This window comes from Sorex araneus, chromosome 4, assembly GCF_027595985.1.
Source record: "Sorex araneus isolate mSorAra2 chromosome 4, mSorAra2.pri, whole genome shotgun sequence".
Classification (NCBI taxonomy): domain Eukaryota; kingdom Metazoa; phylum Chordata; class Mammalia; order Eulipotyphla; family Soricidae; genus Sorex; species Sorex araneus.
The window spans coordinates 6,738,510-7,011,617 of record NC_073305.1 but is presented as its reverse complement, the minus strand read 5'-3'; the positions used below and the strand labels follow the sequence as shown (position 1 = coordinate 7,011,617).

General features: G+C 59.3%; 16 protein-coding genes across 33 annotated transcripts in view; 6 read left to right on the top strand and 10 right to left on the bottom strand.

Annotated features, from left to right (window-relative positions):
- The window catches only part of IRAK2 (interleukin 1 receptor associated kinase 2), a 37,021-nt gene extending 46 nt beyond the window's left edge, over positions 1-36,975 (bottom strand). The window contains exons 1-13 of one of the 2 annotated variants that reach the window (XM_055135748.1): positions 36,813-36,975; positions 29,157-29,339; positions 11,624-11,770; positions 9,676-9,755; positions 8,797-9,000; positions 8,656-8,720; positions 6,854-6,965; positions 5,676-5,785; positions 3,959-4,154; positions 3,819-3,881; positions 2,531-2,740; positions 1,181-1,478; positions 1-766 (exon numbers count right to left, since the gene is read on the bottom strand). The exon at positions 1-766 is cut by the window's left edge and continues 46 nt beyond it. In XM_055135748.1, coding sequence (XP_054991723.1) covers positions 660-766; positions 1,181-1,478; positions 2,531-2,740; positions 3,819-3,881; positions 3,959-4,154; positions 5,676-5,785; positions 6,854-6,965; positions 8,656-8,720; positions 8,797-9,000; positions 9,676-9,755; positions 11,624-11,770; positions 29,157-29,339; positions 36,813-36,906 — 1,869 coding nt within the window. In that variant the 5' untranslated portion in view covers positions 36,907-36,975 and the 3' untranslated portion in view covers positions 1-659. The remainder of the gene's footprint in view (positions 767-1,180; positions 1,479-2,530; positions 2,741-3,818; positions 3,882-3,958; positions 4,155-5,675; positions 5,786-6,853; positions 6,966-8,655; positions 8,721-8,796; positions 9,001-9,675; positions 9,756-11,623; positions 11,771-29,156; positions 29,340-36,812) is intronic. The other variant, XM_055135749.1, reaches the window with a different exon arrangement.
- Positions 36,976-44,385: 7,410 nt separating this feature from the next.
- VHL (von Hippel-Lindau tumor suppressor) lies at positions 44,386-49,668 on the bottom strand. Its single transcript, XM_055134984.1, has 4 exons — positions 49,656-49,668; positions 48,892-49,194; positions 47,445-47,567; positions 44,386-46,473 (listed from the first exon to the last, which is right to left on the bottom strand). Exons 1-4 carry the CDS (start codon positions 49,666-49,668, stop codon positions 46,277-46,279), a joined length of 636 nt encoding a protein of 211 aa, XP_054990959.1. The 3' UTR covers positions 44,386-46,276.
- A 9,074-nt stretch (positions 49,669-58,742) lies between these two features.
- On the bottom strand, positions 58,743-61,933 carry BRK1 (BRICK1 subunit of SCAR/WAVE actin nucleating complex). The gene is made up of 3 exons (XM_055135937.1): positions 61,771-61,933; positions 59,474-59,556; positions 58,743-59,339 (listed from the first exon to the last, which is right to left on the bottom strand). Exons 1-3 carry the CDS (start codon positions 61,886-61,888, stop codon positions 59,313-59,315), a joined length of 228 nt encoding a protein of 75 aa, XP_054991912.1. The 5' UTR covers positions 61,889-61,933; the 3' UTR covers positions 58,743-59,312.
- Positions 61,934-67,900: 5,967 nt separating this feature from the next.
- Positions 67,901-72,116, top strand: FANCD2OS (FANCD2 opposite strand). The gene is made up of 2 exons (XM_004615983.2): positions 67,901-67,959; positions 71,572-72,116. The coding sequence occupies exon 2, from the start codon at positions 71,580-71,582 to the stop codon at positions 72,114-72,116; it is 537 nt and encodes a 178-aa protein (XP_004616040.1). The 5' UTR covers positions 67,901-67,959; positions 71,572-71,579.
- Positions 72,117-73,215: 1,099 nt separating this feature from the next.
- On the bottom strand, positions 73,216-138,759 carry FANCD2 (FA complementation group D2). 4 transcript variants are annotated; one of them, XM_055134799.1, is made up of 44 exons: positions 138,609-138,758; positions 135,850-135,947; positions 133,864-133,998; positions 132,058-132,125; positions 131,358-131,461; positions 130,733-130,793; positions 128,794-128,846; positions 126,879-126,957; positions 124,145-124,269; positions 123,397-123,484; positions 122,271-122,375; positions 119,067-119,167; positions 118,475-118,583; positions 118,320-118,355; positions 114,875-115,018; positions 112,558-112,692; positions 108,099-108,230; positions 107,533-107,643; positions 104,679-104,788; positions 102,012-102,072; positions 100,998-101,117; positions 100,556-100,626; positions 100,163-100,306; positions 99,119-99,219; positions 98,661-98,776; positions 97,771-97,879; positions 96,160-96,267; positions 95,506-95,612; positions 92,082-92,225; positions 88,946-89,062; positions 87,792-87,920; positions 87,173-87,291; positions 85,502-85,612; positions 83,873-84,003; positions 82,918-83,011; positions 82,380-82,502; positions 81,878-81,971; positions 81,333-81,404; positions 80,653-80,691; positions 79,822-79,896; positions 79,174-79,248; positions 77,862-78,008; positions 76,830-76,922; positions 73,216-74,235 (listed from the first exon to the last, which is right to left on the bottom strand). In XM_055134799.1, exons 2-44 carry the CDS (start codon positions 135,914-135,916, stop codon positions 74,161-74,163), a joined length of 4,338 nt encoding a protein of 1,445 aa, XP_054990774.1. In that variant the 5' UTR covers positions 135,917-135,947; positions 138,609-138,758; the 3' UTR covers positions 73,216-74,160. The 4 variants fall into 4 exon arrangements, with proteins under 4 accessions (XP_054990774.1, XP_054990776.1, XP_054990775.1 ...); XM_055134801.1 differs by having other exon boundaries at positions 102,012-102,069; XM_055134800.1 differs by having other exon boundaries at positions 126,879-126,954.
- Positions 138,760-138,774: 15 nt separating this feature from the next.
- EMC3 (ER membrane protein complex subunit 3) lies at positions 138,775-149,835 on the top strand. Its single transcript, XM_004615984.2, has 8 exons — positions 138,775-139,096; positions 141,815-141,872; positions 142,160-142,253; positions 144,837-144,941; positions 145,441-145,522; positions 147,087-147,166; positions 147,904-147,986; positions 148,918-149,835. Exons 1-8 carry the CDS (start codon positions 138,942-138,944, stop codon positions 149,044-149,046), a joined length of 786 nt encoding a protein of 261 aa, XP_004616041.1. The 5' UTR covers positions 138,775-138,941; the 3' UTR covers positions 149,047-149,835.
- A 1,993-nt stretch (positions 149,836-151,828) lies between these two features.
- Positions 151,829-156,949, top strand: PRRT3 (proline rich transmembrane protein 3). 4 transcript variants are annotated; one of them, XM_055134808.1, is made up of 5 exons: positions 152,011-152,330; positions 152,691-152,821; positions 153,432-154,349; positions 154,461-154,616; positions 155,085-156,949. In XM_055134808.1, the coding sequence occupies exons 3-5, from the start codon at positions 153,458-153,460 to the stop codon at positions 156,758-156,760; spliced, it is 2,724 nt and encodes a 907-aa protein (XP_054990783.1). In that variant the 5' UTR covers positions 152,011-152,330; positions 152,691-152,821; positions 153,432-153,457; the 3' UTR covers positions 156,761-156,949. The 4 variants fall into 4 exon arrangements, with proteins under 4 accessions (XP_054990781.1, XP_054990783.1, XP_054990784.1 ...); XM_055134806.1 differs by lacking the exons at positions 152,011-152,330; positions 152,691-152,821 and adding an exon at positions 151,829-151,941; XM_055134809.1 differs by lacking the exon at positions 152,691-152,821 and having other exon boundaries at positions 152,011-152,301.
- A 588-nt stretch (positions 156,950-157,537) lies between these two features.
- On the bottom strand, positions 157,538-164,006 carry CRELD1 (cysteine rich with EGF like domains 1). Its single transcript, XM_055134823.1, has 10 exons — positions 163,505-164,006; positions 163,292-163,374; positions 160,711-160,821; positions 160,387-160,478; positions 160,120-160,296; positions 159,952-160,047; positions 158,818-158,901; positions 158,634-158,729; positions 158,346-158,480; positions 157,538-158,043 (listed from the first exon to the last, which is right to left on the bottom strand). Exons 1-10 carry the CDS (start codon positions 163,676-163,678, stop codon positions 157,829-157,831), a joined length of 1,263 nt encoding a protein of 420 aa, XP_054990798.1. The 5' UTR covers positions 163,679-164,006; the 3' UTR covers positions 157,538-157,828.
- An 89-nt stretch (positions 164,007-164,095) lies between these two features.
- Positions 164,096-175,483, bottom strand: IL17RC (interleukin 17 receptor C). 4 transcript variants are annotated; one of them, XM_004616020.2, is made up of 19 exons: positions 175,201-175,483; positions 174,941-174,962; positions 174,613-174,765; positions 174,082-174,153; positions 173,879-173,988; positions 173,111-173,222; positions 172,853-172,897; positions 171,177-171,316; positions 171,020-171,079; positions 168,885-168,939; positions 168,630-168,811; positions 168,505-168,555; positions 167,419-167,464; positions 167,207-167,328; positions 167,024-167,083; positions 166,196-166,244; positions 165,022-165,117; positions 164,900-164,938; positions 164,098-164,804 (listed from the first exon to the last, which is right to left on the bottom strand). In XM_004616020.2, exons 1-19 carry the CDS (start codon positions 175,303-175,305, stop codon positions 164,215-164,217), a joined length of 2,109 nt encoding a protein of 702 aa, XP_004616077.2. In that variant the 5' UTR covers positions 175,306-175,483; the 3' UTR covers positions 164,098-164,214. The 4 variants fall into 4 exon arrangements, with proteins under 4 accessions (XP_054990789.1, XP_004616077.2, XP_054990791.1 ...); XM_055134814.1 differs by lacking the exon at positions 164,900-164,938 and having other exon boundaries at positions 164,096-164,804; XM_055134815.1 differs by lacking the exon at positions 172,853-172,897 and having other exon boundaries at positions 164,099-164,804.
- On the top strand, positions 165,336-210,021 carry CIDEC (cell death inducing DFFA like effector c). Of its 5 annotated transcripts, none has more exons than XM_055134836.1 (6): positions 165,336-165,358; positions 201,086-201,163; positions 201,944-202,091; positions 205,988-206,146; positions 206,224-206,411; positions 209,600-210,021. In XM_055134836.1, the coding sequence occupies exons 2-6, from the start codon at positions 201,111-201,113 to the stop codon at positions 209,760-209,762; spliced, it is 711 nt and encodes a 236-aa protein (XP_054990811.1). In that variant the 5' UTR covers positions 165,336-165,358; positions 201,086-201,110; the 3' UTR covers positions 209,763-210,021. The 5 variants fall into 5 exon arrangements, with proteins under 5 accessions (XP_054990811.1, XP_054990810.1, XP_054990808.1 ...); XM_055134835.1 differs by lacking the exon at positions 165,336-165,358 and adding an exon at positions 192,685-192,849; XM_055134833.1 differs by lacking the exon at positions 165,336-165,358 and adding an exon at positions 193,255-193,588.
- IL17RE (interleukin 17 receptor E) lies at positions 176,623-187,659 on the bottom strand. The gene is made up of 15 exons (XM_055134983.1): positions 187,637-187,659; positions 187,530-187,556; positions 186,149-186,389; positions 185,844-185,859; positions 184,064-184,203; positions 183,110-183,178; positions 182,544-182,610; positions 182,178-182,353; positions 182,052-182,099; positions 181,377-181,431; positions 181,130-181,263; positions 179,867-179,932; positions 179,289-179,340; positions 179,115-179,213; positions 176,623-177,107 (listed from the first exon to the last, which is right to left on the bottom strand). The coding sequence occupies exons 1-15, from the start codon at positions 187,657-187,659 to the stop codon at positions 176,623-176,625; spliced, it is 1,698 nt and encodes a 565-aa protein (XP_054990958.1).
- Positions 191,101-193,267, bottom strand: JAGN1 (jagunal homolog 1). Its single transcript, XM_004615985.2, has 2 exons — positions 193,251-193,267; positions 191,101-191,563 (listed from the first exon to the last, which is right to left on the bottom strand). Exons 1-2 carry the CDS (start codon positions 193,265-193,267, stop codon positions 191,101-191,103), a joined length of 480 nt encoding a protein of 159 aa, XP_004616042.2.
- Positions 210,022-215,764: 5,743 nt separating the features above from the next.
- RPUSD3 (RNA pseudouridine synthase D3) lies at positions 215,765-220,980 on the top strand. The gene is made up of 9 exons (XM_055134837.1): positions 215,765-215,870; positions 216,026-216,120; positions 217,121-217,165; positions 217,249-217,348; positions 218,175-218,282; positions 218,371-218,455; positions 218,715-218,838; positions 219,642-219,781; positions 220,582-220,980. Exons 1-9 carry the CDS (start codon positions 215,791-215,793, stop codon positions 220,771-220,773), a joined length of 969 nt encoding a protein of 322 aa, XP_054990812.1. The 5' UTR covers positions 215,765-215,790; the 3' UTR covers positions 220,774-220,980.
- Positions 220,981-222,139: 1,159 nt separating this feature from the next.
- On the bottom strand, positions 222,140-242,232 carry TTLL3 (tubulin tyrosine ligase like 3). 4 transcript variants are annotated; one of them, XM_055134810.1, is made up of 13 exons: positions 242,032-242,232; positions 240,623-240,785; positions 240,438-240,532; positions 236,742-236,870; positions 235,806-235,920; positions 235,220-235,315; positions 234,441-234,636; positions 231,999-232,147; positions 227,546-227,789; positions 226,769-227,204; positions 223,334-223,655; positions 222,558-222,784; positions 222,140-222,352 (listed from the first exon to the last, which is right to left on the bottom strand). In XM_055134810.1, the coding sequence occupies exons 1-13, from the start codon at positions 242,077-242,079 to the stop codon at positions 222,155-222,157; spliced, it is 2,418 nt and encodes an 805-aa protein (XP_054990785.1). In that variant the 5' UTR covers positions 242,080-242,232; the 3' UTR covers positions 222,140-222,154. The 4 variants fall into 4 exon arrangements, with proteins under 4 accessions (XP_054990785.1, XP_054990786.1, XP_054990787.1 ...); XM_055134811.1 differs by having other exon boundaries at positions 222,140-222,349; XM_055134812.1 differs by having other exon boundaries at positions 240,623-240,782.
- Positions 242,233-244,854: 2,622 nt separating this feature from the next.
- Positions 244,855-254,463, bottom strand: ARPC4 (actin related protein 2/3 complex subunit 4). The gene is made up of 6 exons (XM_055134840.1): positions 254,338-254,463; positions 251,862-251,980; positions 249,331-249,442; positions 248,351-248,446; positions 247,272-247,442; positions 244,855-245,529 (listed from the first exon to the last, which is right to left on the bottom strand). The coding sequence occupies exons 1-6, from the start codon at positions 254,338-254,340 to the stop codon at positions 245,524-245,526; spliced, it is 507 nt and encodes a 168-aa protein (XP_054990815.1). The 5' UTR covers positions 254,341-254,463; the 3' UTR covers positions 244,855-245,523.
- A 144-nt stretch (positions 254,464-254,607) lies between these two features.
- Positions 254,608-262,115, top strand: TADA3 (transcriptional adaptor 3). Its single transcript, XM_055134822.1, has 9 exons — positions 254,608-254,741; positions 255,310-255,528; positions 256,150-256,400; positions 256,474-256,579; positions 257,442-257,583; positions 257,666-257,769; positions 259,020-259,129; positions 259,963-260,148; positions 261,706-262,115. Exons 2-9 carry the CDS (start codon positions 255,322-255,324, stop codon positions 261,896-261,898), a joined length of 1,299 nt encoding a protein of 432 aa, XP_054990797.1. The 5' UTR covers positions 254,608-254,741; positions 255,310-255,321; the 3' UTR covers positions 261,899-262,115.
- The last annotated feature ends 10,993 nt before the right edge of the window (positions 262,116-273,108 follow it).

Here is a 273,108-nt window from a genome sequence, read left to right as displayed (position 1 = left end):
AGACGAGACGCATCTACACAGAAGGTCACCCGACGGAGGGAGTGTGACCCCGTGGGTCAGCCCACTGGTCTTCCAGAAACTCAGCCGGTGCGTGAGCCCAAGACTGCAGCGGTCCCTTTACTGGGGAGGGCTTTTCCAGAGCGTGAGGGGGCGGGCAGTTGCAGAAACACAGCGGTTCACAGCAGTGGCACCGGGCGTGAGGGTCTCGGGCCCCGGCTCCCTCCCCCAGGCAGGAATGACCCACATTTGTCAGACTGCGAGCCCCAGCGCAGTGTCACTGGAGGGGTGACCGGGTAGGGGCGCCTGCGGTTCAGGGCCTCCCCTCGATAAGGTGTGGGGTCCCGCAGCTGGCATACAAGAGTCAGGAGCTGCACCGAGACCCCCGGAAGCCTCCAGGTCATGTCACCTGCTGGAACTGGTCCCAGAGGTCTGGGGGAGGCCCCGCCGTGTGGGACTCCGAGCACTGAGCCTAGAAGGGGGGCGAGTGCCGGGGGTCCCTAATCCTCGGCGAGCTCACGAGGGGAACCGAGGTTTCTCACCGCCCCCCCCCCCCCGGGAAGGTGGCGCGGGACAGGGCTGCGTGCGTGTTCCCGGGGGGGGGGGGGGGACAGCGTGGCTCCAGCGGCAGGGGCCGGGGTGTCCGGGGCCGGGACCCGCACTCAGAACCCAAAGAGCTCGCTGCTGTCCAGCTTGTCCTCCTTGTACAGCACAATGTCCTCCATCAGCTTCCTTTTGGCCTCATTGATCTCAATTTTCCATGAAGTCGCTGTCAAGGCAAAGTGCGGAGAAAGGGGACGTTTGAATACAGAAGCCCCCCGGACATGGTTCCCGTTAGCCCAAGCCTGGGACAGGCGGGCTGGCTGCGAGCTGCTCCCCGCATCGGGGTCCAGAGTCAGACTGTGTGGAAGGGGCCCCCACCCTGCCCATGGGCTGCCCAGCCCCCACCACGGGAGGGGAGGGACGAGGGTGTGCCTCGGGAGGAAGCCTGGTGACAGGCCTGCCGGCGGAGCACTGTACGGCGGAGCACTACAGGTCCTCAGGCCCTGGCGGGTCCCGAAGGGTGACAGAAACCTGAGGGGCTGGGGGGGGGTCTGTCCTCTGTAGTCAGTGGCCGAGTCAGCAAAGCCGGGAGCAGGGGGTGAGGGCCAAGGCAGGCTGGGTGTGTGACCCCCACACTCACCCTCCTGGGCGCAGCCGGGGCCGGCCAGGGCCTCTGAGGAGGAGGAGGAGGAGGAGGAGGAGGAGGAGGAGGTGGCCTCAGCCGGGCTGCACATCTGCATCCTTCCTTCCGTGGGGGGCGCCCCCGCCGAGGGGCCCGGCCAGGCGCAGGCAGCATCCAGGGGCGACACTTCCACGTCGTCCGTTTCCTCGGGGGTGTTGGGGGCGGAACTGGTGTCCTGGGAGAGCCCGCCCCACGACGACGTGGACACCTCCTGCCCCTGGAGTCGCTCCTCCACTGTGTCCACGAGGCCACGCGCCTGGGGAAAGGCCAGGGACGCCTTCACTGCGGGCGCCGGCCGGCACAGGGCCGCACGGGCCCAGCACAGGCAGGCGGGGAAAAGAACAAGCGTCTGCCGGGCAGCCCGGTCTCCGGAGGCCCCTCACCCAGGGACACACGGCGCCAGAGCGCAGGCGTGGCCGGAGCACGGGGAAGGAGCCTGGCTTGCATGCAGCCCACCCGGGTTCAATCCCCGGCACCTCACACGGTCCCCCAGGAGTGATCCTGAGCACAGAGGCAGGAGTAAGCCCTGAGCACAACTGGGTGTGGCCCAAAACAAACCCCCTCCCAAAAAAAAATTACTGGGGCTGGAGCGATGGTATAGTGGGGAGGACGTTTGCCTTGTACACAGCCGACCCGGGTTCAATTCCCAGCATCCCCTGTGGTCCCCCAGCACCACCAGTAGTTTCTGAGTGCAGAGCCAGGAGTAACCCCTGTGCATTGTCGGGTGTGACCCAAAAAGCAAAAAAAAAAAAAAGAAATTCCAGTGGGTGTCAGCTGGAGTTTGAGGGGAGGGCACAGTGCCACCCCAACTCCAGCCACCGCAGGAACCCCGAGACGAGCCCAGGAACCCTTTGTGCAGGCCAGCCAAAAGTCACTCCAGCCAACAACCTGAGCAACGGCAGTGACAGGAGGACAGGACAGGGACGGCCACACAGACCTCTGGCTCCAGGAGGCGGCCTCAGCCCCAGGGGTGAGCCTGGCCCTCAGCCCGGCCCCGCCCGCCACGGCTGCTCTCTGGACCCCACACCCTCACCTCCCCAGCTCGGCAGGTGGACCCCCAGCCTACAGGGCGGGACTGGCACCTGCTGGGCAAGGGGGTGGGGACCAGACGTGGGGCACACCCATCAGCTCCCCCAGAGCAGGGCAGGAAAGAGCCGGGGCACGGTGGGGGCCAGGGGGACGGACAGAGCAGACGCGCCCATCAACACGCCAGGCGGCCCCCAGGGTCCCAGACCCCTGCCCTGTCCTGCTGTCGTGCCCCGTGCAGGGCGAGCGGTCCCCGATCCCTTCCGGCCGGCCCAGGCGCACCTCCTCCAGACTGGGGGTCCTCCTGAGCAGGCAGAGGCAGGCGGCCAGGGCCAGGGCCAGCGCACAGTCCTCAGGCAGCCGCCCGGCCCTGTGGTCCAGGTGCCGCAGACACAGCTCCTGGGCCAGCGCCTTCTCCGCGTCCGACTTCCTCCGGGAGCTCCGAGAGGCGCTGCTGCTGCTGCCGGGGGTCTCACGAAGCAGCAGATCCTTCTGCGGGAGACGGTGAGTGAGCTGCCGGGATGGGGACCCTGCCCGACTGCAGCAAGGCGGGGCAGGGACACCAACCAGGAACCCCGAGACAGCCCACCTTCCTGCACCCCGCAGGCCCCCCTGCACCTCACTGCTCCGGCCAGAACATGGGCATGAAGGACCGAGCCGAGCACTGGCCCGCATGGCTGTGGGGGCGGGAGCAAGCCCTCGGCCCGGGAAGCAGCGTCCACGCGTGAGCCAGAAACGCAGCATTTTATGGTGAAAGGTTCTTGTTTGGGCCACAGCTGGCAGCGCCCAGTGGCTTGGGAGACCGGAAGGGGTACTGGGGACTGAACTGGGGTTGGCCACATGCCAAGCAAGTGCCCACCCCACTGCACGCAAGAGGGGCGCTGCCTTACCAATGATACTGCACCCCGGGTACGTTCCCTGAGTGCCGCCAAGACGAATCCCTGAGCACTGAGCTAGAAGTAAGGGGTCGAGCAATAGTGCAGCGGGGAGGGTGTTTGCCTTGCACACAGCCAACCTGGGTTTGATCCCCGCATCCCACCTGGTCCCCCAAACAATGCCAGGGTAATTCCTGAGTGCAGAGCTAGGGGTAACCCCTAGCATTGTCAGGGTGGCCTGAAACAAAATGAAAAGGAGGCAGGCTGCAGGAAGATGGACGCTCCTGAGAATCAGCCGCAGAAAGGCCACGGAGAGGCCGCGCTGTCTCCGGGGACGCTCCTGTTTCTTCCTTGTTTTTGTTTTTTGTGCCATACCTAGCAGTGCTCAGGACTTAGTCCTGGCTCTGAGCTCTGGGGTCACTCCTGGATGTGGTGCTCGGGGACCACATGAGGTGCGGGGGATCGGACCCGAGTCGGACCCTGAGCAAAGGCCAACGCCCTCCAGCCCATATTTTCCTTTCTGCACTTTCCTATGTTGCTCCAATGTCCGCAAAGCTGCTCAGCCATTTATGCATCAAACAAAAGCCCAGAGGCGGCTGGGGCCTGTGACAGGGGTCCTCGGCCGTGCCCTGCAGGGCCCCCCCGTGCAGCTACTGGCCCCGCGCAGAGTCCCCCGCCGCGTGTGAGCTGCTCACCAGATACACGGGGTCCCGGGCCTCGTCCATCGCGGGCATGCCGGTGAGGGCCTCGGCCAGCACCTGGGGGGACAGCAGGGCCCCATCAGCACAGCCCCGTGCTCAGGCCCCCGCCCCCTACTTCATGACACGCCGCTTACGATGCCACAGCTGAAGCCGTCGGCGCGCTCGGAGGGCCGGCCCAGGCGGAGGGCGCTCTCGGGCAGGTAGGCAGCCGCGGCCTGGAAGAGGCCCGTCTTCATCAGCGTGTAGCCAGATCTCTCGTGGACGAGGCTCAGCTGCGTGGCGGGGTGGGCCAGCCGGGGCGTGAGGGCCCCGTCCAGCAGGACATTGGAGCTGTGGGGAGCAGAGCGGGTGAGCTTCCCCGGAGGCGCCGCCATCCTCACCTCACCCCCACCCAGGCTGCCCCGCTCGGCAGGAACTGGCCACGAGCAGTGCTGAGGCCGGTGGCCTGGCCACGCTGTGCCCACCGCAGCCTGCTGGGCTGACTCACGTCCAGACCCCAGGACTCACGGAGCACCAAGAAGGGCTCAGTGCTCTGCCCGTAAGGGAAGTTCTCGGTACTCAACTCAGTACTCAAGATGTTGGCGGGCCGAGGTTCTGGGATGCTGGGGACACACTCAGAGCCGGGGAGGGGGGAAGGACGGGGGTGGGAGGGTGAGCTAAGGAGACAAGTGCTTAATGCAGAACCAGCCCAGAGCAGAGCAGGGGGGCGGGGGTGGGGGACTGTACAGGGCCAAGGTGCTTCCCGGCACCCCCAGGAGTGACCGAGAACATAGCCAGGAAACAGCCCCTGAGAACTCCGGGGTGTGGCCCCCAAACAAAAAACAGAGGAACAGGGGCTGGAGCAATAGCACAGCGGGGAGGGCGTTTGCCTTGCACGCGGCCGACCGAGGTTTGATTCCCAGCATCCCATAGGGTCCCCTGAGCATCGCCAGGAGTAATTCCTGAGTGCAGAGCCAAGAGTGTGACCCACTCTTGCATCACCAGGTGTGACCCAAAAAGAAAAAAAAAAAAAGAAAACAGAGGAACAGACAGCAGGAGCCGAGAGAAAGCTCAAGGAGAAGATGTGCATGGCCCTGGGGTTGGTTCCTGGAGCTGTGCCCACAGTGGGACCCGCTGGCAGGGGCAGACAGACAGGGGCAGCCCCGGAGGGCAGAGCTGAGACGTCACAGAAACTCTGACAAGCAACGCGCCAGGAAGACAGTTGCCCGGAACCAGGTCACCAGGTCAGGCTCCGCGTGGGCAAGGCTAGAGACAGAAGCTAGCGGCCAAGGGCTCCCCAGTCACTTCCCCACTTCCAGGCAGTGACACAGGTGCCAGGTTGGGGGAGGGGACCGCTACCTGCCGGGGACCCTCCCTCCGCGGGTGGGTTCTGAGGCCCGCAGGCCAGTCTGGGCAGATCTTCTGCTCCCAGCTTGCTGGTCCCCGGACAGGGATCACTTGCTCTGGGGGGAGGGGTGCCGAGACACTGGGACCGAGGTCCTGGGGGGCTGGTGACTGAGATGCTGCGGTTTTGGGGTGCTAAGATGCTGGGGGCTGAGACGCCGGGGGCTGGGGGACACACGGTGCTCACAGGGATTCTCCCTACCCTGAGCTGCCCCCGAGCAGCAGTGGGTGCTGACAGGGCTCACAGTCCTGGTGGTCTGGGGGGGGCCAGAACACAGGCCTCACGGAAACACACAAGGGTGTGGGCGACAGAAGCCCCAGAAGACGAACGTGGAGATGCCGCCCAGGCCAACGGCAGAGTTGGACGCCTCGTCACTGAGTTTTGGGGTCCCAGCTCGGCAGGGATGGGGAGACCGAGGCAAGCAGAGGGGTTGGCAGGAGGAGGTGGGGGTGCAGCGCCTCACTCACCTCCTGATGTTGCCGTGCACGACACCCAGGCTGTGAAGATGCGCCACGGCCCGGAGCAGGCCCGAGCAGATGCCGACGCGCGTGGGCCAGGGCAGGGGGCGTGAGCCGGCCTAAGAGGGGGACAGGCCTGGCTTCAGGAGTCTGGGCTCCGTACCCCCCCACATGCTCACACGTGCTCACATGCATACACACAAACACGTGCATGGGTACACGTACACATGTATGCACAATACACATGTGGGCACACGCACAAACGTGCATATACACATGTACATATATACCTGTGGGTACACACACATGCTCGTGCACTCACAAGCGCACACACACATGCACACACATATACATGCTTACATGCTCACACACATGTTCATACACGCTCACACATGCTCTCATACACACATGTTCACATACATGCTCACACACATGTTCATACATATAAACACACTCACAGATGCTGCTCATACACACACGCTCACACATACATGCACACACAGATACTCATACACACACGCTCACACATACACACATGCTCACACACAGATACACACATGCTCACACACATGCATGCATACATGTTCACACATACACACACACGCTCACACACACTCATACACTCACGCTCACACACACTCACACACATGTGCACACGGTCCCTGCGTCAGGGCTGGAGGGGACCTGAGCATCTACATGCCCCCCAGCAGCCTTGTGCTGGGCTCTCGGGGGGCTGCTCTGAGGCTCCTGGGGGCCGGGGGTGGTCCAGAGCCCCCCCACCTCCTGGCCCAGGAACTGCCTCCTCCAGGCTGACTCACTCACCACATATTTCTGAGTTTGCCACGGTCCCGTGGCCTGGAGCCCCGAGAGCCCGGTTTGTTTGTTTTAAAAAATTAAACATTCCAAGTTTCAGTTTAGCCTTTGAGTTTGGGGGCCACAACCTCTGCTGCTCAGGGAGCCGCCAGAGACCACGCCCGCCACCAGCCAGTGCCCCACCCGCTGCACTACGGCCCCGGGCCATCTGCGGGGTTTGCTCAGAGACGTGACCCGGGATGTGTCCACCCAGGACGTGTCCACCCCGGGCAGCCTTGTCCGCGAAGGGCCTCCCAGGCTGGGCCCTGCCCTCGGGGCTCCGGTGCGTGCCGCCCCTGGGTTCCCGGGTGGGAACTGCGGGAAACGGGCCTCACCTCGCACTGCAGCCGGTCGTGCAGAGAGCCGTTCGCCATCCAGGGGTAGACGAGGCTGAAGGGCTTCCCGGGGCAGAAGCCGAGCAGCGGGAGGACGTTGGGGTGGCAGCACCTGCCGGGGAAAGCCGCGAGGAGTCGGGCGGAGCCTCGGCCCCAGGCCCAGCCCTGACAGCGCAGGGGCCTTCCCTGCCCACCTCACAGGCGCAGAGGCAGGCGGCAGGTCTGTTTGCCCCCAGGACCCGGGGGCTCCGTCTCCTGCTGGCTTCTGAGTCCCCAACCTGGCTAGCCCCGTCCCCTCCCGACTCCCCTCTACTCCCCTCCCCCCCCCCCGCCCTGCTCAGCGCTCCTTTGCCTTCTTCTGAACCCTGAATCTCCCCAGATACTGAGCGTCTCGGCTTTTTTGCTGTTTTCTCTTGTTTTGGACCACACAGGGGACCCTATGGGATGCCAGGGATTGGACCTGGGCTGGCTACGTGCAAGGCAAGTGCCCTCCCTGCCATATCGCTCCAGCCCAACATCTCATTTTGCTGCACAAACTACTCTGCTGGCCCGTCTCAGGTCTGCGTGACGCTGGCACCGCTCACCCCAAGTGCCAGCCTGCGTTCCAGGCTGACCGTCTGCCTGCACGGGACACAGCGGGGACACAGCAGGGACCAGCCAAGGGACAGAGCCTGCTCCCCACCACCCAGACTCACACGGGCAGCCCCGCCAGCCACTTGCCCAGAACTGTAGCCCCGACCCAGTCACTTAACTCCTGGTCACAAATCACTCCCCCGGGACTGGAGCGACAGCACAGCGGGGAGGGCACTTGCCTTGCACACGGCCGACCGGAGTTTGATCCCCGGCACCCCACAGCCCCCCCACCCTGAGCACTGCCAGGAGTGATTCCTGAGTGCAGAGCCAGGAGTAACCCCTGAGCATCGCCAGTGTGGCCCCACAGAGAAACAAACCAAATCATTCTCAGAACATCCCCTGACTCCTGGCCGAGGACCAGCCTGGGGAAATCTCCCAGAATGGACCTAAGCACACCCGCCTCGTCCCTCGGACCCACAGTCCGGGACATCCATGCCACGTTTTCATTCGCCCTTGGCTGTGACCCCGGGTCTGTGCACGCACTGCGCCCTGAGCCCCAGGCAGGGCTGTGTGGGTCTCCTGCATGCGCCCACCCCAGGGGGCCCCGCCAGGAGGCTTTCCTGAAGCGTGTGTATGTGTGTGCATGCATGTGCGTGTGTGTGCATATGTGCACGTGTGCGCGTGTGTGTGTGTGTGTGTGTGTGTGTACCACCATCATCGCAAAGCCACGAAGAAGGAAGAGGGAGGAGGGTAACAAAAATAGAGACTGAAAAAAAAAAGCAAATTTAACAAAAGGGAAGCGGGCGCGGGTCAGCCCTCCCTGTCCCGTGCCAAGCGCTGCTCGGGGCGAGGGCTGTGTCTTCTCTTACTTTGGGTGGGGGACTGGGGGACCCCTGTGGAGCCGGGGCTCTACCCCAGCTGAACCGTGCGTGAGGCCAGCACCCTGCCCGCTCTGGTCTGAGGGCACCGTCTCCCTCCAGACAATCTTCTGTCCCCAGAAAGGGTGGGAACAGGCCTTCTTGCTGGGACAGGCCAACGCTGGGCCCTCAGTCCCCTCCTCCGGGCACCTCCACCGCTTGCCAGCAGGTGGTGCAAAATGAGGCATACAGCCTCTGTGCATGGAGGCATAGCAGTCCCTACGAATTGAGTGATCCCTGAGCACTGAGTCGGGAGTAACCCTGAGCACTGAGCAGGGAGTGATCTCTGAGGGTTCTCCAGGGGATGCTTACCTGCGGCACACCTGCACCTCCGCCTCCAAGAGCCTAGTGACCGCGCTGGAGCCTGCGCCGGGCACCTGGCGACAGGGACAGTGAGATGGGGGCCCGCCACGGCCCCGCCTGCCTCCCTCCCTGGGACCAGGAGGCGCTCACCTCCCGCAGCCTCTTGAAGACCAGCGCTGTGCCGTGCCTCTGGCCCCTGTAGATGTCCGCGAAGGTGCCCCGGCGCAGCAGGTGGGAGGGGCTGAAGTTGTCCGTGGCCTGGAGCACGTCCACCTCTTCCCAGAAGAGGCCGTCTGCAGACTGGCCCCTGAGCACCTCCTGCTGGGGAGTGGAGGTGCTGCAAGGCTGGGAGTCCTGAGAAGGGGAGGACAGGAGTGTAGGCCCTGCGTCTCACTGTCCTCGTCCCCAGATGGTCCCCTGAGCCTGCTACGAGTGATCCCGAGGCATGGGGCCAGGAGTGATCCCTGAGCACTGGCACAAGAGTCACCCCCGAGCACTGGGTCAGGAGTAATCCTTGCGCACAACTAGGTGTGGCCCCAAAACCAAACTATTAAATTTAAATTAAATATGGGGCTGGGGTGATAGGACAGTGAGGAGGGCATTTGACTTGCATGCGGTCGACCCGGGTTCGATTCCCAGCATCCCATAGGGTCCCCCGAGCACCGCCAGGAGTAATTCCTGAGTGCAGAGCCAGGCATAACCCCTGAGCATCGCCGGGTGTGACCCAAAAAGCAGTAAATAAATAAATAAATAAATAAATAAAAAGGTAAATATTAGGGTCTGGGCCCAGGGCCAGAGAGACAGCCAAGGGCAGGGTGTTGCCTTGGATATGGGTTTGATCCCTGATACCCCAAAGGGCCCCGAGGCGTGATCCCTGAGCACAGAGCCAGGAGCAAGCCCTGAGCACCACAGGGTGTGGCGCCAAAACAAACCGAAGGCCCCTCCCCAACACTTCCCATAGGCCCTGCCCCCCCCCGCCTCAGGGGGTCTCCCCTCCCCGCCCCATGGAACCGGCACGTGGGGGGTTACCTTCGAATCCAAGCTGGGGGGCTTCAGACTCAGGGGACACTCTGCGGCAGCGGGCGGGCTGGCTCCGGGGGGCACCGGCCCTGGAAAGAAGGACGGACCCGGGTCAGGCCAGGCTGCGCCCACCCCCAAGCACCCCACAACTGCCCCAAACGACCACAGGCGCCTGGCTGACCCCCAGCATCCCCACTGCCCTTGGTCTCCCCGAAGCCCACCTAGGCCAGGGGCGGCCCCCCTCGAACCCCGCGTAGGTGCAGAGCAAAGGGACCTCGCAGCTGTCCTATGGCTCCAGCCCTTGTTTCTGATTTATTTGTTTTTGGCTTTTGGTTAATTACTTTTCTTTGGTGGGGGGGTTGGTTCTCCACTCCTGGCTCTGCACTCAGGAATCACTCCTGGCGGGCTTGGGGGACCAGCAGTGATGCCAGGGATCAAACCCAGGTCACCCTGTGCGAGGTGGGTCACCCGCTATCTCGCCGGCCCCTTTTTCTTGAAGTTCTTAGCTACAAGAAATAAACTTGGGGCTGGAGTGACAGTACAGCATGGAGGGCATTTGCCTTGCACGCGGCCGACCCGGGTTCGATTCCCAGCATCCCATAGGGGCCCCTGAGCACCGCCAGGAGTGATTCCTGAGTGCAGAGCCAGGAGTGACCCCTGTGCATCGCCAGGTGTGACCCAAAAAGCAAAAAAAAAAAAAGAAAGAAAGAAAGAAAGAAAGAAAGAAAGAAAGAGAAAGAAAGAAAGAAAGAAAGAAAGAAAGAAAGAAAGAAAGAAAGAAAGAAAGAAAGAAAGAAAGAAAGAAAGAAAGAAAGAAAGAAAGAAAGAAAGAAAGAAAAGAAAAGAAAGAACTGGTATTCTAAACTGCTGGCCGGCTGAGTTTCCGAGATCACCTCGTGGGCGTCCGGAACGCCATCAGCTGACATGAGTGACGCTGACTCAGCGTTCCGTCCATGCCACACAGGGAGGACACAGGTTCTGTTCCGATGCCCACACTTTAGACGCAGCAGCAGCTCAGAGGGGCCTTCCCCGCCACGAAGGGAAGCACAGGGCTCAAACGCCGTCTCTCCGCCACGCCCCCCCCCCAGCACGCCGACCCAGCCTCAGAGCTGCGGGTGTCCGAAGGCGCAGTGGACACTGGGGTCCTCAACCCCCCAGAGGCAGCAGTGAGGCTGGAGGCGTGGGGGCGGCAGGGCTGCCCTTAGTGTCACAAGAGTCTCCCCCACCCATGGTGTGGCTAACAGTCCTGGTCCCTGGCTGGACAAGAGAGGGTGGACCTGGATCTGAGGGGGTCTGAGGGGCCTCAGGAGGCCACGGGGTGCCAGGATCAGGCACGTGACCTTCCGCTCACACAGCTCAGAGGCTCCATCCGACCTTGCCCTCCTGACCTCAAATCTGGAACAGGGGCTTCTGACCCCTACCAGGAGTGACCCCCGAGCACTGAGCTGGGAGTAGCCCCCAAGCACCACCGGCTGTGGTCCAAAATAAAATAAAAAAGTCAAGGGGCTGGAGAGATAGCACAGCAGGTAGGGCGTTTGCCTTGCACGCGGCTGACCCGGGTTCAAATTCCAGCATCCCATATGGTCCCCTGAGCACGGCCAGGGATGATTCCTGAGTGCACAGCCAGGAGTAACCCCTGTGCATTACCAGGTGTGACCCAAAAAGCAAAAAATAAATTAATTAATTAATTAAATTAAATTAAAAAGTCAAAACATAGAATACTGAGAGGCCACCGCAATTGGACAGCGGGGATGGCATTTGCCTTGCACACGGCCAACCCGGTTGGATCCCCGGCATCCCACAGGGTCCCCCGAGCACCGCCAGGAGGGATTCCTGAGTGCAGAGCCAGGGGTTACTCCTGAGCACTGCTGGTGTGGTTCCCCACCAAAGAGAGAGAGCGAGAGAGAGAAGCAAAATAAAACACACAGAAAGGAAACACCTGCTCCGACCGCCGCACCTGGGTCCTGGCTGGCCGCCAGACTCGGGGGCTGTCCCTGTCGCTGTCCATCCTCGGGGGCCTGCACAGAAGCGGCCGGAGGCCTGCCTGGAGGCGCGGAGTCCGGGGGGTCGGGCAGGGAAGGCGGGGTTTCAGGACCGGGGTTCCCTGGGCGGAGAGAAAAGAGTCAGCGTCACTGCCTGAGGGAGGAGCCACGAAAGGGGGCCAGCGGCCAGCGCCTGGGCACAGGCTCGGCTCCGGGTCTGTCCAGCCCGTGAGCCCCGACCTTAGAGCAACAGGGGGGTGAGCCCAGCTGCGCCCTGGCCAAGTCCAGCTCGGGTCTCTGGAGTCAGGCACAAGCTGTGTGACCTCAGACAAGTCGCTCTCCCTCTCTGAGCTGCGAGAGGCTGACCAGGAGGCCAGCTGGCAGGGGGGCCCTCCCCCCCAGCTGTGGGAGGGGAGAACTATATCCTCTCCCGCCCCCACCAACCCCACTTGTACCCAAAATAGAATCATGCTGGTCCCCGGGGCTCCCCCTTCCAGCAGGTGGGCGGGGACGTCGGCGCAGCTGGCCACACGGCCTCCCACAGCTCCTGGGGGCAGAGTTGGGGTCACTCCGGCATCCGCGTGGGAGACCCCAAGTCTGAAACAGGCCCCTTGGCTGCTTCGAGCCCGTGACCGGTCAATGTCCACTAAACTGCCCATCCCCCGCTGGGAACCCTCGCAGTGCCCAAGCCTGCCCCCCACTGCTCCAGCCGGGCCCCAACCCTAGCGGTCTGGGGCCCACGCAGGGGGACCATGACCAGGGACACCGGGGCTGGGGGCAGGCGATGGCGCTGAGCCAAGCCCAGGACTGTCCCGGAACGCGTCCTTCTCGGGCGGGGGCTGGGCCACACGGGGTGCTGCTCAAGGCTCTGCACCCAGGAACCGAGCCCGGGTCAGCTGCACGGCAGCCAACGCCTGAGTGCGGTGCCAGGCTCCTTCCTGAGGCCTCGGCGCAAGCGGGCGCGGCTGGCACTGCCCTGGCTGGCTTCCGGCATATCAGCGGGGCCATCTCTGAGCAGAATTGGCTGCGGGTTTTTTCAAGTACGGGGAACTCTGAAAGGAGCTTTGCCCCCGACAGCTGGAGGGTTCTTTTTTTTTTTTTTTTTTTTTTTTTGCTTTTTGGGTCACACCCAGCGATGCTCAGGGGTTCCTCCTGGCTTTGCACTCAGGAATCACTCCTGGCGGTGCTTGGGGGACCATATGGGATGCTGGGGATCGAACCCGGGTCGGCCGCGTGCAAGGCGAACGCCCTCCCCGCTGTGCTATCGCTCCGGCCCCTGGAGGGTTCTTGACCCTGGGCAGATCTCCTGTCCCTGCCTGTGGGGGAGGCCAGGCCCCAGCAGCCACCCCCGCCCCACAGACCCTGGGGACAAGGTGGGGGGCACCCACAGGGAGAACCGGGGTGACAGGATGGGGACAGAGACTTCCTCCCTGGCAACTCCCCTGTAGGAGGGCGCGGAGGGGCGGGGCTCGACACCACACGACCTGCTCTCCGGGACAGCGCCAGCAGAGACCCCCCAGGAACCCCAGGAGCGGCTCTTGAGCACGGCCGGAAGTGGCCTAAAAACAAAAAAATTGGGGCTGGAGCGACAGCACAGCGGGGAGGGTGTTTGCCTTGCACGCGGCCGACCTGGGTTCGATTCCCAGCATCCCATAGGGTCCCCTGAGCATCGCCAGGAGTAATTCATGAGTGCAGAGCCAGGAGTAACCCCTGAGCATCGCCGGGTGTGACCCAAAAAGCAAAAAAAAAAAAAAAAAGGCCTGAGAGACAGGACGGCGGGGACGGTGCTAGACTTGCACACAGCAGACCCGGGTTCGATCCCCAGCACCCCACATGGTCCCCCCCGGGCACACCAGGAGTGACCCCTGAGCACAGAGCCAGGGGGAAGCCCTGGGCAGAGCCTGGTGTGTCCCCAAACCACCCCCCCTCAGAGATAAAAGCTCACGTCCCACCGCTATCGCGTGTAAGCTCGTCTGCTGGCCTTGCTCCAGGCACTCAGGAAGAAATAAATCTCGGAAGAGCTTAACTAGCCACAGACTTTTCTCCCACACCCTCCCTGGCTGAGGTGTCTGGGGAGATCTCAAAGCCCCGGCAGCCGCTCCCGCACCCAGGGCCCCCGCCCTGCCTCCGGCTCCTCTGCCCAGCTAAATATTCTGGATTTTCTGGGGCGACGTCTCCAGATCCCAGTGGGAACACCCCACACTGCAGGGCATGGAACGTTAGAGCCAACCACTCTCGACGCACAAAGTCAGGGACACAGACGGTGTCACTGGCCACAGCCGCTTAGTAGGACAAGGACCTCACACCCCCACAGGGAGATACAACAATTTTCACAATTTTTCATCTCTTTTTTTTTTTTAACTTTTTTTTTCTTTTCAGGTTACACCCAGCGATGCACAGGGGTTCCTCCTGGCTCTGCACTCAGGAATTACCCCTGGCGGTGCTGGGGAACCATATGGGATGCTGGGAATCGAACCCGGGTCGGCCACATGCAAGGCAAACACCCTACCCGCTGTGCTATCACTCCAGCCCCACAATTTTTCATCTCTTGATCATTCCATTAGCCATTTAGCAGTAACAAGCAGTGGACAATAAGTTAATGTCGGCCTGCAACGGGCCGGGCTTGGGGCTGGCTGGGAACACGGGGGCGTGGTGGAGGGAAGGGGCCACGCTGGGGGCTGGGCTGGAATACTGACTCTCGAACAAATCACCATGAACAACCTTGTACACCGCGGGGTTCAAGGGAAGTGGGGGCTGGAGGGAGGATGAATACGATCAGGGCCAGCCGAGCTCGCCACCCTGATTCTCAACAGCAGCTCGGCCCAGGCTGCCCAGGCGTGGACCCGCGGTGGGCCTGGGCACCGGCTCGGAGTTTTGACTTAACACAACTCTGAGGGGTTTCTCTCTGTCTCTGTCTCTGTCTCTGTCTCTGTCTCTGTCTCTGTCTCTGTCTCTGTCTCTCTCCCTCTCCCTCTCCCTCTCTCTTCCTCCGCCCCCTCTGCTTTTTGGGTCACACCCAGCGATGCACAGGGGTTACTCCTGGCTCTGCACTCAGGAATCACACCTGGCGGTGCTCAGGGGACCATATGGGATGCTGGGAATCGAACCCAGGTCGGCCGCGTGCAAGGCAAATGCCCTCCCCGCTGTGCTATCACTCCAGCCCCTCTCTTTCTCTCTCTCTCTCTCTCTCTCTCTGGCTTTTTGGGTCACACTTAGAGATGCTCAGGGGTGACTCCTAGCTCTGCACTCAGTAATTCCTCCTGATGGTACTCAGAGGACCATATGGGATGCTGGGAATTGAACCCGGGTCAGCCACGTGCAAGCAAGGCACTCCTGGCCTATTGCCCTGGCTCCATCCATCACTTAACACAACTCGGAAACGCTTCTCCTGTGTTTCGTTGTGTCCCTTATGACGTTGGGGTATGTTTGGGGGGAGAGGCCCATCCAGGGACGCTCAGGGATCACTCCCTGTGGGGCTCAGGGGGCCCTGGGGGGCAAGGCAAGTGCCCGCCCCCTGCACTCTCGCTTGGGCCCTGCCCGTTACTCTGACTAGAGTGAGCCCAGACAAGCCCGGGGAAGGCCAGGCCACGCACTTGCCTGACCTCTGCGCCCACCACGGAAAGTGGCCCAGCTGGGCCGCCACGGTGCGACGGTCCTAGACACAGAACAGAGAAGCGCTGGGCCCCAGGGCGGGAACCCCGAAGTAGCGGGGGTGGGGGGGCTGCTCTGTCCCACGCCCCAGACGGGGCCACAGCCGTACACAGGCCACGCCGAGCCGGCCACTTCAATGCTGACACTCTTCTAGCGGCACGTGGCCCCGGGGCCGCAGAGGTGACAGGCACAGCGGCCAGAGCCCCTGGGGGGACCCAGGCTGATGGAGGCACCTGCCCCGCGCCCTGGGGGTGGCCTTGCGGGGACTCCCAGGGACAAAGCAGCAGCAGACCTGCAGGGCCAGAGCCCGCGGGCACGGAGGGTGGACAGGTCAGCGGGGGGCACTGAGGGCCATGCCCTCACCCCCTCTTCCCTCTGCTCCCCGTTCTCCGAATATCCCCGTTCGGGAGCGGGGACACCAAGTCCTAGTGAGCCCAGCACCCCGGGGGTTCTGATGCCCTCCGTCTTTGAGCAGAGACAGGCCAGTGTCCCCAGCTGACATCAGATCTCAGGGTCGCCCTCATCTCCTGGGACTTCCCGTGTCCGGGGCGGGGCCGGGCGCGCTGGAGCACAGTGACAGTACCCGGCCGGCTGGCTCCTCCCGCACGGACACCGGGGCCCCGCAGAGCACCAGCCTGCTGACCAGCCTTTCCGGGTAAGCAAGGCTGGAAATCCCCGCCCTGCGCACGCCACAGGCAGTGTTTGTTTTTCTTCTTCAGTAAAATCCTGCGGTTCCGACGGCCCCTTCTGAATCAAGAGCAGGTGATTCAGCAGTAAATGGCCGGGCGTCGTGGGGCAGCTCCGAGACGAGCAGGGGGAGCCACCCTCCTACCACCCAGTATCTGCCTGGATGCACATTCACACACGTGTGCAAGCTCACATGTGTGTGCACACACACATGCAAGCTCATACATGTGCAGACAAACACACATGTGCGCTTATATGTGCACATGTGCATGCTCACATACACATGCCCACTCACATATACGTGCAAACTCACATACATGTGCCTGCACACACACCTCCCAGCTCAAGTGAGAGTCAACATCAGGCAGTTTGAGCGCACGAGCCTCGATGCTCATCACCGAGTCCCCTGCAGGGACCAGGTCCCCCACAGCAGCTGACATGCCTCATTCTGACTCACCCTTCATTCACTTGGCCGTTCACAAATTCACTCACTCATTCACTCACTCCTTCATTCACTTGTTCACCTACTCGCCCATTCACTCACTGATGCACTCACTCATTTCATTCACTTATTCACTCCCTCAAGAATTCACTCACTCATTCTTTCACTCATTTCCTTTGCCAATGCCTTCATCGACTCACTAATGCACCCACTCACCCACTCTCTCCTCAGTAACTCACCCACTCTCTCCTCAGTAACTCACCCACTCTCTCCTCAGTAGCTCACCCACTCTCTCCTCAGTAACTCACCCGCTCTCTCCTCAGTAACTCACCCGCTCTCTCCTCAGTAACTCAACCACTGTCTCCTCAGTAACTCACCCACTCTCTCCTCACTAGCTCACCCACTCTCTCCTCAGTAACTCACCCACTCTCTCCTCAGTAACTCACCCACTCTCTCCTCAGTAACTCACCCACTGTCTCCTCAGTAACTCAACCACTCTCTCCTCAGTCGCTCACCCACTCTCTCCTCACTAACTCACCCACTGTCTCCTCAGTAGCTCACCCACTCTCCCCTCAGTAACTCACCCACTCTCCTCAGTAACTCACCCACTCTCCTCACTAGCTCACCCACTCTCCTCAGTAACTCACCCACTCTCCTCACTAACTCACCCACTCTCTCCTCAGTAACTCACCCACTCTCTCCTCACTAACTCACCCACTGTCTCCTCAGTAACTCACCCGCTCTCTCCTCAGTAGCTCACCTGCTCTCTCCTCAGTAACTCAACCACTGTCTCCTCAGTAACTCAACCACTGTCTCCTCAGTAACTCACCCACTCTCTCCTCACTAGCTCACCCACTCTCTCCTCAGTAACTCACCCACTCTCTCCTCAGTAACTCACCCACTATCTCCTCAGTAACTCACCCACTCTCTCCTCAGTAACTCACCCACTGTCTCCTCAGTAACTCAACCACTCTCTCCTCAGTCGCTCACCCACTCTCTCCTCAGTCACTCACCCACTCTCTCCTCAGTAGCTCAACCACTCTCTCCTCAGTAACTCACCCACTCTCCTCAGTAACTCACCCACTCTCCTCACTAGCTCACCCACTCTCCTCAGTAACTCACCCACTCTCCTCAGTAACTCACCCACTCTCTCCTCAGTAACTCACCCACTCTCTCCTCACTAACTCACCCACTGTCTCCTCAGTAACTCACCCACTCTCTCCTCAGTAGCTCACCCACTCTCTCCTCACTAGCTCACCCACTCTCTCCTCAGTAACTCACCCACTCTCTCCTCAGTAGCTCACCCACTCTCTCCTCACTAGCTCACCCACTCTCTCCTCACTAACTCACCCACTGTCTCCTCACTAACTCACCCACTCTCTCCTCAGTAACTCACCCGCTCTCTCCTCACTAACTCACCCACTCTCCTCAGTAACTCACCCACTCTCCTCACTAGCTCACCCACTCTCCTCAGTAACTCACCCACTCTCCTCACTAACTCACCCACTGTCTCCTCACTAACTCACCCACTGTCTCCTCAGTAACTCACCCACTCTCTCCTCACTAGCTCACCCACTCTCTCCTCACTAACTCACCCACTCTCTCCTCACTAGCTCACCCACTCTCTCCTCACTAGCTCACCCACTCTCTCCTCACTAACTCACCCACTCTCTCCTCACTAACTCACCCACTCTCTCCTCACTAACTCACCCACTCTCTCCTCACTAACTCACCCACTCTCTCCTCACTAACTCACCCACTGTCTCCTCAGTAGCTCACCCACTCTCTCCTCAGTAGCTCACCCACTCTCTCCTCAGTAACTCACCTGCTCTCTCCTCAGTAACTCACCCACTCTCCTCAGTAACTCACCCACTCTCCTCACTAGCTCACCCACTCTCCTCAGTAACTCACCCACTGTCTCCTCACTAACTCACCCACTGTCTCCTCAGTAACTCACCCACTCTCTCCTCAGTAGCTCACCGGTGACACTCTCTCCTCACTAACTCACCCACTCTCTCCTCACTAACTCACCCACTCTCTCTTCAGTAACTCACCCACTCTCTCCTCACTAGCTCACCCACTGTCTCCTCAGTAACTCACCCACTCTCTCCTCAGTAACTCACCCACTCTCCTCACTAGTTCACCCGCTCTCTCCTCACTAACTCACCCACTCTCTCCTCACTAACTCACCCACTCTCTCCTCAGTAACTCACCCACTCTCTTCTCACTAGCTCACCCACTCTCTCCTCACTAACTCACCCACTCTCTCCTCACTAGCTCACCCACTCTCTCCTCACTAGCTCACCCACTCTCTCCTCAGTAACTCACCCGCTCTCTCCTCAGTAACTCACCCGCTCTCTCCTCAGTAGCTCACCCGCTCTCTCCTCAGTAGCTCACCCGCTCTCTCCTCAGTAGCTCACCCGCTCTCTCCTCACTAACTCACCCGCTCTCTCCTCAGTAACTCACCCGCTCTCTCCTCACTAGCTCACCCGCTCTCTCCTCACTAACTCACCCGCACTCTCCTCACTAACTCACCCACTCTCTCTTCAGTAACTCACCCACTCTCTCCTCACTAGCTCACCCACTCTCTCCTCACTAACTCACCCACTCTCTCCTCACTAGCTCACCCACTCTCTCCTCACTAGCTCACCCACTCTCTCCTCACTAGCTCACCCACTCTCTCCTCACTAGCTCACCCACTCTCTCCTCAGTAACTCACCCACTCTCTCCTCACTAGCTCACCCACTCTCTCTTCAGTAACTCACCCACTCTCTCCTCACTAGCTCACCCACTCTCTCCTCACTAACTCACCCACTCTCTCCTCACTAGCTCACCCACTCTCTCCTCACTAGCTCACCCACTCTCTCCTCACTAGCTCACCCGCTCTCTCCTCAGTAGCTCACCCACTCTCTCCTCAGTAACTCACCCACTCTCTCCTCAGTAACTCACCCGCTCTCTCCTCAGTAACTCACCCGCTCTCTCCTCAGTAGCTCACCCGCTCTCTCCTCAGTAGCTCACCCGCTCTCTCCTCAGTAGCTCACCCGCTCTCTCCTCAGTAGCTCACCCGCTCTCTCCTCAGTAGCTCACCCGCTCTCTCCTCAGTAGCTCACCCGCTCTCTCCTCAGTAACTCACCCGCTCTCTCCTCACTAGCTCACCCGCTCTCTCCTCAGTAACTCACCCGCTCTCTCCTCAGTAACTCACCCGCTCTCTCCTCACTAGCTCACCCGCTCTCTCCTCAGTAGCTCACCCGCTCTCTCCTCAGTAGCTCACCCGCTCTCTCCTCAGTAGCTCACCCGCTCTCTCCTCACTAGCTCACCCGCTCTCTCCTCACTAACTCACCCGCTCTCTCCTCACTAGCTCACCCACTCTCTCCTCACTAGCTCACCCACTCTCTCCTCAGTAACTCACCCGCTCTCTCCTCAGTAACTCACCCGCTCTCTCCTCACTAGCTCACCCGCTCTCTCCTCAGTAGCTCACCCGCTCTCTCCTCAGTAGCTCACCCGCTCTCTCCTCACTAGCTCACCCGCTCTCTCCTCACTAGCTCACCCGCTCTCTCCTCACTAACTCACCCGCTCTCTCCTCACTAACTCACCCGCTCTCTCCTCAGTAACTCACCCGCTCTCTCCTCAGTAACTCACCCACTCTCTCCTCAGTAACTCACCCACTCTCTCCTCACTAGCTCACCCACTCTCTCCTCAGTAACTCACTCACTCTCTCCTCACTAGCTCACCCACTCTCTCCTCAGTAACTCACCCACTCTCTCCTCAGTAACTCACCCACTCACTGTGTCAGGGACCAAAGTTTCTACCAATGCTGACAGGACTCTTGGTAATGCACCAGCCTTGCATGTGTGAGTTCCCGGGTTTGACTCCCAGCACCAGACACACAGACAAACCTGACAAGACCCCAACCTTAAATGAGTTCAATTAGTGATGACTGATGGCCCCTGGGAGGAGTTCTAAGCTGAGAGCACATGTGGGGGCTGCCAGACAGTCTTACCAACATGGGTGCCACAGAAAGCGTCCCAGGCAAGTACTCTCGAAACAGAGACGCAAAGAAGGCAAGGACGGGCCATGGAGAGCAGGCAGGTGGCTGAGAGGGACAGGCATGTGCAAAGGGTCTGAGGCAGATACAAGTCAGGGTGTGCCGCGCCTGCAGCCATTCCTGGGAACTGAGCGAGGGAGGAGGGGAAAGTGGCAGCTCAGAGGTGAGCAGCTGGCAAGGGTTAGACCACATGGGAGTCACGGTTAGGGGAAGTCCCCTGGCACCCCCAGGGACCACAGGCGCCCGCAGCTGAGACAGCGGTCCCTCTCCGACCCCAAGCTGCCCTGCCACACGGCCACATGATGGAGCTCTGGCCAATGAACGTTACTGCCGGGGCCACACCCTGGCTTGGCTCTGCATGTCAATGCCATCAGCGCTTCCTGGACAGAGCGATCAGGAGATCTCCTGGCAGCGACCGTGTCACCAGTGACTTCACCAACCAACTACAAGAGCACGGCAGGCCACGGCCAGGCCTGGGCGTGGGGAAGTAAATCTCTGTCACGAGAACACGTCCGTTTGCAGAGCTCACCTGTGAACGCAAAGGAATCGAGGTCCTCCCCACCCACGGATGATCTCAGTGACGGCCGAGAACAAACACGGGACAGTTCCTCCCCGCCCCCTGAGAAACGGGGACGGCGCAGGCACCCCGCACGCACTGTCCAGCCGCACTGACCAGGCCTCACCTTTCCCAGGGGAAGGGAAGGTGACCTCCAGCCTAGCCGTCTCCCGAGGTCACAGAAATGCCCCCTCCCGGGGCTGAGCCCAGCTCCCACCCGGAGCACCGCCAGGGATGATTCCCAGCGCAGAGCCAGGAGGAAGCCCTGAGCCTCGCCGGGTGTGGCCCAAGAGAGACTAAAAGCATAAGCAGAAAAAAACTAAAAAGCAAAACTGAGTCCTGCCTCCACACAGCTCGGAGGGACACAGCTGCTGCCACAGGGCAGTCGCCCCGCAGGGCTCTGCGCCAGCCCAGGGCGCCAGGGTCGGCTGCGGGCGCTCTGCTCTGCGCCTCACTTTCCTCGTCTAGGCAATGGCAATTTCTCCCCGGACCCAGACACACGCCTCTGGCCCAGAGCCCTGGCTGCTTCCTGCAGGCGGAAGGGCAGAGGTCGAGGAAACTTCCAGAAGAGCCACCACAAAGCCGGGACAGCTCTGCTGCCTCCGGGGAAAGATTTGCTTTGTGTCCCCTGCGCTTCCGGCAGTGGCCGGAAATTCCCCTTCGAGCCCCACTCCAGAGAGGAAGTGAGTGTCTGAGTTGCCAAAATAGCCGAGACCGTCAAGATTGCACAACCAGGGGCCCGAGCCACAGGGCGGCTGGGCGGGTGCTTGCCTTACCCGCAGCCGACCCAGGTTCGATCCCCAGCACCCCGTGGAGTCCCCTGAGCACCACCGGCAGTGACCCCTGAGTGCAGAGCAGGAGTCAGCCCTGAGCATCACTGGGTGTGGCCCAAAGATCACGCTGTGGAAGAAGATTGTGCAACCAGGACGAGAGTGGGACGAGGGCTGGAGCAGGAGCACAGCGGGGAGGGCGTTTGCCTTGCACGCGGCCGACCCGGGTTCGATTCCCAGCATCCCTTAAGGTCCCCTGAGCACCGCCAGGAGTCATTCCAGAGTGCATGAGCCAGGAGTAACCCCTGTGCATTGCCGGGTGTGACCCAAAAAGCAAAAAGAAAAATAACAGTGGGATGAGGGGGAAACCAAAGAGAAATTCCCGGGTGCCGCCACGCCAGCCAGATGGTGGGGTACACCTCAGCAGCACCCCACGAACTCCCTGTCACCAGGGAAAAGTGGCCTTCGGGTTGGGGCCTGCCCTTAGTGGCCTCACCACCCCCCCGGCCGCCCGCTGGGCTGTGCTGAGGCCGGGGGGTCTGCTAGGGCCCAGCTCCGGCCCCTGTTCCTCGGGGTGAGGCTAGTCTGGCCTCTGAGGCGCTCTGCCAAGTCCAGCTCTGTACACGCGTGTGCGCGCCCTGCTGGTCACCTCTGCAGCCTCGCCCGTCTCCTGCATGTCCCCTGCACCCTCCACAGACAGGACCTGGTTTTTCTGGTTTGTTTGGGTGTGGGGGACACGCCCAAGAGTGCTGGGCCCTGCAGTGCACAAAACCTGCACTACCCACTGGGCTTTCTCCGCGGCCCCCCGGGAGACATCTCTTTCTTTCTTGGGGTGGGAGGCGCACACCCAGCAGTGCCCTGGGTCACTCCTGGCTCTGTGCTCAGGGGACCACGTGGGCTACATGGGACGGAGCCCAGTGGCCGCGTGCAAGGCAGACATCCTACTGCAGTCTCAGCCTCCCGGACACCATGTCCTTCACTCATTTTTTTTTTCGGGTCACACCCGGTGATGCACAGGGGTTACCCCTGGCTCTGCAGTCAGGAATCACTCCTGGAAGTGCTCAGGGGACCATATGGGATGCTGGGAATCAAACCCAGGTCGGCCGCATGCGAGGCAAACGCCCTACCCGCTGTGCTATCACTCCAGCCCTGATGTCCTTCACTCTTTACTGTCGTGTCCAGCTGCCCCCAGCTCAGGGACACGGGTCTCGGTCTCCAGCCTCACAGTTCCTGTCACCCACCCCAGGCCCCAGGCTTCGGCCCCCGGCTCCAGAGTTCAGCGGTGAGCATGACCCGGCCCTTCCTCGGAACACAGACGGTCACAAACATTTGTCCCGTTCTGGTCTCTGCCCCTGGGGATCACAGTCCCCTCCTTCAGGGGGTGACCGTGGCCCCTGACCCTGAGTCAGCCCGGCTTCGAATGACATTTCCCTCCCCCAAAAACCACGTCTCCCAGACTCCTCTGCAAGCAGCAGTTCCGCGGGTTCCGAGACTGGGTTCGAGTGGTGACGAAAAGGGAAGAGGAAGGGCCCAGGCGGGCGAGGGGCCTCCCAGGGCTGAAGCCACGGGCCCTGCGCCAACCCGCAGACCTGGCTTCAGCCTGGCACCCAGCGGGCCTGCGTGTGCCCAGGAACCCCCCCCCCACACACACACACGCTTCTCAGTGCCCAGCCTACTGAGCCGCCGGAAGTGGCCCCCAGGCCCCCCCCGCCCACTGCCCACAACACTGCTTGGGGGGGCCCCAAAACTAAACTAAGCCCAAAAAAAGGAAGAAAAAGAAAAGTGCTCAGCTGTGCGGGAACAAGCCCACAGCACGCAGGGACCGGCCTTGCCCACAGACGACTTGGCCCCGTCCCCGGCACAGGACCCTGTGCCCGCCAGGAGGGGCCCCTGGGGACAGAGCCGGGAGCACGCCCTAGCGTGGCCCGTGTGACCCAAAAACCAAAAGGGGGAAGAAAACGACGGGGCCTGACCTCGGCCTGTCTGACCCCGGTCGCCCCTGAACCTCAGAAAGGTCTTGCCCGACGCGCAGAACAGAGGCTGGAGAGATGCTCCCTGGGCCGGCCACAGCACAGGGGCCACTGGCCTTGCACGCAGCTGCCTGGCTCGAACCCGAGCACCCTGTATGGTCGCCCCAGCCCCCCAGGAGTGACCCCTGAGTGCAGAGCTGGTGTGGGTCCTCCACAAAAAAAAAAAAAAATTGGGGGCCGGAGCGATATCATAGCAGGTAGGGCGTTTAGCCTTGCATGCGGTCGACCCAGGTTCAATCCCAGCATCCCATATGGTCCCCCAAGCACTGCCAGGGGTAATTCCTGAGTGCAAAGCCAGGAATAACCCCTGAGCATCTCTGGGTGTGACCCAAAAAGCAAAAAAAAAAAATTTCCCTTACTACCACGACGGCTGACAGGGGAGCCAGTGCTGGGCCCAGCCCCGCCCAACAGCCACAGGAGGGCCACACGGCTTGGGAGCCGAGCAGTGGCCACAGGTTGAACTTTGCAGAACTGAGACCTGGACCCAGGAGGTTCAGGGGATCAGGCCCTCGGGACAGGGAGGGAGGGACAGGGCCCAGGGCATTAGGTCTTGCCCGTGGCTGACCCAGGTTCAATTCCCGACAGCACCAGGAGTGACCCCTGAGCACCGAGAGGGGAGTAAGCCCAGAGCATCGCTGCGTGTGTCCCCAAAACAAAAATAAAAACAAAAATAAAAACAAACTACGATCCAGGCCCCCACGGGCTGGAACTCTGGTTTCGCGCCCAGTCAGAGATAGCACTGGCTGTGGTCCCCAAACAAAACCACAACCAACAAAACAAACGGAACAGAACCGGAGGCGGGGGGAGGCCGGGACACGCAGAGCACTCCCCCGTGCAGGGGAAGCCCGCCCGGCAGGAGAGAAGCAAGAAGGCCTGGGCGGGCCCCCGGGCCCCGGCAGCATCTGCAGACCGGGGAGAAACCAGGAGACCGGGGGCTTCGTGCTTCTGCTGAGAGTCACAGCCGAGGCCACTGGTGCCTGTCACAAAGGCCCACGGCCCCCCGGAGGCCCCCGAGCCGGGCAGGAAGTGGGCCGGGCTCCCCAGTTCCCAGAGGAGAAGGCACCAGGGCACCCCCACCCCCGGCCCCCAGGGCCCCTGCCAGAGGCTGCCGGCTCGGGGTTCAGGGGCCGCAGCCTCCCGTACCGCAAGGCGAGTGAGTCTCCACACGCTCACAGCGCGGCCTCGGGGCGCAGCCGGGGTGCCCCGTGAACGCTGTTTGGGGGCCATGCCCGGCGGTGCTCAGGGTTCCTCCTGGCTCTGCACTCAGGGATCACTCCTGGCGGTGCTCAGGGAGCCTAGGGGGATGCCGGGGATCAAAGCAGGTGGGCTACATGCACGGCAGGTGCCCTCCCCGCTGGGCGGCGACGCAGGCCCCAGCGAATGTGCTCCCTCCGAGGGGCCGGAGCGATAGCACAGCCGGGAGGGCACTTGCCTTGCACGTGGCCGACCCGGGTTCGATTCTCAGCATCCCATATGGTCCCCTGAGCACCACCAGGAGTAATTCATGAGTGCAGAGCCAGGAGTGACCCCTGTGCATCGCCGGGTGTGACCCAAAAAGAAAAAAGCTCCCGGGGCTGGAGCGACAGCACAGCGGGGAGGGCGTTTGCCTTGCACACGGCCGACCTGGGTTCGATTCCCAGCATCCCATAGGGTCCCCTGAGCACTGCCAGGGGTGATTCCTGAGTTCAGAGCCAGGAGCAACCCCTGTGCATCGCCAGGTGTGACCCAAAAAGAAAAAAAAAAAAAAAAAAAAAGCTCCCTCGGAGGGGACCCTCCGCACACGGTGCCTGACCCCTGCATGTCTGAAGAAGTGGCCACAGAGCTGGGCCCCGCCGGGGTGGTCTGTGGGTGGACGGCGCCGTGCCCTCCTGTTCGGAATGCCCTTCAGGCCGGCGGGCGGACACCCGGCCCAACTTCCGGAGGCGACCTTTCTGTTCTGGTAGGATGACTCTATTTTCCGTGTATTTCCCCCCGTGGAAGTTACCCACCCGTGGATGTGGCTGCCTCCGGGATCTGGACTCTGAACTCCTGAGGTTGCTTTAAGCTCCCATCCTTTATCTCTCTTCTTGGTTGCTTTATTTTTTTTTGCGGAGGGGGGGGGATACTGCCCTGTGGCAGACGGGGTGCTCAGGGGCCACTCCTGGCGGGGCGTGGGGCGTGAAGAGCTGGGGACTGAATCCAGGACAGGCGCGTGCCAGGCACACGGTCTCTCTGTGGCAAAGACACGCCTGGCCACGCGGAAGCAGGTTCTAAGGCCCTGGGCCTTCTGCTGCTGATTCCGCTGAGGAAAATCCCAGCCAGGGAGGGGAAGGGCCGTGCTGAGCCCTCGGAGGAGGGCGAGGGGTCCGAGCCGCTCCCCTGTCTCAGGCGGGGCCGGAGGGCGCTCAGGGGCGGGAGGTTCGAGTCTCACAGCTCCGGGCTCAAACTCTGGAAGAGGGAAGTGGTGAGATTCAGGCTCTGCACGCGAGTCGGACCCGGTGGAAACCAGCCCGGGCTGGAGGGAAGCGCAGCGGGCAGGGTCAGAGGCTCCTAAACCACAGCCTGATCCCTGAGCACTGAGCCAGGAGGCAGCCCTGAGCACTGCCGGCTATGGCTCCTCCAAAAATAAAAACGGCCCAGACGCCTTTACACCCCGCCTCCAGCGCAGCAGAGGGGAGGCGAGGCGAGGCGAGGCGAGCACCGAGCGGGCGAGTCGCTCGTCCTTCTGCCTGTTTTCAGTTTGGTCCTGGGGCAAGCTGCTCCCCATCCTTTCTGCTTCCTCTGGCGCAGGCTTGGGGCTCAGTCAGCAGTGCTCAGGGCTCTCCAGGGCTGGGGGGCTGGGGTCCCGGCCGGCCTCCACCAGCACAGGACACACGCCCAGGCCTTGGAGGGGACAGTGGGCAGTGGGCAGGACACCGCCCGGGACTTCCGGCGCACACGGTCTGTCCCCAGAGCTCAGTCCCCACTGCCCCGGGCCCCAAACAAAGGAAACCCACCTGCCCCCCCCACCGCCGTAGCCCCTCAGGACACTGGAGTCCCCCCCCCCAGCCCCAGGAGGCCACCTGTCCTTGCCACAGCGCTGACAGCTACCCGCGGGGCTGCGCTGAGGCGGGCACGGGCGTGTCGGGCCTGCAGCCAGCGGGGAGGCGCCCGGTTAGTCAGTGTGACTGACCCCAGACAGCTCATCACAGTGGCCCCTGCGGGGACCCAGCCCAGATCCCTGCTGGCCCCACCCGGCCCGCCCCAGCGGCCTTTCCTGGGCAGCCGAGACAGCCGGGCACCGCTGCCCCTGCTCCCCGCTGACCTCAGGGAATGCCGCCCCTGCACCCTGCCTGGCCCCGCCCCCAGCCCGTGAGACACCCAAGGCCCCACCGCAACCCCGGGGCCGGGCTGGGGTCCGAAGGCTCGCCCTGCGGTCTCCTCCTCACGGGCATCTAGGCGTTTCGGAACCCGGCAGTTTCCTTCCCTCCAGCCCCCTGACTGGACTGCATGGGGGGCACTGCCCAGCTGGGACTGCCCAGGGAGCCCCACAGCAGGGGTGAGGGGCCAGGGGCCACAAACAAACAGACAAACAAGAAGGGCTGCAGAGGCAGGTGGGAAGCACAGCACCTGGTGTGCCCGCCCGGGAACTGGGCGTCGGGGGGCTCACACCTGCCCCCTGCAGTGGGGCCGGACATCGGGGGGGCTCACACCTGCTCCCTGCAGTGGGGCCGGGCGCCGGGGGGCTCACACCTGCCCCCTGTAGTGGGGCTGGGCGTCGGGGGGCTCACACCTGCCCCCTGCAGTGGGGCTGGACATCTGGGGGCTCACACCTGCTCCCTGCAGTGGGGCCGGGCGCCGGAGGGCCTCACACCTGCCCCCTGCAGTGGGGCTGGGCGTCGGGGGGCTCACACCTGCCCCCTGCAGTGGGGCCGGGTGTCGGGGGGCTCACACCTGCCCCCTGCAGTGGGGCTGGGCGTCTGGGGTTCACACCTGCCCCCTGCAGTGGGGCCGGGCGTCTGGGGTTCACACCTGCCCCCTGCAGTGGGGCCGGGTGTCGGGGGGCTCACACCTGCCCCCTGCAGTGGGGCTGGACATCGGGGGGCTCACACCTGCCCCCTGCAGTTGGGCTGGGCGTCGGGGGTTCACACCTGCCCGCTGCAGTGGGTGGGAAGCGTTCGGGGATGAGTTACTCCAGTAACAAGAAGTGGGTAATTCTCAGGCTTCAGAATTGGGAAATGAAATAAGGGTTTGCGTCATTTCTACTGTGCACTTTTCCTTTTTCGAGTCCTGGCAACGTCGCCGCCCCCCCAACCCCCCGGCACCTCCCCCGACGGTCCACACTGGGTGGGACCAGAGCACGCACTCGTGAGGCCGGAGCTTCCCGGCCTTCTGGCGGTCACGTGCAATGTCTGACCTCAGGGAGCGGAGGGGGCTGGACCCGCTGCTGAGCATGTGGGGCCCCTGGGCACTTCAGGTGGCCCCTGAGGAGGGAGTGATGTGGCTCTCAAACAAAAATGCTTTATTATTATTATTTTCTTTTTGCTTTTGGGGTCACACCCAGCGATGCTCGGGGTTACTCCTGGCTCTGCTCTCAGGAATCGCTCCTGGCGGTGCTCAGGGGACCCTATGGGATGCTGGGAATCGAACCCGCGTCGCCTGCATGCAAAGCAAACACCCTACCCGCTGTGCTATTGCTCCAGCCCTCCCCCCCCTTTTTTTTTTGCTTTATCTTAAGGGCACAGTCCTGCTGCTGAGGTTACACAGGACACGGTCCAGTGTTCCAGCCTCTGGGCTTCTTGGGGACCGGGGGCTGGTTACAGGCCCCTGGTGCTTCTCAGGCTGAGGACAGACCGGGGTTGGCCGCTCGCGCTCCAGCCCCGTCTCTCCAGGCCCTGGCTTTCTTTGTTGGAATCAAGAATCAAAAAAATACATATATTGGGGGGCTGGAGCGATAGCACAGCGGGGAGGGCATTTGCCTTGCACGCAGCCGACCCAGGTTCGATTCCCAGCATCCCCTAGGGTCCCCTGAGCACCGCCAGGAGTAACTCCTGAGTGCAGAGCCAGGAGGTAACCCCTGTGCATTGCCGGGTGTGACCCAAAAAGGATAAAAAAAAAAAAAAACACATATATTGGGCCGGGGCGGCGGTGGCTGGGGCCACACCCAGCCCTGCTCAGGGCTGACTCCTGGCGGGGTCCCGGGGTCCGCAGACGGTGCTGGGGACGGATCTGGGGTCGGCCACGTGCAGGGCCCGACGAGCAGCAAAATTCCCCTTTTTCCTTTTGGTTTTCGGGTCCCGGGCGGGCGACGACGCTCGCTCAGGGGTCCCTGCGGGCGGGGCTGCCCCCCCCCGGGGGCTGGCACTCACAGTCGCTGACGATCTGGGCGGCGCGGTAGAGCTCGAGGCGCTGCAGCAGGTCCAGCAGGTCCCGCACGGTGGCCTGGCGCGCGCCCCACCACCACAGCAGCTCGCGCGTGATGCTCACGCCCTGCACGCGCTCCAGGGACTTGATCCTGCGCAGCTGCGTCAGGTCCGTGATGACGTAGGAGGCTGCGGAGACAGGGGCGCCCAGGAGTCGGACAGGCCCCGCCCCTCCCGCGCCCCCGGCCCCTCCCCGCGCCCTCCGGGACCCCGCGAGCCTCAGTTTCCCCAGCCGCAGCGGGGCGCCCCTTACATTGAGTCTCCCGGCCCAGGCTGCACAGGCGCCCCCCCCCCCCCCCCCCCGGCCTCCAGAGACGCACCTGAAACCAGCTGAAACCAGTCCCCAGAAGCATCTCCGGGATGGGACCCAGCCCCCCCCACCCCCAGGAGAGGCCCCACCCAGCTCTGTCCCCTCCGGAGGGGGGAGGGGTGCTGCGCGCTCCCCCCCCTCCCCATCCTGGGGGCTTGGCTCGGGGCCACAGCCAGTGGTGCTCAGAGCTACTCCCGGCTCTATCCTTGGGGGTCCCTCCCGGAGATGCCTGAGGGACCATGTGGTACCAGGGACTGAGCCCAGAGCCGGGGTGGGGCTCTCTGAGCAGAGCTGACGCCGAGAGGGGCTCCAAAGGGGGCCTCAGGGGCGAGGAGGCCCGAGCAATCTCTCCCTCTCCCTCAGGCAGAAGCCAACCGGATCTTACTCCAGATCTTCTCCTCGGACCCAGGCGGGGAGAGGCGCCTTCCTGGAGTATCTGAGTCGAAAGCCTTCCCCCAGCTCTAAAGAAGTGAACCCGGGGGGCTGGAGCGATAGCACAGTGGGGAGGGCGTTTGCCTTGCACGTGGCCGACCCAGGTTCGAATCCCAGCATCCCATATGGTCCCCTGAGCACCGCCAGGAGTAATTCCTGAGTGCAGAGCCAGGAGTAACCCCTGTGCATCACCGGGTGTGACCCCAAAAAAAGCAAAAAAAAAAAAGAGGTGAACCCGGGGCCGGACACGCCACACGGGATTAGGGCACTCGCGTGCACGCAGCTGACCCCGGTTCCAGCCACACATGTCCCCGAACCACGGCCAGGGGTGGTCCCTGAGCTCAGAGCCGGGAAGCGGGAAGCCCTCAGCAGGGCTGGGTGTGACCCGCCTTCCTTCCCCGCTCACCGATGCCCAAAACAGAAGGACGGAGTGATAGGACAGCAGGGAGGGCACTGGCCTTCCCCGGGCCGACCCGGGTTCAACCCCCAGCGCCCCCTACGGTCCCCTGAGCACCGCCAGGAGTGAGCCCTGAGCACTGCCGGGTGTGTGCCGGCCCATCCCCCCAGACACACACACACACACACACACACACACACACACACACACACACACACTCACATAGGGAAACTGGGAGTACTGAACAGCTAATGTCATCCTTGGCTATCCCAGTTCCTTGCGGAAGTAAAGACGATCGTCGACAGAAACCACATCGAAACTGCGGTTCTGTGAGCAGCTGGAAGCGCGCTCGAGCGGCCCCCCCACCCCCGAGCACCCCCGTTCACGTCCAGCTCCGCAGGCCCGGGCTTAGGAAGGAACAGTTCTTCCGTGGCCAGGCGGGGTTCCTTCCCTCCAGCCGGCCAGCAAGGCAGAGGACGGGGAAAGGCAGGAGTGAGAACGGAGCCTTGGGGACGACCTTCCTGATGGCTGCAAGGCCACCGCCGCCCGAGCACGCACAAGCAGCCCACGGGAGAAGGGCCAGGCCGGGCCTGCGGGCATCACTGCTGAGCTGGGCGCCACCCGGCACCTCAGCAGAGGGAGGGCCGGGAGCAAGCCCCAGGCACTGAGCCAGGACCGCCCCCTCAAAAAACAAACGCCCCCAGGGGCTGGAGCGATGATAGCATAACGGGTAGGGCGTTTGCCTTGCACACGGCCGACCCGGGTTCAAATCCCAGCATCCCATATGGTCCCCTGAGCACCGCCAGGAGTAATTCCTGAGTGCAAAGCCAGGAGTAACCCCTGTGCATTGCCAGGCTTGACCCAAAAAGCAAAAAAAAAAAAAACACCCCCAGAGCCCAGCGGCAGCAGAGGGGAGGGCACTGGCCCTGCAGGTGGCTGACCCAGGCCCGACCCCCGGCATCCCATATGGTCCCTCTGCCCACCAGGAGCGATCCCCGAGCACAGAGTAGGAGTCAGCCCTGCGCACTGCTGGGTGTGGCCCAATGTTCTTCACATTCCTGGGACCTGGGATAATCGTGTGTGCCTGTGCATGTGTCTTTGTCTGTGTGCCTATGAGTTTGTGTTTGTGTGTGCTGGCCCGTGTCTGTGTCTGTACTGGCGTGTGTATGTCTGTGTGCGTATCTGTGTGTGCTTTTGTCTGTGTGTGAGTTTGTCTGTGTCTGTATTGGCGTGCCTGTGTCTATGTGTGTGTTTCAGTGTGTCTGTGTGCCTCTGTGTGTGTGTGTGTGTATTGGCATGTGTGTGTCTGTTTGTGTCTGTGTCAAGGGGCACAGTGGCAAGAACAGACCAGGAGGAAAAACCCAGGTACACGGGAACCCGTGACTGAGATCTCCAAGCCCATTTGGAGCGGGAGCTCCTCCCCCCAGGTCCCCAGCTTTCCAGTAGCTTGGCGGTCACACCCACAAACTGCCCCGGGTGCCATGTAATCTCATCAACAGGCAACACCCAGAGACTCTGAAATAAAGCCCCCGGAAGAGAATGACACAGAATTTCCTGGATATTATATAATACAAAACAAATCGTCTAGCATTGCCTTTTCGGCAGGTTTGAGTGAGACTGGTGTCAAAATATGGAATGTAACCAAAGTAGAGAGAGAGTAGGGGGGAAACTGTCCAAGCAGGGGAAGGGCTAGAAGGGGGGAATACTGGGGATTTGGGTGGCGGAGAATGAGCATTGGTGAAGGGATGGGTGTTAGATCATTGTATGACCGAAGCTCAAACAGTTATAAAGCTCAAAGCTTTGTATCCGTATCTCACGTTGAATCAATAAAAAGGAAAAAAAAGGGGGGGTGCCCCCCCCCCGCTAGTATTGCATAATCCCCGCCCCCGGAATGGAATGGAAAGTTCTGGGTTGTAACTTTAGTCACTGGAAACCCCAGGCCAGATTCCTGGTCAGTGGGAAGTGATGTCAGGGCCAGCCAGGAGCCCGCAGAGGGAGAGGGTGGGCGCCCCTCCCCCGCCCCTTCCTGCGCCCCGCGGAGCAGCCGGGGGCGGGGACAGACGGGACAGGGATGTCACAGGCCAGGCCGGCCCATGTCCAGCGCCCGGCGGTGCCGGGATCCGGGGCGCACACAGGAGTCCGGGCGCCTGGCTCCCACCCTCCGGGCACTTCTCTCACTGCGTTTTGGTTCTTATTTCTTGGGGGATTTTTTGGGGGGTCCCCCCGGCGATGCTCAGGGCTCACTCCTGACCCTGTGCCCAGAGGTCACTCCTGGTGGGCTCAGGGGACGGTAGGCGGTGCCTGGGAAGGACCCGGGCTGACCCGCTATGCTGTGGCTCCAGTTCCGGTTTCTATTGGCCCCTCAGAGCAGGGGCAGGGGGTGTCAGGACCCCGGGGTTCCCGCCTGCCCAGCTCCATCCCTGCCACTCCCACTAGGGGCAGCCGCCATGCCCTGTGCCTCAGTTTCCTCATCGCGTCCCGGGCTTAGCAGAGCCCATGTGACAGGGAATCTGCCGTACCCCATCCTCTCCCAGGTGACCGTCTCCCGCCCAAGGGCTGCCCGCGCCAGCTGCGGTAAGGGCCCCTCCCGGCCCTCCTGTGGGGCGCAGGGGACCCCCCCTCCAGGCCAGGAAGATCCTGGCAGGCTGTGCCCACTTCACGGGGCAAGGAGGGGCTGTGCACGCAGCGGGGAGGGCTTGGCCCCAGGAATCCTGTCAGGGGCCATGGACACCCCCCTCCCTCCGGCGAGAGAGGAGGGTCACCTTCTCCGGGAGGAACAAACACCAGCATGTTTCACAGCTTCACCTTTTGGGGTCTCCCTAAGGAGCACCCCTACATAAGACCCACGCGGCCCTAAGGGGCATCTTTCTGGAAGGATCTCTCTGCAGGGCTGGGGGAGGCCAGCACGCTGGGCCCCGCGTGGGGCAAGAGGACAAACAATCGGGAGGGGACCTCAGAGCACTGAGGGACAGCAGGATGAAGCAGGGTCACGGGCCAGAGCAGGGGGGCAGCTCTGGGCCTGTGGGCACCCCGCCAGCCCACGGGAACCGGCGGTAGGGACCACCCGAGAGATCTCCTGGGACAGAGGGCCATCGGGGTCCTTTTGGGCGCAGCCAGGGGCCTTATGACAGGATGCAAGGCAGCGGGGGGCAGGCAGGGTGAGGGGTGCGTCTGGGGGTGCTGCGCCCGGGCTGAGAAGGCGGGAGGTGGTGGGGGGGACGCAGGGCAGTGGGCAGACACTTGCCTTGCGCGCACCTGACCAGGTTCAGTTCCTGGCAGACCCGACCAGGCGTCAGCCCTGAGCAGGGCTGGGTGTAGCCTCCAAAACCAAACACACAAAAACTTGTACTCAGTACCCAGAAAGGGGGAGGGGGCCTGGTCTGCGAGCGCAGGGGCCTCCCTGGAAGGACAAGAAGCCCTGGGTCTGCAGGGCATCGCCTGACACCCCTGGATTCAGGGCCTCCAACCGCTAGAGTCGTGAGAGGGTCAGTGTGTGGTGTGCTGGCCACTACACCTGGTCACTTTGTACAGACTAGGCAATGAGCACGCTCAGGGCTGATGTTATGGACTGACCATGGCCAGTGCAAAGGCCCTGGGGCAGGACCAGGAGCCCAGGGAGGTTGGAGCAGGGACAGAGGAGGAGCAGGAGGCAAGGGCAGGAGGCAGAACGCCTGACCCACCAAGGGGCCCTCTGGGAGCTCGGAGCCATCCTGGGGTCGTTCCTGGCAGAGGACGGAGCAGGTGGCCAACAGGCACAGACTTGAGCTCGGGCGTGGGCAAGATTCCACTCTGGCCCTGCAGGGATGGGCCGGTGCGGCTCCGTGTGGGAGAGCAGCGCCGGGACTCGATTCCAGCACCACAGACACCAGCAGGCCCCTCCCCAGGGCTGCGGGGATACAGGGCCTGGCGCTGCTTTCAGGCACCCCAGCAGCCAGGGCTCCGAGTAGGGGGCCAGCAGCAGCCCCGAGGCCCAGGGACTGTGCCGGCTCCAAAAACACCTAGAACCCGAGTCAGAACCAGTCAGGAGTGCTGAGACGAGGCGGGCGCGAAGGGGCCGCGGGCAAGAGGCGCGGGGCCTGGAGCAGGGGCAGCTCCGAGCCTGCAGGTGACACACAGCACTGCCTGGGAGGGACGAAAACCGTCTCCCGGGCCTTGGACACAAACCCACAGTCTGGGGCTGTCACAGGGAAAGAACCTACTCGCCCACCCACGCACACTCGACCCTCAAGGGCCGTGTGGTCCCACCCACGGACACGCAACCGTCAAGGGCCGTGTGGTCCCACCCACAGACATGCAACCCTCAAGGGCCATGTAGTCCCACCCACGCACACTTGACCCTCAAGGGCCGTGTGGTCCCACCCACGGACACGCAACCCTCAAGGGCCGTGTGGTCCCACCCACGCACACTTGACCCTCAAGGGCCGTGTGGTCCCACCCACGGACACAGCCATACGCAGCGGCATGTGATTCCGCTGACATGTACACGGGTATGCATCGCAGGATGCAATTCCACTGACATGTAGACAGATACACACCACGGGATCTGAGTCCACTGACACACATACGGATCTGCACCTCTGACACGTACACAAATACGTACCGCGGGATGAGATTCTAACATGTACACAGACACACACTGTGGCATGTGATCCCACTAACATCTAACATATGCATAGTGGCATGTGATTCCGTGGACAGACACGTGCATCGTGTGCACAATGGGGTGTGACTGAAAAGCTGCAGGGTGATACCCAGGAGAGCACAGAGCAGGGACTCTCTGACCCGAGAGTTCCCAAACCAGGACCACCTCACGCCAGAGCGGGGGGGCTGTGCAGTGGGTGACAGCGAAGGGGTCAGGCTTCTTCGGGGTCAACATTCCAGCACTGACAGTGGGGAAGAACGGCCATCTCTGGAAGCCACTGAATTGCACACTTTGCTTTTCAGGGTCGGGGGTCAGACCCAGGGGCCCCACACATGCAGAACAGTGCTCGGCTGCAGAGGTACAGCCCCTGGCCCCAGACTGTACTCTCTATTTTGTTTTCTGGCTTTTGGGGTCATACCCGGCGATGCTCAGGAGTTACTGCACAAAAAGACACGATGCTCGGAAAAGAAATCACACACCATTTCCCCACTGTTGGGGGGGGGGCCCTAGCAAGCACCCGCGGGCACCAGCAGGAGGGCCGGCTCACAGCTCAGGTCCGACTGGCTCATCCTGTCTCCCGCCACACCCCACGATGCGCATTCCCGGGAATGCTTCAGCCTAGACCCAGGCTTGGGCGATGCTGAGGGGAGCGGCACCCCGTGTGCGGGGAGTGGGGGTCTGTTCCTGGACATTCCCGGCCTCTCCCCAGAGCAGCCCCCCACTGTGACAGCCAAAACTCTCCAGACATTGGAGAATGTTCCCAGGGGCCAAAAATCACCCCTGGGGGTGAACCTCGAGGTTCGAATACCTGTTACTCCATCAAACTGGACAGCTCTCACACACACACACACACACACACACACACACACACTCTACAACTATGCACGTGTACTATATACTCCTGTATAAATGGCAAATTTAGAATCTAACATTTTGTAGGGGGTGGGCCACACCCGGGATGCTCAGGGGCTACTCCTGGCAACTCAGAGTCACCCCTGGCGGTGCTTGGGGCACCACATGGGATGCCGGGGATCGCGCCCCAGCCAGCCCAGTGCAAGGCAAATGCTCTCCCGGTGGCTGGCTTGCTCCAGCCCCTATAATCTCAATTATTTTATTTATTTATTTTTTTGCTTTTTGGGTCACACCCAGCGATGCACAGGGGTTACTCCTGGCTCTGCACTCAGGAATTACTCCTGGCGGTGCTTGGGGGACCATATGGGATGCCGGGGATCGAACCCAGGTGGGCCGCGTGCAAGGCAAACGCCCTACCCGCTGTGCTATCGCTCCGGCCCCCCAATCTCAATTCTTAACGCGGACCACACAGAGCTGAGCCATGAAATCACCCGCACCCACTGCTGGCGCCCCCAAATGGGGTCCAGACTCTGGCCCCAGGCCCCGGTGTCCCCACACTGGAGCTGTGGATGGAGTCCCGGAGACCCAGCAACCCGCCCAGCATCAGGGCAGGGCGCTGGACCTAGCCTGGGGTCTCCGAGCCCCACCCGGGAATCCCGGCGGACGCGAGGGCGGAGCGGGGCTCATCCCCACCGCAGCAAGGCCGCGCCCCAGGGACGGTCACTGCGGGCAGGGGTCCAGCGGGTCATCCGCGTCAGGGTCTTCCCCGGGCGGGGAGCACAGCCAGCACCCGGGACTTGCTGACCATCAGTACTGTTTCTCCTTAAAGTCGGCCAGGTCAGTGGCCGCAGAGGGCCCCGAGGCGGACACCTGGCCGCGGGGACACGGGGGAAGGGGGTGTGACCCAGGGGACAGGGGCGCCCGGGTCGCGACCCGCGCCGCGGACGCCGGGTTCCCACGGCCACTCACCGAACTGCATCCAGTCCCACTCGCTGAGCGTGTCCATGTTGCGACATAGATCGTCCAGGACCCACGCGGGCAGCTGGTAGATGTAGCAGGACATGGCGAGAGCCGCCGCCGACTGAGCCCGGGGCCACCGGCGCCGCGGCTCCACCCGCAGCCCGGGAGTGGGCGTGGCCAGCGCCCGGGCCGTCACTCGGCCGGGAGTGGGCGTGGCCATATACAGGACCGCCCTATCGGCCTGGAGTGGGCGTGGCCACACGGCCGACCCGACAGAGAGCGGGTGGGGCCATACTGTCGGTCCGCCCAGGGAATGGGCGGGGTCATCTCCCGGGCCGTCTCTCAGCCGGGCGTGGCCAGATCCAGGACCGTCCTATTGGCCGGGGAGTGGGCGGGGTCCCGTGCCGGTTCGCGGAAGTGGGCGGGACCAGGAGCGCGGTGCGCGGCTGCCCCCTAGCGGTCGCGGGGCTGCCAGGGGAAACTGAGGCCTCATGTGCAGTAGATCGGGTCCGGGGCCACCAAGACTCCCGAAGCCCATGCGTTCACGGGACGTTCTCGCTGAGGGCGGTGTAGCAATAAATGATAAACATACTGAATTTTTTTTATCAATTGCATAGTCAATTGCATAGCGAGTGCTGCTGCTGACAGAGGCAGAAAGGCCCGGAAGCAGGGTAGTCAGTCGGGAGAGGCTTTTCCTCTTCGGGGCCTCCCAGCAGTACTCAGGAACTGCTCCTGGCTCTGTGCCCGGGGCTCACTCCTCCCCGGGCCCTAGAGACTTGGTCATCACAGCGGCCGGCACTGACCCCAGGCGGGTCTGGCCTGACCGCAGAGGGCGGTGCCGGGGAAGGAGACAGAGGGTGTGGGGCCCCAGCAGTCTGGGCAGGAGAGGACGTTGGCGAACAGTGACGGGCATTTACTGAGTGGGCCTGCTTCGCTTATTCCCCTCACCGAGCCCAGGTGGTGGTGCGGTTATCACTCCCAGTCCACAGATGAGAACACTGAGGCGGGCCGGAGTGACAGACAACAGGAATGGCACCTGCCTTGCATGCAGCCCACTTGGGTTAGGTCCCAGCACCCTGTATGCTCCCCCAGGCACTGCCAGGAGTAATTCCTGAGTGCAGAGTCGGGAGTAAGCCCTCAGCATTGCAGAATGTAACACAAAAAAGAAAGAAAGAAAGAAAGAAAGAAAGAAAGAAAGAAAGAAAGAAAGAAAGAAAGAAAGAAAGAAAGAAAGAAAGAAAGAAAGAAAGAAAGAAAGAAAGAAAGAAAGAAAGAAAGAAAGAAAGAAAGAAAGAGAGAAAGAGAGAAAGAGAGAAAGAGAGAAAGAAAGAAAGAAAGAAAGAAAGAAAGAAAGAAAGAAAGAAAGAAAGAAAGAAAGAAAGAAAGAAAGAAAGAAAGAAAGAAAGAAAGAAAGAAAGAAAGAAAGAAAGAAAAGCAAGCTGAGGCATGGCCTGAGGCATGGCCCGGTGGTCTAACTTGCCCACCATAGCAGTAACGAGCACTGGGCTGGGGTTTGAACCCACTGACCCCCAGCTCCTGAAGGCCGGAGCGTCCTAGGGAACCCTCACAGCCTCACCGCTCTGTGTCACTATCCCCTTCCTGCGGGTGGGTGGAGCTGCATGAGGCTGGCGGTGTCAAGGTGAGCAGACGAGCAACCAGGGGGCCGTGGAGACCAGCGCCAGGAGGGGAGGGCGGCTCCTGCGGAGGGGCTGAGCCTGCACAGCGCGTCGCTTCCTGGCCTTGATTCCCCTGCGTGTAACGGGACCGACCCTTCCTCATGCCTAGCCCGGGAGTGAGGGAGTGGATTGACCCACACCATCTGTACCAGTGTGTGAGCACCTTGGCCAAGAGGGGGCCCCTAGCCATGGGGACCCCCAGGACAACAATGCAAGGAGAGGGCAGGGGGTTGAAAGACTAGATCCACGGGACAGCGGACAGGTAGTACTATCTTGCCCTGCACACAGCCGCCCGGATTTGCTCCCTGGCATCCCACAGGGTCTCCCAAGCCCCGCCAGGATGATTCCTGAGCACAGAGGAAGGAGTAAGCTCTGAGGTCGCCGGGCATGCGTCCTGTGGGAGCCTTCCCAGACCGCGCCCGGTGCCAGTGTGGGAACAGGAATGCCACTGAGGGTTGGAGCCTGGAAGTGTGTGGTCCCAGGTGCAAGCCACGGTGCCTCCTCCTTCCCTCCTGAGCCTCTTTCCCGCCCTCCCTCCTCTTTGTTTTGATTTTTGTTTATCGGGCTATACCCGGCTGTGTTCAGGGGTTCCTCCTGGCTCTGCACTCAGGAATCCTCCCGGCAGGGCCTGGGGGACCCTACGGGATGCTGGAAACCAAGCTCGGGTCAGCCACACGAAGGCAAACGCTCTCCCCACTGTGCTGTTGCTCCACCCCAGCCTCTCCCTCTTTTGCAGCCCCGGGCAAGGGTCCCTGTAGCGCTCGGGTCCCTGACATGGGACCCGAGTTTGCATTCGAGCTTTTCCTCGCTGCCTGAGCAAGATCCCTCATCCCGGCCCCAGAGAGAAGTGGTCCTGGGCCTGGACTGGGCATCACAGGGTCACGTTTTGAGCCCTCTTCTTTCCCAGGTGGTGAAGGCATTCAAACCGGGGTCGGCATGTGAGAGACAGTCCTCAAAACCTCTGCACTATCTCCGCCATTTGGTCCCCTTTTTTTTTTTTTTGCTTTTGGGTCACATGGGCAATACTCAGGGGTTACTCCTGGCTCTGCACTCAGGAATCACTCCTGGCAGTGCTCTGGGCACCCTAAGGGAATGATGGGGACTGAACCCGGGTCGGCCGTGTGCAAGGCAAACGAACACCCTCCCTGCTGTGCCACCGCTCGGGCCCAAGGTCTCTATCCTTTAGAATACATTCTTCAATGTAGTCTTTGCTATATTTTGTGTGCGTGTGCGTGTCTTGGGTTTTTGAGGGGTTACTCCTGACTCAAGGACTGGAGTGATAGCACAGCAGGAAGGGCGTTTGTCTTGCACTCAGCTGACCCAGGTTCGATTCCTCCGTCCCTGTTGGAGAGCCCAGCAAACTACTGGGAGTATCCCGCCCACATGGCAGAGCCTGGCAAGCTCCCCGTGGCGTATTCGATATGCCAAAAACAGTAACAAGTCTCACAATGGAGATGTGATTGGTGCCCTCTAGAGCAAATCGATGAACAACAAGACAACGAGACAACAGTGCGACAGTGCTACTCCTGACTTAATGCCCGGGGCCCCTCCCAGCAGTGCTCGGAGGCCCACGCAGGGCAGGGAATGGAACCTGTGGTCCCCACCTGCAAAACACATCCCCCTACCCACTTTGTTAGGGTTAGCAACAGGACCGCCACGGCCCCCCAGTACTGAGCGCTCAGCGGACATGGCCAGGCCCTTGCCGGCATCCTGTTCACAGACGGAGAAACCGGAGGCCTCACTCAGCTGTGACTCGGCCAAGCCAACGCAGCCACGCACAGGAGTAAAGGAACCTGCACCTGCTGCACCCCCAGGCTCGGGGGAGCTCCGGCCTGCCCCAAGCTCAACTCTCACCCGTGACCGTCAGCTTCACCTTCAGGCAGAACTGGAAGCCAACATAACTCGTGTGGCTAAGTGACTAAGCCATCGTGACTATGATTGGTGTAGAGTGATGCCTTTTTTTTTTTTTTTGGCTTTTTGGGCCACACTCGGCAATGCTCAGGAGTTACTCCTGGCTCTGAACCCAGGAATTACTCCTAGCAGTGCTCAGGAGACCATGTGGGATGCTGGGGATCGAACCCAGGTCGGCCACGTGCAGGGCAAACGCCCTACCTGCTGCACTAAGACTCCAGCCCGAAGTAATGCCATCTTGACTAAATATAATTGGCATAGTTATGCCATTTTCATGGAATATAATTGGTGCAGAGTTTTGCTATCTTCAGTGAACGTAATTGGCATAGAGTTATGCCATCTTGTCTGAATATAATTGGTGTAGAGTTATGCCATCTTGACTGATTCCTATTTAATGGGTTCGCAATCCCCGCCTGTGACACATCAGAATTATTCAAGGCGCTTTTAACAACCTGATGAGCCTGGCCCTGCCTCCGGGAAACAGACTCAATTGCTCTGACAAGAGCCAGAGAGAGGCGATGCAAAGGCACGGGGGTAGTTCCAGCACGCAGGCCGGCGTGGCGTCAGGAAGCTGCGGCACCAGGAGAGAATGGGGAAAGGGAATCCGGGGGAACCGCTCTAGAGCCCGAGACAGGACAGCGGCAGGCGGCTCGCCTTGCATGCAACTGACCTGCCCCACAGGGTGTCCTGAGCACTGGCAGGAGCAGCTCCTGAGTGACCCCTGAGCATCGCTGGTGTAGCCCAATCCCCCCAGCCCCCAAAAAGAAAGAAAAGAAAACCTGCTGTGATCTGATTTTTTTTTTTTTGGTAGCATGATGGACCGGGTGGGTGTGGAAAAGTCCGAAGGTCCTATGTATGGTCTGCAAAGGGTCATTTCACATATACACACACTCACACATACACACTCACATGCGGTCATACACACACACACACACAGACACACTCACAGTCATACACGTAGACACATATACATTCAGTCACACACACTCACACACTCACATACACACTCCCCACACACACACACTCACAAAGTTCCACAGCAACAGTGCAGGGTGCCCGGGGAGCGGGTTGGGGGCTGTGTGAGTCACGACTAACACCTCGAAACGCACAGGGCACAGAGGGGCGCGGGCCGGCCAGGGAACTGGGTGGGCCTCGCAGTACCTAGGAGATTGGGTTTTGTTGTTTCCTTACTGGGGGCTACACCAGATGGTGCTCGGAGCTTATTGTCACAGGCTTGGGGGCCTTTATGGGGTGCCAGGGATGGAAACTGAGTCAGCCATGTGCTCGGCAGGGGCCTTACCCACTGTGCCATCTTCCACCTGCTTTTTGGCTCACACCCAGCGATGCTCAGGGGTTCCTCCTGGCTCTGCACTCAGGAATTACTCCTGGTGGTGCTGGGGGTACCAGATGGGATGCCGGATATCGAACCTGGGTCCAAACGCCCTCCCTGCTGGACTATTGCTCCGGCCCCTGCCCTGTTTTTCATTTATTTTGCTTTTTGGGCCACACCAAGTGATGCTCAGGGGTTACTCCTGGCTCTGCGCTCAGGAATTACTCCTGGTGGGACTCAGGGGACCCTATGGGATGCTGGGAATCGAACCCGGGTCGGCCGCATGCAAGGCAAACGCCCTACCCGCTGTGCTATCGCTCTAGCACCATGCCCTGTTTTTTTGTTTGTTTGTTCTGGTTTTTGGGTCACACCTGGCAATGCACAGGGGTTACTCCTGGCTCTGCACTCAGGAATTACTCCTGACGGTGCTCAGGGGACCATATAGGATGCTGGGATTTAAACCCGGGTCAGCCGCGTGCAAGGCAAATGCCCTCCCCGCTGTGCTATCGCTCCAGCCCCATGCCCTGTTTTTTAAACAAATCTATTTCAACGTTTCACACTCTCTGTCCCAGTTAACAGGAAACCACCTGTGATGGTTCATCAAGTACTGACCTTTTCTTCTTAGCCTTCCAGGGTCCGGATGGGCCAGCCTGTCCATTCTCCTACTAAAGGACGGGGCGGTCACTCCCAAGCTCTGGCAGTTCTGAGCAAAGGACCTAGAAAGGCATCTGCGCAGCTTCCGTGGGGACCGGGAGTGGGGTGGGGATCCCCTTCCTTTGAGGAATCCGTGGGCATTGAGACTGCCGGTGGGATGTAAGAGAATGTCCCGTTCTGTCGGAAACACCCCAACTGCCTCTCCACGGGTCTGTGCCATCTCGCATTCCCCCGCCCCGAGCCCCTCCCCCCCGCCTCCCACCCCTGGCTCCTGCAGGGGGCTGGCCAGGCTGCAGGGGGAGAGCTCATGGCTCTGCACCTGCCTCTCCCTGCTGTAAGGGCAGGAAGGGCGTGTCCTGGAGTTTCCCACAGTGTCTTCCTGTCTTCTGAGGGAAGTGCGCTGCGGCTGTTTCCTTTTTGGTCTTGGTTTTGGGTCACACCTGGCAGTCCTCAGGGATACTCCTGGCTCTGCACTTAGGAATTACTCCTGTCGGGGCTTGGGGGGCCCTAGGGGATGCCGGGGATCGAGCCTGTGTGCAAGGCAAGCGTCCTTCCCAGTGTAGTTTCTCTCTGGCCCGAGGGTGCTTGCAGGGAGGGAAAAACCAGAGGGCCCAGGCAGCGGGGTAGCTCAAAGAGCTGGGGTGCGTGTCCCGTAGGTGGGGCCGGGGTGGGCCCCCCAAGCACCAAGCAGGACGCAACTGCTGGGCACCACTGGCCGGGCCCAAACCAAAACACGACAAAGACAATAAAGCCGAACTTTTGTTTCCCGTACAACTAACTTCTCTTAGTTGAATTTTCTGCAGTGCTGAAATTTTTTGGTTTGGTTTTGGGGGTGACACCCGGTGGTGCTCAGGGGCCACTCCTAAGGGGGCTCAGGGGACCATATGTGGTGCTGGGGCTCGAACCCAGGCTGGCTGCATCCAACACAAGAGCCTTATTCCTGTAACTATCTCTGCAGTGCTAAACTTCTGTAAAGAGTGATATTCTGTTCTTACAGGAGAAAAATATAAAAGGTAAAAGAAACATTATTTTGGGGCCACACCAGGCAATGCTCTGGGGTTACTCCTGGCTCTGTGCTCAGGAGTCACTCCTGATGGGGTCTGGGGGACCATCTGGGGTGCCAGGAATGAACACGGGTCAGCCGCATGCAAGGCAAGTGTCCTTCCCTCTCTCCTACCTCTCCTGCCCAGACAGTGTTTCTAAGTTCTCTGCTGGAAAGAGAAGGGGCCACCGAGGAAGCTCAGTGCACGCCTCAAGCCGCCCCAGAGCGTGACCATGGCTCCCCCAAGGCCACCGGCGGAGATCAGAAAGACCCCGACAGAGCCGCCTGGCTCCTTGACTTCCACTTAATGTACTGTATTTTATTTTTTCCTCTTAAATTCAAAATAGGAAACATCCTAGTCTTTTGGGAAGGTGCATTTAATACATTCATCGGATTCCCAGTAAAGAAAAGTTCTCGGGGGCGGAGCGATAGCAGAGGGTAGGGCGGTTGCCTTGCACGGGGCCGCGGCATCCCTATGGTCCCCCAAGCACTGCCAGGAGCAATTCCTGAGTGCAAAGCCAGGAGTAACCCCTGAGCATCGCTGGGTGTGACCCAAAAAGCAAAAAAAAAAAAAAGTTCTCATGCTATGGGCTTCTGTTCCGCAGACGCATTGCCACAGGGTTCCAGAAACTGTAAGTTTGAGTGAGAGAACTTCACTTTGTCACAGGCTGGGTAAAACCGCCCGGGCCCGGCCCACACTGCCTCCCCCGCCCTCCCCCTCAGATTCCGCATTTCAGGGAATCAAACAAGCTTCAAAAGTGAACAGAGGACCACGCTTCTGTTGACCATTCAGAGAAACCAGATCAGGGGCCATTTAGAGGGGAGGGGGGGGACTGTTCCCCTCTTTTGGCTCCGACTCAGCACAGGGATTCTGGCGAACAGGGACAAGAAAAGGGCAAGTGGGAGAAGCCAAGGAACAGCCCCGGGACCTGGGTAGGGGGGGAACTAAGCTCTACAGAAAGCTGGTAACACCGTGGAAAAATATTTATTATAAACTTTAATGAGAAAGTAGAATACAAAACTGTATATACAGTATGATCGCCACTGAAAAAACTGACCAAGAAACGGCCGAAGGGAGGTGGGGAGTTCCAGGGCTCGGTTGGCGCTCGCACCCACGCAGCGGATCCAAGGGGATCTTTCCCTTCCCTTCACTGTTCGGTCTTTTTCCAACATTTTCTCCACCGGGGAAATTTTTTGTTTTTGGGTCACATTCGGCTGAGCTCAGGGGCCATAATGGGTGACGGGGCTCAAACCTGGGTGGGATACAAGGCCAACATCCTACCCACTCTGCCACCTCTCTGGCCCCTCTCCTGGGGAAGTTTTCTTTAAACTGTTAGTTATCACAAAGGGGGATTTTTTTTTTTTTTTGCTTTTTGGGTCATACCCAGCAACACACAGGGGTTATTCCTGGCTCTGCACTCAGGAATTACCCCTGGCGGTGCTCAGGAGACCATATGGGATGCTGGGAATTGAACCCTGGCAAGGCAAACGCCCTACCCGATGTGCTATTGCTCCAGCCTCAGGGGGAAATTTTTTTTAAACTCCTAAAAACAAAACAAGGGAGCTGGAGCGATAGCACAGCGGGGAGGGCGTTTGCCTTGCATGAGGCTGACCCAGGTTCGATTCCCAGCATCCCATAGGGTACCCCGAGCACCGCCAGAAGTAATTCCTGAGTGCAGAGCCAGGAGTAAGCCCTGAGCATCGCCGGGTGTGACGCAAAAAGAAAAAAAAAAGGAAGCCTGGGGGCTGGAGCAATAGCACAGCAGGGAACCCCTGTGCATCGCTGGGTGTGACCTATAAAAACAAAAATAAAATAAAATAAAATAAAATAAAAGGAAGCCTGGTAGCAGAATCGGGAGATGGTGGACTCAAACTTCTCAATTTGAGAAGGTGGCCCTTGAGGCTGACTCCCAGCTGTGCTCAGGGGTCACTCCTGGCAGTGTTTGGGGATCCTGTAGCAATGCTGGGGAGCAAACCAGAGCGTGCAAGACAAGTACCCTACCCACTGCACTCTCTTTCTGGCCCCTAGAGCTTATGGGTTTGGATCCAAGAGTCACGGAGGAGAAATGCCCTAGATTTACAAAAAGAAATGGAAGTATTTGCACCTGGCAATGACCTCCTGGCCCAGGTGCTCTTTGGAGCGAGATGCAAACCCCAGCAAGCCACCTGAGGTCCAGGAAGCCCCGTCCCCACCTGCAGGCAAATAAAACACAGCCACAACAAAGGTGTGGGATTGGGGGCTGAAGGATAGCACAGCGGGGAGGGCGTTTGCCTTGCACGCGGTCCACCCGGGTTTGATTCCCAGCATCCCATAGGGTCCCCTGAGCACCACCAGGAGTGATTCCTGAGTGCAGAGCCAGGAATAACCGAATGTGATCCAAAAAGCAAAAAAAAAAAAAAAAAAAGTGTGGGATGCAGAAAATGACCGAAAGTGCTCCCTATGAAAACGGTTCCCTTTCACACGCCGGCTTTCTACACACAGTAAGGCCCCCCTCTCCCCACAAAAAGGGCAAAATCTCCAAAATTCCACCCAAGTCTCAGCCGTCTTGAGGAGGCCCGAGGGGGCTCGGAGGGGCGGCATGTGGGTCCGCCTCTGCCTCCCAGGGGACGCGCAGCCCCTCAGCCGGCCCCACGCGGCCATCACCAGCCGCGGCCCCTGGCCGGACACGGAGCCCAGAACCGCCTGGCCAGAGTCCTCGAGCAGAGCTGCTGCTCCAGGGAGCGACACTGTAACTGTGTCCCGTGATAAACGCCCACGGGGACAGGCCTCAAAGGCCACTCTGTTCACTCCACCCCAGCCTCTCGGCATGACCTTGGGAGCGAGCGGAGGGGGGTCTCCCTCCGAGCACGGGGGGCCGGCTCAGGGCCCGGCCTGCGGCTCGTCCTCCCGCTGCTGGCTCTCCAGGTGCTCCTGCGTCAGCCGCTCCAGGTCCCGCCGCACGTTCGGGTGGTCCTCCAGGTCCTCGTAGAGGGACCGCACGATGTCCAGGCTCCGGTAATGCTCGGGCTTGACCAGGCTGCGGACCACCTGGAGGCAGCGCTCCTTGAGGGTGTACACTGCGGCAGAGCAAAGGGCCTGAGCCGCGTGCCCCCGCCAGGGGCTCCCACGCTGCCCCCACCAACCGAGACCCCCAGAGCCACCCGAGTCTTTTTTTTTTTTGAGGGGGGTCACACCCAGCGATGCTCAGGGGTTACTCCTGGCTTTGCACTCAGGAATTACTCCTGGCGGTGCTTGGGGGACCATATGGTATGCCGGAGAATGAACCCGGGTTGGCCACGTGCAAAGCAAACGCCCTACCTGCTGTGCTATCGCTCCGACCCCAGCCACCCGAGTCTTACACCCATCGTCAAACCAGGACCCTAACATCAATTCAGAGATTCTCTTTAAGCTGCCTACTGGCACCATAAGCTTATTTATTTATTTATTTATTTTGCTTTTTGGGTCACACCCGGCGATGCACAGGGGTTACCCCTGGCTCTGCACTCAGGAATCACCCCTGGCGGTGCTCAGGGGACCCTATGGGATGCTGGGAATTGAACCCGGGTTGGCCGCGTGCAAGGCAAACGCCCTCCCCGCTGTGCTATCACTCCAGCCCCCTGGCACCATAAGCTTAACTGGACTAAGTAAAAGACACCGGGCTGGGGCGATGGTGCAGTGGGGAGGGGTCTGTCTTGCATGTGCCCGACCCGGGTTTGACGTCCAGCACTCCATATGATCCCCCAGGCGTTGGCAAGAGTAATTCTTGAGTGCTGAACCAGGAGTAGCCCTGAGCATCGCCAGGTGTGGCCCCAAAGCAAACAAACAGAAAAAGTACCACCTAGGGCAGGGGCGTGGCTGGGAGGGAGGCGCCCTCAGACCCGTAACCCCAAGCTGATGCCAAGGCTGGCGGCCCCAGACAGGCAGGAAGCCGGCTGCCTGTCACCCTAGAGGCATCAGTGTGGGACAAACGTGATCGCTGGGGTTTCCTTCTGGCGGGCGTGGGAGGCCGGGGCGGGCAGGGCCGTGAGGTCAGACAGGGCACGGGTACCTGGCAGCGTGATGTTGGCGAAGATCGGCTGCCCGTCCGCGTTGAGAGACGGCATGAACAGCTCCGTCTGGTTCACCAGCAGCCCGTCGTAGGTGCCCGCGTCCCTGAAGAGCCACAGGTGACCTGCGGGCAAGCACAGCCGTTAGGAGCCTGCAAACCTCCGTTTCTCCCTCAGAGACGCCGCCCGCAGCCCGGGACGCCCATCTGCCAGTCAATCCCTCAGTCCTCGCCCAGGGGTGCTGAGAGGCTCAGTCCTCACCCCTGGGGTACTGACTCAGTCCTCACCCCTGAGGTGCTGAGAGGCTGCTTGGCCCAGGCCAAAGTGCAAAGGGCAGGTTCTCATGCCTCAGCCGCCCGATCGGCAGCCACACAAACACCAGCCTCTCTAGCACAGGAAAACCCGACCTCGGAGTGACCACTGCCCTGGGTGCAGATGGACAGACTGACTGTCCCCGAGGCCTCTGCCCCCACAGTGACCAGTCCCAGTGGCTCCCAACAGGTCCCTCCCGGGCCCTCTGCGCCCCCAAACCCCTTCACAACCAGGCTGCTTTGAAGTCAAGCCACCAGGTCGGAAAGGAAAAGCTGGTAATGAACCCATTTCTCCACCCCCAAGCCCGACAGGGGTCCAGGTGGGAAGGCGCACACGGCTGAGCCAGTTCCAGCCCCAGCACCTGCGTGTGGACCCCACGGAGGCGGGGAGGGGGGTGATCCGAGCCAAGCAAGGTGTAGCCCCCGGCCCCAGGGCCCAAACACCCCGCAGGGCAGAGAGAGGGCGCAGGAACTGACACTCCCCCCTCCCAGGTCCTGCGGTGCCGGCACCTCTGCTTCAGGCCCGGCACCTCTGCTTCAGGCCCGGGCCCTCCTGCCCCTCTCGGGGCTGGCCTGGAAAGCGCGACCCCTGCGGCCGAGAGGTCAGCTTGGGCGCTGGCCCTGCACGTGGCGGCGGACCCGGGTACCGCGGGCAGGGGGGCTGCACAGCAGCTCCGGGCAGGGGTACCCGAAAGCCCCTCCAGGCGCGGACTCGGCGCGCACGACCCCGTCCAGGGGGCAGAAAAGCCCCTCCAGGCGCGATCCCCGTTCAGGGCACAGGAGCCCGTCCAGCCGCGACCCCCCGGAGCCCAGTCCGGTCCCGTCTGGCGGCGCCACTGGCCCGGTCCAGCCCGGTCTAGCCCCGTCCAGTCCCATCCGGCCGCCCCTCCCCCGCCCCGCCCGGCCCCTTTTCCGCGCCCTGCATCTCCCTTCCCCGCGCGGCCCCCTTCCACTTCCCCTTGACCCCTCCCTGCCCCGCGCCCCCCTGCCCCTGCCCCGCGCCCCCCTTCCCCTGCCCCGCGCTCCCTGCCCCGCCCCGCGCCCCCCTTCCCCTGTCCCGCGCTCCCTGCTCCGCGCCCCCTGCCCGCGCCCCCCGCCCCTCCCCTCCCCTCCCCCCTGCCTCGCGTCCCCGCCGCACCGCGGAAGCTGTGGATGCGGCGGCCCGTGCCGGGCGGCAGCGTGGGGTAGGGCAGCGGCTCGCCGTCGAAGTTGAGCCAGAGCGGCCGCACGACGCGCGGGCTGCGGTTGCAGAAGATGACCTGGGCCGGCTCGCGCGAGTTGAGCGAGCGCAGCACCCGGCGCGGCCGCGGCCCGGCCTCCATGTCCGCGCGCCGCCCGCCCGCCAGCCGGGACCGGGACCCGCCGGACTCGGGCCTCGGGCTCGGCGCGCCGTGGGGGCGGGGCTCGGCGGCGTGCGCGCTCCCGGGCGGCGGCGTGCGCGCTCCCGGGCGCGGGGGGGGTGGGAATCGCGCGTCCGCCGCGGCAGGAGGCTTCGCGCCTGCGCGCTGGCAGCCGCTCGACGGGGCGGTGTTCCTGGGGACAGTGCTGCTGAAGTTGTGCTCCTGGGTTCAGTGCTCCTGCGGGCCAGTGCTCCTGGGGACCACTGCTCCCGGGGGTCGGTGCTCCTGGGGTCCAGTGCTTCCGGGGGGGTTAGATTCAGTCCTCCTAGGGACCCCACTGCTCCCGGGGGTCAGTGCTACAGCGGGCCAGTGCTCCTGGGGGTGTCAGTGTTCCTGGAGACCAGTGCTGCTGGGAAGTCAGTGCTCCCATGGGGGGGTCAGTGCTCCTGGGGAGCCAGTGCTCCTGGGTGTTCAGTACTTCTGGGGGGCCAGTGCTCCTGGGGACCAGTACTCCCCGGGGGGTCAGTGCTCCCCGGGGGTCAGTGCTCCTGGGGACCAGTACTACGGGGGGTCATTGCTCCCAGGGGGGTCAGTGCTGGGGGGGTCAGTGCTCCTGGGGACCAGTACTCCCGGGGGGTGTCAATGCTCCTGGGGGGGTCAGTACCCCCGGGAGGTCAGTACTCGCAGCGGGGCCAGTGCTCCTGGGGGTTCAGTGCTCCTGGGGGGGTCAGTGCCCCTGGGGGCCAGTACTCCCGGGGGGTCAGTGCTCCTGGGGGGTCAGTGCTCCTGGGGTGGTCAGTACTTCTGGGGGATCAGTGCTCTTGGTGGGGGTCAGTGCCCCTGGGGGGGGTCAGTGCCACGTGGGGGATCAGTACTCCCGGGGGAGTTGGTATTGGGGGGGTCAGTGCTCCTGGGGGGGTCAGTGCTCCTGGGGGGGGTCAGTGCCCTAGGACTGGGCCTTCTCCCCCCAGATCCCCAGTTTCCCAGAAGCTTGGCAGTCACACCCACAGACTCCCCCGGGGCCACGTAATCTCATCAAGGGCAAGATCCAGAGAGTCTGAAACAAAGCTCCCAGAAGAGAGCAATTTTTCCTGGAGCACGGTGTGGCTGCATTTGCGACCACATGACCTCTTTATTTTTATTATTTTTTATTTATTTATTTCTCCCACATGGCAAACTACTCATGATGTATTTGATATGCCAAAAACAGTAACAACAACGTGGTCTTTGTGTTCCTACAGCGAGCAGACACCACTGGGCTACACTAGCACACAACAGGAATGAATGAAGATGTTACTGGTGCCCACTGGAGCAAATCGATGAACAACGGGATGACAGTGATACAGTGATGCAGTGATATTTTTTAAATAGTAAAGGGGACGGGAGCTACAGTGGGTCAGATGCTTGCCTTGCATGCGGCCAACCCAGGTTCAATTCCTGGCATCCCATATGGTCCCCAAGAACTGCCAGGATTAATTCCTGAGGGCAGAGCCGGGAGTAACTCATGAGCATCACCAAGTGTGACTCCCAAAAGGCAAAAAAAATAGTAAAGAGTCTAAACTTATTTTTATTTATTTATTTATTTTTATAAAGTTGTTCATGATTTATTACATTCAATATTCAAACACCAATCCCACCACCCACCATTGCACTGTCTTACCACCATTATTTCCAATTTTCCCAACCACCCCCAAGGCTGTCCCTACAACAGGCCCTGAGTAACGTATTTTATATTGTTTGTTATAATTTGCTAAAAATGATCTAAAAGTATTTCCTTAGAACAAAGTCTGTGAATATTGCTGTATCTCACCAAGGAGCCATTAATCTCTTGTAGAAGAAATTACTAACATGTCGTTAAGTCTTGTATGTTTGTATCTTGTTGATTGAGATTGGTTGCCTTCTACTTTACTTCCCGTCTAATGTGGTGTGTTGTGCTACTTGTGGTTTATCAGTGGTGTAGAGTTTGAGATGTTGCTCCAGGAATTCAAAAATTTTATATGGGATGCTGGGAATCGAACCCAGGTCGGCCACATGCAAGGCAAATGTGTTACCTGCTGTGCTGTCACTCCAGCCCAAATTCAAAACATTTATTTATTTGTTTGTTTGTTTATTTATTTAATTTGCTTTTTGGGTCACACCTGGCGATGCACAGGGGTTACTCCTGGCTCTGCACTCAGGAATTACTCCTGGCGGTACTCAGGGGACCATATGGGATGCTGGGAATCGAACCCGGGTCGGCCACGTGCAAGGCAAATGCCCTACCCGCTGTGCTATTGCTCCAGCCCAAATTCAAAAAATTTAGACGGAGTGATAGATCTGGAATTTAATTTTTTTTTTTTTTTTTGCTTTTTGGGTCACAACCTGGCAATGCACAGGGGCCACTCCTGGCTCTGCACTCAGGAATTACTCCTGGTGGTGCTCAGGGGACCATATGAGATGCTAGGAATCGAACCCGGGTCGGCCACGTGCAAGGCAAACGCCCTACCCACTGTGCTATCACTCCAGCCCCTAAACCAGCTAATTTCTAAATGCAGAAGTAGATTAGATTGGTAGCTTAGACAGTAGGAACATAAAGTGGACTTAAAGCTTTTAAGTAGTCTGTTTTTTTGTTATTATTTATTTTCTTTTTTGGGTCACACTCTTCAGCGATGCTCAGGGGTTACTCCTCGCGCCATGCTGAGGAATTATTCCTGGCTGAGCTCGAGGGACCCTGTGGGATGCCAGGGAGTGAACTCAGGTCAACCACATGCAAGACAAGCGCCCTCCCGACTGTATATCTCTCCAGCACCCTATTTCAGTTTTATTTTAAACCCAAAAGGACCACAGCGACTCCATTTTGGAAAGCCAGACTCCACCGTGTGCCCCAGGGTGATGAGTCTACAGCCTTGTAAGAAAAACATGCCAGACCCCAAGGGCATGGACTTAAATGCCCAGACATCTGACCACCGATAACTAGGTTGATTCAGGTCAATGTAGCACTGTCGACCCATTGTTCATCGATTTGCTCGAGCGGGCACCAGTAACGTCTCCAGGTGAGACTTGTTGTTACTGTTTTTGGCATATCGAATACACCACGGGTAGCTTGCCAGGCTCTGCCGTGTGGGCGGGATACTCTCGGTAGCTTGCCGGGCTCTCCGAGAGGGATGGAGGAATTGAACCCAGGTCGGCTGCATGCAAGGCAAACGCCCTCCCCACTGTGCTGTCGCTCCAGTCAAAGTAAGATGTGTTAACTGCGGTTTGCTTCCGCACCTGCTTGCTCAAGGCTTTGAGATGCACCGGGCAGGAGGGCACAGGGTTCCAGCCTCTCCCAGGGGTCCAGCCGAGTTCCAAGTCTCAGGCTTGCGAGCCCTCGGCGCTGAGTCTCTTGTCTGAGTGCCCTCGGCGCTGAGTCCCTTTTATGAGTGTGTCTCACTCAGCGTGTGAATCAAGCCTTGAAAACTGTCCTGTCTCTGTCTCAGCAGGTGGCCGGGCTCAGGCGTGTGACCACGTAACAAACTGACTGCGTCACCATTCATCTCCTCCTGGAATTCTTTCCCGGGCCACGGATCTAGCAAGGCTGGGTAAGATTTTGGACACAATTTCCTTTTCCTCCGAAGAATAATTCCTCACTGCAGCCCCCCGTGGCTGCCGTGGCAGGGACCGTTCCCCACTGGGCACAGGTGGAGCCAGGTGTGACCTGATGATGGTCTCCTGGGGCCACTGAGATGTGAGCACTGTCCTGCACTGTCTGGGCACTTCCTGGGTGACTGCTGGGTGCAGGGAAGCGCAGACGCCCTTCTCCAAGCTGCCTCCCTCTCTTCTCCCAGGAGGCGCCTATCCACTCCAGGGCGACGAGGTCCATGGAAGCCTGCACTCCAGCCCATGGAACGGTCTCCTTGACCCTAGAAAAGGTTTTTTGTTTTTTTACTTTTAGGGTCACACCTGGTGGTGCTCAGTGGTTATTCCTGGCACCGCACTAAGGAATTACTTCTTTTTTTTTTTTTCTTTTGGGTCACACCTGGCGATGCACAGGGTTTACTCCTGGCTCTGCACTCAGGAATCACTCCTGGCGGTGCTCGGGGGACCATATGGGATGCTGGGAATCAAACCCGGGTCGGCCACGTGCAAGGCAAACGCCCTACCCGCTGTGCTATTGCTCCAGCCCCCAAGAAAAAGAAAATTTTTAAAAAGAAAAAACCCAAAATTTAAAAGACAGAAAAAAAGGTGATCACAGAACAGCTCAAACTGCAGAGAAAATGTAGGATGACAAACATCTCACAGACCAATAGATTGCTCTGCTTTTTTTTCTCTCATAAAAATTGAAGGTAAAACTTCATCGTCAGAAAGATCACTCTGGGCAGGTACCCTACGGCACAGCAGGTTTGCCTTGCACTTCACCGACCCAGGTTAGATCGGCAACATCCCACATGACCCCCGGAGTGCAGACCCAGGAGTAAACCCTGAGTATGGCCAGGTGTGACTCAAAAAAGAAAAAAAATAAAATAAAAAAGAACAATTGTAAGTCCAGTGGACAGCAAACAACGATTCTGTCCCAGAGAAGTTTTACTTCGGGCTGCCTGTCTCGGCGACCGCAAGTGCTGGGCTCGGCCTTCAGCAGAAAAGCAATGGTCTCCGGCCCCTGCAGAGACGCTTCTCCACCTGGCTTCTCAGAAATGGCCCAGGAGTCCCTTCCCGCCCCGCCCTGTCCCTGGCCATCAGAAGGGGATGAAGGGAATGAAGAGAGGGAGCTCAGGGCCCTTCTCCCTCCCACTGCCTCGCCCATTGCCCTGAGGGAGGCCTTTCCCCTCTTCTAGTCTGGCAATTGCTTTGCACATTGACTTTATCTGCAAATTCCCGACAGAGGCACCTCATTATTTAACCAAATAGACAAGGGGCCCTTCTGTGGGACTGGCCGAGCAAGGGTGTGGAGTGACTGCAGATTTCTCCGGGTAGGAAATACAAGATAAACCCAGTTCTCAGAACACAGGGTCCTGTTACACCAGTTTTAGGATAAAGGAACTAGAAACATTCCTCAGGGACCAGCCACACCCGCACTTCCCCTCCTCGTTCAGGAGGACAAGGCCGAGACCTGGCTGCACCCCTGCATTCCTCAGGCCAGAACGGACAACACAGGGCAGCATGGTCAGCAAGGTCCAGCCGTGGCCATCTCAATGTCCCGGTGACCCCGACAGGAGGCCGGCAGGGGCAGGAGCAAGACGGCTCACTCTATTATTTCTTTCTTTGTTTGGGGATCACAGCCAGCAGTGCTCAGGGCTCACTCCTGGTGGGCTTGGGGGACCATCTGGGGTGCAGGGGATCGAACCCAGATCAGCCGTGTGCAAAGCCAGCTCCCTCCCTGCCTTACTATCGCTCAGGCCCCAGTCAGGTATGTGCTGTGGTGCCAAGTCGATCCCCAGCCTGGCTGTATTTTCTTGTTTGGGGGCCGCAGTTTGCAGTGCTCATGGCCTACTCCTGCCTCTGCACTCGGGGATCATTCCAGGTGGTGCTCGGGGGACCCTATGGGGTCAGCAGCCTGGGTGCGAGGCCAGCGCCCCGTATTCACTGTACTATCTCAAAGGTTTCTCTGTGTTTTCGCTCAGTATGGTGAGCAAACTGCCTACCTGTTGGGGATGGACTGAGCTACCAGGGCGAGCCCAGGTAGACTACTACAGACAGGAACATTTTCCCCTTCAAGCTGCATTCAGAAAATAATTTCTGCATATTGAAAGAGGCAGTTTGTCGTTGTCTCACAGAAGCCTGTCTGGTCTTTGACATGCAGATCTCAGGTGCTAGCCAGGCCTGACCTTTGAGATTGCAAAATGCAGGCTCTGGCCCAGCCTAGTCTTTGGGATGTAGATTTCAGGTGCTGCCCAGTTTGTAATTGACATGTAGACTTCCTGTGGCAGCCCAGCCTGGTCTTTGGGATGTAAATCCAAGTGCTTTTAGCCCAAGGAAGGGTTTTGTTTTGGTTTTGTATCTTCTTTCCCGAGGCCTAGATTACTGGCCTGCAGATACAAGGAAATAATGCTGCCTCAATGTTCTTCCTGGAACATCTTTCGATGCCTTTGGTGACATCACTGTATTGCGCCCTTTAGGGGTACCATGATCAATAAAAGGAGATACATGAGGCGCTCTGCCTTTGCCAAGAGCCAGAGGGAGCCTGGTCCTCCATGAGACATATTTCTTCCGCGTTCCTTATCTCAGCGCCGAGCGCACGAACGTTCACACAACACCCACTGAAGTTCCTGGGATAGCCCCTAGGCTGCACTGTTTAGTGATGTTGGTTGTTGTGTTTTGGGGGGTCACACCCGACAATACTCAGGTGTTACTCCTGGCTCTGCACTCAGGAATCACTCCTGGTGGTGCTAGCGGGACCATATGGGATGCCGGGGGTGGAACCTGGGTTGTGTGTGAGGCAAACACCCTCCTGGCTGTGCTGCGGCTCCCGCCCCTTTGTTCTGGCTTTTAATTTGAGCCACACCTGGCTGTGCCCAGCTCACGCCTGATGGGGACGGGGAGACCACAGGCAGTGTGGGGTTTCAAGTTTGGGTTGGCCGCATGCAAAGCCACAGCTTTACTGTCTACTTGGATCCTTCCGTGCTCACCAATAATCCAGCAGGCTCCGACATAAACTAGGAAACTAAAGCAGAGCATTTTCAATGCTACTCCTCGTCACAGTGCTCTGGTAACTCGGCCCATCTGGAGGACACAGGAGACCAGGCTCAAGTCCCTGTGTATAGCGTTTTACTGCCCGTTTGCAGCCCTGAGTTGGATGCTGCCAGCGTGAGCCGACGGACAGGTCTCAGATCCAGCCAAACCCGTCCATGTCCATGTCCCGCTGGGCGGTCACAGCGCTCCCAGCGGGACTCGCCGTCCCGTCTCCTTCCCGGTCAGCTCCTACTTGCCTTATTATTTCTGGTGGGGAGAGGTTAGTCACATCCGGCAACGCGCAGGGCTTACTCCTGGCTCTGCACTCCGGAATCATTCCTGGGGGTGCTGGGCATCAGACCCGGCTGGCAGCGTGCAGGAAACGCCCTCGCCGCTGTCCTATCGCACAGCCCTGCTGGCCCTTCCCCTGCCCTCCCACTGGCCCTGCTCTCCGTATCCTCAACCGGAAGTTCCAACGGTGTCCCCTCGGGGGGCCCCAGGAGAAGGGTGAGCACCAGTATCATTTGGAGCCTCACCTGGTGGTGCCCAGCGATCACTACTGGCCGGACTCAGAGGTGCCGGGGATCCAAGCGGGCCAGTCACGTGCAAGCCCCTACCCACTGTACCCCTCAACTGACTGCGAACACTGGCTCCCCCGTGACCGAACTTCATGATTGTTATTTTTAAATGATTTATTCTTTGCTTTTCAGGACACACCCAGCGATGCACAGGGGTTACTCCTGGATCTGCACTCAGGAATTACTCCTGGCAGTGCTCAGGGGACCCTATGGGAAGCTAGGAATCGAACCCGGGTTGGCCGCGTGCAAGGCAAATGCCCTACCCGCTGTGCTATCACTCCAGCCCCTAAAATGATTTATTTTGGGCTGTACCTGGCGGTGCTCAGGGGTCTCTCCTGGCAGTCTGGGGGACCACACGCAGTGCTCGGGATGGAGCTGGGGTTGCCCTGGGCAAAGCAAGCATCTTAACCTGGTATTATGTCCCCGGCCCTTAAAGTAATTGAACCTTCGGGGTTGGAGAGACGGCACAGTAGGGTGTTTGCCTTACACATAGCTGGCCGGGTTCGATCCCGGGCGCCACTTTTGGTCCTGCAAGACTTGCCAGAATAATCCCGGAGCACAAGGTCAGGAGTAAAGCCCCAAGCACTTCGGGGTATGATCCCCAAACAGAAGCAAAGACCAAATACAATCCCCTTGACCTTTCACAGAATTCCTGCCTTAGGAAGGCCGAAGAGCTCTAGCTCTCAGGCCGCGCCTCCCTAGAGCACTAACCCGCTGGCTTACCTGTCTCTGCTTATTTCCACTCTGGAGAAGCCCGTGTTCTCCCCTCTAGTTTCTAAATTAGCTTCAGTAAAACTTATCTCCCGGGGAGACTGCGGCGATGGCACAGCGGGTGCAGCTCTCACCCTGCACGCAGCCGGCTGACCTGGACTTGGTCCCAGCACCCCACATAGTCCCCGAGCACCACCAGGAGTAATTCCTGAGTGCAGAGCCAGGAGTAACCCCTGGATATTGTTTTTTTTCATGGCACCCTCCCTCCAAAAAAAAAAAAAACAAACCTATCTTAGCGAAGCTGGAGCCATAGTACAGTGGGCAGGGAGATTGCCTTGCATGTGGCAGACCCCGGTTTAATTCCAGACAACCCATATGGTCCTCCAAACCTGCCTGGAGTGATCCCTGAGCACTGTGGGTACTGCCCAAACCCTCCCTCTACCCAATTTCAAAAAAAGGATGGACGGAAGGGATGCCGTGGAAGACGAGCCCACCCTACGAGCTCCGCAGGCCATGGGGCATGGCCAGGGTCCAGGAGAGACCTGTCTCAGCTACTTGGGATGGCCTTCCTAACAAGCTCGGAGCACCACTAGGGGTGGCCCCCAAACAAAAAGCAAAAAACTTGGTGGTGGGACTGGTGTTTGAATATTAAATGTAATCGAGTATTGTGAACTACTTTATAAAAATAAAAAGCAAAATATCTCAAAGTTCCATGAAGCAAAACACTTTTTCACTTCCTTCCATTTTCAGGTTTTCTCATCACTTTTGTTTTGCCTTTTGGGTCACACCTGGCAATGCACAGGCTCGTGCACTCAAGAATCACTCCTGGCGGTGCTCGGGGGACCATATGGGATGCTGGGAATCGAACCCAGGTCGGCCACATGCAAGGCAAATGTGTTACCTGCTGTGCTGTCACTCCAGCCCAAATTCAAAACATTTATTTATTTGTTTGTTTGTTTATTTAATTTGCTTTTTTGGTCACACCTGGCGATGCACAGGGGTTACTCCTGGCTCTGCACTCAGGAATTACTCCTGGCGGTGCTCAGGTTGCTGGGAATCGAACCCGGGTCGATTACTCATTTTTAGGTAAATATTTTATTTTCCTTTTCATTGTTATTGAATAAATCCTTCTAAGCTATAAAAAAATAAAAAACAAGGAAATAAACGCAAAGATCCAGGAGCCCTTTCTGGAGCAGCACGACAGGAGCGAGCCCGGGCACGAGTCTGCCCTGCATGGGGGCGAGTGTGCACAGCACCTGGTGACGGCCCCGGGGAGACGCCACACAGGGACAGTCCCTCGAGGTGAGGCGGCTTCGCTCAGCGGCAGTTCTAGGCCCGAGAGGCCCGTCTCCTACCCACCCCCGCCCTCTCGCCCGAGCACTGCTAGGGACGCCCCCAAAACAAAGCCAAAGGATGTCATTTGCTGTTTTGGGGCTGAACCTGCCAACTCCTGGCTTTGTGCTCAGAGATCACTCCTGGCCAGGCACCGGGGCCCCCGCATGGTGCCGTGGGCAAGGCAAGTGCCCCTCCACTGTCCTGTCTCGCCGGCCCCAGGAAAGAGACATCTAACTTGGCTGTGACGATACGGAGACGCGCTGGCCGCGTGCCCTCAGCAGGTCACAGGCAGCGGAGCGGGGGAACACGTGCCTGCGACCGAGCCATCGAGGGCAGGTGGAGCCGTGGACGCCAGGGTCTGCGCCCACACCGCCTCCCCCCCACACACAGCGGCCAGGCGGAGTGGAGGAGTTTATTAGGGAGATTCGGGCAGCAAAGACACCCCCCGTGACAGAAAGGAAACTCCGGAAGGGTCCGTCCAGCCAGCCGGAGCCCGACCCTGACCTCCCACAAACGGCAGGAGAGCTTTCTCCGGGGGCCCAGCCCTGGTGCGGGGGCTCAGCCGGGACTGCCGGTCCCCCCCGGAGCCGGGGCCCGGGGGCCAAAGGCCATTCAGAGCATCACAGAGACAAGGAACGCGAGCGCGGCGGGAGACGCCGAGACGGGGAGACGAGCCGGGGCCGTGCCCGCGTCCAGGCATGTGGCTCTGACGTCTCCAACCCAGCGAGCAGAAGTTCTACAAAACGGGACTGAGAGGGAAAGGTGCTTCTCGGTGGTTCCCAGCGTCCCCCTGGCCTGCTCCCCGCAGGCACTCCCAGACGGACACGGCAGGGCGCAAAGGCCACACGTTGCAAACAAGAAAACCAAGAATAAGCCCCGCTGCTCTGAAGGAGAGAGAGGGAACAGGCGCCGCGGGCTGGTCCACGGAGGCTTCCGGAGAGCAGGTCCCAGCGGCGGCCGGAGGGGCCCTAGGTGAGGGTCTCACCTTTTGTCACCTGTCAAAGCAAGGGGCAGCGAGGTCAGTGCTGAGCAGGAGCAGGGCCAGCGTCTGGGGTCAGGGTAAGCTGGGGTCAGGTCAGCCCCCCCCCCCCCGCCCGCGCCCCCCCCGGCCCCCCCCCCCCGAACTCACCCGGGCCTCGATGTACTCGATCCTCCGCTCCAGGGCCGTCAGCTTCTCGTTGAGTGTCGCAAGTCTTGAACGACAAGACATGTCTGGGGAAATACAGGCTATGTTTGGAACTGCGCGCGCACATACATACACACACACACACACACACACACACACACACACACACAGAGTTTGTAACTACACACACACACACACGCACACACACACACACACACACACACACACACACACAGAGTGAGTGGAGCCTGCCTTGCATGAGGCCGCTCCAAGTTCAATCCCCCGCAGCCCAGCTCTGAGTACCGCTGCCCCCACCCCCGCCCTGACGACCCAAAGGAATCCACCCGAACCCGGAATCCACAATGTAGCTAGGAAATGGGGAAGATGGGGAGAGCCAAGCCCCCAGAGCCCAGGGGTCCAAGGGTCTTTGGCGGGGGCCAGCCGGCAGGATGGGGGGCTCAGTCTGACCACCACAGAGCCCAATTCTGCCAACAGGCCTTGGAGCAAGAAGGCAGATGGCAAGTGTCCGAGCCAGCTGTGCAGTTCCAGCCCCAGGACAACCCCCCTCCTGCGGCCGAGCAGATGGCCCTCAGGAGCAACAGGCCAGGAGCAGATGAGAGAGCGCGCGGGGGGTGGCGGGGAGCTCAGGGGCGCTGGGGGTCGCTCAGGCCAGCTGCAGCACCACGAGTCCAACAGGGTTGGAGCCGAGAAGGCAGGTGCCCGACCCGCTCCACTGTCCCTCCGGCCTAGTGAAATGCCGTTCACACTGGAAGCTGGCAGGAGCTGAAGCACGAGCTATGCGGTTCCGAGGCCGCGGGCCGGATCCCAGGCACCCGGGGGAGTGGCCCGCTACTGAGAGCACTAAGGAACAACTATCACTACACTCCGAGAGACAGCACCTGCCTCAGCTAAGCCTAACAGACCAGGCCAGAGCGACAGCGCAGCAGGCAGACCCAGGGTCCCTCGCCCTGCCAGGAGACACAGCCAGGAGGAATCCCGCAGCGAAACAGGTGTGGCCCCAAACCAAGCAAACACGTGATCAATCTCAGCACAGATGCCTCCAGAACACAGGACGGAGACAAGCACGGAGAGGAGTGACGGCAGAGTAACAGGACTGCGAGTCCCTCCCCAAGAAGACCAAAGGAGGTGGGGGAGGGCGGGAGGGAGGCTGGGGACACTGGCTGGGACGGGCGTGGGAGCACTGCACGGCTGAGATCCAGCCACGAGCAGCTTTGTAAGGGCCTATCGCACAGCGGCTCGATAAAAAGGTAAAAAAACTCAAAGTGCATAAACAGATAATCGCGCAGGGGCGCGGCGCGGGGAGGGGGCTGCCTCTGCCAGCCGGGATGACTCAGGCGCGGAACACCCAGGGAGCTGCCAGGCTGCGGGGGCGGCCGCGCGACACGGAACACGAGCAGGGGCAGGGGACGCGAGCAGGAAACACGGGCAGGGAAGGGTGGCGTGTGGCGTCCCAGGCTCATCCCCGCCTCCCAGAGACTCCTGAGCACTGTCCGTGCCACCCGCAAACACCAAGCAGGACCCCCTCGCCAGCACCGCGCTGCCACCAGGGCGGCCTGGCAGTGCCACCTCGCACCCCGGGCCGACAGCCCTCCTCTGCCTCCCCGGACACGCGCACGTGCCGGCCGGACCGGACCCGCCCCCTCCCCGCGCGCCTGGCCCAGGACCCCGAGACGAGCCGCGGCATCTCAGGCTGCCAGCGCCGCCGGGCCGCCCCCTGACCCCGCTGACCCGCGGGAGCCCCGGGAGGGCTCCGGGAAGCACAGCCCCCCTCCGAGCACCTGCCACCGACTCGGGGGCCGGCGGGGTGGGGGGGACCGAGGCCAGCGCCAAAGAACCCCCGGCACCACCGCGAGGCCGCCACCATGCAGCCCGCCCGGGATGCCCATCTGGCCCCCCTGGCCCTTCCTGCGGGACGGGACGCGCGGGCACCGCTGTGGGGGGGGGGGGTGTCGGGGGCGGCCCACGGCGCTGGGGTCCATGACGCGGGTCTGGGCACCCCCGGGGCGGCCCCCACACCTGCCCCCGCCCCAAAGGCCGCTGCCGAGGGCCGCGGGGAGCTCGGCCGGGGGAGCGGCAGGAGCCGGGCGCGGCCGAGGGCCAGACTCCGCGCAGGAACGGACACCCGGCGACCACCACGCCAGCCCGGCCCCTCGCGGGGCAGGCCCCGCCTCTGCGGCCCGCGCCGCCCCCGGCCCGGCTTCCGGTCACTCCCGCTGCCCCGTCCCGAGGGGCGGCCCCCGGCCGCGGGAGTGGACGCGCGGGGGCGGCGCGCCCCTCACCGAAGGAGTTGAGGAAGTCCGCGATCTTCTTGATGCTGCTGGTGATGACCTCAATGTACTCCCGGTTCGCCCAGTCCTGGTGGATCTCCCGCTGCACCGGATCCTCCTGGCCGGCCATGGCTGCCGCCCGAGAGGCGAGAGTGCGCACGCGCCACGGCGCCCGCCCAGCCCCGCCCCCCCGGGGCCAGGGCGCCTGCGCAGCCTGACGGACGCTGGCGGCCAATCCGCGGGCTCGTCACGCACCTGCGTCCCGACGCACCACCGCTCTGCCCCGCCCCGGCACCAGGACGCCTGCGCAGCCTGCCGGCCGCCCGCGACCAATCCACGGGCTCGCCGCGCGCCTGCGCCCTGACGCGCCGGTGTCCCGTCCGTCCGTCTGCGCGCTCCTCCCACCCGAGTCAGTCGCAGGGTCCTGCGTGCACCCCGGGTTCATCGCCTGCAGCCCGCCCCTGCCTCTGCGCCTCTCGGCACGTCTGTGGTCTCGTGTGCCCGCGCCACCCCTCTCCTGGAGTTGCTGTCCTACAGCTGCCGTCTGCAATAAAACGGGTGTGGTCGATGACACGACTGTAAACCTCAGTCCCTTAAAACGCCTTGTGGCCAGTGCCGGGGGCTGGGCGCCGGCCTTGCACTCAGGCTTGCTCTGGTGGATCCCCAGGACCGCATAGGGCCCCCTGACACCGCTGGGCGTAAGCCCTGAGCATCACGTGGGGTCCCCCAAGAAGACAACGCAAATAAAAGTGCCTTGCAATGTCACAGCCTGGCGTCTCGCCTCGGTTGATCAATCGAACTTTTTGGTAGGGGGGATAGGATTGGGGTCATACCCTGACTGCACTCAGGGATCGCTCCTTTCGGCTGCATGCCTGGGATGGAGCCTGCGCGCCCACCCAGGGGCCTGTCAGGTCTCCAAACAACTTTTTATTTTCCTTGCGAAAAGAAAGTGAGGGAAAGGCTAAAGGGAAACCGAAATGCCTGGTCAGGCTGTGCAGCTGGCACTACCCATTCAGAATGTAGATGAATTGTGAAACCTTGATCGGGGGGATGGGTCACATCAGCCCTGCTCACGCTTACTCCTGGCTCTACACTCAGGGGTTAATCCTGGCAGAGCTCTGGACGCCTGTGGGGTGCCAGGCCTGGGGGGCCGCGGAGGGAAAGTGTCCTACCCGCTGTACTAACACTCCAGCACCACAAAATGATTTTTCATCTGATGCTAAAGACTTTGATTATTGGGCTTTTTGATTATTATAGAGCACGTTTTACACGCAGGAGTTGCTTGCTGCAGGGGCCTCACGGTAGCCTCTGGGCATGGCCAGGCATGATCCCAGCCCTGAGCCAGGTATGGACTCCGAGAACTGCCGAGGTGACCCCAGCGCCTGCCCAACTGAAATAAATGAGGAAACATGGCCCACAGGGGTGTTAACGTTTATGTCTGTCCTGGTTGAGTCTGAGAGCCACACCTGGAAGTGCTCAAGGCCGACTCTTGGTGCTGAACTCAGGAGTGACCCCTGGCAGTGCTCAGGAAACCATATGGGGTGCCAGCATTGAACCCGGGACAGCAGAAACAATTGCACGGAGGCAAGAGCCTTCCCCGCTTACTATCTCTCCAGCCCTGTTGTGTTTTTTTCCTTTTTTTTTTTTCTTTTTGGGTCACACCCTGCAATGCACAGGGGTTACCTCCTGGCTTTGCACTCAGGAGTTACTCCTGGCCGTGCTCAGGGGACCATATGGGATGCTGGGAATCGAACCCGGGGTCGGCCGCATGCAATGCAAACGCCCTACCCACTTGCTATTGCTCCAGCCCCTTTTTTCCCTTTTTGAACCACACCCATCGGTGCTCGGGCATCATTCCCATCTCGGCTCCTGGTGTCACTCCTGGCAGGCTTCAGGGGACTGAATGGGGTGCTGGGAACTGAACACAGTCCACCAAGTACAAAGCAAGAGACATACCCCCTCTCCTATCTCTCTCACCTTCATGGAAAAGTTAGGTTCAACCTTTCTCCTTTGGCTCGGCTTTCCGTGCTCCTGTTCCTCAGATCCTAAAGAACTCCAGGCTGCGATACCGTCCACAGTGAAGAACCTTTCTCCTGATTTCCAGAGCGTTCACCTACATGCTGCTTGGGGCGTGGCGCTGGCAGGGCCCCAATGTGGGCGCAGGTGGCCCTTCTCCATTGCAGGAATCCTACGAGCCCAGCGCTGCCAGGAAAGCTGCAGGGACGCTTGAGTGTGTGACAGGAGGGCTGCGGGGTGACAGCCCGGAGGAACCTGTCTGTGACTTGAGTTCATCGGACCTTCAGGGAACTTGGGAAAATGGGTCAATGACTCCGGGGAGGGCGTTTGCCTTGCACACAGCTGACCCAGGTCTGATTCCCAGCATCCCATATGGTCCCCTGAGCACCGCCAGGAGTCATTCCTGAGTGCAGAGCCAGGAGGAACCCCTGTGCATCGCCTGGTGTGACCCACAGAGCAAGATAAAATAAAATGATTCTGAGCATAAGACTCAGCATGGGTGCCAAGAAATTCTTGAAGTAATGATGATGGCATGAGGCAATCAGTAGAAGCCCCTTTGCGGTGCCGTAGCCAGCCATCAGCTGCCCAGCGGTGGAGAGAGTGTGTGGGCCACAGTGATGCTGGGAGCTGCTTCGGAACGTTCCATCTGGGCAGAGCAAACGTGGCTGTCGCAGAACCTCAGAACTGAGCCACCAGATGCGTCAGGGCAGGGGTAGCAGTCGGAGACTCTCATTCTCCCAGGATGCAGCCATGGAGCTGGACGACCAGCTTGGTGATGGCAGATGGTAAAATGGTACCGTTGCAGGCAGAGGTGAGGCCCTGTTGAATTTAGAAATGGCTCTTCCAGCCTCCCCTTAGGCCCATGACTGCACCCAAGGTCGCTGCCTCCTTTGGACAAATGTTTCCCTGAAGATAATGTCAGCACGGGAGGTCTGGTGAAAGGAAAACGCCTGTGTGGGAGTTTCTCTGCTCCGAGTGAGAGATGAGCCCTGGAATGCGGGAATGTACCTCTGCCAGATGATAAGACTGGAACGTAGCTGACAGGGCAGGATGTGTCCTGCTCTGATTTTTTTTTTTTCTTTTTGGGTCACACCTGGCGATGCACAGGGGTTACTCCTGGCTCTGCACTCAGGAATCACCCCTGGCCGTGCTCAGGGGACCATATGGGATGCTGGGATTTGAACCCGGGTCGGCCGCGTGCAAGGCAAACGCCCTACCCGCTGTGCTATCGCTCCAGCCCCTGATTTTTTTTTTTTTTTTTTTTTTTTTTTGCTTTTTGGGTCACACCTGGCGATGCACAGGGGTTACTCCTGGCTCTGCACTCAGGAATTACCTCTGGCAGTGCTCAGGGGACCATATGGGATGCTGGGATTCGAACCCGGGTTGGCCGCGTGCAAGGCAAACGCCCTACCCGCTGTGCTATCGCTCCAGCCCCTCTGATTTTTTTTTTTTAATTTTTTATTGAGTCACCATGTGGAAAGTTACAAAGTTTTCAGGTTTAAATCTCAGTTATACAATGCTCGAATACCCATCCCTTCACCAGTGCTCATATTCCACCACCAAGAATCCCAGTATAGCTCCACCCCGCCCCCTCACACCCCTAACCCCCCCACGCCCCTAGTCCCCCCCCAAGCCCCCCCCTGCCTGTGTAACTAATAAATTTCACTTTACTTTCACTTTGATTGCATACAATATTTCAACAAAACTCACTATTATTGTTTGGAGAGTCTCTCCCCTAAAGTCAGACCTGCTGAAAAGGATGTCCTGCTCTGATTTGACATACTATATCATGCTGAATAGCCCAGAAGGAGTTTGTACCACCCGCCCTGCCAGTGCTCGGGGCTTCGAGTCTCTTGGGCTTGTGAACCCGGCGCGCTGTGCCTGGTGTGAGAGAGAATAAACTCCGCTTCTCGTGTGGTGTCTCTCTCTCTCTCTCTGAGCGACTCCATCTCTGGGGGTCGGCCCTAACAGCGAGATGGGCCCCGTGACTGAGCAGATGTGCACAGACCCTCCCAAACCCTGATATTCTGGATGGTCCATGAACAAATGCAAGCGTGCCCTTACCGCTGCTGTTCTGTTTGTGCTGAAACTTTTCAGTGTCTTTTATTCAAGAGGAAAATAATAAACTTACCGGGGGAAGTTTTGTAATAAAAAATAATTTGTGGGGGACCTGGTGATAGTACGGAGGGGAGGGGGCTTGCCTTGTATGAGACTGGCTCAGGTTCGATCCCCAGCACCCCTCAGAGTCCCAAAGCCCTTCCAGGAATGATCCCTGAGCACCACTGCGCATGCCCCCCATGCAACAACCAGAGACAAAGAGAATAAGAGCAGAATGTGGCCTAGAGACAGTAGAGCACATAAGGCGCCTCTGGGGGCCGAAGCAGTAGCACAGCGTTTGCCTGGTGTGTGGCCGACCAGGTTCAGTCCCCGGCATCCCATACGGTTCCCTGAGCAACGCCAGGAGAATTCCTGAGTGTAGAGCCTCGAGTAGCTCGAGTACTTCCAGGTGTGACCAAAAAAGAAAATAAGAAAGACGTTTGCCAGGGCTGGAGCCATAGCATAGCGGGAAGGGCGTCTGCCTTGCATGCGGCAGACCCGGGTTCGATTCCCAGCATCCCATATGGTCCCCTGAGCACCACCAGGGGTAATTCCTGAGGGCAGAGCCAGGAGTGACCCCTGTGCATTGCCAGGTGTGACCCAAAAAGAAAAAAAAAAAAAGACGCCTTTCAAGGGGCTGACTCCGCTTTGGTCCTTGGCACCTTCAGGTCCTTGTGCAATGCCCAGTGCCAGGAGAGCCCAGGACAGGGCCAGGGATCTCTCCTGACCATCAGTGGCGTGTGGCCCACCCCCCGGCCCCAGTCATTTCTGTTTTCCAAGACTTTCTCTGGCCTCTAAAAATGACTCCCCTACGGGCAACAGGACTGCTGGGCACATCTACTGTGTCCGCTGGAAACCGCTCGCGGCCACACTGGGAACCACCGAGCAAGCTTCCGGGGTGGTGGCGTGTGGGTTAAAGGGCTGGTGTGCAACCTTGAGACTGCCTAGAAAGGGGAAGGTTTTTGGTCTAGCAGCACAGGAAAGACACACCTTTCTCTTTTTTTTAGCTTTTTGGGTCACACCCGGCGATGCACAGGGGTTACTCCTGGCTCTGCACTCAGGAATTACTCCTGGCGGTGCTCAGGGGACCATATGGGATGCTGGGAATCGAACCAGGGTCAGCCACGTGCAAGGCAAACACCCTCCCCGCTGTGCTATTGCTCCAGCCCTCTCTTTTTTATTTTTTTTTTTGGGGGGGGTCATGCCCAGCGATGCTCAGGGGTTACTCCTGGCTCTGCACTTAGGAATTACTCCTGGCGGTGCTTGAGGACATAGGATTGAACTTGGGTCAGCCCCGTGCAAGGCCAATGCCCTCCCTGCTGTGCTATCGTTCAGGTCCAAGACCCGCATCTTTCAAGCCCGCGTTCAGGAGCTGTCTCCTGGCCCAGGTGTCCTCACAGCCAGACTGGGCAGGGAGCACTCACAGCTGCCCTTCGTTTGCCTTTGGGGGTCCAAGCCGGACAGTGCTCAGGACTTTCAGCACTAAATACAAAATCCCAGGTTTTTCTCTTTGAATTATATATATATATATTTTTTTTTTTTTTTTTTTTTTTTTTTTTGCTTTTTGGGTCACACCTGGCGATGCACAGGGGTTACTCCTGGCTCTGCACTCAGGAATCACCCCTGGCCGTGCTCAGGGGACCATATGGGATGCTGGGATTCGAACCCGGGTCGGCCGCGTGCAAGGCAAACGCCCTACCCGCTGTGCTATCGCTCCAGCCCCTGAATTATATTTTTTAGCTATGCTCCGGGCTCCTGGGGGATCACTCCTGGCTGTGTTTGCGGGCCATACGCACTACGGGGGAAGCGCCAGGGCCCCTGCACGGTCTCCCGGCCCGGGTCCGAGGCGGGCACGCTCAAGCCGCAGAAGGGGCTCGTCTGACCTGGAAACCGCGCGTCCGAGTGGGCGGGGCAGCGCGGCTGCAGGTGGCGGGGCGTGGTGGGGGGGGGACCCCCGCGGCCCCCGCCCCCCCGTCGAGCTCCCGCCCTGGGTCACAAAGGCGGTTGCCAGGCGCCCGGCGCGGGGAAATGCGGGCCCGGCGGGGGGGACCCGCGGCGCCACTCTGGAGCGTGCGAGCGCGCGTGCAGGTGAGCTCGGCCGGCCCCGCGCTGGACACAGGCGCCCCTGGCCCGCCGGCCCGCCAGGGCGTCAGCTGCACGCGCCGCGGCCTCCCGCCGGCCGGGGGGCCACACCCTACAGTGACCAGGAGGCCACATGGGATGCCAACGCCAGGTGGGCCACATGCAAGGCAAACGCCCTGCCCAGCCGCTGCCCTCTGGGGCCCGCCCGAGGCTTTGAACCACGAGGGGGCTGGAGAAGAGGGTGGTCCCGGGGGCGCTCCCGGAGGGCAGAGACTTCCAGGAGGAGGAGCCTGGGGTCAGCGGGCCGCCCCCCACCCGGCTGCTTCTGCCCCGATCAGGAGGGCCCTTGTAAAGCCTTTTCTCTACCGCCCTCCCTGGTTTCCCTTAGGGGCCAGGAGCCTCCTGGGAACCCTTTTCTGGTGAGGTGGTCGCAGCCCTGGCATCACTCGGCCCTCGGGTCGCTAGTCCGCCGGCCCATTCCGTTCCGAGCAGCCCAGACACTGAACAGCCAGAACAGCCTCCCGACCCCAAGGCCTGGCCGGGCCGTAGGCTGCCAGCAATTCTTTTGAACCATGAACTTTACTCACGAAAGTCGTGGTGGAGGGGCTGGAGCGATAGCCCAGTGGGTTGGGCGTTTGCCTTGCACGCGGCCGACCCAGGTTTGAGTCCCAGCATCCCATAAGGTCTCCGGAGCACCGCCAGGAGTGATTCCTGAGTGCATGAGCCAGGAGTAACCCCTGAGCATAGCCGGGTGTGACCCAAAAAGAAAAAAAAAATCACGGTGGAACCATCTACGTCTCTTACAGTGTTTCATGGGCGATTACTGGCTGGGCTGGGATCAGGTTTCGGTTTCTTTCAGTGGAAGAGGGCAAGGCAGGGAAACATGTTGGGGGGGGGGTAAGAAAAGGGGCTTCCTCCTATGTGGAATAAGATGGTTTATATTTATGATTAAAAAGTAGAATGATGAGTCAAATTCGACTTGGATAGGCTTCCAATCAGCAACAGCCTGCCTTGATCTCTGGAGGGGAGCTGGCAGGGCGCCTGCTTGGCACGCAGCTGACCCGGTAGTGATCCCTGAGCACAGGTGTGGCTCCAAAACAAACCAACAACAAATAAAAACAGGGGGAGGGGGGACCAGAGTATTAAACATTCCCATAGGGGAGAAAACAAAATACTTATCTCGGACATTCTCTTGTGTTTGAGGGCATTTAAGGGCCAGGAATAGGGCTGTCTCCAAAATTAAGAATACTGGGGCTGGAGCGATAGCACAGCGGGGAGGGCATTTGCCTTGCATGCGGCCAACCCGGGTTCGATTCCCAGCATCCCATATGGTACCCTGAGCACCGCCAGGGGTGATTCCTGAGTGCAGAGCCAGGAGTGACCCCTGTGCATTGCTGGGTGTGACCCAAAAAGCTAAAAAAAAAAAATTAAGAATGCTGGAAGATGAAGGTTTTTCCCTCTTGTTTTGGGCCATACCTGGCAGTGCTCAGGTGGTCGTGCCAGGGGTCGAACCCAGGTTGGCAGCATGCAAGCATCACCCCAGCCCTGGCACTCCCTCCCAGACAGGCCCTTGGCTTCTCTTTGGGGTACCAGGAATGAAGTGCAGGGCAAGTACTTTTCCATGGGGCTACACCATAGTCTCGACATGAATTTTTGTTTGTTGTTGTTTCTGGGCCCCGTGCAGTTGTACTCAGTGTTCACTGCTGGGATTGTCTGAAGTTCAACTACTGAACTCGGGCTGGCTGTGTGCCAGGCAACTGCCTCACCTGCTGTGCTGCTTCCAGTCCCCCAAGATGAACTAACGTTTGTCTTTTTGGGGCCACACCCAGCAGTGCTCGGGGCTCTGTGCTCAGGAGACCATATGCACGCACACCAGGGTCAGCGGCATGCCAGGCGAGCACCTTACAGACTATGCTCTCTTACCTGAAAATGAAGATTCTTTTGTTGTTATTGTTTTTGGGTCACACCCAATGGGACCCATTTTTGGTTACGTAAACCCAGTGCTCATGGATCACTCCTGGCGGACTCGGGACCATATAGGGTGCCGAGGATCGAACCCAGGGCAGCTGTGTGCGAGGCAAGTGCTCTGCCCATCTGCTCCAGCCCAGATGAAGTTTCTTTTCTCCCTTTTTTTCGGGGGGGGGGGAGGGGTGGCTATGGGCTACACCTGGCGATGCTCAGGGGTTACTCTTGGCTCTGCACTCAGGAATTACTCCTGGTTGTGCTCACATATGGGATGCCAGGATCAAACCTGGGTCGTACACATGCCAGGCAATCGCCCTATATGCTATTGCTGCAGCCTCACCAGATACAGTTGGGTTTTTGTGGGGGGGGGTCACACTTGGTGATGTTCAGGGTTACTCCTGGCTCTGCCCTCAGGAATTACTCCTGGCGTGCTCGGGGGATCATATGGGGTGCTGGGGATTGAACCCAGGTCAACCGTATGCAAGGCAAACGCCCTCCCTACCCTTGAACTAACATTCTGGCCCCACAGATTGTTTCTTTTTCTTTGTTTTTGGGGGGTCACACCCGGCGATGCTCAGGGGTTAGTCCCGGCTCTGCACTCAGCTGCCAAGCGGTTCTGACACACCTCAGTGTGTGAGAGGTTATGTTGGTCCTTTAGGAAACGTCACGGGCTGAGGTGTACAGAACCCCTTGGCAGCTCTTGCTAGTCTCTTTGTGTCTGGGGGCCACATCTGTGGGTGCCTGGGGTTGCTCCCAGCCATGCAGAGGACCATGCAGTGGCAGGGATGGGCGCCAGGGCTTCCACATGCAAAACCTGGCCCCCCGCCCCCATCATCCCTGGGGCCCGCAAGCTTGTTTAGACTCAGACAGGGAAGCCATTAGCGCAGTTATCGCTGGGAGGTGTGGGGCCCAGGGATTCGTCTGCTGTGTCCCCAGATGGAGCTGGAACTCCACCGGGACAAACTGAGCAGCGCTGGTGTGAAAGCACGCTGGAGTTACAACTTTTCACCAAAACGTGGTCTTTTGGGGGTGTGGGATGCCAGCCGCCCCAGCAGCTCAGAGCCGCACAGCAGAGTCTGATGGTGCACGGGGCGGCTCCGTCTAGGACAAGTTCATTTGTAAAAGAAAAACTTACCTCCAGGGGATCAGAGAGGCAGGGTTCAATCTCTGGCACTGCATATGCCTTCCTGAGCACCACCAGGAATGCCCCCTGAGCACAAAGCTAGGAGTAAGCCCTGAGCATGTATGTGGCCCAAAACCAAAAAAAATTGAACTGCATGAGGTCAGAAGCAACAATACGGTGGATAGGGCGCTTCCCTTGCACACGCCAACCTGGGTTCAATCCCTGGCACCCCCTCTGGTCCTCTGAGCCCTGCCAGGAGGGATCCCTGAGCACTGCTAGGCGTGGCGCAGAATAAAGCCCCCAAAGCCCAGCTTGCTCTCAGAGGCTGGCAACGAGGTTTAACGGGGTTGCAGGAACCCCAGGAGCGCCAGCTTTGATTCCTGTCACCCCTGACAGTGACTCCTCCTGTGAGCGGGTCCCGGGATGCGAGGACGCTCAAGCTTTAGCGGCAACGAGACGTGAACCCGAACAGCCACGCCCGACCTTCCAGAGCGGGCCCCGGGCTCCACCTTCTGATCCCTCTCCTTTAGGGCCGTCCATGGCGGGATACCAGCTCTGGTCGCCGTGGACCCCTCTGGACGAGAGCTTCCAATGGCTGCGGCACACAACACCCACCCCTTCGTCCAAGCACCCCTTTCGGGCCTCCCCCTGCCTCCCACACACCCCTTCTGACCTTGAGGTTCAGCTGTGCTTTCAAGAGGTCACTCTAGTCCTGGACAACCAGCTCCTGGAGACCGGGGCGAGTCCCCAGCTGCCCTGCCACACGTCAGAGCTCCGGCCGGCCAACGCCAAGAAGGACCTGGTCCAGAAGCCGCAGCCCATCCGCCTCAGGGGAGTGGACTCTGTCTTCGGCAGAGTGGTCACCGCTCAGCCACCTAAGTGGACGGGGACCTTCAGAGTCTCGGACAGGTCCGCCTTCTGCAAGATCATCAGCAGGGAGCACCAGTGGCCCACCGGGCTGAAGGAGCCGCAGATCCAGATGACGGTGGCCATGTGTAAGCAGATGCTGCGGTCCATCCTGCTGCTCTACGCCACCTATAAGAAGTGCACCTTCGCCCTGCAACACTCCAGGTAGAGGCTTCCCGGGTGCTTCCAGTCCTTGCACGGCACGGTGCCCTCTGCTGCGAGCCCGAAGCTTCCAGAAGCCTGTCTGTGGAGAGGGCACTGCCATCGGTGCAGCTACCTCGCTTTCTGGTAAGCAGTGACAATTCAGGAGCCCCCCATTCTCCCTCCCCCTCCACAAAAGGGCCAGTGACAGAGCAAGGGAGAGCATTTCCGTTGGGAACTGAACCACCACTGATGTCGGACATGTGTGTGTCATTGACGAACCATTAAACCAACCAAATAAACGCTGAGCCTAGCGTGATCTCCTTAAGCATCGGACACCGCAACCAACGTGGGCCACAGACACAGGAGTGTCCAGGGAGGAGAGTTCTGGTTTCTGTGCTTATGAGGACAAAGGGGGCCCGACAGCTGAGTCGGGGGTTAACGCCTCTGCAGCAAGATAACACAACCTCGCCAGCTCCCCACAAAAGTGGGGAGAAATACTAACAAATAATAAATTCATAATCTGGCAAAAATGCTGGTAGAAGACATGAGCATTGTACCTGGCAGCTGAAGGGAGCACCCGGGGTCTATGTGCAGGTGGGAGAGGGTAGGGCGTGGGCCACTCCTGGTACGGAGTCCCGTCTGCAAGGCAAGAACCTTAACCCTGTACTAATTTGCTTCCTCTCCTAAGTTGTGTTTTTAACACACTGCAAATAATGTTTTAGGATTTTCCTACAGGATTATATTTTCTAACTGGCAGAACTCAGTGTGAACAATGTTTTCTGAGTTTCACCCTGAGTTGACCAGAGACTAAGAAAATGATTTAAAAGTTGGGTGGGAGCATACCCAGTGATGCTCAGGGATCACTGCTGGAGGTCTCGGGACCATGTGGAGTACCCAGGGACTGGACCTGAGTACCCACATGCCAGGCAAACGCCCTACCTGCTGTATCACCACTCTGCCCCCAATAATTTTAAAGAGCCTTTTATGGCAGAATTGATAATGTGAGCATCAGTATCAGTTTTATTTCTTTGCACAAACCCTAGTCAGTAACATCTAATTCTTGAATATGAAGGAAATTTGGGGGACGGGGCGGGGCAGGAGACAGACACATGAAACAAAACAAATGAAGCTGCAACACGAAACTTTATTTGTGAAACTGGCACAGCACAAATCTAAATCCTAAGATACACCAGAGTTTCAAATATAGGGATTGGCTTGAGGCCCGGAACACTGACCGCTTGGCGGCGTGGCCTGCCACGTTCCTCACCGCCGTGAACCTGAGCCACGTTAAGGTGCTTCTCACAACGACCGAAGTGATTCTCTTAAAAGGATGCAGTACAAACCCAAGAAGGCCCAAACAAGTCACTTTCCATCTGAAAGGCAGACAGCAGGCAGACTCCGAACACAAATCCTCGGGTCATTAAGGCCCAAATAAGATCCTTTTTGTCAGGAAGGGGGCCAGCAGGCATGAACAGGGTGAAGGCTGAGCACGGACACACAGACGGGGCGGGGAGGCACTAGTCATGCGTGTACGCTGGGCGTGCAACGGAGCAGTTGGCACTGTCATCACTTGCTGGGGTGTGCATGTCACCAATCGTCACTGTCTTTACTGTGTCGGGTGCGTTTCATCAACTGTCACCATTGGCTGGTTGGTGTGTGTAACCAACGTTGTCGCTGTCGTCACTAGTCAGTGTGTGGGGTCAGTTGTCATCACGGTCGGTGTGACTTGTCATGACTAGTTGGGCTGCGTGTGCGTCTTATCAGAACTGGCACTATTAACAGTTGGCGTGTGTGTGATCGCTGTCACTGCTACTCGGGGTGTGCGAGCGTCTAATCAGAATTGTCACTGTCACTAGCCAGCATGTGTGCAATCAGAGCGGTCACCAGTTGGTGTGTGATCAGAGCTGTCACTAGTCGGGGCGCACGTCTAATCAGAACCGTCACTGTCACTAGTCATCGTGTGTGTGATCAGAGCTGTCACCCATCGGGGCGCTCATGTCTATCAGAATCGTCACCGTCACAGTCAGCATGTGAATGACCAGAGCCGTCACCGCTCGGGGCGCTCACATCTAGTCGGAATTGTCGTCGCTGACGTCAGGGGATGACGCCTTTTCTTCATCACTGGCTTCACCATCTTCACCATCCTATGGGGAAACAGTTACTCAGGGTTTTGTGGTTCTCACAGTTGACTCCTGGCCCTGTGCTCAGGGGTCACTGCTGGTGGGGCTGAGCGCACAGCATGCAAGCAAATGCCTCCCCACTGTGCCACTCTCTGGCCAGACAGAAATTCTCCTCTAAAGACTCGAAGAATCTGCTGGGCCCCGAGAGCCCAGGAACCCCAGCACAGCTGGGGCCCGACCCTCGGTACTCCCCAGACCACCCTAATTACTATTTTTGGGTTCTGGGCCTCCCTGGCCGTGCCCACACTTCCTCCTGGCTCTGGGTCAGAGCACTCCGGGGAGTCTTGAGCAAGTCTGTGGGGCCAGGGGATCAAACGGGCCAACTGTGTAATGGCCATGTGCCTTATCTATCTGGCTCCCAGAATTCTTGTTTTTTTCCACCCCCCTTCCAGTTTTTGGGCCACACCCAGCAGTATTATGGGCTTACTCTCAGCTCTGTGCTCAGGGATCGATCACTCTTGGCTGGGCTCAGGGGACCCTATGTGGTGCCAGGGATTGAACCTGGGTCAGCTGCATGCAAGGTATACCTGCTATACTATCTCTCAGGGTCCATAATAATTATTACTTTTTTGGGTTTTTTTTTTTTTGGCACACAGCAGTGCTCAGGGCTAACTTCTGAGGGCTCCCTGAGGACCACATAGGGTCTAAGGGACAGAACCCACATCAACCGTGTGCGGGACAAGTCCCCTCCCTGCTGTAATGTCTTTCTGGCCCATCCCATAAAGTATTTTAAATTATTATTATTTTTTTAATTATTTTTAAAACCCACAAGGGTCTTGGGGAGCACTGGGAAATGTTGGGGAACAGGGCGTCCGGTGTGAAGGAGCACTCTTGGGCTGAGTGCGCCAGGAAGGGGCCTCCCATGGACACGCAGCCACACCCCTCGGCCCAATTCTTTTTTCCTTTTGGGCCCCACGAATTATTCCTGGTGGTGTTAAAGGGACCACTTGTGGTGCTGGGGACACTTTTATTCTCTGGCCTCCTACTTTTTAATTTGTTTTCTGGTGTTAGGGCCACACCCAGCGGTGGTCAGAGCACACTCACTCGCTGTGCTCCCTCCGACTCCTGGCCTCTTATGCTCTTTTTCAGTCCTCAAAGACTTTCATCTGTGGCGAGATGTTCTTGGGGGTGCAGGGGTGCTGGTGGGCATCAGACCCCCTGTGTCTTCCACATGTGAGTGCTCACTCTGGCACTGAGCCCCACTCGAGGCCTTATGCTTGCATTTTCTTTTTCTTTTTTTTGGTTGGTTTTTGGGTCACACCTGGTGATGCACAGGGGTTACTCCTGGCTCTGCACTCAGGAATTACTCCTGGCGGTGCTCAGGGGACCATATGGGATGCTGGGATTTGAACCCAGGTCGGCCGTGTGCAAGGCAAACGCCCCACCCACTATGCTATCACTCCAGCCCCTATGCTTGCATTTTCATAGAAAGTTTTTATATTTCTATTTTATGCATTCAAAACTGCTTATGTGGTTTAACTCATTTTCCACACTCTAAAGACCGTTTTTATCCCCTTTCTGAAGTGATTTCAGGGGTCAGATAGTATTGGGGTCAAGGCCCCTGCCTTGCATGTAGCCGACCCCAATTTAATCTCTGTGCCACCTATGGTTTCCTAAGTGCTGCCAGGTGTAGACTCCCTCACTAACCCCCTCCCCCCCAAAAAAAAACCCCAAAAACAAAAAACGATTTTGGCTGGAGTGATAGTACAGCGGGGAGTGTGTTCGCCTTGCACTCGGCCGACCCGGCTCAATCCCCGGCATCCCATATAGTCCCCCAAGCACCTCCAGAGAAATTCCTGACTGTAGAGCCAGGAGTGACCCTGAGCATCGTCAGGTGTGACAAGTAGGCACACCAAAAAGGGGGAAAAATAGAGATTCCAGGACCAGAGAGACAGATGAAGGAGTCAAGGGCAGCTCTGGTGTAGAGGCCCAGGTATGAACACATCCAGCAACAGAAAGTGAGAAAATGCGGGGCTGGAGCGATAGCGCAGTAGGTAGGGCGTTTGCCTTGCACGCGGCCGAGCCGGGTTCGATTCCCAGCATCCCATATGGTCCCCTGAGCACCGCCAGGAGTAATTCCTGAGTGCAGAGCCAGGAGTAACCCCTGTGCACCGCTGTGACCCAAAAAGCAAAAAAAAAAGAAAGCGAGAAAACACTACCAAAATGGTTCCAGACGTTCTCTGATAAAGAGGGGGCTGTACTTCAAAGGAATTCTCAACACTCCACTCTCCCATATGCTGCAACTCGAAATACTCAAGAGTGATTATAAGCTTGTGCAGTAGTTTTTTTCCTGGCCCCACAGAATTCATATAAGCACAAAAGTTTTTTTTTTGAGGGAGCAGAGATGAACAGAACGTTTTCTTACAAATATGTGCAGCGAACGTCTGCACCTGCCCACTCGGAACAGCAAACAAGGAGCTGGAGAGATAATAGAGGGCAGGGCGCTTGCTCTTCACACTGCTGAGCCAGGTTCCACCCCTGAAGACCCCCGCAAGTCCCACCGGGATCCCTGAGCACAGCCGGTGCAGCCCCCAGACGGAAACGAACAGGACAGATACCTCTGCTGCTCGGCTCCCAGAGGCCTGGGGAGACGCGTCGTCCTCGCTCTCCGCCGTGCTCTCCTGGGAATTCTGGGACACGATCTCTTCACCCTACACAGGGAGGAGGACCAGTGAGCAGTGACAACTACCCCTGGGGGCTCCGGGGAGGAAAGCTTAGTTAGGGCACATCCAGGAGCCCCCTCGAGCCACCCTCACTCGGACACGGGCCCCAGGAGCAGGCACCCCCGCCTGACTTTAGGTGCTCTGGAATCCTAGTAGACTGTGTCAGGCCACATTCATCAGCGACACTTTTGTTCACTGTTAAGAGATTCTAAAGGGACCAGAGACACAGTGCACCTAGATTTGAGCCCCAGCACCCTACACGGTGCCCTGAGCAGGCCAGGAGCAGTTCCTGCGTGCAGAACCAGGGGCTCCCCCTGAGCACCGCCAGGCAGGGCCTACGCCCCTGCCCGCCCCAAAACAAACTAAAGTGGCCGGAGTGATAGCGCAGCAGGCTGGGCTTCTGGCTTGAGCGAAGCCCTAAGCACGCACGGGTGTGGCCCCCAAACCAAGTCTCCCGACTACCTTACGCACAAGCATTTCAACACACCCGCTGTTAGCGGCCGCGTGAAGCTTCAGTTTCAGAGCACTGAAGGGGCCTGGACTCAGACCAGAACTATTTGGACGGCTGCAAGGATAAACTGGCCCTGTTCAATTTTTGCTGAACGGCTTTAGGATTTTTCTGAATTTAAACTTTCTTGTGGACACAGTCTGGCCAACCTTGTCTATGTAAAAAAAAACTTCTCTAAGATGCAATTATTTTCATATGTAAAAGAAACCAGGTTTTGTAGGAGTGAATGAGAAGGACCATTTAAAGGACGTTAGTAACCCGAAGTTGTGAGGAGAGTAACGAGACTTCGGCACCCAGCACCCCAGCACCTCCAGGCATTACTCCTGAGTACTCCGGGCGCGGCCCCAACCAACCAACCAACCAACCAACCAACCAACCAACCAACCAACCGAGTGACGCACTGGCTGGGCCCCGCTCACCTGCAAGTCCCGGTTCTTGAGGTTGCCCAGCCAGAAGGCCTCGCTGCAGCCGTTGAAGGCGAGCATGGCCTTCACCCGGCACACCAGCATCTCCAGGGTCTTCTTGAGCAGCGGCACGCTTTTGGTGAGATTTGTGTCCTGGTGAATCTGCACGGAAACCAACGCAGCCGTGCTCGGACCACCTGCTGCCACGGTCCCACACGGGCCCCCCCACAAACTCAGTGGAGGCCACGCCACCAAGGGCCGGAGCCTGGTGTCCCTGGACAATGGTGACCGGCAGTTCGCAAGGGCCAGTGCAGCTGTGCCATGGGGAGAAAGGCGGCAAGGCGACGGCAGCACCTCTCCGTTCCTTTTGGGGGGCGGGGTCCACATCCACTACTGCTCAGACTTACTCCTGGCTCTGCACTCGGGAATGGCTCTTAGCAGGCTCAGGGGACCCTACTGGGTGCCAGGATCAAAACCACGTTGGCTGCGTGTGAGGAAAACTCCCTCCCCGCTGCACTGTCACTGTGCCCCCCCCTCCATAACCTCCACGGCCCCCACCAATCTACCCTCCACGTTCCTGGGTGTATCAGGACTCAGGAACCCCCGTCAGTGAGACGGTGCTGAGTCCCAGTGCTGAGCAGTCAGCCGTGTGGCAAGGGCTGCTGAGTCCCGGTGCCGACTGAGTGGCGTCTCAGACGGGATGGAAGAACGTGCACTGCGCCGACTCCCCACAGCCCGTCAGCGACAGGCAGGCGATGTCCCAGCAACACACAGTGACCCTGGCAAGCAGAGGCGGACAGCTCTCCGCGGATGCTTTTAGAAGCGCCTGGTGTCGGTGGGGAATGGCCACAGGACTTCTCCCGGGAGTGGAATTCAGTGGCACTGACTCACAGTCCAACCACCAAACCCCAAACCCAAATCGACCGACAACCAGGAAGTTCTTCTAGAGGAAGTGCAGCTACGGGGCTGAGTCAAATTTTAGTTGTGAAAACTCTCCTCCAGGTGACTGAACAGTATTAATCAGCAACTACGAAACCAATTATTTTGGAGGGGTGGCGTGGTGGGGGGTGGGGCTTGGGGCATCTTCCAGTGCTCAGAGGCTACTCCCACTCTGGGGGTCGCTCCCACCGCACAGGGGACTACAGACTGTCCGGGCGTCCCTTACGCCAAGCAGGCACTGCAGCCCAAACACCCTGTTCTAAATAAAGTGTCTCTGGATCGGCACGAGACCAAGGCTGAAAAATGGCGCGTGGGAAGGAGCCGGAGGCCTTGAGCCCACCTGCGGCAGCGCAGGGAGCCAGGAGGGGCGCGCCCTGCCCACCCTTACCTTGGAGTGGCCACACAGGTGGTGCAGCAGCCGGGTGCTCTGCTGCATGGTCTCCAACAGGCGCAGGACATCGTCCTGCAACCGACAGTCCGTCAGCACCGGAGGAAACACTCTCATTTCATTTTCAGTGAGGTCCCAGGCAAGCAACGGCCCCTAGAGGCTGGAGTTCTCGATTCTTCCAGCATTTATCAGTAACATCTCTACTTGACCCCAGACGCGAGAGCAGCGCTGGCGATCCAAACAGATCAGAGTTGGCTTTTCTCCCCCTTCTTCTGTTTTTTGGGGCACACTGAGAAGTGTTCAGGGTCTTCCTGCCTTTGTGTCAGAAGTGATCCCCTGGCGGTGCTCAGTGGCGGGACTTACGGTCCAAGGGTAAGAATAAAAATCTCAAGCAAAGCTTATGTCACAAATGAATATTCTGAATTATTACTGAGGGGCTGGAGAGACAGTACGGCAGGCAGGGCGTCTGACTTTGGAGGACTGCCAGAGTAACACCCCCTGAGCATTGCCAGGTGTAGCACACCCCCCCACCCCCAACAAACCCAGAACATTTGGAGCAGGGAGAAACTGGACGACAGGGACTCGGGCCCAGGTCGAGCACAGAGGGAAGCGGGCCAGGAGCGGGGGTTCAGCAGCTTGGGGCCTTACCCGGTGCTTCCGGAAGCTGAAGTCCAGGAGCGGCATGCACTGCTTCAGGAAGGCCTCCACGAACAGGCGTCCGTACTGCAGGGGAGAAGCGCGTGAGCGGGGCCCTGGCCTGTCCCAGGTGGCCTGGCTCTGTAGGCGCATGAACACGGTGCGGAGGGCGCCACACGGCAGCCGGAGGATGGGGTCTGATGGGAAAGCTAAGGAGGCCAGCACAGCGACACAGTGAGGGCCTGGGCACTGGCCTTGGGCACCTCCCACAGCACCGAGCGCTCAGCACCAAGCACCCGTTGGTGCTACGGGGTGTGGTCTCTAAAAGGAGGAAGGGAGGGAGAGAGGAAAAGGGAAGGAGGGAAGAAAGCAGAAAGGGAAGGAAGGAGGAAGACGAAAGAACAGCGCCACCTACTCCCGAGAGGAAAGCGCAGGGCAGAGCTCGCCGACCGTCGGCCAGACCCATTATTCCCGGGCACCGCCTCCCACACGGCTCGGACAGGTCCTCAGTCAGGGTCAGCAGCCAGGTGAACCCCCAGCGGAACCCCCTGGTTGGCTCAAATATCCGAAGCGGCCCGAGGCTGCCTGCACACACCATGACCCCCGATCCTCTAAGGGACAGTGGGGACAATGACCGCTGCCCCCAAGTCACCCTGCCTAGATTGAAGACTTGGACCCAAACTTTGCAAACTCAACGAAGTCTGGCTTCTCTCGTCATCCACCTGTGGGGAAATGGTCTCCAGTCTGTTGACTGCCAAGCCAGGCAGAGAGAGACAGAGAGAGAAAGAGAGAGAAGGAAAGAGGGAGGGAGAGAGAGGGATCACGAGAGAAGCACGAACTCACCTTCAGAGAGGCATGCAGGACATGACGAGTGTCAAAGACCTGGAAGCAGAAACGACAAGAAGCCAGAGCTGAGGTGGCGCCTTCAACCCCGAGTCACCCACGGTGCAGAGCTCTGGGGAGCACGAGGAGTCCAACCCCAAAGCAGGGCACGCCAGCCACAAGGCAGGACAGACTGGTCGCCAGACTGAAGCTCGGGAGGGAAACGGGCCTGGGAGATGGTGCAAGGGCTGATGCTCGTGCTCCGCATCTGAGCAGCTCTGCAGCAGACCCCCGGGACCCCGGCCCCAACACCAGTGGGCGCAACACCCTACCCAGACAGGAAATGGGGAGAAAAGAGAAACGAGCAATTGGTTCCGTTGGGGAGGCTGAGCCGTCACTGAGTAGGGTCTCGGGGGGAAGCCGTAAGGGTCGGCGGAGGCGGAAGGAGCGGGAGGTCCCGACTGGGGGAAGCCAATGGGGAGGGGCTTGCCCGGGAAGGAAGGGGGTGAGGGAAGCCGACAGGAAAGGGGGTGGGCACACCATCCGCAGGTCCACTCCGGAAGCCAGGCCCAGGGCTACTCTCGGCAGCTGGGTCAGTCTCTGGACATACTCACCCTTTTTTGTTTTTTTTTGGGGGGGTGTCAAACACCCCGCTGTGCTGCGGAGCAGAGGGTACTGGGCTTGGCCCGGGCCCCACTCACCTTGATCAGGTGGATGAGTATGCTGAAGTCGCGCACGGCCATGTGCCAGTAGAGAAGCTTCTCCTCGTGGATCTGTCAACAGCAGCGCACGGGCCCGCTCAGGCACGGCCGCACTGCACACGCGGCACCCGCGGCCCTGAGCACCTGCTCCTGACACGCACAGACGGCCAGGCTCTCCCGGAAAGAGTGTGACAACCAGGACCCCCATGCCTCCCCCCCACCAGAGTGAGACCTGCCTGGACCGGTCTGTGGGCCTCCGAGAACTTTCCCGAGGGCCTGCTGGAGAGCGCAGGGTTCGGTGCTTGCCCTGCAGGCAGCCTACCAGACTGGGGTCCAGGGCCCCAAGCTGCTGGGTGCACCCCCAAACCCTGATCTAAGGCCAGCGGGTCCTTCAGCAGCTCCCTGGGGCCCAGGGCCCCTCGTCTCCAGCAGAGCTGCTCCGCCAGAGGCCCAATCCCGGGGGAGGAAATGAAACTAGGGGTGCGGGCACCCCAGGGGCAGCTCAGGAGACCCCAGGCCGGTCTCACCCAGCGCGGCGGGCCCACCTCATCCACGTCGGTTGCTTTGCCAGGCTGAAGGCGTCTCGCCGTCTTCTCCAGCTCTGCCATCATCACCCGGAAGAAAGTGACAAAGGTGCCCCTAGAGGAGAGAAAGGGACGCACTGGGGGAAGCAGCAGGACACCCCAAGTTCATGATCCTGATCGGCTCCACCTCACCGCAGGGTGAGGAGATCCCCTCAGTGAGCCCCGGAGGGAGCCGGTGAAGCAGCAAAGGGAAGGCGTGTTACACACGGGCAGGGGAGCCAGCCAGACAAACCACACAAGCAAGCAGCGAGCGCCACGTCAGTCACCGCTCCCAGAGGCGCAGACAGGGCAAGAGACCTCACACTGGAACAGCGGAGGGGACGGGAGGCCAGGAGTGTCGCTGCAGGCCTGGCTCAAACACTGTCCTCGGGAAGGGCTGTCACAGGAGTCCCCGCGCAGCGAAAAGCTCAGAGACAGGCCGCAGAGGGAGAAACTTGGGGAGAACCGGAGGGAACCCCCTTACCTAGTCAAAGTAGGGAACGACGGGGAGGCGGCATCTTTAGGCAGGTTCATGAGCTCGGGGACGGCACCTCCCGCGACCTCCTCGATGGCCTTCAGGACGCCCTCCGTGTGCTGCAGGTAGATGCTGGCGGACAGTGGGGGGACATGAGCTCCCGCAATCACAGGAACACGGACCCCCGCACGCAAACCATGTGTGCAGAGCACTGAGCTCTCCGACCGAAGGGCTTCTCCCCTCCCTGAGCCTGTCCTGAGATACTCTCCAGTGCTGAGACTCAGAAGAACGAGGAACACTCATTTGAGTAAAACATTACGGACGCCATTACTGCCACAAGGTGAGGACAGTGACGTTTCAGCTGGAAACAGGGTATAACGCTTTGAGAGTGATGCACACGGCGGGGTAAGACGCAGCCACTGGGCAACAGCAGGCAAGACACAGCCACAAATGGGCCGTCCTCCTCTACCGACGGCATGACCGGGAGCTGCCCCGGTCAGACAGAACCCGGGTCTCTCCCATCCTGTCCCCCCGCCGAGCACCTCACCAGAACACGGTGTGCAGCTGCTCGTGCCACACGCGGCCCTTCTCCTTCTCGCTGCTCGGCCACGCACGGCACAGGATCTGCCGGGCCATGGCAGCTGTGGAGAAACAGAGGTCAGCTCAGCGCGAGAGCCGAGCTCGCTCAGGCTTCACAGCTTCCGAGGGTGACTGAGCGGCCAAAGGATGTTCTTCTCACTTTGTCATGAAGTTCTGAATTTTACAATCTGGAAAATGCCATCGTGTGCCTGGTCCACCTAAGACGAGCCCCCATCCACCTCACCCTGCTCTCGAACACGGCATGAACACGCCGGACGGGGAAGGAACGGCGCTGGGCAGCCGGAGAGGCACCGCCCTGACACGGGAAGGACGGGAGCTGGCACGGTAGACACCCGCGCTGGCTGGGTGGCCAAGAAGCAGCCGCTACCTCAGTGGCTTCGGCAAACCATCCCCCCGGGAAGGGCTACTTCCTCCTGGGCTGCCAATTAGCAAATGTAACCGTGGGTCACGGTCTATGAGTTCCGAGCAGAGAGAGTTCAAGGTAAGGATGGAAAATAGAAGCCAGGTCTTCTATTTTCTTTATGGGCCACCCCCAGCTGTGCTCAGGAGTCACTCCTGGAGAGGCTTGGGGACATACGGGGTGCTGGTACTGAGCCCAGGTCAGCCGCGTGCAAGGCCAACTCTGGACTATGGCTCCAGCCCCACAGGCACTCAGCGCCTGGGCCACCCACCCGGCCTGGGCCGGCCCTCACCGGTCGCTCTCCTCACGTTTACTCCTGTTCCCCAGCGCGCCAAGTAATTGGAACGGAACAGGGAGGCCGTGTCAAGAGGCGCCGCCCGAGCCAGCCACGCCAGAGCGGCAGGAGCAGCCGCAGAGGCACCCTCGGGTCCCCAGGCCCCTGTGACCTGTGACCGAGCCCATTCCCGGGGGGGGGAGGGGGCAGGAGCAGTGGAAAAAGCACCGATTTTCTCCTTGCTGGGAAGGGGAGCGATGGACTTCTCCAGGAGCGCCATGAGGAGCCTGAGGAGAACGAGCGCGCACTGGAAGTTGGGCAGGCTGGGGCTGAAGTTCTGCAAGTAACGGACGGTCTGGCTGGAAGGAGAAACAACCCACAGACAAGTATCAGACAAATGCCGGGACCCACAACACAGAAGAACCCACCGACGCTCTTCCTGGTTTAGTGAGAATCCAACTCGTGCCGCAGTGCGAGAAGGCCCGAGCAGAAAAAGCCCAGCAGAAAAACGCCCTGAAGGCGTCACACGCTCCCGGAAATACAAAGTCTACTCCTGGCCATGGTTTGTATGTGTAACACTGTGAATCAATCTGTAATTTGCTTGTTAAGAACTTAGAAGACAGGGGCTGGAGTGACAGCACAGCAGGTAGGGTGTTTCCCTTGCACGTGACCGACCCGGGTTCGAATCCCAGCATCCCATATGGTCCCCTGAGCACTGTCAGGAATAATTCCTGAGTACAGAGCCAGGAGTAACCCCTGTGCATCGCCAGGTGTGACCCAAAGAGCAAAAAGAAAAAAAAAAAAAAAGGACAACAAACTGAAAATATTTAAATTCTGGGTACACAGACATGAATACTGTAAATAGAAAAAACCCAAAAAAGCATATCTTTTAATAAGTCAACAGTTTTTTATGCATTTTTCACAATCTTCTTTGTTTCTGGGCCACACCTGGCTGTGCTCAGGGAACCGTACGGGATGCTGGGGATCGAAGCTGGGCCGGCCACCTGCAAGGTCAGTGCCCTTCCCGCTGGACTATGTCTCTGGCTTTTTTCCCCCTGCTTTTTGGGTCACACCCGGTGATACACAGGGGTTACTCCTGGCTCTGAGCTCAGGAATTACCCCTGGCGGTGCTCAGGGGACCATATGGGATGCTGGGAATCGAACCTGGGTTGGCTGCGTGCAAGACAAATGCCCTACCCACTGTGCTACGCTCCAGCGCCCCCAATGGTGTTTTTTTAAAGCATCAAGCATTAAACGATGGAGTCACAATTTCAAACTGGATTTAAAACTCAAATAAAACTCGAGTCAACTCCTGACAAAGGGGATGGTCCGACAATATTTTTTTAGCTTTCTCGGTGATGCCTCCAGATCTCAGGGATTATTCCTGGCGGTGCTTAGGGACAGACGGGATGCTGGAGATGGCCGCAGGTAAATGCTGTCCCTGCTGTACTGTCTCTGGATCCAAGCCCAACAAATGTAACAGTACTGCCCCAGGTCTGTTTTTCAGGGTTTGGGCCAACCTAACGGTGCTCCATGGCTACTCGGGGCTGTATTCGGGAGTGCCCCCAGATGCAGTGACGGTGATGGAACCAGGGTGGAGAGATGCAAAAAAGCCTTGGCCCCGGCACTGGTCTAGCCTGAAGCCCTGCCTGCAGCACCCTCTGCGGGCCCACCGCTGCGGAAGCGACCAGGCAGTGCCGTGTACACCAGGCGCTCTGCTGACTCCGAGCCGGGCTCCTCACCCGAGAGCAGGAAAGGGAGAGGCATCTCCCCCAAATCTCCCAACAACTACTGCGAGACCCCCAGGTGGCTTCCGAGCAGCGGCCTGAAGCAGCCCTCTGGGGCGGGCCCACCCACCTGAGCAGCAGCTCCTGGGCCTGGTCAGGGCCTTGCGGGTTGAAGCGGTTGCTGAAACCCTCCAGGGAAAAATACAGTAACTGCAAATTTTCAGGTTGAGAAAATCCGTTCCTAAAGGGAAGGTGAGGAGAGACAGTGGATTAGTGTCGTTCCAGGAAGGCTGCTTGGACAGCACCTGGGAATGCGGCCTCGAGTCTGCGCCGTCTCTCAGGAAGTGCTGAGAAGAAACAGCATTAAAACACCGAAAGCGTGTGAGTGCTGGCAGCAGGCTATGCCACAACGCCGTGCACCCAGAAGACTGACCTGACGGGCCGACCCGCATTCCTTGTCTTTTTTCAAGGGAAAAAATTTTCAAAGGCTCTTTTTCATTCTCAACATTTAAGTTTGATTTTTTTTTTTTTTTTTGCTTTTATGGGTCACACCCAGCGATGCTCAGGGGTTACTCCTGGCTTTGCACTCAGGAATCACTCCTGGCAGTGCTTGGGGGACCATATGGGATGCTGGGAATCGAACTCGGGTCGGCCGCGTGCAAGGCAAACGCCCTACCCGCTGTGCTATCACTCCAGCCCCTCAACATTTAAGTTTGTCTTCTCAAAGCGATATAAGACACTAAGGGAATAAATGCTAATACACTGCTAGACTACGGTGCTTTACAGAGAATACAGTTCACACCCAGGAAGGAAAGCAAAGGAACGTGGGACTATAATCAACTGTTCAGCTGTCACTGCTGGAGGTTCCGAAGCCGACCGGGAAGCAGGATAGAGTTCACAGGGCCCAGAGGTCAGTGGAGATGCCCCCTGAGAAGGTCAAGTCTCCATCTGATCCAAAGCTCAAGGAGAGGGGAAACATGGAGAGAAGGCAGGAGAGTGCGCCAGACGGAGAAACCTCAGCAGACGAAGGCCACCAAGGGCAGTTCGAGTCCACGACAGAAGCCTCGGAAGCTAGTTCCAATCTGCGCTTGGACCGCAGGGCCCAGTGAGCGCGAGGTAAGGGACTCGTCCTGCCTGAGGGGGATGAGACTTTAGCTCTGCGTACGGCCCTCCAAGGACTGAGTACAAAGCCAGGACAGCCCCTGAGCAATGCTGATATAGCAGCCCCTGGGCACCCCAATACCTCCCAAACCCTAATCCTCACCCCATCAAACAAAGGTCTGAACTCAAGGAAAGTCCAGTGACAATCAGAAACCAAAGCGGAAACAGAGTCCGAGTGCTCTGCGGGAAGACCGCCAGCCCCGTGAGGAGAGGAGAGCGGGAGGGGCCTGCAGCAGGGAAAGCAGTCGGGCAAACCACCGGCCCGGCCACCAGACACACTAGGGCAGAGCAGAGACAGTGCTCAGACAACTGCGTAAGTGACGCGCATTCCCCTGGCCGACCCAATGAAGGGACAGTGCCAAGAGCCACACACTCCTGGAGATGATGAGTTTGGAGGAAACAACGTCTTGGTCAGAAGAGAAATCTTAGTATAGGTCTGCGTGAAACTATCAGGAAAGCTGTGTGAGGAGGGGCCCCAGGCCTAGCTCCAGGGAACAGAACATGCATTACTAATGGCAGCCTCACAGGCGCTGAGGGCAAGACCAAAGACGCAGAGAGCCCTTTGCTTATTTTTGAGACCTCAGAGCGTTGCTGTCAGGCGCTCTCTTACTCCGCCCTCCCTTCTATGGCACCTACTCACCAGGAAAAGAACGCCAGCAAAACGTGCAGCAGCCGTAAGTAGCAGGAAGACATAATGTGGTACTCCGGGTCTCTGGTTTCTGGGCCATCGGTGACCCCACGGTTCTCAGCAGCTAAGCACTACAAGGAAGAAGGCGTTACAGCAGCTGCAGAACAAATGCCCGGAATAAATTTTTCTTAGTCAAAAAAACGAAATCTGGGGGGAAGAGAGAGGACAGCAAGTAGAGCGCTTGCCTTGCAGGAGGACGAGCACGGTTCAATCCCCAGCACCCCATATGGGACCCCAAACCCACCAGGAAAGACCCCAGAGTGCAGAACTAGGAGGAATCCCAGTTGGGTTAGAGCCAAAACAAACACGGGGTGTGGAGATGGTACAAAGGGCTAAAGCATGTACAGAGCATGCTGGGGACCCCCAGTCAACCTCCAGCACCATACGGCCCCCAACACCACTAGCTGTCTCCCCGCCCAGGAAACCCCTCGAGTCTGGAGATGGGCCGAGTGAAATAGCGCTGGTAGGTGGCGCAACACCACCGACCAACACCAGCACAGCATCAACTTTGCTCCCAGCAGCACCGCCGTTAGCCTCCCCCGCTCGCTTGGGGCTCGCGAGAGCTCCTGACCTGGAAATAGTTGTGGATGTTCTCCAGGTGGTTACATAACGGGGTCAGCAGTTGGCCAACATGCCGGGAGATCTCCCGGGCAGATCTCTGGTGGAGATGCGAGAAGCCAACATTCCGCCTGCCTTTGTTCTGTAAGAGACTCAGAGTCAGCACCAGGAAACCGCAGGGTAGCGCCTCTGAAATCTGGAATCTTCTGAAAGAAGCTGGTCACAGCTACGTCACCAGGCACAAGCCACTGGAAGAAACGTTGCCTTTGTAAGAACTATTCTCTGACACGGGGACGAGGAACCCGCTGCTTCAGCTTCAAAGCACCCAATGGCTTTTGCAGTGTAAATAATTTCTGACCCAGTTAAGACCCAAATCGCTGTGAAAACAAACCCACAAAGTAAGAGACCATTCAGTCTTATTGAGGGCACACAGGGGCGAGAGTGCAGACACTAGGGGGCCTGCCTGGTGTGCGACCGACTAATCTCCAGCATCCCATAGGATCCTCGAGCCCGCCAGGAGTAACCCCTGAGCACTGCCGCGTGTGCTCTCCCTTCCCGCAAAAAACAAATACCGTCTAGGGGCCAGAGCGATAGTACAGTGGGCAGGGCACCTGCTTTACATGCAGTCAACCTCCAGGGTCAATCCCCGACACCACATATGGTCCCGTGAGCCCCACTAGGAGTGATCCCTGAGCAAAGAACCAGGAGCACCCTGGTGTGGCACAAAGAGAACATATGACGAATAATTAAAAATAAATCAAAGCATGGAATAGGTCTAAATGCTTCCAATCAAGAAGCTCACAATGAGCTGTTTGCATCTGCTCGAAGCTTTCGGAAATGTTGTGCAGACACAGACGCTGTGCAGAAACACAAAATCCTGGCCTTTGTCCAAACCCAAGCACGCCACTGAGGTCCCAGCACAGACTGATGTGCGAGGCGGTTAACCCAGAAGCCCAGCACCCACGAGATGCAGGAATGCCCAGGACGGAGATGGCTCCCACTCGGGGTGGCTTTCTGGTTCCTGGTTCAAGGTTCCTTTCTCAAGCAGAAAGGCTTGTCTGACAATTGGGCTCCGAAGCTTAACAGAAAGTGCCAACCTGCTCCCTACTCAAGCCTCCTGGTTTCCAGACACACCGAAGCCAGATCTCGCGCCGCCGCCGCACAAACCTTGAGGAAGGGCGCTCTCTTGTTGACAGAAGGGAGCAGCACGTTCTCCAGCTTCAGGGAGAGGTCTTCCAGCAGCAGGAGCAGCTCGGGGGGCTGGAGCTGCACAACTTCTACGGCCTGTCACCGGAAGGAGGGAGGGAGGGAAGAAAGAAGGATTTCAATCATACCTAGCCCCGTTGGGGCATGGGAGAGGCACGTTTCATGTTTACTCTTCCAAATGCATGAAGAATGGGTGCCTGTCAGAAAAGGAACAACCAAGGGGGAGAAAGGAAGGAGGAAATGACCCAACTGGTCTAAAAAGCTACTGTGCTGTCAATAAATCAGAAAGCCAGTCGTAGGCTGCTGGTCAAGAACATGCCTCGGCTGTAGACTGCTCTGGGTTTGGTCCCCAATGCTCCCCAAAATGTAAGCACTTCCCGGGGCCGGAGCGATAGTACAGCGAGTACGACAGGGCAGTTGCTTTGCACGCGGCCAACCCAGGTTCGATTCCCGGCATCCCATTGGTCCCTGAGCACTACCAGGAGTCATTCCTAAGTGCAGAGCCAGGAGTAACCCCTGAGATCGCCGGGTGTGACCCCCTCCCAAAAACAGTAAGCACTTCCAAAGCGAAACAAACTTTTTAATTATTAAGGGAGGATAATAGTTGCACAGCGATAGCACAGCAGCAGGGCACTTGTTGACACCGATGCAACTCTCAGCATCACACACTGCCCCCACCCCGCACCACCAGAAGTAATCCTGAGCACTGCACCAGGAGTAAGCCTTGAGCTCTCCTGGGGGTTGCCTGCCAGGAGGGTAATAGTTTTAGAAGATGATTTCTCTGAAAATAACCTGTATCTCTTCCAGCTGCAGACCAAATACTACAAGATTGAAAATGACTAAATTATTTTTTTTCTCTTCATTGATCCATTCATCTTCTTTCCCCGAATGGTTTTTTATTTGTTTGAGGGCAGGGGACGCCTGTGGTGCCTGGGCCTGAGTTCGGTCAGCGCATGCCGGACCCAGTGCTCTCTGATGCTGACAGAATGCTCTCCTACGATTCATTCTGGGCAGGATCCTTTTAAGCATAATGTGTTACCAAAAGAAAAACTGGTCCAATACAGTCTAAATTTAAGCCATTCACAAAATCTACAACCATGTAAAGTAACCTGATCAGAAAAATGGCCAAAAAATGGGGCCACAGGAGCTAGAGTGATAGCACAGCAGGGAGGGCGTTTGCCTTGCATGTGACCGACCCGGGTTCGATTCCCAGCATCCCATACGGCTCCCCGAGCACCGCTAGGAGTCATTCCTGAGTGCAGAGCCAGGAGTAACCCCTGAGAGGTGGGTGTTTGCCTCGCATGCAAACAACCTGGGTTCAATCCTCAGTCCCCTATACGGTCCCCCTCCAAGTTTAGAGCCAGGACTAAATCTGGAGCATCTCCAGATGGGACCCAAAGGAAGAAAAAAAATTTCTCCATTGCGGAGGAACCTCCACTCCTATAAAGAAGTATCTGACCGAGGAGCGGGGTGAGCCTAGGGGTTGCAGTGCACCGAAACCCACCAGCATCAGGGCGTGTGGACCCCCAGTCCCGCATTCCCAGGCCGCCTGCGCCCCGACCACGCCCTGCCCACCTTATGGTAAAAATCAAATCTACACAATTTGTGTGTGTGTGTGTGTGTGTGTGTGTGTGTGTGTGTACTACACCTGGCAGTGCCGAGGGCTTCATCCTGGCTTGGGGGCCCTGTGGGGTGCTGGGGATCGAATGTGGGTCAGTGTGCCCAAGACAAGCAGCTTCCCTTCAGTATGATCTGCCAGCCCCTCAGGCGGGGTGTTTTCTAGTGACAGAGGTGGATCCTGGCAATGCCCCCGGGGGCCCGTCTGGTACTCGGACTGAAGCCAGGGCCCAGCACGGGAAGCACCGCGCGCGTTCCAGCCCTATGAGCCAGCTCCATGGTCTCATTCACTTTTTTTCCCTTCTTGCATCTGGAGGAATTCTGAATGCTCTAACAAGGCTCCCTCCACTGTAACAATGTCCCTCCTGTACTGTGAGTGCATCGGGGTCGCTGTTACCTGCTGCTAGTCAGTGCTGATGCTCCCCCCAGCATGTTACGGGGAGTGCTCAGAGCATGTGGGCCCCGAGCCCCAAGCATCAAGGGTGTGTGGGCCGTGGGGTGCCGCATGTCAAGCTCAGGCCTCCCTTGCATGGTGCCGGGACCCTAGTTTCCCGGCCGTCTCCCTGCTTGTAACTCGCCTTCACGCTGGCCCACGGTCAGACCACCCAGGAGAACACACTGCTAGTTGTGGTTCTCTCCCTGTCGGATCCTGAGCACCCGGAGGCCAGCGCCAGGCTGCACAGTGCTACTGAACTGTCACGCTACGCGGTGGCAAACACACGCACGCAAAGGCCTCAGGAGCAACGTCAGGGGTTCGTGCAACTGCCTGTGTGAGCGGTAAGTGCTCAAGGAAAGCCAGCTAGGGGCTGGGGAGCGGATCTAAAGGCTGGAGAGCAGCTTCTCGGTAGGAGCCCTGGGTTCCATCACAGCCTCTCCAGGGTCCTCTGAGGACGCTGAAGAAATGAAAGTAATCTGGATAGGTCCCTATTCACAGCCTCAGGTAAAGGTCACACCACTAGCCCGACCTCTAATGCTGCCTAACAACTATTTGGGGGGAAAAGGTCGTGCTTCAAACAGCAAGTGGGGAGCACATGTTTGGCGAGGTGGAGGCGCATATTCGAGCTCGAGCACTGCTGTGGGCTCCTGGATGCCACTAGAGCCACACCCCGGGGAGCATGACAACCAGGCATATAGACCACAGAGAAAACACGCACCACGAGAGGGTGACGGTCATGGCTGCTGCCACGAAAAAAGGCCCTGGGGGGAGAGAGTACAGCAAGGAGGCACCTGCCTTACAGCCAATATCCCGCATCTTAAAATTATACTATTCGGGGGCCATATTCAAGGGGGCTCAAGGTTACTCCGGGCTCCGAGCTGATCAGGGATCAGTCCTGGTGCGGCTTGGGGACGATAACCGGGGGCCGGGGACTAAACCCAGGGTGGGGGTCACATGAAAGGTCAGACCTTCCATGGTACCATCGCTGAGTTTCCCTGAGCACTGCATGGTGTGGCCCCTCCACACGGGAGCTCGGTCACTCACCTCGGTTTGCATCTCAGTGTTGAGTATGGACTTGGTCACGAGCCCGCAATGCAGGATAGAGAAGACCTCAATGTCCAGCTCTCGGAAGAAGGTGCGGTAATTCTGCAGCGACACCGATGCCTTCTCTTCTTTCTCTGTGCACCCCTGGGGAGAGCGGGAGCGAGCAACAGAAGAATACGTGACATTCCTAATGAACTCTTTCCGCCCTCTCCCCCAGCAATTTTAGTCTGCTGTGAGCCAACTCTACTGCAATCTCCACTGGGTGTTTTTGAAGCCAGCCCGGGGCGGGGGCTTGAGGTACTGCTCGTGGGCTGTGTCAGACGAACCCTCCCATGCGAAGTGTGTGCTCCAGACTCGGAGCCTCCCCGGGCCTCAGCTCAGGACTTCTGAATCCTGTCCACAGCAACCTCTCCTCCCTTGAAAGAACAACACAGGCCGACGCCGACAGAAACACCACCGAGCTAATATTTGGATGCTGCACACCGAGAAACCTGACACTAGCGCTGAAGATTCTCCAACCCAATGCTCCCGACACCTGTTCCCTTAAGCAGGCTGAGCGCATGCGGTCACGGAGGCCTCATTCCCGGCGCAGCCGCAGCAACCACAGAGGACAGAGGTAGCTCCAGTCCCAAAATGCAATTACAAAAACAACAACAGAAAAACCCACAGCGTGGGTGCCCATCGAATTCCTCTCGCCGCAAATGACCCGGACATTCCTGCAAGTGCCCCGGCAGGACCCAAGGCCTCGGGCATCCCTCAGGTGAGCCCCCGGGCAGGACCTGGGCAGGCCCGACAAAGAGGCAGACATTTGGCTGCCCACAGCGCCGAGCAGCAGGAGGTGAGGTTCCCGAGAGCTACTCCCCGCTCCTGACGCTGTTAGAGCCACATCTTGGCCGCCCCAATCGCATTACACCAATAGTGGATCAGCCCCTACTTCAGTCAGCGTTTCCCCGACCCCATACACGGAGGCGCGAGCGCAAGAAAGCACAGGAAGCAGTAGATATACTCGGAGTCCGCAATCACACAGGAACGCCACACCGGAAGGGGAGATCCTCGACGGGGAAGGAGACCACCACCCACCAAGCCCCCTGGAGTCCTCCCTGGCAGTGGTGGGCACGGAAAGTGGGTTGGAAAGCAGCGCCCCAGGCTAATGCAGACACCACAGGAAACAGCAGAGAACCCCACTACAGGGAGTGGGTCAAGACAGGAGCCCAGAAGCACCTCGAGGGATATCCAATAACATCATTTCTCTGATAAAGAATTCAGAGCAAAACTGCGAGGATGTTTAACGAGTTCAAAGAATCAGTGGAATGGATGGCCAACGAAATAGGAGCGTGAAAGCAGAGATGAGAAAACAGCAAACAGAAACATCAGAATAAAAAAACCTGGTTAGCAGAATGGAAAAACCCAACAGAAGGCCTCAGTAGTACAGTGACAGTAGCTGGAGACAAAAGCGAGCTCCAAGATGAGACACAGAAAATCTCCAGGCAACAGCAGAAGATGAAAAACAAAACAAAAAACCTCAAAATAAATCAAAGGCAGACAAGAGAACTTTGGGATGAATTCGAGAAACAACTAAGAATCATCGGAGTCTAGAAGGACAGGAAGGCAACCCCAGTGAGGAAGTGTCAAAGACACCGTAGCTGAGACTCCCCAGGGCCGGAGAATACAGGCATCGGGGTCCAGGAGCCCTGGAAGGGGCCAAGAGAGACCCAATACGAAGACCCCAGGGAGCCGGGGCCATGGTACAGTGGGTCAGAGGCTGGTCTTGCATGAGGCTGACCCAGCTTCGATCCCTGGCACCCCAGAGGCTCCCCTCAATACTGCCAGGAGGGAATCCTGATGCCACGCCAGGGGTTATCCCTGAGCGTAGCTGGGTATGACCCAAAACCCAAACCAAAACAGAACAAAAACACCCCTCTAAGATAGAGTCTAGTCAGAATGATGAAAACCAGAGCTTCACTGCCGAGAGCGGCAAGATCAAAAAAGGAAATGACAGAGGAGCATCCCTTCGACTCACAGCAGACCCACTGAATGAGACTCTCCGTGCAGGTCAATAATGGGATATAGCAACAAAAACGTAACAAACAGAAGGCCTCACCAAGGATACTGTACCCAGTCAGACTCTCATTCAGCTTTGAGGGATGGAATAAGACTTCATGCATAAACAATGCTCCTGATAAGGGGTTAATATCCAATATACAAGGCAATGGTAGAACTTTGTAAGGAAAAATAAAATCCAACCCCATCAGAAAACAGGGAGAAGAGATAAACAGAAACTTTTTTTTTTTTTGCTTTTGTTGGGGGGGCTCACACCCAGCAATGCTCAGGGGTTACTCCTGGGTCTTTACTCAGGAATTACTCCTGGTGGTGCTTGGGGGACCATATGGGATGCTGGGGATCGAACCAGGTCAGCTGCATGCAAGGCAAACGCCCTACCCGCTGTGCTATCGCTCCAGTCCCTAAACAGAAACTTTTTTAATGAAGAAATACTAAAAGGCACGTCAGGAAGATGCAAATCAAAACAACAGAGATCCCCTCATACCACAGACACTGGCGCACATTCAGAACAAAAACAACCAGTGCTGGCACGAACTCGGGGAGGAAAGAGACTCATTCACTGCTAGTGAGAATGTCAACTGGTCCTGTGCTCTTGGAAAACTGTATGGACATTCCTTAATACACTAGAAATGAAGCTTACGTAAGAACCAGCAATACTGCTGCTGGGAGTACACCTGGGGCCCCAAAACACACTGCAGGAAAGCCTATTACACTCCTATGTTCACTGCAGACTGCTCACAAGAGCCAGAATCTGGGAACAACCGGAGTGCCCGAGAATAGAGGAGGGACAAAGAAACCGTGGTACAGCTACACAACAGAGCAGGATGCAGGCTTTAGGAAAAATTAAGTCAGGACATTTGCTAATACGTGGATGAACACGAAGAATGTCATGCTCCGTGTGTCAGAAGGAGAGGGACAGACATACAATGACTGTACTCATTGTGGATATAAGAAAACATAGGACGAGACTAAAAAATACCCGGAGATGACAGAAACCAGGGCAGGAGGCTGTCCATGAAAAAATGCTCTGCGTTTTGGTAAGAAGCTTGCCACACGTGGGGACGGTGCAGACAGGAGAGAGAAGGGCCTACTCCGCCAGGGAGAGCGGGGAGTGATCTCTGGACAAGAACTGGCTGCTGAAAGGAGGGTAAGGAATAGCCAGAGACCCCCTCAGTAACAGCACTGCAAACCCCAGTGCGTAAAGGGGGAAAGAGAAGAACAGGGTCTGTCAGAGGCGGCGAGGTGGGAAGAGTGTGTGTCCTTCTGCCTCTGCTTTTCCCGTTCTCTGTGAAGTGCAGAGTCAAATGCTGGTCCAAGGCTTGCTCGGGGCGCCACCTGCCACTCAGGAGACCCTTGCGGGTACCTTTTCCAGCTGGCTTTTATCAGAAAATGTAGGGTCACATTCTGAATTATCCTCCTTCGAGAGTGCTCCAGATGTTTTGGTGTCATCTGCTTTTCGTTTTCTTCCTCCTGTATTTCAAGTGAGAAGAGTGACTCAAGGCATCCATAGCCATGTTTGGTAACTACCACCGCCTCCCGAAACAGCCGCTACAGAATGACTAGAGAATGACTAGAGGTACAAGGAACAGCATAATATTTAAAAACAATAAAATAAAAAGTATGTGTGGGCATGTCACACACAGTGCTCAGGGGACCCTGCAGGCTAGGGAGCAAATTTAGGCTACCAACACGCACAATACCCAGACTATCGTTGCAGCCTGCTGAATTATATTTCACTTGCAATCAACCATGTTGAACAAGCGTTCAAAGACATTCGCTCTCCAACTCCTGATGCAGATGACTTAGGCTAACTATTTTCAGGGCAACTCTGAGAGTGCTCAGGGGTTACCCCTGGCTCTACACTCAGGAATCATTCCTGGTGATGCTCAGGGGACCATACGAGATGCTGGGGTCAGACCCTGGTCAGCCGCCCTCCCCGCTGCACAGTGCTTGGTCCATCTGAGGTTAATTTAATGAGGCTCATGTCCAGACAGCAAGAAGGGGAGAACACACTCACCCGTCTTTCCCTGCTTACTGGTTCTTGTGGAAGCAGTACTGGCTTGGGGTGTTTGCTCCAAACTCTCCAAGTCAAAGCTTGCGAGGGGAGGCACGTAGTCCGGGGTGACTGAAACAGACGAGGCAGAAGTCCATGGACCAGCCAGACCCACCACATGCAATGTGATCACCTGAGGAATGACAACTAGGACCCAGGCATGCCCAGTGCTCTCAATGTGCAAACAAAACAATTAATGGTCTAAATCAGAACTATGAGCTATCACCTTACATGACAGAGACTGGCACACATCAAAAGAATAAGAATAATCAGTGCTGATGCAGGGAGAAACACTGTTGGTGCAAAATGACACAGCAGAAATGACATCCGCAGTTGTGTGTTCACTGCAGCACTGTTCACAATGGGCAGAATCTGAAAAGAACCTAAGTGCCCAAGAACAAACAGTTAAAGAGACTATGGTACATCTGCACAAATGTTAGCAAAACATGAAGTTATGAAATTCGCTTAGAAAGGATAGATACGAAGAGGTATCAGGCTGAGTAAAATGTGTCAGAAGGAAAAGGACAGACACAGAATGATTGCACTCATTTATGGGAGATTAAAAAAAAAAAGAAGAAAGAAACAGTATGAGACTAATACTCAAGGACAGCAGAAACATGGACCAAGATGAATAGTTCATGGTTGAAAGTCAGCCGTAAGGGCTGGGGACAGGGCGGTTTGGACAGAGCAGGGACCATTATGACAACGATGGCTGGAAGGGATCACTCTGGATGGGGAGATGTGTGCTGGAAGGGGACAAAGAACCAAATATGATGGTCTCTCAGTATCTACACTGCAAACCGTAATGCCCAAAAGAAGAGGGAAAGGGAGAGAAAGGGGAAAGGGGGGGAGAGAGAGGGAAAGGGGAGAAAGAGAGAGAAGAGTGCCTGCTATAGAAACAGGTTTGGCGGGGGGCAGGAGGGCAGGAGGGCTACGGGGAATACTGGTGGTGGGAAATGTACCCTGGTGGAGGGATGGGTATTGGAACATTATGACATAAACCCGATCACTAAAGCTTTGTAACTATATAGTGCAGTGATTCAATAAAAAAATTAATTAAAATAAATAAAATTAACTAATAGGAAGAAAATATTAACTGAGCAACATAAAACCATTCTAAATAATGATATAAACTATCCAAAAAGACAAAAAAAGTAAACTAAGATAGACTTAAAAATTGTTTTTGTGCCAGCACTCAGAGTTAACTCCTGGCCCTGGCTGTGCTCAGGGACTCCTTGGGGGTGCCAGGGACCGAGCCTGGGGCCACCTCACGCACAGCAAGCAGTGTACCCGCTGTACCATCGCTCCGGCCCCGCAAACCTAACCCAGGAAGTCTGTTTCCACACAGTCTCTGCGAGCCAAGGACTAAGGGGGCCGTGTCTCCCCGGAGAACAGAGCTTCTATTTCAGGCCCGAGACTTGCACACCAGAAAGTATCGAGCCCTGCAACAGCTTCACGCCTGGCTCATATTCTACACAGGAAGGCAGGTGGGGGCGGCTGTTTTTGAGCGCGCTGGGGACGGGTTCTTAACTGCTCCCTGCTGCCCAGACGTGACTGCCAGGACACAGCCCTCACCTGCTAAGTACGTTTCCAGCATGTTCTGGAGCTCGATGATGTGCTTGATCCGCGTGAGCACCTTCCCCTTCATCTCGGCGGATGTCTGCCGGCAGAAGGCATTGACGACCTGCACAAGCACAAACCACATTATTACTCTGCAATGCGGCCCCTCCCACCTCGCCCTGCTGTGTCAGAGCAGCCTCTGGGCTCAGGAAGGTCAAAATGCACAAGGATCCTCAGAAAGGCACGGCAGGGCTGGGGATGGGCTTCTGGTCCTCATCAGAAACAGCCCTCGGCCCCCACCCCCAGAGAAACAAAGGAAAACGAGGAAAGTGCTCCATAGAAAAATGCTGAGCCACCAAGGGCTACTGATTCTACGAGTCACGAAGGCCCAGTGGCCAGTGGACACACTCTAGGGAACGAAGCTCAGTCCCACCCACCATTTACGAGCTGAATGTAAACGAGCCAAGCCTTTCTTAACTTCCATTTTCCAATTGTCAAATAGAAATGCAGTCAAGTAGCACTAACTTAAAGCTTTTCTCAGCAGCTGGCACAGGAGGCGCTATTAATGAATTCTTGGAAAATCCGTGGGTAAACCTAGGATAACACCCACCCCGCCTATAATTTGGAAGTGGAAGAAGAAAGACTCTGGATGAATATTCCAGAGTAATATGCATGAGAAAAGAAGTCGATGTGGCCCTAGAGTGTGACCATTCCTTCCCTCATTTCACCAGTGCCATCTCCCTGGGCGGGAGGGGGAGCCGGCAGCAGGAAATCGCCCCAATGGCCAAGAGCAGGGGAAGATGAAGCTATCCCACGGGGGCAAGGGAGGACGGGGAGAGCACCCGGGCTGGGGGCACGCCGAGAGGAACGACACGCAGGGCGGAGGACCCCAGAACTCCACATACCTCTCGGAACCAGTTGATGGTGAGGAAGATGAGCGAACACATGAGGGACTTCTCTGTGGCAGACATGCACTCGAGTCTGTTGTCGGGGGCGAGGTCGGTGAGGAGCAGAGGGCAGTCTGAAAGAGACACGCGCCCTGAGACCCCCTGCCCGACTCCCCGGGGACCACTGAGGACCCAGGTTTCCTGTCTTGGCCTCTTCACTCGTATGTAACGGTTGAAAAGGACTCAGCCCCCGAGTCCACGTGTTCTGCGTCCGTAACATGCCGTGAAGCAACCCTCGCGGTACTGGCAGGGGACAGAGACACACGACACACTGCAGTGTGGACCCCAGAAACGGATGCCGACACCAGCGGCTGTTTACTGCCCACAGTGCTGCAATCCCAGCATTTCCGCAGGGCTGTGAGGCGGCTCGCCCTTCCCGCGACAACACACCGTCACGTTCCCTACGGCATCCGTACCCAACAAGCCATCGATCTCCTCCAAGTTGCCGTCGTGCTTTCTCTCCACACAGAGCCGCAGCAGGCGGAAGAAGGGAGACAGGCACAGTGGGGACACCAATCTGGGAGGAAGAAGTCCAGCTTTAGACGCCGCTTTGCAGCCTCACTGGTCCATGTTCATTGGGAATGCAACTTTGTAAGCAGGGAACTTTGCCCAAAATAAACGTCTGCTCTCAACAATGTACCAAGGAACTGAACATTTGGCAAATAATCAACAAAATTAAGAGGCAGAGGGTGAGTGAATGCCCACGTGTTTGAAGGCGCGAGAGCGGCAAAGGCAGGCAAAGAGTAAGCAGACAATCATCTCCAAGTCTCTTAGCTACCATGAAATAGTGCACAAGCTGCAGGTCAATGATGAAATAAGGTAACCACCCGTTTTTCATGGAACCCCCCACCCCTGATACCACCTTAGGGCCTTAGAAAGCATCTTTTAAATCAAGCTCCCCACAGACAAAAGAGCAACAGTACAGGCAGTAGGGTGCTTGCCTCACATACCACTGACCCAGGTTCAATCCCCAGCACCCCCAAGTCCCTGAGCCCACCAGGAGTAATTCCTAGTGCAGAGGCAGAGAACCTGGGAAACGCTAGGAGTAGCCCAAGAACAAAAAATAAACAAAGGGGCTGGAGTGATAGCACAGTGGGTAGAGCATTTGCCTTGCACACGGCTGACTGGGTTCGATTCCCAGCATCCCATATGGTCCCCCGAGCACCGCCAGGAGTAATTCCTGAGTGCATGAGCCAGTAGTGATCTCTGTGCATCGCTGGGTGTGACCCAAAAACCAAAAAAACAAAAAACAAAAAAACAAAAAAAACCCAAACAAAACAAAAAAAAAAAACAAAAATAAACAAAGGGCAGATGGAGGCCAGAGAGAGCATAGCTTGAACTGCATGTGGCTGACCTGGGTTTGATCCTCAGCACCCCACATGGCCCCGCCCACCGGAAGTAAGCCCAGAACATCACTGGGTGTGGCCCCCCCAAAAAACCAAAACCAATCATGTACTGACTTTTGTTCTGATTCCCCTGAAGCTGCTCCAGCCCCTTCTGTCGCCGAGTCCCGAGCGACCAACGGCAGGAGGTTGATGGCGATCCTCTCCTGGCTGCTACAGTCTTCCAGGCCGTAAAGAGCTTTCACGGGAAACGGATAGTTGCTGTGGAGAGACCAGAATGTCAAGGTGTCTGAGGGCAACTACTGAAACTAACCAATCTCCCTCCTTTCAAGAGAAATGGGACTTAGGAGAAAGAACGTTCTGGGCGATCCCTTATCAGTCCTGGAGTTAGGAGTGCTGGGGTTGGAAGAAGGAATCCCTGAGAGGCTAACCCCGACTGAGGTGAAAGGCACGTGACGCCTGTGTGAGATGCAGCACACGGCGGCCTGTCTGAGGGGGAGCAGGGCTCACCCTTCCGAGGCACGGCAGTCCACCACGAAGGCGTCCTGGAAGTCATTGAAGATGGTCTGTCCAATCCATTCCTTCAGGAGGCAAGTAAACAAAAGCGGCTCTGGAGCCGAGGGCGCATGCGCCAGGAAGCACGACGCCAAGTTCTGGCCTGACCTCGCCTGTTCCTTCGTTTCCAACAAGGAACCACAGTGCAAATGTCACTGTTAGGAATTGGAAAGATGTGACATCTGACAAGTGTTTAGCCCGGTGCTGCACATAAATCAGCACATGGTGGTGCTGTCACATCACCTGGGCCGACCGTTGTCACCGGGAGGGAGGAGGTGTCAGGGAGGGTGAGGACAAGGGCTGCTATTTTTGTGATACCGAAGGAAAACGACTTCAAGAAAGCGCAAGCAAGTCGTCGTCACCGCGCGCGGACTGACGCGAAGCCCGTGGCAGTTACCAAGGCTTTGGGAGCCAGCCTTCCGACTTGGATCAGATTGGCGAACTCGTCATAGAAGAGCGCAGAGGCGCGAGGGGAGTGCTCGCTGCAGGAACGAACCAGCTGGAGCAAGGAGGTCACCTGGAGCGGAGAGAGGCAGTTCAGCCCTCGGGCTCTCGTGCGGCCAGCGCCCACTCGTGGCGAGCTTTCCCCTTTCACGGTCACAGCCAAACCCCATCACCGCTCACCCGCTAGAGACACGCAGCCAGATTCCCTAGAGCAAAGAGGCTGAAGCCACTTCTGTGAGGAAAAGGCTTAAAAACAACCTCTGAACGAAAACTCATATTCAAAGCCCGATTTCCACTCGAGGCCTTGTTTTCTAGCTCTGAAAAAGCGTTATACCCACTTCCTCCACGACACAGACTTTGTCTCAGTCGTACTGTTTCCACTCGGCCTCGCTTACTAAGCCTAGGAACCAACAATAAGGAGCACCGGGCTGGTACAGAGCGCGGCCCGAACAGCAGAGTCGAGCTGTCGCAAAAGCAGCAGCAGGGCTCAAGTCTGGATGGCAGACACAGCACAAGTGAGGCATCGGCCTGACAGCGCCAACCTGAATTCGGACCCATGGTACCACCGATGAACTGAGCCTTGAAGGCAGAGTCAGGTTTAAGCCCAGAACACACCCAGGTGTGCCCTAGAAACAAATGTACCAAACAATAGAAAAAAAAAAAAAAAAGGTAGCACAATTCAAAAACTCTGTGTTCAAGGGCTGAGGCGGGCACAGCAGGGTGCTTGCCTCGAGTGGCCAATCGGGTTCAATCCCCGGCTTTCCATGTGGCCACCTGCGGGTCACCAAGACTGATCCCTAAGCTCAGAGCCAGGAGTAAGCCCTGACCACAGCCAGGGTGGCCCCCAAAAGCTACGAGCTCAGGAACAAATATTTTTGCAACTAGAGACATTCTACATAATAAACGGGTGTGCCGGCAACAGCGCTCCAGGCCTTGGGGAACACGTGACGCACACCCAGAAACTCACCTGTGCGCACTGCTCATCGCTCAGCTCTGCTCGCCGCTGGGTCAGACTGAAAGACCGACTTCTGGAAAAAAAGAGGTAACTGTGCTTCTGTAACGGTCTCTAGCCAGTGGCAGGAAGTCCCAGAATAAGGCCTTTTGAGGCCACCGTGTGTGGGGCTGGACTGCTAGCACCAGGGGTTGGAGGTGGGGTGCGAGGACTCTGGCTGTCTTGGCCTCTTACACTGAGCATCCAGCCTGAAAGGCCAAGCATTGCCCAGGAGCAGCCCCTGGTCCCACTGAACACTGCTTTTTTTTTGGGGGGGTGGGGTGGGGAGGAGAGCCTTCCCTAAACGAAAGTGGATTCAGAGTCAGAGAAACAGCCACACGGCTAGAGTCTATGCTTTACTTGCAGGATCCCAGCATAGCCCAGGCCCATGAACATGGATCACGGAGACAGTGCCCCCCAGGCCTGCTACGAGGCCAGAGAGATGGTACAGCGGGCACTATCTTGCTTTGCAGCTGGCTGACCCAGGTTTCATCCCTGTAACTCAGACGCTCCCGCGAGCAATGCTCACAGTGACCTCTGAGCACCGCGCCGGGTGTAAGCTCTGAAGATCTCCGGTATGGCCCAAAATCGAAATCAAACCCAGCGGATTAAGTTAACAATAACAGCTAACAGCTGTGGGGCCCGGAGAGACAGGACAACAGGTAGGGCGTTTGCCTGCAGGCGGCCGACCTGGCTTTGATGCCTCGTACCACAGGAGTGAGCCTTAAAGCGCAGAGCCAGGAATAAATCAACCGAGAATACCTGTGGGTGTGACCCCCAAACCAAACCAAACCAGACACACCAACGGCAAACTCTGCACATTTTGGTTTGGGGGCAGGCTTTCTCCAGGGCTGCTCAAGGTCTAGCATAGGACCTAACTCCGCCCTCTCTTCCCAGCCCTGGGATTATGCTAAGCACTTGGTGATTTTTTTTTTTTTTTTTTTTGCTTTCTGGGTCACACCCGGCGATGCACAGGGGTTACTCCTAGCTCTGCACTCAGGAATGACTCCTGGCAGTGCTCAGGGAACCATATGGGATGCTGGGAATTGCTTCGGGTCGGCTGCGTGCAAGGTAAATGCCCTCCCTGCTGTGCTATCATAGCTCCAGAGCCAAAAAACAGATCTTTAAAGCAAGTAGATTATTATACTTATTTAAAAATGTGAAGAAACAAGGGCACAAAAAGGTAAAGCAGTTTAAGTAAGGCCCTTCAGTTAATTAAAACAATGAACCCAGAATTTGTCCCCAGAAAGCTGCATGACTCCAGAAAATAATCTCTAAACCAATCCCCTAATAACTGCCAAGTGGCCTCTAAGGATTACTAATAACGGGTCCAAAGATGTCTCCTGAGGTTTTAGAAACTGCTGACAAGAAACAAGAACTGAATCAAACGCCAGTCTGCACTGACAGGATGTGACCAACTCCTGAACAGGAAGCCTTTCTAACGCGGTAGCTGTGGGAGGGGCGGGGCGAGACAGCACGAGGTAAAGCGTGGTCTTGCACACAGGCGGCCCGGGTTCGATACCAACACTGTATGTGGTCCTCGAGCAATGCCAGGAGCGATTCGTGAGAGCAGATTCAGGAGCAAGCCCTGATCACAGCTGGGCTTGGCCACGAAACAAAGCAAACCCCCAAAACTGTGGCATTAAACTGCAAGGAGTCAAACTCGCAAGGAAGGGGCCCGCAGGCAAAGGGCAGAGTCTGAGCGCAATGGTCCCCAAACGGCTGGTCTGCAGGGCACAGGGCCACAGCCACGGGCCAGCACCCACCCCGCAGAGCGCGTGTCAGCCTGCAGGTGTCCACGGCCGCTCGGCAAGCGTGAGGCTCATTCCAAACCCATTGCCCGCGTGCCACAGAAGTCCTGGCTGTGCCGCTCCCTGCAGCCACCCTGCAGTTGTTCGAGTTCCCACAGGGAGAAGACTCAGCGGCCCAGCAGGCAGCGAGCGCCGTGGAAGCAAGCATGGCCTCTGTGAACACGTGTGACAACTGGAGCGTGAGGCCCAGCAACATGTATGAGCAGCAGATACTAGAGTGACCCCACTGACAACAGCTGACGGTGACCACCCACAGCCCAGTCACCGCGGCAACGAGGTGGGGGGTGGGGGGCAGACTGGGAGCCCACACCCGGCACCCCGCAAGCACAGGCTGCAGGAAACATCCCGGGCGGGAAGAGGGAGCGCGTGGCGCAGGCCGTGCCTGGGCTGACACCCCAGGAACAGACCAGGCAGCACACCAGTGGCACTGGGAAAAAAACCAACCACCAACCAAAATCCTCACAAAGGAAATAGTATGAAAAATGTCTTGGAAATAGCAGAGCAACGGAGACACTGTAGAGATTGTCTTGTGTCCGGACAGGAGGAGATAAAAAATAATAATAAAAAAATAGTAACACATCCCAGGAGGACAGGTGCCCCCTCTGTAAAGCATTTCTAGAAGCTCGTCTCCTGGCAGTGCCCAGCTTGTAACCATCGGCCACAGTGGGCCTGGCTGCAGTTCTGCCCAGGTCACGAGGCACCGACCAGACCAGATACACACACAGCAGCAGCTCTCTGCCCGCGTCTCTCATCACAGCTTTACTGTCCAACGCCGAAAGCGGGCTAGGCAACACGACCCTCTACTAGACACCAGCCACCTGTCCCCAGGTACCTGTCTACCGCCATGACGCCAGCCATGGTGATGGCCCCGATGATGCCGATCAGTTTGTACTTGAACATGGTGCTGGAGAGCTGCTTCCGGACCACCAGGTGCAGGTCATCCTGCGAGAAAGGAAGGACAGGGTGAGGGCGCGGGAAGGCGGGCGGCAACGGGTGTGGCTCAGCACGAGAGCACCTGCCTTGCCCTGTGAGGGAGCGCCCGTGAGGAGGGTGGGTGTGTGGACCCCGAGAGAGAAGCCCACAGCCTCCTACAGCACGGGCTCCATCTGTGGATCTGACAAGTCATTTCATCGCTAAGATGTTTTGTGGGGGCGCCACATCTGGCAGTGCTCAGGGCTTAATCCTGGCACTGCTCGGGGGACCATCTAGGGTGCGGGGAATTGAAGCCAGGTCCGCCGCGTGCGAGCAAGGGCCCTCCCTGCTGGACTATGGCTCCGGCCCCTCGTCTCTAAGTTTTGTTCCTTCTTATTGTTTCCTTCAACGACAAAGGAAGCTTGGCTGGAGCGACAGAACAGCAGGAAAGGTGCTTGCCTCGCATGTGACGACCATGTTCAATCCCCGGCACCACACACGGTCCCCCGAGCCCACCAGGAGTAATCCCTGAGCACAGAGCCAGGAATAAGCCCTGAGCGCCAGCGTGTGGGGCCCCCACCCCTCCAAACAGGGAAGGGTTTTCAGGACAAGAGAAATTGCCAGGGCCAGAGAAAGCTCCACAGGGTGAGCACATGCAAACGTGCTTTGCATGCAGGAGGCCTGGATTCAGTTCCTGGCACCACATGGTTCCCGGAGCACAGCCGGTAGAAACCCCTAAGCACTGACCCCCCAAAACACATTACTCCTGGTCCGGTGCTTAGGGATCACTTCCGGCAGTACTCCCAGATCCGTATGTGATGCTGGGGATTGAATCGGGGTGGCCAGGTGCAAGGCAAGGAACTTACCCCCATACTATTTCTCCGGCCCCCAAACTCAATACTTTTGGCATCAAAGGACATGATCAAGAGAGTGAAAGAGAAAAGAAGAAATAGTTTGCAATTATAAATTAGAAAATAAGTTATCTAATAAGGGAGTCATATACAAATATTTTAAGGAACTACCTATCAATGACACAGCACTCTGTGGTGCTGCATTAAAGAAAACATTAAAAGTACGCAAAGGGTGCCAAGGCTGTGGCCCGGGGGTAGAGCACATCTCACACATGTGAGGTCCTGGGTTCAATCCCCCACTGCCAAAACAAATGCAAAAGGAAAAGATGCTAAATAGACATCTTTTCAAACATGATCAAAAAAAGTATGAAAAGACATTCAACATCATTACTGATTAAATAAATAAATGTAAATTAAATTATATTAAGATACTCCACAGATAAAGAAACAATGTTGGCAAGTATGCAGAAAAATTTAACTTGTGAGCTGTTGCCTGAAATGTCAACTATTCTAGACGTGGCAGAATAAAAGGTGATTCCTCGGAACACTCAACAGACTCAGTTGGTGACAGCAATTCAACTAAGGTGTATACCCAAAACAAACAGAGTGACTCCAAAAGACACAGTGATACCAAGGCCCAGATCACTATTCACAGAAGCCAGTGGCTGGAAAAACCAAGTGTCTATCGAGCGGTGAATGGGTAAGACTACCATACAAACGCAACAATTACCCAGTCATTAAAAGGAATAACACTCATCAGAGATAGTACAGCAGGTAAGGCGTCTGCTCTGCACGCAGCTGACTCGCGTTCAATCCCCAGCACCCCATAAGGTCCCAAGTGATCCCTGAGCACAGGGTAAGGAGTAAGCCCTGAGCATCGCCCAGTGTGGCTCAACCCCTCCCACGCCAAAAATGGAAAGGTGCCGGTTGCTCCCAGCCACAGTGCACGTGGATTCCACCGGGCGGCAGTAAAGGAGGGCGTGAGATCTAGCACAGGGGTTAAGGCACCGTCTGTGGCTCTCTCCAAAGTGCCACCAAGGGTCACTCCCGAGCACAGAGTCAGGCTCCCAAAGGGATGAACAAGGCCTGCGTTAGGATTTCCAAACTCATCTCCACGTCCTCTTGCTGGGCTTTTCAGTGAAGAGTGTCCACAAAGCCAGCCAGCCGGCCGCACAGGCCAGTACAGGCTCCTCACCAAGCAAGGAGGCCAGGGCCACGGGACAGCGCAGTGCAGAGCCGCCTGCCTCACTCAAGGCCAGTCTGGGCTCGATCCCCAGCACCCCATAGGGTTCCCCGAGCCTGCCAAGAGTAAGCCCTGAGCCTTGGCAGGTCCGCCCCCAAAAATCGAAGGAAACAAGGCAACTCTCCTTGTGTCCACAGGTCAGGACAGAAGGCTGAAGGCCAGCGCCACAGAACAAGCAGGGAGCTCACCTTGCACGCAGCAGGCCCAGGCTCCATCCCCGTCATCCCACAGGGTCCCCCGAGCACCGCCAGGAGTAAGCCCTGAGCATTGCCGGGTGTGACCCAAATAAGCGCCCCCTCCCTCTGCCGCCAAGAGGCCGATGGCTCTCTCACACTCCCCAGCTGGCTCATTACAGACCTATGCCTGCATGTCCGCTCAAAGGCCCCTACTGGCGGCGGAGTGGACAGAATAACCAGGGCCCACTGCAGGTGGACAATTAATGTGGTAAGTGGGGAAAAAAAAAAAAGATTATTTCTTGGGCTGGAGCTAGAGCACAGGAGAGGGCACTTGGCTTGCACATGGCCGACCAGGTTCCATCCCTGGCACCCCATATGGTCCCTGGAGCCCCGCAGGAGTGACTCTGGAGCAAAGCCAGGAATAAGCCCTGAGCATCTTGGGTGTGCCCCCCCCGCCCCTCCACCCCCTCAAATAAAAACTCCCTTTCCAACATGCCATCTTACCTGGATGTACCTGCTGGTTTCGTGCTGTTTGCGGAATGCCAGGCAGCTGAGGATGTAGAAGAGCTTTCGGATCTGCGTGGGGCTCATATTATCAAGGTAGTCTAAAATGTCCTGGAAAGACATTTTCCAGAAAGGATAAGGTTAGCAGTAGTATTTTCCCTTTACATCAGACCCTGAAAGACGTGTGAAAGCCCGGGTCCCGGGCTGGAGAAGCCCACGGCCCGCATGGTCAGTCTCTGGCTCGCTATTCCTGGGCCCCGAGGTCCACTGCATGGGCCCACATTGAAACCCAACACCTCCCCGCCCCAATTTCCACACTGACCGGCCATTTGCTTGGGACAATGGAACACTGCAGGTCCCGCTGACGGACACAGACTAACTTCTACAGTCAGAACATCCACACTACAGGCGGACACACATTCAGGTAGGGAAAGTCCTTGCTGACTGAACTCTGGAGCTGTTTCCCTGCCTCCTTAGCGCCCCTCCCCTTCTCGCCAATAATCAATACTGACAGGCTCCCACGAGATTGGGAAAGGCTGGCCTCGCTCAATGGGGGGACTAGATACCTTCACCACGACAGCATTTCGCCTCATGGCAGGCGGGTTTTGAGCTACCAAGTCCAAGAGGACATCCAGAGCAGTGTCCACTTCCACGACGTTCCCGCTGCAGACATGGGTCACCAGGGCCCCCACCACTTCCTGTCCAAAGACAAGGCAACAGACAGCATTCAGCGAAGATGGAGTCATCTTGTTTGGGGGATCACTCCTGGCGAAGCCTGGGTGACAGTGCGGGTTGCCAGGGATCAAACCTGGGTGGGCTGTGTGCCAGGCAAGCGTGTCACCTGCTGTACTCGCGCTGGCACCATCACCGTCACTGATAGGGCTCATGCTGAGTCAAGCCAACCTCAACTAGGTGAGAAATCCATGTCCCACCCAAACTATCTCCAATACTGAGGGGAGTTTGGGGGCTACACCCAGCAGGATGTGTATCTCGGGGCTTATTCCCGGAGGTACTCAGGAACCATATGGGTGGCCAGGGATGATACCTGGGTTAGTGCCTGCCAGGCGAGTGCCCAACTGCTATCCTGTTTCTTGGGCTCCTAGTCCGCTGTCATTAATGCTGGATTCAGCAGAACAAGGACCAATACCAATCCAATGACACTACCATCCAGGGTCTTATTTTTACCACATCAATAACACAGTCTTTTTGTTTTCACATTTTTTAAGGGACCATGGTTTACAAAGTTGTTTATCGTGGCATTCCAGGCACAGAATGTTTTGGCACCAATCCCACTACGGCGGCTATCAACTCCTGTCCACCGGTAGCCGCAGCTTCCGTCCTTGCTGGCCCAGTGTCTACTCACGGCACCTGGGCCGCCCGAATGTCTTGGCTCTGTGGTTTAGCTCCACATATGCCCCCACATACAAGACTCATGTGCCCAGGGTCTCCGGCCCTACCTCTTGCTGACCATTTGCCTCTTCCCCTTCCCTGTCCTCCTCGCTGATTTCCCGAGTTTAGGGTCGGCTTTGCGTCCCCCTCCGCTCCCTTGCGCTTCCTGTTCTGCTGTTCTATCTCCCACGAGTGAGACTCCAGTGCGCTCCTTCTGACTTACTTCACTTAGTATGAGATCCTTGAATCCTCCATTCAAGCTGCAGCGAATCCCACGCTTTCATCATTCTTCTGCACATTATTCCATTGTATACATATACCGCGCCTTCATTATCCGCTCATTATTCCATAATGTACACATACCGCACCTTCATTATCCATTCATTATTCCATTGTGCATATACACTGCGCCTTCGTTATTCGTTCATTATTCCACTCTGTACATATACCGTGCCTTCATTATCCATTCATTATTCCGTTGTGTATGTATACTGCACCCTCATTATTATCCATTCATTGTTCCACTGTGTACAGACACCATGCCTTCACTATCTATTCACTATTCCACTGTGTACACATATCGTGCTCTCATATATCATTCACTATTCCATGTATATGTATACTGCACCCTCATTATCCATTCATCATCCCACTGTGTACATATACACACCCACATTATCATTATTCCATTACATATGTAGACTGCACCTTTATTATCCATTCACCATTCCACTGTGTACATATTTCGTGCCTTGATTTACCATTATTTCATTGTGTATGTATACAGTGCCCTCATTATCCATTCATTATTTCACTGTGCATGTATATGGCACCCTCATTATCCATTCATTACTTCATTGTGTATGTATACCGCACCCTCATTATCCATTCATCTGTCCCTGGACACCTGGGCTGATTCCGTGTCCAGGCTATCATACCAAGTGTAGCAGTGAACAATGCTGTGCACTTTCTTTTGAATGAACTTTTTGGTGGCCTGGCAGTATTAACCATCGCCCCCCCCACTTTTTTTGTTTTGGATCACACACCACAGTGCTCAAAGCTTATTCCTGGCAGTACTCGAGATCAAATGAGGTGCTGGTAATTGAACCCTGGTCAACCACATGCAAGGCAAGCACCCTGCCCACTGAACTGTCTTGCTGGCCCCTCAATTTTCTTTTTGTATTTTATTTTATTTTTTTTTTTTTTTGCTTTTTGGGTCACACCTGGCGATGCACAGGGGTTACTCCTGGCTCTGCACTCAGGAATTACCCCTGGCCGTGCTCAGGGGACCATATGGGATGCTGGGATTTGAACCCGGGTCGGCCGCGTGCAAGGCAAACGCCCTACCCGCTGTGCTATCTCTCCAGCCCCTCTTTTTGTATTTTAAATGCTTCTGTCTGGGTTGTGATTAAACTTCATCCATAGAATTCTTTTATTCTTTTCTTTTTCTTACCATATTTCAATTTTATTTAACTTTTTATTTATTTATTCATTTAACTTTTTATTTAACTTTTATTTATTCATTTATTTATTTATTTAACTTTTATTTATATTTCAATTTTATTTAACTTATTTGAATTGAATCACTGAGATAGACCCTTACTAAGCTGTTCATGACTGGACTTCAGTCAGTGTCCCCGCACCTGTCCCTCAGTGGACACTTCCCAGTACCAGGTTCCCTCGCATCATCCCCTACCCCCGTTCATTTTCTTTTTCTAAGATGACACAGAGCCTGTGGTTTTAAAGATTCCTGCATATTTGTATGTTTTCAAGATCAAACTTGTGATCAAACACGGGTAAGGGTAGTGGAAGACATGGAGATGGTTCCCAGAGCTCACTAGATGTCATCTGTCCGTTTCTTTAAAGTGCCCTTCCATATACTAGTCAGCGTTTTCGCAACCGCAGACGCTACCTCAGGCCAGCTGACTCTATCACTGTGCTTGAATGTTTTGTTTGATGTGGGGGCTACTCTCCCGGCTCTGTGCTCAGGAATCACCCAAGCGTCCCTCAGAGAAGGACATGCCTAGCACTGTGAGATCTCTCTGGCTCTGGGCTTTAGAATTTGTGATCTTGCAGCCTTCCTTTCTTTGGGTTTTGGGATAAGGGCCTGCTGTGCTCAGGGGACCATATGAGGTGCTGAGGATTGAATCCAGATTGTATGCGGAAGTCTGGTTGGCTGTAGTAGCACCCTGGCCTGTTCTTCACATATGGGTTTGTTATTTTTTTTTTGGGGGGAGGGGGGCTTGCATCCCCTGTGGTACTTAGGGTTCACTCCTGGCTCTGCACTCAGTAACCAGCCCTAGTTGTTCAGGGGACCATACGGGGTGCTGGGGATCAAACCCAGATCAGCAAGAACACAAGGCGAGCGCCAACCCACAGGACCATCTCTTGGGCCCCCGCTGTGCGTTTCTTACAGTCCCACTCACATGCGTTCTGGCAGGTCTGGGGAGCTCACATCTACTTGCACGCACAGTTAGGGCCCAGACTGGTGACAAATGTCCGAGAGAAGCCACAGTGGAGTCAAACCTGGTAGGCCTGAGACACCAAGCGGCTAAATCACCCCAGAGACACAACTTGGACCATGTGGCCACACGCATCTCGAGTGAAAGCCACTGGCAGCCAGTAGGAAGGGAGAAGACTCACGGGGCCACTAAGCTCAGCGCAGGGAGACGACAGCACTGAACAGCACAGCCAACCCTCGGACAGGGACTGAGTAACAGCACTATGAGCTAGATGATGTGACTATAAGGGGGCGGGTGGAGGGGACATCAGCGGAGGAAAGGTTGCAGGGTGGTGGGATTGGAACTGGAATACTGAGTACATGAAAATAACTGCATTAGGAGAAACTCTGTAAATCAAGGTGTTTAAAGTTTCAAACAATTTTTTAAATACACACAAAATTTTATTAATAATAAAAAAAAAGGCTGCTTGCCTGACACACACTGACCCCTATTTGTCCCCTAATGTCCCCAGTGAACTGCAAGGGCACTGTTAGACAGCCCCAAACAAACCCAAAAAGTCTTTTCACTCATTAGTAATAGGCGCGATGTAACTCTAAGGCGCCCCACCACTTGCTCCCATAGCCCCTCCCACCGGGACGGCCAGGACTCACCTTCCGGACACGTGCCGTTAAACTGTGTCTGAAGTTTATGGCAAAAGTAGGCGCTCAGGTATTTCTTTTGCTTTAATTTTTAGTATTTTTTTCTTTCTAAGAGAACAAATCCAGGCTCAAGAGGCAGCTGCTCCTTTCCATTCCTGTATTATGAAAATCCCCAGAGTCGCGGTCCTTTTAAAATGATTTCAGGAGACTGAATCTGACCTTCACTTTACCTATCCAGCCTAGAGCACCTTGAAATTCTGCCACATCCTCACAGTTGAGCTACTCCCTGACTCCCTGAATCTTTAATCCAGACTCAGAAAATTTTTGAGTTCAAGCTCGGTCTTACCAAGATGAGGACGAGAACTAAGCTTTCCTGATTCCCAATCCACAGCTCTTTCTCCTACGCTGTCTTCCAACCGACAGGAACCAGACATCAGAGCACATTCAAATGACTTAGAATCACATTTCCTTCCCTTTGATTTCCTTTCCACACACACAAAAATAAAATAAATAAAATAGAATAAAATTCAACATACCTGCTGACAATAAGTGTCAAAAAACTTAAATGGATATTTGTATAGAAGACTGCCAAAAAAATTGATGGACTGGTCTACGGAGTGCAACAAGATCTGGGCCAGTGACAGAATGGATGGGAAAATCTCCTTCAGGACCTGAATGGGGAAGGGAAAGAGAACAGATGTCACGGGCATGCGCAAGCTACACCGTGTCGAGTCGCCCATCCCCCTGCAGTGGTGAGAGTTCATCCCACGAGTGGCCAGTGGTCAGAACCCACCGCAAGTGTGTGTGGGGCAGAGGGTAGGTAAGATAGAGAAGGAACCAATGTGACAAGAATAGTTGGAAATGATTACGGTGGACCAGAGCTGAGGGCTAAAAGTAGGTAAAGGGATATACACAGCAACCTTTCAGTATCTGTATTGCAAACCACAATGCCCGAAAGGAAGAAGGGAGGAAGGGAGAGGAGAGAGAGAGAGAGAGAGAGAGAGAGAGAGAGAAAGAGAGACAAAAAGAGGTGCCTGCCATAGAGAGAGGGAGAGGGAGAGGGAGAGGGAGAGGGAGAGAGAGAGAGAGAGAGAGAGAGAGAGAGAGAGAGAGAGAGAGAGAGAGAGAGAGAGAGAGAGAGAGAGAGAGAGAGAGAGAGAGAATGAGAGACAAAAAGAGGTGCCTGCCTCTGGCAGGGGAAGTGGGAAACTGGGGTGCTGGGGAATGTACGCTGGTGGAGGGGTGGGTGTTGGAACACTGTATGACAGAAGCCTAACCATGAACAGCTTTGTAAGGGTCTATCTAACAGTGATTCAATTAAAAAAAAAAATACAAAAACCTTGATACCTTGTCTGGGCAATATTTTACAGCTTTTATGCATGATTAAGAAGTTCAAAGAGGAATAAAAACTTCAAAATACTTTGAAATAAATGTGAAGAAAAAAGAGTACTTCCCAGATTTTTTTTTTTTTTTTTTGCTTTTCGGTTCACACCCATCGATGCACAGGGGTTACTCCTGGCTCTGCACTCAGTAACTATTCCTGGCAGTGTGGGGGGGGAATATATGGGATGCTGAGAATCGCACCCAGAATGGCCGTGTGCAAGGCAAACACCCTACCCGCTGTGCTATCACTCTAGCCCCCAGATTATTTTAATTAATAATCAAAATTATTTCTTGAATCTTTAACTCAGAATAATCCATCATTCTGATATTTGTCTCAGACTCATCACATGGCTGAAACTGGACCTTATATGGGGTTGGAGCCCTAATACAGCAAGGAGAGTGTTTGTCTTTCATGCATTCAACCAGGGTTTGATCCCTGGCACCCCACATGGTCCCTTCCCTGAGACCACCAGGACTGAACCCTAAGTGCAGAGCCAAGAGTAAGTAACACCCACCAAAAAAAAAAAGGAGAGAGAGAGAAAGGAAAGAGCCCTTTGGGCGGAGAGACGGTTCAAGAGGCTGGAGCACAGGCTGTGCTGAGCCCTGAGTGATCCCGGGTACTGCACGGTCCCCTGAGCACTGCCGGGGCACCTCTGGTCGCTGAACCAGGAACAGCCCCAAACACAACCATAGCTGACGACCAAACAGAAAAAGAGAATGGTTTAAAAGTAAGGTGGTCTATGGAGCTGGAGCGATAGCATAGCGGGGAGGGCGTTTGCCTTGTACGCGGCCAACCCAGGTTCGAATCCCAGCATCCCATAGGGTCCCCTGAGCACTGCCAGGGGTGATTCCTGAGTGCAGAGCCAGGAGTAACCCCTGTGCATTGCGGGGTGTGACTCAAAAAGCAAAAAAAAAAAAAAAAAAAAAAAAGTAAGGTGGCCTAAAAGTTTAGTTAAACTAGGGCCAGGGAGCTAAGACAGCAGGTAGGGGGCCTGTCTTACACTCAGCAAATGGAAGTCAATCCCTGGCACCCCACACGGTCTAAGCCCATCAGAAGTGATCCCTGAGCGCAGAGCTAGGAGCAGGCCCAGAGAACGGCTGGGTGTGGCCCAAAAGAAAAAAGAAAACAAGTTAACCCATGTAACTCCCTAGACCCCATCAGAAATAATCCGAGTACCACTAGGTATAGCCTAACATCAGCCCCCGAAAAAAGAAATAAATAAATAAAAGGGCTTAGAATAATAATTAAAAAAAAAAAAGTAACAACAATAGAAAAACGAATCAATCTTGTGGACCTTTTTCTAAAACCTTAAAACCAAGGCTGGTGTGAATAACATCACGTGTTACAGAGGGTTAGTCATGAAGGACAATTAAAGGTAGACCCAGGAGCACCAAGAGAGACGGGGCTGAGGGGTCACCCGGACAAGACAGAAGTCTCCTCGCCACTGGCAGGGGGACGCCGACACCTACCAAGTGATGAATGATGAACGTCCCGTCCAACAGCTCTTGGTCGAAGCAGTTTAAGCGGATCTTGTTCCTCAGCACCTTCTCGACGACCTTCTTGGACTGGGTGTTGGTGCTGTAGATGAGGAGGAGCACCACCAGGTCGAAGGTCTGTCGTCAAGAAATACGCAACGAGAGTTCAGTTTCCCACAGAACAGCAGTTCTCTCTGTCCTGTCCCCCTCACAGCACACACTGGACACTGGTTTGCTCTGCATTTTCAGGGGTATCTACATTTTCACAAAACTCATGATGTATTTTTCAAAAGAATAGTGATCTTCAAAGAAAGTAATATTGCAAAATACCATTGGGAAGCACACTGATTAAAGAAAAAAGTTTAATCGTTTGCCAACTTCAGTATGTATTTTCATTAAGAAGATCCTAAAAACTGGAGACAATGAATACATAAAAGCATAAAGACTAAAAACTGCGGCATCCCCCGTGGCCCCCACGCAGGGCCGATGGTTATTCCTGAGGAGAGTCAGGTACAACAACTCTTTTTCTTTCCCTCTCTCCCCCTCACCCCTCTCTCCTGGAATGATAGCACAGTGGGTAGGGTGTTTGCCTTGCATGCGGCAGACCCAGGTTCAAATCCCAGCATCCCATGTGGTCCCCCGAGCACTGCCAGGAGTTATTCCTGACTGCATGAGCCAGGAGTAACCCCTGTGCATTGCCGGGTGTTACCCAAAAACCAAAAACCAAAAAAAAAAAAAAAAAAAAAAAATCTTCCCATCTCTGGTAGTTTTCAGAGCTCTGTACTTAGGAATCACTCTTGGCAAGCTTGGGGGGCGACTGCTATGTGCAGGGTAAGTGCCCAGTGCAGTGTACTAACGCTCTGGCTCCTGTATTTCATTCCCACTTACACCTACTCTGCTTTGGTGACAGGTGGTGCAAAAGATTTAAGGCTGGGGCCTGACAGGAGCCGAGCTCCTGCCTTGTAGCCATCTCTCTGGCCTCCAAAAACTTTTGAAAATGACATCAATGTCAATATCGTGAAGTAAAAAGATAAGCTGTAAGACAATTGTGGTAAAATTCAACTTTTGAAAAGCACTACACCAGCTAAAATATGGCTAAGCGGGCCAGAGTGAAAGCACAGCGGGTGGGCGCTGGCCTCAAGCACAGCTGAGCGGGCGTTAATCCCCGCCACCCCACACGGTCGCCTGAGCTCCGACAGGAGTGACCCCTGAGCACTACCAACTGCAGCACCCCAAGACACAAAATAACCCCAAAGATAGATGGTTAAGAATAATAATGAGTAAGGGGCCGGAGCAACAGCACAGCGGGGAGGGCGTTTGCCTTGCACGCGGCTGATCCAGGTTCGATCCCCGGCGTCCCATATGGTCCCCCGAGCACTGCCAGGAGCAACTCCTGAGTGCAAAGCCAGGAGGAACCCCTGAGTATCGCTGGGTGTGACGCAAAAAAAAAAAAAAAAAGAATAAAGGCGAGCATGCATATACCACACACTTCACAGCCTCACAGCCTCCTCACCACCACATGATCATGGCCATCTGTTTCAAGTCTAAATAAAAATGGGTTTAAACACCTCTGAAAAAAGCTTCACATAATGGCCACGTAACATTTTTTGCCCCTCCCCACCAATAAAGACATAAAATCTGTGATTATGAAGTAAATACAGATGCAGCTTTTATAAACATATAAAATATATATATATATATAACAGAACGAGACTACAAGAAAGAACAAGCTCAGTTTTTCCATTTTTTGAGGCTCTGGGAGTTTGTTTCCTTTTCGGGAGTGGGTTAGGGGAGGGGGTACATCCGGCAGTGCCCAGGGGTTACTCCAGGCCTCGCACTCAGGAAACACTCCTAGCAGGACCTCACGGGACCAGATGGGGGCTGGGAATCCAGCCCAGGCCGACCGTGCAGGGCAGGCGCCTTCCCCGCTGTGCCATCGCTCGCCCCGCAGGCTCCAGACTAGCTGGTTTTACTATGTCTGTAGCTCCCAGACTAGCTGGTTTTACTATGTCTGCCAAAAAAGCACAGACTGAGACGTACTGTAGGACACAAAGGGAAAAATAATTGGGGCATCTCCTTGCTGAAGGCCCCACAGATTTAGGCAACAAAAATGAGAATCATGGGGCCGGAGCAGTAGTTCAGTGGGTAAGTGTTTGCCTTGCAGGCAGCCAACCCGGACCTGATCCCCAGCATCCTATATGATCCCACGAGCACTAACAGGAGTAACTCCTGAGTAACCTCGGAGAATTGACAGGTGTGACCCAAAAGGATGAAAGAAAAAAAAAAACAGACAGAGAGAGAACCACTATCACTGTCATCCCGTTGCTCGATTTGTTCGAGCGGGCACCAGTAACATCTCTCATTGAGAGACTTATTGTTACTGTTTTTGGCATATCCAATACGCACGAGTAGCTTGCCAGACTCTGCCATTCGGGATCCATACTCTCGGTAGCTTGCCGGGCTCTCCGAGAGGGGCGGAGGAATCAAACACGGGTCGGCTGCATGAAAGGTGAACGCCCTACCGCTGTGCTATCGCTCCAGCCCTAGAGAGCCACTATAACTATTATTAAAACATAGCTGTAAAGGGTGATAATACAATGGGGATAATACAATAGGGAAGGCACTTGCCTTGCTAAGGGCCAGGTTCAATTGCCCAGCATCATGTATGGCTCCCAGAACCCTTCTAAGAATGATCCCCACACGGAGTAAGCCCTGAGCACCTCCAGGTGTGGCAAAAATAAGAGTAATAATAAGTGTGTGTGTGTATATATATATATTTAGTAAAGATGACATTTATAGGACTAGAAAGAGAACAGAGAAGTAGTAGAGCAATCCGGGCATGTGCCCGAGGCAGCTTTGAAGCCGGGTATTCAGCATTTCCGGCGCACCCCTAGTTCCACAAGGCCCGAGCAGCACCATAGCCTGGGGCCCTGCACTGGGCTTCCAGTGAAGTCAGCAGAGACCTGGAGCGATAGCATAGCGGGTAGGGCATTTCCCTTCACATGCCCTACCCGGGTCCGATTCCCAGCATCCCATATGGTCCCCGGAGCACTGCCAGGGGTAATTCCTGAGTGCAGAGCCAGGAGTAACCCCTGAGCATCGCTGGGTGTGACCTAAAGACCAAAACCAAAACCAAACAAAACAAAACAAAACACACCAAGACTACAGGCTGCCCTTGGCCGCTGTGCTGGGAGGAGCCGGGACAACACAGGGACGCGACTCCTCAGCCAGGAGCCCGAGTGCTGGCGGGGAACCTACTGCTCCAAAGCGTCCCCACTCAGATCCCCACTCCAAACAACCCAGATTTATCACAGAAGCCAGGAAGAGCCACAGGGAGTACTGGGGGGAGCACTGGGGGGCAGGGGAGGGAGGAGAGGGCGTGGGAGAGGGAGGTCAAGAGAGACAAAGAAAATCTGTCAAATTCCCAGGACGTCATTACCTTGTGCTCAGTCTCAGTGGGAACATTCTCAATCGCCTGCAAAATAAAGAGCACAAAAGTATTTTAGCATGTCTGCTTCGACCTTGCTGCCTTCCTCTGGAAGTGAGCAGTGACTGTCCCCCAGCCCTGCCCCTGCCCCTCCGGGCCTCACGCACCTTAAGGAAGGCGTCGGAGATGTTCTTCTCGTACCGAATAGATGACTTGATCACATCAAAGAACAGTGTCACGCAGTCCCGAGAGCTCTCCTCTGGATAGCCCAAAGAGCTACAAGGAGCAGAGAGAGGAAAAAGTCATTCTTTCCTCTACCAGAACTCGGGAAATGTAGGTTTCTGTACCCACCAGCTGCTCAAAACTAGTCACAACTTTGTGTAAATGGCGAAAAACTTGTTCTGCAGTCTGAGATTTCTCTGCATACCCCAGGGACTACATACACACAGAAATACACAAACTCTCAAAGCTGTAGAGTAAGAGCTAGAGAGACAGGAAATGGGGTAAGGTGCTTTTCTGAACAAACACAGCTGACTTCAGTTTGGTCAGCATTTAGTGTGATGGGCGCCATCGGGAGTGATCCCTGAGCACAGAGCCAGGAGTAAGTCCTGAACACAGCCAGGTATGGTAAAGAAAAGAGAAAAGGAGGAAAAAAAGAAAAGCCACAGGATATCACATTAGTGCACTGGCATCATCTGTCATGACTGGGCTCAGGATAGACGTCGAGAGGAACAAGGGTGGTGAGTGCTGGGCCCATACCACGCGAGTCCTCTGCATTTCAGTCTGAGCTGAGAAGCCAGCAACTGAGATGGCAGAATGAAATGCTCCAGATCCAACCTCTCCCGAAGCTCAGAAATGACCTAGGGGGAAAAAACACAATCAGCTGTGTTCGGCTCATTGGATGTGGATAGATGAAGAACCATGAGTTAGAATTAAATGTTAGATAAGGCCTGTTTTAAGGGCTAATAAAAAAACATAGGGCCGGAGAGAGAACAACAGGTACAGTGCTTGCCTTGTGCATGGCTGACTTAAGTTCAACCCCCAGAATTCCATACTGCCCCCGGAGCACTGCCAGGAATAATTCCTGAGTGCAGAATGAGGAGTAAACTCTTGAGCACTACCGGGTGTGGCCCCAAAACAAAACAAAACTAAACAAGCCAACAATAGAAACCAGGAACTGTGGACAAGAGTTCAGGGTTAAGGTCTTGCATCTGGCGCACCCCAATTTGATTCCAGTCACTGTGTGGTCTCCCAGACACTGTCAGGAGTGACCCCCCAAGCACAACCAGATGCAGCCCACAACAAAGAGGAGGGGGAAAAAACACATAGACAGGGCTAGAAGGACTAGTATAGCATAGGGCATTTGTCTTGCACTCGGCCGACCGGGCTGGGTCCCTAGTAGGCCATGTGGCCCCCCCAGCACCATCAGGAGACACTGAACATTGCTGGGTGTGTGGCCCTCACCCCAATAGAGCACTGCAATTGCAGTTTGTCATCCCCTTCAAGATTTCATAATTCACTGCAGTATTTCACTATCACATCACCTCTAACAGTTTGTACGGAATATTAGGTCTAGCTAAAGGCTTCATTCATGCCCTGACAGCTTAACCAGCACCAATTAATTAGCATCAACAATTAATTAGCATTAACAATTAATTTGAAGACAAAAATACCAGTAGAATCCTTCCATTTTTTTTTTTTGGTTTTTGGGTTCCTCTATTTCAAATGTGTTTTTGTAAAAAGAAAAGGGGTAGATGTAGGGTAACATTGCCACAGGTAGCTTAAATTTATTGGATTGTGGGGCTGGAGTGATAGCACAGAGGGTAGGGCGTTTGCCTTGCACACAGCTGACCCGGGTTCAAATCCCAGCATCCCATATGGTCCCCTGAGCACCGCCAGGGGTGATTCCTGAGTGCATGAGCCAGGAGTGACCCCTGTGCATTGCGGGGTGTGACCCAAAAAGAAAAAAAAAATTGGATTGTTCCCATCACTTTGCTCCCTTTCCTCTGTGTTTATCTGTAACTTCTTTCTTTGTGCTCTGCTGACTTGTAAATATTGTTTTTCTCTTCTCCTTGAGTCCTCTGCATAGTTTATTCAGAGCCATGTCTTTTTGTACGGGCACAGGAAGACAGTAGTAAACGCTACGCTTTTTTAAGCTGGGAGTCATTTGACTCTAAGTGATATTTTTCTCCTGGCATCTGTTCTCTCAACTAATCCTCAGCTGCCCTTACTTCCTAGCACCCCCAAAGGCAGGGTCCTGATGAGGGATGGGATGGACCAAGGATAATCGGTGAGTTATGTGCTACCCTGACATCTAGATGGGCCTGGCCAAAGTGCCTAATACATAACTATAAGTTAAGAGCTTGGTCATGGACAAATGCTGTCATGATCCAAAAAGTAATTAACTAGATTCAAACCCTACGAGGATTAGGAAAGATTAATATTGCCTGAGTGCTGTAGTCTGAGTCTGTGGCAAGATGTTCCGAGGAGAGCTACCCTGCAAGCCTCAATGTATCTCTTACTGTGTCCATACAAAAATAACTAGTATTGAGATGCTGATTGAGTTACTGGACTCAGGGAAGGAGAAAAACACCGTAAGAGGTATTTTGCGTGAGGGCAGTCAGGAAGGGCTTTGGAATACCTCTAGGTCGTGTTTCCTCTGAACCTGGTGGCCCTCAGCAAGGGCTTTTTTTTTTTTTTTTTCTTTTTGGGTCACACCTGGCAATGCACAGGGGTTCCTCCTGGCTCTGCACTCAGAAATTACCCCTGGGGGCTGGAGCGATAGCACAGCAGGTAGGGCGTTTGCCTTGCACGCGGCCAACCCGGGTTCGATCCCCATCATCCCATATGGTCCCCTGAGCACCGCCAGGAGTAACTCCTGAGTGCAAAGCCAGGAGTAACCCCTGTGCATCGCCGCGTGAGACCCAAAAAGCAAAAAAAAAAAAAAAAGAAAGAAAAGAAATTACCCCTGGCGGTGCTCAGGGGACCATATGGGATGCTGGGAACCGTACCCGGGTTGGCCGCGTGCAAGGCAAATGCCCTACCCTCTGTGCTACCGCTCAGCCCCAGGAAGGGCTTTCTTAAGTTGATTTTGCTACCAGACTGGGTGTAGCATGGGCTCAGTAGGCAAGGAGAGAGAGACAAGTTGGGGTAGAGGGAAGCAGAATTCAGAGATCAAGGAATGAGGGACTAGGAAGGAAGAGTGCCTGGGGTGGAGAGATGAGTGGGGAGAGGCAGAGAGTCAGGCAGTGGCTGGAGAAGGAGCAGTCAGAGTGAGAATCCAGGTGTCAGTCACAGTCAGAATCCAGAGAGGAGAGAGAGAGCCCAGGCTGCGAGATGGAGCACGGAGAGATGAGTGGGAGAGACAGGAGGAGACGGGAATGAGGGGCCGTGTGAGACTAGAATGGGGCACTCAGAGAGACTGAAACAGGTGCGTGGGGAGGATGGAATAAGTGGCAACTGATCAATCAACCAGCTTGGCCCTCATTTCCTTTTCCGTCAGCCCCATGACCTGGGCCATCCCGGCTGGCGAGGGGGAGGGGACCACCCCCAGACGCCCTGGGAAATTATTTACATCCAGCGATGCTCAGGAATTACTCATGACGGTGCTCAGGGGACCATATGGGATGCCGGGGATCAAACCCAGGTCAGCCACATACAAGGCAGATGCCCTACCCAGTATACTATTGCTCCGGCTCCTAGAATCCATTTTTTAACAGTTTATCCTGATTCTAGTCTCATCACTAGTCTCATCTAGTCTCATTCTTTTCATTGCTGATTCTGGGCCAATAATGTGGCTTAGTGGTGAGACATCTGCCTGAATTTTATCCCCTGCGTGCGGATAACAGGGAGGAGAGAGTCAATGGAAGGGGGAGAGAAATGAAACAGTTGCTGCATCCCAGAGCACCAATGCTACTGCCTATTATTCTCTAACATCAGTCTGGACTAGACATAGTACGGTACCTCCAGTGTGTCTTCGGGTGTTACAGTGTGAAGAATAAACTTGACGATCACGGGTAAATCGTCCAGCCTTATAGATGACAGCTTACCCATCACCATTTGGCGAACCTTAACAACAACAACAAAAAAAAAGCACAAAATTCTTACGATTTTTCACATCAACAATGCAACCTAAACATTTTCATAAAAATCTTAAAACACTGGGTGCCAAATAGCAGTGATGTGAGCAGGGCGCCTGCCTTGCACACATCCCCCAGGCCAACCCCCCGCACGCATACGGTCCCCCCAGCACCACCAAGAGTAATCCCAGAGCACTGCTTGGTGTCGGCCCCAAACAAAGCAAAATTGTTATTCCTATGGGGAGGGGTCTAAGAGGCAATCCTACCAACACTGCTGAGCCCAGCACCGCCCAGGTAGCCCTGCCGCTTGCCCCAATTCCACAGGGACACAGCAAGAGTACTGCATGCAGCCCAAGCCAAAGTGATCGGCCAAGGATCGCCAGCAGTAACCCCGCCCCCGCCCCCAATAAACACTGCGTTGGGCTGGACAGACAGTCGGCAGGCTGCGCTCTTGCTTTGCACATAGCTGACCTGGGTCTGATCCCCAGCTGCTAGGGGAGCAAACTCCTGAGTGCAGCACGCGGAGTACCCCCAAGAACACTGCTGAGTGTGCCCCCAAACCCAAAAATAAATACCAAGTAACAAAGCATCAACAAGACCCGGTGAAAAACATGGTGACCAAAGAGGGAAATGGGGGTGGTGGGTGGGGGCACACTGAACTCCGGGAGGATGAGAGCCCCGCACACAGAGTGCCAGCAGGCTACAGGTCTGCAGTGCTAGGATACTGCGCTTTGGGTTTCTGTCTTGTTTTGGGGGCACACCCAGGAGTGCTCAGGGGACCATAGGGGATGCTGGAGGTCAACCCCAGGTTGGCTGCGTGCAGGCAAGCACCTTAGCTACTGGAGTACCTCTCCAGCCCCTGCAATTCTACAGTAATGGGACCAATGGTAAAGCAATAAAAGCCAAACAAATCACAGTCTGACCAAGGAAATCATCAAGAATATATCATTTCAAAATGACACGTTCATCACACGAGCCAGCCGCTGCACCGGGAGAGCCGTCCCTCCTACCTTAGTCAGGAGCTGCTGGTCAAGCTGAAGGCTGGAAAGAACATCCAGGATGGGGAGCGCGAGCTGGGAGTTCTCTGACAGGAGGTCACTGTGAGGAAAGCACGGCAGCCAACAGATTGAGGGAGTCAAGGCTGGGGCACACCGCAGGAAGGGCACGTCTTCCCTTATTTTCAACTGATTTCCAGTAGGCCTCGTAAATACTGAGGTAACTGGGGCCGGGGAGGCTGCGCAGCAGGTAAGGCGCTAGCCCTGAACACAGCTGACCAGGTTCAACCCCCGGCACCTTACATGGCCTTCCCGAGCCCACCAGGAGTGAGCCGAGTACTGCTGAAACTGGCAGTGCGCCCTCGGGACTGCCACCTCCAAGCGGGAAGGCTGTTCCCGTTATCAGCAATGCCCCAGGGAGTCTGCTCCTTCCGAAAAGGGCACCCCAGCACAAGAGAAAGACGTCTCGCCAAGGACTCCAACATTACGAGGCCTACTGCCGTTCTTCCGGAACCAGATTCCTGAACGCCCCCCAGAAATCTATCTTCAAGAATCTAGAGAAAGCTCCCCCCAGCTGAACCTGCGGCTACTCCAATACCCTTGCCTGGCCCCAGTCGCTCTAGCACCTCCTGGGAAATACTGATCCACGAGACAGGAGATACATGAAACGCGACTCCCGCAGGAGCCCGTCAGAGGGAAGGAGCCAGAGCCGCTCCTCCTCTCCCGCTGCAGTGACAGCGCCCGGGCAGAGCCATGTACCCACCTGAGCTCCTTCCCCACCTCCGCGTGCTGGGCGTCCCCGAGGATCTCGGGCAGGCTGGTGATCAGGTCCTCCTGCAGGTGCTCGGGGGCAACTCGGATCAGCTCCATGAGCTTGGCGGCGAGCTCCTGCCACGGAAGGCGGGGTCAGGACACTGCACTCGGTAGGGAGGAAAGACCGCCAGCCTTCTGTTCGGTTTCAGGCCACACCAAAATGGTGCTCAAGACTGACGCCTGGCTGGGGCTGGAGCGATAGCACAGCAGGAGGGCACTGGCCTTGCACGCGGCCACCAGGGTTCGATTCCCAGCATCCCATATGGTCCCCTGAGCACTGCCAGGGGTAATTCAGGAGTACAGAGCCAGGAGTTACCCAGTCTGCAGCGCCAAGTGTGACACCCCCCCATCCCCAAATACATAATTAAGGGCGAAACCCAAGTCATTCACGTGAACGGCAAGTGCCCGATCCACTGTACTATCTCTTCAGCCCCCATTCGCTGTGTGGGCGGTGCCTGGCAGTGCTCAGGCAGGGGCCCAGGCATGGAAGGCAGTCTTCTGGCCCGCGCCCCACCTCCCTGCCCTGACAATCCCTACTGAGCCCCAATACAGCTACAAAACAAGCCAAAGCTCCAGTTCAGGAAACACTGCAAACACACCCTCCTTCCTATGAAGATTTAACACTGGAACGCCTGATGGAAACGAGAATGGGGCCAGACACATGGAGCAGGACTTGTATGCAGCTGTCTCGGGTTCGAATCCCAAGCACCACAGATGGTCCCCTGAGTGAGCACCCAGGAGTCACTTCTAAGCACAGAGCCAGGAAAAGAGCATGAGCACCAGATAGTGGGGCCCAGCTGGATCCCCATGTCTCCCACTCCCCCAAAACAGGTAATAAAATGATTTTAAATGAAAAGAAAGGGCTCCAAGCAGATCCAGCATAGGGCCGAGAGAGCACAGGCGTTCAGGCGCTTGTCGTGCAGGAGGCTGGCCCCAGTTTAACCCCCAGAGCACGGCCAGAGTGATGACTGAGCATAGGGCCAGTAGTAAGCTCTGAGGCTGTCAGGTGTCGCCAAAACAACTTGCTACCCACCAAATTTCACCTGGGCCAGAGACAGCTTTTGCCTCACACAGGCTCTCCTGAGCACAGCCTGAAGGGAGCTCTGGGCACTACCAGGTGTGACCCAACTACCCTCCCCACAATACACACGGGCGCACACACAGACACCAGTTTAACAAGTTATACAACTGCCAAACTCCCTGAAATTTTCCTCAGTATGTGATCAAGGGGCTGGCGTGGAGCACGGAGACGGGCACTGGAGCAGATAGACGCGACCTTGCAAAGCGGCCCAAAGCGAAGCCTCACAGAGGGAGTCTCTGAGCAAAGCTGGCAAGAACAGGGCGTCAGCCAGCACTGGGTGTTCGGCCTTGAGCCTCACTCGACCTCCTAGTCACATGCGTCAGAGACACAGAAACTGTCACGTACGCTTGCAAGTCATCCTAACCGCAGCATCTGGCCTTGACTGGGACTGGACCGGGGCAGAGCAGAGCTGGAGAGGCGACAGGCCAACAGTGCTGAACTTTCTGAGACTGGGCCTTTCTGTAAGCCGAGACCCTCTATAAAATGTATCTGGCAATCAAGTGAGCGGCCACCAGCTGCTCCAGAGGGTGTTTCTCCATGCCCGTCATCCTTCCCCCACATCTGCCCGGACTCGGTGAGCAACGTGTCCGGGCACATTGGGGGAAAAGTGTTCCCCAAAAGGCTGGAGCAACAGTACAGCAGGCAGGGCGTTTGCCATGCACACAGCCAAATGGGGCTCAAGCCCCGGCACCCCATAGGGTCCCCGGGCCCCACTAGGAGTAATTCCTAAGTGCAGAGCCAGGAGTAACTCCGGGGCATCACCAGGTGTGGCCCCCAAACAAAAACAAAACATATACATGGAATCCAAAATTTGCAGACTAGTAGGATGGTTTAGAATCTCATCTCAAAATTTTGACTATTAGTTTTAACTGACAAAGTATCAACCAATTCTAGACATAACGAAAACTAATAAAACATTTCAAAATATTTAACATATTAGTATCATTTCACACATGATTTGCAAGAGGGGAGAGTACCCAAGCAATAAAGAGGCCTGGAGTAACTGGCAGTGGTCAGTGTTAGGGCGCGAGGAAGAGGTGCTGAGGTTGCCCAGCCCCGAGCTCCCTGGGGCTGCACCCAGCTCTGCTCACATGTAGGATTGGGACAGAACCAGGGCTGGCCACATGGAAAAGCAGCAACTTAACCCTTGGACTTTCTCTCTGGTCCCTTTGTGGAGAAAACTGAAAGGGTAAAATAGCATGAGTTTCAAATTCCGAATGACTGTAAGTAATGCAGAAAGAGACACTATTCTCTTCGCTCACATGAGAAATGTAACGAAAGGAAAGACTGAATGGAGGCCATCAGAGGGGAAGCAGGAGGGGGCGGAGAAGCAGAAATGGAGCAGGGGACCTGCAACAAGGTCCTGGGAGGGGAGCCTGAGGTGGAGTAGAGGCCATCCAGGATGTTAAAACGTACTCCTCAGACTTACAAAGGACTAGAAGCTGATATTTCCTCAATTAAAAAAAAAAAGGGAAAATAAATTGATTGAAAACTGTGAGTTGCTTGTTTGGAGGGAAAAAATGAGAAAGACCCTGCCAACTCCAAATCAGCGTGGTGAGCTGAGGAAGAGTCGGAACCCAAGAAGGAGAAGCCCCTCACTTACCTGGGGGTCCACGACTTGGTCAAGCCACTTGAGCTGGCTGATGATGAGCCGCGGCATGCTGATGCCGTCGCTGCTTCTGCTGAAGAGGCAGGAGAGAAGCCTCAGGCCGCGGGCAGGGACACAGCGCTGCACACGCTGCCGTCATCCTGTCCCGCTGCCGCCATCCTGTCCCGAAGCCTGCGGCTTCTGCCCAACAGTGCAGAAACCCCAACGACGCTTGTGACGTGGAGAAGAGACACTAAACTCTCTCCACAGGGGAGGTTTACAAAGAGACAAGCACCTGTGCAGAGCCTTTATTTCCCTAACTGCTGGCAGGGCTTACTACTCCTGGCCGGGACGCCAGCGCCGCGCCCGCCGCACTGGATGGCGTCTCTGTGTAATGCAAGAACGCCGGGAATTACCACACGAGTAGAGGGTGCTTCATGGGGGCGCTGGGAGTTACAGGGCTACTGACGGAGCTGCAGGCACACCGTGGACCAACGCCCACCCCCTCACCAGTGTCCACTTCCTCCACCCCTCCCCGATGGCGGACCTTTCCTCCTTCTGGGGCACTGTGGTTTACAACAGTTACTAGCACTGTCCCCCTTTCCTTCTCCAGAGCGGTCCCTTCCCGCCAGAGTCCCCGCCCTAGCCCAGCGCCCAGGACACAGGAGTCTGACTGAAGACCAGCTCATATGTAAGCAGAGTATTCTGTCACAACTGTGGGCCGAGGGCTACTCCTGGAGCACTGGCAGCAGTGCCTGGGAGACAATCTGGCGCTGGGGATGGACCCTGGGCCTCCCACATACAAAGCACGAGCCCCCTTGGGCCGGAGCGATAGCACAGCGGGGAGGGCGTTTGCCCTGCACGCGGCCGACCCGGGTTCAATCCTCGGCATCCTATGTGGTCCCCCAAGCACTGCCAGGAGTAATTCCTGAATGAAAAGCCAGGAGTAACCCCTGTGCATCACTGGGTGTGACCCAAAAAGAAAAGAAAAAAAAAAAGCACGAGCCCCAGTCCTAGGGGCAGCCCCGAAGCCCCTAAGTTTACACCTGAACCAAGCACAAACGAAGGCGGGGGGAGCCTAGGTCAGGAGAGAATCTGCCTCAGCGCTGTGAGACTCTGGCGCTGTACCCCCACCCCACCCCCACGCGCCAAAGTACAAACACCAAGCAGCAGGCCCGAGGAGCTGCTCAGAGCCGGCGCCTGTCCTGCCAAGTGGGAGGCATGGGACTGAGCCCGAGCGTCACCGGGAACGATCCAGGAGCAAGTGTCAAGCACAGTCCCTAAGCACCACTAGGTGTGGTCAAAAACGTAAAATGAAATTCAAAAAAATTTTCAAATCATCAAGCTGGAGCAGTGACGCAGAGGGAAGGGCACTTGCCGGAGGCCAACAGGGCTTGACCCCAGCACCACACGGCTTCCCCAAGCCCACCAGGAGTGACCCCTGAGTGCAGAGCCAAGAGTTACCCTGAGCACCACCAGGTGTGGCCCCCCAAAAAATAACAACCACCCAACAAAAAACCCCAAAATGAAACATTAACAAAACCCAATGATACGCTGAGCATAGCTGACCCCAGCCCACTGACCCCCTTGGAGACGATCGCCGAGTCCCAGTCCTTTCAGAGTGTGCGGTGATGGGGCTGGGGAGATAATACAGCAGGGAAGGTGCTTGCCTTGCGATCTCCAGCACCCCAGATGGTCTCCGGGAGTGACCCCTGAGCACAGAGCCAATAGTAAGCCCTGAGCACCGTACAGTGTGGCAAGAAAAAGGCGGAGGGAGGAAAGGAGGAAATATAATCATCGTAAACAGATGGAATTTCAAGGAAAAGCAACAGTAAAAATTCACTTCATAATCTTGCATTGCTCTCTACAGACTCTTCCAGAGAGAAGCAGCACCACCGGGAGCTGAGGAATTCACAGGAGCTAAACTTACCTTTGGAAAAAAAATTCTGGCAACTGTTCTAATAAGGTTTTGACAATGGCAGGCTAAAAAAGAACATACAGGCAGTTAGGTGATGGATTTGAAACGTACGAAAGAAATATACAATCGACCATAATTGTACTGAAATTTTTTTGCAATGTCAGGGACTGAAGCCGGGTCTCATGAACTCGATGCTTGCACTGACCCACCTTCCCAGAGCACATCAGTGATTTTCTGTTTGTTTGTTTGTTTTGGGGGTCACACCCGGCAATGCACAGGGATTACTCCTGGCTCTGCACTCAGGAATTATCCCTGGCGGTGCTCAAGGGACCATATGGGACGCTGGGATTCGAACCCAGGTTTGCATGCAAGGCAAACGCCCTCCCCGCTGTGCTATTGCTCCAGCCCCAAGTGATTTTCAGACTAACAACAAAGGTGACCCCTGGGGTACCAGCCAGTGTGCTGCCCCCTATCCCGACCAGAAGAGGTCTCAGTTAAAAATAAAATTTGATTTTTTCCTCCCAGGAGTGGAGGTGGTTTCAAACCCAGAAGTCCCCTCGGGCTCGGGGTTGCTCCCAGCGGAGGCTGGGGACTGAATCAAGGTCAGCCACATGCAAAGAAGTGCCTGAATCCCTGGACATTCCAGCCCAGGAAGAAATTTCTTTTCAACTAAACAAAGCTTAGACTTAAGCTAAAAAATTGCATTTAAAATTTCAAATAAGGGCTGGAGCAATAGTACAGCGGGTAAGGCATTTGCCTTGCACATGGCCAACCCAGGTTAGATTCCCAGCATCCCATGTGGTCCTCTGAGCACTGCCAGGGGTGACTCCTGAGTGCAGAGCCAGGACTGACCCCTGTGTTAAGGGGGTAATGTGTAAGAGAGAATGAATTAAGAAAAATGTTGGATGGAGCAGTAAAGAAATTTTTCATTTTGTCTGTTAATTTGAAAGATCTGGAAACAGCACCAATGAATGTATTATCTCCTCAGTAACTGAGAAAGATCAAATACGGTGAAGAGAAAATACAGAGAATAAGGCATCCGCTTGGCAAGCAGCTGACCCAGTTCAATCCCTGGCATTGCAGATGGTGCCCTGAGCACAGCCGTGCATGCACTCCAACAGCTAACAAGAAAATTCAAAACGCTACAAAGTGACACTACTGTAACCACGGCAGAGATAACCAAGGTGCTAAAAATGCAATCAGACACAGAAGTGAATCCCGAAGGCAGCAGCTCGCCGGAGATCTCTCCAGACAGACCCGCACTGAGCCAATCCCACCGGGGCACCTCAGATGCAGCGGGTGTCCCTCTCCGCCAGCTCCGGATGAAAACACGATGGCCACGAGCTTCCAGAAGCAAAACCCAGGTACGTGGGTTCCAGAACTAAGACCCCAGGCCACATGGCGGAGATGATGAACAGTCCTTCCCATCTCCCCAGCCCCGCTTGGGGTCCTGGCTGTCACACCCACGAACTGTCTCTGTGCGCCATCTCAGCGCATCAACGGCCTTGATCCAGAGACTCCCAAATGAATCTCAAAATGGATTAGCTCCCTACAGAGATGTCTCCGGACCTCAACCACTTACAAGTTTAGAATTCCAGAAGCGAGCATCCCCTTTTGCAGCTGTGTAATCTCTCATGACAAGCAATAGTAAATAAACTACCTAGCATCAGCCCCTGGCAGGCAGGCTTGAATGCGGGTAGGAAGGTGTAATGGTGGTGGGATTGATGTTGAAATATGGAATGTAATCAATTGATGTGAACCAACTTATAAAAATTGAGAAAAATTAAAAAATTATCAGCTCAGGTTCAAAGGTGGACACCACTCTACCAGATGTGCATCAGAAACATACCAAGTCTCCCAATAACCCACAGCACCTCTGCCCCAGTAACTTAGCCCTGAGCACAGGCCTGTCCCAAAGCATCGTCATTGAATAGTCCCAGAAAAGTCTCACCTGTAATATGTCAATCCCCAGCAGCAATTTGATGAGGCTCTTACAGAAAGAACTGTCCCCGCTGTGAAAGACAGAAATCAATCAACTCTGCTCTCTCCTTGTTTGACTATTACCCTTGCACATAGTAAGTGCTTCCAGGACGGAACCCAGGGACACCCCCCCCCCACCCCAGGCATGTGCTACTCTGTGTCGGCCACTAGTCCTAAGACAGACTCCCTCCGAAGAAACGATGCTCTTGGATGCGGAGCACGAAACAGGGAAGACAGCTCAAGAGAAAGAGCTGCAATCCCACCAACAGAGGCATGCCACAGTTGAGAAAATGATGTGATTCCCAGACTCCTAAGCACAAACTTAATGATTGAAAGATCAGGTTAAAATTCTACAGAGGGCCAGAATCAAAGGCAGCGGGGAGGGCATTTGCCTTGCCTGCGGCCGACCTGAGTTCAATCCCTTATACCCCGTATGGTCCCCTTAGCCCACCAGGAATGATCTCTGAGCACCTCTGGATGTGACCCCAGAACCCAAACAATACATAAAATCCTGCAGCACAGAAAGCTACAAAAAGTGCAATTCCCAGCAACTGGACTGGCCCTGCCCCTGTGGTTAGGCTGCAGACATAACATACCTGGTTCCTTCATCCTGCAGCAGCTCACAGGACAAGAGGCAGTTCCTGAAGGCTTCTCGGTTCTGAATGTAAGACTCCAGGCCGCTGACAAATTCTTCTATTATCTTGTTGATATTAAAAAACAAAAGAATGAGTAAGATTCCTAGTTTAACAGTTGCAGTGGATTAGCTACAGCCCCGGAAGCCGACCTCCACTAACCAACTGCCGCCACGCTTCAGGCAGAGCCTCACGCATGAGTGAACATATTATTGGACCATATGGCCGCAACACATCAACGTAAAGGGAAACATTTTATATATATATATTTATATATATATATATATACAAAAACGGCGAGCCTTAGTTTTTTACATACATATATACACACCTCTCGGAGAGCCTGGCAAGCTACCCAGAGAATTCCGCCCGCACAGAATAGCCTGGCAAGCTCCCCGTGGCGTATTCGATATGCCAAATACAGTAGCAATAACAGACCTCATTCCCCTGACCCTGAAAAGAGCCTCTAGTCATTGGGAAAAATGAGTAAGAAGAGACTGCTAAAATCTCAGGGCTGGGACGAATGGAGACGTTACTGGCGCCGCTTGAGTAAACTGATGAACAATGGAATGACAGTGATATAGTGATATTCAAAGTCACCCAACCTTCCAAACCCCCAATTCCAGAGTAATGCTGGTAAAAGTAACAGGAGAAAAATACGTACTTGGGGGTAAGAAGGATGTTTCTTCAGAGTCTGAACAAGTTTCTTTTGAAATAATATTTGATCCACAGCTATGAAGAGAGATGAAAAGTTGTACACTGGCATCTTTAACATCTCCTACCAGTTTCCCCTCCCCTAAAAGACCAAGTTTCCTGTCTCATACAGCCAATAGAGATACTGTGAGGCTAATATAGTCAATATTTTTCTTTTTTTTATTTTTTTATTACAGCGGAATAGAACTGAGAGTCCAGAAGTAATCGATACATACAGGATTTCTCACAAGGTCTGTTTCAAACTGGTGGGTATTTGCATGAAAAAATGAAATCTGTTTCTCTGGACCAGTACCAATTTTGTCACTGTAGCTATGCAGTGAGTTTTTATATTGGAGACTGTTCTTTTTCAAAGTCATTTTATTGGGGTGCCTTAAAATTTTAAAGTTTACCCACTGCTTGCTAAGAAGGCTAGGAGGGAGGAAAGCAGGGAAGGTTAGAATTTTAGTGAAACCATAGTGAGGGCAAAAATGGTATCCAGTGGGTAGGATGTTTGCCTTGCACGCAGTCAATCTGGGTTCATTCCCCGGTACCCTATGCGGTTCCTCTGAGCCCACCAGGAGTGATTCCTGAGCAGAGCCAGGAATAAGCACTGAGCATTGCCAGGTGTAGCCCAAAAAAAGACGACAAAACGCATTTTGGGAATTTGTAGTTCACTCTGAGTAGTAACCTCTTCCTAATGTCTTCTAATCCATAATTTCAAATAATTGTTGAAACTAAAGAAAATCTAAATACACGGAAAGACATCTGCACTATGGGTCAGGACTAGTCCTTTAAACCCAGTTACATATGAGCATGGGCTGTAAGCCATCAGTCCACTGAGATGTCTTAGTTAAGAGGGAAGAGGGGGCGCTCTAGGGGAGACAATCCTAAAGCCCCCAAGTTAATATGGGCCCAGAGTGGGAAGAGGGACTGCCCCACAATGGTTGATTTCTTGAGTTTGGCAGTCGAGAGATAACCCACTGAAGGTAATAATGCACGCCAAATCTTTAAATCCACAGCAAAACAAGTAAATTTTATAGTGGATGGCTAAATGTTATTTTAAAAATATAAATAAGGCACGCCAGGAGCAGAAACATGTTTGACCCTGGCTGGATCCCAGGCATCACATATGGTCCACTGAGCACTGTCAGGAGTGAACCCTGAGCACAGGACTAGCAGTAAGCCCTGAGCACAGCCAGGTATAACCCCAAAATTAAATTAGATGTGTCATAACCTGGGCAGAAATGACTAAATATACCCTAAAAACAGGGTCTTACGTGGCTTTCCAACTATTTCCTTCAAATTGTTAATTACCTCATCCAAATGTAAACTACTAGAAAACACTTTTTAAAATACCAATGTCACTTTCTTAAAGAATTAAAAATAATGGGGCTGGAGCACAGCGGGTAGGGCGTTTGCCTTGCACGCGGCTGACCCGGGTTCTAATCCCAGCATCCCATATGGTCTCCTGAGCACCGCCAGGGGTAATTCCTGAGTGAAGAGCCAGGAATAACCCCTGTGCATCGTCGGGTGTGACCCAAAAACCAAAAAAAAAAAAAAAAAAAGAATTAAAAATAAGAGAGAAGGCATTAGAAGCATTTAGCCAAAAGCATTTAGTCCTATCCAGAAACGTTAATACCCTCTAAAAGAGCAATTTCATTTTTATCCTTTCTTGGGGAGCAATAGATGACCTGTTAGTCTCCACCTACTCTTTTAAACCCCTAACTTCTAAGACACTTGACTATGCCCAGAGAAAGGATTTAGATAAAAATATTACCAAGCTGATTCTGACTCTCCCCTGTCTTAAGAATTAATCCTGAGGCCTTAAGAAGATTTACAAAGACATTGTCATTTTCTTCATTTTGAGCACGAGGTTTCTCTGTGGTTTGGGGCAGTGGTTGACTCGCGGCATCTAAAAGCAGACATTTTATGTGATAAATAGCAAAGCAAAGATTAAAATGTAAATTCTAGAGTAATATGGGTTCCTGAAATATTACACTGGAATCGATACCGTAACGAAGTCACTCTAACATGGTCAAATACTGGGGCTTCCTAACAAACAACCCACAAACATTTGCCATTTGGAGAATTCAAAACGTGCCGTTTCTGGGCCAGGGAGCCGGCTCCCTGCAGGAAAGCTCCCGTGCACGCTCTGCATGCAGGAGGGAGGCCGAATTCCAATCCTAGGCATCACCTAGTCCATCAAGCACCAACAAGGAGCCAAAACCCAAATGAAAACAAACCAACAGTGACACTTCCAATGAGAAACAAACAAAAACAAATGAGACGGAATTACAGAACAGTGGGTAAGGCGCCTGCCTTACGAACCGCATATGGTCTCCTGAGCACTCCCAGGAGTACTCCCTAAGCACTGGCAGGTGAAGCCCCGATCACTGGGTCTGAAAACGAAGCATGAAGTTGTTTCCTACCCCCATTTTAATGTGTTGGAGTTTCTCAAGCTGTCGCCTGCTGACCCTGGACATGGAAGCTCATTAGTGCCCACTCAAGGGGCTGGGGTGCGAGTCTCAGCAACACAAGGCGGAGCCCCACTTCCCCAGCAACACAGCTGGAGCCGCCTTTGGGCATCACTGCGTGGGGCCCACAAACTAAGTAATAATAATGTAATTAGTTAAGCAGGGGTTACAGATTGTTTTAAGTTTCAGAATGTTCTGAAACTTGGGTTTGGCATGGACATTTTTAATCACCCTCGAAGCTCTTCCAGAAAGTCAAGCACACAGGTGAGGAGCGTCGTAATGGAACACCCTGTGCACAAAATCCCACCACTGCCACTGTCTGTGGTGCCTCAAACTGAAGCCCATCATGGGCTCCTGAGGGGAGTCTCGGCTTCTGGGGATCACGGCCCTCTGCTGGGGGAAGAGCGCAGAAGCACTGCACAGAGAAAATAATTATTTTTTGTTCTGAGGCCATACCCAGCTGCTCAGGAGTCACTCCTGGCAATGCACAAGCCCCTACGGGCGTGGGGACTGGAACCAGCAGCCCCGCAGGGATACTGCTCCAGGCCACGCTGCGCATAGGACAACTAGATAACAACGAGGAAAGGCAGTAAGATCTACCAACAGCATCCATCACTTATGACCAAGAGCCAGGTGCAAATTCTAGAAGCTAGTAAGGAATACGTCTAATCCACTGGTTAGAATCGCCTGAATGGAGTTGATGATCGCAACAAATGAAGAGTCCCCACACCCTCTAGAACACTCCAGGCCTTCCTGACCACACCCTGCCATGGACAGAGTCCACCAGCTCTTCTCGGGCATACCGCGCTCACCACTACACCTTCCTTTATGCGACACTGATCGAGACTCAACTCTTCTGAGGGGAGAAGAAGCCATTAAGGCTTTGGGAAGGGTAAAGGCCTGAGCAGGAGAGAGCTGTGTCCACACTCTGCCAGAGGGAGGCCGAGCACTGCTGGGAGTGACGGCAAGCAAAGCTGGGGGCAGCCCCTAAAACCAAACACAGAGGACACCCCCAGAGAAAGGCTATATCCTGCTCCTGTGCCCAGACTCTGCATGGCTTCTAGAACTACTTCCGCTATGGAGGTGGGCACGGAGCAAGGTTCAGGGATGCCAGACTTGCCCGAAGCCACGCACGGATGTAGGGGCAGGAACTCGAAACACTCAATGCCGCCACGAGGTCCTGGGTCTTCTACCCACTAAGCCTCAATTATCCCGGAACATGAAAGGACGAACTGTACTATCTCCTACAGCACTTGTAGAAAATAAACCACCAATGACCAGATCCTTACTGGAATCCTCTTCTCTCTGGTCCTCCTGATCCTCAGAGTTTGACAACCGTCTTCTTTTGGAAACCATTTTCGTCACTCTTTTGCAGTTAAATTATTTCCTAGAGTAAAATGAGAGAACAACACTGGATGTGGTGTTGGAGTGATGTGCATAAGAAACCTCCGTAATACTGAAAACCACAGAACCAAATCAATAAAGGTTTTGTGAATTTGTTTTTTAGAGGAGAGGGAGGGGATGGGAGAGACAGTACAGCAGGGAGGGCGCCTGCCTTGCATGGACCTGATTTCTACCCTCGGCAACCTTTATGCTCCTTCAAGTCCACAGGAGTGATCCCTGAGAATAGCCAGGCATGCCTCGATTTAAAAACACACACACACACACACACACACACACACACACACACACACACACACACACCGGAGAGAGAGAGAACAGAAGTTAACCTCTAGAAGTTAAAGAAATTGAGAAGCTGAAGTGGTTAATTCAGAGAAACCAGAAAACCTCAACTCTGTATGCATGCAGGCCACAGACACACCTAGGGGATGTTGGACCTGCATAAAGCAGACGTCACAATAAACAGGGGTCCGGGGACTGGAGCGATAGCACAGCGGGTAGGGTGTTTGCCTTGCACGTGGCTGACCCGGGTTCGATTCCCAGCATCCCATAGGGTCCCCTGAGCACCGCCAGGAGTAATTCCTGAGTGCAGAGCCAGGAGTAACCCCTGAGCATCACCGGGTGTGACCCCCCAAAAAATAAAATAAAATAACAGGGGTCCAGGACACTGGCCTTCCCAGTGTGTCCATATGTTCTGTGCTTTTTTTTGTTTGTTTGTTTGTTTTTTTTGTTTTTGGGTCACACCCGGCGATGCACAGGGGTTACTCCTGGCTCTTCACTCAGGAATTACCCCTGGCGGTGCTCAGGGGACCATATGGGATGCTGGGATTAGAACCGGGGTCGGCCGCGTGCAAGGCAAACGCCCTACCCGCTGTGCTATCGCTCCAGCCCCTGTTCTGTGCTTTTTTGATCACACCCAGTGGTGCTCAGATCTGACGCCTGGCGGGCTCAGGGGACCTTAAGTGGTGCCACAGATGAGCCTGCCAGGCTCTCTGACCCTGTGCCTAAGTTTCTTTTTGCTTTGTGGTCACACCTGATGATGCTCAGAACTCCCAGCTCTGTACTAAGGAAACACGTCTTGGGTGACTGTATGTGATGACAGGGATTGAACCCAGCTTAGCTGTGTGCCAGGCAGGCGTCCCACCCTCTGTAGTACCTCTCCAGCCCCGCTAATTTCACTTCCGCTGCTCCGTGTGTGTGAGAGCACGAGATCTAAAGAAGCAGGAGTTAGTGTGACACTGGGAGTGAATGCGAGCCATGACAACAGCCTTGCTTACTGTCGGGAAGCTTCAACTGGAGGTTGCCCAGAGGTGAGGGAAGGGCGGCAGTGGGGCGGCATCCGCAATCTGGCTTGGGGACAGCAATTCTCACCATTAATTTTAACACTCAGGGCAGCAGGATGGTCCAGTGGGGAGGGCCCTTGCCTTGAATGTGGCTGGCCTGGGTTCAATCCCAGCATCCCATACAGCACTGGGATGTGCCACCAGGAGTGATTCCCCAGCCCAGAGCCAGGAGGAAGTGCCGAGCACCGCTGAGGATTACCCAAAAGCCGAAATAAGAAATTAAAACGCAGTGACCACAGGGGCCAGCGATAGAACAGCGGGGAGGGCACTTGTCTGGCACACTGCCGACCCGGGTCCCATCCGCAGCACCCCATCTGACCCCCAAGCACTGCAGGGACTGACCCCTGAGCACAGAGCCGGGAGTAACCTCCAAACACCACAGGGTGTAGCCTCCCTCCTCCCCCCAGTGCAGAATCCGCAAAGCACAATCCAGTCTCATAAAACAAAGCCTAGACCTTCACTCCATGTTCTCAGGGGCCGTCTACACCTAGCTGCCTCCGGCCGGCACGCTTCTCTCGGCGAAAGGTGAAAAAATCCTCCCTTTGACTCAAACCTCCCCTCCCCCCCTACAGCCTTTTAAAGCTCGGGGAGGGAATCCAGTGTGCCAGGGGGCGGTGCTGGCTGCTGGCCACCCCCACGCAGGGGACACTGCGCTGACCACAGGGAATCAGGGAATCTCCAGCGCCTGCACGGGGTTGCTGAGCCAAAATGGCAGGAGCTGCAGGGAGGAAGCTGAGGTTGCAGGGGAGAGGGGCGCGCTGCACGCATCCCCCCGCAGACGCCCGCCCGCGGAGGGTCTCACCGGGGGTCAGAGGCTGCGGCGGGCGGGAGACACGGGAAGGGGTCGCGCGGTGAGGCGGGCGGGCGGGCAGGACCCTCCAGCTCCCGGTCCAAGTCCTGTGCCCCCAGGGCTTTGCCTCGGGCCCTGGACCGCCCCCTGCGACACTGGTCTCCTAGGAAACATGGCAGCCCCCGCCGAGCACTGCACCTGCGCAGGCCTTCTAGAACCTTCTCTCACCGCAGAACCCCCCCCCCCCAACCCCCCGCCCCCCGCCGCGGACGCAAAGCGGTTTCCAGCCTTTTCTCGGCGCGGCTCCGGGGCCGGCGGGGGAGGGCCCGGGGCGCTTTTCCTGCCGTTTTTTCCTGTGGGGGGGAGGGGGCAGCTCGGGGACACCCCCGCGGTGCTGCCCGCCGCCCGCGCCTGCAGCCGCCGGGGCCCTGCGGGGGGCTGCGACGCCGGGGCCGGCACCTCCCCCGCCCCCCGCCCCGCCGCCGCCCGCCCCCCGCCGCCCGCCGGGACGTACCTGCGCGACCGCCGGCGCCGGGAGCCCGCGGAAGGCCGCACGCGCCGCCGCCCTCAGCCCCGCGGCTCCGCAGCCCGCGCGCGCCGTCGCCGCCCCGCGACCTCGACTTTCCCGCCCTGGCGCCGCCCCCTGACGCGGCCGCCGCGCGCGCCGTGACGTCAGAGCCGCGCGCCGGAAGTGAGTGGCCGCGCGGCCGGCGGGGAGCGGAGAGCCGAGCGTCGCCCGCCACCAGCCGCACCCGGGGCCCGGCCCGGCCCGGCCGCCGACGGCCCTGAGCAGCGCCCCGAGCCGCGGACAGAGGAGCCGGGAGCGGCCGCCGACGCCGCGGGGGAGATGGCGGGGCCCGAGCTGCTGCTCGACTCCAACATCCGCCTCTGGGTGGTCCTGCCCATCGTCATCATCACCTTCTTCGTGGGCATGATCCGCCACTACGTGTCCATCCTGCTGCAGAGCGACAAGAAGCTCACCCAGGAGCAGGTCTCGGACAGGTCAGCGCCCGCCCCCGCCGGCCCCCCGCCCCGTGACCTTGGGCCGGCGCCCACCCTGCCCGGGCCCCGCGAGGCCGCCTCCCCGGCCTGGAGAGGGGCCGGGCCGGGGCGTTCCTCGCGCAGCCCGCCTGGGGGTCCCTTTCTTTCCGGATGAGGGCAGAGCGGGGCTCGGGGGCCTAGGAAATGCCCCCCACTCCAGATGCTGCTGTTGATCTTGCTGGATGCCCACCCTGCGCGCCCCCCCCCCCCCCGCCGCCCGCGCCCTGCCCTTTGGCCGGGTTGCTGCATTTATTCGGGATCCGCCATATGGGGGTGGTTCCTCTTTATTTCTTAGCACGTTTCCTGTGCTAGATCCCCTAAGCGTATCGCATTTTCACTATCTGAACGTATTCTCTAGCTCGCTCTGGGGGCCTGGGTGTGTGAGGCCCTCGAGTCAATCCCCAGAATGGCAAAAATATGTCTTTTTTTTTTTCCAATAAAATTCAGAGCAAGTCTGTGTGGCGAATACGCTTGTCTCTTAGTTGGGGCCTTGGTCTCACGTGGTGACATTCAAGCTTGATCCTGGTTCTCAAGCCAGAGTCTTGCCACGGCTCCGCAGCGACCACTGGAATTACTCTGAGTTTTGGAAAGGTCAACACCAGGGCTGGAGCAATAGCACAGCAGGGAGGGCGTATGCCTTGCATGCTGCTGACCGGGGTTTGATTCCCAGCATCCCTTATGGTGCCCCAAGCACCGCCAGGAGTAATTCCTGAGTGCATGAACCAGGAGTAACCCCTGTGCATCGCCAGGTGGAACCCAAAAAGCAAAAAAAGAAAGAAAGAAAAGGTAAACACCAACCTCTCCTCGGGAAAATGTTAAATTGGTCTCCCCAAAAATGTAGGTAAAAGGCAAAGTGAGAGAAGTAGGTCATTCCGTTTGGGGATCATCTCTGTATTTTCTTAAGTGTTCTAAAGCTTAAAATCTACGTGCGGGCCGGAGTGAGAGTACAGCAGGTAGAGCGTTTGCCTTGCACGCGGCCAACTCGGATTCTATCCCTGCCATCCCATATGATTCCCCGAGCACCGCCAGGAGTAATTCCTAAGTGCAGAGTCAGGAATAACCCCTGAGCATCAGTGGGTATGACCCAGAAAGCCAAAATAAAATAATAAAAAAAAAACACCTATATGCTTGGGGCTGGATAGAATACACAGCAGGTAGGGCATTTGCCTTGCACAAAGCCGGCCTGGGTTCAATTCCCAGCATCCCATATGGTCCCTTGTGCATTTTCAGGTGTGACCCAAAAAGCAAAAAAAAAAAAAAAAACTTTATGCTTTTGGTGTTTGGTATTTGTATATTAGTGTCACAGGACTAATTTTTTTTTCCCCTTTTGATTTTTGAGCCACCCTGGCAGCCAAGGAACTACTTTTGTTGATATTATCATTATTTGATGATAATTAAATATCTTTGATTAATTATTGATTGATATGTAAAGGACTACTCTTGGCTCTGAGTTCAGGGGCTGCTCCCAGTTGTGCTCAGGGGGCCAGGTGGTGCTGGGGATCAAACCCAGGGCTCCCACATAAAAAGTACATGCTCAGGCCACTGAGTCATCTCTCTGGCCCTCCTGTGATCTTTAGTACAGTCCAGCGGTTGTTCCTGAACACGCAATGCCAGAGTGCGCCTGGTTTCTCTCTGCTGTCGGGCATCCAGTCCCGTGCTCGTTACCCTGTGGGGCTCATTCTCCTTCCTCCCACCCTCAGGCGTCAGAGTGGCATTCAGCTTCTGTCTCGTGACTGAATTGATGACAGAATAAGGAAAAGCTGGGCCTGATGTCCCAGATGTGGAGCCAGAGCAATAGTACAGCGGAGAAGGCACTTGCCTTGCACACAGCTGACCTGGGTATAATCCCAGATATCCCTGAGGGTCCCATGAGCACCACCGGGAGTGCTCCCTGAGTACAGAGCCAGGAGTAAGCCCTGAGCCCCCTGGACGTGGCTCAAAACCAAAAGAGAAAATGCCTCAATATATCTGCTTCAGAAATCTGATGAGAAATGTTGTCACTTAAAAAAAAGAAAGTGGGGCCGGAGCGATAGCACAGTGGGTAGGGTGTTTGCCTTGCACGCTGCCGACCCGGGTTCGATCCCCGGCATCCCATATGGTCCCAAGCACTGCCAGGAGTAATTCCTGAGTGCAAAGCCAGGAGTAACCCCTGAGCATCGCTGGGTATGACCCAAAAAGCCAAAATAAAAAGAAGAAGAAAAGAAAAGAAAACACACCGGGAGCAGAGCAATAACACAGCAGGTAGGGCGTTTCCCTTGCACGCTGCCGACCCGAGCTCTATCCCTGGCATCCCATAGGGTCCCCCAAGCACCACAGGAGTAATTCTTGAGTGCAGAACCAAGATAAGCCCTGAGTGTTGCTGGGTGTGACCCAAAAAGCAAAAAAAAAAAAAAAAAAAAAGACCCACTCTAGAACCCCTGGTGGTTGGGATAAGTGCTGTAATGGGGCGTGGAGGGGGGCAAATGTGCTCTGAAGCGCACAGGGACCACCCAGTTGGGTGCTCAGGCCTCCCCTGTGCGGTGCACAGTGCTGGTGCTGGCCCTCGGCGCTACTTCCCCACCCCCAGACCCTGGTCGGAGACGTTTCACCTCGGACTGTTCCCGCAGGCCGCCTGCTCTCAGCTCCTCCTTCCTAGGGCCCCGCTTTTAAAAGTCTCGTTGTCTCTGTCATATTTTCCAGTCAAGTCCTCATCCGAAGCAGAGTCCTCAGGGAAAACGGGAAATATATCCCCAAACAGGTACTGGGTGCTTGGTGCTCCGGGTGCTCCAAAGTCGCGGGCTCCTGTGCTGGGGGGTTGGGGGGTGGCCGGCACGCAGTCCGGAGCTGTGGCCGGCAGCGCTGCCCTTGCTGCCATCGCACCCCGCACGCAGTTTGTGCATGTGACTCGGCTGAGGGGCTGAGGTGTCGGGCCGCGGCCAAGTCGGCTGCTGCCGAGTGCGCCACAGCCCGTCCCAGGGCCCCTGGGGGTTGACTTGCCGGCACGCTGTCACCGTTTCCAGACTGACGGTGCTGCTTCCCTCCTAGTCTTTCTTGACCAGAAAATACTACTTCAACAACCCAGAGGATGGATTTTTCAAAAAAACCAAAAGGAAGGTGGTCCCTCCTTCTCCGATGACTGGTACGTGCGTTCCAGATGTTGGTGGTGACTGGGGGGGGCGGGGAGGGGGGCCAGAGTGGGGCCCTTGGGTTTAATGTCGCCTTGGAGATGACAGTCTCCTGGAGCCCATCTCGAGGAGCACAGTCCCTTTTTGCACGCTGCAAATACACCTTCTGGGGCCCCGTGGTATAAAGTAGACCCTTCCGAAGCTCGGGCAGGGGCAGAGCGATGGCGCAGCAGGCCGGGTGCTGCCCTGGCATGGCACTGGCCTGGGTTTGATCCACGGCACCATAGGTGGTCCCCTGAACCCCGTCAGGAGTAAGCCCGGAGGACTCCCTGGTGTGGCCCAAAAGGAAAAAGCTCAGACACTGGTGTGGTGGGGAGGGCGTGAGAGAATTGTCCTGCCACTCTGGCTTCTCCGGGCGCCATCGTTCTGCTGCTGACTCGCCTCGACTGGCTGGTCCAGCTGGTACCAGCTGCCCAAACCCCCCACGGCCACGGCCCGGCAGCGGAGTGGGAGAACTCTTGTTCTCTGTGGACTCTCCCTCCGTGTCGCCCTTTTTTTCGGGTCCAGCAACCGCACAGTGGGTCGTAGGCGTTTTTCAGTGGCTCATGTAGAAGACCCGCAACTCAGGTCGGCATGCGTAGGAAGAGGCAAAAGAAATCTGTGGCCTGCGGCGGGGATAGAGTTAGAGGGTCGCGGCCAGGAGAACAGGCTCAGGCGCAGAGTGGTCTCTCTGTGGGACTTAGAGACAGCAGAGACAGCAAGGTCGCAGCAAAGGGCCAGCCGCAATGTGAGAGAGAACTGGGCCACACAGTTGAGATGGGGGGAGAGGAAGGATGGGCGCTGGGGTCCTCGGGACAGGGAGGGGTTACACTGGTGCTGGCGGTGGAATTTGTACAAGAGCAGCCCTTATTAATAGCACTGTAAACTACAGAATCTCACTTTTATTTTTCTTTTTGGGTCACACCCGGCGATGCACAGGGGTCACTCCTGGCTCTGCACTCAGGAATTACTCCTGGCGGTGCTCAGGGAACCATATGGGATGCTGGGAATCGAACCTAAGGCAAACACCCTACCAGCTATAGACTCTCAATTTTTAAAATGAAAACATAAAGAATTAAAAGTTCTAATTTTTTTTAGAACTTGGCAGCATGCACATTAAGACAAGATGTCCTTTGTAGCACATCGTGTTGGCAAAGATTGGAAAGCTTGGCCAGGGGTTGGAGCCATAGCACAGCAGGGAGGGCGTTTGCCTTGCACGTAGCCAGCCTGGGTTTGATTCCCAGCATCCCGTATGGTCCCCCAAGCACTGCCAGGAGTGATTCCTGAGTGCAGAGCCAGGAGTAACCCCTGAGCATCGCCAGGTGTAGCCAAAAAAAAAAAAAAAAAGAAAGAAAAAAAAGCCTCGGCCAGCGTGGTGGCTGCCAGGGAAGGAGAGTCTGGTGGATTTTTCCACTTCAGTTTCTGTTGATCTGTGTGTGTGTCTGTGTCCTGTGCCAGAGATGGAACCCGGGCCTTATACCTGCAGAGCATGTGATTTGCCACTGCTGTGCATTCCTGGCCCACTTTCCATTTCAGGTATTCAAATCTCTTGGCCAAGAAAATCTAGGGCTGGAGAGATATTACAGCAGGTAAGGCACTCGCCTTGCATGCGGCCAGCCCAGGTTTGATTCCCAGCATCCCATAGGGTCCCCCAAGCACTGCCAAAAGTATTTCTTGAGTGCAGAGCCAGGACATCACCCTGAACATCACCAGGTGTGGCCCCCCCCAAAAAAAAAAAACAAAAGAAAAAAATTCTTCTAGAAGTTCATCTTACGCACACAGTCACCATATTTATCGTAGGGAAAAGTTGGAACGATCGTAGGCTCACTCAGAAGTGATAGGTACAATGTAATCCTGTACAGACAGGGGCTGGAGTGATAGCACAGCAGGTAGGGCGTTTGCCTTGCACACGGCCGACCCGGGTTCGAATCCCAGCATCCCATAGGGTCCCCTGAGCACCTCCAGGAGTGATTCCTGAGTGCATGAGCCAGGAGTGACCCCTGTGCATTGCCGGGTGTGACCCAAAAAGCAAAAAAAAAAAAAAAATCCTGTACAGAGATAGAAAATTACGCCACAGTGGAAATGCCCTCGCAGCTCGCTCCTTTCTGAAGGGGCTGGAGAGATGAGATCTGGCAGGAGGCTTTAGCCAACTCTGCTTCCATCCTCCGTGCTGCACCTGGTCCCCTGGGCCCCGTCAGGACAGGGCTCATCCGTGAGCAACAGAGAACATGTGGGCTCAGAGAGCTACGCGGATGGCATGAGCAAGGCGCTCTTTGACCCCTGGCACCACATACCCTTTCGCCCCCACACCCAGGCTCTGCTGGTGTGTCCCCAGTTTAAAAAAAAAAAAAACTAGCAGAACCAGAAATAAGCATCGCTTCTTGTGACGTGTGCGTGTGCGTTGGAAGACATAAGGCAAAGCAGGTGAATGTGTCGACACTGAGCGTGTCTGCTGAATTCTAATCCTCTCACTCTCCTGAGTCAGTTTCCGGTCAGGACGGTCAGGGGCACGGGCAGGCCCCGGGAGCCCGTTGCTGAGGTCTCTGCCTCTGTCCTAGACCCCACCATGCTCACGGACATGATGAAGGGCAACGTGACGAACGTCCTCCCCATGATCCTCATAGGCGGCTGGATCAACATGACCTTCTCGGGCTTCGTCACGAGTAAGTCACGGGCCCACACCGCCAGTCCTCGGGCCGCATCCACCCTGTAGGGTCCTCTGCTCTGCCACAGGCCACTGTTGACGTAGCTCCTGGTAGCTTCTGGGACTGACCAGCCCAGAGTCCAGGGGCCAGTGCGGCTTCTTCCCACTCCCTTTCCAGGGCCGGGAGAGCCTTCTGGTTCCGACACGGTCGTTGGGCGCAGTGGGGTTGCTTTCCCGAAATGTGACTCTTCCCCCTGGGGGCTTCCGGGACTGCAGTGCCTGCGGCTCTTCGGGCCTTAGCTGGAGGCTCCGCTCGACTCTCTGCCTCCGGCACGACAGAGACGGGGACTGTCCAGCGAACCGCAGCAGCCGACACTGGACTGTTTCATCTCAGAATCTTTTTCCAAACTCCACAGAGCACAGAACTCCCACCCCCTCGGGCAGACGATGCACATTATGCGTCACCTGTTCTCCAGAGACTCGGGCTTAAAAAGGAACTTTCCTTTTTTTCTCTGCAGCCAAGGTCCCGTTCCCGCTGACGCTCCGTTTTAAACCTATGCTACAGCAAGGGATCGAATTACTCACCTTGGATGCGTCCTGGTGAGAACACTGTCTTGGTTTTGCGTGTGAAGATAACAGCTGTGCGGCATATGCGTTTATTGTATGTGCTATGTAATGATTCAGTTAAAATAAGAAGTTCACATCAGAACTTAATCCCTAAAACTCTATTCAGTCTGAACTTCATAGACTGATGGGAACCACTGTCTTTTTTTCTTTTTTTTTTTTCCCCCCCAGTTGGTTTGGTTTGGTTTTGATTTTTGAGCCGTACTGAGGGGCTCAGGGCTTGTTTCCAGCTCTGTGCTCAGAGAGCGTTCCTGGTGGTGCTTGGGCTGTGCGGGGCAGGCACCTTGCCCTGTCTCTCTCTCTGGCCCAGGAACACTTTCACTGAGTCAGAACACAGCCAGAATCTAAGGCCGTCTAAGCCTTGTAGATGATGGGATTTCCAGTTGGCATCAGATTAAGGATTTTGGGTTTTCACTGGACCATACGGTTTTGGATTTTCTTGGTTTGGGGGCCACACCCAGGGGTGCTCAGGGCTTACTTCTGGCTCTGTGTTCAGGGCTCGCTCTAGAGGACCTTGGAGGATACCGGGGACTGAACTTGCGTGCAAGGCAGCAAACACCGTAACCCCTAGATTATTTCTCCGGCCCGCAAGGATTTGGGATTTTCTTTTTTTCACTAAAGCTTTATTTCATGTGAAGTGTGGATTGTGGCCTGTTCTATTTGGGGGTGTCTAGGGGGGACATCAGGCAGTGCTCAGGACTGACTCCTGGCCCTGAACTCAGGCATCACTCCTGGAAGGGTCGGATATGTAGTGCCAGAGATCGAACCCGGGTTGGCTGCGTGCAAGGCAGGGACGCCTCCCGCTGTGCTGACACTCCAGCCTCTACTTGAGTCTTGAGAAGGGAGAGGGGACCAAAGCGTCTCACGGATCAGGCACTTGCGCTGCACGTGGCCCTCCCAGATTCGATTCTGAGCACTACCAAGAGCGAGCCCTGAGCACAGTCGGATGTGGCCCAGATGTTCTCCCCTTTGAAGGACAAAGGGGAGAAGGACTAGGCGTGAACGTGTCCAGTCCATAAAAGCCAGCAGGCGAGGGGACTCTGGCCAGGGGAGTCTTCAGCGATGCCACATACTGTCTTGGCCCCCTGGGCCACTCACGGGGAGTAGTGGAGGGTTTGCGATGGGACGCCAGAGCCTGTCCAAACCCCAGCCACAGGGCGCTGCCCGGTGCCTGGTGTGCAGTGACTGGGCAGAGGGAGGCAGACAGGGTGGGGTGGGGAGAACAGGCGATCAGGGGGCTCTAGGGAGGGCGCAGGCTCGGGGCGCCGCTCCATCGGGCAGAGAGGCCCTGTGTGCCTGCCCTGGGCTCTCGGACACTCTCCCGGGCTGCAAAGCCTGTCATCTGTGCGGCCTCCAGACTGCAGAGCCGACGGGAGGTGGGGCCGGGGTGTCACAGCGGCTCAGGCCTCGCGGCCCACCCCTGTGGTGTGTGTGCCCCAGGTTGAGCCGGGTGCGGGTTCGGGCCGCGGAAGGGCGGGAGGCGGGCGCAAGGGAGCCCTGGCGTTTGGGAACTAACCCGCTGTCCCGCTCGCTTGGCCAGGGTGAGTTCCGCCTCCTGGTACTTCCTCAATGTCTTCGGGCTCCGGAGCATTTACTCCCTGATTCTCGGCCAGGACAACGGTGAGTACAAAGCGCATCCCCCAGGCCAAGGTGAGGGGGGCGAGGGGGCGTGCCATGTGTCAGCACCCCCAGAGTTGTCCTTCCCGCAGCTTGTTGGCTGGTCGGTGGAGCCCGGAAGATTCCGGGGTCCCCCTGGTGACCAGAGCAGCCCCTGAAGGTCACGGGGAGCGTCTAGTTCCCTGGAGCATGCGACCCTCCCGCACGGGAGCATGCCAGCAGCGAGCCCGGGACCTGGAGCTGGCCGCGAGCCTGGGGCGCCGCTGGCCGCTGGCCAGTCCTAGCCTCCGCACTCCCGGCTCCCTCCCTCCACTCTCCTGCCCTGCAGTGTCTCATCCACCAGCCGGGTGGCGCTTAGGAGCGGCCGAGGCAGCCAGAAGGGCGCTGGCGCTCCATGTCCCCGGCCATGCTCTGCTGTGTCAGCCGGAAGTTGCCCACAGCAGGCAGGGCCTGGGGCTGAGCACAGCCACAGAGTCCCCTGAGCACCCGAGAGAGAGTCCCACACACGGGGCCAGGAGTAAGCCTCACTCTACCCGCTGCCAAGTGTGGCCCCAGGCCCGAAGGGCCAGAGGGAGGCGTGGCTTCCCGTGGCTGGTCGGCCCTGGTGACCTTTCTCCTCAGGACGAAGTCACGTGCCCGTGACCCCGACCCCGTCCCCAGCATCCCCTCGGTCCGGGTCTGTGCCCGTGTGGGCCCGGGGGCTTCTCGCCCTGCACTCACGCCCGCGTCTTCTTCTCTAGCGGCCGACCAGTCCCGCATGATGCAGGAGCAGATGACGGGGGCCGCCATGGCCATGCCCGCCGACACCAACAAAGCGTTCAAGGTAGGCCGTGCCCCCGGGCGGGCCGCTCAGGGTCCCCCCGCCGGGAGTCAGGAGGGTTTCAGGGCCAGACTGAGGCTTTTACTTCCGGACCCTGATCTGGGGGCTCGGAGGAGCTGCCCTGCCCGGCGTGTCGGGGTGACAGCACGGTCAGCATCCGGGGAGTGTCTGAGAGCGAGATCCTCAGCAGTGACCTTGGCCACACCCGCAGCCACACTCGCCTCGCTCTGTTTATGGTGGGGACGGCACGTGGGGGGTAGAGCAGTGCCCACCTCGTGGGTTGGAACAACCTGATACATGTCCACAGCACACAGTGCCCAGCCAGGCACTGCTCCTACAGCAGTGACCGCCCTCCCCGCTACGAAGTGACCACCGTATCCCCCCCTGCAGAGTGACCGCCCCCACCACCACGTCCCCCTGCAGAGTGACCGCCCTCCCCACTACAAAGTGACCACCGTATCCCCCCCGCAGAGTGACCGCCGTCCCCACTACAAAGTGACCACTGTATCCCCCCTGCAGAGTGACCACCCTCCCCGCCACGTTCCCCTGAAGAATGACCACGCTCCCCACCACGTCCCCCCTGAAGAGTGACCACTTTCCCCACCACATCCCCCTGCAGTGACCACCCTCCCCGCCACGTCCCCGCTGCAGTGACCGCCCTCCCCACTACAAAGTGACCACTGTATTCCCCCCGCAGAGTGACCGCCCTCCCTGCCACGTCCCCCTGCAGAATGACCACCCTCCCCACCACGTCCCCCCTGAAGAGTGACCACTCTCCCCACCACATCCCCCTGCAAAGTGACCGCCCTCCCCACTGTGTGCCCCTGCAGAGTGACCACCCTCCCCGCTGTGTCCCCCCTGCAGAGTGACCACTGTCCCCACCGTAACCCCCTGCAGAGTGACCGCTGTCCCCATCATGTCCCTTTCCTTGCAGACAGAATGGGAAGCCCTGGAGCTGACTGACCACCAGTGGGCGCTCGATGACGTCGAGGAGGAGCTCATGGCCAGGGACCTGCACTTCGAGGGCATGTTCCGGAAGGAGCTCCCAACCTCCATCTTTTGAAGATGATCAGGCCTCGCCGCGGGAACCCGAGTAGCGCGTCCTTAACCTTGTACCTTTTTTTGAGCCGGAGCCCCCGAGAGTAGAGCGAGGGGAGTGAGCAGCCGGTCCCCTGGGTGGAACCTTGAGGCGGGCACTGGGGGCAGCTGCCTCTTCGGGGTTTCCGATTCCCTTAGAGGCCCGAGGGAGGGGGAACTACCTAGTAATGAACGTGAGACTTAGCAAAAGTTCTGTCTTGGGAAAAAGAGCAGCGTCGGCCACGGTGCCTGTCCCTGCAGTGACCCCTCTGCTCCCGGGGCCACCCCCGTCTCTTACCCGTAATGTTTTCGGTTGACAGTTTCGTAACTTCCCTGACCAGAGGCCGCACTTTCCTTCTGCAAACGCAGGGGTGTCCGGATGGGCGGAGTGAGCTCCCCGTGGGCCTCTTGAGTTCACAGAGTGACAGAAGCAGCCGCGTGTCCCAGAGCCCTGCAGATGAGCGCTCTCCCGAGCAGGGCAGCCCCTCTGTCCCCCAGAACCACGCGGTGACAGCAGGCCCCGAGACACTGCCCGCTTCTCAAGTGCCTTTGGGACCACCCAGGCTGGGCCAGCCAGTTCACTGATCTCCAAGGAAGGCAGAGAGGCGGCTGCTGAGACAGCGAACGCCACGCAGGGATCACTCTGGAGGCGCTGTGGTGGGGAGGGGGCAGGGGGCCATTCGGGCACCAAGAGCGAATGTCATTGCATGTGGAGCACTGTAATCGGCCACGGCGGCGCTCGCCTCTGCTAATTAAACCATCCTGTTTGCTCTTCTCCGCCTGTGAAGTCGCTGGCTCTGCTGGTCACTAGGGACTTTGTGCCTCAGTGCGGTGGCTAGGGCATTTGCCTTGCATGCAGCAGACCTGGCTTCAGTGCCCAGTACCCCATATGGCCCCCTGAGCACTGCCACGAATGGGTTCCTGAGTGCAGAGTCAGGAGTAAGCCCTGAGCACTGTGGGGTGTGGCAAGTAAATAAATGTTACATGAGCTTGGGGCCAAAGAGCTAATATTGCAGATGAGGCAATTATCTTGCACATAGTTAGCCTGGGCTCAGTTGCCTTGCCAGAATCTTCTATCAAGCCCTACCAGATTGATCCTGGAGCCAGGAGTAAGTCCTGAGTATTGCTGAGTTGATCCCCCCCACCATACACACATACACACACACACACACACACACACACACACACACACACACGACATGAACCACTATTCACTTCCTAATATTTAAGGACAGTATAAATAGGTGATAGATATAAACATACATAAAAACAGACAACAAAATACAGAGGCACAGAGATGGTACATAGATACATGTATACACACAGACAAGGGGATACATACATTTGTCTACGGTGATGTACAAATATATGCATATTGCATAGATATACACAGAAATCTGTAGACGGTATATCGGCACAGACAGCTACAGAGATGCTAGATAAGTGCATAGGAACACAGTAACAATGGCAAGTTGTGACAATTTAGGGTATCAGCATGTGAAGATACGTGTGCTGGCGCATAAGGATGTTTATCGCAGTGAAACTTCTAGAAAAGCTGGAAACTACATCAGCAGGAATAGGGCCCTTGACAGGAGGTTGGGGGGGAGTCACACTTGGCGATGTGATGCCCAAGGAAGACCCAACGGGCCCCCCTTGAGGCGATGCAAAGCAACACCTTGAACACCCGAACAGGCCGGGCGGAGCCTGCCAGATGCAGCCACGCCCGATGGCTCCAGAGAAAGCGAAGTGGCAGTTCCGGGGCACCGTGCATTTGTGTCTGCGGAAGGAAAAGCAACAGAAAGCAGAGGGCCTGGGGCCGCGGCACCGTGCTCAGGAAGACTCAGCTCCGTACTTGGCCGTCACACCTGGCGGCGTTCAGGGGACCAAGTAAGTGGCGCTAGAACTCGAACCCGGGGTCTGCTCACACATCTGAGGCCAGTGCCCTACCACTGAGCCACACTGCCAGCCCTTACACAGGTTTTTTTTTTTTCCCTTTTGAGTCACACAGGGGTGACTCCTGGCTCTGCACTCAGGAATTACTCCTGGCGGTGCTCGGGGCACCATGTGGGATGCTGGGAATCGAACCCGGGTTGGCTGCGTGCACGGCAAACGCCCTCCCCGCTGTGCTATCGCTCCAGCCCCCACAGCTGTTCTTGTAAGCCAAGGATACAGCATGGTGTTCACAGTGGTCCGTCGTGGGGGCAGAGACGGATGGTCCAGGGTAGTCCAGTCACCAAGTTCTTCGAACATGTCATTTGGATGGGGACAATCTGGTGCTATCGCTCTAGACCCTTGTGTGTATTTCTTTAGTGAAATCATCAGCAGTGATGCGGCTAAGGGAGGGCGTCATTGGTGGATCAGGAGCTGTCCAGGGAGGGCAGTTTGGATGGTGGCATCAAACCCCGTAGAGCGCATGGTGCCCGGGGTGGGGGCAGGGGCGGGGGCATAATTGTCTAGAAGAAGGTCCCTGCTAAGTGTTGCAGCTGTGAGGGGGCAGGAAGCACCTGTGTCTCCCCCACTCCCCGCCCTCCGACCCCCCCCCCCCCCCGGGCCTGTGTAAATAAAAGTGACCAGCTTCCCACACGTGCCGCTGTTCTGAACGGTAGGTCCATGCCAAGACATGCTGCAGAGTCGGGGGTGGGGGGAGGCAAGTGACAGAACCCACGTGCAGTGTGATCTCATTTCTATTTAAATTACGTGACTGTGGCTTGAAAAAGATCTGGCTCAGCAAGCCGTGAGTAAGTGCTCACCCCTGGGTAACAGAGGGTGGACGGGCGGCGTGCGGCTGGGAGGATGGATGAGTGGGTGGGCGGACAGATGGAAAAATACATGGATGCTCGGATGGATGGGTGGATGGACGGATAGATGGACAGATGGATGGGCGAGTGGGTGGGTGGATGGATGGGTGGGTGGGTGGGTGGATGGATGATGGGTGGACGGACGGACGGACAGGTGGATGAGTGGGTGGGAGGATGGGTGGACCGACCCCTAGAGGATACAGGTACAGACTAATAAGTGAGCTTCCAGTCCCCGCGCTGTGCTGGCCGCGCCGTGCGTTAGGAAAGTTCCACACGCCCGGAGCCGGTCCGGTCCGCTCGGGGCCCGGAGAGCAGCCGCGGGAAAGGGTTAAGGGCGGCGCGGTGGGCGGGCTCGGAGCGCGGCGCCCGGCTCGGTTGGCGGAGCCCGAGCATCTGGGGATGCGGCGGCGGCGGCGCAGCGCGCGGCTGCGGGGACGCGCAAGGTGAACGCGGGCTGCGGGCGGGCGCCCAGGTGAGCCGCGGGCCGGGCAGGGGCGCGCGGGCAGGGGCCGGAGCCCCCGGGCGGGCGCGCGAGCCCCGGGGTCGCGGCGGCGCCCCCCGGCCCGGGCACTGCGGGCCGGCGCCGGGCCAGGGCCGCGGGGACGGCGGGGGCAGGTAACCCGAGAGGGGCCGCGCAGGAGGCGCCGCCGCCGCCCCTGGCCTGTCCCCGGCCGGGAGGGGCAGCCCGGCCCCGCCGCCCGCCGCGCGGGGGGGTGGGGGGGAGGGCAGCGGCATGCGGACATCCAGGCCCCACTCCGCTGCCGCGGGCCCTGCAGAGCTGGGTGGACCCCCGCCCCGCCAACTGAGTCACTGCCCTCTTTACCCCGACCAGGGCCATGTGCCGGCCAGCTGTGTGACCTTGGGCCAGTCGCCCAACCTCTCTGAACCTCAGTTTTCTCTCCCATGAAGTGGGTCTACCCACACCCGCTTGTGTTGGCATGAGGTGGTGAGCAGGCCGCTGAGGTTAGCTCCTGGGCCTCCGGGACTGTTGGGGTTGGTTCAGTTCCGCCCCTCAGCTCACCCCAACCCCCGCTGCAGAACCGAGGCCTCCAGCAGGCCCACCCGTGAAGGGGCCAGGCGCAGAGCATCAAAAGAGCCCCTGCCTCTAGGCACAGCCTGTCCCCTTCCTGTGCCTGCATCCACGGAGGGGCTCTAAGATCAGGAGGGATGGGGGGCGGGGGAGGTCCAGCTGTGCCCCAGGCCAGCGGGAGAGACATTTTGTGTTCAGGGAGATGGGGAGGGGAGCTTAAGGATGGAAGACTTCCTGGAGGAGGAAGCACAGCTGAGCTGAGGCAAGCTGCCACCCTGTCTCCCTGGCTGGCTTTCTGCATGGGCGGCTCTGCCCTGTGAAGCCACCGTGCTGGGAGTGACAGTCCCATGCCTCCTCAGCACCTGCGGCCGGGGCCACCTCTGGATTTCGTCCCCATCATCCCTTGGCCCGGGGCTAACCCCCTCACTGCCATCCCGAGTCCGTGCTCGCTGTTTCCCCGGCTCTCCTGGGGGGCCCCTTCCCTTCCCGTCAGCCCGCGGGAGATGCGAGAGCCGCTGCCCTCACCTGGCTCCTCTCCCCCAGGCCGCCGGGGAGGACGCGAGCAGACCATGGTCGCCCGTGGCGGGGAGCCCGCGCGTGGCCGGCTGCTGCTCCTGCTGTGGGCACTGGGGGCCGGCCCCGCGCTGGGCCGGGAGCTGCCCAGGCCCCCCGACGACTCGGAACCACACCTGCTCGCGGGCGCCCCGCCCCCGGCCTCCAACGTCCAGGACAGGCCCAGCGATGGGGACCCCTGGGACCCCGCCGTGGCCCCCGTCCCCGCTGGAGAGCTGCCCCTTGGCCCAGCCCTACACGGACCGAGAGCTGCCTCGGGGGCTCCCCGGGAAGGACCGGGGGTGACCGATGACCTGCAGATGGCCCGAGGGCCAAGTTCTCCGGGCTGGACGGGACCGCCGGACTCCCAGGAGCCTGCACAGCCAGAAGCCCCAGGGGCGCCCCCCCAGCCCGCTCTCCCCCCCACAGCCCCCACAGCCCGGCTTGGGGGTGCCACAGCTGCCCCCTCCCCAGAGGCGCCTGCAGGCCTACAGCCACCTAGAGAGGAGGGCGTGTCGGGGGGAGCCGGGACCAGGGCCCCCGAAACGCCCCCAAGGGACCCCCAGGGCCCTCCCGACACTCTCGGCGCCCCCTTGGGCACTCCCAGAAGTCCCCCGCTGGAGGCGCGGGGTGGTGAGACCTTCCACGAGTTGGCTCGGGGACCCCCTCTCACCCAGCAGGGCCCAGCAGCCCCTGAGGGGGGCCCCGTGTCCCCAGTTGAGGCGGAGTCCTCTGCAGAGCCTGACGCCCAGCCCGGCCCGCCCGTTGCCGGAAGCCGCCCTCCCCCTCAGAAGCCGCCAGCCGCGCCCCCCAGGAAGGACGGGGGTGTGGGAGAGAGCTCCCCAAGCCCCCCAACCCAGCCGGCGGATGCCAGGGGCCCCCCCGCCGCAGAGAGACCTGAGGCGCCAGGTGAGTGACAAAGGGAGAGGGCCGGCAGGAGGGCGCCCCAGTTTCTGAGTGACCTCCCATCCCCGGGGGACTGGCTGGCAGGGCGGGCCGTGACTGTGCGTGTCCTTTCAGAAGTGGCCAAGAACAACAGTGTGGACCCCATCTCCCCGCAGCGGGTGCGAGGGGCGGTGGGAAGTCCAGGGACCCCCAAGTCTCTCATCCCCGACCTGCCGGACCCCGGCCCAGCGCCAAACCGAACAGACAGTCCTAAAGAGGCTCTGCAGCCAGGTGGGGGCCTGCTGGGGTGCTGGTGGGGGGTGGGGGGACTTGGGTCGCAGGGCACTGTTTCCCCACGGGGGTGAGGGGTCTAGGGGGGTCTGGGGCACTGATTCCCCGTGGGGGTGGGGGTAGGGGGCCTGGGGTTCCTGAGGGCACTGATTCCCCAAGGAGCTGGAGAGCGGGGTCGCAGGACACTGAGTTCCCACGGAGGTGGGGATGTGGGAGGGTGGTCTGGTGTTCCCCCCACTGGGCATGCTCAGTGCGATCCGCTGCCCTCGGAGCACGTGTGTGCGCACCACAGGGAATTCTAACTGGAGGGCGGGTGTGTTGTCAGTAACTGGTGGTGCCCTGCGCACCCCCAGGGCGGGGACTCTGCAGCCCACCCGGCCCTGGGTCCGGGGAAAGAAGCAGGCGCGTCACGGGCGCAGGAAGCAAGGGCGGTGGCCGCTTCACGGGGCTGCTCTGATGTCCCTGCAGATGACGTGGAGGAGTGGCCCCGACGCCCCCAGAGTCACCCCCCGGCGCCCCCGGTCCAGGCGCCTTCCACGTCTCGCAGGGGCCTCATCCGTGTCACGACGCAGCGCGCCCTGGGCCAGCCGGGCCCCCCGGAGCCGTCGGCCAGCTCCATGGCCCCCGTCCCGGTGTCCAGCCCCCCGGCCAACGCCACGGCGCCGCCCCTGCGCTGGGGGCCCCTGCGGCGGGTGCTGAGCTTCGCCTGGGAGCTGCACGTCTACGGCGTGGGGGTGCTCTTCCTGCTCCCCGCGCTGCTGGCGCTGGCCACGCTGGCGGCCGCCCCCGGGGGTCCGCGGCCCGCGCTGGCGGCGGCCGCGCTGGTGCTGGTGGCCGGGGCGCTGCGCTCGGCCTACATGCTGGCCGACCCCTACGGCTCGCAGGCGCGGCTGGGCGCGCGGGCAGGCCTGGTGCTCTACAACCTGCCCTTCCCCCTGCTGGTGGCCGCGCTGGGGGCGCTGGCCCAGCTGGGCCTGGGCGCGGGGCTGCCGCTGCCGCTGCAGAGGCCGCTCCTGCTGGCGGCGCTGGCCGCGGCGCACGGCGCGATCCTGCTGGCCACCGACCTGCTGTCCCCCAGGCCGGTGCTCAACCTGCTGGCCCAGGGCGTCTCGTGCGCCTGGGGCGCCGCCGTGGCCCTGGGCACACTGTGCCTGTGCCGGCGGCGCCTGCTGGCCGGGCCCCGCGCCTGGGACGCGCGCCCGGGCCCGCGGCTGCTGGCCGTGGCCGGCTCGCTGGGGCTGCTGGCCTGCGGCCTGCAGCTGGCCGCCGCGCTCTGGCTGTACCCGGGCCCCGGCCGCGTGGGCCGCTTCTCGTGGGCCTGGTGGGGCGTCCACTTCTGGCTGCGGCTGCTGGAGCTGACGTGGGCGCTGGCGCTGGCGCTGGCCGCGGTGGCCGCCGCGCGGCCCCGGCCGCCCACCGAGCACGCCTGCTGGACCAAGCTGCTCCGCCTGGCGTGCCCGGCCCCGGCGGGCAAGAGCGAGGTGCCCGAGCGCCCCAACAACTGCTACGCGGGGCCCAGCGGCGCGGGCGTGGGCGGCCTGGAGCTGGGCAGGAGCCTCATCCGCAACGCGGCCGAGCTGGGACCGTCCAGCCCGGGCACCTGGGGCTCGGCCGCGGCGCTGTCCCGCAGCAGCGGGGGGCCCGCGCCGTCGCTGAGCGAGCTGGACCTGCAGCCGCCGTCGCCCATCAACCTGAGCCGCAGCATCGACGCGGCGCTCTTCCGCGAGCACCTGGTGCGCGACAGCGTGTTCCGGCGCCGCGGCCTGGCCTCCTCGCCGCCAGGGGGCGCGCTGCGGCCGCGCCGGGGCAGCCACCCCGACGGCCCCGACGGCGCGCCCGCCGCCCCGCCGCCGCCGCCGCCGCGCGCCCGCTGCCGCTCGCTGGACGACGTGCGCGCGCCCGCGCCCGCCTCGACCTCGGCCGGCTCCCCGGACAGCGGCTCGCGCGGCTCGCTGCACATCAGCTGGAACCCGTGGCGCCACGGGCTGTCGTCGGCGGACAGCCTGCCCCTGGACGCGCCGCCCAGCACGGCGCGCCTGCTGCCCACGCCCGCGCCCGCGCCCGCGCCGCCGCCCCGCGCGCGCCCGCCCCGCGCCGCGCCCGGGGACTCGCGCAGCGCGTCCAGCGACACCATCGAGCTCTGAGGCCCGCACCCGGGCCTGTTTTGTTTTTTTTTAAAAAAAAGATCTATTTTTTGCAAGGGCTGTTTTGCACAGAGGCCGTGACGCTCACGGGCCGCAGGGTGGACCTGAGGGAACGGGGGTGCGGGGGGAGCTCGTTTGTCCAGACCGTCTGTCCTCTTTGTGCCAAAGAAATAAACCCTTTGGACGTGGCCCTCCTCTCCCGCGGCACGGGGCGGTCGGACAGGGGGACGGGACATCGCGGGCCCGCACTGCCCTGGGCTCTTGGCCACCGTCCCTGCTCCCCGTCGGGCTGGCACCGGTGGGGGCTGGGCGTGGAAGCGGGGGCCGCCCCGCCCAAGGCCCGGCTCAGCCCTTTACAACCTTTACCTTTATCAGCCTGTAAACCTTTACAGCCCTTTTCTCCCGGGCTCATGTGCCCACTTTTATTTCTGGTTTCTTGGGCCGCACACGGTTGTGCGTAGAAATTACTCCTGGGGGTGCCGGGGCCCTACACAGTGCCAGGGATGGGAAGGGAGCCAGGGAACAAGCCAGGTGGGCCCCGTGTGCACGGTTTCAGACTGAGAGGAAAGCGGTCTGTCCAGGGTCCCTGGCAGGGGACGCCCAGTCCTGCCCTCCAGAGAACAGCCTCAGGGCCAAGCCTCTCCCATGCCCTCCCCTGCCCCCCCAGCGTAGCCCCCGATCCTCAGGGCTTTCAGGGACTTCCCCAAGATAAACCAGGGGCTCTTCAGCTCAGCCCACCCGTCCCCGGGGGTGGAGTCACACCACCCACCACCGGCCTCAGTTTTCCAGACCTTTATTTCCTGAGATGAATAAATTAACCGGTGCAGGGCAGGGGACAGGGAACGAAGGGGCTGGGGCAGGCCCCCCCGCAGGGACCGCTCCAGCCCCGGCCACCCCCAGGGGCCACCTCAAGAAGACCTTTGACCCTTGGCCCGCCTGGTGCCACCCACCCTCCTCCCAGGCCACTGTCTCGGGCATCCACTGTCAGGCCACTTTGCACTCGGGGGCCCCACGGAAGGGGCAGGGGTGCGGCCTGCTCCTGGCGAGACGAGGTGCGGCGTGCGGGCACTACCTGCCCTTGATGAAGCCCTCCAGCACGCGATCACTGCGCTCCGACAGCCAGTAGCCGGTCATGGCCGCCACCGCCCCGATGAAGATGGCCGTGAAGACCAGGTCGCCCTTGGCGGCCAGCGTGGCCAGCGCGCAGATGATGACGCCAAAGAACATCTGCTGCAGCACCACCAGCTCGTCCTCCGTCATCTCTGAGAAGAAGCCCGCCGACTCTGCGGGGAGCGGGGCGTCAGGCCCAGGGCGGCTGCCCCGCTCCCCGCACCCGGGCGGGCTCTGCACTGCCCCCTGCTGGCACCCCCGGGAAAGGGGTGCGTTCCAGGGTGTAGGTGGGCACACACAGCGGGCGGGCGGGCGTGTGCCCAGTGCCATGCCGTTCATGGGGAGGCCCCGAAGGACAGGGAGACAAGGCTCGGGGCAGCCGGGACAAGGCTCGGGGCAGCCAGGACAAGGCTAGGGGCAGCCGGGACAACGGCGGGAGGGCCCGGGTTGGCAGCCGCCCGGCGGAGGGACGCACCGGGGACCTGCTCCTGCACGCAGACACCGTCCACCTGCTTGTAGCCCGCGACGCAGACGCAGCGGTAGCTGCCCTCCGTGTTCTCACATTGCTCCTGCTCTCCAGGGCACACCTCCGTGGCACACTCGTCCACATCTGGGCGCAGAGGCGGAGGTCAGAGCCCTGGGCCAGGGCCACCCTGCCACCCCCCAATGTCCTGCCCCTCACCCGGGAACCCCGTCCACCTTCCCGCCCCCCCCACCCCCGCGGGCCAGGGTCCCGAGGGCCACGGCGGGGGCAGACGCTCACCCAGGCACTTGGAGCCCACTTGCTGGTAGCCACGGCTGCATTTCTTGCAGCGGCCCGGGCCGGCGCCCATGCAGCCGACGCAGGCCTTGGCACAGTCTGCAGGGGGCGCGGGATGGGGTGAGCGGCAGCCGCGGCACTCTGGGCCCAGCAGGGGGCGGCGCCCACCCGCCCGCGGGCCACTCACCCCGGCACTCGTAGGAGCCCTCCGTGTTCACGCAGAACTGGTTGGCGCCGCAGCTGGCGCGCTCCGTGCCGCACTCGTCAATGTCTGCAGAGGCCAGGGGCAGCGCTCGTACCCTTCCACGCCCAGGGCTGCAGCTGGAGGTCACAGCCGCCCGGCGGGCTCCTCCCCCAGCGCCAGACCCTGGGCGGCCAGTGGCCCAGTGCCCCGCCCCCCGCCTGGAGCAACCCTCTGCTCGGGCCTCCTAGTGGCTCTTTCTATTTTTGTGGGTTTTGGGCCATATCTGGAGGTGCTCAGGGGTCACTCCTGGTGGTGCTTGGGGATCCCATGGGACCTGCAGACTGAGCCCTGTGCAAGGCAGACACCCTCCCGCCGTGCTGTCCTCCCGTCCCTCACAGTGTTCCCGTCCCGTCCTCGCGTCCCAGTCAGGGAGGCTCCAGCCTCGACCACAAGCTGCACGCGAGGTGGGAAGACAGTTCGGGAAGACGGCACAGGGCCCGGGCCCCTGCAGTGCCGGGACAGCCTGGGATGAGAGACGCACAAACCCACTTTCCTCTAGGCGGGGGTTAGCATCTGCGGGTGCTCAGGGGCCAGACCCACCGGACAGTGCTCAGGGGCACGCCCAGCAGTGCTGGGGCAAGCCAAGGCTCCGCACACAGGCAAGGTGCACGCTCCAGCCCACTGCCCCAATCCTCTAGTTTGGGGCCCCTGGTTTCCTGCACTACCCAGCAGTGCCCAGGGCCACTCCCAGTGCTGTCCGGGAAACGGTACACAGTGGCAGGGATCTAGCCCGGGCGTCATGCATGCAGTGACCCGCGAGCCTTGTGGGACCTTCTTGTCACAGCAGCTTCGCCTTCCATCTCGGCCGGGACCAAGTCCCCAAGCCAGGGGCCTTCGGACCCCATGCTCCATACCCCCAACCCCCCCCCCGGTTGACCTTTCGTCAAGTCTCAAGACATGACCTTGAGGCGTGTGACCCTGACACTTCCTCCCAGCAGCGCTCCTGACTCCACACTGCACGGAGCTGGATGCAGGGCAGCACGGGCTGCACAGGGCAGTGCGGGTGTGGGGGGGCCCTCCCAGCCCCCCTAGCCCCCCCAGCCCCGTGCCCCGAGCCCCGCCCACACGCTCACTCACCCACACACTTGAGGTTATGCAGGGCCCAGCCCTTCTTGCACTGCAGACAGTGTGACTCGTCGGGCCCCGAGCAGCGCGCACAGGGGCCGAAGCAGGCTGCGGGGAGATGAGGATGATGAGGAGGGGCAGTAAGACCCCCGCCCGCCTCCCAGCCGCGCCCCTACCTACCGGAACACACCAGCTGGCTGGCGTTGCGCACCGCCTCGAAGTAGCCCGGGCCGCACTGGCCGCAGGCCTCGCCCCCGTAGCCGGCCCGGCAGGCGCAGCGCCCGCTGCCCCCGCGCGTGCCTTCGCCGTCGCACTGCCCGTAGCCGCCGCAGGGCTTCTCCACGCCCCCCGGACAGGCTGTGGGCGACACCACAGCAGCTGGGCAGGGGCTGCAGGGGTCCCGCCGGTGTCCCCGCCCTCCCGCCCGCCGGGGCCGCCATCACTCACGCAGGCACGAGGGCCCGAAGGTGCCAGGGGGGCAGCAAAGCTTCAGGGAGTCGGAGCAGAGCCACTGAAGGAGGTCGGGGGCTTCCTGCTGCCTGGGGGACGGGGGGGGGGGGGGGGGACACTGAGACCCCAGCTGGAGCCCCGCCCACACTCTGGGGAGAAGCCACGACCCCTGCCCGCCTGACGGACACGGGACTGGGACCCCCCCAGCGAGTCTCAGGAGGTCTGGGCCGGGCACATGAAGCCAAGCCAGACCCCGCGGACCCCCATGACGCTGGCCCTGCGTCCCCCGGGATGCCCCACCGTGCCCCGGGGCCCTCTCACTTGTGGAACCACCAGCTCTCCACCAGCTCCTCGCTCTGCTCCAGCAGGCGGTGGCACTCGAAGTCCGACTTGCTGCAGACGCCCTCCAGCACCTCCACCAGGCGGGTCTCACTGGCACGGGGGACACGGGGACACACGTCACCCGGAGAGACCCAGCAGAGGCCGGGGGGCATCCCAGATGGGGCGCCGCTCGGGGTCAGACAGACCGAGCCGCGTCTAGCCATGGGACCCTGAGCTTGCAGCCCTGTACCGGGGCTCACCCGCGGGCTAGGCAGCGACCCTCCCCCGGGCCTCGGCTCCCGGGGCTGCTCGAGGCCTCAGGGGGCCCAGGGGCTCCCCAGCACCACACGCCCCCAGCACTGCTGCGAGTGACGCTGAGCAGAGAGGGCGAGTAGCCCCCAGCACCTCTGGCGCGGCCCAGAATTTTAAACACACACACACACACACACACACACACACACACACACACACACACACACACACACACACAGTCTCTATAGCTCCATCAATCACAACGGCACACAGACTTGTCACTTCTCGACTATAAATAACGAGGACGGCAGGTGGGATATGAGACGAAGGAGCCTGGCAATGCCAAGTCACATGCCCCTACCCAGGGCCTGGCCTGCCGTGCCGGGCAGGCACCCACAGGGCGAGAACAGGTGCTCAAGCAAGAGCTGGACACCAACGCTTCAGGAACGGAGTGCTCCCGGCAGCCCGAGGGAGAAAGTCCCAACGCCCTTCAGCAGATGATCAGAGACAAAGTCAGGCTGGGGGCCGGAAGGGACAGTCCAGTGGGGAGGGCGCGGGCCTTGCATAAGGTGGACCATGGGTCCGTCCCTGGCACTCCACACGGCCCCCAAGCCCACTGAGTGAGCCCCGAGCACAGAGTCAGGAGGAAGCCCTGAGCACTGCCGGTGTGGCCATCCCTCCAAAAACCCCAGGGCTGGGCAGTACAGGGTGCGAGTGCTAAGGCACCTGCTTTGCACCCAGCTGACCTAGCACCACCCAGCCCTGGGCACTGCTGGGTGTGGCCCCAAGGCCCAAACAGTGAACAGAAAGTAGCATATCCGTGAAACAGGAGGGAGTTGTGCCAAATGGCAAATGCTGCGATCTTGAGACACAGTGCTCGGTGCAAAACACAAAGGCACGGGGCCACAATTCAATCCTGCCCCGACAGGCAACACAAGGTACCAACACCCCCATCTTACAGCCAGGAAAGCCGGGCTCAGAGCGGCTCGGTGATCCTCTCGCAGGCCCTCAGGGCCAGGACCCACCCGCAGCACGGAAGCACCAGCCCTGAGTCCTCCGCCCAGAGGGGCCAGAGGGGATGGCACCGCGTGGCCCGGCATCCTTCCAGACCCAACAGGCTGCCGATGCCCAGATCCACACGCCCATTCCTCCTCGTCCCCCAGTCGCCAGAACAAATCCTCCAGCCGATGTCAAAGAAGCACAGTACCCTGATTCTCCCCTTCCCCTAAGCCACTGCCCCCCAAGGTGGGCAACACCCCCTCCCCGGGGCCGGGAGACCCAGGAATACCCTCAGGTGGGTGGGTTGGGGGAGGTTGCTCCTTCCCTTAAAGGACAAATTTCAGGCCCGAGCCAGAGACCAATGGGTAAAGGCGCCTGCCTTGCATGTGGTCGACCCGGGTTCAATCCCAGTACCCCCCAGTGTCCCCCAAACACCACCGGGAGTGATTCTGGAGTGGAGAGCCAGGCGGGAGTAGGTCCTGAGCATCGCTGGGTGTGGCCCCCAAATAAAATAAACAAACGGAAAACACAGGTCCCAAGGCTGTGACCCATACATCCCCAAGGCTGCTCAGGGCTAGCTCTTAAAAAATATCTTTCTTAAAAGGAGGTGGCAGGCCAAGGACATCTGAGACCTCGGCTCACCCCTCCCGCTTGCCCTCCACTATCTCAGGACTGTCACTGGCCGCCTGTGCCACAGTCCCCAAACCAACGATCGTTCACTGTTTACCCTATTCGCGCCCCCAGCGGTGATGCCAGGAGTCCAGCCAGTCTTTCTGGGGGGCACACTCCTGAGAAATATCCTCCGGGCACGTCCCTGACGGACCCCACAGTTCACCACTCCAGGAGCCCCCAGCCTCCCTGCTGTTCCCTCCCGGCTGCTGGGGGGCGCAGTCCAGGAGCACGGTTGAGCACCTGAATGAACCCTACCCTGCCCCCCAAAACCCTCCAGCAGCGGCTCAGTCCCAGGCCCATGCCCCATCCCCAAAAGCTCCCAGACACGGACAAGCCCCACTGCCTCGGGCCACCCATGTCTCCAGCTGCGGCCGGGTCATGTTGAGGCCACACTCGGGGTAGTTCAGGAATCACTCCCCGCCCTGTGCTCGGAGATGACAGTCCTCGGCGGATCCAACCGCAGTTGGTCACAAGAGAGGCAAAAGCCTGAGCCCCCGAAAGCCCCTTCAAACTCTCTCCTGCCTGGGGCTTCTCTGGACAGCATATTCGGCCTGCCCCGCCCCCTGCTCTCCATCCAGGGGTGCTCACTGAGCAAGGCAGTGCTCCCGGGGTGTCCGGGCCCCAGGCAGAGCTGGGCGGTGGGGGGCACAGCCCGTACCTGTCTCTGTACTTGGACAGTTTCTCTTCCTCCCACGCGGTGTTGCCCCCTCCGAAGTTGTCCCGGATGGTCCTCTCCAGGCCCTGGAGACGGAGCACATGAGCGAGAGCCGCGCACGGGTCCCTCTCGGGGGCCCCGCAGCCGAGGGGGGCGCAGCGGCGGGGGCCGCGCGTCCGGCCCGGAGTGGCCCCCCGACCCCCGCCGCGCACGCACCTTGTTGAAGTTGTCCACCAGCCCCCGGCACGTGTGACACGGGTGGGGTGCGGCGGGGGGCGCCGGCTGGGGCAGCGGGGAGGGCTGCGGCCGCGCGGGCCCCGGGAGGCCGAGGAACAGGCTCAGGCCGCAGAGCAGGGCGGGCACCAGGGCCCTCGGGGGCCGCGGGGCCATCGCGGCCCGGCCGGGGGCGTCGCGCGGGGCAGGCGGGGAGGCCGCGGCGGGCGGCCCAGGGCCCGCTCGGTCCACGGGGCGGCCGCTACGCGGCGAGGGCAGCGGCCGGGCCTGCGGCGCCCGGGGCGCGGGGCAGCATCCCGGGCCCCGCGGGGCGGCGGCGGGGTCCGAGCCGGGCGCCGAGGCCGAGGGGCGGGCCTGGGGGCGGCGCCTGGGAGAAGGTTCGAGAGCCGCGGCGGCGCAGGCACCGCCCAGGAGCCGAGCGGACCGACCCGGCCCAGCCCGCGGGCGCCGGCCTGCCCAGCGACGTCGCCGCCGCCCGCGCCCCGCCCCGCGCCCTCCGCAGCGCCGCGGCCGGGGGCGGGGCACGCGCGGCAGCCAATGGCGGCGGCCCGGGCGCCGTGACGTCACCGAGCGCCAGCCAACCCGCGGCGGCGCCGGGCGTGCGCACCTGCCGGCGCGTCCTGGGCCCGCGGCGGCCCGCGGGGGCTCCCGGAGAGACACGCTGCAGCCGAGCGTAGGGTTCAGCGGCGCCTTTATTCGCCCCCGCCCGCGCCCCCCCGCGCGCGCACGCAGCTGTCCAGGGCGGGCCGCAGCGCCCGCGCCACGAGCTCGGCGCTCGCCCGCAGCCGCGCGGGCCGCGCCGCGCCCAGCAGCGCGCCCAGGAAGGCGGGCATCTGCGCGGGCAGCGCGAAGAGCGGCGCGGCGCGGAAGGGCGCGGGCACGGCGGCGGGCGCCAGCAGCCCGTCGAAGCAGGCGCCCACGTAGCGGCCGGCCGCGCGGCCCTGCAGGAAGTCGGGCAGCACGCAGCTGAGCGCCGCGGCGAAGGCGGCCTGCGGCGCGGCCACGGCGGCCGGCGGCCCGGCCTGCAGCCACTCGCGGCACAGCGCCACGGCGCCCGGCGAGAAGAGCAGCACCACCAGGCCGCCCTCCTGCAGCGTCTGGCGCCGCCGCGCGTGCGCCCAGGCCAGCGGCCCCAGCGCGCCCAGCTCCCGCCGGCTCCACAGGTCCACGGCCACGCGCAGCCGGAGCTGGCCCAGCGCCGACGCCAGGGCGCCCACCAGGCGCTCGAAGCCCGCGTCGTCCGCCGAGTAGAGCAGCAGCGCGGCGCGGGCCCGGGTGCCCCCTGCAGGGAAGAGCAGAGGGCGAGGGAGAGGTTAGAGGGCCCGGGACAGGGGACACGCCCCCCTCCCCTCCAGGCGCCGGCCAGCTCACACTCACCCCCCACGCCGACGTCCAGCTTCAGGAGCCTCAGCCACCCTGGTAGGGGAGAGGGGCCGTGAGCTCGGCCGCCCGCCCCCCGGCCCGGGCCCTGCCCCCCGGGGCCCCACAGGGTAGCCCACCTTTCACTGGGTCCTTCTTGAGGAGCCCCAGGACGACGAACACGGCCGCAAGCAGCAGGCAAGCCAGCCACACCAGGGCCCAGCGCCGGTGGACATCTGCAAGGCCGGGAGGGAGGGGCGTCCGGAGGGGGCTCTTAAAAGCCTCACGTCCACCCCATTCCCAGAGAGAAGAATCGAGGCCCCAACGCAGAGCCACCTGCCTCGCCCCAAAACGCACAACACTGGACGGGAGCTCAGGCCCCATGTTCCGGGTTGCCCCCTTGTCCCCGTTCAGCAAGACCCCTGCACCCCCACCCCCGGCGATGACTAGAGCGCACTTAACATGATGCCCGGCGTAGTAAGTGCTCAAGTGTCATGGATCTGTCCCCAAGCCTGGCCCCTGTCCTCTCCTGGGTGACCGCCACAGCTTCCAAACTGGCCTCTGGCTGTCTTTCCCCCCACGCTACTGCCACCAGCCAGAGAGCGCTTAAAAATACTGATTTGGGTATGGGGGAGGGGGCTTGCTTTGCAAGCTGCAGACCCAGCTGTGGTCCCCAGTGTCCCGCAGTGGTCCCCTGAGTACCACTGGATGTGGCTCCAGAATAACAACAAAAACCCACCCTAATTTGAAGGACCAGAGAGAGTCCAGTGGGCAGGGAGCTTGCCTGGCTCACGGCTGACTGAGGTTCAACCCCCAGCACCACATGTTATCCCCTGAGCACCACCAGGAGTCACGTCTGAGTACAGAGCCCAGAGCATTGCTGGGTGTGGCCCAGTCACCCCTGCCCCCCACCTCCTGCCAAAGAATAAAAGTACAAGTCCCTAGGTTTGGGGGGATAGTACAGTGGTTAGGGCACATGCCTAGCATACACCCAACCTGGGGTCAATCCCTGGCACCGCCTGGTCTCCAGAGCATCACAGGGTATAACCCTGAAGGCCTCGAAGACCAGCAGGGGTGGCTCTGGAGCCCCAGGTCACCACCACTGGGGCCTGGGGAGCCACTGGTACCACCAGGCTGGGGCATAACCCACTCTCAGGTCCTTACATGGAAACCACGGCCGGGCTGGCGGAGAATAACTGGGCCCCCTGAGCACTGCCTGGAAGCCCACCCACCCCAACTGAGACTGATTAGGGCCAGGGAAGAACACGGCTTCTGACCCCCGGTACCGAGAAGGGCAATTCCGGTGACACTCACACTTGTCCATGGCGCAGGCCCAGAGCACCACCAGGTCATCTCGGAACAGCTGTGAGACAAATAACCACATGCAGAGCCCAGCGCGGGCTCGGCTCCCAGTGGCCCTGGCCAGCCTGTCTCCGGGCACCCGCCTTCATCATGCACATACACATATGCACACGATCTGATCTCCAGGTGCCCGGGTTTCACTGCTCATGAACATGCACACGTGTGCACACAGCCTGATTTCATACAGCCTGATCTCACAGAGCCTCGTCTCCACACACCCCATCACCGTGCACGTACATGCACACAGCGTGCACACAGCCTGTGATTTCATACAGCCTGGTCTCACACAGCCTCGTCTCCACACCGTGCACGTACATGCACACAGCGTGCACACAGCCTGATTTCATACAGCCTGGCACATGCACACGCGCGCACACAGCCTGATTTCATACAGCCTCGTCTCACACAGCCTCGTCTCCACACACCCCCTCACCGTGCACGTACATGCACACAGCGTGCACAAAGCTCCCTGCAGCGGGCTCCGCCTGCTATTCCCTGGACAGGTCACTCTTGGCAGTGCTCGGGGACTCTGCAGTGCAGGAAGAGCTTTCCCCGCAGCCCCCCCTGGACACGCCCCCATCCCCCCTTTCTCACAGGAAGGTGACCACCTGGTTCCCAGCCAGCAGTGGGCAGCTGAGGGACAGACTGTGCTGTTCCTACTCTTTGCGTCCCAGGGCTGGACACAAAGGAAGCATGGCGGTGGAGCGGGCGTCCAGGCCAGCGAGGTGACCCCTGCCTGCCCGCAGGAAGACGGGCTCGCGCAGTACCTCCGACACGCACCTGCAGACACTGGCCTGCCCGCAGGTCCTGGAGAATCTGCTGCCCAATATGCGCTGTCCTCTGCCGAGCAAGGGGTGGGGCGTGAGCACAGCAGGTGGGGGTAGGGGTGGGGGTGGGGGGAGCCTGGGCCGCTGCCGCCTGCCTCCCCTGGGTCCCAGAGACCAGCGAGAAGAGGGTCCTCACCGGGGAGGCCCTGCCGAGCAGCGGGGTGCAGCCACGGGCGTCCAGGGCACAGAACGAGCCGTTGCCGGGCGCCCCTCGCGTCTCCACCAGCAGCGTATCCGTCTTGGGAGGGCCCAGCGAGTCTGCAGAGGGGGCGAGCCCACTCATGTGATGGCCCACCCGAGTGACGGCCACCAGCACCCCCCGCCTGGCCCTGGCGAGTCCCCACTCACCTGCCCACAGGCACTCCAGCAGCGGCGGCCCCTCCCAGCCGCTCACCTGCATGGGAGGGGTGGGGGGAGTGGGATGAGGGGAGGCAGGAAGACACAGGCCCAGAACTCAGGACCCCACGGCTTCAAGGCCTTTCTCACCAGTGGGTCATCGGTACCGGGAGGCCAGTGGCCCCAGCACACCCGCTTCACGGCCCACCGACACTCAGACGTTCCCTTCTCGCCTCACCCCTTCCACAGGGCCTCACCCCATCATTCACTTTGATTTGTTTTCCTGGGGCAGGCTCAGGGCTTGCTCCAGGCTCAGCGCTTGCTCCTGGCTCTCTGCTCAGGGGACCCCATGCAGTGCTGGGGGTGGAACCAGGGTCAACTGCATGCAAAGCGGGGGTCTCAATCCCTGGACTTTCTCCCCCCAGCTAGGAAGGTGCAGCCCCTCCCCACTTTTCCCAGTGTTGAGTTTCAAATCCAGAGGCTTGGGGCTGGAGTGAGAGGACGGGGAGAGCATTTGCCTTGCACATGGTCAACCTGGGTTTGATCCCCAGCATCCCATAAGGTCCCCTGAGCGCCAGGAATGAGTCCTGAGTGCAGAGTCAGCATCACCAGGCCTAGCTCCAAAACCAAAATAAAGTAACAAAAAATATATATATATTAATCCAGGGGCCTTTCTTGGGGTGCTTGTTCACATTTCATTTCTTCTGCCTCTCCGTGGGACGCTGAGCCCCTCAGAGGGACACACGTCAGCCAGAAGCAGGGCCTGGCCTGGAACTGACTCCGGGACCCGGGGAGGGTGCGTTTCCCTAGCAGTGCCCGGGGATCCAGCCAAGGGCTCACACGTGTAAGGTGGGCACCAGCCCCGCCCTGCCCTGAGATTACATCCTGACAGGCGGGCACCCAGCTGGGCACTCCACAAGCGGCTTCACTACCCGCAGTCACTCCTGTACCCCCAAACAGCTAGGGGGGTCCTGAATGGGGCTCCTACACCCCAGAATCCTGCCTCTCCAGGGACCCATGGATAGAGGGTGCCCAGCCTTGGCTGGGGGCCCTGCCGCCCACCCCAGCACTCTGGCACTCTGGTGCCCCCTTTCTCACCTGGACACACAGGTTGGGGTGCCCTTCCAGCAGCGGGAACTCAAGGGCCCTCTGTGGAAAGAGGACAAGAGGTGGGTCCCCAAAAGTGGTTCCTGGGCCCCCCCCGTCCACCCCACCTCACTTACGTTGGCAGTGACATTCTCTGGGGACAGTGGCGGCACCAGTGGTTGGCAGGGGCCCCCGCCTGGAGCCTGCCAGCACAGCTCGGCCACAGCAGAGACCGGGCAGGGCGCGTCCAGCCTCCAGCCCGTCGGGGGCAACAGCTGCACTCGGACAGATTGCCAGAGGTTGCGGTGCGCACGTGGGTCTGCGGGGACGGGGCGTCAGTACACGCCCACCGCTGCCCGATCCACACCCCCCAACCCCCACCGTCGACTCACCTGTCCCAAAGGGGCAAGTGCTCGTTCGGATGGAGTCAGGCTCCAGAGGCCAGACCTGCAAGAGAGTGGGTTCTGCAGGGCAGTGCCACCCGCACCCTCCCGTGCCAGGCCCTCCGGATGCCGCCGTGCCTTCAGCGCTCGCTTCACACCACCAGGCCCGGAGACTTGTCTTCCTTCCGGCAAACCTACTGCAACCTCCAACCACAGCTTTATTGGGGGGGGGGGCGAGGCCATACCCAGCAGTGCTCACAACTTGCTCCTGGTGGGTGCTGAGGATCATATGGGGTGCCAGGGATCGAACCCAGGACAGTTGCATGCAAGGTAGGTGCCCTACCCGCTGTACTATCGCTCCAATCCTCCCACATTTTCATTTAACAGATTTTGGTTTTGGCGGGGAGGGCCACACCTGGCAATACTCAGAAATAACTCCTGGCTCTGAGCTCAGGAATCACTCCTGGCGGTGCTCAGGGGGCCATATGGGATGCCGAGGATCGAACCTGGGCCGGCCACATGCAACAGAAGCACCCTCCCCGCTGTGCTGTCGCTCCGACCCCACTTAACAGATTTTGAACAAACACGACCCATGTGCCTGAGCACGGAGCTGTGTCATCACGCCCGCCCACAGTCCCTTCGTGCCAGGTACCAGAGCCCAATGCTAAGGACGTAACTGGTTACTTCTTTCCATTTTTGGCTTGACTGGTGGGTTGTCTTTTTTCAGTGCTAGGGACCAAACTCAGGGCCTCGTACATGCCAGCCGATCCTCTACCTCTAAGCAGGCCCTCAGCAGCCTCTGGCCCCTTCGATGGCTCCGTCCTGTGCTAACCCTCAAGCTAATATACTCATTTGCTCAGCAAACCTGTAATCAAAGCACCTCTGAGGGGGCAGGCACCGAGCGCAGAGCCACTTATGGAAGAGCAAACATCTGGTGAACGAACATCTGGTCCGCGTCCGGCTGCTATACTCAGGGGGCTCAGCTCACGTGTGTGAGGCTCTGGGCTGGTGCCCAGCAACACACACACACACACACACACACACACACACACATTTTAACTAATGAAACTCATGCTAGGAAGTGCAGTTTCATTCATTGCACAAACGTGCACAGTGTCCACTACCATCAGGCCCTGCCCAGCGCGCTGGAGGCGGGACTAGACTTTAATTAAAACCATTTCCCTGCCTTGCAGGATATTAGAGTTACAGCTGGGGTGAAAAAGGACAAATAAATGGATCGATCGCTCATTTATTGAGCCTGTGTGTGTACACGGAGCCGTAAGACAGGTGTCCGTCCTGTCGGAGAGGAAGTGATTCGTGGGGGGGAAGGGCTGCAGGGCAAAGGGGAAGCCTGGGGAAGGAGGTGACATGTCACCCGGGGGACGGGGGCTCTGTGGGGAAGAAGTCGGGGCGTTCAGGGCTGGGGTCACCCCCCAAGTGAAAGCCCAGAGGTGTGCCTTGATGAGCTATCCCTTCAGATGCCACCAAGTTCCTGCGAGGGGGGGGTCAGGGGAGAGACACGGGGCGGCCGAGAGCAGGGGTGCAGACGCCAGGGAGAGCCAGAGGAGAAGACGGAGACGCAGAGCATGTGGGGATGGAAGGGGGACTCTCATGGGCAGTGGAGCCTGCTGACCGCCCAAAAATGCCACCGGAGGGATGAGCCAATGGGCGGCAGCCTGCTTGGATGTGAGTGGGTACAGCCCTGTAAGCCTGGAGCTGCTTCTTGTTCCATTTTGGGTTTCTTTAGTTCTTTTGTTTCATGGAGTCACATCGAGGGGCTACTGCCAGCCCAGTGCTCAGGGGTCCTAGAGGATGAGGGGGTGCCTCGGATCCAACCCAGGGATGATGTCCCCATTGACAGATGGCAAACAGACTCAGAGAGGTGAAGTGACTTGCCTGAGGTCACACAGCCAGCAAAGGGCTAACTCAAACCAGCCTGAGCTCACAGCACCTTCTGGGGGGACCAAGAAGGAACTGGGGGAGCAGAGGAAGTGGTAGGGGGGTGCGTCAGCTCAGTAGGGCCGAGAATCATCCTAGAAATCGGGGCCCGCACCAGGCAGCAGGCTTGGAACAGCTAAGGCCAAGGCACGGCCCCTAAACAGAGAGAGGAGGATCGGGGAGCCCCCCGCGGCCCCCCAGCATACCTGGACACAGAGGCAAGGAAGCAGGTCTTGGGGGCTCAGCGGGATGGTCTGAGGCCCAGTCTGTGGACAAGCAGAAAGGGGGCCTGAGTGAGGGGGAGCAGAGACCAGCGTGGAGGGAGCCAGGCTTTGGGGGTCTCCCAGGGGCCGCGAGGCTCACCAGGTTTCGGGCCCACCAGCGTCGGGGGGCGCCCCGGCTCTGGTTCAGGTACACGGAGAGGCCGAAGCGCTGGTCCTCAGACACGTCCAGCTGCAGCTGCACCTCATCCCCGTCCGCGGACACGCTGACCCAGGGCAGGGCTGCGGGGGGAGGGGACCGCAGCCTCCTTCACCTCTCCCGCATCCCAGCCCCAGCCAGGCCGCCGGCCCGCTTCCCGGACCCGAGCCTGGGCTCAGGACTCTTGGGGGAGGCCCTGGTGGGGGACCCCATAACCACTATGGAACAGACACCCCTTCTCTGCTCAGACCGTCCCTGGGGCCCTGAGGCGAGTGGCAGAGGCCAGCCAGGGGATGGGGCGGCCGCAGTCTCGTCTCCCCTCTCTCTCCTTGGGTCAGCGCCCACCACGCCTGCCTGTGCCGGCCCCAGCCCTGCACTGCCTGTCCCCGCCCCCCCCCATTCCCACAGGGCTCCCCGCACAAGGCCCTCCTCGACCCTGCATCTCCAGCTCCAGCTCTGGGCCTGTCAGCGTCACCCCCATCACCACCTCGAGCCACGCTCACCCCCCCCCCCCACCGTCCCCACAGAGGTCAAGGGCTGAGACAGAGTCTGAGCTGGAGGAGGCCAGGAGAACCCCCCCCCCTGCAAATCACCACGTTGGTGTCAGGATGCAAATTCAGCCCATGTAGAAAAAAACTCAATCGGTTCTTGAAAGTGTTTGCTTTGTGCCCCTCTCTGCAAGAACTACAATGCACAATTAAAAAAAATATGATAGGGGGCTGAGGGCTAGAGCAATAGCACAGCAGGTAGGGCGTTTGCCTTGCACGCAGCCAACCTGGGTTTGATTCCTCCATCCCTCTCGGAGAGCCCGGCAAGCTGCGGAGAGTATCCCGCCCGCACAGCAGAGCCTGGCAAGCTACCCGTGGTGTATTTGATATGTCAAAAACAGTCACAACAAGTCTCACAATGGAGACGTTACTGGTGCCCGCTCGAGCAAGTCGACGAGCAACAGGATGACAGTGACGGGGGCAGTGGTACCCCACGTGTTCCCCCAAGGCGGGCTAGGAGTGACTCTGAGCCCAGAGCCAGAAGTTTGTCCAGACACTGCCAGGTGTGGCCCGAAAACAAGACAACAAATAAACAAGTGAAAAAAAAAAACAACAGCGTATAACGAGAACCAAACCTCAATAGAGCGTGAGCAAACTCAATAGAGTCCCAACTTATTATAATATTATTATTATTATTATTTTCTTCTACCAGGGCTACCCCTGGTAATGCTCAGGGCTTATTCCTGGCTCTGCGGCCAGGCGTCACTCTTGGTGGGGCTGGGGGGACCCTATGGGGTGCCGGGGATCAAACCTGGGTTCGCTGTGTGCAAGGCCAACGCCTTAACCCCCGTGATCTCTCTCCAGCCCTACAGTCGACACTTTCTTTGTCTTATTTTAGGGCTGAAAATTACTTTTACTTTGATACACGGGGGGAGGCCCGATCACCCCAAGAATTCTCCGGAGCTCCGGAGCAGGAACTGTTTGCGGGGCGAGCAAGAGGCTGGTCTTTATTCCCCGAGGGCCCGGGGACCACTACATGGTCGGTGTGACCAGGTCCTGCACGCTCCAGCCCCGCCCCGGCCCCGCCCCGGCCCCGCCCACGCCCGCCCCGGCCCCGCCCCCGGCCCCTACCCCGACAGCTCTGGACACTGTCCCGGACTCCGAGCCCCCTGCAGTCTGGGGAGAGATCAGAGAAAACAGAAAAGACCCGCGGGGGTCAGGGGCCACGGGGAGACGGACACTGGCCCGTGGGAAGGGCCGGGACAGACTTCCTGTCCCCGAGATGCCGCCCCTCCATCCGGTGCCCACGGCACCTTCCCCAGGGGCTGCAAAGACATGTCACCTGGGGGTGGACGGGAACCGGAGGGGGCGCGGGGGGGGGGGTCTTACCGGGCAGCTGCCGCGTGAGGCTCAGTTCCTGCTGGTACCGGGGCAGGGTGTAGGCAAATACATGCACCTCGGCGCCCAGCGTGGCCTCGAAACACTCAAACACCAGGGAGCCCTGCGGGAGAGGGGGCCGCTGGGCACGCGGAGCTCAGAGTGGGCTGAGCCCCCCACTTCCCAGCCAGGGCGCTGGGGACCTGAGCGGCCCCCAGCTGCCTGCAGGGCAGGCCGCTGCTCTGACCCCTTCACCTCTGCTCCTGCCCCGTGCCTGAGCTGACCATCAGATGGCCCCTCACCGACAGGGGGGCTAAGCTCTGCCCCCGAAAGTGGGTCTCCGACCCCAGCCCCCAGCCCCTGCTCGCTGATGGGACGTTCCAGAGTTTTCTACGTTGACGGACATTGGGGGGCGCTGGGACGTCAGGAACGGGCTCTACCCTGTGCCCCCTGCGGGGGGCCCCTCCTCAAGCCTCAGCCTTTCCCGGCAGAATGGGGTGACCCCCCCCCCGGCAGACATCCCGCAGGAGCCCCCGCTGAGCCGCGCCCGGGCCCCCCAGCGTGGTTCTGAGACACGAGATGGAACAGGGGCACTGGCTGAGCCCGGCCACCTCTGCTCACTGATCGCAACAGAGGAAGGGGACCCTCATCCCCGAGTTAGAGCTGGGAAAATCGAGGCACATGAGCCGGAAGGGGCTGCCCCAGCCCAGGGGGCCAGAAGCGCACGGGGACGGCACCTTCTGCGCCCTCTCGAGAGGTGGCTGCGCCCGAGGCACCTACCACGGACTGTCCAGGCTGCGCACGGGCCGCGGGCACCTGCACCTCCAGCAGGGCGCAGCGGGAGACCAGGTAGTCCTGGAAGGACAGTACGACGTGGGCCTGGACAGAGCCTGTGCGTGGGCAGCAGAACAGGGCCTGGCGTTAGACCAGCACCTGGGGAGCCCCCACCCCCGCGGCCCATTGGGCTCCCCAGGTTCCCTCACCGTTTGCGGGCACCTCAGGCGCTGGGGCGGCTCTCGCCAACTCGGCCTCACCTTCAGGCTCTTCGGAAGGCCCTGGAGGGGCAGTGGGCCAGTCCAGTTCAGACCCCCGCCCCCGGCCTGGCCTCAGGCAGGAAGCCCGGGCCGGCGGCACAGAGACAGCCGGGTTGGGGCTGGGGCTCGGCCGTGGGGTTCTGCAGAGCCGGACACGCTGCCCGCCTCTGTGCCCTGGAGCCCACGAGTTGCGCGTGACCGCTGCCGGCCACTCAGCTCCCGGGGGATCATTACACACCCACGTGCGTGCAGCCTGACTCACCAAGCACACACCCGGCGCCCAGGGCCCCGCCCCCTGCACCTCCCTACCCCTGCGCCGGCTCGAGTGTACACCCCTGTCCCCCACACACCACCCTCGGGCACACCCGTGTATACCCAGCCCCACCCCTTACCCCCCCCTCCGCCCTGCGCCCGGGGCAGTGGCACGCATGCGCACACGCACACACGCGCCACCCGGGGCCAGCCCCTTGTTTGGCTCACCGAGCACGGCCAGGTGGAGGGTGACGCGCACACAGAGGTCACAGTCGTGCTTCTGGTGGCACCTGAGCACCAGCTCTGTCTGCAGCTGAGTGGGCACCAGCACAGGGCCGGGGGCGGGCACCAGGCGCTCCTGCACACACAGCACGTCGCCGTCTGCAGGGAGAGGGTGTGACGGGCGGTCCGGACCCGAATTGGGCTGCAGCTGACCCCCGGGGGACAGAGGGCTCTGAGGCCCCCCTCCGGCCGGCGAGGCAGCGGTACTGGCACGGCCTTCTCCCGCCCGTGAGCCTGGGGAGTCGTTTCCCTTCCCCAAGCGGGTGGTACTCACCCCAGAGCTGGCAGGACAGGCCCTGGGAAGGAGGCAAGGGAGAGTCAGAGCCCGAGGTCCCGAGTCGCACCCCCTCCCTGTCCGGGACCCCTCTCCCGGCCTGCCCTTCCAGGGGCCCCCAGCGGGAGTACGCAGGGCCCTGCGGGAGCACCAACCCCGGCTTCCCGGCCCTGACACCAGACAGACCAGCCAGGGCAGTTCGGGCAGTGGGTGGGGGCAGGACCTGGGCCTCCCCCAACCTTCTCGGGCCCCAGACTCACCGGGGAGCAGCGGACGGTGTCCTGGGACCCCAGCAGCCTCTCGAGGGCGAGGATCCCCGGGCTGCGGCCCAGCGCCAAGGACAGCAGGAACCAGGACACTGGCATCACCCAGGTACCAGGCGGTGCCCGGCCCGGGGCTCTGTCCTGCCCCCCCAGAGGGGGGGCAGACGCCCCCTTTCCGCTCCTACTCAGCCCTAGCTAGTGGGCGGAACGGCCAGAATCCGGCGGCTCGCAGGCCCGGGATCCCGGGAGCCGACTCCCGACTCCAGGCCGGTGGTTTCGGTTTGGCCCGGCGCTCCCGCCCCGCCCCGCCCCTCCCGCTGGCGCCTCCTCCCTCTCCCGCTCCTGCTCCGCTGACCCGGGCCGGGCTGGCCCCAGGAGGGCTGTGGCTTCGGGGGAGGCTGCTGCCCCTCACGTAGTCCCGCTCTCAGGACCACCCCGGACCACGCTTGGGCGTTTCCACGGCCGTGCGCTCTCTCTGCGTCTTCGTGCCCACTAGGTCCCCCTGCCTGGGCACTCAGGGCCCTTCCCCTGCACACCCTGGGCTGGGGGGGCACTAGGGGGCTCACAGAAAGTGGGTCTAGCTCTGGCCACTCTGCTGCAGTGCGCAGGGGCGAGCGTGGCCCAGGGCCTGGTGGCCGCTGCTGAGTGTCCTGTGGGAGCTGTGCTGTCCTTTTTATTTATTTTTTTTTCCATTTTGGGTCACACCCAGCGATGCTCAGGGGTTAGTCCTGGCTCATGCACTCAGGAATTACTAACCCTGGCGGTGCTCAGGGGCCATGTGGGATGCTGGGAATCAAACCCAGGTTGGCCAAATGCAAAGCAAACGCCCTCCCCGCTGTGCTGTTGCTCCAGCCCCTGTCCCCCCACCCACCCACTGTCCTTTTCCGGGGCTCTTTTTGTTGTTGTTGTTGTTGTTTTGGGGCCACACCCGGCATGCTCAGGAGTCACGCCTGGCTCTGCACTCAGGCATCACTCCTGGTTGGGGCGCCGGGGATCCTATGGGGTTCCTGGGATGAACCGGGCTTGGCGACTGCAGGGCAAACACCCTCCTGGATGTCCCACCGCCCCCTGGGAGCCTGTCACCCTTTCGGAGGCACTGCTTGTGGGAAGCTGGAGCGCGGGGCGGAGGCGCACGTGGAGGAGGTGGGCCCACCCACGCAGACCCGGACACGCAGCTGCAGCTCTGCTGGCTTTATTCATGCCTCTCCAGCCCTCGGCACCGTCCCCCGGGCCCCGGGGCCTTTCCCGGGTCCACGGTCCCCTACCCGCACGCGCTCCAGGCAGGGCCTGGGTGGAGCACGCGCAGACCCGGCTGCGGCGTTTTGGAGGCGTCGGTTGGGGGTGCTGGGGTGGGAGGAACGCGCGTCATCGCGCGGGCGGGCGGGCGGGCGTCTCCTCTCCGGGGGTCTGGGAGCGGCGTCAGCACGGCCCCCGCGCGGCTTCGCGTTCCAGGCGGCGGCACCGCTGCAGGCGCGCGCGCGGGGGGTGGCGGGCGGCGCGCCCCGCGCCCAGCGCGCGCAGCAGGCGGGGCAGGTCCCGCAGCAGGCGGAAGCGCGGCAGCGCGCGCAGGGGTGCGGGGAGGCGGCGGGGCGCGCCCAGGCGGCCGAAGTAGGCGAGCAGCGGCGCGGGGCGCGGCGGGGCGCAGAGCGCGGCGCGGGGCGCGCGGCGGCGGCTGCACAGGAGCAGCACCGCGCCCCGCTCCCGCCGCACGCGCGCCCGCGCCGCCCACAGCCACGGCAGCGGCCCCAGGCGCGCCACGCGCCGCGCGTCCCACACGTCCACGATCACGTCGCGCGCGCCGCCCAGCGCCGCCCGCAGCAGCTCGGCCAGGGCCGCCACCAGGCGCCGCTGCGCCTCCGAGTCCGCCGCGTGCAGCAGCAGCACCGGCCGCGCGCCGCCCGGGCCTGGGGAAGGCGAGAGACGCGGGCGTGGGTGCGGGAGGCTGGGCCCCCGGGGACCCCTCCCCCAGCCCCTTCCCCAGCCCCCTCTCCCTCTCTCTCTCTTTTTTTGGGGGGGCACACCCGGCAGTGCCACACTCCCCTGGCTCTATAATCAGAAATTACTCCCGGGAGGCTCGGGCTGGAGCGATAGCACAGCAGTAGGGTGTTCGCGGTTCACGCAGCTGACCCGGGTTCGATCCCTCCGCCCCTCTCGGAGAGCCCGGCAAGCTACCGAGAGTATCTCGCCTGCGCAGCAGAGCCTGGCAAGCTCCCCGTGGCATATTCGATATGCCAAAAACAGTAACAACAAGTCTCACAATGGAGACGTTACTGGTGCCCGCTCGAGCAAATCGGTGAGCAACGGGATGACAGTGACAATAACAGGCTCCGGGGACCCTATGGGATGCCGGGGTCAGGGCAGTGAAAGGCTCGTTGACCACTGGGTACCCGCAGAGGTATGGTCCCACGGTTGCGCAGACTCCCTGACCACCTCCCTTTGGGTGGAGGGACAGGGGTGCCCAAGCTTAGTTCTCTACTACGTCCTGCCTTCAGCTTTCCAATAAAACTTTCCATTTCAGGGGCCCTGGGAGAGAGAGTAGCAGGGAGGGCGTCTGTCCTGCACACGGCCAACCCGGGTTCCATTCCAACATCCCAACCGGTTCCTTGGGCACCACTGGGAGGGATTCCTGAGCACAGAGCCAGGAGTATCTGGAGCATCCCTGGGTGTGGCCCCCAAACCAAACAAACAAAAAGCACCCCAACTTTCTATTTTAAAAAGAAAACTCACTAGTCTGTGTAGGCAGGATAACATGCGGGGGGGGGGTGGGCAGCTAAGTCTGATCACAGAAATGACAATGGCCAAGGCGGGTTTGGGGAGTCCAGTGGGCTGGGCGCCGTCACCCTGGTTCAAACCCGGGCACTCCAGAGATTCTCTGGACGGATCCCTGAACACAGGACCAGGAGTTAGCCCTGAGCACCACTGGGTGTAGCCCTTCCCCAAACAAAATAATAATAATAATAATAATAATAATAATAATAATAATAAATGGGGCTGGAGGTATAGCACAGCGGGTAGGGCGTTTGCCTTGCACATGGCCGACCCGGGTTCAATTCCCAGCATCCCATAGGTTCCCTGAGCACCGCCAGGGATAATTCCTGAGTGCAGAGCCAGGAGTAACCCCTGTGCATAACCAGGTGTGACCCAAAAAGCAAAATAATAATAATAATGATGATGATGATGATGATGATGATGATGATGTGCCAAGGAAAGAGAAATGAAGGAGGAGGAAGAGGAGCTCTGGAAAGAATTTGGGTCTGGGGCCCCTCTCTGGTTAGAGGTGAGGAAGCGGATCCAGAGTATGGCAGTGAAAAGTGTAATTGTTACCAGTCAGACTGGGGGGTGCAGGGACTGCAGATGGGAACACTGCATGCCTGAAACCCCACTGTAAGCAACTGTGTACATAACCGAGTCTAAATTTAAAAAAATAAGTTAAAGACCACTGGACTGGGGGAGGGGGTCTGAGCCATAGTGCATCGGGGAGGGCATTTGCCCTGCATGTGGCTGACCCAGGTTCAATCCCCACATCCCGTATGGTCCCCTGAGCACCACCAGGAGTAATTCCTGAAGCAGAGCCAGGAGGAATCCCTGAGCATTGCTGTGTGGTCCAAAAAGAAACAAATGAAATAAAAAAACACAAAACGAAAGAAAATTATTCCATTGAAGGGTGCCTTGGGGCTCGTGATGACAGGGTGGACACGGGCTTCATTTCTGCCGGGCAGCCTCTGCTCAGAAACCAACGCCTGGGGGCCCTTGCCCTGCAGGCACCGCTTCTGCCCACTAGAGGGCGAGGGCTGGCGGCCCAGGCTGGGCCCTGCAGGGAGCCGAGGGGCGGGGCGGGGTGCTGGCAGAGACAGAGGGAAGCCAGGGGGCCCTGGGCAGCTGTGAATTCCCACGTCACCCCGAGAGCTTACCGGAGAGTGAGCGCCGGCGGCTGAGGACCAAAAGGAGGCCCAGGAGGACGATGAAGGCCAACAGCGCCAGGATCAAGAGGCCCCCGTGTCTGTGAGCAACTGAGGACAGCGGTGTGAGACCCCCAGAGCTCCGAGGCCCTCCCCCCCACCACCCCTCCCCTCCCAAGAACTCACCCTCCGGGCACAAGACGCGCTTCCAGGAGAACTGGACATCTGACCTCCATACCTGGGAGCACAGACACCCCCCTCTGTGAGCCTCCCGGGGGATGCACTTACGGGGTGCAGGGAGCACCCCCACTGGAGGGATCCCCTGCACAGTCTTCGTGTCTGGTCCTGCTTCAGAGTGTCCCCCCCAGAGGCTGGAAGCACAGCGGGGAGGGCGTTTGCTGACCCAGGTTTGATTCCCAGCATCCCATAGGGTCCCCCGAGCACTGCCAGGAGTAATTCCTGAGTGTATGAGCCAGGAGTAACCCCTGAGCATCGCCGGGTGTGACCCAAAAGAAAAAAAAATCCAGTGACCCCCCAAAGTGAGCTCCAGGCTGGCGGGGGGGTCGTGAGGAAGGGAGGGTGTGCAGGACCCTCAGAGGCAGAGCCCAGCTCAGGGGCCTGTCTGGGGGCAGAGGACCCGATTCCCGCGCTTCCCTCAGGAGCCTTTCCAAAGAGGGCACCTCCCAACGGGTCACGACCACAAAGCAGTTTCCAGACCAGGCACTGCTGGCCCCACCGTCCCCGGGAGGGGGCAGGGTCCTTACCAGGACACAGCCGCTGGGCGCTGGGAAGGGGATGACGAGGTCCAGCGGGACTGGGCCGGAGCGTGTCTGCGGGAACAAAGCACAGGGTCCCCGTGTGGGGGCTTGCGGGGCCGCTGCACTGTTCCTCCTTCAACGGCCTTCTCCGGCCAGGCTGCAGCCCCGCGCCACCCCAGAGCAGACACTGGGAAGCGGGCCCGCCAGGTGGACGCGTGGTACCCCGCCCTTCCTGCTGCCTCCGTCTTGTACCCCAAAGGGCCGGCTTGTCCCCTGCCAGGTGAGAAGCCTTGGGGGCCAGTCTCACTTGGCTTCGGGGGATGGGACTCCTCAGGAGGGTTTGGCCACACCCAGCCGGCCCCACCGGGTTCAGAGGGGGTCACCTGACCCCTGCTAATCTAGCGGGGTCAGGCCTTGGGGGACCAGGAGGTCCCGGGGATGGAGGTCGGGGCCTCAAGCATCACCCAGGGAGCAAGCTGCAGGCTGGCCATGCACTTCCCGGGTGTCTGGCTTCATCCTCACCGTCCCGGCCCCCTGCGCCTCCCGGCTTCCCTGCATGTCATCTGGACCCCAGGGCGCGCTTGCTGGTGTGGCCCTGCGAGCGTGCTGGCTGCGTCTGTGCATGCTCACGCCCGCAGACATGCTGGACGGGACTCTGGAGGGACAGGGCTGTGGACACGCGTTTCTCGTGTCTCCCGGAGCAGGCAGACCCGGGGGAGCCCTCGGTGTGGGCGTACGAGGACAGAACTGGTTGGCCCGCGTGGCAGGAAGGAGGTTCCACCAGAGTGGGGGTCCACTCGCCTCCATCCTTGGACAAGTCCCCTCCCCCACCCCGTCCCACCCCACACCCTCTTTTCCAAGCTGACGTGAGCAGGGCCGAGGCCAGGGCTCATGCCCACGGCTAAACCCAGCAGCGCTGGTCTTTGCCCGGTGCCAAGCAGCCCCGTGGGTCTGGCCCGGGGTCTCAAGCCCCAAACGTTGGCGCAGGCTGTCAGCTTGGGACACCCTCGGGGCGCGAGCTGCAGGCAGGCATGGCAGAGGCGCGGGGAGGAGCAGGCCTCGCCAGGCTGTGGTTTTGCTGATCTAGCGGGCGGTGGTTTTCCCCTATCAGATCCGCAGCTTCTGGTCGCCAGATGCTGCCGGGCTTCACAGGACGGCCCAGCCCTCATCTGCGGTTTCTGGTGTTTGCCAAGGGAGCCAGCTGGCGGGTGGAGGGGGACAGCCCCCAGGTGGGAGAGACCGCACGCCCGCCCCAGGGGCCCAGGGTACCTGGGTGACGCTGTACACAGGGAGCGCCAGGCTGTCCTGTGGCAGCCCCGTGGCACTGAAGGTGGCAGGGACCCTGGACCAAAAGCGGAGAACGAGCTGCCGGGCCCGAGTCTCCAGGCTCACGCGCCAGGACGGGGCTGCGGGGACGGGAGAGGGCGGCGTGAGGGTCTGTGGGGCACAAGGCCGGGCCTGGCCACGACTGCGGGAGGGGGACACGGCTGGTGGAGGGTCCCCTTCCTGTCCCAGGTTTGCTCACCAGGCCGGTGCGGGCACTCGACGTGGCTGGTGTTTCTAAAGGAAAACTGTGGGCAGGAGACAGAACGGAGGTGACCCACCTGCCCGGCACCAGGCTACTTCTCCCCACCCTGGTTTGAGCCCTGATCCCATAGGTGGCCCCTGAAGACTTACAGGGGAGCTCACGCCTGAGCACTGAGCCCGGAATAACCCTTAAGCACCTCTCGGTGTTGTCCCCAAACCAAACCAAAAAAAAAAAAAAACAAAGAATTGATCGGTCAGAGCCATAATGCAGTGGGGCGGGCGCCTGCCTGGTAGGTGGCCGACCCAGGTTCAATTCCCGGCACCCCTAGGGTCCCCCGAGCCCCACCAGGAGTGATCCTGAGTGCAGAGCCAGGAGTCAGCCCTGAGCACTGATGGATGTGGCCCCCCAAAATAATAATAATAAATAAAAGATGGGCCGGAGCGATAGCACAGCGGGGAGGGCGTTTGCCTTGCACACAGCCAACCCGGGTTCGATTCCCAGCATCCCATATGGTCCCCCGAGCACCACCAGGAGTAATTCCTGAGTACAGAGCCAGGAGTAACCCCTGTGCATCGCCGGGTGTGACCCAAAAAGCAAAAATAAATAAATAAATAGAAAAGCAAGGTCTCGAGCCCCCTGCCCAGCCCCCCAGAGCCCACGTACCTTGAAGCAGAGGTGGGGGTGCAGGTCCACCTTCTCCAGGACGTACCACTGTGGGGAGACGGGGGTCAGCTGGGGCAGGGCAGGGGTTGCCACCCTGCCACCCGGGGCTGGACTGGCCGCTCTCACCCCATCTGACTCGTGAGCGGTGGCATTGGGGACGTCCTGGCAGGGGGCATCCCATCCTCGCCGCTGGCACAGGGAGGCCTGGAGCTGGAGTGGGCAGCGGGGCGTGGACGCCAGGACCATCTGCGTGTGCTGGCTGTGGTCGGTGAAGTCCATGGATGCCCAGAAGTCGGGGCCATCTGGGCAGGAGCGGGGCGGAGATGAGCCCCTGACCTGTCGGGCTCCCTGCAGACTCGCAGCTCTGACGGCCCTTCCTGCCCCTCCCCCTCTCCGCCCTGCACCCCGGCTTTCACTGTCCCCCAGATCTGCCCCTGTGCTCAGGCTCCAGGAGGGCACACGCAGACACGGGCCCGCACTCGGCACACTCACAGGCTCCGGGCCAGCTCTGGAAGGGACATTTTTTGTGCCTCACTGTGTCCTCTTGCAGAAAGGATGCCTGGGGGAGGGGGACACAGGGAAGGGTCCGCTAGATCCCAGGTGGGGACTCATTCTCCCGGGGAGCAGTGTGGGTGCCTGACGGGGGGACTTCAGAGTGAGGAGGGCCCAGGTCAGTGAGGAGGGCCCAGGGCACCTGCTGGTGCCGCTCAGCCAGGCCTCGGCCCGCACCCCACTCCCACCTCCTCCAGGCCTCTGCTGCATCTCCTCATCCTTGGTCCGTCCAGCGGGTGGTCAGTGCCAGCAGCTCTCAGACCTCCGAGGGGAGGCGAGGGGCCTCCAGGTAGACCCCGTGTGGATCACGTGACCCCTCAGAACTGAGGGAAGGCAGTGGGCCGTTCTGCCTCTGGGGGCTGAGCGCACCCCCAAAGAATGTCCTGGGTCCTGCCGCCCCAGTGTGAACCCCAGGCAGGAGCACCCAGCCCCAGGGGTGCTGCTTCCTGGAGACGTGTGCCCCTCCGTGCCGGCCGGGGGGCCTGGGGAGCCCTGGTCCTGCTCACCTCCACGCACAGACAGGGCAGGAGGAATTCATACGACAGCTCCACAGCACGACCCCCGGACACAACCTTCTGTGGACAAAACAGGGAGGGAGGGAGGACGGGCTCAGGGGATGGACGGGCAGGGCTGCTGGCCCCAGAGAAGCTGCTCAGGGCAGGAGCGTCCATTCGGTGACCTGCCGCATCATGGGAACTCTGCAGGGTTATTATCATTGTGTGTTTTCTCCTGGGCCTGTATGCCAGCACACACACATGAATGCATGAACACATGGGTACATACATGAAGACATATGTCTATAGACACATGCATGCATGTATGCCTAGATGCATGTGTGCACACATGTAATATACACATGTCTGTGTGGACATATATGTACATACACACATGTGCACACATGTATATTTCATATGTGTGCACATGTCTACCCAAATATATACATGTCTAGATGTCCATGCACATGTGTACTCAGATGTATACACACGTGTGCATGTGTATGATCACATACATGTGCATATGCACACACATGCCTTTGTGCCTAGATGTGTACTTACACAAGTGTGTGTATGCATGCATGTGTGTCCAGATGTATGTAGGTATCTGTATAGAAGCATGCATGTATCTTGCACCCTTGTCCTGGAGACATCTGGCGACAGCCCGCACAGGCCTGGCGAGGGGCGGCTCTCGGGAGCAGCGGTGTGGGGGCACATGCGGGCCTGTCTGCATACACGGCCTTAGCACCCCGAAAGCTGTGACCATTTCCACGGGCAGTGGTGACATCTGAAGTGGATGTGGGGGGTCAGGGCCCAGGCTGGGAGGGTGGGCAGGCGGGGGCACTGCTCTGTCATCTCCTCTTGGTACCCGAGAGACAGGGCCGTGCATGCTGACCTCCCTGCCAGTCCCCCCAGACTCAGTCTCCCCATCTGGATGGCGTGGCACCCGGGCCCAGCTCTCCGTACCTGGGCGTGGAAGGGACGGCTTAGCTCCTCACACTCCAGTGCCCACTGGTGACAGAGCCGCACGCTGACCTCAGGGCCCGGGGGGACGGTCACTCGGATGGCCCGGGCCTCGGGCAGCAGCTCAAAGGAGAAGGCGGGGCCTGGGGGGGAGGGGGGATGTGGCGACCGCACCTCTGGCCTCCGCAGGGCCACCCCTGCAGGCTCCCCGTCCCTCCTACCTCTGGGCCTCAGGGGGCCGGCAACAAGGCCTGGGGCCCCGTGCTCCGCAGGCTGTGTCCTCTTGGTGCCCAGAGGGTTAGGGGAGAGGCCCGGGGAGGTGTGGGTGAAGGGACGGCCCGTCCTCTGTGGGGGGAGGATTGTGACGCCAGGAACCAGGACTCCACCTTCCATCCTGCCCCTGGAGCCGGGCACCCGCCCACCACCCCGCCTCTGGCTGGAGCAGTCGGAACCTGCCTGCCGCTGCTCCTCTGCACTTTGGGTCATAAATCAAGGGGTAGCAGGGCAGGGCGGGGTGGGGCGGGGCGGGGCAGGTGGGGCGGGGCGGGTGGGGCGGGGCGGGGCAGGTGGGGCGCACCCGAGCAGGTGCTGGCAGCTCGTGTCTCCTTCCACTCAGGAACTTTTGTGGCTTTGGGGGTTTTGATTGCAGGAGGTGGAAGCGGCTGTGCTGAGGGCCTGTGTGAGGAAGGACACAACTACCATCGACCCCCCTGCATTCCCTGCCCACACACACACACACACACACACACAGACACACTCACACACACACATACTCACACGCACACACATACATACACACATATACTCACACACACACATACACACACTCACATACGCAGTCACACACACATACTCACACGCACACACATACATACACACATATACTCACACACACTCACATACTCACACACGCACACACATGGCCTTCGCCCAGAATTAATCAAAAAGGATTGACTTTTTTTGGTTTTGGGGGGGCGTCACACCGGCGATGCTCAGGGTCACCCCTGGCTCTGTACTCAGGAATCATTCCTAGCAGTGCTCGGGGATCACATGGGGTACCAGGGATCAAAGCCAGGCTGGCTGCATGCAAGGCAAATGCCCTTCCTGCTTAGCTACAGCTCCACCCCAGGACTGACTTCCTGGGTAGGAAAAAAACACCCGAGCAGAGATGCCCGCGGTAGCGCTATTTACGAATCTGCCAGGTCTTAAGCGCACTCGGGCCTGTGGCGTGTGCCAAGCTCCGAGCAAGGCCAGGCAGGCACAGAGCTGTCCAGGAGGGGAACACGCAGGCCCCGCGCCACAGGCTTCCCCGAGTGCCACCAGGTGTGGCCCCCGCACCCCCAAAAGAAGAAAGAAGGCAGAGCTGAGCGGGGGCTTACTTTGCCATGGAAGGTAGGGTCAGTGGGTTCCAAGAAGGAAAAGATGTTTCACTTTTGTTTTTCCGTTTTAGCTGGGCAGGAGGGATCCCCGCAGTGCCCGGGGCCGTTAGAACCCAGAGATTTTAATCCCGGGAACGGAAACTAGCTGAGAAGAGCACCACCACCCTCAGCCCGGACAACTGGACACACGCATGTCTGTCTGTCTTGGCGGGCTGTTTTGTTCTTCTCTTTTATTTGGCCACACCCGGCACTGCTCAGGACTGACTCCTGGCTCTGAACTCAGGGATCGCTCCCGGTGGGCTTGGAGAACCGCCGGGGACTGAACCTGCTCTGCTGAACTCCGGTTGGGGTCTGGGGTGGGGGGTGAGCAGGGGACGGGGGAGCGTGGGGCCGGCCAGACTCACCTGAGGTGCTGCAGTCCTGAAGGCCGGTCCAGGAGGGCAGACAGAGCTTCGAGGAAAGAGTCCATGAGGACCCCCACCACACACACACACACACACACACACACACACACACACACACACACACACACACACACACACATTCTGCCCTTCCCGGGGAACAAGGGTTCAAGCCCCAGTGCCTCCTTTGCGCCAGCTCCCTGCCCAGGGCCTGCAGTCCTTGGCATCCCCCCAGAGGCTGCGGAGAAAGCAAGATGCGCCCGTCCAGGGGGCCGGAGGACGGGCAGCGGGGACCAGGGGTATCTTACCAGGCGGCGGGCAGGCCAGCGGGTGCCCTCAGGGGCAGAGAGGGCTGTGGCCAGCAGTAGCAGCAAGAGCAGCTGGCCAGCCGGGAGGGGGCTCCCCATGGGCTCCGGTGGGGTCAGCGTCCCCACAACATGACTATGTGGCCTCCAGGTGTGGGGCAGGGACAGGCGTGCAGAGGGCGGGACCCCACGCCCAGTCTCCCGCCCCGCCCCACTCTCCCCCCTCCTCCGCTCTGGCTTTGGTCTAATCCAACCAGCCCAGCTGCATTCCTTCCCCTCCAGGTGCAGGGCCCCCAGGGGCCCCCCAGGAACCCAGGGTCCCCCCAGAGAGAGCAGGGAAGGAGCAGGAAAGAGCCCCCCAGCCCGGCATTGGGGCAGCAGCGGCCAGCACCCCCTGTCTTAGCTCCGCCCACTTCTGCAGCCCTGACGTCTGACCTGCCCAGGTCTGTTCGCCTGGACCCGCGTGTGCCCAGCGTTGGGCATCAAGCGGGCTGACACGGGTTAGGGGGACCGTACGGGGTCAGCGCCTGGGAAGGAAGGAGCTAGCAGGCACGCGCACAGCCACATCCTGCCACGGCACCTGAGGGCCGCCGGCCCACTCCGCCCTGCGCCAGGCCGCCTTCAGGGGTGCTGAGGTGCGCGCCCCAGCCTCCCGGGCCCTCTCCCACTGGCGGCCTGAGCACTGACCTGGTTTTCTGTGGTTTCCGATGCTGACGAAGCCCCAGCTTGGGGGGTCCCCACCCCCGTCTCTCCACTGCTTCCTCCGGGCCCGGCGCCCTCGGCCTGCTGACGCACGCGGTAGAAGCAAGTCGGGGGCGTCTGCTGGCGCTTGGTCCTTGAGCCGGGCCCTGGGCCCTGCCTCTCAGGGGCTGGCCGAGGCCTCCTGCTGCCTCCCCGGCTGCCCAGACCCTGCCCGCTCCCTCCTTCCTCTCCAGCTCCTGTCTCCCCAGCCCCGAGCAGGGGTGTCGGGAAGTAGGGGTGTGCAGGCGAGTCCCTGCGCATCCGAGACCTTCCAGCTAAGTTTCTCCGCCTACATCTTACGTGGCGCTTTGCTCCGTGCGGGGTCTCTCCTGGCCCCCTGCGGCCCCCCGGGCTGGGCAGCTCAAAGCCAAGGGCGTAGCATGCAAAGGCGCTTGGTTCCTGCGGGTGCCAGGAACGGCCTGGGCCACCCCAGCTGACTCCAGGGGTGCTGGGGGGCTGTGGGGTCTGGGTGTGGGCCCCAGAGCTGCCTTCCCGGCCAGCCCCTGAGATTCGAGAACCGACGGTTCTGGCTCTAGGGGGGGTTTGTGCAGACCCGTCCCGACGCCCCGTTCCAGGAAGATGTGTCCTTTGCGCCAGTGTGGGGGTGAGTGCCACGGCCCAGGGTGGCCCCACGCCACCTCACCCATCCCGGTCACTCGCGACCACACTCCTGCGGAGCACAGACGAGATGGTGACGACGCCCCCGGCCCTCCACGGTGGCCCAGGGACGCGGGGCTGCTGGCTCCTGACTTGCTGATGCGCTCAGCGGCCATCGCTGCGGGCGGCAGGGACTCGAGGGTCCCAGCAGGGACCCTGCCAGGAGCTCGGGGGGCAGAGGACTTCCTGCACAGGGTCCTGGCTCTGCTCGGCCTGCCTCCACGTCCTTCCTGCCAGGGCTTGGGGAAGCAACCGTGCCGGTCAGTCAGGCCAGTGGAAACCCTGTGTCTCCTCTTCTCGCCCTTCCTGCGGCTCCTGAAGGGACCCAGTGAGGCAGCCAGAAACGGAGCCTGAGACAGCGATTTAAAGCAACCTCCAGGGGCTGGAGCGATAGCACAGCGGGTAGGGTGTTTGCCTTGCATGCGGCCGACTCGGGTTCGAATCCCAGCATTCCATATGGTCCCCTGAGCACCGCCAGGGGTAATCTGAGTGCAAAGCCAGGAGTAACCCCTGTGCATCGCCAGGCATGACCCAAACAGAAAAAAAAATCAATTAAAATAAATAAATAAATAAATAAAGCAACCTCCAGCGCTCAGCCCAAGCACGTGCCACACTTACTCCTGCAGCTGCCCCTTCCCCACAACATGGCTGCACCATGACCCCAAGTGTCACAGCTGAAACAGGGCCCCAGGATTTTGCCCCAGTGCCTGGCAGGAATTTCCATGCAGCCTGATGTCACTTGGCATCGGAAACCATCCAGGGCACAGCGCCAGTCTGCTGTGCTCCAAGGACCCCTGAGGCCCCGTAAACATCAGGGAGTCACCACCCCACCCCGGATCGAGGAGCTTGTTTGAAGCAGTGGAGTGCATGCCAGGCAGGAGAGGTCAAGTTTGATTCCAGGTACCGTGTGACCATGCCCCTAGCCCCACTGGGTGTGACCGTGGTGGCTCCCAGCTCCTGTGAGTACTGAAGCCACAGGTCCCCACCGCTGGGCAGAGACGGCCAGGAGTGGCCTCTGAGCCGGTGACTCCTCACGTTTATAGACGATCATTTAGATTGCAAAGTACCTGCAAAACATCTGTGAGGCTCAAGATGAGCCTCATCTGTAAATGAATCTGTTGAAAAAATCAGGTATGCAGGGTTTGTGACCGAAATCCCCAGGCGCTCAGAGTTGGGGATGGGTGACCTCCCCCCATCTACCTGTTCTTCCAGGAGTCTGGCAGTCACAGAAGCTCATTAACGGGCCATGACCCACAGACTCATGAATCTCGGAAAAGATCAACAAGCTGCTGAGATGCCTCGGTCCCCAAAGTCACCATACAGTTAAATATTTAACTCCAGCTGTATCACCTGTATTTAAAATTTCAGAATTCCAACATCTCAGACCCTACACCACTGATGTACTGAGAGTAGCACACCACATTGGATGGGATGTAAAGTAGAAGGCAACTGATCTCATTTAAAACAATGTTAGTGGGGCTGGAGAGATAGCACAGCGAGTAGGGCGTTTGCCTTGCACGCGGCCGACCCGGGTTCGAATCCCAGCATCCCATATGGTCCCCTGAGCACCGCCAGTAGTAATTCCTGAGTGAAGAGCCAGGAGTAACCCCTGTGCATCGCCGGGTGTGACCCAAAAAGCGAAAAAAGCAAAAAAATAAATGAATAAAATAAAATAATGTTAGCACACAAGACTCAACCTATAACATGATAGTAATCTCTTATACAAGAGATTTCGCTTACTGGTTCCAGGGTGAGATATGACAATCTTCACATGCTTTTTTTTTGGGGGGTCACACCTGGCGATGCACAGGGGTTACTCCTGGCTCTTCACTCAGGAATTACTACTGGCCGTGTTCAGGGGACCATACGGGATCCTGGGATTCGAACCTGGGTTGGCCGAGTGCAAGGCAAACGCCCTTCCCACTGTGCTATGGCTCCAGCCCCCACATGCTTTCTCTTAAGGAAACATTTTTTATATCATTTTTAGTGAATTATTTATAACAAGCAATACAAATTAAATTATTTAGGGCCTGCTATTAGGACCTAAATATAGGGAGGCTTTCAGAGAAGTTATAGGTAACATGAATATATTCTCTTTCTAAATAATGTACAGTGACAATCAAGAAATGTACAAGTGTGTCTGCATTGCAGTCCAGTGCTTTTTATTTCTGTTTAGTGACCATGCTGTTGCTACTGTGTACATTAGGAAATACTAAACGGGGACTGGGACTGGAGCGATAGAACAGCGGGTAGCGTGTTTGCCTTGCATGCAGCTGACCTGGGTTCGATTCTTCCATCCCTCTCGGAGAGCCCGGCAAGCTACCGAGAGTATCCCGCCCGCACGGCAGAACCTGGCAAGCTCCCTGTGGTGTATTCGATATACCAAAACCAGTAACAAGTCTCACCATGGAGACGTTACTGGTGCCTGCTCAAGCAAATTGATGAACGACGGGACGACAGTGCTACAGTGCTATTGGAGCAGGCTTGGGTGGTGGTTGGAAAATTTGAAATAATGGTGGTGGGCTTGGTGTTGGAATATTGAATGTAATAAATTTTGAACTTTATAAAAATAAAATTAAAAACCTGTGAAACAGGCAGGGCTGAGTGTGTGTGTGTGTGTTTGCACACCTGCGCCCTTCCAGGGATCAAATCCAGGGGTTCATACTATGAGGCATGAGCTTGAACCCTGGGTGGCACTGGGCAGCATGGGCATGGCGGCGGAGGGGGGGAATGTGGGAGGAGTCGGCAAAGGCACGGGGTGGGGGGCTTGTACTGAGAAAAACCACAGCACACAGCCCAGCAATGAGGGGCGGAGCTGTGATCCTGGCAGAGCGGGGTGCCAGGGAGAGACAGGGAGTGGGATGGGGACACACTGGTTCCCGTGGGCCTCTGTTCTCTTGGGGCCCACAGCAGCTTTATGTGCAGCTGACCCCATTTCAATCCCCGGCACCACATACGAACCCCTGAGCACTGCTGGACGAGATCCCCGAGTGCCGTCAGGTGTGACCACACACACACTGAACCATTTGCTTCACAGGTGGAGATGCTTCCTGGGCCACTTCTCTACGTCACTGCCCGGCCTCCCGGGGGCATTCACCTCCTTCCCGGTGCCCGAGGTCTCTCAAGTAACACGCCCGTCACACTGTCAGATCCCAGACACAGGCACTCGCGGGGACTTAGGGTGGGTAAAACTTTATTGAAGTTCTTTTGAATGAAAATGCTCTGCAGCAGAGACCACGGCCGGCAGGGAGGGAGCCCTGGTCTCCTCCTTCAGCACTTGCCTGTGAGGCGCATGTGGGCGCCGGGGAGAGGCAAGGACGAGGCTGCCCTAACGACACCCCGAAAGGCGCCAGCCTGCACCAGCTCAAGCGCATTCGCAGCTGCTGGCCACCCGGGTTCAGCCGCGCAGGAACAAATTAAACCTAGCTCTGCCACTGCGACGGATGGTGACTGGGGCGGCCCCCCGGGGCTCCTGGACCAGCGTGACACCCCGTGATCACCCCAGGAGACCCTCCCCTGGGCCACACCCCACGGAGCCAGAGGTGGTCGGGCGGGCTTCACTTCCGCTTCTTCTCCTGCGTGCTGGTGAACCAGGAGTCCAGGAGCTTCTTGCTGTAGTAGAGCTGCCAGGCGTGCACCTGCACGGCCAGCACCAGCACCAGGTACATGACGGACACGGCCGAGAAGCCGAAGAGGAAGCGGTAGGCCTTGCCGTGGCGGTAGAGCTGCTGCGCGGCGGGGAACATCTCCATGCTGCCGTAGATGAGGGGCGCGATGGAGAAGAGCCCCACGCTGATCATGGACAGCACCAGGTAGCTGATGTTGTTGCGCGGGAAGGACAGGAGGCCCAGCAGCGAGGGCGCGACGCTCAGCAGGTACGGGTACTCCCACTGGTAGGGCATGGCCACCTGGTCATGCGACAGGAGCTTCAGGTGCCCCACGGTCATCTTGGCGACCAGCAGCAGCCAGAGGACCAGGTGCACGTAGATGAGCTTCTTGATCTCATACTTGAGGGTCACGCTGCGGGGCAGGGAGAGGGAGAGTCACGCCACCCGTGCTCTGCCAGGCCGCGAGTGGGCCTGAGACACGGACGTGAGAGAGGCCTGGGCCTCAGGAACTGAGGGAGGCAGAGATCGTTAGAGAGGGAGCTGAGGGGCTGGAGGGAGTCCAGGGGGAGGGCGTTTGCTCTGCACGTGGCTGTGGCTGACCTGGGTTCGATCCCCGACACCCTAGAGGGTCTCCTGAGCACTGCAGAAGTGGCTCTGAAGTTCAGAGCCACGAGTCACCAGATGGGACTTAAAAAAAAAAAAAAGCAAAAGAAAACCAAAAAAAAAAGAAAAGAAAAAGGAAAATGAACGGGAGGGCCAGAGAGAGCGCACGGCAGGCAGGTTTGCATCCGGCTGGCCTGTCCCACCTCTGGCACCACTGTGACCCGAGTGACTCCTAAATGCAGAACAAGTCCTGGGCACCACCGAGTATGGTGTGGAAACAATACAGAACCAAAACAAAACAGGCCAACACCCCTGCCCACCTGGGCTGGGAAGGAGCAGTCAGCGCTGCTGGGGGCCGGGCTGGGGGCCCGTGCAGACCAGCGCTGGGAGCAGAGACAACCGCGGTGCCCGTGTCCCCTGAGAGTGAGGGAGAGCGTGTGGCCAGGTGCTTCCAGGGCGAGGAGAACAGCCGTGCGTGAGGCTGCAAAGACCAGGGCAGAGCCGGGCCAGGGCAGGAGTCACCCGGCAGGTGTTTACCCGGATGACTCCAGGCTACAGCCGGGGAACGGGGGTGACCGGGCACATTTCTCCAGCCAGGGAGGACCTTTTCCAAGCACTGAAGTCTCTTCTCGCAGAGAGCAGGAAACCATTGTCTGGGAACCGGTCCCCAGAGGCAGGGAGGGAAGGGTAAGGGAGGAGGGTGGGAGGGAAGGGTAAGGGAAGAGGGTGGGAGGGGTAAGGGAGGAGGGAGGGAAGGGTAAGGAAGGGTAAGGGAGAAGGGTGGGAGGGAAGGGTAAGGGGGGAGGGAAGGAAGGGTAAGGGAGGGGGAGGGAAGGGTAAGGGAGGAGGGAAGGAAGGGTAAGGGGGGAGGGAGGGAGGGAAGGGTAAGGGGAGAGGGTGGGAGGGAAGGGTAAGGGAGGAGGGTGGGAGGGAAGGGTAAGGGGGGAGGGAAGGCACGGGAGGGAACCGACCAGGGCTCAGGCCCAGCAGGACTCCATCCCTGCGCAGTGCACAGCACCCCGCGAGCACCCCGCGAGCGATCCCTGAGCACCCTGGGGTGCGGCCCGACACCACCCCCCCTCCCCAGGGGGAAAGGTAAAATAAAAGCTAGAAAAGAGAGATGGGAAGAACATTCTGGAAGGAACTCAATGGATGTAAGGAAAGGAACACCGTCAACTGCCATTACAGACAGCGACAAGTGGTGGGCGGGGGGCGCGGGGCGGGGGGCCGGGGGCGGGGTCTGCGGCGCCTCTTCCGGGGGTCCCGCGGCACCTGCTGGCAGGTGCCGGCCCAGGTGTGCCGCGGCCCGCGGCGATTGCGTAAGGCCGAGGGGTCACTCGGGGGTGCAAGCAGCGCCGCCGGGGCCGGGGCCGCAGCCCCTGCAGCCCCCGCGCCCCCGGGACCCCCACGGAGCGGCTCCCGAGGGGCCCGGCTCGCCGCACACGGGCCTCCCCACACCCGCAGGGGCGGGACGGAGACCCCCGGCCCCCGCCTACCTCATCTGGTAGTGCATGGCGACGCGCTCGCGGTGCTGGAAGTCGCTGCCGTCGGTGCCGGCCGCTCGCGGGCCCGCCCGGGACGCCATGGCCCCCCGCGCCCCCCGCGCACGCCGCCCGCTGCCGCAGCCGCCCGAGACTTGCCCCGGCTCCGCCGCCCCGGCGGCCGCGCTGTTCCCGAGCGACGACTTCCGGCCTCTCTGTCTCGGCGGGGGCGACTCTATCGTCGCTTCCGGCGCGCCGACGCACGCGCGCTCCCGAGGCCCCGCCCCGCCCCGCGGTGGAAGCCGGAAGTGGCTGGTGGCGGCCGGCGTGTCGTCGCCTCCCGGCTGTTCTCGGTGCGTTTCTTCTCCGTCTCTGCAACAGGCCCCCGAGCCCCGCCGGCGGGGGTCGCCCGGCGCTGCGGACGGGACGGTCGGGGCTTCCGACCCGCGTCCTGTTAGGGCTTCGCCCCCGCCCGGACGCCGCGAGGTTGACGAGACGCGCGGCTCCCGCTGTGGAGACGGGGCGGCTGAGGCGTGCAGGGCTCGGGGGTCGCCCCCGGGTCCCGCTAGAGCCCCCTGTTAGTCCCCCCCGTTCCTCTGGTGACCAGAGTGCCCCTGGCAGACGGCCAGCAGCGAGACGCCCCCGAGTGGCCGCGGCGCCCCCGCCTCAGATGACGTGAGGGAAACTCGCGTGAGGAGGATGCTCGGCGAGGACGACCCCCTCACAGCTCCTTGGACGGGGCGAGGCGGGGGGCGAAGACGACGCGCTGGGGGGCGGCCCCGCCTGTGGTCACGGGGCGGGGAGGGCGCCGTAGGGTTCCGGTTCGGGCCCACCCGGGTTCGACCCCCCCCCACTCCCCGCCAGGAAAAGCCCCCAGAACACCCAGGTGTCGCTTCAAACAACAGAACAAGAAGACTTGAGCTCCGAATTGAACTCAGCACTTTTATTTTTTTAATTTGATTCTTAGAAGGTGGTTCGCATGGATTGATTATGCTCAATATTCAACACAGATCCCAGCACCACGACACCTTCCCACCGCATCCAAGCCTGCCCGCCAGGGGAGACGCCAGATAATTTCTTTTCTGTTGCTTATTATGTGGCTGCTCCTCTGGGATTCTGAAATTGTAGAGAGTTGGGGCCCAGAGACATCTCTGTAGGGCGCAAATCCATCCTGAGCTGCATCTGGGCGTCTCTGGGTCAAGGCTGTTGGTGCGCTGAGGTGGCGCCCAGAGACAGGTGGTGGGTGTGACAGCCAGGCCCCCGAACTGCCAGGGAGCCCGGAGGGACAGCCCGTGTCCACTGCCGCCATGTGTCCTGGAGTTTTAGTCCCTGAACCCTGTACCTTCTGGAAGCTTGTGGTCCTTGGGATTTCATCTGGAGCGGGCAGAGAGGGTACATCTGCCCCATCGAACTCAGCCCTTTAGGTGTCCCGGGGACCCCAGCTATTTCCCTACCCCTGGCTGAAGATTCAGTTCAGCCCCTCAGACTGACCTGCCCAGAGAATTGGGGCTCCATGGTGGAGTGTATGTTACTGCAGTGCAGCTATTTGCAGCCCCAGGCCTCTAAGCACTGGCCTCTCAGCCGAGGAAATGTTTGTGCAGCTGGAGGCTCATGTTCAGCCACCTGCTTTCCTCACTGCCTCCCAGCAGAGAGGATTCTGGGGTGCTCTGTGTCCCCAGGAGCCCAGAGTGCCCCAAATGCAAGAACTTGAGACTTCGGGCAGGTTGAATGGGTATAGAGAGGTCCGCAGCTTCTGAGTCACCAAGGGCTTATCTGGGCCACAGAGCCCAGGAGGCACGGTTCAATAAATACTTGAGGCATGAGTGTTCTAGGTGAAGCACCAACCCTTTCCCCAGAACCTCCGCCCACAAGTGTTTGTTTGCACTTTGCTGCTGCTCAAGTTTACCAACTGGAGTTCCAGTCTCTTCTGGGCTCAAATCCTTTGTATTAGCATTTCAAACACACACACACACACACACACACACACACACACACACACACACACACACACACACACACACACACACACACACACACACACACACACACACACACACACACACACACACACACACACACCCCTTACCCACCCTTTAGCCTCACACCCAGATATCTTGGAGGCTTTTTCTAAGTCCGCACCCCACTCACCTGTCATTTGCTCTCCTTGTCCCTTTTGCAGAACTCGCTTATTTGCATATTTCTTTAAAATCTGTGCAGTGAAGGCTGCCTGGCTTCCTGCCACATTTTCAGCCCAAGGGGCTGTTACCAAAACGACCTTAAGAAAGAGATGCCAAATTGAATAAATGATACTTGCCTGGGAGTTCTTCCAGGGAAGGGTTCAGACCTAAATTCTGCCATTGTTACTACCGATGAGGGTGGTGGAGATGGTGGGCACAGTGTCTGTTCATGTGGCCTGGAACAAATACATATCTTAGTTGTCTTAAGCGTCATGATATGACGGGGTAGCAGCTATTTTAATTTTTCTGCTTTAACAAAGAAGTTATTTTATTTTTTGAGCAAACTTTCAATTTTACTTTATTTTATTTTTTTTCTTTTTGGGTCACACCCAGCGATGCTTAGGGGTTACTCCTGGCTTTGCACTAAGGAATTGCTCCTGGCAGTGTTGGAGGACCATATGGGATGCCGGGAATCAAACCCGAGTCGGCCGTGTGCAAGGCAAACGCCCTACCCGCTGTGCTATCGCTCCGGCCCCTCAATTTTATTTTATTTTTATAAAGTTGTTCACAGGGACTGGAACTATAGTACAGCGGGTAGGGCATTTGCCTTGCACGCGGCCGACCCAGGTTTGATCCCTAGTATCCCATATGGTCCCTCAAGCACCACCAAGAATAATTTTCCTGAGTGGGTGTGACCCAAAAAGCAAAAAAATAATAATAAAGTTCACAATAATTCATTACATTTAATATTCCAACACCAATCCCACCACAATTTAAATTTTCCCAATGCTACCCAAGCCTGCCCCCAAAGCTGATCCTAAATAATTTTCTATAGATTGTTGTGAATAATTTGTTAAAAATTATTCAAAAAATATTTTCTTAGAGGAAAGTCTGTGAGGATTTTTGTATCTTACCCTGGAGCATTAAGTCCTTGTGTAAGAGATTACTGACATGTTTCTACAGGTTGAGCCTTGAGTGCTAATACATATTATACATATATATTTTTTTGATTGAGATCAGTTGCCTTTTACCTTACACCTCATCAAATGTGGTGTGCTACTCTTGGTACATCAGTGAAGTAGAGTATGAAATGTTGTGTGGCCATGAACGTGGCCATGCACTTCAAGAATTCTAAAATTTTAAATAGTGATGCAACTAGAGGTGACTTTGGGGCTCAAAGCCACCTCTGCAGCTTGTGTGGTGCTCTTCCAAGATTTGTGAGTCTCTGGATCGTGGCCATTAATGAGCTATGGCACCAGGGGCAGTGTGTGGGTGTGACTGCCAGGCTCCTGGAAGAACAGGGAGACTGGGGGGAGATTGCCCATTCCCAACTCCGTGAGACCCTGCAGAACAAAAATGTTTTTTTGATTGAGGATTTGGAAACTGCACCTAGAGGTGCTCAAGGGCTCTTCCTGGCTCTGTACTCAGCTGGACACACCTGGCAATGCTCACAGTATGATGAAATATATGCGAATCAAAGTAGATCGCTGAGCAATGCTTCACTAGGACCCCATCAGCAGTACACTCCACTTCACACACACACACACTGAGCTGGAAATGCAGGTAGGATCCAATAACCGATCCTTCATTGTATGGGAGAGGGAACCACCAAATGGTGCAAAGACTGTCCTGTGCTCAGGAGCAACCCCTGGCAGTGCATGTGGACCATGTATCAGTGATCAAACTGGGGTTGACTGCATGCAGGACCAATGCCTCATCTCCTATATTGTCTTTCCAACCTAATCTCTTTTTTTTTTTTCCCGGCCCAATCTCAATGGTAACAAGCCCTCCTGGTAATTCTGTGCACAACTGAGAGACTGTGCCTTAGAGAGATGAGCTGGAATTCCTCTAAAAACACTTTTATTGAGGGCCCAGGGATTGGACTCTAGTGGGACAGCGCCTACCCTGCATGTGTGAAGCCCTGAGTTTTATCCTCAGCTCTGCAGACGACCCCCGCCCAAGCGCCAAAGGGAATGACCCCGATGTTCACCCATCCACTCTGACTGTTGGTAGTGCCTCTCTCTCACCAAGAAAAAACAGCTCTGTTCATGTCCCATACAAAGCACCCATGCACGTGTACAAGCTAACTCTGTTCAGTCTGTTTACAAGGCTGCATGACCATTGTCTGCATAAATCGTGACTAGATGAATCATGTATCACTGTCATCCCATTGCTCATCGATTTGCTCGAGTGGGCACCAGTAATATCTCCATTGTGAGACTTGTTACCATTTTTGGCATATCGAATACACAACAGGTAGCTTGCCAGGCTCTGCCATGTGGGCCAGATAGATAACATTTGTGCGTTCCCTGGGAGAAATTTATTAGCCCCAGCCCCAATCAGCAACTGCTAAGTTCCTTTGTTTTTACAGTTTGGCCAGTGCTCTATGTGTCATCTGTAACATGCATGTGGTTCCCTGGTGACTGCCTCTTTCCACTTGGTCAGGTTTTCTTTATTTATTTGATCTTTGGGTGTCACACCCAGAGATGCTCAAGGGTTACTCCTGGCTCTGCACTCAGTAGTTACTCCTGGTGGTGCTTGGGGGACCGTATGGGATACTGGGGATTGAACCCAGGTCGGCCTGTTTTCAAGATTCATCCATGTAACAGTATGAAAACCTATAATTGACAATACTTTAATTACCTGCATAGATTCAAAATGTGCACACGCCACGTTTTGCTTTTGTTTTTGGCAACATCCTGCAGTGCTCAGGGTCTGTTCTGGGTTCTGTGCTCAGGAGTGATCCCTGGTGTGCTTGGGGACCATCGGAGTGCTGGGGATTTGAATCAGGGTCAACCGCATGCAAGGCAAGCCTCTTCCTGTATTGTCTGTCTGGTCCCACATAACATGAATATCATCCGTGCCACATCCGGCTCTGCTCAGGGCTTACTCCTGGCTCTGCACTCCAGGATCACTCCTGGTAGGCCCTGGGGACCACACGTGGTGCCAGGGATTGAATCCAGGCCGGCCATGAACAAGGCAAGCGCCTTACCTGCTGTATTATCTCTCAGGTCTGCCATAAGCCGTATTTTGTATCCATTTACTACTTGAAGGGTACTGGAGTCATCTCTCTTTTGGTTATTATAAATAATGCTGCAGGCATCCAGGTATATGTCTAGGGTTTTTTTTTTCTTTTTGAGTCACACCCGGCGATGCACAGGGGTCACTCCTGGCTCTGCACTCAGGAATTACCTCTGGTGGTGCTCAGGGGACCCTATGGGATGCTGGGAATCGAACCCAGGTTGGCTGTGTGCAAGGCAAACGCCCTACCCGCTGTGCTATTGCTCCAGCCCTAGGGTTCAGTTTTTGTCTTTGGCTGTCTGGGGATGGCTCCAGGGCCTGTGCCATGAGGGAGACCCTGATCTGACCCCACTGCATCTAAGGTTTTTTAATATGAAGATCTTTCTTACACACACACACACACACATACACACATACACACATACACACTCACTCCAGCTTGATGTAGCACTGTAGCACTGTCCTCCCACTGCTCATTGATTTGCTCGAGCGGGCACCAGTAACGTCTCCATGGTAAGACTTGTTGTTACTGTTTTTGGCATATTGAATACACCATGGGTAGCTTGCCAGGCTCTGCCATGCAGGCGGGATACTCTCGGTAGCTTGCCGGGCTCTCCGAGAGGGGTGGAGGAATCGAACCTGGGTCGACCATGTGCAAGGCAAACACCCTACCCGCTGTGCTACTGCTCCAGCCCAGCTTTATGTATCAGGTTTTATTAGATGGCATTATTACCAATAACCCCAATATTTAGTTATGAACATTCCCTCCGTTCTCATGGGCCATTCCCTCGATGTGCAGGAATCAGAATCGTGACACCTGTCTCATGGGTGAAAGACGGGCTGTGGGCTAAGGAGGCTTGCCTGCACCCCAACAGGAAACTGAGGCTGACTGGGACTCCTGCCACCAGCCTGTTTCCTGTGCCCTCTGTGCCTGATACTGGGGCCATCCTCGGTCCCTGTGCTTTCGAAACTCTCCCCCCGCCTAACCCACCCCCCGTCCCCTTTGCCAGGCCTTTTCTGGAAGTTGGGCTGTCTCGCTGTCCCCAGGGCTGGCCCTGCGCTGCCCGTGCTCCTTCGCCCAGTTGGGGCTGAAGGCCTGGGGAGGGGCTAGCTTGGGAGCTGGGATAAAATGGAGGGAGGGCAAGACCCGGCCTGGAGGGCAGGCCAGGAGGCTGGGCGGCTGCGAGGGGGAGGTGAGGAGTTGGTTTCTGCCGCTGGTCCTGGAGAGCAGGTGAGGGGGGCCTGGCCTGGTGGGAGAGAGGAGCGAGGAGCCCAGAGCAGGGGGCTGGGGCCTGCCCAGGGCGGCGAGGGGATGCACGGACAGCCCCCGAGGTGCTGAAGGGAAAGAGTGATTTTACCACACCTGGGGTTTGCTCTCTGACCCCTCACAGCCTCCACTCTGAGCCAGGCCCGTCTGCAGGCGGGTGAGGGCATTCAGAGGGGGCTTGCGGCAGGTACAGCGAGGGAGAAGGTGGGACAATCACCATGGGGGGGTGGGGCTCCCGGGCGGGGCACAGGCAGGAGCTCCAGGCTGCAGCGCCCGGGTCCCAGGACAGCAGGGCTGAGGTGGGCAGAGCCCAGACCCAGGAGGGCTGCACTGCCTGGCAGGGGGCCGGAGCCCCGGGGCTGTGGATGGCTGAAGCAACGGAAGCTGGGGCTGGAGGGAAGATTCCGTGCAGTCTCATGCCATGTCTCTGTCCCCGTGTGTCCTGTGGCCCCCCCAGGAAGCCCCCAGCGGGCCCCCTCAAGGCCCTGCAGGGATTCGGGCTGTTCTGTTGCCAGATCCTTTTTTTGGGGGGGTGGAGGTGAAGGCGGGGCCACAGCTGGTGATGCTCAGGGGTTAGTCCTTGCTATGCACTTGGGAATCACTCCTGATGGTGCTGGGACACCGTATGGGACGCTGGGAACAGAACCTGGGTCGGCTGTGTGCAAGGCACGCATCCTCCCAACTGTACTGTCTCTCTGGCCCGCCCCAACCCTTTTCCGGGGGGAGGGGGTTGGGCCACACTCAGCAGTGCTCAGGACTTAGTCCCATGTCTGTGTTCAGGAATCACTCCTGGTGGTGCTTGGGGACCATATGGGATGCTTAGGACTGAACCCAGTGGGCCGCGTGTAGGGCAAGCACCTTACCCATGTACTACCTCTCTGACCCCCGATCCAAATTTTTTTTGGGGGGGAGTGAGTCACACCCAGCAGTGTTCAGGGCTTATTCCTGGCTCAGTGCTCAGGGTTCACTCCAGGTGGGGCTCAGGGGACAAACTGGGGTGCCGGGGGTTGAACCCGGGTCGGCTGCGTGCAAGGCAAACACCTCCCCACTGTCCTATGACTGGGCCTGATCCTGGGACCACACGTAAGAGTTAGATCCCCGGTGATGTGACTCATCTGCCAGCGTCCAAGTGGACTCTGTCCCCGGGGACGGGCGTGGGACGGGCAGGCCTTCTGGTGACTCGTGATCCCCGTCAGTGTGGCCAGAACCCGAGAAGGAGCAACATGGAGTGAGTGGCCGGGCGCTGGCCTGGGCACTGGGGGACACAGGAGCTGAGAGGGGTGCCCGAGAGGAGGCGGGCTAGCTGCGGGGGGCTGTGGGGAAGCGGAGACGGCGGGGGGCTCCCTCCGTCGCCCCTCAAGGAGCCGTTTCTGCTTTCTCCCCAGGTCCAGTGTGGTTCAGCTGACGAGGATGGAATATGCCATGAAGTCCCTCGGCCTCCTGTACCCCAAGTCCCTCTCCAGGTGAGAGTCAAGGGTGGAGATTTGGGGGGAGGCAGCCCGAGGGTGGTAGTCCTGCCCGAGCCCCGGGGGTCTCTAGGGGATGCAGAGGCCTCTCTGCCGGGACAAAGTGGACCCCGGGTTCCGCACACCCACAGATTGCTCCCGCCTCGCACTCCTGTTTCCGCCCCCGCCCCCTCTCCCCCCGTCACTGGGTAGAAAGAAGTGCACCGGGGCTTGTGTTCATCCCTGAATCCCTTGCCCCCCCTCGCGCCCCCCCACCTGATCACCACTGAGAAATAGAGGTTCTCAGGTCAAAGCACCGAGGGGGAAACTGAGGCACAGAGAAGGATGCCTATAGTCAGCAAACTCCAGTCTGATCCCTGACTCCAAAGCCCTGCGTCCCGCCGTGTCCCACGACTTTGTCAGACTCCGGAAGGCCCTGGGCCTGTGCTGTGTCACCTCTCTCTGGCCTGAGGTGTGAGGCGTGAGGCTCGGGGGAGCCTGGGGGTGTCGGTCATCACGCCCTTGCTACTTGTGGGGCGCGAGAACCAGCAGCTGCAGCTGGGAATTCCGGGAACCTGGAAACAGCCTCCGGTCCCAGCTCGTCTGGTGAACAACGGCCACACTTCAGCCAGGCGCCAGGGACCAGATGACCAGGGACGTCGGCAGCGGGACCAGCAGGCTGGCTGGGTGCTGGCATCGGGGGCCTCGGTCTGGGGGGCCCGGAACTGCGTCACCCCCGCGGTGGCGGGGAGGTCGGAGGCCAGAGAGGGCGCGTTCCATGCTCCCACCTGCCGGCAGGTACGTGGCCGTGAGCGCCACCTCCGTGGTGACCCAGCAGCTGGTGGAGGCAGAGGCGCCCCGGGCCCGGCCCTGCAAGGTCAGCAGCGCCGACCGCAGTGTCCGCAAGGGCATCATGGCGCGCAGCCTGGACGATCTCCTGGGCAAGGTGAGGACGCCGTGACCTCGCGGGGGCTGGCCGGGCCGCGCCTCGTCCCCTGGGTCACGCGTGTGCTAGCAGGCCGGCGTTGGCTCTGCTCCTGCCAGCTGCAGCCGGGGAGTGAGGGGCGGGGAGCCCGGGGCCGCCGGAACTCACGGTGGCATTTCCGATGTCTGCTCCTCTGAAAGGACCTGGGCAGCCCTTCCCCGCAGAAGTGTCTGGAATGCGGGGAAAGACACAGCCGGTAGCCTCCCTGGTCCTATTTCCACCCTTCACCCGGGCGATCTCCCTTTCTGGATTGTTCTCTAACTGAGCAGACCTGGGGCTCTGGAGGGAGGAACGAACGGCAGGCGCGGGGATCCCCTTTCCTGTCCCCAAGCCGCCTCTCCGCTGGGTTGGGTGTCTTCCCCCCTTGCTCCATGCCCAGGTGCTTCAAAGTGGGCAACTCAGGGCAGGATTTTCCCAGCGGTCTGGACCAGCCTGGCCGCGAGCTGTTTGATGGACAGAAATGAGAGTGGAGCTAATCCTGGCGCCCAGGGTCTCTCACCGTTTTCTCTCATCTGGGTCTTTTTCCTCCTGGCATTCCATTTTCCGGACTCACCTGCCCGTCTATGCTTTGAGTCCAGACAAAGGCTCCTTCAACAGCTGAATTAGGATGTGCTGCTGTTTTTTTTTTTTCTCTTGACGTCAGAGAACCTCTGGGGACCTCCTCCTCCTCCTCCTCCTCCTCCTCCTCCTCCCCCAAAATGACCTTGTCTGTAGGGTTCTCGGTCCTCACCCCTGAAACTGCGTAGGTCTTGGGTGAAGCTACATATTCTGGGGGTTCTCGAGCTGCAGTGCTTCCTGGCTGTCCTTCCCCTACAGTCTACCCTACAGATTGCAGGTCTGCGGGCCCCGCTGTGGGAGTCAATTCCCCACAATAAATCTCTCTCTAGGGGCTGAGGCAATAGTACGGCAGGTACGGTGCTTGCCTTGGATGCAGCAGACCCAGGTTCAATCCCGGGCAGCCTATATGGCCTGTCTTTTTCTGGGGATTATTTTTGTTGTTGTTGTTTTTTTGGGGAGGGGCCACACCTGGCGGTGCTCAGGTCTTATTCCTGCATTCAGGAATTACTCCTGGTGGGGCTCAGGGGACCATAAGGGATGCCGAGGATCAAACCCAGGTCAGCTGCGTGCAAGGCAAATGCTCTGCCCTGTGTCCTATTGCCCAGGTCTCTCTCCTAGAGATCTTATAGTCCCCGAGCACGGGGGGCATCTGGGCGGACACCTACTGCAGAGGAGACTGGGGAAAGCAACGGGGGGCGGGGGCCACCGTGTCTGCCAAATGAATGGGTACAGAGAGATGAAGCTGGAAACAGGACCTGAGGGAGAGGAGCGTGACAGATGCAGGTCACAGTGACACTGACTGATGGAACAGGGGGACGCCAGCCTCGCCTCCCACATTTGGCAGAGGAATGAAAGGAGCCGAGAGTTAGGAGCCCTGGGGATAGCCCAGCAAGCAGTGCACTTGCCTTGCACATGCATGATCCGGATTCCATCCCTGGAACCCAGTGTGATCCCCCGAGTACCACCGGGTGTGGTCCCAAAACCAAAGCGTTCGGGGCGAGAGGGAGGTGATGCTGCTGGTGCGGATCCGAGTTTGAGGTCTCTCCATCCGTGGAAGGATCGTGGGGTTCAGGTGGTGCCCAACAGGGCTCTGGCAGCTCTGCCGTCTGGGCCTGTCGGGTCACACGGAGTGTGTGGTCTCCGGCACAGAACTCCGGTGTGTGAGTACCACCGGGCACAGAGGGCAGGGGGGCTCTTGGTGGCACTTGGTGTCAGGGACAGGGGTTCTGCGGAACTGGTTCTTGCTCTCTGGTTCTATCTGGACCCATTGCCTTGACATCCAATTGTCAACTCATGTTTAGAAGGATCTGTTTCCTTCCTTTGGCCCGTGCATCTGTCTGCAGTGTAAAGGAAGCGTGTCATGCGGCCAGAGCAATAGTGCAATGGGTGAGGCCAGAGCCTTGCACCTGGCTGACCCAGTTTGAACACCAGCACCCCATACGGTGCCCCAAGCCCTCCGGGAGTGATCCCTGAGCCTGGAACCAGGAGTCAGCCCTGAGCACTGCCAGATGTGGCCCCCAAACCAAACACAGTTTATACCATAGGATAAAATTTTAATTTGGCACATTTCTGTTTCCCCCTGAATCTCTGAGGAGGAGGTAGCCAGAACTCTTTATATGCAGTTCGTTCTTCCCTCTGTGTTAGCTATATTCCAGGGAGTTATTTCACAGCAACTAAACATTTCATTATGCATCTAACTTTTAACATACTTATTTGCTGACAGAAACATGCTGAAAGTTAGATTTTGAGAGCTTTCCTTATCAACAGGTTAACTTTTGATAACTTTGCTTATCAATGGGACTCCAGGGGATGGAGCGAAAGTCCAGTGGGTAAGGCACTTGCCAACCTGGGCTTGGATCCTTACACTCTCTAGGGTCCCCTGACCGCTGCCAGGAGTGATCCCTGAGCATCACCAGGTATGGCCCAAAAACAAAAACAAAAAGGACTCAAGAATTCCTGTGTAGGGGCTGGAGCAATAGCACAGCGGGTAGGACGTTTGCCTTGCACGCGGCCGACCCGGGTTCGAATCCCAGCATCCCATATGGTCCCCTGAGCACGGCCAGGGGAAATTCCTGAGTGCAGAGCCAGGAGTAACCCCTGTGCATTGCCAGGTGTGACCCAAAAAAAAAAAAAAAAAAAAAAGAATTCCTGTGTAAAAGAGATAGAAGGAAATACTGTATCACTATCGTCCTGTTGCTCATCAATTCGCTTGAGCGGGCACCAGTAACGTCTCCATTGTGAGACTTGTTGTTACTGTTTTTGGCATATCGAATATGCCACGGGAGCTTGCCAGGCTCTGCCATGCAGGCAGGATACTCTCAGTAGCTTGCCAGGCTCTCCAAGAGGGAGAGGAATCCAACCCGGGTTGGCTGTGTGCAAGGCAAACACCGTACCCGCTGTGCTATCGCTCCAGTCCAGAAGGAAATACTACGTGATATGTTTATATTTGGGGTAACTTGGAAAGCCACACCCAGCAATGCTCAGGGCTTACTCATGGTTCAGTGCTCAGGAATCACTTCCCAGCAGTGCTCAGGGGACCCTATGGGATGCTGGGGATCGAACCCGGGTTGTCGCATGCAAGGCAAGAGCCCTCCATGCTGTCCTATAGCTCCAGTCCCGGGTCACACACCTTCAGTGGGGATGCCTGCCTGCCCACTTTCTTTCTTTCCCTTTTTTTTTCTTTTTGGGTCACACTGGAGATACTCAGGGTACTGCTGTCTCTGCACTCAGGAATGACTCCTGGCGGTGCTTGGGGGACCATGTGGGATGTGGGGGATCAAATCCCTGTTGGCCGTGTGCAAGACCAACCCCTCCCCACTGTCCTCTCACTTCAGCCCAGGCCCCGCCCACTTTCTTTATCAGGGTGCTCGTCAGGGGTCAGCCGTGTTGCCGGGGCGCCGTGGGCCCCAAACAGTAGCGCCTCTGACATCGAGCTCAGCCACGGGGCCCGGTGGGGCATGATGCAACTCGAGCTGTCACCAGCCCTCATGCTTGTCAAGCAGGCACCAGTGCCCAGGCCAGCTCCAGGGCCGGGGCAGGGGGGGCTTTGGTGGTTCAGCGGTGGGGAAGGTGGGGGGCTCCATCCCAGCGCTCTGATGAGCAGGACGCGGGAACTCCTGAGTGTGGACCCCGAACAAGCAGACAGAGCGAATGGCAGGATGAGCTGGGAGTGCGGCACGGCGGGTCCAGCACTCGCCTTGCACGGGGCTACGGGGTTTGATGCCCCGGGTTTGACACGCTGCCGCCTCTGGCCCTGGCCCTGTCGGGGGAGGAGGGGCATGACTGGGCTCCGTCCCCAGGTCCGCGACACCGAGCTGCCCGCCAGCAAGCCCTTCTCCCTGGTGCTGGAGGAGGACGGCACGACGGTGGAGACTGAGGAGTACTTCCAGGCGCTGGCCGACGACACCGTCTTCATGGTGCTCCAGAAGGGGCAGAAGTGGCAGCCGGCCTGGGCGCAGGTGAGGCCTGGGCACTCGGGGAGCCGGGAGCCAGGGCGGTGCCCGAGGGCTGCTGACCCCTGGCCTGTTGCCAGCAGAGGAGCAAGTACCAGCGGTCCCTGTCTCGGAAGCCCGCCCAGAAGATCGACGTGGCCCGTGTGACCTTCGACCTGTACAAGATGAGCCCCCAGGACTTCCTGGGCTGCCTGAACGTGAAGGCGACGCTCTACGGCACCTACTCCCTGTCCTACCACCTGGACTGCGCCGGGGCCAAGCGCCTCATGAGGTGAGGGGAGCCTCGGGGATCTGGAAATGGGGAGATGCTGGTGGCCTGGTTCTAGAACTTTCTAGCTCCAGTGTGCTGCTTTGACATCACTGACGGGGGCCAAGTGCCACTCACAGAAACTGGCATGCATCGTTTTTTTTGTTCTTTTTCTTTTTTTTTTGCTTTTTTTGGGTCACACCCAGCGATGCACAGGCGTTACTCCTGGCTCTGCACTCAGGAATTACCCCTGGCGGTGCTCAGGGAACCATATGGGATGCTGGGAATCGAACCCCGGTCAGCCACGTGCAAGGCAAATGCCCTCCCCGCTGTGCTATTGCTCCAGCCCCCATATGGTTTTCTTTGTTCTTGTTTTGTTCGGGGGCCACGTCCTGGTACCCAGGGCTCACTCTGGCTCTGCGCTCAGGGGTCACTCCCGGTGGGGCTCAGGGCCTAGACAGGTGCTGGAGATCAAACCCCGGTGGGCCTCCCGCCTCCCCCCTCCCTTCCTCCCTCCCTTAATCCCTCCCTCCCTCCCTTTCTCCCTCCCTCCCTTCCTTCCTTCCTTCCTTCCTTCCTTCCTTCCTTCCTTCCTTCCTTCCTTCCTTCCTTCCTTCCTTCCTTCCTTCCTTCTCTTCTTCTCTCCTTTCCCTTCCCTCCCCCTCCCATCCCTCCCCTCCCTTCCTTTCCTTCCCTTTCCCTCCTTTCTTCCCTTCAGTTTTTTGGGGGCACACCCGTGATGCTCAGGGCCTCCTGGCAGTTGAGTGCTCGAGGACCACTCCCAGCAGTGTTTGGGGGAGCCTGTGGAGCAGGGGTGAGACTCTGGCTCTCCCGGCCCTGTCTGGTCTCTCTCAGTTCATCTCCCTCAGGCCTGGAGTTGCGGCAGCCAAGACACTCTCCAGGCGAGGAGCCCAGAGTGGGGCCAGACATATTCCTCCTTGGTCTAGATTTGCTGCCAGCGATTTGCAGATTTCAAAATCTAGAGCAAGGAGCTTCGGCCCGTAAACGTGTCCGTTCAGGGGAAGGGGGACTCCCAGGCCTGAACACAGTCGGCCGGGAACAAAAATGATAGCGGCGGGCAGGAGCGATAGGACAGAGGGGAGGGCACTGGCCTTGCCCACATCTGACACGGGTTCGATCCCCGGCATCACCACCAAGAATGATCCCTGAGCACAAAGGAAGCCAAAAGACAGCCGCGGGCCGCTCCTCTAGGTTTTCCCTCCCGGTCAATACACAAAACACTGAGTTTGCTACTTTAATCACCTCCCAGCGGTGCTGGGAGCTACCAGGGCCGTGTTCAGCAGTGCTCAGGGCTGGGGACCAAACCCGGGGCCTTGGGCGTGCTGGGAAGCGACCCGGCTCTGGGCTGGATCTGGACCCCTTCGGATTCGGAGGCATTGCAGTGACACAGTGACCCTTTCCCATCCCGAACTACCCGCCCTGCCCCTGTCACCTCTGCCCACTCTGTGTCCCTGGGAGCTGGACAGTGTTGAATGGTGCGTCTGTCTGTCTGTCTGTCTATCCCAGCCCCTTCAGTGCAGCGTCCCCAGGTCTGTCTGGCTGTCCCGGGAACCAGAATTCCATGCCTGTTAATGGCTGGGCCACTGATTTCTAGCCCTAGTTTTTCATTTGTTTTTGTTTGGGGCCACACCTGGCAGTGCTCGGGGCTTACTCCTGGTCCTGTGCTCAGGGCTCACTCCTGGAGGGTCTCAGGAGTGTATACTCCTGTATCACTATATCACTGTTATCCCATTGTTCATCCGTTTGCTCGAGCGGGCACCAGTAACATCTACATTCGTCCCAGCCCTGAGATTTTATGCTTTTTTTTTTTTGGGGGTCACACCCAGTGATGCTCAGGGGTTACACCTGGCTCTGCACTCAGGAATCACCCCTGAAGGTGCTCGGGGGACCATATAGGATGCTGGGAATCGAACCCGGCTCTCGGCCACATGCAAGGCAAACGCCCTACCCGCTGTACTATCGCTCCAGCCCCCAGCCCTGAGATTTTAGCAGCCTCTCCTTACTCGTATTTCCCAATGATTGGAGGCTCTTTCAGGGTCAAGGCAATGCACAGGGGTTACTCCTGGCTCTGCACTCAGGAATCACTCCTGGCGATATGCTCGGGGGACCATAGGGGATGCTGGGAATCGAACCCAGGTCGGCCACATGCAAGGCAAATGCCCTATCCGCTGTGCTATTGCTCCAGCCCAGTTCTTTAATCTGAGAAATGGGTATACCTCCCAGGCCTAGTCTGTAGTACTTGGTATGTGTGCTGAGGGTGCAAAGGGCTGTGGGGATGGTTGAACATGGATCTCAGGCATTCAGAGATTGTCTTCTCACCCCAAGCCAAAGCCCTGATATCAATTTTAGTTTTGGTTTGTTTTGTTCTGGGCCACACCAGTGGTACTCAGGCCTTACTCCTGTTTCTGTGCTCAGGGATCACACCAGGCAGCTCTCAGGGGACCATCGGGGTGTCAGTATTCAAAGGGGTTGGCTGTGTGCCAGGCGGGCGCCTTACCTGCTATACGATGGCCCCAACCACACCCATCTCTGCCTGCTCCATCTAATTTAAAGCTCTGGATCAGAACCTGGTTCAGTGCTCAGGCATTCAAGGACTGGTTTTGTTGCCGTCAGTGATGTCGGGTCGTACGTGGCGGTGTCCCCAGTGCTGGGGCCTCACGCACGTTCCCCACACAGGACGCTTTCTCACTCAACCCCAGCCCCGGCCGCACATTGCCCAACTCTGTCTCCACCCGCCCTCTGGGATTCGTGTTCCTCCCGTCTAGCTCTGTTGCTTCAGAGAGAAGACAGGGCTCAGCACAACCGCTCTGCCTCGGCCTCCCTCCCGCGTTCTCTCTGCACGGGGCCAAGGGAACCGTGTTAACCCGGGAGCAGCCCAGCCCACGGGCCGAGCACCGAGGGACGGCAGAGCAGAGCCTGCCCCATGGGTCAAGCCCAGGCTGAGAACGAAAGGCTGCAGGGAAGGAACTTGAATCTTGCGAGAGGGAAGGGGCCCCCTCCTTCCAGTTTGGCACGTCTGCGGGACACACCCGAGCCCCTTCCCGCTGGCAGGGGGACGGCCACGGCCAAGTCTGTTTGTCTGTCTGCCCTTTGCTCCGGCTGATGGCCCCAGAAAGGAGCACGGGGGCGGCGGCAGCTGGGGGCCGCGGCCAGGGCGGGCGTGGGCTGACCGCGTCTGCCTTTCCCTGCAGGGAGACGCTCCGCTGGGCCATCTTCAGCATGCAGGCCACGGGCCACATGCTGCTCGGCACCTCCTGCTACATGGAGCAGGTCCTGGACGCCACGGAGGGCAGGCCGCCCCCCCAGCACCAGGCCTCCGCCCTGCTCCCCACCTGTCTGAAGATGCTGCAGTGAGGCCTCGCCGGGGGACCCTGCCCAGGCGGGAGCACCCACAGCCCGGCAGCTGGAGCCGCGGGCCTCGCCATACCTCTCTCACTCCACGGGGACACGGAAGAGAAGCGGGGTTGCCGGACCCCCACAGGGGGTGGCCAAAGGAGAACCCGGAGTTCCAGGCCTGACCTGGCAACTTCCTGCCCGGAGGGCTTAGCGGGGCTGGAGCCCGAGGAGGCCGGCCGTGGGGTCTGCCCTCGCTGCCCCTTCACCCGCGACAGCGGCAAACCCACGTGTGGCAATAAATTATTTATGCCGTCACCCTTGTGGCTGTGTGCGTGGGAGCCAGGCTGGGCGTCTGTTGCAAGGCTGTAGAGGTCTGAGGGAGGGTTTGAGAAACAAACTCCCCCCCACCTCTGTAGGGGGCCCATGCAGCAGTGCCCAGGAACTACTCCCGGCTCTGTGCTCAGGAGCGACTCCTGGCAGGGTTCTGGTGACCAGATTCAGCGCCAAGGACCCATGCAGGCTTGGCTGCATGCAGGCGGGCACCTGAGCCCTGGACTAACTCTTGCCTGAAACAGCCTGTTTTCTTGCTTGCTTGGTGTTTGGGCCACATCCAGTGACACTCAGGGGTCACTCCTGGCTCTGCACTCAGGCATTCTGGCAGTGCTCAGGGGACCATATGGGAAACCGGGAATTGAACCCAGGTCCGCCACATGCAAGGCAAATGCCTCCCCACTATACTATCCCTCTGGCCCAACAGCACTATTTATACCCCCAATTTTTTTTTCTTTTTGGCTTTTGGGTTCACACCTAGAGATGCTCAGGGCTTACTCCTGGCTCGGCATTCCGGGATCACTCCTGGTGGTGCTCTGGACATCATATGGGATACCAGGGATCAAACCGGGGTTTGCTGCGTGCAAGGCAAATGCCCTCCCGTCAGACTATTGCTTGGCCCAGCACCACTATTTTTACCCCCCAATTTGTGGCCGAAGCACTGTCTACAAGTGCTGTCTGTCACGTGCACAGTGCCACAGACCTGTGAACAAGGCAGTAAGTGACAGTTTCCAAAATCAGTGAGCCTAGCTGAAGGACTTCGGTCGGCAGTGTGACACTCTTGAAGCTTCTCCAGGTTACATTTTATTTTGTTACTGCTTTTTTGGTGGGGGCCACAGTGGTGGTTCTTAGGAGTTACTCCCAGCTCAGTGCTCGAGGGCAGTGCTGGCAGTGCGGGGGGCAACTAGAACCGTCTGCATGCAGAGCACTGAGCATCTCCCGTTTGTGTTGTGTTTTATTACCAACTTGTTTTTTTAAGTGACTATCTGTTTGAGAGGCCATTACAAAGCTGTTCATGATTGGGTTTCAGTCAGTGATCCAACACCCATCCCTCCACCGCTGTCCACTTCCCACCACCGCTGTTCCCCGTTTCCCTCCCACTATCCCCCCAACACCCTCCTCCACCTCTATGGCAGGCACTTTTCTTCTTTCTCTCTCTCCTTTTGCGCATTATGGTTTGCAGTACAGGTACTAAGAGGTCATCGTGCTTGTTCAGGGCTTTGGTATTTTTATTGGGAAGGTAAGGCTGGAACAACTTTTTAACTGGTGGCAGTTTGAGGTATAGACATGATTGTCGAGGCTTCTGGAAGTACAGGGAGGTGGGGGGAGGTAGCCTATCCCGACCCCAACAAAACCTGGAGATTGCAATCACAAAACCCGCATACCCAACTTTTCAGCAGATTATATCTCAGTGAGGTTTGTCCTGAGACCACGGAGTCCTGATGAGGACATGGCAGCAATTTTGGATTATGGGGGCGTCCAGCTGCAGAGGTCCTGCTCGGGTGGGCAACAGGCTGACTCTCCCCGCCCGCCCCCTGCCCCCCAGTTTACCCTGGTCTGTTCAGCCTTGCGCGGATCCGAAATTAACTGCAACTTTTTTTTTTTTTTTTTTTTTTTTTTTTTTTTTTTTTGCTTTTTGGGTCACACCCAGCAATGCACAGGGGTTACTCCTGGTTCTACACTCAGGAATTACCCCTGGCGGTGCTCAGGGGACCATATGGGATGCTGGGATTCGAACCTGGGTCAGCCTGGGTTGGCCGCGTGCAAGGCAAGCGCCCTACCCGCTGTGCTATTGCTCCAGCCCCTAACTGCAACTTTTGATCTCTTTTGAGATTTATTTATGGGTTTCTGAAATAAGGCTGATAAATGATGTATAGCTGAGCTGGAGGTGGTTTGGGGGCATACCTAACTTTTGGCCGTTTAATTTCTCGGGAGACTTGCTACCAAGTTATTGAGGTTCGGCCAGAGGCACAGTGGCAATTTTGGGGTGTCAGGAAGCCTGAAGGCACCATGAGGCTGCTAACGCCCTCGCCCGCAGGTCCAGGATGACCTGCTGGTGGCACTGCACACCTTTTGTTACCAACTTTTAAGTATTTGGGTGGGAAAGTAACCCAAGTACCCTGGAGAGCTACCTGAGCACCCTTCAATGCTCATTGCGCACTAATTCTACTTGACCCCTGTAAAAGTCTGCCAGAATTTCTCAGAGATGGTGATACTGCCCCCTGGGGGACACCGGCAGGCCCCGGGGCTCCAGGGTGCCCTTCTCTGCAACTGGGCCTGCTTCCTGTTTGTTCACTGAAGAAGGCTGACGTGGGCCAGAGGAGCAGCGTGATGCAGGCGTGGGAGCCTGGGGTCACCTCAGGACCTCACTGTCCCTGGAGGGCCACAAAGAGCTGCGCCATGTCCTAAGTGCCACTGGGTGTGACCCCAAAACTGAAAAAGACAAAAACTAAAGAAGGTCGATTTCCAAAGGGCCTCAAGCCAGGTTTTCTGTTGTTTTGGTTTGAGGAGGGCCACATCCAGAGGTGCTCAGCGCTCACGCCGGCTCTGTGCTCCGGGATCACTCCTGGCAAGCTCCAGGGACTGTATGAGGTGCTGGGAATTGAACCCAGGTGGGTGCATGCAAAGCAAACACCTCTTCCTCTGTACTATCGCTCCCTAAATTTTTTGTGTGTACAAAGGAAAAAGAAAGGCGGTTATTTGGGGACGTCTGGGAACCTCTGAAAGATCTACCTGTGTGTCTGTATATCTGCGGGCAAGTTCCTTGCTGTACCTAATCCTCCTGAGAGTAAGGGCTGAAGTCTGAATTTTTAATTTTTTGTCACTTACTGTTATGTATATCACACCTGCGGAGACTCCAGGGCACAGGTGCAGTGCTGGAGTGTGTGTGTGTGTGTGTGTGTGTATGAGTGTGTGTGTATGTGTGAGTGTGTGTGAGTGTGTGTGTTTGTGAGTGTGTATGTGTATGTGAGTGTGTTTGTGAGTGTGTGTATGTGTGTTTATGTGAATGTGTGTGTATGTGTATGTGTGTTTATGTGAGTATGTGTATGTGTATGTGAGTGTTTGTGAGCATGTGTGTGTTTATGTGTGTGTATGTGTATGTGAGTGTGTTTGTGAGCGTGTGTGTTTATGGTGTGTATGTGTGTTTATGTGAGTGTGTGTGTGTGTGTGTGTGTGTGTGTGTGTGATGAGGGCCTTGAACAGGCTAGGGATGTGCTACCACTGGAGTGACATCCCGGACCCTGAAGGGTGAATTTCACCATTTTGAGAAGATGAATTCTCTCCAGAGGAAACCTGATAAAGTATCTTCAGAATTTAATTTACATTTATCCATAGCTTATCTTTTTTTTTTTAATTTTTATTTATTTATTTATTTGCTTTTTGGGTTACTCCTAGCTCTGCACTCAGGAATCACCCCTGGTGGTGCTCAGGGGACCATATGGGATGCTGGGAATTGAACCCGGGTCGGCCGCGTGCAAGGCAAACGCCATACCCGCTGTGCTATGGCTCCAGCCCCACCATAGCTTATCTTTGTTCAAACTTTCAACATCAGGTAAGCTAAGATACTGCGTAACCAGAGTGTTAGTTTTTTTTTTTTTTTTTGCCACACCTAGCAGTGCTCAGAGCTTACTGCTGACTCTGCACTCAGGAACCACACCTGGCAGGGCTTGGGGGACCATAAGGGGTGCTGGGGGTTGGACCCAGGTGAGCCGTGAGCTAGGCTAGTGCCCTGCCTGTTGTACTATTGCTCCAGCCAGTCACTTTTGATTTATTTTTTTGTTTGCTTGTTTTTGGTTCACACCCAGCAGTACTCAGGGCTTACTCCTGGCTCTGTGCTCAGGAATCACTCCTGGCAGGCTCTGGGGATGAGATGGGATGCCAGGGTTCAAACCTAGGTTGTTTATGTGCAAGGCAAGTGCCATGCCCGCTGTGCCCATCTCTCCAGCCGTCATCTCTGGTTGCTTACCCGGAAGCAGCCACCGTGATGACTGCTACACTGTGGATGGGTTGAGGTAAATCTGCGGCCTATCAGCAGTGAAAACAATGAACTGAAGTAGGACCAGAGCCAGAGAGATGGCTCAGGAGGCACTTTCGGTGGGCCTTAGTTCAATCCTGCATGCATGATCCCCCAGTACCACTGAGCACAGAGCCAGGAACATCCCCTAGTACCACCCAGGGTGGCCCCAAATAAAAAATTATAGTGCTCTGAGCAAATAAACAACCCCCTTGGAGTCAGCAGCTTTTCAGGTGAGGTTATAGGTGAGAACTCATTCTTTTCTTGCTGTTTTCCCATCTAACACCTCTATGTTTCTTTTTTTTTTTTTGCTTTTTTTTTGGGGGGGGGTCACACCCGGCAATGCACAGGGGTTACTCCTGGCTCTGCACTCAGGAGTTACTCCTGGCGGTGCTCAGGGGACCATGTGGGATGCTGGGAATCGAACCCGGGTTGACCACGTGCAAGGCAAACGCCCTACCCGCTGTGCTATTGCTCCAGCCCCACACCTCTATGTTTCTTTAAAATTATTATTATTATTTGTTTATTTGGTTTTGTTTGGGGGCCACACCTGGCAGTGCTCAGGGCTTACTCCTAGCTCTGCACTCAGGGATCACTCTGGTGGGTCTGGGAGACCCGGAATCGGGGGGGGGGGGGGACCAGGAATCACTGCCAGGGAGCAATCCGGGTCGGCTGCATGCAAGCATCCTACTTGCTGTCCTGTCTCTTTTTTCTTGTCATGCTCCCTCTCTCCGCCTCCCGGCCCCCTGACAAGAACTTCTGTTGGCAACCCACCTGGTCTCACCTGGTCTCACCTGGTTCCACCTGGCCCTACCTTCTCCCCTGCTCTTAGCTAGGGGGACTTGCAGTGTCCTCACCCAGGCCAGGAACCCCGTGGACCTCCTGGGTGGAGCCTGAGTTGATGCTGACTGGGTGATTTTCTTATCTATTTCTCTATGAATCGAATCACAGCACAATAGTGACATTGCTCTGGTTTTGCTTTGATAATGTTGTAATGGAACTTTTCCTTTTCTCTTAGATTATGTGCCAAACTGTTCTTCCAAGTACATTTACTGGGCCAAGGGTGGTGGATTTCCTCTGCTTTACCAAACGTGCACACAAAGGTGGTGTTTTGATGTCAGAGAACTCCTAAGAGTTGGAATGGTGTCCGGAAATTAAAACTGGGTTGGAGTGACAGGACAGCGGGGAGGGCGTTTGCCTTGCACTCCGCCAGCCTGGTTCAACGCCCAGTTTCCCGTATGGGCCTGGAACCTGCCAGGAGTCATCCCTGGGCCCGCCGGGCGTGATCCCCAAACCTGCCAGAGTCACCCCTGGACCTGCCAGAGTCACCCCTGAACCTGCCAGGAGCCACCCCTGGACCTGCCAGGAGTCACCCCTGGTCCTGCCAGGAGTCACCCCTGAGCACGGAGTCAGTAGTAAGCCTGGCGCACTTGCCGAATGTGGCCCAGAAACAAAACCAGAAAAATTAAACCTTTCATCCCGGTTTGATTCTAAGCTCAACCGAATTAAATTCCTCCAAGGCCCCGTGCCTCAGTTTCCCCCAACCCCAAGTTCAAGTACCGCTTCCTTCCCTTGCGGGCGGAGGAAGCCCCGCCTCCCCGCCGTTCCGAGACCCGCCCACGAGCGGCCCGACTGACGGCGCGGCTGGCCAATGAGCGCGCGGCGGGCGCGGGCGCGCACGCGCAGTGTCCCAGCCCGGACATGCGGGGCGGCGGGGTCTGGGGTCGCGCGTGGGCTGAGTTGCGGGGGTCCCGGGCCGTGGGCGTGCTCGCCGGGCGCGGGTGATTGCGGCCCCGGGGGCGGCTCCCGGGGGTCCGGGGTTGCGGGGCGGCGCGGCCTCTCTGAGCCCGGGGAGAGAGTCTGGGGGGCCGGGCGGAGAATGACCCCCGGGCCGAGAGTGACCCTCAGGCCGAGAGTGACCCCCGCCCTTTCCCAGGCAGGGGCCGGGGGCCGAGAGAGGCCGGCGCCCAGGGACCCCGAGTCGGGAGGCGCTGGTGCACGTGCTGCGGGCCGCCGTGCTGGACCGCAGAGGTGAGGGGGCAGCCCGGCGCGCTGTGTCCACTGCCCGCTGGCCCGGCCGGCTGTGAGTGACCGGGCCCGAGGAGCCTTCTCAGCCGCGTGCCCGGCTCTGGTCAGCACGGGCTCTGTGGGCAGGGCCTGAGCTGCAACACTGCCCCGGGTGGGAAGGAGCTGACCGGGAGACTGTCCACCCGGCCCACCCCGGGCATCCTGTCGGGCCCCCCAGCACCGCCAGGAGTGGTCCCTGAGCACAGCCACGGCCAGGTGTGGCCCCAGAACCAGAGAAAAAGGAAAGAAACGAGGGCCGGAGCGATAGCACAGCGAGGAGGGCGTTTGCTGGGCACTCAGGTCCACCCGGCTTCCATCCCAGGGTCCCTCGTGGTCCCTGAGCACCACCCAGAGTGACCCCTGTGTGCAGAGCCAGGAGGAACCCCTGAGCAGCGCCGGGTGTGGTCCCCAAAAGAAAACAAATGAACAGGGCCAGGGAGATCAGTTTCAGGCACCTGCCTTGCGTGCTGCCAACCCGCCTTGATCCCTGGCATCACATAGGATCCCCTGAGCACTGCCAGGAATGACCCCTGGACACTGCTGCGTGTGGCCCTCAAACCAAAAATAAACAGGGGCCTGAGCAATAGTACAGCAGGGAGGGCTTTTTGCCTAGCATGCAGCCGAGCAGGGTTTGGTCTCCAGCATCCCATGTGGTCCCCTGAGCACCGCCAGGAGTGAGCATTGCCAGGTGTGGCCCAAAAAGCAATAAGTAAATAAACAGGCACTTGGTAGTGCCAGCGCCAGGAACAGACTAGAACCCGGGGCCCCGCCGTGGGACAGTAGGCAAGGACAGGAGTCCGTAACTTGGGGTTCATGTCTGGTGACGGGCCCAGAGCTGGCAGTGAGGGAACAGCCCGGATCCCCCTTGTGGCTCTGCCCGGGTGGGGGACGCGGACAGTGGGGGCGGGGGCCGGGGACTCTTGCTGCCCCCCCGGGCCACTCATGCTCGTGCTGTGCGTTCCAGGACCTCTGGTGACACTCAACAAGCCCGCTGGTCTGCCGGTGACAGGTACAAGCCAGGGGCCAGCGGGGCCGGTGGCGGGGACGGGCGGGCCGCGGAGGCAGCCCTGAGCTTCTCCCTCGGGCCCCCAGGGAAGCCGGAGGAGCCGACGCTGCTCTCGGTGCTGCCAGAGCTGAGCCGGGCCCTGGGGCTGCATGGGCCGGAGCTGCAGGTGGTCCGAGCCGCTGAGAGGTAAGGGGCATGGGTGGGGGCCGCGGGGGTGTTCGGCTGTGCCCCGCAGGAGGTAGGGGTGTGGGCAGATGTGGGTTCGGAGCCTCAGGAAGGCTGTGCCCTTAGACACAGTCTCAACGTGTGGCCCCAGGTGCCCCCCAGAAAGTCGGGCCGACAGTGCTCATGCGCAGGGCAGTGGCCTCTCCCGGCCCTGGGCCCCCCTGCAGACCTGACCCCTCTCTCCCGGCCCTGGGCCCCCCTTCCCGGCCTCCCACCCCACTTGGCCGCACGTAAGCACTGGATTCGGAGGGGCCGGAGCACCTGCCTGGCCAGCTCCAGGCTCTGGGTTTGACTCCTGGGGCCGCCCCCATGCCCCAGCACCGTCCTGTGGCCACACGCAGTTTCTGGCCACCAGCCCCCCCCCCCAGCACAGCACACGTGGACCCCACGGCCAGGGCCTGTGCCCCAGGCAAGCGGCTCTGTGGCCGCCGCTGCCGCCCGTGTGGGCACTGCAGCCGGGCATCTGCACAGCGGCGTTGAGCGGGGCCGCCAGGACGAACGCCGTGGAGTGTGGGCTCCCTTGGTGGCGCCCGCCGTGGCACGTGGGGCCAGCTGTCATGACGGCCAGGGCGGGGAGGGCCCCGGGCGCCCCAGTACCTCCCAGGCCCGGCCAGGGTCATCCCTGAGCCCAGCAAAGGAACAAAGTGAACTTCCGTTCTGTGTTTTATTCTGGAACACGCTGTGGCTTCTGGGGTTGGCTGGGCCTGGTGTCGCTGGAGCCCACCTCTGTCTCTGCGCTCCGTGGGGCTTCCGGTCCTTACACGTCTGTGGTTTCCTCCTCCCCCAGGGAGACCTCTGGGCTTGTCCTCCTCTCCAGCTGTCCCCAGACCACAAGCCGACTCCAGAAGTTCTTCTCCGACTCCCGGAGAGCCCAGAGGCCTACGGCCACCTACTGGTGAGGGGCACGGGGGTGGGGTGGGGTGGGGGCTCCTGGGCCACGGGACATCCCTGCCAACCACTCTGACCCCCAGTGGCTCTTTCAGGGCCGTCACGGATGGGGTCCCAGCCTCCACTGAGGGGAGGGTCCAGGTGGCCCTGAAGTTGGAGCATGTGGATGGGGTCAAAGTCGTAAGTTCGGCTCTGGGTGGGCCCAGGCTGGGACCCTCGGGACGTTCCTCTCAGGGAGAGACTTGGGGGCGGGGGAGACTGTGACCCCCAGTACCACAGGCCCCGGGCCCCCCCGGGAGCCATACTCAGCCCAGAGCTGGGCGGCGCCCTGTGACCCCCTGAGCAGGAGTGTAGGCTCAGGGCTGCCTCTTGCTTCCTCGGGGTGTTGGGGGGCCCCGAGCCCGCCCCGTGCCAGCTCTGTCCCTCGCCAATGCCACAGGCCGTCCCCGTGAAGGCCGCGTCCCGAAGGGCCGTCCAGGAGGGGGCCAGGAGGACCCTCAGCTACTTCCGTGTGCTGGACACAGGCTCTGGCTGTGCGCTGGTACAGCTGCAGCCACTGACAGGTGGGTGTGGAGCCCCCCCCCACCCCCAGAACAGGACCCGGCTGGGGTGAGAGGGGGAGGGCGAGGGCGGCGGCCTGGGGCAGGGACCGGCCGTGTGTGGCCCCCGCTGTCCCACCGCGTCTCATCCGTCTTTTGTGCCCTGGAGTCCGCTGCTCTGCCCCCCTTACTGGGGGCCACCTTACTGGGGGCCACCTTACTGGGGGCGGGGTCACACCTGCCTGCTGGGGGACCGTCTGGGATGCCAGGATGGAGCCCGGGTTGGCGGCGTGCACAGCCAGTGCCCGCCCCGCTGCCCTGTCACTGCCCCTCGTGGGGCCGTTTTTCCGCATCTTGCTGGGAATTCACTTCCGGTTGCGGGTGGGTCCTCGGAGCCCCTCCCGGCGCTGCCCTGTGCCCCAGCTTCCTGCCGGCCTGCCCCTCCAGCCCACGGTCTTCGTTGCCAATAATTTGGGGGCTGAGGAGCAGCTTTGGGGTCACACTTGGCACTGCTCAGGCCTCGCTCCTGGCTCTGCTCAGGGATCATTCCTGGCAGTTGTCTGCCCCGAGCAAGGTCAGCTGTCCCTCCTCTTCCTCCCGCCCCTCCTTCCGGGGTTCCTGCTGAGGGCGGGGTGTGGCGGGGCTGGGTAGCTCAGCAGTTGGTGCCTGGCGGGGAAGCGCCTCCTTCGCTCCCAGCAGTGAGTCCGTATTTGAGGTTACAGCTCCGGGAGCGAGTCCCTTGGCGGGTGCCAGGGACCAGCCTGACCTCTGGGGGGGCCCTGGGACCTGCAGAGCAGCCCCCCCACTCAGCCGCCCCCCCTCTCCAGCCTTCCCCGGCCAGCTGCAGGTGCACATGCTGCTCCAGCTCTGCGCCGTCCTGGGGGACCACACGTACCATGCCCGCCTGGGCTCCGTCCTGGGCCAGCGCTTCCTGCTGTCCGCCGAGAGCACCAAGCCCCGGCCACAGGTACCTGCCTGCAGCCTGCCCGGGGACAGGATGTCCAGGGCCCTGGGTGCAGCCCGGGCTCCCTGGGGGCGGGGGAGGGACAGGAAGTGGCCGACTTCTCAAGGCCCTGAGTCTGCCCTTGGGGGAGGGGGGCTGAGCACCCCAAAGTGCCTGTCTTGGGGTGGGGCCCTGGGCCAGCCCCAGCCGGGCTCAGGACTGGCTCCTGGTGGTGCTCCAGGGCCAGGTGGGATGTTGGGGACCAAACCAGCCCCGGACCTCTGTGCTCTCTCCGGCGCCAGAGTTCCACCCCCTCGTGGTGACCCCCCCATCCACGGCCACCCCCTCAGGGGGCCCACCCCTTCTGTGTGGGGGCTGGCGGGGGGACCCGATCCATCACTTCCCCCCGCAGGAGTGGCCGGGGGTGACAGGGAGCCGTCTGCGGGGCCAGAAATGGGTCCGGGGATCCTGAGCCAGTCTGCCACGCAGGTGGGGCATTACCAGGGTGAACAGTTGAGGGACTTGGGCCCGGGGCAGTGGCCCAGCGGGGAGGGCGTTTGCCTCGCACGCGGCCGGCCAGTCTGATCCCCGGCATCCCACATGGTCCCCTGAGCACCATGGGGCGGAGTCCAGGTGGCCCTGAAGTTGGAGTGACCCCTGCGCATCACCGGGCATGACCCCAACTCCCCCACCCCTCCCTCCCCTCAGAAATATGGACCTGGTGGTTACTGGCCTCTGTAAGCAGCTGGCGGGGGGCCTGTGACCTCTTGTGTGCTGGGGGCAGTGTCGGGACCCCCTGGCAAGTGACCCACACCTCCCGCCAGGTCCTGGATGCCGCCCTCCTGTCACGCCTCCACCTGTCGCCCGCCCAGGCGGCCCGGCTGCCTCTGCACCTGCACCTCCACTGCCTCCGCCTGCCGGGGGCTGGGCCCCGGGACGCCCCCGTGGAGCTCCGCGCCCCGCTGCCCCCACACTTCTCCAGGACCCTCCAGGACCTGGGGCTCCGCCAGCACTAGACTCGCTCCCGCCGCGCCCTCGGAGAGCGGGGAGTTGGCGCTGCCCGGTGGGCGGGCCTGGGGGTCGGCCCTCACGGTGGCTGGAGACTAGGAATCTGACCGCGCCGGCCTCGGTGTATCCCCGGCACCGCCAGGACGGAACCGCAGCACGGTGGGGCAAGACACCAGGCGCGGCCCCGAAAATAAAACTGTCCAGAACGATCTTCACGCATGCAGTAAAAGCCCCGTCTCCTGCCTGAGCCCCCAAACTACCCCCCAGGCCGCCTCGAGAAACCCTGTGGGGGGGGGCTGGAGCGATAGCACAGCGGGGAGGGCGTTTGCCTTGCACGCGGCCGACCCGGGTTCGAATCCCAGCATCCCCTGAGCACCGCCAGGGGTAATTCCTGAGTGCATGAGCCAGGAATGACCCTTGTGCATTGCCGGGTGTGACCCCCCAAAAAAAAAAAAGAAACCCTGTAGGGGCTGGCGGGGGCCTGGGGCTGGACCCTGCGCCGTGTGGCCCACCGGGAAACGCTTGGCGTTCCTGCACCCTCGCCGCGGACTCCCGGCCTGAGCGGGCGCTGGTGCTGACTCCCTGAAAGGCCCGGCTGGGTCTGGCTCGCAGCCTGCCCTGGTGTGGGGCGGCTGCCCTCTGCAGGCCTGGAACCTGCCATAGGGACCCTGCGGCTTGCTCCTGCGGTGCCCCTGGGCCGGGGGTTCGACTCCCACCCCTGAGGGTCCTGCCGTGCCCGTTTCTGGTGCCTTCTGAAGAATTCCCGGGCAGGAGCACTGCTTCCTCGACGGTGACGCCCGCTGTACTGGACGTCAGGTCCCCGGGCGGCCCTCCAAAGGCCTGGGACGATGCTGGCCTCAGGCTTCGGGCCTCGTCCTCTTCCGGCTCGCGAGAGACTTCTCACGGCCACTCCCCTCCCCCCTTCTCCTGCACCAACTCTCCGTGTTTCGGGCCCAGACCCTGTTTTCAGAGAAGATTCCAGAACAGGATGTATTTCTGGGGTGGGGGGGTGGCGGCACCATTCAGCCTCGGACACGAGAAAACCGAACTCCAGCCCAAGGGAGTTGGATGTTTGACTCGGCTGTTCATGAGCCCTGGCAGCGGGGGGCGGGGGGAGAGGCAAGGTCCCCCCCTCGTGCCCGCTGCCCCGTTTGAGTCTCAGATCCAGGAAGAGTCAGCTGCCAGCCCAGTTCCCCTGGCCCCCCCCCCCCCCCCGTGCTCACCAGTGTTGTTGGCAAAGTGTCCCAGCTTCCTGCCCCCTCTCTGGCCATGCCACAGCTGTCCCCGGCTGGGGGGATTCTGGCCCCCAAGGCCCAGGGTGCTGGCCAGCCCATTCTCCGGCCTCCGGCAGAAACGGAGCCCAGCCCAGGGTGCCTCGATCGCTCCCCTTTATTTAGCCGCGTCCAGGACGGGATGAAGCCGGAGACGGGGGCTCTTCAGCCGCACTGCCCACGCGCTCCTCGGCCTGGCCGTGTCCCCCCAGGGGGCCGGAGGCCGTGGGCGCTCAGGGGTCCTGTGAGGCCTTTCCTGGCCCTGCCGCCCCGGGCCCTGGGCTGGGGTTTGCCTTTGATCTTGCTCCTTCGGCTGCTGGGGAGAGTCGCAGTTTCAAAGGGGAGATGCCACAGACCCCTCTGAGGACAGAGGCCTGGCAGGTGGTGGGGGGCGAGAGCCTCCTGGGAGGGGGCGCGGCGGGTGGGGTGAGGGAGGACTGTGTGCTGAGGGGGTCCTCCTGCCCCGACCCTGGCTCCTCGCCTCACCCCCGCCGCGGTGTGAGTCCCAGGCGCAGGCCCACCTTTTCGGGGTCCAGGAAACTCGGTGCCAGGAGGATGCTGGGGTGAGGCGAGAAGGAAATCCAGACTCTGGCGGTGGGCAGTGACATCAGGGCCCTGCCCGTGGCGGACAGCGCCGTGCTGCCCATCAGCCCGCCGTGCTGGAGCCGGAGGACCCGGCCTGGGGGTCGGAGCACGCGGGAGGGCGGCAGCCGGCCCTCAGTGTAGAGGCTGGGGACGTGGCCGGGGGCTGTGGGAGCAAGCGGAGCGTGAGGGCCTGCAAGGGCGGGGGGGTAGGGGGGGCTGGCAGCCGCCGTTGCGGGTGGCTGTGGAGGTGAGGGTCCTGTGGCGCGCCCCTCCAGGTGCTGGGCCCGGCCGCGGTGTGTGATGGGCGGGGCAGCTGCACCCCTGCAGATCTGCGTGGCCGCGGGCCCCTTCCTGAGCGCCCCCACCACCACGTGAGGCCTCGGCTGGAAACTGGTCCCTGTGCGTGCCAGAGGGTGGACGGGGAGCACAGGGCATGGGGGGGAGGGGAGAAAGGGGCGGGGCTGGCGCCTTGGAAACCTGTGGGCCCGGGAGGCTGTGCTCACTCGACAGCGTGACAGTGTATTTCTAGAGCCGGCGCGGGGCTACTGGGCGGTGTCCGCGGGGGAGGGGAGGCTGGGCAGGAACGGCCTGCGGGGCCTGGTGTGCTGGCCGGGGGCGCCCCTGCCCAGGGCGCAGGGCTTCTTCCGGGCCGGCCGCAGGGTGCCGGGGAAGGGCGCGGGGCGCACCCGGCCCACGCCAGTGCGGAGCTCACCCCCCGCCTCCAGGCCGGGCCGGCCCGGGGCCCTGGCGCTCCTGGCCTTGTCCTGCTCCTGCTCCTGCTCCGGCTGCCCCGCGGCGAGGTCCGGCGCCTCCGCGCCCCCCGCGCTCCAGGCGCCCGCTGCTGCGGGCCGCACCGCGGCCCTGTGGGGGGGACACCCCCAGCTCCTGCCTTCCCCGGAGCCCGGCGGGGGCGGCAGGTGCGGGAAGGCCGAGTGCGCCTCCAGCCGCCGCGGGCACACGGCCAGGGGCTTCTTGATGGTGGAGCCTTGGACCAGCAGCCGGATCCCCACGTAGGGCGGCACCTCCACCGCGGGCTGCGGGCGAGAGGGACACGCGCTCAGCCGGGGCTCGCGGCCGAGGGACGCCTTAGCATTTTTTATTTTTTTTTTGCTTTTTAAGTCACACCTGGCGATGCACAGGGGTTCCTCCTGGCTCTGCACTCAGGAATTACTCCTGGCGGTGCTCAGGGGACCCTATGGCATGCTGGGAATCGAACCCGGGTCGGCCGCGTGCAAGGCAAACGCCCTACCCGCCGTGCTATTGCTCCAGCCCCCGCCTTAGCATTCTTGTTTTTCTTTTTTCTTGGTTTTGGGGCCACACCCGGCGATGATCAGGACGCGCTCCTGGCTCTGTGCTCAGGAATCACTCCTGGCAGGGCTGGCAGTGAGGTGGGGGCGGGGGAGTGGGGGACCATATGGGGCACCAGGGATCGAACCCAGGTCAGCCGCTTGCAAGGCAAGCGCCCTCCCCGCTGTACCATGGCTCTATCCCCCCTTTGCCTTCCTGCTCTCTCTGGAGGCCAGGATTAGTCCCCAGCGGAGGTGGGCTTTGCCGGGTCCCCAGCACCCCTACACTCCCTCGTCCCTCCCCCCTCCAGTTTCCCCGGGCCATGGCCCATGACCTGTCTCCTGCACTGAGCAAACCCACCTCAAACAGGAGGTTTGGGGTCTGCCTTGAGCCCGGAAAACCACAGAGAAGGGGTGGAGGGAGCCGGGACTTTGCGGTGACAAGAGCGCAGGGGAGCCGGTGACGGGGGTCGCTCCTGTGTCACCTCAAGCTCAGCCTTCTTCTGGTTTGTCTCTTGGGCCACACCCAGCTGTGCTTACTCCTGGCTCTGTGCTCTGGGGTCACTCTTGGCGGGGCTCGGGAGGCCATCTGGGCTGCCGGGGATTGAACGCGGGTTGGCCGTGTGCAGGGCCAGCGTCCTCCCCGCTGTCCTGTCACTCCAGCCCTCAAGCTGAACCTTCTGCCGCTGGCGTCCTGCAGGAAGCCCCGGTCCCCGCCCCGTGGGTGCTCGGCAGTGCTTTCCCCAGCACAAGCCCTTGGAGCTTGCTACAAACAGAGCAGCCCTGGGGCAGGGGAACGGGCTCTCTGGGGCCACACGCACCCTCTGGGGGCCCGCCTGCTGGTACACTGTCACCCAGCGGGTTCCCTGCCACTCCATTTGAGGGAGAGAAAGGAGAAGCAAAAAGCAATAAGAGGGGCTGGAGCAATAGCACAACGGGGAGGGCGTTTGCCTTTGCACGGGGCCGACCCGGGTTTGATTCCCAGTATCCCATAGGGTCCCCTGAACACCGCCAGGAGTAATTCCTGAGTGCAGAGCCAGGAGTAACCCCTGTGCATCCCCAGGTGTAATCCAAAAAGAGAAAGAAAGAAAGAAAGAAAGAAAGAAAGAAAGAAAGAAAGAAAGAAAGAAAGAAAGAAAGAAAGAAAGAAAGAAAGGTGAAAGAAAAGAAAGGAAGGAAGGAAGGATTAAGAAAGAAAGGAAAGATTAAGAAAGAAAAAAGAAGAGAGAGTACTGGACTCAGTTAAACTCCATTAATGAGGGAAAGCTCATGATTTTGGGGGAGGGGAGGGGAGGGTTCTAGACCGCCCTAGCAGTGCTCAGGGGCTCCTCCGGCTCTGCATTCCAGGGCAGCTCCCAGAGGGGCTCAGGGACCAGGTACATAAGGCAAGCACCTCCGCCCTACGCTGTGCCCCCCAGCTCAGCGTCCAGAGACCCCAGCGAAGGGATCCCAGGAGGAGCCACAGGACAGCACAGCACTGGCCCCGCATGCAGCTAACCCAGTTCAATCCCGGCACCCCATGTGCCCCCCCCAAGCTGCACCAGGAATGATCCCTGAGCACAGAGCCAGGAGTCAGCCCTGAGCACCACCAGGTGTAGCCCCAAAACAAACCAAAAAAATATTTTTGGTAAATAACTTAAAATGTTTTCAATTTGCATCTGGAGAGAAAGTACATCAGGTAAGGCATTTGCCAGACATCTGGCCCGGGTTCGATTCCTGCCCCCACAATTCCCCAACACCACCAAGAAGAACCCCTGAACACACAGCCAGGAGTAAATCACCAGGTGTGGCCCTCCCACGCCCCCCCTCCCCTCAAAGAAACCAGGTGCGGTGAAGGGCGTTGTGGAGAAATCGGGATTTCTGAAGGAAACTGAGGCTGTGAGCTGTGACCCCAAGTCTGGGGTCCCCTGCGGGACGGCCTGCGGGAACCAGAGCAGCGTCTCACTCCCATTTATCCTCTCGGGAGCGCAGGCCCAGGGGTGGGCGGAAGCTGACATCTGTCCCAGCGCCGGCTGCCTGGGGCCTCTGCCGGCATGTCCGACCCACCGGCCAGACCCTGACGGGGAACCTTCGCCTTCGGGCCAGAGCGACAGGGACCGGCTTCAGGCTGCTTTGCATGCCACCAGCTCCTGTTCCGTCCCTGGCACCTCACGGACCCCCGAGGCCCACAGAAAGACTGGGTGTCTCCCAAATCCCCCCAGAAGAAAAGAAAGCCCTCTTCATTCTCTAGCGCACTCACGTCTTTTTGTTTGTTTGTTTTTTGGGATTTTTGGCTTTTTGAGTCACACCCGGCGATGCACAGGGGTTACTCCTGGCTCATGCACTCAGGAATTACTCCTGGCAGTGCTCAGGGGACCCTATGGGATGCCGGGAATTGAACCTGGGTCGGCCACGTGCAAGGCAAACACCCTCCCCGCTGTACTATCACTCCAGCCCCACTCACGTCTGTTTTGGAATGAAGTGAGTCAAATAACGACACAGCCGCCATCGCGGGCGAGAGGGGACACTGGTGCTCAGACCGAGGAGTCGGGGCTGGGGGCGGCGGGGCTGCGACTCGGGAGGCCAGGGCGGCAGTACTGACTCTCACGCGTCCCGGCCCAGGTCCTGGCTGCAGATGCACACGCACCAGCCCCCCGCACCCCCATCCTCAGCCCCTCACAGGGCGGGTTCTCCACTGCGCCGTACCCCCTCGCAGAGCCCTGAGTCGGAGGACACAGGCTCGATGGCGAAGCGGCCGGACTCAGTTCCGGCCAGCAGCCCCGCGTGTGGCTGTCACGGCGTGCTGGGCTTTTCCCCACGGGGCATCCTCGGGGTGGGGGGGACCCGTGTCCCCTGGGGCCAGGGAGGGCCTGGCCACTCACCTGCTTGTAGATGAGCTCGAAGGCGCCCGTGTCGCAGTTGCGGTCCAGCCGGCGGTCGATGACCACGCGGAGGGTGTCGGCCTGCACCCCGGCGCAGAGGCGGGCGGTGACGGGCGTGGAGGGCGCCATGGTGGGGCTGGCATTGATCTCGATGAGCCACGGCTGGAAGTTCTCGCCGAACACGAAGTCGGCCCCGTAGAGCTCGAAGCTGGCCTTGCGGCCCTGCACCGTGTCCTGGGAGGTGAGCAGCGCGTGGATCACGGCGGCCTTCATGCCGGGCACCATGATGCTGGCCCAGGCCCTCGGGGAGCCCGTCTCCTGCAGGTGCGCCTGGAACCTCTGGCTCGACCACATGTTGTCCGCCGGCAGCTGCGGGTCTCGGCGGCGCGAGTTCTCCAGGTGCTTCTGGATGGAGTTGTTGCAGAGGTGCACGGAGCTGGACAGAGAGCAGCGGGCTCAGGGCCGCCCCGCACCCCCGCTGCCCCCCCTCCCGGCCGAGTCTGGCCTGTCCCCCTGAGGCCCTCGCAGTACCCTGGGCTCAGCGAAGACTCTGGTTCCTGGGACTGGGGAGGGGTCCAGGCCCTAGTCCAGCGGCCACCTCTGGCCCCGTGACCTCAGTCTTGTCACCCGAGCACTCCCATCTGCCTGTACCCTGGGGTTGTGACTGTGCCCACGCCCCAGGGCTTTTCCAGGTCGCCTGGCCCCGGGGGGGGGGGTGGCGGGCGATGCCATCCTACAGACCCTGCCCCGCAACCCTGGCACCGAGTGCGGGCTCACTTGTCCAGGTTCTTCAGGGAAAAGGGCTGCGTGGAGAAGCGGATGTAGCTGTCCCGGTAGAACCACACGGTCAGCGGGTTCCAGTCGGTGACCAGGAACCACTGTCTCAGGTCGAACTTGGTGTTGAAGATGAGCAGCGGCCGCTCCACGTACTTCTGCACCACCCACTTGCCGTCCTTCATCAGCAGCGGGTGGCAGGCCACCAGCTTCAGCATCTCCTCCAGCCGGTCCATGCAGAGGATGCCTGCAGCCGGCAGGGCAGGTGGGCGCTCGCAGCCCTGCGGCCGCCCCTCCCGCCCACGGCGGCCCAACTGAGCCTTCACGCAGGGCTGCCTGCCGCAACAAGGAGCCGGAGAGACAGGACGGCGGGCACACAGCGGGCCTGGGTTTGACGGTTCCCGCCCCCCCCCCCCAGGCCCTGCCAGGAATGTTCCCTGGGCACGGCCCCAAGTCAAAATCCAAAACCAAAAAAGCATGATTTGGGGCCACACCCAGCTATACTCAGGGGCAACTCCTGGCTCTGTGCTCAGGGATCACTCCTGATGGGGGGACATGAGGGACCCTATGTGGTGCCAGGGGTCAAACTGGGGTTGGCCACCCGCAAGGCAAGTGCCTTAACCTCTGTCCTATCCCTTTGACCCCTTCTTCAAAAACAATTTTGGGGGGGGCTGGAGTGATAGCACAGCGGGGAGAGCGCTTGCCTTGCACGCGGCCGACCCAGGTTCGATTCCCAGCATCCCATAGGGTCCCCTGAGCACCGCCAGGGGTAATTCCTGAGTGCAGAGCCAGGAGTAACCCCTGTGCATCGCTGGGTGTGACCCAAAAAGCAAAAAAAAAAAAAACAATTTTGGGGGCCTGGAAGAGACAGTACAGCGGGGAGAGCCTTGGTCTTGCACACAGCAGACCCAGGTTCCAACCCCGGCATTCCGTAAGGTCCCCGAGCATCACCAGGAGTAATTCCTGAAAGCCAGGAGTAGCATGGCGCATCACCAGGTAGGGTCCACAACCAAACAAACAACAAAACAAAACGAAAACCCAATCTTTTTCATTTAAAATTTAAGAATATCTAACTTTGAGGAATTTCTGCCAGTGAGTAACAGAACATAAAACTAACCAAGCCAGGTCAGAGACATAATACAATGGGAGGGCGCCTGCCTTGCATGCGGCCAACCTAGGTTTGAGCCCTGGCACCCCAGAGGGTTCTCCCAAGTCACGCCAGGAATGATCCCTGAGTGCAGCCAGGAGTAAGCCCTGAGCACTGCTGGGTGCCGCCCAGAAAGGAAAAAAAGGAGCCAGAAAGAAAAAGAAAAACAAAGCAGAGGAAAGAGGAGAGACAGAGACACAGAGACAGAGACAGAGAGACAGGGAGACAGAGACAGAGGCAGAGAGATACAGAGACAGGGAGACAGAGACAGAGGCAGAGAGAGATACAGAGACAGAGGCAGAGAGAGATACAGAGACAGAGACACAGAGAGATACAGAGACAGAGAGACAGAGACAGAGAGAGTACGGGGTAAAGAGCTGCTCTGCGTGTGTGGCCCATCCCAGTGTGACCCCAGGCCCTTCATATGGTCCCTCTGAAAGCACCGGGCCGGGAGGAGCCCCCGAGCACCCCCAGGATGGCCGTGAGGAGGAGGCTACGCTGCCCACTGGACTTTCTCTCTGGCCCCCAGCTGCATTTCTCCCCAAGCACGTGCTCACGAACAGTCTCATCCTTTCACCACTTGGGCCTCAGCAGCCTGGTCTCCCGCCCAGGGCAGTGGCATCAGCTGTCCCAGTCACTCAGGGACAGAATGGCCACAGATGCCCAAGGACTCGATCCGTCTGTGGCCAGGGACGGGGCGGGGAAGGCGGGGCCTGACACCATCCCAGCAACTAGGTCAGCATCTAAAGAACCCGATGCAGGGGCTGGAGCGATAGCACAGTGGGTGCACGTGTCTAGTATGAGGTTGACTCCCCCGTCCCAGCACCATGGTTCTGAGAACCGAGGGCTGTCGCCCCAGCTCTGCCGCAAGCAAAAACCTGGAGTGATGGGACAGTAGGGAGGGCGTTTGCATTGCACATGGCTGATCTGGGTTTGATCCCTGCCATCCCATAGGGTCCCCCAAGCACTGTCAGGAGAAATTCCCAAGGGGCTGGAGCGATGGCACACTGGGGAGGGTGTTTGCCTTGCACGCGGCCAACCCAGGTTCAATTCCCAGCATCCCATAGGGTCCCCTGAGCACCGCCAGGGGTAATTCCTGAGTGCAGAGCCAGGAGTGACCCCTGTGCATCGCCGGGTGTGACCCAAAAAGCAAAGAAAAAAAAAAGAAATTCCCGAGTGCAGAGCCAGGAATAAGCGCTGAGCATCTCCGTGCGACCCCAAAAGCCAAATCAATAAAGTTTAAGGAAAAAAAGAGAGATTACTGGGAGAAGCTTCCAGGCCTCCTGAGCACCACTTGGGAGCCACAGCCCACAGAGAGAAGGTTCCAGAGACCAGAATCGCTTCCCGTCACGGCTCGCTCAGAGTCATTCTGCTTCATCGAGCCGTTTCCCCCCCTGCTGGAATTCAGGCCGCCCTGAGCGAGGCAAGAAGTGCTGAGTCCTGCCCCGCCACCGCCCTGCCTGGTTGCTCGCCGCGCCTTCGCCCTTCTCGGCACCTGACTTCGTGACTGAGGGCGATGGATGGGAGTAATGTTGTAGACTGCCCACAGTCCCTGGGGCTCTGGAAACTTCCCCGGAGACGAGCTGTACGGGTGCCTGTTGCCACGAGTGTGTTCCCTAGCTGGATACTCCTCAGCCTCACCAAGGACTATGTCAGATCCTGCCCCTCAGTGCTGTGCTAGGTACATCAGAGTTGTTCCGCGACAGCCAAGATTCTTGGAAAGTCTCCGGAACAGGAAGCTACAACCAAAAATAAACCCCACAAACAAACAAGCAGACAGACAACAGGAACCTGCTCCAAGGAGATGGCAGTGGGTGACGGGGGGGAGATGAGTGACAGTAAGTGACTCGGGCGGCAGAATCAGTGAAAAGTGGGAGCTATGAGCAGTATGTTCTGGCCTAAGAGTGCATGCACACGCGCGCACATGGACACACACACACACACACACACACACACACAACACAAACACGGGCTGGGAGTTGGCGCAAGGCTGGAGCACAGGCCTCACAAGCTCAAGGCCTCGATGTGATCATGACATTCACGATCCCTGCAGGAGCACAGAGCTGGGAGCAGCCTCTGAGTCCCTCCTCAGTGTGGCCCCAAAACCAAAGCAAATATACATACAGGGGCTGGAGCCACAGAGCAGCGGGGAGGGCGCTTGCTTGCCTTGCACGCGGCCAACCTGGGTTCAATCCCTGGCAGCCCATACGGTCCCCTGAGCACCACCAGGAGACATTCCTGAGCACTGCCCGGTGTGACCCAAACCAACCACAACAAAACACCAGAATATGCACATGTCTGCATAAGCACCGCCCTCTCTCCCACTCCCTCTCCCCCTCCCTCTCTCTCCCCCCTCTCCCTCTCTCCCTCTGTCTGTCTCTCTCTTTTCCTCTCCCTCTTTCCCTCCCTCTTTCTCCCCCTCTCCATCTCTCCCGCTGTGGGGAGAAAGCGAGAAGGGCCCTGCCCCAGATCATGGTGTTTCAGCGGCTGCTGTTTTCCTGTTTTCTCTACAGGCCAATCCCCCCCCCTGCAGGAACCGCAGGCTGGAAACGCCCACAGCCTTCCCGTGACACCTGGGCCGGGCCTGGGCTCTAACAACGGAGCCCCTGGAGATTTGGGGCGATCTTTTCAGGGTGCTTAATGAGTTAGGTTTCTCCTTTTTTTTTTTTTCAGGGGGGGTGGCTTTGGGGCCACACCCGGTGGTGCTCAGGGGTAACTCCCGACTCTGTGCTCCAGGCAGGCCCATGTGAGATGCTCGAGTTCTCACCCAAGCCCCAGGGTGGGAGAGAGCTGCATGTGGGTGACGCCTCTGTGCCGCATTTCACTATATTATTATTATTATTATTATTATTATCATTATTTTCTTTTTTTTTTTCTTTTTGGGTCACACCTGGCGATGCACAGGGGTTACTCCTGGCTCTGCACTCAGGAATTACTCCTGGTGGTGCTCAGGGGACCATATGGGATGCTGGGAATCGAACCCGGGTCGGCCGCATGCAAAGCAAACGCCCTACCCGCTGTGCTATTGCTCCAGCCCTATTATTATCATTATTATTAGCTATTTGGGTCATGTCGGTGATGCTCAGGAATTATTTCTGGCGGTGCTCAGGGGACCTAGGGGATGCCGGGGATGGAACTCAGGTGGGCACAAGGCCAACGCCCTCCCCGCTGTACTATCGCTGCGACCTCTAATCCTTGCTTGCCGGAATGTGCAGCCACCCTGCCTCCCAGAGGAAACCGAGGCTCAGAGAGGCCAAACAACCTGCCCAGGGTCACACAGCATGTCGGGCGGCGGGGGCTGACTCCCACCTCGGCCGCGGGACTTGGCTCCCGGCTTGACGATCCAGATGTTGCGGTCCCCCTCCATGTCGATCTGCGGGACCACGGCCCGCAGCTTCTGCAGCATGTCCTCACAGCGCAGCGCCTGCGTGTCCAGCGGCCTCAGCTCGGCCCCCTCGCTGTGGGAGAGGCCGAGGTGGGCAGCCAGGCCGAGGCCCCGACCCCACGGGCCACCCAGCATGTCCTCCCGCCGGAGAGCCGGGGGCATCTCCAGACCTCCAGTCCCGCCCTCGGCTGCGCCCCCTTCTGGACCGACCACCTGAGCACTGGGCGGGCAGAGGGTCGGGTCGGGGGCCTCACTCGACCCTTCCGCGTGGTGCCTTCTGCCACTCCCCCCCCCCACTGCCCATGGCAGCCCTGACCCAGCAGGACACGGGGCGGGGGGCACCTGGGGCTGCCCGTACCTGCCCCCCGAGTCCCCGGCCCCCCTCTCCCCAGCTCCTGCATGGTCCGATCTCCCCCGAGGCCTCCCCCGTCTCCTGGGCGCTGAGGTCGGGGAGCGAGCACCGGGCCCGGCTGCGTGCAGAGCGGAGAGGCTGGGACAGAGGCGGCCGCGTGGTCCCCGGGGCTCCTGCCCCCCCTCACCATGGACCCTTCCTGAGGTGCAGAAGCGTCCGCACCTGCGTCCACCTGCTGCCAGCTGAGCCCGAGTGTGCAGCCTCAGTGCAAGGCTGAGGGTCCCTGGCTGCTCCGGGGGACCCGCCCCAGGATGCCAGCAGGGGGGAGGGGCTCCCCGGGCTGCCGAGTGGACACAGGTGCACGGGCAAGTTCTCCCACACACACAGGGAACAGTTCTCGGCCACTAAACCGCACACAAGCGGCTCAAGGACGAAGTGACCCCTGCCCAACCCCCTCAGCCCACAAAACCACCTACCCCCTGGCGGCCCCCGAGGGCAGGGCCAGGACCCCGGCGGTCAGTGCGGGGCTCAAGCAGGCTCTGATGGACTCACCTACCCCTGACCCCTCTGTTTCCAGAGGCTTCCATAGGCCATGCCATCAAGAATCTGCTGGGCACTGTCTGGGCTGCCCCCACCCTGCCCCCAAATGTCCCATGGGGGATGGTGAGGTCTTCTGTCATTTAGGAAAGTAAATTCAACATGACCATCTGGTTTGATAAGCAAAAAACAACAACAGAAACCCAGACAACCAGATATTTCTGGTGGTGCTCAGGGCTTACTCCTGGCTGTGTTAGGGGCCACTCAGGAGGGTGGATCCAGGCGTGGCTGTGTGCAGGGCAAGTGCCTTATCCACCGCGCTTCATTCTGGCCCGATTCTGTGACACTAAAAGATATAACCGTGGGGCTGGAGTGAGAGCACAGCGGGGAGGGCGTTTGCCTTGCACGCAGCTGACCCGGGTTCAATTCCCAGCATCCCAATTGGGCAGTGGGGCTGGAGCAATATCACAGCGGGTAGGGCGTTTGCCTTGCACGCGGCTGACCCAGGTTCAATTCCCAGCATCCCATATGGTCCCCTGAGCACCGCCAGGAGTAATTTCTGAGTGCAGAGCCAGGAGTGACCCCTGTGCATCGCCGGGTGTGACCCAAAAAACAAACAAACAAAAAAAAAAGATATAACTGAAAAAGGACTGAGTGGCATGGCAGCTCTCTGGCCGCTTCATCCTGTCTCTGGCCTCTGTGTCTCCCTGCACTGCTGGCCATGTCCACTGTTTTCCCTGGTGCCACCCACAGGGACCCCAGAACCTGCCTGGCCAATCTTCAGCCTTGTCCTTGTACTTCCGAAGCCTGGCACGGCGGTGCTTGGCACACAGAAGGTGCCGACAGGTGCTTTACTCTCTGGCTTCCGGCCTTTCTCCCTCACGCCCGACCCGACCACCCCCCCAACCCCGCCCTCGTCTGACCCAGCTGCCTTTTGCTCCTGCTCAAGAAGAAAGTTCCGAAGCCCACCCCCCAGGACTGGGGAGCCTGGGGAGCCCCAAGCACAGAATCCCCCCGGCTCAGCTTTCACCAACGCCCACATCACCCCCAGGCTCCGCCAACACCTCGTATGCAGGGGACGGAGCAACAGCACGGCGGGGAGGGCACTGCCTGGCACACGGCCGGCCCGCTTGGATCCCTGGCATCCCAGAGGGCCCCCAGCACCGCCAGAGTGACCCTGAGCATGGCTAGCTGTGACACCCCAAAAATAAATCCTGCATGAGGACAGCTGCTGGCACTGCTGACCCTGGTGCCCTCCAGACTCACCGGCCACAAAAGCGCCGCCAACCCCAGAGTGCGCGGCCGGCCGGCCCCGTTGCCCGGGCGAGGCACCTCAGGGCATAGCTGGGCCCTTGCCCACGCAGCGGGGCCCCGGCAGGAGCCCCAGAGAGGGCCCCCAAGACAGAGAGGGTCTGTCTGAGCACCAGCTCGGGGCCCGGCAGAGCACTCGGGCCTGTCCGCCCGCAGGGCCACTTACTGGACCAGCTGGTAGTAGCGCTGGAGGAAGCAGGAGCGGCCGTCGGGGCTGGGCTGCAGGGGCACGTCCGGCTCCCTGTCGATGTCCGAGTGGGCCCGGCTGCCCAGGAACTCCTCACACGCCCGCAGCGCCTCCTCCACAAAGTCGGGTGACACCACCAGCGGCTTCTTCTCCACCTTCCTGGCGTGCAGGTTCCCTGAGGAGACGCAGGGGCCGGTCACTCTCGTGCTGGCCTCCACCCTGGCACAAGGCCCTCAGTGCCCTGGGCCTCGGTCCGCCCCTCACCCCTCACCCGTCCCAGCCTGAGGCTTTGTCCTTGCTTCTCTGGTGGCCCTGGGGCCCACTGTCCAGCACCTGTGTCTCCCAGGCCCCAATGTCCGGTGCCCGTGTCCCTGGGCCCCACTGTCCGGCGCCCGTGTCCCTGGGCCCCAATGTCCAGCGCCTGTGTCCCCGGGCCCCATTGTCCAGCTCCTGTGTCCCCAGGTCTGGGCCCCGCTGTCTAGTGCCTGTGTCCCCTGGACCTGGTCCCCACTGCCCAGGATTCAGGCAGCTCCGTCCTCCACCCCTGGGCACAGGGTCACTCCCGAGCTGACCGCCAGGGCCGGCACGCCTGGGGGGCAGCGGGCGCTCCTCCTCCCAGCACAGGTTCCCGGGTTCCGGACACGCAGGTTTGGGGTTTGGCACCCTAGGGGCAAAGGGCAGCGCCTCCCACGGGTACAGCGCCCCGCGCTCCTCCACTGCAGGTGGCCCGCCCGCCCGCCCGCCCGCAGAGGTCTCACCTGCAGCACCGCCCTCCGGCCCTGGGGAACGCGGCCGCCACACCTTCTTCACCACCAGCTTGAGGACGCTGCGGGCAGCCGTCAGGAAGAAGTCCTCTGCGCCCGGGCGGGGGGTCTGCTCAGAGCCCCGGCTCCAGGCCGGTTCCGGTCCACAACCTCCTCAGGCCCTGCCCCGCTCGGAACCAAAAACCTGCCTCTACCTCAGCCGACTCCCGACCCAGGCCTGCTTCCAGGGCCGAACCCGAGCCCGTGACCCAGCCGCCGACCCTGCCCTCGGCCCCTCTCCGGAGGCTCCGATCTGCTTCTGACACTCGGTCAGAACCCAGGATTGGCTCCAGAGCCAAGTTCTGCGGCTGCTGTTGCGCCGGAAACGGCTTAGCCGGAGTCTGGGGGCGGGGGGGGGACGAGCCTCAGCCCAGCCCTGCCGGACGCAGGAGCTGCCCCTGACCACCTCGAAGGCGTCGGGCTGGCCCAGCCGAGGGGCTCAGTGGGAAACAGCTGGGCTGACCCGGCAGGGAAGGGGCGCCCACTGCCCGGGCTCGGACCTGCTGGCCTGGGGGCCCGCTGGGGCAAGGCCCCCCCTTACCTATGAAGGCCTTTTTGTCATCCTCGGCCCCCAGACGGTAGCAGCGTGGGAAGAAGGAGTCAGCGTCGGCCTCGTCAAACCACGGCAAGTTCCGGAGGTTAAGACACAGACCCACCTACGGAGCGAGCGGCTGAGAAGCCGGGGCCCGGCCCGCCCGGCCCCCCAACAGCTCACGCGCCAAGCCCGTTTGTCCTGGCAAACCTTTGTGTTCTCCGCTGGGAACGTGCTCCCGGTGACCCTGTCACCCCAGTTCTCTCTCACAGAAACAACTCTCTCTCCCGGCCCGCACCCCCTCTGTGGGCCTGTGCCCCTAACGGCCGTAGGTCGACAGTGGGCAGGAGGGCCCGGGGCAGAGCAAACGCTCTGGGGGCCAGACGGGCGGGTGGGAGGCGGCCCGGCCCCTGGACCCTCCTGCCCACCGGCGCCTGGCTCAGAGCAAGCCCCGCAGCTCAGAGCGGCCAGCGGGGACGCCGTGCGCGTGCGCCATGCCCCCCAGAAGACAGGCCGTACATGCTCGGCGTGCCAGAGCCCTGGGTTCAGGCCCTGACACCCCAGGGCCCTTGAACACAACCCCGCCAGGAGCCCCCAAGCACCAAGCTAGGGGCAGCCCCTGAGTACCACTGGGGGTGCCCCCCAAACCCAAACCCAATAAAATCAGATGAGGACAAAGCTCAGAGATTTAGGCCCCTAAAGCCGAGTGCGGGAGATGGAAATGCCCCGTCAGTGATCCCTGCCTCAGAAAGAACCGTCCAGAACCTCCCAGAACCTTCCAGAACAGTGAATGTGCTGCTGGTTCCGGCTCCAGAGACTTCAGCCTGGGCTGCCCCGAGTCACAATGCCCACAGGTGCTCCCCACAATCTGGAGCATCAGAACGGAACCCGGCCCCTCGGCACGGAATGCCACACCCCCTGCCTGGGGGCCCCGGGGGTGCCCACCTTGGTGGTGAAGGAGCCTGCCCGGGCATAGTGGTTGATCATCTGGTCCTTGGACAGGAAGCGGCAGTCCAGCACGTCCCTCCTGGTGGTCCAGATGAAGTAGGGGACCTCGTTCCGCACCATGCGTGACTGGCCAGGAGACAAGGCAGGGGAGAAACTGTGTCTGGCGAGAGAGCGCTTCTCCCGGGGCAGGGGTGAGGCTCCGGGCGGGGCGGGTGCTGCCCTCACGCACACACCAAGGCCATCCCAGCAACACTATTTAATTTTTGGATTTTGAGTCACACACATCGGTGCTCCGGTCTTACTCCTGGCTCTGTGCTCAGGGGCCCATACGGGATGCTGGGGTTCGAACTGGGTCAGCCACGTGCAAGGCAAACGCCCTTCCCGCTATCCTGTCTCTCCAGATCCCAGAAACATTCTGTGGGGAGCCGCATCTGATGATGCTCAGGGGTCATTCCTGGCTTTACACTCGGATGCTGGGGATCAAACCCAGGTCGGCCGCGTGCAAGACAAGGGCCCTCCCTGCTGTGCTATCGCTCCAGCAGCCCCAGAAACACAACCCACGTGATCTCCAGGACATCGGAATCAAGTGTGTGGGACCACCCCACTAAAAGCAGCTAACCCCGGACCCCGCTACCCACCAAGGCCTCCAACTGAGTGCAGACCCCACAACCACGTGCGTATGACCCGGATGTGTCCAGTAGCCCTCCTCGGAAAACTTCCTCCTCTCCAGCACGCACTCGGTAAGGTGGGGATGGGGCCCCGGGACCACACACACACACAGACACACACACAGACACACACACAGACACACACACACACACGAAGGCCACATGTAACCCAAGCTCACAGCTCTGTGGGACTTGTTGCGGGGGCAGAGACCCCGGCTTGTAAGAAAGGCTCTGCTGAGCTCCGCCTCTGCCCCTGGGAGATGGTGAAACCAGGAACGTCACGTCTCTGCAGCTATGTGGGACACATGCTCTTCCCCTGACACACAGGAGGAAACTGATACACAAGTGGGTGTTGGGTAACATTGGGTTGTCCTCTCTCCTCCTGCAGGGAGCTTAGGTTTATTGAACTACTCTTACAACAGTGCCCCTGAGGCACACACAATTCCATCAGGCGCTAATAACCCTACATTGCTTTGCCCTTTCCTTAATGTCACCTGCATGGTTTATTTAGCGGTGTCCTTTTCGTATAGACACAGGAAGACAGCGGATGCTATGCTGTGTCACATGGGAGTTAACTGACTCCAAAATAATATTTACTCCTGGGCATCCATAACTACTTGTCTTAAGCCTCAGTTGCCCTTAGTTCCTAGCACTCCCAAAGCAGGGTCCCGACGAGGGACTGATGGACCTAGGGCAAGCTGTGAACTACCCTGGCATAGAAAGGGGACAAGGTAAGTGCCATATTATACTTATACTTTTTGGGTCAACCTCTGTCCTGACCCAAAAAGAAGTAACTGAGTAAGGACCCTGCCGGGGTTAGGAGAGACTAACGTGGACTGAGGACTTTAGTCTGGGGTATATAGCGAAATGTCCCCAGGAAGAGCCAACCTTTAAGCTTAATATATTTCTCACTGTGCTCATACAAAATGATTAGAGATATCAGTAAGAAGTAAATTCACTATGATTGCTTAAATGGACTACTCGCTGAGGAGAGGAAAAAGCAACACACGCTGGCCGGAATCCCGCCCTTGAGCGGATCTCCTAGTAATCTGGAGTGCTGAACCCTCAGGTGAGACTTCATCTTTGAGCTAATCCTCTGGAACTTCCCCTGAACGAGGGGCTTTACCTCTGTTTGCTGTTACGACCATGTTCAAGCCCGCCTACGTGTAGCCCACCCTTCAGACTTCTACCTAACTACGCTGTAAGGGGAAAGAGGGGACTATGATGAGTATAAGGACGAGATGAGAAAGATAAGACCAGACGGGGACTAAACCGACGAGGGCTAGGACTCGAGAACTAACATAACTGCAGTAAGGACTCTGGGACGAGGGCGAGGGAACTGTGATCACTGAGGCTACGACCAAAGCTGCGACCACGACTGTGCTGTAAGGGGGGAGATGGGACAGTGCTGGGGAGGAGAGAGAAACAAACCGACCGCCAACAAGCCCGGGTCCCTGTTTCTCCGTTTCCCCGGTGCTTCGTCCGTCTGTCGCCGTGGGCCGGCCAGGGGAGCCGTTCTCAGCCACCGAACGCTTGAGCCCCGCGCACCACCGCGCTTTCTTTGGAAACTCACAGGTGGTGAGTGACTTGGCCAAGGACACACCAGCCCGGCAGGGCACATTCCTGACCCAGAAATGCCCATCTGGGAGCCTCTGCGACTCCCCTGTCCCCACCTCAGCCTCGGGCATTGCAAAGTGCGACCTCTGAGAGGTGAGGGGACACTCTGAAAGGAATGAACCGGGGGCCTGCCAGCCATGCAGGCAATGCCAGCTTTCTTTTGTTTTTGTCTTTTTGGGTCATACCCGGGGCTGCTCAGACCAGTGATTACTCTGGTGCTGCACTCAGGAGTCCCTCCTGGCGGTGTTTGGGGACCATGTGGGATGCCAGGGATCAAGCCCGGGTCAGCTGCGTGCAGGGCAAACGCCCTCCCCTCTGTGCTATCACTGGCCCCGGCAACGCCCACTCCTGACCTTCCCGCCTTCTGCTCTCAGGCCAGCCTTGCCTGAGCCCCCACGAGCCACATCAGAAACAATCTGGGGGTCAGCGCGATAGCACGGTGCGGGGGTGGGGGGGGCATTTGTCTCGCATGCGGCCAACCCAGGCTTGAGCCCAGCATTCTCTATGTTCCCCCAAGCCCACCAGGAGTGATTCCTGAGTGCAGAGCCAGGAGTAGCCCCAAGGACAGCTGCGTGTAGCCCCCAAATAAACAAAATCTGTTTCTGGCTGGAGCACAGGCTCTGTATGCAAGAAACCTGGCGTGGCCCACACCCAACAGCACCTCAGGAGCGATTCCCGAACACAGGGCCAGGAGGTCCTGAGCACTGCTGGATGAGGCGCACGCGCGTGCACACACACACACACACACACACAGACCACAGAGACACACAGACACACACACACACAGAGACACAGATACACACAGACACACACACACAGACCACAGAGACACACAGACACACAGAGACACAGACACACCAGACACACACACAGAGACACACAGACACACACAATCACACACACAGAGACACAGACACACATAGAGACACACAGACACACAGACACACACACAGACACACACAGAGACACACAGACACATAGACACACACAGACACACACAGAGACACACAGACACATAGACACACACAGACACACACAGACACAGACACATACAGAGACACAGAGACATACACACACACACACAGAGGAGGAAATAAGGAGAGCCCCAGAGTGATAGCACAGCAGGGAGGGCGCTTGCCTTGCACACTCCCACCCAGATTCGATCCCCAGCATCCTGCACGGTCCCCCAAGCACTGCCAGGAGTGATTCCTGAGTGCAGAGCCAGGAGGAACCCCTGAGCACTGCCGGGTGTGGCCCCCCAACAAACACAAGTAAATCAAATAAAATAAGGACATCAGTATCCACTTGAGAGCAGGGCTGAGGCCTGAGAAGCAAAGGACTGGCCCGGGGCCCACCCTGCTGGCGCCCACAACCCCCGGCAGCTGCCCCGGGGACCCCCGGGGCTCACCATGAGCGCGTGCACCCCGTCGAGCTCGTCCATCTGCAGGAGCCCCTCGAAGTTGAACAGCGAGGACTGGAACTCCATGTCCACATCGTCCTCGTCTGCGGAGACAGCTCAGGAGGGTGAGGGGCCCGTCCTCGCCTCCCGGGGCCCCGGGACGGGGGGGCACTCCAAGTGCCTCAGCTGCTCACCATCCTCCACGTCATAACTGTCCCCCATCAGAGAGCTGCTCGCCTCCTTGGAGGTCTGCGCGACGCCCCCAAAGTTGGGCATCTTCTTCTCCACCCAGCCCCTCCTGCGCAGCAGGAAGCGGATGACGGGGTAGCGGCCTTGGATCATGAAGATCTTCTTCTGCTGCACGGGGGGAACGAGGGTCTTCATGGGGGGTTGCTGGGCTCCCCCAGTGGTGCTCGGGGGCTGCTCCTGCCTCTGTGCTCAGGAAGGGCCCCTGGCGGTGCTGGGGGACCTGAGGCGGGGTCGGGGGTTTGAACCAGGGCTAGCCACATGCAAGGCCGGCGGCGCCTTTCCCGTTGTTTAGTAATAAAGGCCCGAGAGACCGTCGGCACGTGAGCGTCTGCCCCAGGAAGTCTGACACTTGGGGGAAGACGGGCCACAAGCAGGTAGAAAACAGGCCCGGAGGGGCCGGGAGGCAGATCAAAGGCCTGGAAGGCGGCAGGTAATGTGCACAGCACTTCCCACGCTTGGCGCTTAATTAGCGTCACTAATGAGCATTTTTCTTTTTTAATTTTTTTTCTTTTTTCTTTTTTTTTCTTTTTTTGGCACTTGGGGTCACACCCGGCGATGCACAGGGGCGACTCCTGGCTCATGCACTCAGGAGTTACTCCTGGCGGTGCTTGGGGGACTCTATGGGATGCCAGGTATGAAACCTGGGTCGGCCGCGTGCAAGGCAAACGCGCCACCAGCTGGACCATCGTTCCGGCCCCTAATGAGCATTTTTCACAGACACTCTCTTCCCCAGTTAACCAAGACAGGGACGGGGAGGAGGCTGGTCGCTCAGTGGTTGAGTCTCAGGAATTTCAAGCCTGGGGACCCTGAGAAACTGGGCTGACATCAGAGCAGGAGCCTCCCGTCTTGGGGGCCACGGGCAGGTCTGTCCGAGGGTGGGAAGGCACGGGGTGCTGAGGCCAGAGGGAGGTTGCAGGGCCCAGGAAGGAAGCCAGGCTGACCGAGATGCCTTGGAGCCCCTTGGCGCAGGCTGAGCCAGAGCGGGAACAGGGAGTGTGGGGCGGGGGTGGGGGACAGGTGTCCCCTTCTAGTGCTCTGTGTAGGAGAGAAACCCCAGGACTCAGAATGGAGGGTCAGGGTGTCAGGGATGCAGGGGAGAAAGCCCTGCTGACCAGGCGCCGCGTGAGGGGAACGGAAGACAGGGTGTCCCGCCTGAGGAGGGGGGCAGGCGGGCTGGCCTGGAGTCCTTTGGGGGAGAGCTGGGTAGAGGACCAAAGCCTTGGGGTTGGGGGAGGGGTATCCCCAGGCCACTGCCTGCTCCTGGGACCCCGCCCCTCCCGCTCCCGCGTCCCTGCTCAGGGTGGGCGCGGGGGGCCAGGGCACACACAGCCCGGGGCTGGGGGGCGTCTCCGACCTTGACTGCGGTCTCCACCAGCATCTTGGCGTTCCGGAGCCGGCCCATGTGGAGGGTCGCCTTGGACAGCCCGTGCCAGAGGAGCAGGGACCCTGCGGGGACAGGCGGCGGGGCGAGGCTGGGGCCGGCGGCGCGCGGCGCGGCCCCGGGGGGCTCCCGGCCCCCGCGCGAGCGACCCTCGGCCCCGCCGCCGCCCGCCGGGCCGGGGAGGCGGCGCGCCCGGCGCCGGGCACCGCCCGGGCGGGGACGGGCCATCGCGGGGCGCGGGCTGCGCGCCCGGACGCCTGGACAGTCCCCGAGCTCGGGCCGCCCGCGCCCCGCCCGCAGGCCGCCTCTGTTGGCGCCCGTCACCCGGGGAACTGGGCCCGTCCCGGCCCGCCCCAGCCCTATCTGTCACCCGGACCGGGACCGCCCCCCGCCCTATCCATCACCCGGACCGGGACCGCCCCCCGCCCTATCCATCACCCGGTCGGGGGCCACCTCCCCTCTATCCGTCACTCGGACCGGACCTCCCCCTGTTCTATCCGTCACCCGGACCGGGACCTCCCCCTGTTCTATCCGTCACCCGGACCGGGACCTCCCCCTGCCCGATCACCGCCCAGCCACCGCCCAGCCCTATCCATCACCCAGACCGGGACCGACCCCCGCCTGATCCGTTCCCACGGACAGGGACCATCAGCGACCCCGGGACTGACCCCTGCTCTATCCGTCACCCGGGCCTGGACTGCCGCCCACCTGATCTGTCACTCGGGCCAGGACCGCCCCCCTGCCCTATCCGTCACTGGACCGGGACCACCACTGGGATCGCCTCCCGCCCTATCCCTCACCGGGACAGGAGCCATCACCAACTCTGAGACCGCCCCGACCCCCATCCATCCTCCCGGACCAGGACCGCCCCCACCCTATCCATCACCTGAACCGGGAACATCACCCGGAGCAGGACCGCCCCTGGCCTGGGACCTCCCCGGGGAAAGAGTGCCTGCAGTGTACAACCCCTCCGGGCCGCGGGCCGGTCCTGCTTCAGGATTTGGAGAGACCCCTGTAGGCCCAGCCCCGCTGCCTCCTAGCCAGGAGCCAGTGAGGGCGGATAAAGCGGCTGGAAGGCGGGAGGCGCCGCCTGGCCGCGGAGTCTCCTCTAACACAAAGCAGAGCGGCAGGTGGGCAGTAACGGGCTGCCCCGGAACCCTGGGGGAACAGGAGCCACCGGGAGCCTTCCAGGGAGAACTTGAGGAAGGGGTGCGGACAGCGCGGGGGAGGCCCAGACAGCACTTTCCCCAGCTGGTCCCCCAACCTCTTGGAAGGGAACTGACATGGGTCTGTACTTTGCAGCACACAGGTGATGCTCAGTCCCTACTCCTGGCTCAGTGCTCGGGGGACCGTGCGGTGCAGGGGACTAAACGCAGTCCTGAGAGCAGAGCAGGCCCCTCGCCCCTCAGCCGCACAGGGCCCCCCAGACCTTACACAATTGGCCTGGAGTCAGCGCATAGCCCGCAGTGAAGCTCTGGTCTGAGCAAGCCCCAGCCTCAACGCCCGTGTGGCACTCACACCGTCCCAGGGCCGCCCTGCTGACCCCTCACCAGCACGGGGAGAGGCCCGGGGCCTGCGGCCGGTGCAGCCTACGCAGACTCGAGGTCCCTCTCCCCGGGCTGGCTTCCCGAACAGCACGTGCCCAAGGAGGCCCGCTGGATATCTGCCATCAGCCGAGGGCAGGGGCTATGGCCTGGAGGAGGTGGGTGTGGCCGAGCCCCTGCTGCTCACCCGGGCAGCGCTGTCCCGTGAGGGCCGAGTGGCCAGTTTCCATCCTCCAGCAGTAGCCACGTCCGCCGTGCAGACCTTTACTGTCCAGCAGGAGCCTGGAAGCAGCAGCAGGTCACAGAGGCAATGTCACAAAGGGCTGGTGGCTCTCAGGAGGGCCCTGCCCAGGCCCTGCCGCCTCGACCAGCTCCTGGTCCTCAGCTTCCAGACCCCAAGGGCCTTCTGGACTCGGAGAGAAGTGCTGGGGACTCCAACCTGGACTGGCCACCTCCGGCGGTGCTCCAGGGTCACTCTCGGTGGGCCTCGGAATCCAGCGCAGGTGGGCTGCATGCAAGGCTCCCTACCCAAGGTCCTGCCTCTCCAGCCCTTGGATACAATCCTTTGGGGCCACACCTGGCCATGCTCGGGACTCCGGCTCTGCACTCGGGGTTCATTCCAGTGGGGTTTGGGGAACCATACGGGGGTGCTGGGATCGCTGGACCCCCCTCGCTGTCCTCAGCAAAGCCCGACCACCCGCTCTGCCTGCCCACCTCACCCATCACAACACCCCGGGTCTCCTGAGATGCCGTTAGTGATGGGGGTCTCCAGGGCACCTGGTCTACACCCCCCCTCCCTGGCCACGGGCGGTCACCCCGTCCTGAGCGCCTGGCGGGGCTGAGGAGAATCTGCCGAGGGCCACGGAGTCCAAGAGTTTCCTTTAGGTTTCGGGCCCCACCCAACAGTGCTCAGGCCTCACTCCTGCCTCTGCACTTACTCCTACTCTCCGCACTCCCACTCCGGACCCCCTCCTGATTGTTAAGGGGGTAGAAACGTTGCCGAGGGCTGGACGAGCGGACAGGCACCCGGTGGCCCTGGGCCTGGGGGGACACCGGAGCCGTCTCAGCGGGGCCGGGCCCGGGGCGGCTGCTTCTCGGCCGTGGCGTCAGCTAATGTGGAAGGCCCTCGGCAGTGAGCAGTGGGTGGCATCGGTCTCGGCCGCACGTCTGTGCCAGGGACCCACCAGGGGAGCTCCGGGGGCTTCAGGAAAGCCCACCTCACCATTCACACACACAAACAGACACACAGACCTCATGCAGCCCCGAGGGGGCAAGAAGAAACTTTAATCAAGGGTAGGTCCACCAGGATGAGAAAGACAGCGAGCGTGGGGGCGGCGGCCAGAGCAGGCGGAGGGCGGTCCCGGCCGGGCCCCTCCAGGGCCCTCTGGCGCGGGCTGTGCTGACTGGGCTCAGCACGGGGCCCTCGAAGGCGCCACGGCCGAGCTTGGGCCCCGACTGGGGCGTGGCGGGTGGCCACCTGGTCAGCCCGTGTCCTCCATCCGTGCCAGGCGGCCACCTTTCTCCCGGCGGAGCTCGGGGAGCCAGGGGAGAGTGGCCAGCGCTGGGGGGGCCCTAGAGAGGCCTGGGGGGGGGACTCGGAGCCTGCGCCTGCAGGGTGGCGGGGAACAGAAGTCGCCTGCTGGCTCCAGGCCCGCCCAGGCCCACAGCGACCCCAAAGGACACTCACTGGGACCAGTCACAGCCACAGGGGTGGTGTAAGAACACAGACAGGCAGGCGCCAGGCTCCGGAAGCAGTCTGGGTTTCCGGACGGCAGAAACTTGGTCCTGGCCCGGGGGCCTGAGCGCGAGAAGCAGCTGGACAGGCCCGCGGTTCCCGGGCGCCGCCGTCGGGGAGGGCTGCAGCACGTTTCGCAGACACGGGGGGCCCGAGGGGGAGGCCACGAGACGCACAGCCGGAAGGTTAGAACTGTGGAGAGAAGAGGAAGAGTCAGTGCAGAATCCGGCAGCGGGCGGCCCGCCCCCCTGGGGGTTGAGGCGGGATGGGTGGGGCCCGGTGGGCACACTGTGTTCTCCTGGCTTAGGCCACACGCAGCAGTGCTCAGGGGTCACTCCTGGTGGCGTTTGGGGGGCCGTACGCAGTGCTGGGGATCTGGCCGCATGCACGCTGTGGGCCTTAAGCCAGGCCACCCCTCTGGTCCCTACACGCTCTCATCCAAACCCTGCAGTGGACCAAGGGGCTCATAGGCTTTACGACAGCCCTGGGCCTGCGGCGGAGTGACCCACAGTGACCGTCAGCCGCTTATTCACTGGCCACACACCCCAGACCACCGCGAGGTCAGACCCAGCATAGGGCTCATGAGTATCACTGGGGCACCGCGGGTCACAGGCCTGCACCGGCACCACCAGGTGTGGTGACGGGTGTCCCGTGAGCTCGGCCAGGTCGGCCCTGCACCCCTGCCCTGAGCAGTCAGGCTGGCCAGGAGTGGCCCCGGGCCCCTGCCGCCCACGGTTCAGCCCTGGGGAGGCCACACGGTGCCAGGCGGACCTGGGGCCTCACGTGGGCTGGGCCAGGCTCCACCTGGCCTGAGCAGAGGACACGGGGTTAGCGGTGGCCCGCCCAGATGACCCCCAACCAGAACGGGCCCTGAGTCTCTAGAAGCAGCCCTTGTCCTCGGAAATTGAGGCCTCATGACCTGGGGAGATGAGTGACCCCCGACTCCGGGGTTCCGGGGCCTACGAGATCCCCCCACCCCCAGCACCACTGGGCGGAGCCTCGGCCCTCAATGCCGTGGCGGGTCTGCCCGGCCCAGGCGTGTCCTCCGTCCACCACCCCAGCCCAGCTCCTCTCGTCCGGCCCGTCCCGAGCCCCAGTTCAGCTGCAGGCAGGAGACGAGCCGGGGCCGGGCAGGAGGGGAACGCCAGCGGCATGTCACTCAAGAAGGCTCCACAGATAAGCCAAGGACCCGGGCCCGGGCCACGGCTCAGAGCAGGACACGGCTCAGCTCGCTCCTAACCCGCGGGAGCCCACAGCCCGCCCTCGGCCGGGAAACAGGCTCGGGGGCGTGGCAGATGCCACCCTGTGCGCACAGCCCGGGGACTTGTACCCTGGCTGCCGGGAGGCGGCGAGGCCCAGGGGAGCGGGTGGAATTTCCATTTTTAGAGCCGAACTCCTTCTGGGCCGCGTCTGTGCCCGCTGAAAGTAAACACTGCAGCTACCAGCTGGGCACCCGCGCAACTCGGAACGGAGCGTGTCAACAGAGCAAGGATGTCTGGGAGGAGTGCGGGTGCGTCCCCAACAGCACCAGGAGGCCGGGGACAGTGGGATCCCCGCCAGCCTGCCCCCAGGAGCCCGGGGGTGGGGACGTCCCATGGACTGAACACGCCCCAGTCAGGGCCTCACTGGACGCCCAGAAGGGCTCCACCTTCTCACAACAAAGGCTGAGTCCGCGTGAGCGAGGAAAATGGACCCCCAACACGGGGCCGAGGACCCCCAGCTCCCTCAGGCCCCAGCCCCCGACATCCGGCCACACTTGGCCCCGCCCAGGCGTGAGTCCCCACTCTGACCCCTCAGCACAGCCCCCGCTAACGCTCTGCAGCTCTGCATTGTTGTTCCCGGGACAAAGGGGATGGCCCTCCCGAGCGAGCTGGGGCCACCAGCCGGGCCGGCAGTGCTGGGGGACGGGGTGCGGGGACGGCGCGGGCGCTCACGTTCTTGAGGAACTCCTCGGCCACGATGCGCGCGCGCGCGTTCACCGACAGCTTCATCTCGCTGATCTCCTTGTCGATCTCCTCCATGAAGTGGATCACGAAGTCCACCAGCTTGTGCTTGTACATCTGCTCCGTGTGGAAGTTGGTGATGAGGAAGCTGATGTCGTAGCCCTGCGGAGCACAGCGGTGAGCAGCGCGCCCGGCCCCCGAGGCCTTGCCGAGTCCCCAGCACCTCAGAGGTCATGCGACATCTGTGTGGCACCGACACCAGTCAAGGAACCAGAGATCTCGTCACAGAACACAGAAGACTCTAATCACAAACTCACAAACACGATGGGTGTTGTGTGTGTGATGGGTGTGTGATGGGTGTGTGAGAGGGGTGTGAGTGATTGGTGTGTGAGTAATATATGTATGAGTAATGTGTGTGTGTGTGTGTGTGTGTGTGTGTGTGTGTGTGTGTGAGAGAGAGAGAGAGAGAGAGAGAGAGAGAGAGAGAGAGACTCTCTCTTCTCCGTAATCCAGGGCAGACCTAGGACCCGGTGAGAGGCTGGGGGCAGGCTGAGGCTGCTGTCTCTGGGCCAGCCGTGGGGCCCCCTGCAGGGCCCAGAGCAATAGCACACCGGGGAGGGCGTTTGCCTTGCACACGGCCAACCCGGGTTCAATCCCCGGCACCCACGCCCCACCAGGACTGATCTCTGAGCACAGAGCCAGGAGTAATAGTATCCGTAAGCCTCGCCGGGCGTGCCCTGCACCCCCAACAAGTCTGTGGAAAGGGTGAAAGCCAGTACAGGGGTGAGGGCGTCTGCCTGGCGGGGGGTGACCTGGATCTCATCCCAGCACCACGCACAGTCCCAAGCGCCGCCGAGCGCAGCCCCAACGGAACAGGAAGTCGACAGAAAGGCTCCAGCTCAAACGACCCCATGCCTGCCTCCGCCTCGAGACCAAGACGAAGCTGGCAGGGGGCCTCGGGGCGAGCTCCGGGCCACTGGAGTCTCCCCGGCGGGGACAGACCAGCCCTTCCCCCCGCTCCCACCCAGAGGACACGGGGTCCTGGGTGGGCCCGACCCCGGGGGTCTCACCTCCACTGGTTTCCGCCGAAGGATGAAGAAGTTCTCCGCCCGCATCATCATGAAGCGCATGAACTTGTGGCACAGAATCTTCTCAATCTCGTCAGCCTGGTGAGAGCCCAGGGGACACAAGTCTCTCCAGAGCCAGCGCCCTCGGCCCCCGGGGCGCAGGGCCAGCGGTGAGCCTGGTGCCGGGTGTGTGAGTAGTGTGATCACTGTCTCTCACTGTCTCCATCTCAACCACGGGCCCCTGTCCGCCAGCCGAGTCCGGGCCCGGAGCCCTGGGCTGGCCTGGGGCGTCACTGTGACCCCACCTCGGCCCACCGAGAGGCGCTTCTGTCCACACCTGGCTCAAAGCTCACTGTCCCTTTCCCACGGTGACACTAGACTCTTCCCAAGTACACGCCAGAGACTCAGCGACAGCCCCGGTGGTCCCTGCTGAGTCCCGCCAATGCTCCGATAACCCCCAGCTGCCCCTGCTCCGGACCATGCCCGTCACGCCGCCCACAAGCCCTTCCTAGTCCCTGTTCCGACACGGCGAGCAGGGCCCGGGCTGCGGTGGAGCTACTGGCCTGCATCCACGTGGAACCCGCACCCCTCGCACATGCATGCGTGCCTCTCCCACGCGAGAGACTCTCAAAGCGCCTCTCGGTGTCACAGACGTCGCAGTTCACCTGGTATGTTAAGGTGGCAATGCTCATGGGGGTGGTGGCATGTCGGACAGCGGTGACCCATCTGTGAGACAGCCGACAGATGCGGCTACTGTCACCTCCCGAGGTCCTGGCGGCCAGGGGCAGTGCTGGGAACTGGGGCCTGTCCTTCTGCCCGCATCAGAATCGTTTTCGGAGCGGACCGCCAACTGGCCCAGGCCTTACACGCCCTTTCCTGCCTTCTAGCCCGGGGCCCTGGCAGCGCGGTGTCCCCAGCAGGCTGGGAACGGAGCCGGGGGCCCTGCGGGGCGTGTGGCGTGTCCCCGGGCCGGCCGAGCGCACCTGCTTCACGGCGATGCTGACGCGGACGGAGTTGATGGAGCCCTCGATGAGCACCTTCTCCTTCTCGTTCCTGCTGATGGTCACGGGCTGCAGCAGCAGCTCTTTGCTACTCCTGCAAACGAGGCGGCCGCGCTCTGGTCAGAGGAACAGGCGGGGCGGGGCGGGGCCCAAAACAAGCCCCCATCCCTACCGGGACCCCAGAATCCAAGGTACAGGAGACTCACAAACCAGGGGTGCCCCACCATGGGGGGCGGGGGAGTGTTGCTTTGGGGGATGCAGGGAACGATGCAGAAAGACATTTGTTTTGGTGTAGGGCACAGCCGGCAGTGCTCGGGGCTTACTCGCGGCTCTGTGCTCAGGGATCACATGGAGTTCTGGGGGGTCCATATGTGGCACTAAGGTGTGAACCCGGTCAAGAGTTCCCAAGAGGGCAAGGCAAGAGCCCTCCCCGCTGCCCCCTGGCTGCAGCTCCCAGCACGGCTTAGGCTGGCACTGGCGCCCTGAGACCCCAGGCGTGCGATCCCTCAAGAAAGAGAAGGAACCAGAACCGTTCTTATCACCGCTTCACGGGCGAGGATTCGAAAGATCAGAAACAGTCAAGACGGACACAGGCGACCCGGGTTCGTTCCCCGACATGCCACACGGTCTCTTTTTTTTTTTTTTTCTTTTTGGGTCACACCCAGTGATGCACAGGGGTTACTCCCGGCTTTGCACTCAGGAATTGCTCCTGGCAGTGCTTGGGGGACCATATGGGAGGCCCGGGATCGAACCTGGGTTGGCCACGTGCAAGGCAAACGCCCTACCTGCTGGCACCACATGGTCTCTTGAGCTGAGAGGAGTGATTCCTGAGCACAGAGCCAGGAGTAACCCCTGAGCACCACTGGATGTGACCCAAATTCAAAACCTAACACAATCAGTCCAGATGCGTCCAAGAGACGGTGTAGCAGGTCAGGTCACTGCTGTGCACGTGGCCAAGCTGGGTTCAACTCCCAGCACCACCTACGTTGCCCCGAACTACCCCAAGCGTGAGAACACAGCGGGGAGGGCGTCTGCCTTGCATGCAGCTGACCAGGTTCGATCCCCGGCCCCCCATACGGTTCCCTGAACTCTGCCAGGGCGAGTCCTGAGAGCAGTCAGGAGTAACCCGAGCATGGCTAGGTGAGGCCGCCCCTCCCCTGCCAGTGATCCCTGAGCACAGAACCAGGAGTCTAGCTGGGTGTTGCCCAGAGGGAAAAAAGTCAGACTGAAACCAAAAAATGGTCTAATGACTACTCGCATGAGTGACGCGAGCTTCGGAAACGAAAGCTCTGGTTTCCCTGGCTCGGGGGACCCCGCACCGTGGCAGGAATGCTCGGGAGCTGCGTGGGAGGGCCGTGACAGCTGGACTCGGCCGCACTCCCCAGGGAGTCGCCGGCACCCAGGGCACGCCCTGAAGCCTCGGAATCTGCATTGACCTGGGATCTGGCGGGCCCCTGGGTGCTGGGAGGCTTACGAGGGCCGCGAGACAGCTCCCGGGCTGGCACACTCGCCCTGCAGGGAGCCCTGGGTCCAGCCCGAGCAAGGCCAGACCCCTGGGGGCTGCCCCAGCGCCAGTGTAGGGGTGAAAATGTACCGTGGGGAGCTGGAGCCGTAGCACACGGGGAGCGAGCTCGCCCGGCACGCGGCAGACCCGGGTTTGCTGCCCCCTTCCCCGCCCCACCAGGAGTGATCCCCGAGTGCAGAGCCAGGAGTAAGCCCCGATAAAGCCCAGTGGAAATGACACACGTCAAGAAGGACAAGACCTACCCAGCATGTCCGCCTGGAGGACCGTGCACGGGCTCACCCAGGTTGGGGCTCTGGCGCCTCATAGGGCCCCAAGCACGCCAGAAGCGACCCTGAGCACCGAGTCGGGAGAAAAGCCCAGAGCACCGCCAGGGGTGGGCCCCCCAAAATCAACTGAGAGAAAACACGACCTATCTTGCCAGATTCCAAGCTTTGGGGGAGGGAGGGCGCCGGGCCACTCCCAGCAATATTGGCTCCCTAACTCTCTCTCCGGACCCACGCTGGAAGCTTCACATGGTGACAAGTACGATCCCCTGTCACACAGGCCCCAGATTAAACGTGCAAGAAAGCGAGAGGAATTACTTACAAACCATCAAGCGGGTAAGAGAAAATAACTCGATGTGTGAGATTTCTGAACGGGGAGTGAGTGAGTCCAGGCTGGTGGGGTGTTTCTCCTGGGTTTTGTCCCGCCAACCCACGGACCCTTTTTTGGGGGGTCACACCCAGCGGCACGCAGGGCTCTGCCCAGCCCTGCACCCGGGATCTCTCCCGCTGGGCTCAGGATCACATGAGGTGCCAGGGTCGAACCCGGGTTGGCCACGTGTAGCACAAGGACTCTGCCTGCTGTGCTCTCTCTGGCCCTGAACCCTCTGCTGAACCCGAGACAGGGAAGCTCTGCCGGCTGGCAGCAGGACACACGGGAAGACTCGGGACCAACATTCCAGCCCCAGCCCGCGGCCCCGCCCGCCCGCGGCCCTCGCCCGCCCTACCTGACTTCCACCTCCGGCTTGTTGTGTCGCTCCACGACCTGGGAGGAGAAGTTCTCCAGGCAGAGGGCGGCCTGCAGGGTGGCCCGCACGGCACTCAGGTAGGGGCGGAGAGTGGCAGTCTGCAGGAGGAAACCCGGCTGGTCAGAAGCCGCGCGCCAAGCCCACTGGCCCCCAAGCCCAGCGGCCGCGGGCCGGACCCCCCTGAGGCTGCGGGCCCGGGCGGCAACAGAGCAGGATGGGCGCTCGGAGACGGTGGATCTACGCTCATGATTCGTCCTTTTTGGGTCACACCTAGCGATTCTCTGCACTCGGGAATTACTCTTGGCCGTGCTGGGGGGTTCGTTCTTATGGGATGCTGGGGATCGAACCCAGGTTGGCCGCATGCAAGGCAAACGCCCTCCCCGCTGTACTATCACTCCGGCCCCTCTTTCTTTTTTTCCTGGGGAGGTCACACCCAGCGATGCTCAGAGGCTAGTGGACTCTCTACTCAGGAATTACTCCTTGTGATGCTCAGGGGACCATATGGGATGTCGGGGATCGAACCCGGGTCGGCCACAAGCCAGGCACATGCCCGCCCTACGATCCTATCGCTAAGTTTAGAGCAGCGGCTCCCCACAGGGCTAGTGTACTCGCCAGGAGCCACCTGGCCGAGCTGAGAGTTTCCACGACTCAGGCGATGCTTCCAGCACGGGAAGCCCGGCCGCAACTCACAGCTCCGACAACGCCCAGGAATCCTGCAAACCGCGCCACTCTTGAGAACTCTAGAGACACACAAGCACAAACCAGAGCGCCAAGCACGGGGCGGTGCTGGGAACCCAAGGGTGACCGAGACCACATCCCCCTTAACAGGGCTCGGCCGGGAAGTAACTGACAGAGAAGGGCGGCCCTCGCGACACTCAGACACACTCAGACACACATGCACATCGGCAGAAGAAACTGGTCCTGCCGATGGAAACGGGGTCGGGGCTTGCTGAGCAGGGGAATCCTGGCAGAGGAATCGGCTTCTAGCAGGTTCCTCCCTCATCCCGGGGCGTCACACTCTGCACCACCGGCCCCATTTCATCACAGAACTGCAGCACCCTGGTCTGGTTTTACTTTAGATTTGGGGGCTACCCCTGGGGTTGGGGGATCGTTTGTGGTCATCCCTGGTGCTAAGGGTGGAACCAAGAGTCGGCCACAGGAAGCCCCTCAGCCCCTGTGCTATCGGGCCCCCAGCTCTTTAAGTAAGGACGGCAGCGAGAAGCTCTTGCACCCCACTTTCCGACAACACATAAGCCTGCGACGGGCAGCGAAACACGGCATCTGCACGTCCGCACCTTCCTTCACCCTCAAACTCTGGCCTTCTAGAGGCCTCTTCCTTCCTCCGCAGGGCGCTTCTGACTTCCCTATTCACAGCCCACCAGGCTGCAGGCGCCGAGGTCAGCCGACCCAAACACCCAAATCTACATAACCGCCACCTCACCAGGCTCAGTCATCCCCCACAGATGAATGAACAGAGAGACGGATTAGATCAGATCTGCCCCAAAAGAACACCAGGAGCTTCCCCAGTCCTGCTGAGATGAGGCCGCAGGGGCCCGGGGGGTACCGCGATCGCTGGGAGGCTCAGACCAAGGATCCAGAGCTTCTGCACAGGCGGGAAGGGCTGTGCGGCTCTGGGCAGTTTCAGGCTCTGGTGGCACGGGGAGGGACGGGGGAGGAAGTGAGATCCATGGCCGAGGGGGCTGGACACAGGCCTCTGCGGGCTGAGCTGGGCACGGCACAGCCCAGGCCCTGGACTGGCACCAAGCAGGATCCTGCCATCAGCCAACTATGGCCCACCCAGGCCCGGCAACGAAGGCACAGCTGCCCGGACAGGACAGAGGGCTGCACTGACCAGTCCAGTCCCACCAGTCAGCCTCAAGAGTTCTAGTTCCAGGACAACGGGAAAAACAACTCTAAAAGGAGAAGAAAAAAATTCGGATGGGAGATGAAGGATCAGGTTACCAAGGGACCTCAGGGCCTTTTCCGGGCAATGCAAGTATCCTCCGTCCCACCGGCGGCGACACCTTTGCGGAAATTCACGGCCGCCAGGCTGGGTCCTGGGTGGCCAAGGCCGGGATTATCTCGGGGGGCTTCGGGGGGCGCGGAGGGTCTGGTCCTTCCTACAGAGGGGGGACGGCGGCCAGGCCGGGCCGCAGCTAAGGGGGTAAGGGGGGGCAGGCCGGGCCCGAGGGAAGCTGCGCTGCACGGGCCGGCGGGGACAGACCCCCGCCCCGCCCCCGGCCCGTCCAGAGCGCGACCCCGGCCCCACCCACCCGCCCGGCCGGCCCGAGCCCCGGCCGGCCGGTCCAAGCGCGACCCCGGCCCCCGGCCGTCCGGCCCGGGCCGAGCGCGACCCCAGCCCCCCGCCCGGCCAGCCCGACCCCGGCCCGGCCCCCGCCCGGCGCCCCCCGCCCGGCCCGACCCCCGCCCGGAGCCCCCCGCCCGGCGCGCTCACCATCGCGGCGCTGGCTGGGCCGGGAAGCGGAAGTACGGAAGTGGCCGCCGCGGCGTCCGCCCCGCCCGGGCCGCGCAGCCGCAGTCGCCGCCCGCACTTCCGGGCCGCACCACCGCGCGCGGCGGGGGCGCGGCCGAGTTCCCGCGAGAGCTCGGCCTCCCCGCCCCGCCCGCCGTGGTGCGGCCCGGTCCGCGCCTTATTAGGGCAGGGCGAGGCGGGGCGCCGCTGCTTCCGGCCTGCGCCCCCCGCGTCGGGCGGGACCCGCCCCCGCCGGCCCAGCCCCGGCCGCGCGGCCCGGCAGGAGGTGGCGGCCCTGGGCGCGGGGAGGGGCTCGGGCGCCCGCGGGCCCGGCCTGGGAGCGGCCCCGCTTCTCCTTTGTGCCCGGCACTGCACTGGGCCCGGAGGTAGGTACCCGTGGCCCCATTTCACAGATGGAACTGCAGCTCCGGGCGCCGCGTGCGGGCAGGCCGTCCCCGCCGCGAGAGGCACAGCCCGTGGGCTCGTACCCCGCCCGCGCCCCCGTGCCCTGCGCGGGGGACAGACCCAGGGGGGGACCCGGGGCCAGAGAGAACTTGAACTTGGTCAGAACGGGCTGTTTGGAACTCGGGGGCTGGACAGAACCCAGGGGCAGTGGCAGTGCCGGGCGTCGGGCTGCGCACAGCAAGAGGTGCACGTGGCCGGCCGAGTGGCCGCCCTGCCCCGCGTCGGGGACCCCGGCACAGCGCCTGGGGCAAGCCCTGAGCCCCGCCGGGGGTGGCGCCCCGAAATCCCGACAAGGAAAGCGCGGTCGGGAGGGCGGTTTGGGGTGCGGACTGCAGGCTCCCTGGGTTCTTCCTCGTTACCCCTCTGTGGTCTCAGTCTCCGCATCTGTGAACTGGGCGTCTCCGGTTCTTGCCAGAGGGTCCGGGGAGGAGCTCAGGGAGAGGCTGGCCTGCAGCGTCCCCCACCGGCCACCCCGTCCCGCCTCCGCAGGCCGCCGTGGCCATGAGCGAGCTGAAGGACTGCCCCCTGCAGTTCCACGACTTCAAGTCGGTGGACCACCTGAAGGTGTGCCCGCGCTACACGGCCGTGCTCGCCCGCTCCGAGGACGATGGCATCGGCATCGAGGAGCTGGACACGCTGCAGCTGGAGCTCGAGACGCTGCTGTCCTCCGCCAGCCGGCGCCTGCGGGTGCTCGAGGCCGAGACGCAGGTGCCACCCCGCGGAGGGCCGGGGCAGGGCCGGGACTAGAGAGAGAGCCACACTGGAGACGCTCGGGCCGAGCCCTGGCACCGTGGGTTCAGTCCCCAACGGCCCCCCAAGCCGCGTCGGAGACCCCAGCACAGTGCCAGAAATGATCCTGAGCACAGAGCCAGGAGTAACCCCCAACCCTCCCCCCAAAAAAAGAAAAAAGATGCAAGGACAAGACTCCAGTTCCCCAAGCACCTCTGCGTGTCCTGGGGCTGTCGGGTCAGCCCGGCCCTGCCAGCCCCCCATGCCCCCCCGAGCACAGCTAGCAGCGTTTCCCGTGCACTGCTGGGCAAGGCGGGACAAACGGGCACTGGGTGAAACCAAGACCAAGTCAGCACCGCCCAGTGCCGGGGAGCCGAGCTGGCTGGGGGGGTCCCCTGGCCTCCGAGAGCTCAGGGTGAGCCTGGAGACAGGTTCCCGGGGTGCCCGGGGCCGGTGGGAGACTGGCTGGGCGAGGAAGACCCGGGCCCTGGATGTCCCCCCGGCGTCACTGCGAGGCCCGGTGCCCGGCGTGGGGGACACGGCAGAGAGAGCAGAGCCGGGGGCCACTCCTCCCTCGCAGTGACCGCCTCTGCCTTCCAGATCCTCACTGACTGGCAAGACAAGAAGGGGGACCGCCGGTTCCTGAAGCTGGGCCGGGACCATGAGCTCGGAGTGCCCCCCAAACACGGGAAGCCCAAGAAGCAGAAGCTGGAAGGGAAGGCAGGACACGGGCCTGGCCCCGGCCCCGGGCGGCCCAAGTCCAAGAACCTTCAGCCCAAGATCCAGGAATACGAGTTCACCGACGACCCCATCGACGTGCCCCGGATCCCCAAGAACGACGCCCCCAACAGGTGTGGGCCGAGGGCTGCGGGCAGGGGTGCCGGGGGGGGGGGGGGGTCTCGCTCACTTCCGCGGTGCCCACAGGTTCTGGGCCTCGGTGGAGCCCTACTGTGCCGACATCACCAGCGAGGAGGTGCGCACGCTGGAGGAGCTGCTCCGGCCGCCTGACGATGAGGCCGAGCACTACAAGGTAGAGCTTGTACCACCGCCCGCCCGAGCACTGTCAGCCCAGGCACTCGCCTGAGCACTATATTTTTTGTTTGTTTGTTTTTGTTTTTGGGTCACACCCGGTGACGCACAGGGGTTACTCCTGGCTCTGCACTCAGGAATTACCCCTGGCGGTGCTCAGGGGACCCTATGGGATGCTGGGATTAGAACCTGGGTTGGCCGCGTGCAAGGCAAACGCCCTACCCGCTGTGCTATCGCTCCAGCCCTCACCTGAGCACTGTCGGAGCCCCGGGCACTCGGCTGCAGGAAAGAGCCCCAGTCAGACATCCCCCACCTGCTCCTTCCCTGGCCGCCCCGGAGCCCCCCACAGCCTGACTCGGGCACGCCTGCTCCTCCCTGGGTCCCCCTCTCCCCCTGCGGGCTGGTCCGCCCTGGCCTGCACCCGTCCTCCATCTCCGTGGCCTCTGCTTCCTGTGGTACGACGGGGCGCGGGGCTCCCCTGGCTGCGTCACCCACCCAGGAGGCCCTGCGGTGCAGCCCTGGCTCCCCTGTCCAGTGTTTGACCGAACCCTGATGGCCTGACACAAGCGCCACACACGCTTGCCCGCACGCCTCGGGCCTGTCGCTTCCGGGAACCCCGCAGAGATAGCCGCTCCCTGTCCCCGCCTCCCGTGGAGCCATTGCACTGTGCTCAGTGGCCGTCCCAGGTGGTTCTGGGAGTCGTTCTTCCAGCAGCCACTGGTGCCAGTGACTCAAACCCCGTGTCCCCCTGGCGCGAAGCTGCTGTGGTATCTCCTCCTCCCCCCCCCCGCCGCTCCCGCGTCCCTGCCCCCCTCAGCCGGGAGTCTGGGGACATGAGCGAGCTGGACATGATCTCCGCGCAGATCCCGCCCCTGGGCAAGCACTACGCCCAGCGCTGGGCCCAGGAGGACCTGCTGGAGGAGCAGAAGGACGGGGCCCGGGCCGCCGCCGTGGCCGACAAGAAGAAAGGCCTCCTGGGCCCCCTGACCGAGCTGGACACGAAAGGTAGGCCCGTCCCCGCCTGCCCCGGGCCGGCCGTGGGTCCCCGGAGCCCGCGCCCACCCGGCCCCCACTCTGCCCGGCGCAGATGTCGACGCGCTGCTGAAGAAGTCTGAGGCCCACCACGAGCAGCCCGAGGACGGCTGCCCCTTCGGCGCCCTGACGCAGCGCCTCCTGCAGGCCCTGGTCGAGGTGAGTGCCCGGCGCAGGGCACGGCTGCCCCGGGGCTGGGGTCGCGGTCAGCCGGCCGCCCGGGGGCCAGACCTGAGGCGCCCACGCCAGCACCTGTGGGCAGCCCGTTGGGCGTCCCCATCCCCCTTGGGTGTGATCGAGAAGGGCAGCGGACACTTGGCATAAACGAGCACAGTTGTATCCTCTCCCTGGGGGTGGGGCCACACCCGGCCATGCTGGGGGTCACTCTTGGGGAACCACGATGCCCGCGATGGAGCTTGGAGTCAGGGCCTTCCCTGACTGCCCTCCGGCCGGCTGCACGCTGTGTAAACAGCCTCTCAGACGCACGCCTGCGCCCTCGGTACCCCCAGCCCTGCCTTGACCCTGCCGAAAGGGGACCCCGACACAGGCCCTGAGCTCCGGAGAAGGGCCTGTCCTGTTTGCTCGAGGTCACCCACTAATCGGCCAGGCAGGACTCAGACCCCCCCCTTTGTCACACCCCGCCCCAGCGTTAGGTGTGTGGCCGCCCTCGTGTCCCACCCGCTGTCCTGCGCAGGCCACTCCCGCGCTGCGTCTCCTCAGCAGTTGGGTTGGGGGCCTGAGCGATTGCACAGGGGGAGGCGCTCGCCTTGCACGTGGCCAACTGAGTTCACACCCCTGCACCCCTTAGTGTCCCCCGAGCCCTGCCAGGAGTGATCCCCGAGCACCCCAGGGTGCTGCCCCCCAGACAGAAACCACGGTTTGGGTTGGCTAAGGCGGGGCCCCCGCTGCAGTGACTTGCCCCCGCCACGTGCCAGCACAGGCCCCCGCAGGTGCCCACGGAGAAGTGTGAAGGGAGGGCTGGCTCTCACCTCCCGGGCCCTTCCTGAGACAAGGGCCAGTGGCGCCGGCGCGGGGAGGCGGGCCAAGGCCGTAGCCGAGCCCGCCGCTCTGGGCACAGGCCTGCAGCCAGCTTCCGGCCCGGCCGCGCGCGCCTGGCACAGAGCCTGGTGGTCGGAACAGCCTGCGCCCGCCTGCCTGTGTCCAGCCCTGCCCTCTTGGGCCCCGCCAAAGCCTCTCGGCCGCTGCCCGGGGCTGGCGGCGGCGTCACATCCCCGAGCTTCCCTGGGGGCGGCAGGACAGGAACGAGGGTCTCCAGGGGCCGCGGGCTTGCCGGAGTGTCTTAGGGGTGGTTGTGCCGAGGAGAGATGAGGACGAGAAATGTGGTGGGAAAGGTCGTGTGAGCACTGGAAAGGAGCAGACCCCAGCCCCTCGCCCCCTGCTCCTTCCAGGAAAACATCATCTCCCCCATGGAGGACTCTCCCATCCCCGACATGTCCGGGAAGGAATCGGGGGCCGACGGGGCCAGCACCTCCCCCCGCAACCAGAACAAGCCCTTCAGGTGAGTCCTCAGCCATGCCAGCCTGGCCGCGGGCAGCTGGACCAAGCCCAGCCAGCTCCCAGCAGTGCCAGCCCGCGCGCGGGTGCCATGCCAGGGCGTTGGACTGCGAGAGGCGCCGCTCGCTCGTGGGACGGGCCCGAGAAACAAAACAAATGCATGGACTGGACCCAAGAGACGGGACAGCAGCATGGCCCTTGCCTTGTGTGCCACCAACCCAGGTCCCGTCCCCGGCACCCCAGATGCTACCCCGAACCCCGCCAGGAGCGATCCCTAGATGCAGAGATGGGGCAGGCTCCTCACACAGCCAGGTGGGACCCCAAAACCAAAAAGGAAAGTAAAATCAAGGCTGCTTGGCTCGTAAGAAAATTAACACGCTGGGGCCGGCACGACAGACAGCCGGGAGGGCGCGCGCATGCCGCAGACCCGGTTTGTCCCCGACATCCCGTATGGTGCCCTGAGCACCACCGGGAGTCATTCCTGAGTGCAGAGAAAAAGTAAGCCCTGAGCATCGCTCATTGTGACCCAAAAAGCCCCCACACCACCCCCGAAAAAAAATGTGAACGCTCATGTCTGTACGTAGTGTGGAGCCAAGCTCGGTAGCAGCGGGTCAGACCCTGCTTGCCTGTTGGCAGTGTGGCGCTTCCCGGCCTTGGATGGTGCCCGTGTGGGCCGGGGTGTAAGACCACCCAGATGTGGGTGTGTGTGTAGAGGGCCTGGTGGGCGGGCAGGCAGGCAAGGAATATGCTACCCCATGCTGGTTGGCGTGGCTGAGGGTCCCCGTGGTGCCGGCCATCCGGCTGGCGTGGCTGAGGGTCCCCGCGCCGCCCCCGCAGTGTCCCGCACACCAAGTCTCTGGAGAGCCGCATCAAGGAGGAGCTGATCGCACAGGGGCTGCTGGAGTCGGAGGACCGCCCGGCGGAGGACTCGGAGGACGAGGTCCTGGCAGAACTGCGCAAGCGGCAGGCGGAGCTGAAGGCGCTCTCGGCCCACAACCGCACCAAGAAGCACGACCTGCTGCGGTGAGTGGCCGCGGGCACCGGGCGGGCTGCTCTTGCCCCGTCCCGGGGCAGCAGACGCAAAGCCTGACTCCCAAACCCACGCTCTGCCCCGACATCCCCCGACATCCCTTGCGGTTCCTGAGCCCCACCAGGAGTGATTACTGAGTGCAGAGAAAAAGTAACCCGAGCACCCCAGCCCCTAATTTGAGGGTACACGTCCTGCCGGGGGCACGGGGGACCGGGTGGTGCTGCAGAGGATGGACCATCTCCCGGCCCTCGTCTGTGTGTTTGGGGCACAGCCGGGGTGCTCAGGCTGTGCCCACTTGTTGCTCAGCTTGCTCCGAGCAGTGTTGGGGACATTCATGGTGCTGGGGTTGCACCGGGCCCCGAGTGCCGAGCTTGGGGTGACACCAGCCTCGGGGGCTCCCCCTCCCTTTTTTCTGTTTGGTTGCTTGTTTTTTTTAGTTTTTGGTTTTACTCTGGGGTTGCACCCAGCAACACTCAGGGGTCACCCCTGTGCTCAGGGGACCATATGGGGTGCTGGGGATCGAACCCGGGTCAGCCGCCTGCACAGCAAACACCCTGTCCACTCACGGATGTTCCCTGAAGTCACGTGATGAGGTTTCAGATGCGCAGGAAGGTGTGAGGGAGCAGGGCAGTAGCGCCGTTGTGATCTAGACTTAGCGTTTGTTCTGCTCTATTCTGTGTGGTTCTGTCTCGGCGCCCCACAAGGCCTTCAGAGCACCACAGCGTGCCCTAGTGGCTCCCAGTCTCTCAGAGAGAAGTGTTTAGGGGGGGGGGGGTCTTCCCTCTTTTTAAGACAGAATTTCACCTTTTTTAATCCCAGCACTGCGGGGGGGGGGGGGGGCTGAGGTAGGCAATAATTCAATAATTTCTTGGCGGGTGGACAGAGTCTGGGCCACATTCTGCAGTGCTCAGGGCTTACTCCTGGCTCTGCACTCAGGGACCCTCCCGGCGGGCTCGGGGGCCACATGGGGTGCAGGGATTGAAACTGGGTCTGGCAGGTACCCTCCCTACCTGCCCCACTACCACCCCCTGCTCAGTGATTCTTTTGAATCAGAAACAGTTTGGGGGCTGGAGAAGGGCTCCTGCCTACCCCGGTTGGATCCCAGCAGCCCATATGGTCCCAGAGCCTGAGTGCAGAAACAGGAGTGGCCCCTGAGCACCACCAGGTGTGGCCCCAAACTAACCAGTGGGGGGGTGGGGAGCTGGAGAGAGATGGGCTGAGTCAGCCTTGCATGCAGGAGGCCCAGGGTCTGTTTCCCGAGCCCCACAGGGGACCGCCACTGCCAAACAGCTGGACAAATGTCTGAAGTGACCCAAAGCCCACAAAAGCAGAGGGCGGCCTGGTCCCCACCCCTGGGCGAGCACACACCCCCTGTGCTTCTGAGCGGGGACCCCGCAACCCCACCTCTGTCAGCTCCCTCCTCCCTGCGCCTCCTCCCCTCTCTGTCGCACAGGGATGGGGGTCCTCGGAGCCGAGACCCGCGCCTCCCTTGCTGCTCCCCTGGGCCCGGGAGGTGGGGGTCCCAATCTCTGCGTGCCCCCTGTATCCAGGCTGGCGAAGGAGGAGGTGAGCCGGCAGGAGCTGAGACAGCGGGTCCGCATGGCAGACAACGAGGTCATGGATGCCTTCCGCAAGATCATGGCCGCCCGGCAGAAGAAGCGGACCCCCACCAAGAAGGAGAAGGACCAGGCGTGGAAGACGCTCAAGGAGCGCGAGAGCATTCTGAAGCTGCTCGACGGGTAGCGCGCCCAGAGCCGAGGCCCCTCGTGTGCAGCAGGGCCTGGGCCCCCACTCCGGGGCCGGCCTGGAGCCCAGTCCCGGGATAAGGGGGTTTCTGCCGGGCCCGCCTCCTCCCGCCCTCCCCGGCCCCGCGCGCCCGCCCCCGCCCCCTACTTCTCCCCTGTGGTTTTGTAAAGGGCAGACTCGAGAGTGAAGTGACTGCTGCGGTTTCTAAAAAGCACCCGGAGTCTGAGTGTCTGTTACTGGGGGAAGGAACCCGCGCGGCCGCGGTGGCCCCCGCCTGGCCCCACCCAGGGCACTTTCAGGGACGTGGGCCTGGGCCCCCGCGGCCCTTGGGGAGCAGGAGCCCTTCCTGCGGTCACTAACGGCCCGATCGGGCACGTGGACGGGTGGGCCGACTGGGTGAAGCCATCGCAGACCAGCTGGAAGAAGGAGATGGGTGCTGGAGCGGGCAGCGATTGGCCAGGCTCGGTTGCACAGTCACCGTCTGAACCAAGCACGATTAGAGGAACAGCAGCGATAGCCAGGTCGGGTTACTAGCCCTCTACCTGAAGCAGCCAACGAGTAGAAGGAAGGCAGTGATTGGTCAGCCTGCATGGCGTGCTCCCTGCCTGAACCAATCACTGAGTAGAAGAAAGGCAGTGATTGGTCAGGCTGCATGGCGTGTTCCCTGCCTGAACCAATCACTGAGTAGAAGAAAGGCAGTGATTGGTCAGGCTGCATGGCGTGTTCCCTGCCTGAAGCAATCACCGAGCAGAAGGAAGGCAGTGATTGGTCAGACTGCATGGCGTGCTCCCTGCCTGAACCAATCACTGAGTAGAAGAAAGGCAGTGGTTGGTCAGGCTGCATGGCGTGTTCCCTGCCTGAACCAGTCACTGAGTAGAAGAAAGGCAGTGATTGGTCGGGCTGATGGCGTGTTCCCTGCCTGAACCAATCACTGAGTAGAAGAAAGGCAGTGATTGGTCGGGCTGATGGCGTGTTCCCTGCCTGAACCAATCAGTAGAAGAAAGGCAGTGATTGGTCAGGCTGCATGGCGTGTTCCCTGCCTGAACCAATCACTGAGTAGAAAGGCAGTGATTGGTCAGGCTGCATGGCGTGTTCCCTGCCTGAACCAATCACCGAGCAGAAGGAAGGCAGTGATTGGTCAGGCTGCATGGCGTGTTCCCTGCCTGAACCAACCACTGAGTAGAAGGAAGGCAGTGATTGGCCAGGCTATATTGCTGGGGTCAAGTTTGCTCATATTTTGGCAGTCCTGCAGGAACAGGGCACAGGGAGCGGGCGGTCCTGGGGCGGGCGGGGTGCTGGGCACACAAGAATGTTGCGGCGGTCGTAGTTTATGGGCCGGTTCACAGGTCACTTCCTCAGGGAACCTCCCCAGGCCTCTTCCGCGGGCACCTCGACCTTCCCACAGTAAATCGCACATTTTTCTCGGGCTCTGACTAGCCTGGGAACGGGAAGGCGAGCCTTGTCATCGCCCCCCAAGCCTGGCTCTCCTCAGGCCGCTTCTCAGTACTTGGTTCGGATAGTGCCGTGCTACCCAGCCTGGCCAGTCGCTGCCCCTCGTCTGGTCAGTGATTGGCTCAGAGCGTGACTGGGCAGGTTCCTTTTTCTTCTGGACCAAAGGCTCGGGTTGGCGGCGTGGACTCCGCGCCGGGGGTCTGGTCTCTCCCGCCGCGGGGCAGGTCCTCCCGGGGAAGCGGGGCGGGGAGAGGACGCTGCTGAGGACGGGCCGGAGCCCGGGGTCCGCCGTGGACCCCCGCCCTGTCCGCCCAAACCCCGCAGTTGCCTCCCGGCTTGCGCTGGCGTGGGTTGGAGTTTTGCCTTTTTCCTTCCCCTGACCTGAGAGCCTCCAGTCGTTGGGAAGGACGAGCAGGGAGAAGCGGCTAAAATCTCGGGGCAGGGACGAATAGAGACGTTACTGGCGCCCGCGCGAGCAAATCCATGAACAATGGGGTGACAGTGACAGTGATGCAGTGATACCTCTCCAGAGGGCTGGAGAGGGACCTGGGCGACGCTCCTGCCTCCCGGGAAGTGCAGGGCCCAGTGGCCAGTCAGGGACGCGCCCACCCAGTCTGTCCCCTGCAGGAGGTAGACCCGTCACCTTCCTCCTTAAGGAATGGAGTTCAGGCCGGGCGTGTTAGCGAGTCCCTGTGCGGCCTGGCCGCGAGGGTCCCTGTGCAAGCCCGGTGGTGGGTGTTCCGGAGGGAACCGGACCCCGCGTGAAGGCTGGACCGGGCAGCCCCTCCCGCCGCCGTGTTCACTAGACCCGACCCATACGACATTCTTGGTCTGAAGTTCTAGAAGGACACTGGCGAGGAGGGAGGAGGAGAGCGGCAGGGGGGAGGGGGGTGGATGTGGGGGGCTGAGGTGGTACCGCTCCTGAGGGAACAGACTGACCCCGCAAGGTCGCGTTACCCCAAGGCGAGCTTCTTAAACTGCGGTGGGTGTGGGGGAGGGGAGGAGGGGCTGGGGTGCGTGAAACGGGCAACAGGAAGAGGTTTCACCCAAACCTGCAAAAGCAGACATCATGAGGGGCTGGAGCGAAAGCACAGTGGGTGGGGCGTTTGCCTTGCACGCGGCGGACCAGGGTTCAAATCCCAGCATCCCATATGGTCCCCTGAGCACCGCCAGGCGTGATTCCTGAGTGCATGAGCGAGGAGTAACCCCTGTGCATTGCTGGATGTGACCCAAAAAGAAAAAAAAAAAAAAAAAGCAGACGGGGGCTGGAAAGATAGCACAGCGGGTAGGACGTTTGCCTTGCACGCGGCCGACCCGGGTTCAAATCCCAGCATCCCATATGGTCCCCTGAGCATGGCCAGGGGTAACCCCTGTGCATCGCCAGGTATGACCCAAAAAGCTAAAAAAAAGAAAAGAAAAGCAGACATCATGAATCTGTTTCAATTCTCGGGCCCAAAGGGTCACAGTAGAAAGTGGCAGGAGCTTGGTCCTGCGGGGACGCCGCCCTCCGCTCCTGTAGGATTGAACACTCAGCACCAGCCAACTCGGACGTGCCATGATGCGTTGGGGACAGGCACAGCTGGTGCCCCAGACAGCACCAGCCCTGACAGGCGGACACCCCCTCACAGCCGTCTCAGGTCTGCCGAGGTGGCCTTTAGGGGATGACAGAAGCAAGGCTCCCCATGTGGACGGGGAGATGAGTCTGAGCACCTCAAGACTCCAATTTGAATTTGAAACAATCTCTTGGGGCCAGAGGGACATACTGCAGCAGGTAGGGGGAGGGCGTTTGCCTTGCATGCACCAACCCAGATTCTCTGGCGTCCCATAGGGTCCCCCAAGCACTGCCAGGAGTGACCCCCGAGTGCAGAGCCAGGAGGACGCCATGAGCACTGCTGGGTGTGACCCAAAAACCAAAAGAAAGACAAAAGAAAAGAAAGGAGAGGGGAAGGGAAGGGGGGAAGGGAAGGGGAAAAGGGAAGGGAAGGGGGGAAGGGAGGGGAAGAGGGGAGGGAAGGGGGGAAGGGAAGGGGAAGACAGGAAAGGGAGGGGAAGGGAAGGGGTAATACAAGACCCAGTCAAAAGGCATGACCCGGAATGGGCCCCCAGCCCTGCTGACCCCTGAGCTCTCCGGGGTCTGGGTGCCGACTGAGCACAGTTAAGGGGTGATGGGCAGAACCCCGGGCCAACGGGCAGGGAGGGAACTTCCTTCCTGTGGAGAGAATGGCGTCCACCAGGGGCCCCGCGATAGTAACTCGCCATTTCGTCATCAGCCCCTTGACTCTGTTTATTGTCCCATTTGTGACCCTCCTTGAAAACACAAGGTGGCCAGGACGGCCCTCGAGCGCAGGGGCAGTGACTTAGCAGCAGCTGGGGAGCGGGAGGGCTGCAGGGTTGCAGGGAGGACACGGGAAGGAAGCTGCGGCCAGGGACGCTGGCGGACTAAGGAACTGCACAGCCCAGAGGTGTGAGCGGCGGCTCTGCTTAGAGAGAGGTGCCGCGTCGGTGTGAGCGAGGCCGCGAGGCGAGCTGGAAAGTAGGTTGAGAGCAGGCCGAGTGCAGCTGCCCTGGGAAGGGACAAAATGCGCGTTCCCGGGCCAGGAGCACAGGCTTCATGTGCAGGGTGCCAGAATGCAGACCCCAGCACCGCGTGGTCTTCCAAATACTGCCAGGACCAACCTTTGAGCACTGAGTCAGGAGTAGCCCCTGAGCACCACCAGGTACTTCCTCCACCACCACCCCCCAAATGAGACCTAGATCCGATGAGTCAGACTATCTGGGTTGGGTCCCCATCATTCCTGCTTCTTGCTGCTATTTGTACTACTTTAAAAATATATAATATTGGGGCTGGAGCGATAGCACAGCGGGTAGGGCGTTTGCCTTGCACGCGGCCAACCCGGGTTCTAATCCCAGCATTCCATATGGTCCCCTGAGCACCGCCAAGGGTAATTCCTGAGTGAAGAGCCAGGAGTAACCCCTGTGCATCGCTGGGTGTGACCCAAAAACCAAAAATAAATAAAAATAAAATATATAATATGTATGTATATATATATATTGGTCAGGAGGGAACAGGGGCAGCGGGCAGGAGCCCTGGTATGCAACACTGTCCCCAGACAAAAATAATAAGGGCTAGATCAATGGTATATGGGGAGGGTGCTGGCCTCGTACATGGCCGACCTGAGTTCAATCCCTGCATCCCATAGGGTTCCCTGAGCACGGAGTGATTCCTGGGTCAGAGTCAGGAATAATTATGAGCATTGCCAAGTGTGACCCAAAAACAAAAAAGTACTAGTAAAAACTTAAAGTAAGAGGCTGGAGCGATAGCACAGCGGGTAGGGAGTTTCCTTGCACACAGTCAACCCGGGTTCGATTCCCAGCATCCCATATGGTCCCCTGAGAACCTCCAGGAGTAGTTCCTGAGCTAGGAGTAACCCCTGTGCATTGCCGGGTGTGACCCAAAAAGAAAAAAAAATTAAAAATATATATATATATACATACACATACATGCCTCTCTGAGAGCCCGGCAGGCTACGAGAGTGTATCCCATCCGCATGGCAGAACCTGGCAAGCTCCCCGTGGTGTATTCAATGTGCCAAAAAACAGTAACAATAACAGGTCTCATTCCCCTGACTGTGAAAGAGCCTCCAATCGTTGAGAAAGACGAGTAAGGAGAGGCTGCTAAAATCTCAGGGCTGGGACGAATGGAGATGTTACTGGTGCCCACTCAAGTAAACTGATAAACAGCAGGATGACGGTGATACAGTGAAAGTAAAACTATTTAATGTATTCATTTGCCCCTGATTCTCGAGGCCCCTTCCCCAGTATTCTTTACTCACCGGGGATCGAACTCACGCTTGCAAGGCCTCACTTGCAACTAACTCACTCTCCGCCAGGCTATCCTGGGCCGTCAGCTAATTTCTCTCTTTCTTTCCGGGAGGAGGCGTTGGGCCATGCCTGGTGAGGCTCAGGGCTGACTTCTGGCTCTGTGCTCAGGGCTCACTCCTGGCGGGCTTGTGGGGGCCATACGGGGTGCTGGGGGTTGAACCTGGGTCGGCCGTGTGCAGGGCCAGCGCCCTCCCCGCTGTCCTGTCGCCCCTGCTCATCAGGGCTGTCTTGCTCTGTGTTCGGGAGTCATTTCAGGAGGTGAAACCATGTTCAGTGCCAGAGATCACGCTGGGGTTGGCGGCGTGCCAAGGCAGCGCCCTGCCTGCCAGGCTGCCTCTGCACCCCACTCCCCGCCCCATCACCTCATTTCTGTCTGAGCACCCACAGGCAACTGCTCTGTGCTGGGGTCCCCCGTGAGAACAGACTTGCCCTCTGCTTGAAATAGGGGCCACCCCTAGCGGTCCTTGGGGGGACCAGCCCATGCTCAGCCTCTTGCAGGCCTGATGGCTCAGCTGTGGAGGGCCAGGCCACCTGGAGGCCACCAGGGCCACACCTGGCGGTGCCCTATATGTGGGGGTAGCACAGAGTCCAGCCGCCCTCCCTCCGCGCTGCTTTCCCTCCACAGCCCCTTCCTGGCCTTTCCTTGGTGGTTGTGGCGGTGGTGGGTGGTGACCATGGTGGCCAGGAAACTGCACACAGGCTGACCCAGCCCTGGGTGCGAACGACCCGGGGCCCATGCAGCACAGCCCCAGGGGCAGAGCTGGGTATCTGCGTGGTGCTTCAGGTGGGACTTCCAGCCTCACACTTGCAAGGCAGAAACGCTTCTCCATGCCACGCAGGGCCCTGGTACCAACTTGTAGACACAGTGAACAAGTTGTAGACGACAGACAGTGGGCAGATTGGGTGATAGTTGCCGATATTGTGGATGTCTCCCTTATTGTACAACAGAATGGTCCTGCTGGTTTTCCACTGGGACAGAACCTTGCATTCAGACAGGTAGCGTGTGAAGAGTCGGGCCAGTGTATTGATGAGTACTGGCGGCAGATTCTTCAGGTGTTCGGGTCTGACCTTGTCTAGACCGGGTGCTGTACACGTCTTTACCAACGAAATGGCATGTCAGATTTCAAAAGGGAGGACGTTGGGAACGACATATCCATCCTGCGGAATTTGGTATGTGGGCGGGTGGACATGGCTGTCAAAGAGATCCGAGTAGAAATCGTGAATAATCCTCTCCATTGCCCTTCTGGAAGATGTGATAGATCCATCGGGACATTGGAGGGCAGTCATCTTGGTCTTGTAGTTGGCGAAGGACAGGCAAGCGTTGCGAATACCTTTCTTGGTTTCTGCTGCACTGGCCAACACTGCTGCTCTTCTCTCTTTGAGGTCTTCCTTTATCGCTTCTCTGCACAGCTTTGTGAGCTTGGACATTAGCTTATGGTTGCCTGAGGCTCGGGCCAAACCACGTTGACGAATGAGCTCGAAATTTTCCGAAGACAGGTGTCTGTTTGTGGCTTTGTCACTCTCAGCATTCTTCGCACAGTCATGGAGGTGCTGAACCAGTCGATCGTATTCCTCGTCGATGTTGTCAAGGACGGCATCTTCCCACGTTGCCGCAATAGTGCCAAAGAGCTCCCAGTTGGTGGTCATTCTGGGAGTTCTCTTCTTAAGCTTAAACTTTGCAGACCTTTCTCCCCGTTCTGTGAAGTAGAATTTTGCATGAAGGAGATGGTGGTCTGATCCCGTTTGGAATTTTGGAACAACAGCGACATCGATTGAATATGATGTAGTCAATTTCATTGTGGAACTGTCCACCGGGAGACTCCCATGTCCAGCGTTTAGATTCGGCTTTCTGGAACTGTGAGTTACTATGGATGGTCTTGGTCGACATGGTGAACTCAGACAGTCTCTCACCCTGATCGTTCCATTCCAGGCCATGGGTCCCAATGTGGAGTTCTTCAGGTGACCTTCTCAGTCCTATCTTGGCGTTATAATCACCAACAATGACCTTGTAGAAGGTGTGGTCTTCTTTATACAACCTCTGCAGTTCCATGCAGAACTTCTCACTTTCTTCTTCATCGTAGTTGGATGTTGGTGTGTAGATGACGAAGATAGAAACTGCCGGCAGTGAGCCACATCTATTCAAGTGTAATCATCTGATTCGGCTTGTTAGGCATTCGAATGAATCAATGCTCATGGCCAAGTTCGTGTTGACAAGGACACCAACGCCACCGATGCCTCTGTTGTCCCCTGTTCTGAGAAACAATTCTTCTCCAGTGTCGAAAACGGCATGATGTGATCGATGTCTTCTCGTTTCAGTCAGACCAGTGACGTCGTACTTGATCTTCTGCGCTTGCACCATCAGGTACTTGATGAATGCTTCCGATGCCAGCGTACGTGATTTGAAAGTACAGACAGTCACTTTAGTCTTTCTTCGTTTTGGCAGTCCAGTTCATCCCTGAGATATTTTCAGCCTCTCCTAGCTCATCTTTCTTTTTTTTTTCTCTTCTATTTTTTTATTAATGAGTCACCGTGAGGTAGTTACAAACTTATGAACTTTCATGTTTGCATTTGGTTTACACGCCTCCACTGGTGCTCATTCTCCCCTGCCAATGTTTCCAGTATCCCTCCCGCCACCCCCACCCCAAACCCACCATCCTGCTCATCTTTCTTAATGCTGCCATATTGGGGGCTCTTTCAGTGTCAGGTGAATGAGGTCCATTGTTGTTACTGTTTTTGGCATATCGAATACACCACGGGTAGCTTACCAAGTTCTGCTATGTGGGTGGGGTACTCTTGGTAGCTTGCCGGGCTCTCCAAAAGGGATGGGGGCTTTTAGGGCGGTCTCCAATAAACCTTAGAGGTGTTCTCATGGTTCACACCATATTTGAACTGTATCAAATATGGTGCGGGAATTATGGAAAATGGGTATTAAGTGTCTTATGGTGTGTCACGCGGCCGAAAAGTGGCCACAAGGTTTGGAGAGCGGCCTGGAGTGTGGCAGTGGCTGGGTAGTGGAGGTAGTGGGGGTCGGCGGTGAGGTATTTATCTAGCTTGGGTAGGGTGGGGCGTGTGGGTTTGACCCACCTCCCTAAGGTGCTGGAGATTGGAGGAGGCAGATAGAGGATCTTGTTTCCGGGTCTTGTTGAGCCTAGAGTCCAAGGTCACAAAGTTCTGCTTACCTGGTTTTGTGGGGCTTCACTCGTGCGTGAGGTTTGGCCCAAGTGTCCGGAGAGCGGCCTGGAGCGTGGCGGTGGCTGGGGAGTGGGGATAGTGGGGGTCGGCCCCGGTGAGGTATTTATCTGGCTTGGGAAGAATAAACAATAAACGTGAATGCTGTTGTAAACCTTGTTAGCTCAGTAATAAGTTTCTAAAACTCAACCAGTATTAAAGGCTATAAATGACCTCATGTTTTGTTGATATATTGGGTGTGCGTGGATAAGCCACATCTGGCGGAGGGGGGCACCATACGTGGTGCCTGGGATTGAACCCTAGTTGGAACGTCTCTCCCAGTTGGAGAGAGAACATAACACCTGTTCTCTCTCCAGCCTTGGCCTTGCCTTCGAGCGAGCCCTCATTACTCCTGACGGAGGAGACTCTGATTAGGCTTGTCTTGCTCTCTCACACTTTCAGGTCTGTTTATTCTTCTTTTCAGAAGGAAAGACTCCCATTCTCACCTCTGCGGTGTCCTTTGCTGTCATTCTAATTTTGAAGTAGGGTAAAAACTGCTTGGCGGGGCTGGAGCATTAGCACAGCGGGTAGGGCGTTTGCCTTGCATGTGGTCAACCCGGGTTCGGTTCCCAGCATCCCATATGGTCCCCCGATCACCGTCAGGAGTAATTATTGAGTGCAAAGCCAGGAGGAACCCTGTGCAATGCCAGGTGTGACCCAAAAAGCAAAGCAAAACAAACAAACAAAAAACAAAAAACCTGCTTGGGTTTGTTTCCAACAATAAAACTTCAACAGTTTTAGGATTAGAGCGATAGCGCAGCTGGTAGGGCATTTTCCTTGCTTGTGGCCAACCCCGGTTCGATTCCCAGTATCCCATATGGTCCCCTGAGCATCACCAGGTGTGACCCAAAAAGCAAACAAACAAACAAAACCCTTCAACAGTTTTGCAAATAAACGTGTCTGCCTTGGGGCTGGAGAGATAGTCCTTTGGGCTGGGCTCTTGCCTTGCACGTGGCCGACCCTGGTTCAATCCCCAGTTCGCCGCATTGTCCCCCTGAGCCAACCAGAAGTGATTCCTGAGTGCAGAGACAGGGGGAAGCCCTGAGCACCGCCGGCAATGACCCCAAACCCAACCCAAACCAACCAACAAAAAAGTTGCCTTTTATTTTTTGGTGAGGGCCCCCCACTTCCGTCTGGTTGTGCTCCGGGGGGCAGGGATCAAGCCCAGGTCAGCCTGCCCACCCTATGGCTCCAGCCCGGGACTTGATTATCTTTCCCTGGTGATTTCTTCTCTTTTCTCTAATCCACCAAAACCACTCACTTTCCTTCTGTCCATTTCGAGAATCGGTGACGAGCGGAGACAGCATCTTTTTAATAAAAAGCAGAGAATGTTCTTTCCTTTTGTTTTGGATTTTGGGGCCATGCGCTGTAGTGCTCAGGCGCTATTTCTGGATTGCGGCTCGGTCTCGGGAGGACCACGCAGTCCTGGGGGGTCAAACCTGGACCTGCCTGACTCATTTTTCATCCTTGAGCTACAGCAGCGGGGGTGGGGGCATTCAGGAGACGCAGATGTGCAGATTCCTCCCGGGAACATCTCGACGACTACAGACCCCAGCCTTTGTTTTGGTTTGTTTTGTTTTTGAGTCACACGCGGCGATGCACAGAGGTTACTCCTGGCTCATGTACTCAGGAATTACTCCTAGTGGTGCTCGGGAGACCGCATGGGATGCTGGGATTGGAACCCAGGTTGGCAGCGTGCAAGGCAAACACTCTCCCCGCTGTGCTATCGCTCCAGCCTCCAAACATTTATTTTTGGCCTTTTTTGGCCCAACAGTGCTTAAGAGTCACTTGTAGCTCTGCACTCAGGAATTACTCCCGGGGATGCTCAGGGACCGGATGGAATGCCAGGGATTGAACCCAGGTCAGCTGTGTACTAGCAAACACCCTCCCTGCTGCACTCTCGCTCTGGTCCAGACCCCAGCAATTTAAGTCTGCTTATTTCTATGTTTGTTCACTTGGGGGCCACACCCAGCAGTGCTCAGGGGACCATCTGGCCAGGGATGAAACCTGCGGGCAAAGCTTTTCCTACAGCAAGTAAGTTCCTTGGCTTGCCTACGGCCGACCCGGTTTGATTCCCGGCATCCTATATGGTCCCCCGAACACCACCAGGAGTGGTTCCTGAGCACAGAGCCAGGGGTAACCCCTGAGCACAGAGCCAGGAGTAACCCCTGAGTAACCCCTGAGCACTGCTGCGTGTGGCCAAAAGTACCCCCCCAAAACCAAAAAAACCTTTTGCCCCAGCCCTTTGCCCTCCCTCCCCCAACACTGCATGTTCCTGTGGATGGAGCAGCGGCTGGGAACACTTTACTCTTCAGGCCCTTCCTGGAACCTGGAGCTTGGGGGACGCGATGTCCCCCTCCTCCCCGTGAATCTAACCTGCAGGAGACCCTTGGCCACAGCTTTGAGGGCCAAGGGGTCATATGTCTGTGCTGACTCCCACAGACCCCCTCGGGCGCCCCCCTGGGCTAGAGGCAGCCTGCTCTCTGAGGGGGAAGGGAGTGCTGGCTGCCAAGCCGGAGCAGCAGAGACGGCAGTGAGGGACCCCGTCAGGACGCTGCTGCCCAGCCCAGCCTCCTCTGTGGGGTGCCCCGGGCTCGGCCCTCGGCCGGAACCCTGGTGTCTTTTTGTTTTTTTTTTTTTTTTTT

Bases quoted from the DNA above. Each gene is read 5' to 3' on its own strand.
- IL17RC (XM_004616020.2), bottom strand. From the start codon at position 175,305: ATGCCAGTGTCCTGGTTCCTGCTGTCCTTGGCGCTGGGCCGCAGCCCG. The intron at 174,766-174,940 runs GTGAGTACCACC...CTCTCCCTGCAG, and splicing joins CCTGTCCTGCCAGCTCTGGG to ACGGCGACGTGCTGTGTGTG. The intron at 167,329-167,418 runs GTGAGTGGGGAC...CCCCCTCTGCAG, and splicing joins GCTGGAGTGCCTGTGGGCAG to ACTCGCTGGGCCCTCCCAAG.
- RPUSD3 (XM_055134837.1), top strand. From the start codon at position 215,791: ATGCGGGGCGGCGGGGTCTGGGGTCGCGCGTGGGCTGAGTTGCGGGGG. The intron at 218,456-218,714 runs GTAAGTTCGGCT...CCAATGCCACAG, and splicing joins ATGTGGATGGGGTCAAAGTC to GCCGTCCCCGTGAAGGCCGC. The intron at 219,782-220,581 runs GTACCTGCCTGC...ACCTCCCGCCAG, and splicing joins GCACCAAGCCCCGGCCACAG to GTCCTGGATGCCGCCCTCCT.
- PRRT3 (XM_055134806.1), top strand. The intron at 154,350-154,460 runs GTGAGTGACAAA...GTGTCCTTTCAG, and splicing joins AGAGAGACCTGAGGCGCCAG to AAGTGGCCAAGAACAACAGT. The intron at 154,617-155,084 runs GTGGGGGCCTGC...ATGTCCCTGCAG, and splicing joins TAAAGAGGCTCTGCAGCCAG to ATGACGTGGAGGAGTGGCCC.
- EMC3 (XM_004615984.2), top strand. From the start codon at position 138,942: ATGGCGGGGCCCGAGCTGCTGCTCGACTCCAACATCCGCCTCTGGGTG. The intron at 145,523-147,086 runs GTGAGAACACTG...TCGCTTGGCCAG, and splicing joins CTCACCTTGGATGCGTCCTG to GGTGAGTTCCGCCTCCTGGT. The intron at 147,987-148,917 runs GTAGGCCGTGCC...CTTTCCTTGCAG, and splicing joins ACACCAACAAAGCGTTCAAG to ACAGAATGGGAAGCCCTGGA.
- FANCD2 (XM_055134799.1), bottom strand. From the start codon at position 135,916: ATGGTTTCCAAAAGAAGACGGTTGTCAAACTCTGAGGATCAGGAGGAC. The intron at 78,009-79,173 runs GTAAGGGTGGGC...GTTTCCGTGCAG, and splicing joins ACCTGTGTGGCCACTCCAAG to ATTCACCAGGACACAAATCT. The intron at 74,236-76,829 runs GTATCTGTCCTG...GTTTCCCCATAG, and splicing joins CTGGGAGCCGAGCAGCAGAG to GATGGTGAAGATGGTGAAGC.
- TADA3 (XM_055134822.1), top strand. From the start codon at position 255,322: ATGAGCGAGCTGAAGGACTGCCCCCTGCAGTTCCACGACTTCAAGTCG. The intron at 259,130-259,962 runs GTGAGTCCTCAG...CCGCCCCCGCAG, and splicing joins AACCAGAACAAGCCCTTCAG to TGTCCCGCACACCAAGTCTC. The intron at 260,149-261,705 runs GTGAGTGGCCGC...CCCTGTATCCAG, and splicing joins AAGAAGCACGACCTGCTGCG to GCTGGCGAAGGAGGAGGTGA.
- CIDEC (XM_055134833.1), top strand. From the start codon at position 193,266: ATGGCGACGCGCTCGCGGTGCTGGAAGTCGCTGCCGTCGGTGCCGGCC. The intron at 201,164-201,943 runs GTGAGAGTCAAG...ACCTGCCGGCAG, and splicing joins TACCCCAAGTCCCTCTCCAG to GTACGTGGCCGTGAGCGCCA. The intron at 206,412-209,599 runs GTGAGGGGAGCC...CTTTCCCTGCAG, and splicing joins GGGGCCAAGCGCCTCATGAG to GGAGACGCTCCGCTGGGCCA.
- TTLL3 (XM_055134810.1), bottom strand. From the start codon at position 242,079: ATGGGCCGGCTCCGGAACGCCAAGATGCTGGTGGAGACCGCAGTCAAG. The intron at 227,205-227,545 runs GTGAGCCCGCAC...CTCTCTGTCCAG, and splicing joins TCCCTGAAGAACCTGGACAA to CTCCGTGCACCTCTGCAACA. The intron at 222,353-222,557 runs GTGGGCCTGCGC...GACTCTCCCCAG, and splicing joins GTTTCCTGGACCCCGAAAAG to CAGCCGAAGGAGCAAGATCA.
- FANCD2OS (XM_004615983.2), top strand. From the start codon at position 71,580: ATGGCGGGATACCAGCTCTGGTCGCCGTGGACCCCTCTGGACGAGAGC.
- ARPC4 (XM_055134840.1), bottom strand. The intron at 249,443-251,861 runs GTAGGGCGGGCG...CCTCGTTTGCAG, and splicing joins AAGCCGGAGGTGGAAGTCAG to GAGTAGCAAAGAGCTGCTGC. The intron at 247,443-248,350 runs GTGAGACCCCCG...TGTGCTCCGCAG, and splicing joins TTCGGCGGAAACCAGTGGAG to GGCTACGACATCAGCTTCCT.
- CRELD1 (XM_055134823.1), bottom strand. From the start codon at position 163,678: ATGGCCCCGCGGCCCCCGAGGGCCCTGGTGCCCGCCCTGCTCTGCGGC. The intron at 163,375-163,504 runs GTGCGTGCGCGG...CTCCGTCTCCAG, and splicing joins TGGTGGACAACTTCAACAAG to GGCCTGGAGAGGACCATCCG. The intron at 160,048-160,119 runs GTAGGTAGGGGC...ATCTCCCCGCAG, and splicing joins CAGCCAGCTGGTGTGTTCCG to CCTGCTTCGGCCCCTGTGCG.
- IL17RE (XM_055134983.1), bottom strand. From the start codon at position 187,659: ATGGCCGCTGAGCGCATCAGCAA. The intron at 183,179-184,063 runs GTACGGAGAGCT...TTTTGTCCACAG, and splicing joins GCCGTCCCTTCCACGCCCAG to AAGGTTGTGTCCGGGGGTCG. The intron at 181,432-182,051 runs GTACGTGGGCTC...TCCTGCCCACAG, and splicing joins ACCCCCACCTCTGCTTCAAG to TTTTCCTTTAGAAACACCAG.
- BRK1 (XM_055135937.1), bottom strand. From the start codon at position 61,888: ATGGCCGGCCAGGAGGATCCGGTGCAGCGGGAGATCCACCAGGACTGG. The intron at 59,557-61,770 runs GTGAGGGGCGCG...GTATTTCCCCAG, and splicing joins GGACTTCCTCAACTCCTTCG to ACATGTCTTGTCGTTCAAGA. The intron at 59,340-59,473 runs GTGAGTTCGGGG...TTGCTTTGACAG, and splicing joins TCGAGTACATCGAGGCCCGG to GTGACAAAAGGTGAGACCCT.
- VHL (XM_055134984.1), bottom strand. The intron at 47,568-48,891 runs GTGCGGCGGGGA...GCTTGCCCGCAG, and splicing joins CCGCATCCACAGCTTCCGCG to GTCACCTGTGGCTCTTCAGG. The intron at 46,474-47,444 runs GTACCCGTGCCC...GCTCTGCCGCAG, and splicing joins CGCCAACATCACGCTGCCAG to TGTACACCCTCAAGGAGCGC.